Consider the following 288,358-nt stretch of genomic DNA (forward strand, 5'->3'; position numbering starts at 1 on the left):
AGGTAACTCACTTAGAGGATTCGCTGAGTGAGGGAGTCAGGCTATTGGGGGAGATCGTCACTTCGGTGTCTGTCTCAATATAAGCCAGAGGCGACACAGGACCCCAGGGTCCGGCCTTCCCATATAACAGCCCACCTGAGAGCCAGAACAATAAAGGCCACTCAGCCAGATGCAATATACCACAAAGAGAATTTCCTGAAAAACTTGATTTAAGCCGGAAAGGAATTGAAAGTTATTTGCAAAAAGCGATATCCAAAAATGATATACCCCAGGTTGACTTAGGAGAGTCATTCATATAAGATTGACTGTTATCTACAAGCTAAATGGATTTGGTTTTACCTGACTCAAAAGAAAAAGTTATTGGAAAACACACTTTACCGAGTCTGTTGTCTCTTCCTGTGGACTGTCGAGGTGAAGCGAGGCGCTGGATGTATCCTTTGAGGATTTTCCATTTTCATCGCTTACACTGTTTTGAAAAGGGAATCAACTTTTAAAGATGCTGCCAAATCTCAGACTTCCTACAAGTTTATTACACTTGCCATGAGTCAAAGATGTGATTGTTTTAAAAACATTCTGATTCAGTCTAATCAGAATTTTACCTTAGTCATGTGTTCACCAATATTGAATTCCCAATCTGAAAAGTTAATTTTATCTCCTTTGTTATCGACATTGTGTCTCTCTAGGTTCTGTCAGATTAAATGCAACTTTTTTGTTGGGGAAGCATTTTTCCAATTACAGTATCAATTAATTAGCCCAACACCGACTGCATCCTGACATTTTTCTACACCGCTTACATCGGTACAATTTCATGAGCATTTAAATCTGTAACAAATTTAGAGAGGTTTTTGTACAAGACTCCACTAACTAAAGTGATGAAAATATAAATATAAGAGCTGGGCAGAGCAGGTAGAAACACATGAAATTTCATGTAGTAATGAGTACCAAAAGTAGAATAGCATGGCTGGCAACCAATGATTATACGCATTAACGCAAATTTGTTTTAACGCCACTAATTTCTTTAATGCATTAACGCAACTTGCGATTTTTAGGTTGTAGCGGGCTCATTTTTAAAGCTAGAGTGATACTAGATACTGGCATCATATGAAACTACAAAAACCTAAGGAATCCATTGGTACCAACCATGTCATACTCGCTTGTCGTGAAGGAGGCTAAATAACGCTCCAAACTTACCCTAAATTTTGGCGAGGAAAAACTGGCATGGCCATTGTCAAAGGAGTCCCTTGACCTCTGACCTCAAGATATGTGAAATAAAATGGTTTCTTTGGGTACCCACAAGTCTCCCCTTTACAGACATGCCCACTTTATGATAATCACATGCAGTTTGGGACAAGTCATAATCAAGTCAGCACACTGACACACTGACAGCTGTTGTTGCCTGTTGGGCTGCAGTTTGCCATGTTATGATTTGAACATATTTTTTTAAGCTAAATGCAGTACTTGTGAGGGTTTTCTGGACAATATTCGTCATTGTTTTGTGTTGTTAATTGATTTCCAGTTATAAATATATACATACATTTGCATAAAGCAGGCCTATTTACCCACCTGCATGTTGATAAAAGTTGTCCAGGATGTACCCTGCCTTCGCCCAATGTCAGCAGGGATTGGGTTCAGCAGCCGTTGCGACCGTGAATTGGATAAGCGGTTTAATGGATTGATGTTGATAAAAAAGTTAAATACGCATTAATGCATCTGATCTGTTGGATAAATTTAAGGTATGATCAACCTGAAACTCTGCAGCAGTTTTGAAGCGCAGCGTTTTTGTAGAAAAATCATTTGAACTTGTGGCCAATGCACTGACGCAGTTTGTGTGTGCGAGGTGTGAGATCCCCCTGGGGTGTGTTAAATAGTTTCTGTGTATCGCTATTACAGAGGTTAACAATTATTTTCTCCCTTGAAATGAGGGGCGCTGACCCTAATATGAGGCCACTTAACACCCATAATAAGATGATAATTGGCCAGTGATGATGGTCTCGCCCCTCCCCCCCGCCCCTAAATCAGTTATATGTAATAGATTATCTGTGTATTAGTTACATTTATCATTTCCAAAATGAAGCAGATGTGTGTGTGTGTGTGAGTGTGTGCGTGAACACTTTGCATGTGTATGTGGGTGATTATCAGTGGGGGAGGGGCAGCTGAGACTTGAGATAATAATACTTCATATCATTTCCTCCTCCTCCATCCTGATATTTTCTTTTTACGCTCGACGCCCGACTTCCTCACGTGCGCGCTTCACCGATGACTGCCATAATTGCGTGTTCACGGGCTCGATTTCCCCCGAGGGGTTCCCCAAATTAAAAGAAGTCATCCCACTCTTCCCTCATCTCCCTTTTCCTCCAGCACCCTGTTTACCACACACACACACACACACACACACACACACACACACACACACACACACACACACACACACACACAAACACACACACATACGCACACACTTTATCTCCCCCCCTTGTTTCTCTCTCTCTCTTACACTGCCGCTCCAGGGATGCCATGCCTATTTGAATGGAACTTTCTTGTCTTTTTTTCTTCTTCCTTTTCAAGCCGCGTGTCACTAATGAATAAATAAAACACACACAAGCAGTGGATTGACTTTCATGCATGGCTGCACTGGCTTTGATGAGACCCCCCTCCCCTCCAATCTTATAGACAAGCTGCTGAGGACACTCACTTTCTGCTCTGCTAGGCTACTGTTAAACATTTGTTCTGTATGCAGATGATGCACATTTTGAATTTTACAGGGCCTCTGCTGGGGTCAAATAACTGTAAAGACAAAGGATTACAGATTTAAATACAGTTTCATAAAGGAAAGTTATTAATCACACTTCTATTAAACAGCTACCAACTAACTTACCAACAGAAAATCAGAGGTATAAGTCATCCTTGAACCACAGTTTGCTTGTGAAATGATCATTGGGAAGTACAAGAACCAAAACAAAATGAAAATAATTTAAAACAGATTGCTGCATTAGATACACAATACTGAAATAATCTTCTAAATTGTGGCTGTGTTAACATATTATATGTTTTATATTGAAAAAAATTTATGCACAAATGAAAATATTAGGACTGTCAAAGGAAATTTGTTTTAACACCACTAATTTCTATAACGCATTAACGCAACTTGCGATTTTTAGGTTGTAGGTTGCTCAGTTAAAGCTAGAGTGAAAATGCTAGGATATTATGAAACTATCCATTGGTACCAACCATGTCATACTAGCTTGTCGTGAAAGAAGGCTAAATAACGCTCCAAACTTACGCAAAATTTTGTCAAGAACAAGAAACAGCATGGCCATTTTCAAAGGTGTCCCTCGACCTCTGACCTCAAGATATGTGAATGAAAATGGGTTCTATGGGTACCCACGAGTCTTCCCTTTACAGACATGCCCACTTTATGATAATCACATGTAGTTTTGGGGCAAGTCATAGTCAAGTCATTACACTGACACAGGCTGCAGTTTGCCATGTTATGATTTGAGCATATCTTTTATGCTAAATGCAGTACCTGTGAGGGTTTCTGGATAATATTTGACATTGTTTAGTCTTGTTAATTGATTTCCAATAATACATATATACACACATTTGCATAAAGCAAGCATATTTGCCCACTCCCATGTTGATAAAATCATTAAATACTTGACAAATCTCCCATTAAGGTACATTTTGAACAGATAAAAAAATTTACAATTAATTTGCGATTAATCGTGATAAACTACATCATGCGATTAATCGCGATTAAATATTTTAATCGATTGACAGCCCTGGAAAATATATTTTAATAATAAAATAATTTCATAAAGGATCAAAGTGTAAACAGTACCAGCAGTAAGATCTACTACTAGTATAACGTTTCTGATGTGGCAGTGTACTGTATTTACCGACCTTTACAACCACAGTTTAAAAGGAAACTGAAGCCCAGACTGGTTAGAGTAGCCTTTGCTAGTACTTGTGGAGCTAAAGCCAGCAGTGTCTGCCCTCTTTTAACTGCCAAGGGCCTGGCATGCCGAGCAGGGCAGAGGGATCCTGGCACTAATTAGCTTGTAATGGCACCATAAATTATGGACAAATCAAGGCGGTGCATCGGACAGACGTTTTAATGAAAAGTTGTAATGGGTCACCCCCGGAGGCCTGAGGGGCTGAGGTCGTCTCACCTGCCAGGGTTATCCATCACATCACCGCTAGCAACAGCGTTAAATCCACAGACCGGTCCAGAGAGCATGTGGATGGTCTGGAGGCTGGATTTTTTATTCTGGAATTTCCATTCTCTTCACCACCGCTACCTGTTTGATTGTTTTTGAGTTTCTCTACCTGGCAGAGCTGATATCAGATATTCCAATGAGGCAATCTTTTCCCTATTCAGCTATATTACATCACCTTGCATCACATCTAAATAGATGCATATCCATAGAGCTTCACACACACATGCCCACACACCACACATGCATCAATTTCACACTTGTGATGCAGCACAGATGATGAGATCTTGATTTTTCCAAGACAGAGGTGCCTCTCTTTCACCTAGAAATCTTTAAGAAAATGGACATCAATCCCTGGAACGGATGGTCAAACAAAAATCATTCTGGGACGTATTGATGTTTCTTTTGTCCCTGCGTGCAAGACCCGATAGGGTTCTGGCCGCGGCTGCCAGATGAGCGTCTGAGAATCATTAGCGAAGCTGATTTGATTTACGTCCTGTGTAGATGGGGCCACCCAAATGATCTGCCTCGCCATGGCCGTCATCAATCACCGCCAACCAGAGGGCACAGCAAGCACGCATGGGAAAGAGAGCGGGGTGGCACGCCAAAGCACCCACAGGGCTGTGCATGCGTGGGCATGTGTGCACATACTTTGTACAAATGTGTACTCTGTGAATGTTTGTGTGTGTGTATGAATGTGTGCATCTGAGAGTGTGTTTGTGGGATGAAATTTGTGTGTGTAAGATTATGTGTACATGTGAGGGTTGTGTTGTGTGTGTTCAAGACTTACTATGAATGTGGACTTGTAATTATTCATATCTACCATTTTAATTGTAAATATAGTAACAGTACATTTCATATGCAAGCAATGCATTTTTGGTTAACATTCAGTACTTTTACGACATTTGATGTTTTCTTCAGTCAGTGGTTCCCAACCGGTCTAGCCTCAGTTTTCTCATTTCTCTGTAGTTATTAAGTCAGAGTTCACACACGCAGTAAATAACAACACAAATTTGGTGCATTTGGGCCTTAAAACCAAACTATATTAAAAGTATTGCAAACAGAAATGTGCAGTAATGCCTAGTTCGCACTACACGACTTTACACGCCCTGATTTTCCGCTCCCCGACAGTGTTTGGTGCTCCCCGACAAAAGCCCCAGATCAGAGGCAAATCGGCATTGGCTTGGCACCCGCACATTGGCGCTTGAGCGTCATGTGTGAACTGCTGAAAGACGCAAGCCGAGGCTCACCACCACTCGCCGATGCCTCGTAGACCAATTCCAGATATCTACTGTAGCATGCTAAATATCTGGACCTGTCAGGGACTCCGGCCATGAGCTTCAGCCAATGAGAGCGCGGGTCACGGGTTGAGGGGAAACTTGGGGGAGGAGAGGTCGCCTGTAACAATAGGAACTTACTGTATCTGTTGCATTTGCAACACCGAGCAAAGTTGTTGTTGCACCTAGAGGAATAAATAGTAAAAAACAGTGTGGAAACAGGCTATTTTGTAAACACGTGCCAACAACAACATCAGCAATGTATCTCGCGTATGGTATGACGTCATTTATCGTGGATTTCATGTGTGTTTTCGTGACAAAACGTAGTTTGGAGACCTCATCGGGATTCCGCCTGGTGAAAGATGTTGTCGTGGGTGACCCCCTGTCTCCGGTTAGTCATGTAGTGTGAAAAACACAACGACTTAAAGACTCCCGATTACAAGACAGCAAGTTGTGTAGTGCGAACATTATAGAGTCTTGTGTGAACTTGGCTTTAGGCATTGAAAGTATTGTATAGAAATATAACTAATTCAGGCTTAATCCGGCTTTACAGCATAGCATCCTAATAGGTCTAAAGATTACAAGACCAGGGCAATGAAACAGTGGCTTTTGCTGGAAATTATGAGATGGGAGAAGTTTTTTTTCAATTAAGTTAGGCTGACTTATGATAGGTCCATATTAGACCAAGAACAGAAACGTTTCTTTTTCAAAAAAAGTAAAACCAAGTTTAATATATTTTGTCACATTTATAGTTAGTCACTCTGCAGTGGGAATGGTACTTCAGAATAAAAGTCCTTTGCCAGAAAGGACACTTGAGAATAACGATTTTTGGTTAATAACATAACCAATACAACCAGAAAGGGATAACATATGTCTAACATATAGATACAATACAGATTTAACCCTGAATTTAAGGTAATTTTAATTGCATCAAATCATTGGCAGCAGATGGTTTCAAGTGCTTGCACAGCATGTCCAGCAGATATCAACTCCATATATTTTGAATTCTGTCCAGAGAGTGAAATGATATTCTGACCTGATCATTTCTGACCTCAGGCCAGTGAGCTGGTGAAATTCCCATGCTGTTCATGAGGTCCTGAAATCACAGTTAGATTTAGTGCAGCGCCTCAGGAGGATTAATCACGACATTCTGGGAGCTGATCAAACTTAGTATTTACCCTTTTCTTTTTTTCCACTTCCACTGCCCCCCTTTGTATCTGTGTGTTTGCTAGTGTTTGCATGTGTATGAATATCCGTGCGTCTGTCTGACAAACTGAGTGAAGTGGGGGGCTAGTGAGAAATTGGTGCGTTTCCATTTGAGGGCTCATGATTGACGGCCAACTTCGGCTTCCCCGGGAGTGTGTTGTTGCTGGCAAGAATCCATGGCGCCTTGTTCACTTACAGAGAGTTGGCACAGTTTCCACTCCACAGCGGCGCACAATTCACATGCCACCGCACTGTTGCATCAGCAATAATCTCTTAAAGCCAACAGAGACAGGGAAACGGATCAACGTTTCGTTAATCGAAATGCCTTTATCCCAACCTCCTCCCATCGTAACCACCTCCACGCTAAAACACCATGGCACTTGTATTATTGGAACATGCATGCTCAAATATCTCCCTGTGATATGGTAATGAAACACTAATCCTTTATAGTGTAGGCCTATTTGCACTTTTATAGTGTTCAGAATCCAGTGATTCCATTGGATTCAGGTTAAAGGAATATCAAATTAGATATGCAGTATCAAATCCTGAATTTATGACTCAAATATAGGCCTATTTGTTTTGTTTTTGCTAATACGCCGGAGCAATAGTGACGATCTTCAAACATTTAATACTGTAAAACACTCACCCACATAGAGCACACACATACTGAGGATTATAGCAACATGAATATCACACATTGGGGAGAGGAGGGCTGTGTGTGGAAGTGTGTGTGTGTGCAGGGGGTGAAGGCCAAATTAGCCAGGTTGTATAAGCAATTATTGGGGCACACTATGTACCTAAGCACCCTAATAGGTATGTAGAGGAGGCATTATTCAATTAGAGTGGCAGTTTGCTGTAGCGAGGAGCAGAGCAGTGGTGACAGCGCTGGTGTCTTCTCCTTATGAAACAACCTATTTAAGCTAAATCAACTCCCACTTAAGAGCTGCGGTAATAAGCGCGCGGCGACGCTCACCGGCCCGCGGGGGCCCATCCGTCATGCTGTAATACGGAATCAGAATGAGTGATAACACCTCGTCCTGCTACAGCGCCTTAGCTGCTGCCGCAGGAATGGCTCTCAAGCACACATACACACACAAGATAACATACACACCTGCACAGACACACACATGCACACATTGCTAGCAGCAGCAATACTGCTGGATGGCTCTGCTCATTTCCCGCTCCCACCCACCTCCTGCTCCTGCAACTTACATATGCGGAAATAAATTGTGTTTCTATGGATTTGCAAGTATGAGCCTCTTTTTTTGTTTTTTTGTCGTCGTCAAAGTGTGAGCACACTGTACAGTGTGTTAGTGTGGTATGTCTGTGTGTGTGTATGTGCATCGTGTATTTAGTTCAAATGATTAATTATGTTTAGAAATTGTTATAAGGCTGCAACTAACCATTATTTTCATTATTGATTAATGTATTTTTTGATTGATTCATTACTCTTCAAAATGTCAGAGCCCAAGCTAGTCTTCAAACTGCTTTTGGACAGTTAAACCTCCCCCAGATTTTGAATTTACAATGATATAAAATGTAGGGCTGCAACAAATGATTATTTTCATTGTCGATTAGACTGTTGATTATTTTCTTGACTAATCGATTTGTTGTTTCGTCTGTAAAATGTCATAAAATGGTGATAAATGTCAATCGGTGTTTCCCAAAGCCCAAGATGACATCCTCAAATGTCTTTGTTTTGTCCCAATATTCAGTTTACTATCATAGAGGAGTAAAGAAACCAGAAAATATTCACATTTTAAGAAGCTGGAATCAGAGAATTTTTCCTTTTAAAAATAATAAAAAAAGAAAGAAATCCCTCAAACAATTAATCGATTATCAAAATAGTTTGCGATTGATTTAATAGTTGACAACTAATCAATTAATTATTGCAGCTCTAATAAAAAGAATAAAAGCAACAAATCCTCACATTGGAGAAGCTGGATCTTTTTTTCGATATTGGCTGACTAATCGCTTATCAAAATCATTAATATTCTATTGATTGACTTACTGATTAATGTACTAATTATTTCAGCTCTAAAATATTGTCAATATCTTTTCATCACTCAGTAACCACGTCCTGTTTAACAGTCATATTGTAAAATTGGTATCCAAGTCCATCAAGGCATATTTAAATTGATTGTTATTGGCTATATTAAGCCCAGTCACTAGTCATCATGTAACCTTCCTTCCTCCTGTCATCATGATATCTCTGTATCAGGCCAAAGAGCCACCAGGCAACATTAGATGGGTGACAACTTACATTACGTGACTGTAATTTCTGTCTCAACACTGGAACAGAGCACTGACAGACGTTAGTCAGTTACACCATAAGTACACTGTAAATCCTTGTTGGGAAAATCTGGCAGATGAAATTTTTACAAGGAAGGAATAGTACAAGAAGACGCAGCCACAGTGAGCTGGTTAGATAAGGAGCTGCAGGCGACAGGCACTCGCTGCAGTTTGAGTGAACCTCAAAGCTCCAACATGTCATGAAGGTATTCAACTTTTACCTTGCACTTCCTGTCTTATGGAAAGCCACACTGATCACAGTTGTTCATGGAACAGTTATTCCATCAGTTTTGCCATTTTTAACACCTCAATGGCTGTAAGTGAAGTCCTGGGGATGAAAAATAATAATGTGCCAAATGTGCTATTACCGGTTGACGTATTCTTGATAAAAGATCGATCACATTCTTAAATCTTTTTTAACTAATCATTGATATATCATTAACATCCCTAGCTCTGTTATCTAGTGGGTGCCTTGCCATAGTCTGTAGTCACGTCACTTGCACCCCAGTATTTAAAGTTTTTACTGTACATTTACTCTACACAAAACTTATTATAAAGAACCAAGGCAGCAAATACAAACAAACGGGGAAAAAGATGTTGAGTATTTTCACCGATTTGAATTATGAATAGATGAATGAACAGATGAAAACAACAACAAAACATCTACAGAGTGATGAAAACAGAGGAGGGAAAAACACTCAATAAGCAGCATGCTTGAAATGTTTGAGAAGCCTGGTTTCATGGGCATCCTTCTTTCTTTTTTTATATCTTGTTTGTTTTTCTCCTCCACTCATTCCACATCTCCCTCTTCCTCCTATCCCTCCCTCTCTCTCTCTCTCCGTGGCTCATCAGTGTGGTTGTTCATCGGTAATGACTCCCACTGTGGCAGGGCCCCTTTAAGGTTGAGGCCCCCCCACACACCCCACCCCTCCATCCTTCCCCCTCCTTCAGTCCCATCCGCCATGCATTATTCATGGCTTCACAATCAAATGAGGGAACTACGGTTGGTAGCAGGAGACATGGTGCATGGCTCTTCCTCCCCAAAAGTCCCCCGAGGTGCCCCAGTCTGGTACCCACCATCACCCACTCCCTCCTAACCCCCGCCCCGGCCCAACCCGCCACCTCCCACACACCCCTCCCGACACGGTGACAGATTTTTTTTCTGATTGGGGTGGGGGTCCAGACACATTGACTCCATCCCACCCTTCCCTGGGGTCATTGGCAGTCACGCTGGTCAGCGGTGACCTCCGTTGCCCTTTGGGGTACTCATCACTTCCTCTTCCTCTCCACAGGGATGCACCCAAAGTGTCTGGCACCTTTTTTTTGGAGAATGGGTGGGTTGTGCTTTGGGATAGGTCGTCCTTTTCTTTCTTTTGAAAGCTTTTTCTACAAGAGCGAAGACACTGGTTTGACATCAGTGACAAGCTGTTAAACTTGTAAAGATGTTATTTTGTCCAAACTGTTGTTGCCAAATCTTAGAGCCCCCTCCTCGTTCCCCCTTTGAACTCTCTGCTGTGTAGCAACCACAAACCATTCATTTGCCAGGACATCATCATTTGGCTGACTCCTTTATCTTCAGTTCAACATAATACATAATTCATTGCTCTGAAGTGCATATTACCTTTCCCACACCTGCCAGTGCCCTTTTCAACACCAGGAGGATGGAGCAAAAAAAGGCAGGACAAACTTAAATCTCCTGTAGTAGTCCTCTCAGATCAGCAGACAAGCTGATCATCTGAACACACACTCACACACCACATCTAGTGTGTTTTGAATTGAATGGTACAAATGCATCTAAAGTCAATGGAAATACACAAAAAGCATCTTGCTGTAGTTGATGTTTCAACTTCTCAGCAAATAATTCAGTGGTGCTGTTTGTTGCTGCAGGAGGGATGATATGCACCCAGTGCAGGATGTCCGGCACGCACCGGTACAGGACAGCAACCAAGTAGCTCTGTCTCTCACAGTGATGATGATGATGGACCTAACAATGCTAATATAGGCACACCTGTGCCTGAGCATGTGGCTCTTTGTGAAGCAGTACACATGAACTGCAAAAAACACTTGGGAGGTCAAATTTGTGCACATTAATGAAGACAAAAATAAGGATAATAGGGATGTGAAGTGACAAAGTGAACCAGAGAGAGATTGCAGGTGGGCAACTAAGAGGGATAGTAGAAACCTAACTTTATTTCATTGCAGTTTCCACACAGATGGAGAACAGGCTTGTTGCACAGATGATTCCTACCCAGCTGCTATAGCTACAGGTCCCTCCCTCCACCACCACACAGATCTTTGCTTAGTTGGAGACATAGCTCATTCTATAAGCTCTTTTTAAAGCAAAGACGACACAAAGTTTACTTAAAATGACTAGTGTTTTTTGATGTCGACCAGGATGTTTAAATGACTAATTGGTTAGAAATTCCCAGCATACATTCTTCGTGCCTGTGGCGCAGTGAGAAGTGTCAAGATTAGAGTACTGGAGAGAAAGACAGGAAAAGGAGAAAATTTCCTTCAATGCAGTAGAATAGTTGAATGAAGAGGAAGATTACAGATTAACATATTAAATGCCAAGATGGGCCCACCTGGTGTGTGACAGATCTCTTACACAGCGCAGCCAGTGGAAATGGAAATGTATCATAACTAGGTCTCTTGTGAGTAATTTTATTCTGATCACTCCTGGTTTATTCGTTTGCTGCTTCTTTTATTACAGGGCTTTATATATGAAGGATTAAGTCCTGTAATCATGTTGGTAATTGAAATTGCAGGCTGTGATATTGTACATTGCTTAAAGCCATACAGTCTCACACAGTCACCTGTCTGAATCAGACTTCTCCTCTTTTCCTTTCTGAATAACCCAAAACACCGCAGCCGGTCTCTTCTTTTCCTAGCCAGCCCATAAATATGCCATTATGGTACTCTTATTATCCTCATTATTGGGGTGGCTGGAGTGGCGCCTGCGTCTATCACGGCCCTCTAATGTGGGTCTAATGGTTCTGACCTGTACGGGACACAGGTGGTCCCCAGAACAGCCTTGATTGGGTCCATTTATTAAGCTGCTCTGGCGCCAGAGACGGTCCAGTTAGTCATTTGCGTGCGGGGCAGGTTCCATTCCCAAGGCTGTTGATGGGCTGGACCCCCCCACTCTGCACCCCGTCTCGCCTCATAGCCCCAGCTTTGTTCTTTCCTAATGGCTCAATTAAATGGGTTAATTCGGAATGGGGACCCTCTTCAAATCTGTGATTATCACCTAGCCCCCTACCCTGCCACATCACCACCAAACCACCAGCACACACACACACACACACACACACACACACAGTGCTATTACTCCATCGCTCACCCCCCCCAACTGCAAGCCCACACATTTATTATTCATCGCAATCAAATAAGTGAGGTGGTTGAAGAAAGTTGCTTTTCTCTCTCTCTCACTTTCTTTCTTACCTCTCTCTCATTCTCTCTACCTCCAATCCCCTCCCCTGCGCCTCTTCTCCTTCCTCGCCACTCGTCACCTCTCCTCTCCCAGGGAAGAATTTCTTTTATTGCGACAAACACTCTGTGGAGCCCTCGGCTTTTCGGCAGCCCCAGCCAGTCATTGATGCAGGCAGTCAGGGAAGCAGGCAGCCAAGCAGCCAGGCAGCCCTCCCCGTCAGGAAAATGAGCAATTCTCTCATTGTAATAATGCGCCTCTGTCATCTTCCCATTATCGGCATGATAAAAGATGAAATATTCAGGGAGGCTGGCCTCCTAACCTGATCTGGGCGCGATATTGGGCCTGTGGAAAATGAGTTTTATCAGCTTTAATATACTCCTTGGCAGACTGACCCTTGAAATTAAACATTATTACAGAGCGGATATTTAAAAAACCGGGGCCACAAATTACATCAAAATGAAAATATTAAGGAACATTACGAATATATCAAGTGGCGCTTCTCTCCCTCTCTTCTCACGCTCGCACACCAGCTCTCCTCATTCTGACACCCCCTTTCTCATCCAGCCTTACCCGCTCCACCATTTCACCCCCCCCCCCCTTCCTCAACCGTCTTCGATGAGCGCTGTTGGGGATGCGGCAGGCGACGTTGTAAGTGTCACTGTTGTTGTGTGTGTGTCTGCTGTGGGCTGGCAGAGAAATAATAACAATGCTGCCTGTCCCACCAGCTTCATACGTCTGCATAAACTAATTAGACCTCGACGCTCTCATCACCTGCTTTATTGAGAATGGAGGGGAGAACACTGGCAGGAAGTGTGGGACTTGAGTAGCAGTGTGTTCCAACACTCGTGTGTTTGTATGTTTGGGAGGGAGTGTGCGATGGAATTAGTGCTTGATGTGTATTTGAGAAGGGAGACAGAAAGTGTGTGAGTTCCTTTGGCAGGGTGGTGTGACTTAAAATACTGTATGTACATTTATGTGTGTATATATAGTAGTAAGTGAGGTTCAAATTTGTCAGATAAATAATCCCTCTTCTTCAAAATGATGGTGTTTTCAGCTGTATTTTTTTTCGTCAGGTGAAGGTATCTCTGGACTCCCTAACATGACAACTCATGTACAGTAATGCTCATGGAAAATAATGGAAAAACCAGTAGGAAGTGAGTTCCTCTAATCACTTTAAAAGTAAAAATCCCCCAAATCTATCTGTCCCCCAAAATGCCGGGAAAGTGATGTTGGCTCTGTGAAGTGTGTGGTGATTTGTCACTTTGTGATGGGGGGGATATGAGAAATGCAATAAAAGGCGGAGGAGAGATGTGATTTGAATAGATTTCAGAGGAAGTCGGTCCTTGGGGGAGTTGGATGAGTAAGCAGTGTCCCCGAGGACCGAATTAAAACTTTACTTTTGGTCACGGCGCCCCCTCCCCGTAGTGCTCCTTTCGCTTATCGCCTGCATGTGCGAATGTGTGTACGCATGGGTTATAGTATGTGTGTGTGTGTGTGGTGGCGGTATGAGCATGTATGTGTCTGGCTTTTTTTCTGTTTGCGTGCAAATGTGTTTTCAGATGTGTGTGTTTCCACTTGTGTATGTGTGTCCCACGCAAATGGAGCGCCCTCCCCTGCCCCTCGCCCTGAGGTTATGGGGGGATACACACAGCTCCCTCTGCCAGGCTCAGATGAGTATTCACAGCAGCACGCCCCTATCCCTTAACCCAGCACAGGGGAGCTTTGCATATTGAGGCCGTGTATGTATCTTAGTGTGTGTGTGTGTGCGTGTGTTTGTGTATGTGTGTCTTCCCTGCCCAGAAACGAACAGGGGGTCCAGTTGATTCCATGCACATGCATTGTTATTATTCCATTGGCGATTCAGCTGGCTCGGTTGGTGCCGAACTCGTATAGCTGCGTGCATGCATGCACAGTGGCTCAACATGAACCAATGCATGCTACCAGCTTACATTTAGCTGTGTGTACATTGTGTAAATGCTCAAAACTCCCCTTCTCATCGGGTTAGGGTTAATACTGTACGTCTGGACTTGAGCAGAGCCAGACACTAGGGATGCTAATTTTAATTTTTTTTCTGACCAATAACCGACCCTCGTTAACCTATTATTAACCGTTAACTGACAAGATTAGTGCGCAGCATGCAGCGATGCTATATTTAGTGCCTAACAAGCCGCCCAGCTGCAATGATAAGCCGACGCATAAACAGGTTAAATCCATCATTTATCACCAGCTGCAGTGTATGAGCACAACAGACAACCGAGTCCCCCCAGTTCACCACACCAGGAGAGTTACTGTAGCAGCCACGATGCTGTCACGATTGTCGTGGATGCATGCAGCCACTTTCCCAGTTAAAGGTCTCCACCGCATCATTTAGTTTATAGCTGCGAGGTTGTCAGCTGTGTGTCTGTGTCTGTGTGTGTTTATGCCTTGCATAATGTTAGCGAGTGTCCGACAAACCGCGAGTGTTTGTTCTGCGTTCACAGATGTAGTGTTGCTGGTGCAGCTTCGTGCTCGCCGTTGTCACACTCACACGGTCTGTCGGCGCGGCGTAACGTTAACATGTGTGTTGTGTGTTGTTGTGATGAGTGTGGGGTTGTCGGTGGCGTTGTAGCTGTGAATGTATAGCAGGGTAGTGTGTGTACGGTTTATTTGTCGGTGAATAAATGCTACAACTCTTAAAGACCCAAGCCAAGCTCTTGTATCTTGCAACCCTGGCTCAGACTCACTTAAGGTGGACTGTTAAGGTGAACCAGCTATTCTCCTTTAAGTGACAAGCTCCTCCTCTGAGTTTTGCTCTGCATTTTATTTCATTATTGATATTTCTTTTAACCGTTTTACCGATTCTTCATGTCGGTTAACGCTTAAACAGTTAATTATTAACATCCCTATAGCAGAAACAGTATTAAACACATAAAGGGCATCAAATGAGCTCTTGAGTGTTGTGCCCAGTCCAACTTGCAATGCCTGAATGATTTGCTGAAGGAGAGAGCAGCTTTCTGATCAGGCCAAGCAAAGAAATAAAAGGGGGGGGAAAAAGGCAAATGCAGAATAGAGGGAATAGACACCACAGGGGTTGGTTGCAGAGAGGGGAGAAAACAGCAGAGGGAAAATGGCTTTCTCCATCCCTTCCACCCTCCCTCTCTCTATTTCTCTCTCTCTCTCTCACTTGATTCATTATGCTGATATACACAGTATTTGCTTCCTGAGTGAGCCCCCCTGCACTCCCGCCCTCCTGGAATGCACACACTGGTGAATGTACACACTCGCAGACACACACACACACACACACACACACACACACGCAGAAACACACAGCAAGATGGTGGTGGTGCCATAAATATAGCAAACGACACAGCCTAGCAGCCGAGCAAGGTCAGCTGCGGCCCAGGATGACAGTGCCGTGGGCGCTGCACCGAGCTCTTGTTAGAAATGCACACAGATAGCTCATTAGGACGGGCCCCTGAGGCCCCCCAAACACACACATGCACACGCAAACATATACAAACATTGATCCATTTACTGTTTAATTGCAAAGTTACAGTGTACGCTCCGCCGTAGAACACGAAGCCCCTCTTTGACAAGATTCAATTTGCTCCTCCTCATCAGTTGCTGCTTTATTCCATGTGCGAGGATGTCTGCTGGCTTTCCAGTGTGTGTTTGAAATGTGTACCTGCATGAAGTGTACCTGAAAAGTGTGTTTTTAATTTGAATATCTTCAAGGTAAGTGTTAGACTCATGCATTTACACATTTCATATATATATATATGTTGCGTTTCGCTGTGTGTGATATCCTATCCCCCAGTACTAGAGCTATACTGTATATTAAAAGCAGCGCAAACTTGGCTCAGTGTCAAAGGATAAGCACTTTCTCTGAATGCAGAAACTGTCATGTTTACATAAGCACAGGACAGCTTCGGAAAATATCACATAGGTACACACGGACAATAGAGCCGTCTTTGTGTTTTCTTTGCTCTGTGAAAGAAGACATCTTATTACAGAGTGAAGGGGAGATGTTGAACGAGGTAAAAAAAAAGGAAACCTTGGAGGGATGTTTTCTGTCCTTCTGGAACAACTGGGGAAAAATGTCCATGTCTAGTATGACTTCGCATGAACTTTATAATTGCAGGGTAAAAGTTTGAGTGTGTGTCGGTGCGATGAACTGCAAGCATGTACATCGCCGTGTCTGTGTGTGTTAGAGACGGCAGGTGTGCACGTATAGGAGTGTGTTTGTGTGTGTGTGTACTTGAATGTAGTAGAGGTACTAGGCTCATGCTCTGGACACGCCTGAGAGACTCTGTGAGTGTTGCCCTCCTCCCTCCTCCACGCCAGCCTCAGACACATGCTGGGACACACACAACTAGTTTTTCACTCTCCTTTATCCTTTTTTCTCGCACCTATCTCATTCTTTCTTTTCTCTCGCAGATAATACATGACTTTTTTTTTATCAGACAGATTTTTTTCTGACTCTACTACAATGCTATTGTACACTAGTAGTGTATTGCTATCTATTATATGCTGAGTAATTGCTGTTTATCGCGTCCTCTCTCTCTCTGTGACACCTGAAACAACCTCACTGGGCACAGTGGCACACCATTGACTGTCTTCTCTCGGTGTCCTCTCCACCTCTACCCTACTATGTGAAATAGATAAATGCATTGGATACTGATTGTCCCTCATGCCAACCTCCACCTCCGTACACCCCTTTCCCTGGCCCCCCTCCCCTGCCCACTCTCTGCCTCCTGCCCGGCCGGGGGTGGTGTCAGTCTGGCAGGCCTTGGGGCCCGTCAGGCGACCAGTGGGCTGTGACGGGCAGCAGCTCCGCGTCCCTCTCCCTGCAGTCTGGCGCCCGCTGGGGTCTCGTCCGGGAGCCCAGCCTGCCAAAGTGACCTCACTCCAACTGAGAGGGGAGAAAAAAACAAAACAACCTCATACAGACCGCGGTTCACGCCATTTTCACTCTGCAAAGTGGACAACGCTGCAAACAAATGGGCTACTTTGCAGTTGAAATTCATAATTTATACTCACAATAATAAGTGCTTCATTAAATATCGGAACAAAACGCTGACTCATTTTGCCAGATAATTTAACCAATGTTTTTTTTTACGTATATTGCTGTTCATTCAGTCTTCACTGATATGCCACCACTGATTTGTGTTTTAGGCCAGAATAATCATTTATGTGTTGGTGCTTTCACAAACACTTTTTTTTAGTTTGTTGTTCATTGTTAAAGCTTTTTGATCATTATCATAGTTTATGCTAAAATGGTCCAGTAATGGTTTGGGATCATAAAGAGCACATAAAGTAAATCTCGGTATATGCTTTTCTATTATTGAAAATACAGTATATAACAATTTTTGTATCCATTTAAAGAGAAAACAAGAAATTAAGTTAAGTTCATCATTCTGCAGCTCTAATAGAAATGCATTGTCATTTTGTCAGTCTCTTATATGATGATAGGATGATACTTCTCTGCTGTTATTGCCATCTTGTAAAGAAATTTGTATTTTAGCATCATATTGGGCCTTAAAATAATATTTGTTCCTTACAAAGATGTGAATGCTTCTGGCATTTTGTATTTAGATTATTTTCTAGACGTTAATGTCCTGAGATGAGTCATATTAGTGATGTTAAAATTTGGATTTTCATTGAAAAACAAATGAAATCATCTCAGCTATTGACATAGTTTCCTCATTTATTTACAACATATTTTTTGATTCATCAGTACTATAATACCTGCATATCAGGAAGTTTAGTTAGTAGTAATCTCCGTACACATGCTGGTAATCTAGTCACAAATGCCACTCACTCATTTCCAATCATCATTTAATGGAGACACTTCTAAATTCATCTTCATTTCGAGGACTTTCGAGGCAACATTTAGCTGCTCTTGCAGCAGATGAGGGGAGTAATTATTAGTGTGCCAGAAAAGATCCAGGTGCGTTACACAAACAATTTCCCCGCCACCATCTCTGGTGGCAAAAACACAACATCGCAGTTCTCTCCTGTGACCGAGTGCTGAGCTGTGCCTGCTGAGGCGAACCTCCCCCCTGCATCCCTGAGAGGGTGATGCAGCGAGGTGACACCGTTAGGGAGGAGAGCTTTGGGTATGTGTGTGTGTATTTGTTTATCCGCATTAAAAATAATGTGTGTGTCTGCTGCAGCAAGTGTGTGTCTTTGTCGCTCCTTCCTTTTCTGTGTGAGTTCTGGTGACTTCACATCCAGTTCAAGTACTCTTTCCGGTGTGTGTGCAGTGTGGTGTCCCACTGCATGCGCTCATCCAAAAGTGTGTTTGTGTGTGTGTGTGTTTGCAGTATAATGTACTGTGCTTTACTTCCAACCCCTACCTCCCCCTCCCCTCCGTGTGCCCCGCCCTACCTCAGCCCCATGGAGATGCGTCGGGGTCAGGGAATATGGGGAGAGGAACATAGGGAGGCCGCACTCCACAACTTGAAAGGAATTCTAATGAACCAGCACAGTCGCACTGCCTATTCCCACGACAACAGGCCCCAAACAAATAGCTGCATTTGAAGTCCCCTCGTTTTATGACTTTGAAAATGCTGCGTGTGTGTGTGTGTGGTTGTTTTTGTTTTTGGGGTACAGTAAGTGTTTGTTGTGTGTGTGTGTGTGCGTGTGTCTACCTCTACATTTTTCCCAAGAAATTGGCCTGGGAACTGATTTACTTTAATGCCTACACAAGAGGATGTAATTATTGCCTGCTATGACCAGAGATAGACTTTTTTTATTTGTAATTACCAGACTCATATCGGTGTGCTTTTCCCCCCCAATAAACACTTCACATAGGCTGTGAGGAGATGCAAAGTCTGCTACGCGTTGTATAAAAGGATAATTAGAAGATCATTTCTATTTTATATTTAATATCAAGATACTTATTTAATCCAAGAGGCAGGTAATCACTGAAACATTTAGCTTTGTCAGTGCCGATAGTATGTTTTTTCATACCTCCTGGTTAATTTTGTAGATCCTATCAATTACAGGTATATTCACATATAATTGCAGAATGTGAGTTACAGATTTGTGTTACATTAGAATATGTTGCCATGTATTCCTGCTGGATTTACCGATTTAAACAGACCTTTAGAAGGATCTGAAAAACATGAATAACTTTGATTTTATGTAGTGAAAGCAGGTTTTGAATCCTGTGTTTTGAATTTTGGTCGTGTGTTGGAACATTTTGTTAACACTGGATCTCGGATTAGGCCTTTAAATCATGTTGCTTTCAGCTATAAACCCATCCTGCGCGAGGAAGAATTTAAATAATTCTCAATCATTTAGTAGAGGTAGGGGATTTTCCCTTTTAGTTTTTTTTATTATTACTTTAGCATAACCTTAGAAAAAGAAAATCAGTTCTATGTCATTCGTATTTCAGTCTTTGGCTAAGAAAACACTCTTATGTCACATGACAAAAAAAACCCCTTTCACACATTGTGCACCTGTTATCATGCAGGATACACACCCCTTGTGCTACCCTTCCTTTAATTCACACAAGGACCACTTTAAAAGAGAATTAAATGAGAATGAAGAAACAGATGAGTGGGGTTGTGGCCAGTTAGGTGTCTGCATAAATATTAATATCGGTGCCCCCCCCGCTCCTCCCCAGGTGCCCCACCCACTCCCACCCTTTTCCAACCCCCTCTGTGCATGTGTGTGTTTTCCTTTGACAACCTCAGGATGCATGTACAACGGCTCCTATGAACCGAGATGTCTTTTATTTCTCAGTCCAGTGCCTTTGCATCAACTGAGCGTGGCGTGGAGCGCGTGGCTGCCCGGTTTGGTTGGCTGCCTGCTTCGGCTGGCGGGGCCAGGCTTGTCTGTCTGCGCCGCGTCTTGTTTTTCGCCTGCCCTGCGCAGACGGCGCGGGTGAGAATGTCACTCCACAAAAGCAGCATGAGTTGAGCTGTGTAAACAGTAAATAATAAACAAGTGCTCTAATACATTATTGAGAGAATCACTTTAGGCAACTGGGACAGCATGAAACGCGTAACCCCCCCCGAAACACTCCCCTCACCAACCCCCACACCTCCCTCCCTCTCTTTCTCTTTTCAAACTTGCGCTCTTTATGTTTTGAATTGGTGATACTGCAGACAGGCTACAGCACTGTAGTGCTTGTATGCATTGTCATTCCCTATTAAAGCGTTTTCTTCTGTTGCATTAAAATGACTCAGATATGCTTTTAATGCTTTTGACACATGTTCTTCTGTTCTCTGTATTTTGAGATGGTGATTCTGCAAGTATTGCTACCCTGATAAACTACGATGCATGACTTTTAAAGCTGCAACTACTGCTTATTTTCATTATAGATCAGTCTGGAGATTATTCTTTTGATTATTCGATTCATTCTTTAGTTTATTACATATCGGAAAATTGTGTAAAAATGCCCATCATAATTTCCTTGAGTCCAAGGTAAAGAACTCAGGTTGCTTGTTTTGTCCAACCTACAGTCAAAAACTCAACAATATTCAATTTGTAATGTTATAAAACAGAGAAAAGCAGCACATCTTAACATTTGAGAAGTTGAAACCAGCTAATTATTTTCATTGTTTTGCTCGATGAATGACAATAAGTTGATTATCAAAATTGGTGTCTACTGATTTAACTAATGGACTAATCTTTTCAGCAGTATTGGCGTTGTCGCCCATATAACGTTAAAAAAATCTATAATTTGATGATTTTCAACTTGTCCTCCATCTTCACCAACAACAGCTCTAAAATGCATAATGGTGCCCCATCTTTATTGTGAACTAACAACAAACCCATTTAAAAATGCATGTGTGATTTATTATTTTTTTTCTTTTTCTCCCTTTAACCAGTAGCATGTTTGCGTATATTGTGTGAACATAAAACAGCATCTGAATCTACCTGCTTTAGAGCGTGTAGTAAATGGAATATCCTCCTCCAGTGGCTTATTGAGCAGAATAATTACATTGCACATATTGAATTCCACTAATGCTCCAAAGGTAGGTCTTATTTAATACCACAACTCCCCGAGGGTGCAGTGCATGATTTGGAGCACACATCTCTTCACTGTACCTAATGCTCCACATAGATTTGTACATAAAAAAATATGTCCAGAGCCGTTCCAAAAGTAAACTTGGCTGAATTGGTCCGAAAGGTACCTGGGAATTGAGACATTATTTCTGTGAATATCTCCGCGGTGGGTTTAAATCACAGTGATTATTTTGCCTTCAGCTTGCCATATATTTATATGGTGACTCTCCTGCTGTTAATTTTCCCACACATAAACCATTCACGCTTTTGAGGAAAATGATTAAGATGTGTATAAATCTGTAAGAATTGGAGCTGATGATGGTGCATTTATGTAAACAGATGCTACAGTTAATGATTATGTGTAATGTAAGTCTTAGGGTTATGGCTTCTACAAATCCTTGAATGAAATTAGAAGAGATTAGGGGTGGGGATGTCTAATTTTCATGAAGGAACAATCACCATGTTTAGCTCTAGGGCTTGTAAATCCTATCTATGTTGTTGGGAGGGTAATACTCCCAACAGCCTGAAGATGGCAGCCAAAACCCAGTTAGCTGCCATGTGAATTTACAGGCCCATTCTCCTAATATTACTTCATAGGTCAAATGTATCTTCTGTGTAGAATCATGTTTTACCTGCATGTGTTCATTTTTACTTGAAATCCAGCAGTCAAAGTAGCAATAAGACAAATTTAAGCTTTGTTACCTTTTAAGTGAGATGCATTTTCAACGTTCTGCAATAAAAGGAAGGTTAAGCATGATTGATGACATTCAGAAAACACAGTATAGTAGTTGCTTCAATGAGAACTGGAGAACGAACATTTTGTATGATTGGGTAGAAAATAAATTGAGGATGTCTGCTGTTTTATCAACACTTTCGGCACTGAAAATGTAAAAACTTGTGAGAGGGGAATGACGGAAAAACATGAAAATTACTCGAGGTCTGTGTGCATTAAATAAAATGGCAACATAGTTATGCTAATTTCTAATTAAATAAAGTGTGACTTTGTTTTTCAATTAAAAAGGAAATAAATGGTTGTGGTGCAGGTAATTTTGCTCCCAGATGGATTTTACCCACTGTTGCAATCTCACTTTTCTAAGTTAAGTGTTGGCAAAGAACACATCAGCAAACCATGTTTTAAAAATTTTGCCTCAGCCGGTATGATGAACCTTCCAGCAGACAGTAACTCTGCATCAGCATCCTCCTTTCACCGGCTGCTCATCCCTCCATTCTCAGCTGAGACAATGGAGGGGAGGAGAGGAAACAATGGGAGGTTTGGGTGGACGATTGAGGAGAGGGGAGGGACGGAGGGACGGGGGGTTAGGGGAGGAAAAGGGTCTGTATAGGACACACACACACACACACACACACACACACACACACGGGACAGCATGCGCACACACACAGGCCAACTCACAGACAGAAGGAGGGTAGCGAGGAGGGAAAGGTCATATAGGTCAGCGATCAGGCTCTCTTTATCTGTGTGTGTGTCTCGCTGTGTGTGTGTGTGTTTTGGTGTGAGGTTGCAGGATTGTATGGATCCTTACACGCACACACACATGAACTCCACGCCATGGGCAGTCTGGGTCATGCCTGTCCCTTCACAGTCCGCTGCACCATTATTGACGGCTTGAACTGATACCCCAACAATGAGGGTGTTCACGGTCATGTGTTGTGCGTGCACGTGTTCGTGCATGTGCTCATGCATGTGTCTGTGCACATGCTTTTCTGTGTGTGCTTGCATGAAGGCGTGAGGGTGAGGGGGATTGGTCGGTAGGTCTTACAGATGTCAGAGAGATCCTGAGTCCAGACTTGTCTCTTTATTTTGTTCTTTCTTTCACCCACCCACACACACACGCACACACACCGCCTGTGTTGACACACCAACTGCTGGTATTTTGCACACATGCACACGCAGGCACAATAGGACCCGGGTGGGGAGACGAGGAATGGGGCCCCTGCGGGAGGGGCCTCCTCCTGGTCCAAATCAATATATGAGAAGCCATGCAAGTATAACAGAATCATTACTCTCACAGGGCTTAGGAGGGTACAATACACAATATGGTTTGTGTGTGCGTGACAGAGTGTGTGTGTTTGCCTTGACACCTGTTGTCTCCATCCTGCTGGAGTCATCTTTTAAGCCGACTTTCTTTGATATCATTAGGGCGTTAAGAGGAGAGGATTGTCTGCGTGCATATTCATCGCTGGTTCTGTAGCATCTTCGGTAGCATTTTCCTCTCACAGAGCGGAATACAACAATGCTGCCGCACACATCTAAGTACCCGGTGTCAAACATGTGCAGTGCTGTAGGTTCAGTGCGAGGAACAACAAGCTATCGCTGCCTCAACCTGTGTCTAACAAGACTTTGTATTTTTCTCACTAATCATGATTACTGCCACAATCTTCCCCTCCAGCCCACCTCTTTCTACCCCCTCACACATCAATGACAACCTCCTTTCATCTGCCGGCGTGCAGCCCCACATCCACGATGTATTTACAAGGCCTGAAATGAACAGAGCAATTATTATCAGTCATGTTAATTCCGCAGATAATGATCAAAAGCCGAGTCCTGCTCCTCTTTCTCTTTCCTCTCTCCCTCGCTGCCTGCTCTGGGGAGCCAACAGCGGTGACAAACCTCCCCTTTTATTATTTCATGGCCTGTTTAAAGATTTAGTGAGGCCCACAAACCACTACTTTTAATGACCAATTAACAGGAGCAAAGCTCTCTTCGGAGCACTGCGGCCTCGTTCAGGATTTGCTAGAGTAAACAGTGGTGCGGCGCCGGTTGCGGTGGTGGTGGTGGTGGTGGTGGTAGAGGGGGCGTATGTCTCGTTACCGGCTCACCGTTCAAACTGGCACACATACAAACAGCCATGCATGTACACAAACCACCCACACACACACACACCCTCTGCTCCACTGCTTATTAAAACCTGGAAGAGCAGCAGTGCTTACCAAAACCTTGAGAGAGAGAGTCAGTCAGCAAGAGTCAGAGTGAAGAGTCCCGCTCCCACTGGGTATATGTTTTTTTTTTTTTTTTTTCTCTCTCGGCGAAGGGGAATGGTTGAAATCTAAAATGATAAAGCTCGCTGCAAAGTCAGCCCAGCTAAATCTGATACGAGAGCCAGCGAAATGGTGTTGAAGAGGGAGTAAATGAGTAGAGCCTGGATCATTAGCATTGCTCAATAATGTAGCTGGGGGGTAGGACAGCACCACTCAAGGCCACAGGCTTTCTGAGCGGCTAATTTGGACCCGTCTTGTTTATGGGTATAGCAAGCAGGCCCCTCAAGATGAGCAAACACAAATGAATACACACTCCTTGATGAAATCCACAGCATGCATGAGTGATCAAGCATACACCAAAACACATCCATAGATGGTTCACCACTGTAACTTCTCAGCAGTTGGGGTTTTGAAGTACGATTGCTGCTGTGTGGACTTGATCTCTGATTACGCTACAAGTTGATTTTGCTTCGGAATTTATTTTTGATTTAATATATTAACACAAATGAATTGTATTTTGTGCAATATATGGAATTTAATATAACTGAGGTTAGCGCTAAAGCAGACAGTCAATCAATCAGTCAGCAAATCGACGGATAATCAAGAACTGTTTTGATAATTAATGGTTTAGATCATGTTTCCAGCAAAACACCAACAAACTGAATCGCAAATGTGAATATATGCTGATGTTTTTTAGACATCTGTGATAGTAAACTGAATGCCCGTGGGTGTTAGACAGTTGGTTAGACAAAACTATTTGAATATGTCAACTTGAGCTGGAGGAAAACGTGATGTGCATTTTGTTTTTGCTATTTCACACACCAAATGTTTAATCGATTAATGGAGCAAATAACTGGCAGATTAATCAATATTTAAACTAATTCTTAGTTGTTAGTTACACGAGGTCCTGCATCATCAAAATAAGTGTAAAATATAACCTTTATCTACCTTTTTATTTACGTATTGACAAATGTAATCGTACCTTGGTCATCTTTCATGTCACTTTTAATGTATTTTATTTGACCTTTTATCTATTTCTTTTCTTTCTTTATTAGTGTGTATTCATTACATATCATCTTTTTAATTATCTTTTTTATTTCGTCGTGAAGCACTACCATTCTAATATTGTACCTAAGGCACTATATACATACAGTTTGATTTGTTTTTTAACATAAACACCAATTCAGAGATACAGTGTTGGACTTCATTTTGCATTTGGCTGCTCTTGTTGTTTACTTTGTTCAAACTAAGTGATGGACCTAATAGTGCTTTGCTTCGTCGTCCCTATATCCCCTTACCTTTTCCCAATTACAAACCAATGTTGTATTGTGTGCATATGCAAACCTGTATTTACATTCACTTCACAGCCTCTCCATCAGCACATTGCGGCGTACAGAACACACATGGAGACGAGGTATTGCCTCGCAGAAGACTTGTTGGGGAGGATCAGACAACCTGGTTAATAAGACAGTGTGTTGATTGTATTTGTTTTCCATTTGTCTATCGTTTACATTGAAGACGCTCAGTGGTAATTAAGCCACTAAGTGAATCTGAAACAGGCGAGTCATGGGGCGAGCGCCACAGCAGCATTATGAGATGAGAACAACAGACGCAGAATGACAAGAGCTTGGTAGAACAATGCAGGGAAATGGAAATCCCCCCATCAGGAATATCCTATTGTAACAGAAAGACAAAACTAGAATAGACAAAAAGAAAAGAAAGAAAATAATACCACAATGCCGGATTGATGCCAAAGTGTTTGGCAATGAAAGCACGACGTTTGTTTGTGCATATGTGTATGATTGAATATTATAAACTGTATGAACGCCAGACAGGTTTAAACCTGCGTGGGGGGTTCGTAGGTGAAAGAGAGATCAGGAAGAGGAGAATTATACAGTAATGTTCATAATATGGCAGAGACAACTGGCTGACTGTGAGGTAATGCTTCACGTCATTGAAAGTCTTGTCCATCAACTTCTTGAATTTGAATTGAAACTGAGCTCAACTCAACTTTTAACTTTATAGTTCACAAATGAAATACAGAATGCACATAAACCTAAACATAAACACACAAAAGGTATACCTTAGACCAAATTAGGGCTGCAACAAATGATTATTTTCATTATTGATTGTTATGTTGGACATTTTATGATTAATTGATTAATTGTTTAATTTATGAAATGTCAAATAATAAGTGAAAAATGCCAATTACAAGTTCAGAAACCACAAATTGCTAGTTTTATGTGACTTAAGACACACCGGGGGCATGACAATTAAACAACACAAAAATGGGAAATAATCATCTAGGAATATTTTTATGTCTCTTTTATTGTGAAAGGTAAGAATGGAAGGAGTTCATCTGGTATGGACTGACTTTGTCAAGGTTGAAAGGAGTTATAAAGTTTGCCATCTGAGTTCGGACTACAGAGTCTCCGTGTTGTTGTTTCACAGATAGGGGCACAACTCAACTGGAACTGGATTGCCTTTATTCGTGGTGCGAAAGCTCAGAAAAATCAACCTTGCTTTTTTGCCGCGTTATATTTACATTCTGTGTGAAAGTGACAAAAGCAATAGTTCTCAAAAATATATTGATGTGCAAATTGATTACGTATTCAATAATGAAAAACGGAGAAAAGCAGCACATTTGAGAAGCTCATATCAACAAAAATGTGGTGTTTTTGCTTAATAAACAACTTAAGTGATTCATTTTTGTTTTTTTAATTCATCTAAGCAAATCACATAATAGTTTCAGCAGTAATATATGCTAAAACCGACCACATACAATCCCATAAAATACAAACTTAAAAAGCTACAAACACATGCATGGTTTCCATCTCCAACTCAGTGACCTTCTCTCCCTCCCTCAACTCCCCTGTCTCTGGAGGTCCGAGAGAAGGACGCTAGGCCCTCTTTTGGTCTCTCTTGGATTCCCCTCTTTGGTCTACCGTCTCTCCCTCTTACCCAATGAACCCCAGAAACAAATCAATGGCCAGGGATAAACACAAATCCCCCGTAGAGGTGACTTATAGAAAACAATTTGAACCTGTGCACCTCAGTTAGGCGGCCCTGCCCAGCCTTTTTACTGTATGGTTGTAACCTCAAACCTCCTCCGTCTGGCAGTCAATCGAAATTAGATTCCCAGGTAGATGGTGGGGGGGTGGGGATGGGTGGGTCGGGGGGGGGATTGGGGTGGTGGAGTGTCACGAGCGCCGTCCCTACGCTGGAGGAATACATGGTTGTGTAAACACAGCCGACGAATGTTAACATTAACAAATGCTGCAGCCTTTGAAAGGAAACAGAGGAGTTGTAAGTGAGACTTTTGATGACACTGACAGACAATATTGTATTATCAAAGATAGAAGATATTGGATTGAAAAATACTGAAACACTACAAGATGTTTTGATATATTACTGGATAATTAATGAACCTGTATGTAGAGGAGAAGTGTGTGTATACTCTATGTAGAGGAGGTCGGTGTATACTCTATGTAGAGGAGGTGTGTGTGTGTCGAGGGAGTTCAATGTCACTATTGATCTTATTCCGTTTAATTCATCCTCTATGTTGAAATGAGCAAAAGAACTCCGCAGTATGTAAAAAATCCACCGCACAGTATTGTTTTACCTCAAACACATAGAGCGACCTTATGGAACCTAATGACCTACAAAATCAAATATGACAAGCGGGATCTAATGAGAGCAAGTGTGAAGAAGACATGGAGATGAGGCCTCGGCTTCCTCAGGGGGAGACCTGGGCCCAGGGCTCACACCAGGGAACTCTGGGAGGCGGCGGGGGAGTTAGAGGAGCTCGGGTGAAGGGGCTGCAAGGGAGGAGGAGGTTGCTAAGACCAGGGCCTTGTGCTGAGTGGGCCCTCAGAGGGCTCCATCCCCTATTTGCAGATCTAGTGAGGTGGGGGTGCTTTTTGCATTACCTCCTTCTTTATTCCGCTCAGGCCCCCCCCCCCTCCTCTCTCTCTTTCTCTCCCAGTCTCTGTCTCCGTCTCTCTCCCTCCCTGGTCATGCTAATTGCTCCCAAGGTCAGAGCGTCGGCTGCGCTCCCCTGAACGCCCCCCCACCACCCCCCAGCCCTGGCTTTGAATGGCATGTTTTGATCAGGCCTAATTTGATTGGTCGACGCTGTCTGGGGTGGATAGGGACAGCGCTTTACAGCCCACTGCTTTTTGATGTGTGCGGATGTGTGCATGTGTGTGCGTGTCAGGGTGATGCATGTCAGGTTATGAAGTGTCTGTGGATGAGTGCATGAGAGTGTTACACGTCAGCAGAGAAGTGTTTTTTGAGGGGTGTCAGAGTGTGTAAAGGGGAGTGTGTGTAAAGGGTGGTTTATGTCACGGGCGAGGGCGATTTTGTGTACTTGAGTGTCAAGGAGAGTTTGATGTGTTTTGATACAGCATATGGCAAGTGTATTGGGAAATATGGTCAGACATGGATTGAAATGCTGCCTCTCAAATAGTAATCCTCATATTGCCAATATTTGACAGAACTCAAAATGTGCAGTGTGTGTGGTATGAAAATAATACCATAATATTAGTTTTATTGTAGGAAACTGATTAATAATGTGCAGTTCTCTTTATGGCTCACACGGTGGGTGAATGGTTCATTCTATAAAGCTGATTATTTTCATCAGTAAATTAACTGATATATTGGTATTAAATGTATAATTTAATCTATTCTTGGTTATGAGATTATTTTCAGTTTCAATAAGTGACTTGGACTGGTTGTTGTCTGATCGTCCTCCCCTCCTCCCCCAGTTGAACTTGTTATGAACTTAAGAAAAATCCTTTAATTGCATTGCCCGTCTAGTATTTTCTATTAGTATTCTTTAGATCTTACGATACATTATTAGACTCATTTTAGGTGTTTTCAAGTCAATTATTGATGGTGTAATTGTCTCAGATGTTTGTGGTTTCACTCATTTTCTAATTAGCTGATGCAGCCTATAAAGATGCTGTTTCATATTGTGAGTTTTATGCCTGAAGAACGTTTCTAAAACCAAAACATTTCATTTTAAATAAAATTAGTGCCGACAGGGTACGGGAATTCAAACTTTTTGAAATATTTAATCCATCAAATGGCCAAACATTGTGAACAGTAGCAAATTCTTACATTTTAGATAGGGATGCACCAATACCAATACTGGATTGGATATCGGGCCGATACTGACTCAAATAGCTGGATCGGATATCGGTGACAACGGGACCGATCATTCAATTCAATTTTATGTTTATATACTATATACATTATATACTGTAATTTTAATTCCTATTTAAGTTTTGACCAATTTGTTGCTGCATTAAAAAGGTTTGCACTTGAATTGTAATTCCTGTTAATTTTGAAGATTTTTTACCAAGTTGCTGGTGTACGATTTATTATTTTAATAATAAAGAATGATTAAATAAATGAATATCTATCCATTTATTGGTCACATTTTGTTTTACAAAGATAGGAAAGCAATGTTTAAGTCAAGCCTGATGTTGCCTTACACATAAAAGAATGATCCCAGTCACTTCCACATAGTGAAGCATAAAGCTTATTAATTAAACACTGCTATCAGGTATCGGCCAATACACAAAGCCCAGGTATCGGTATCGAGACTGAAAAAGTTGGATCGGTGCATCCCTAATTAACATAGTCAAATGTGGTCAAATGTCGTCCGCATCAGTTGCATAATGAACCAAAAATATTTTTACATTTCTCGACCGGGGTCAGCGCAATCTGCCCGGGGGATTCAACTCGATGGGTCAGGGCGAGGAGAGCTGCCCTAAAAGACATGTTCTCTGGCAACAACAAGGATCTGAAACTTAGTCAACACAACAATTGTTTCCCTCATAATATGAGCTATAACTTTTTAAAATTTTCATTGCAAACCACTGCCAGAGCATTGCTTTAAACATATCTGAACTTTCCAAACATGGCTTTAACTCTTTTCCCCCCCAGTTCAAGTCCTGCCAGCAGCATCTGAGTAGGACTAAAGTATCTCCCTCTCTGGAGTTGAGAAACAGCAACATCCCCTCTGTGGGTCTCCCTATTTCAACTACAGTCACATCCCCAGTGAGTGCTAGTGCGCTAGGTACAGTAGGAAGTCCTAGGCAGGCAAACAGGCCATGTGTGTCTGCTGTCTGACAGCAGCGCTGATCCGGCCCCTATGAGTGAGATTGATAGGGCCTGTGATCAGGGACGCCGCGCTCCCTCCATCGCCGGCGAGATGGATCACATCACACTGCCGTCTCCTCCGCTTCCAGGATAAATGAACTGAGGGGGAATCTATCACTCCCCGAGAAGGAGAGGGAGAGAGGGAGGGAGAGAGAGAGAGATAGAGGGAGGGACAGAATACCTTACAGAGATACTGATGAGGATAAGGGACGGAAAAAAGGTAAAAGTAAGCTGAAAAGGAAGACAGGGAGGGAGGGATAGAGAAAATCGGACGGAGGGAGAAGGAGGCTGGTGAAAGAGAAAGCTGATGGAGACAGCTGTGGAGGCCTGCTGCTAGGTCAGCCCCCTCCCTTGCCCCAGTCCCCCTCACAGGTTAGGTGTTAGGGTGTGGGCTTTTTTGTGTTCGTCTGTCAGCCAGCTATTTGTCACAGTGAGCGATCTGACGCTTCGCTGAATCAATCACGCAGAAGCGCTGTGGGTTGTGTGTACTGTATACATGTGTCTGAACGTGAAGCTGTGTTTGTGTGTATACATGAATATAAGCGCACGGAGGTGCGAAGCCAAGAAAAGAAGCACGTTCCTCTCAACAGGAGGCCGTGCTGAACACACACTTCATCTTCCTCACACCGGGAAAAGGACTGTGTTTTGGGCGGGACAGGTCTCATCTCTCCAAACTCTTTAAATCACACTTTCCCATCGTCGCGATCATTACTCGGGCCCCCAGACTCCCGCTCCTCTTGCTCATTCCGCCTGGCATATATTAGGCTTTGTCATGGCTGATTGGGAATAGGCACCTTATTGCATTAGGCCATGGCTTATTAAGCAAATGCTCTTAAGACGAGCCTTGCTTAACTTGGTGACAGCTTCTCAATTAGGTCGTCTGTGAAATACGCCCGAGCTAATTGCCCCCAAACACGAGCAAGAATTGGATTAGAACTTGTTCCGTTTGACTTTGTACGGACATGTTTTCGTTTAAGTTCACAGGTGTCACGGAGCTCAAAGTGATTTTGTGTGCGCACCATTGATTTCTGAGGCATTTGTAGTTATTTAGATCCTCCCTTTCATATTATTTGCGTGTGCGTCTGCATAAGGGCGCCGTGTGTGTGTACAGCTAACTGACACGCCGGATACAGCGCTCATGAGATCACCCCTCTTCTCCTCTCCTAGAGGAATGACAGCTTCAAAAACCTTTCCCCAATGATTATAATTGACTGATTGGTGAGTCCTTAACTTCCTCTGCCTCCTTCAATAATCCCAACATGGCTCTCAAGTGGCTCTAGGCTGTCTTTTATGAGTGCCTGGTTGCGTACTTTATGATTGCCTGATGTGAAAATGGCAACGGTGGTGCGAGGGGGTAATTTGTCGGAACTCAACAAAGAAATGTTGTAACAATTAATCACGGGGTGAACACCGAAGAATGTGGTAATTATGTTCATTAAGTGGCGAGCACGGGGGCAATTATCTGGCATCAGCTTGGGTTGTCACAGGCGTGTCAGGCCGAGATGTTGTAATAACTCACCACTTTTAAAGGGTTATCCTCTCATCTAATACGGTCTGATGGGTAAGCAGTAGCATGTTAGCAGAAGTACGACCACAATAGGGTCACATGGTTGTGAAAGTGCTGCCCTGTGTCCTTGAGTTTCTATGCAAAGCCAGTAAGCAGCAGACTGTGTGCTAATAAATACACTCTGAATATGGAAATGAATGTCATTTGCTTCTCCTACATCCCCAGAAGAACATGTTATTACAGAAATGTAACAAAAAGTGGCCATTTACTTTCCAAGGTAACATGGTCATACCACATAATGTCTCCTGTATTTATGTTTCGGTCATTTTATTAAATTGATGATGCTTTTATTCACAGCACTTTATCATGAATGCACACATAACATGTTAGCAAAGTGTCATCTAATCATATCCAAAGGCTTTAGTGTGTATAGCTGCTCTGAATGGCCACACTCGAAAGGCTGTCATCATAAGTCAGATTTTCATGCAAATGTAGAGCTAATTTTTAACCAAATTTTCCAGAAAATCAGCAAAAGAAAATGCAAATCAATGCACGTTTACATCCACTACCGATGATGCAGATATTAAGAGTAGGGCACATTGAGATAAACAGCTGGTGGTGTTAAGCTATTGCAGAAGATGATGACGAGATGACGTAATCAAAAAGAGCGCCAGTCGAACCTCACAAGGTGGAAAACCATGAAGAAAAAGTGAGGGAAATATGACATGTATGAGTGTTTAATGTGTTAATATGAGGAACTTTACGGTCTCCTCATCGCTCCACACGGATCTGATGTTTCGTCTGCCGCTATTTTCTGTCTCTTCAGTTGAGCGGAAGCTTTAGTGGATGATTATGTCATGATTTATCTAAGAAAGTTTCCATTGCACTTTGTCACATTGTGCTTTTTATTGATACTAAGGCTGTCGCGGTGAAGTAATTTCCCCTACGGTGATAATGATTGGCTCAACAGCATGATATGTGGTATTATTGCAACTTTTCTTTTTTTGTAAATTACTTCTTTTATCCTGATTTCAGTGTTTTATAAATAAGCTTTATTGTTAGGATATTATTAGGTATATTGTTGCTTTTTAACTGACTAAGATGACAGTTTTAAAACGAATTGAATACTTGTTTATAGTTAAATGCAGAACACAGAAGGGCAATGAGGCCCAACGTTTTTTTCCGCTGGGCTTTGGTTGTCAAAATGTTGGCACAAGGTAGAGAACTTCCTCTGGATGAAGGAACGCTGAAGCATGTAGAGAGAGAGAGAGGACAGACCAGCTGGTCTATGAGGGTTCATTTATCCTCCATTATTTTTGTTCAGTACTTGTAGCCTCCATGTAGGATGTGACAGTTGGTCTTTGTGGAGTTTTAAACAAAGTTGAACATTTTTCAACTCTTGGCGACCAGAACAAAAACACCATACGTGCAGCGCTCAGCGCAGAATAGATGCACGGCACCTCGTCACGCTGCTGCTGTGCAAAAATGCGTCACTCCCATTGCAAAGAATTTAAAAAAGAAAACAATGTGAACATAGTGGTTTTAGAGGTTGCTTGCCATATCCCTGCAGTTGCCTTTTCAATATTGCGGTTATTGCGACATCCCTAATTGATACATCAGCTTTTCCCCTTAGCCAAGCGTAAAAGCCTTTTTTATGATATTTAGACTCTTTCCAAATTTCCGGGGTTTCCTCTCAGGAAAATGTGCATGAAAACAGGTGGATGGAAACGCATTCATAGGAAGGTATGAGATGTGATAATCGTGCAAATAGTTTAACGGAGCACACATTCGGACGGTCTCATCTCTAGGGCAGTCCTGATGTTGTACTTGATTGTACAGTTTGAGGGAGAAATTCAAAACCTTTATATTTTCTCGGCTCCGCACACCTTGCCAGTCACTGTGTGAATAGTTGTGCTTGTGGGATTTCGGAAAGGTTCCAAAAATTGTTGGACGCAGCCCCCACATTTCCGATCTGTGAATGGTGAAGGGTAAAGGGTTTCAGATGCTGTTCGATGATCTGACAAGCGCTTCATTTGAACCACACTGACACCTTTAGTATCACGCTACACATTATTTATTCAGGGCAACAGTGGCCTGTAGACAGAACCATCCTCTCTGCTATCTTCCTAACACTTAGAAGATGAGTTACCACCACACCTGGAGGGAAAAAAAAACACCTGTCTACACCTGTATGAAACTCCTACCAATGCTTGTCTGATGCATATCTACTTCCCTTCTGACTTACAGTGGAAGAGACTTGCAAGCCCTGGTGAATCCTTAAACAAAAGCCTGAAACTTAAATCCTTACTCACAAATCCCAGCCTTGTAGATACAAAACCTGGAAATACCATCGGGCTAATTAAGCTGATTGGCTCTGTCTGTCCTGAAAGAGGGCCGGCCTGCCAATCAAACGCGGATGTTTCCGCCGTAACAAACTCTGGCAGCGGCTTTTCTTTCCCACTTGAAGCCGGGGGAAGAATCAACCTGACAGTGGAGCGTGTGATTGGACAGAACTGTGCAGGCTGTAGTTGTCAATCAATCAGTGAAGAGTTGAGTATTTCTTACCCTTTTCACAACGCTGCACACCTCTGAAGCTGCCAGGCGTGAAAATAATAGATACTTAGGTTAAAGACTCCCGGTGTAATTATACAAACCCGCAGAAGACACCCAGTCCTCCACTTTGTGAACACATAGTGCACGCTGTTCTCTCCTGACATACTCTCTCCTCTATCTCCCGGTTTAAAAAACATCTCCAGGTATCTATGCTCTCGAGGAGGGCAAGGCAAGAGAAAGACAAATAGCGTGGGCTTTTTTATCACCAAAGCCCTCCTGGAAACAGACAATAGCCACACAGGTCTTATTTTAGTCACTGGCTTTTGTGGCTGCCAGCCTTCTCGAGCTCCCTCTCTCCCTTCTCCCTTTTATTTTCTTGTGTTTTTCCTTGGGCACAGTTCTCTCTCCCTCTCTTCCTCTTTCTTCCCTTCTCTTTCAATTGCAAGCCTATTTGGAGCATGTTTGTTTTCACGCTTTCTCCTCTCGTTCTCAATCTCTCCCTCCCTCTCATTTTCTCTTGCCTTCCCCTCCTCCCTCTTTTCCCGGTATGTGTGTGTGTGTGTGTGTGTGTGTGTGTGTGTGTGTGTGTATGTGTGTGCTGTACATCCACCGATGGATGCGAGGCGTGTATAACCTCAGGTAAGCTCAATGAAGCAGCCTGACTAGCCAGAGTGTCTGTGGGAGGCTCTGGCTCATCTCTGCCTGCATCCCTGTAGCCTTAATCTGTGACAGACCATTTCATAATCACAGCCAAGGGGGCTTCTCTCTCTCTGTCTCTCGCTCCTCCTCCTCCTCTTCTTCTTCTTCTACTTCTTCTTCTTCCCGTGCTCCTCATCTCCCTCTCTCTCTCTCTCTCTCTCTCTCTTTTCCTTCTTTTTTCTCTCCCAAAGTGCAATAATTCACAGGCATGCACCCTCCCACAGGCGGATTAGCAGGCGGCGTGCTCGTCCTACATAATCGCAGCACAATGGAGCCCATACGTGCTGCCGCCACAGCCACGCCATAGGGCACAATGCATCTGCCGCCGTCCCCCCCCCGTCTCCCCTCTCACCAAATGACACTGGACAAAATGGACCCCATCTAGCACCCAACACCTGCAGTACAAGCCGGCCAGCAAGGGCCCAGTCCTTCTTCAGTAGTAGGAGGAATCGGGTGCATCAATGATGACCTGCACTGGAAAAAAAGAGACATTTAGAAACCCTCTTTGTGTTCGTCTTGGAGCGGCCAAAGAAAATCTCTTCTCAAGGGAGTCTTATATTCAATATTTTCATTTTTTTTATACATAATTTAGACTATGTATCAGTTTAGTCTGCTACAAGAGAGACAAAGAGAATTGTCACTCCAGCTCCATCCAAACACTGAAGTTCTTCAAATGATAAAAAAAAGACAAATTGTGGCATCCTTTTTTTGATCTTGATACTGCGAACACATTCACCGCACACTTCTTGCCTCTAAATCGTTCCATGAGCCCAGTCGATTACAGTGTGCGACATTAACATATTGTAAAAAAAAAAAGAACAAGCATCTTATGATTCATTTTCATTGTCAGAATAATAGCTGAGCCGATTAGCAGCATTGTTGCCATTGGAGAGGCAAAACATCATTACGCTCCTCAATCTGTTTGAGTAATTAAACCATTTGGGAGAATCATCTCACGTGTTTGCTGATTCAGTCGGAAGAAGGAAAAAAAAAAAAAAAGCTGCTGTTGAGCGCCGCAGCTATATGTAATGTTACATTTATGTATTAGCTTTAAAGGGCTTAAGTGTGAAGCTGTGCACAACTGCTCTGGTAACGGAATGTCAAATAGGATCCATCGCTCCATTCCAATGCATTTCATATAATACTATAATGAAAGGCGAGGATTTATACCGCATTAGTATCAAGCTCCATCAGATTTAAAGCCATAAATCCATTCTATATCCTCCAAGTTTTTTCTCGAACATTTTCTGGGCGCTTAATTTAATTTTCTCTGAAAGTGCCAGGCGACCGCTGTTCTTTGGTGTCAGGTGAATGAAATAATTTACACATACTTTGCGCCTAAACTGTGGAAATCCAGGAGGCAATTGCATGCTTTGCTGTATCGCACAAACGCACCAAATCTCCTTTTTCCTGTTACTCTGTTGTTGCAAAAGGCACTATTGAGCTCACTTTCAAAGCATGCAGTTGGAATACCCGTGACTATCCTATTTGATTTATCCAGCTTTACCTAAACCAGATCTACTGTTACTTCTATAAAACCTGTGCCCCCATCTTTCCATTCACTTCTTTCTATAGACTCTAATAGCAATAGATGACATACATTAACGTCTCCCACAGCAGGATCTAATCAAACTGCTACAGGTTTCCCGGAGATTCGGCCTGTATGTAAAACACAGACACGTTCAGCCCGGTATAGCTTCCTCTCCTCTTCTTATCCCTTTCTATTTTGCCACCTCAGCACAAGCCCACACTGCGGTAATCCCTCACAAGTCAGGACAAAATGAGTGACACAGGGTGGGTCGCAGCGTGAACACACGCGGCCGTGCATAAGATATCTCCTAGATTCTGCCCCTACCTGGGCTTACGGACAGACTCGGAATGTATTAGCGATCTGGCAAGCCTCGCGGCCCGGCAAGCTAGAGCCTTACGCGATGTGGGCCTTTTCACACACGCAGGTTTAAACACACAGGACTTCATTAAAAGCATCACGGCAGGATGATGCTCGCTATATGTAATCCACATGCATTTTCACCCCCTTCCGCTTTGCAACTCCAAAGAGGCTTGTTAATCCTCGCCTGTGTTGAGGTAGATGCTGATATGCACAGCCAGATGAGGACACACGTACTGTATGTACATGCACACGCTTGTGCACGCAGACACATTCACATTTAAGCACACATGCATTGATGCATACGTTTTTGATATGATGTTTTGATTTGTATTGCGATTTTTAAGTATTGCGATTCTACAAATACTCCGATTCGATATTATGATTTATTACGATTTTTGTTAACTTTATTAACACTAGACCATGGAAAAACATTTAATCATACACTTCTAGGTACCTTTACTTAGGAAAGTATCTAAATTAATACAGTAAAAATGTTTCAGCATGTATGTAGTCAGAGATGTCCTAAAGTCATATATATCAGTCATTGTCAGGCATTATTTATTAAGACATTTCGCTCACAAATTAGTGGTATTTTCTTTTAATTTATAGGGATGTATACTGTTTTAAACTACTGGTGAATATAATCCAGTTTTATTTCCATATATGTATTTTGTATATACTGCACGGTTCCTTTTGTTAACACCTTATTTTGAAAACTGGACGTAGTCACACGTGTAAACTTCCTCTAACTTCTCCAAGTACGTCGCTATAGCTCTGAGCTCTCGACGTCAGCTCAGTGTCAGCTCGATCTGGTCCATTTAAATGCATTTAACATGAATGTCAGTATATGGGTGTGCTACAGTTGTAGCGCCGGCAATGTGTGAATCCCAAAGTGTTTCCATACTTTACTGTATGTATAGTGTTTATCACTTTGTACCACATGTGAGGGCGCAGGTCGTATCCACGCCGACCCTCCGACATTTTCTGCTTTGTCGTTTCGGCTCACTGCGGCCGGCTGCGGTTTGTTTTGGTGACGGATACGGAACGGATATTACATCACATTACTCTGAGTACAACAATAAAAGCGGTAGCTTCCTTCTAACTCTGTATAGACTCAAATTAAGCAAATATATAGATTCTGGCATTAAAAAATATATTTCAAAACCATAAAAAAAATCGCGATACAAAGTGAATTGATTTTTTTCCCACCCCTAGTATGAGGCATGTCCTGTGATTTAACCATTGGCAGTTTTTGTTCTGCTTCTCTTCTCTGTAAAAACATAATGCTGCAGGTATACTGGATGTTTGAATAAATAAAGGTAAAGGGTAAGGGGTCAACATGGCCTCGTGAATGAGGGGCTGCAACTGCATGTGACCACACTCTTGGAAAGATAAAGTGAGACATGCACACTGTATTAAGAACATGAAAGGAAAGAAAGAAAATATATACAGTATAAAAGAAGTAGGAAGAGTTAATCCTGGAGGTTGTTGGGGCTAAACATTGGTAATGTTATGCTGTTGTTGTCTCACTTTTGGTTTTGCTCTCTCTTCCTCTCTCTCTTTCTCTCTCCCTCCCTCCCTCCCTCTCTCCATGTCAGTCCGCTGATTTATGGCTCTGTTTAAGCGAAGGCCACACGTCTCTCCCGACGCTGCTATTTGTTTCAACGCCGCTTCATTTTTCCACTCTTCCCCCTCTGAAGGCAACCAGGAACCAACAAAAATTAACCCTTGGCTCTTATGCACACAGCAAAGTGTGTTTTGTGGCTCTTCCCAGGTTGTACCCGCTTCGGGGAACTTGACAGGGCTGCACGGTGACTCCACTGTTGTTCTGACAAAGCGCCTAGCGGGCCCAGCCCTCTGCTGTTGTTGTTAGGAAGCGAGTTGGAGATGTAGAAAAATGACATGCCACAAGGATGCCATTAATAATGCTCAGAGGCAAGGTTGGAAAAATGGCCGACGTCACAAGGCCCTTTTATCAGCCTAATTTCATAAGAGGATTTCATGTCTGAGCAGGAAAAGTGGCTATTTTTCCTCTTCTTTTATATTGTAAACAGCCATTACTTGGAGAGGTATACAGGCCTGCCCTGGCAGTAAGTGGATATGAATTTCAAGACAAAACCATCCTTTCATATCAGCCTCTCTCACACACGCATTGACATAATCGTGACATCAGACAGGCTTACTTCTTTCACTGCACTTGGGTTCCGACTGCGCCATGATTCATTGCATTTTCTTGATGAGACTTTTTTTTCTTCCTATTGGTGATACTGAAAATTAGTTCTTATAGATTTTCCCTGCAAACTAAAGCAATTGTTTGACTAAATCAAAGAGGCAGCTGGAGCCACAATTACATATTGTGAGTGTGATTGTGTTGCCATTGATTCTAAATGTCTAAAGCACTGAGAGCGATGCGTCTGACTTGGCTCTGGGTATTGTGGCTGTTTTTTCTGCTACCATGCAGTATTGTACTATATTTGCACTTCTTCTTCCCCTTTCGCTGTCTGTGCCTTTTGTGGCAGGCTGGCATGGAGGAGGCTGTTGTTTACCCTGGTAAGCTGCCCATTGTCTCTGGTGGGAATTCCCTTTGGGAGGGAGCACCCCGGGAACAAGGCTCGGCACAGCACGAGAAGCTAACTGCAGAGCTGCTAGCGCAGCATCGGCGGGGCTTCCGTGCGTCCGCTGGGATCTGGTGCCAGGGGTAAGATGGCCATCCCCTGGGACGGGAAGAGATGGCGAGGTCGAGACAACAAAAGGGAAAAAATGGAAAGACCAGAAACAAAGGGGGAAAAGGGGGGCAGACAATGGATGAAAGTAGAAGACAAACACACAGGAATGAGAATTCAAGGTAAAAAATTCTCAGTGTAGAAGAAAACCTCAGGAGTTGAGCGTTGGATAAAGAGAATAAATGAAAATAGGTATACTGATAGGTGTCAGGATCCCGCATTTGATATAGGTAGGACTGTGAATTTGTTTTAACAGCACTAATTTCTTTAACGCATTAACGCAACTTGTGATTTTTAATCAACCTCTCAAAAATCCGGGTGGCTGTTTTTTGACCTTTTGGATGTTGTAGCGGGCTCAGTTAAAGCTAGAGTAAAGACACTGGCATCATATGAAACTAGGAAACCCAAGGAACCGGACATTTGACCTCAAGATATGTGAATGAAAATGGGTTCTATGGGTACCCACGAGTCTCCCCTCTAGAGACATGCCCACTTTGTTAAAATCACATGCAGTTTGGGGCAAGTCATAGTCAAGTCAGCACACTGACACACTGACAGCTGTTGTTGCCTGTTGGGCTGCAGTTTGCCATGTTATGATTTGAGCATATTTTTAATGCTAAATGCAGTACCTGTGAGGGTTTCTGGACAATATTTGTCATTGTTTTGTGTCGTTAATTAATTTAAATAATATATATATATACATACATTTTCATAAAGCAAGTATATTTGTCAGCTCCCATGTTGATAAGAGTAACAGAAACACATCAGTATTGGAAGAGAAGCCAAACCCTTGTCTAAAATATTCCACTCCCTCTGCCAAACCCATCATTTCTAAAACAAAGCCTCCTGTAGTATGACCTAACCCTCCTGCACCTTTGCACACCAGTCAGTGCTGACTGGAGGCCCGGCGTGCCTCGGGCTGGAGTAGAAGGCGTGCCCCAGCTCAGGTGTGTTGGTAGTGGACGCGGGGCACTGACAGTATGGGTTAGTCTCCTGGCTAGATGTGACTTGACAGCAGTGAGGCTCGCAGGGCCCAGTAGGCAGGTTGGGTGCTAAAGGCCTTATAGTGAACCTACAGCACACAGGACTCAACCGGGGGAAACGCACAGAGAGCAGCACTGAGTCACATCTCAAGTCGAACAGGATGAACTGTTGTTCAATCAGCGTCACTCCCTATTGCTCTGCTGTTTCATAATGATAACAACGGACAGCTTAGTAGACACTGTGTTCTTCAATAGACATTTGATGTTTTCAAATTGATGTTGTAGTTAAGAACGTACAACAATGGCAGTCATAAAATCTAGGGCTGTCAAAGTTAACACGATAACGCGTCAACACAAATTTGTTTTAACGCCACTAATTTCTTTGACACATTAATGCAAGTTGCAGTTTTTAGGATGTAGTTTGTTCAGTTTGACAGCTAGAGTAAAGATATGAAATTAGGAAACCTAAGGAATCCATTGGTATCAACCATGCCATACTTGTCGCGAAGGAATGAAACTTAGGCGAGGAAAAACTGGCATGACCATTTTCAAAGGGGTCCATTGACTTCTGACCTTTAGATAAGTGAATTTAAATGGGTTCTATGGGTACCCACAAGTCTCCCTTTTACAGACATGCCCACTTTATGATAATCACATGCAGTTTGGGGCAAGTCATAGTCAAGTCAGCACACTGACACACTGACAGCTGTTGTTGCCTGTTGGGCTGCAGGTTGCCATGTTATGATTTGAGCATATTTTTTATGCTAAATGCAGTACCTGTGAGGGTTTCTGGACAATATTTGTCATTGTTTGTGTTGTTAATTGATTTTTAATAATAAATATATACATACATTTTCATAAAGCAAGCATATTTGCCCACTACCATGTTAAGAGTATTAAATACTTGACAAATCTCCCTTTTAAAGTACATTTTGAAAAGATAAAAAATTTAATAATTTGCGATTATCCACAATTAACTATGGACACTCATGCGATTAATCATGATTAAATGTTTTAATCGATTGACAGCCGTAATAAAATCATATTACCATAAACCAGTTTAACAATTTACATTTTTTTTGCTTCAATTCGCTTCACTTCAGCTAAATGAGAATCACTCTTGGTTTTTGAAGAAGCAGACTTAATGGCTTTGCTTAGTTTGGGAGCAGTCCACTACTTTGGAAGAGGTTGAAATGCCATTGGTTAAGATAATGGAAGAGAGGGATGTAAAGTTCAGTGGAAGAGAGCCTAATGCCTTCTTAAGGTGAGCCATTTCAGCACGCAACCGCATTTGTATACGTCTGCGTATTTACCCGCGAAGGGAGGGAGGTGACCTTTCCATGTGGAGATGGTGTCTGCATGGAAACGCTGCTCGCTGCATCCTAATGGCCACCCAGGGCCACCTCGCCTCCGCGGCCGCCCTGATATTTGCCTAAACGCGTTGGTGAAAGTTTTTTTTTTTTTTTTTTTTAACGCATCCCAGAAATATTTACAGAGAATTTGTGGTCAGCTGAGAGGAGCGAGAAGGTGGGAATGAGGGTCATATAGGGTATATGTGGTATTAGACTTACTGTGAGCTCCTGGTGTTCAAGGTTAATTGGTTGTGTGGTACATTGGTACACCATTTAACATGTTTAGTTTGAGGTTTTATTTTCAAATGAAAAGAGTTCTAGCAAAACCAAATAGATAAGAGGTGAATATTTGGTGTCTGACTTTGAGCTATAAGGTAGTTTAAAGTTTTTGCTTGTGTTTCAAACAACAAAATAGAAGTTTACAAACTGACAAACACACTCAACAGAGTACGACTGACACAGTATCATTAGCAATGCTGCTCTGAGTGAGGGTTAAGGCAGAGGTCTCCCAGTCAACATGGCTTCCTGCCTCCTGCTGCTGTGCGGATCATTAGGAAAATGAACGATTGGAGGGCTGTGTGTGTGTGTGTGTGTGTCTCTGTGTGTGTGATTTCTGTGCCACTGGGCTGTGGGCAGCCTGATTACTCCGCTCTGTCTCCTACTTACCTGCCGGCCCACTGACTTACCTTCAGCATACTAACTCCCTCTACTTCCCTCCTCCCCTCTTACACACACACACACACACACACACACACACACACACAACCCCCCCACACACGCATATGGGAAGGAATCACAAATGCATTAATTTGTCCAGATTCATCTCTGCAAAACTTCTGAATGTATCACATCTTGACAGACGATTCTAGGCCAGTAAATCTATTCCTCAGGGTATCTGTGTACCTTTGGAAAAAAAAAAAAAATCCCTTTAGCTTGCAAAACCCCTCACTACCACCCGGTTTCCTCCTCTGTTTTATGTGTGTATACCCAATCGTATACTCCAAGGCAAATGGCACACATACATTTTAAAAGCACATCAACGACTGGGGCGAAAACCCCGAAAGGTGGGAAAAATTACAGGATCAACGATTGATGTCAGGGGAACAAATCTGAGCAAGGGGCTGGAGATTTTTCACTCCTGCTAGGGCGTTTGTGTGAGCTGTCCCCATTAACAAGCAGGGGAGATAATGTTGGTGGGTGGACACAGTGTGTGTGTGTGTGTGTGTGTGTGTGTGCTGCGTGTCTTGCCGAGCCTACGTCACACTATACGTGCTGAGCCTGACAAAACAAGGGATGGAGGTAATGTCAGGCATTTACTAAACATTCAGGCTCTAACTTTATTTTCGCCAGTGATATAAAAAGTAAAGCTACTGTTTAATGTTAATAAAAATATATATATGTATGCATCTAAATGTAGAATAATATAGAATAAAGAATAGTGGGAATTTATGAACAAAATCACAGCTAATATCAACACGCTACCAATAAGAGAAGGAAGAAGTGTGTTTGTAGTTTTCACCCAGGGCTGTCAAAATGAACGTGATAATAACGCGTTCAGGTTCATTTGTTTTAACGCCACAAATTTCTTTAACGTATTTACGCAATTGATCTTTTGGAGGTTGTAGCAGGCTCAACTAGAAACTAGAAACTAGAAAACCTAAAGAATCCATTGATACCAGCCATGTCATACTAGCTTGTCGTGAAAGCCGCTAAATAACGCTCCAACCTTGCACTAGATTTTGGCGAGGAAAAACTGGCATTGTCATTTTCAAACTTGGCATGACCATTTTCAAAGGGGTCCCTTGACCTCTGACCTCAAGATATATGAATGAAAATGGGTTCTATGGGTACCCACGAGTCTCTCCTTTACAGACATGCCTACTTCATGATAATCACATGCAGTTTGGGGCAAGTCATAGTCAAATCACACTGACACACTGACAGCTGTTGTTGCCTGGCTTGAGTTTGCCATGTTTTTATGCTAAATGCAGTACCTGTGAGGGTTTCTGGACAATCTTTGTCATTGTTTTGTGTTAATTGATTTTCCAATAATAAATATATACATACATTTGCATAAAGCAGCATATCTGCCCACTCCCATGTTGATAAGAGTATTAAATACTTGACAAATCTCCCTTTTAAGGTACATTTTGAACAGATAAAAAATGTGCGATTAATTTGCAGTTAACCACAATTAACTGTGAACTCATGTGATTAATCACGATTACATTTTTTTTATCGATTGACAGCCGTAATAAAGTCATAATATATTATATTATATCGATTGACAGTCCTAGTTTTTTTTTTTTTACAAAGTATAGAATAGTGGGAATTTATTAACAAAATCCCAGCTACTACCAACACAACACCAATCAGAGAAGGCAGAAGCGAGTTTGTAGTTTTCTGCAATTACAAATTAATAAATGAAGGAATTACATAAATATATATGTGTATATATATACTGTAATTTCAGCCACAATGGATTACAAATCCACCTCCTCCCTCTCTGATTACCCTAATGTTCTTCTTAAGAGTACAAAGGAATGGAGCTGTCTTCTTTTTATAAATTTCCACCATTCTTTATTTTGCAACACAAACAAATTCACACGTTGCTGTTCACACATTAATTATGCAGTTCGAGAAAAAGCTGCAATGGTGGAAAGGAAGGAAGGTGAAAATGAGGAATTCAGTTTCTTATGCTCCCTTGTTGAATATTCATATAAAATCAATTTTTGATGCTTTCGGGCATTGTTTGTTCCAGGGCGGCGGAGTCACTTCCTATTTGCGAAGCTGTTAGGTACGAGGAAATGGGCGAATCCGTTTTGGTGAGAGGAGAAAGGTGTCTGTGCTCCAAGGTAGACATATGGGAGGTGTCTGTGGCAGACTGTGAAAGATAGTTAAAGTGTGGCTAGATCACCAGCCCCACTCCCACCCAAATTGCACCTAAATTTCATTTGATCAAATTTGTTTAATATGTCATTCAGCGCCGGCGCCGCGGCGATGTTGATTTGCCCTGACAGTCAATGCACTGCATGTCTGACGAGCACTTTTGTAGCTCTTTCTAGTTACCCGTCATCATTTTTCTTGGAGGTCTGCACAGTTTGTTTCACCTCTCCAAGATGTTTGAGAGCACTTAAAGATAATTATTGCCAAATGATGCTCTAATGAGGGGAACAACTCTCCTTAAGTCTTTGCGTGAGAGCCGGGGCCCGCTTGCCGTGACGCCACCTTTTTAGGCTTCATTTTGTTTTGCCCGTTTGACAGTGTCACACTTTCTATAGATGTTGCCTCAATCTGACGCATGCCATAATAATTGGCTGGGCGCAGGAGATGCAAATTGCCGAGGATTTATTAAAATGCACCTTAAAGGGGTTAGAAATGTCTGTTCGCAAGTCAAATTACCATTTCGCCTCTTTGAGTCTTTCTTTTTTTTTTTTGTCAACCTCGCTTAAACTTCCTGCGCTCTTGGAAGAGGTCAGACGCAGCCCTTCATTTGTGGAGGAGGATTTTCGTCTCCTGTGGAAAATTGCAAGGCATTTAGAGCTATCGGAGAGGGTCAGGGACCTTTCCTTTAATTTCCCTTTATCTTCTCTACCATGCTGCACGACCCCAAGCACATCACTGTGCTGATGTCTGGCCTGTCTCTATGCATGCTGTTTATTTGTGTACCTGTTTTTTCCTTCTCAATCAAACGGGATGGTATTTTCTCGCCAGAACCCATGCCTCCAAGATATTTGGATATTTTTTCACGCCTCTCTAAGCTTTATAAGCATAACATGTTGTTGAATTAAAAATCTGAAGTATTAACTTTAAATCTTGTGAGTTATTATTGAGATTTCATGATGAGATTGAGTGAGGTGATGCATTTGTGCTGGAAGAGCCTTCCTGCAGGTGAAGCTTTTGTGTTACAGCCTGAATCTCCACAAGAATATTAATGACTCCAGTCGATTGTTTCCATTCAACGAGCCGCTTCCTCGTGGCTGTTTTGTATCTCTTTGGTGTCTCGAAAAAGCCACGGTTGCTACGGGAACACGCATTGTGTGACTGGTCAGCCATGAGTGACAGTTGTTTCTCATCAGTGACATAACAAAACACAACGATCGAGCACTGAAGGACGAGAATGTTCTCCTATAAGCTTTCCAAGAGGATGTTAGCGCAAACATTTCCCCAATAATCCGTAACCGAGACTCGCAAGCAGGGGACTGGAACTAATGAAGACAACTATTCAATTACGAGCTCAATTAATGCAAGTGCCTGGAAGCGCAGATCACAGATGAGCCAAGCAGCTAGCCCTAGATGTTGTGGACCACAACTGGAGGCGAACAACACACTGAGACATTGAATTTCTCTCTCAATCCATTGGCTTAGCACTCATGGCCGTCTCCACTTTAAAATGGCTTTATGGGCTCATGAGAGGGACCTGAGAGTACGCCTCAAATCTATGCCTTCGTCCACTGTGTAGGGTCATAAGGACCTGAATTGACTTTGTCTAGATATGGACCCACGATCTCTCCTCAAGTATTACTCTGTTATTGCCATTCTCTCCCGGGGTTCATCTCCAGCTGCACTATATTTGACCAAGCACAACAAAAAGTCCAATTTAGCTTGATTTCCCTTATTCCAGCTTTGATTCTTGCTTTGGCTCATATTGATTTCATACAACTTGTTATGTTCTGTTTCTTCTCTGTCTTGTTTTTTGGATAAATCCATGTTGTTTACAGTGCGCGATGACCCGCGGGGCGTCAAGATTATTCTTAACCCTCTTCCTCGCTGCGGTTTCGTGGTGTATCGATAGGTAGCCATGTTTGCTTATAATTAAGTCCCTACCACACCACAGATGGGACTCAGCTCAGACCTCTTGGCCCAATTAAAACAAGCTTTCCTACTTCAGTACTACCTGCTTTGTAACATATATATATAAGTGCATTAGTTTGATTAAGAGGGTAACAGCGGTGAGGCATTTACACTGGTTGATACACGACGCTCGCGTCCTCATAATGCAAAGCAACTACTGAATATTACATCTTAACATAAAGCTGTTCCGCACTGATTAAAGATTAAAGATAAAAAACAGAGGCTTTGGAAAAGAAAAAAAAGTCTAATTATATCCCTAGAAATAAAATAAAATGGTATAGGCCACTGGGGAGTTGGGTCTAAGTATTTCATTTATCTGTAAAAGGCCTCCTGAGGAGGTTTCCTTCCTTTATTTTAATTTCTCTTTACACCTTTAGCATTCTTCTCCTTAATGCATTATATTACATCTCTTTCTCTAGTTCGTATTAGCAGTACGTATTGAGGACAATAATTGAATATCGGAGACATTGATGATAATTAGTAGGTGACTGCGAGTAATTCAAACTAGTCCACAGTCCTGGGTGACTCATTAGCTGAAGCTATGCTCTCTAGACCTTTACTAAAAACCCCTGGCAGGAAAAGGGACCACCCCTCTCCTTGATCACACATTAAATACTATAATTATACATTAAATAACATGTATTTTTCTGATCTGTAAATTAGCACACCTAACCTATCTAACTGTAGTGGCTCAACATAACGGCAGGTTCTTCTGTCCAAAGCTCTCCCTTACACCTGTGATATAACTGTAGAAATTTCTCAATATTGTTTTTTTGCTGACAGATCAAGTATGAGTATGTACTGATAACAATACCAATTCAATATACATTTTTTTATTTTGAATCTTATTCTATTTTATTTAATTATCAACATGCCGTTTGCTTGAAATATATGAATTATAGGGCTGCACGATTATGGCCAAAATGACTATCACGATTATTTTGATTAATATTGAGATCACGATTATTTATTTTAGTAACAAAATATTTTTATTGCACTTTAAAATTTAAATAAACAGAGCACTGCTTTCACTTCCAGGTTGTGCTACATTCCTGCTAATGTACACATTTTTGCATTAAAATAAGACTTCAAATATGGTTCTTCTTCACCTGAATTCGGTGCATTTTTGTTTTGCCCGTCTGCTCTCTGTTGTATAACAGAACGAGTAATAAACAGTATATTACTATTCCACTCTGGACTGCAGTCGCAACATTCGGGAAAGTTTTCCACAGGCTGCCGCTGTAGGGTGTGCGCGGCATGACAGGTCCCCCAAAAGTGAACCAAAACATCTTGATCGCCCCCTGGTGGCTGGCTTTTAGTTTAGGAAGCATTTGATTGTATTGTAGTTGATCATGTTCATTTAATTGTGGGAAGCCAAAATCGTGATTGCGATTAATATTCGATCTAAGGACCAGTGTATAACATTAGGGGGGATCTATTGTAAGAAATGGAATATAAAATTAATAAGTGTTTTCTTTACTGTATAATCGCTAGAAAATAAGACAAGTGTTTTTGTTTGCTTAGAATGAAATGTTTATATCTACATATGTAGCTGGTCATCTCCACGGAGTCCGCCATGTCGCACCGCCATGTTTCTACAGTAGTACAGAATAGAATGGCTTGGGCTGGAGTCGATAATACTCGCTCCCGTCGCCGCTCTCTCTCTCTCTCTTGCTTCATCATTCACTCCCCACGTACACACACAGTCTAAGCACTGGCTCTGCTCCAAAATGACCTAATTTACTCTTACAACAACTGGTTCTAGAGAGAGCAATTCGCGTTTTCGTGTCGGCCACCATAGTTCTCCGACACGCTTGGCACACGGGAGAGCCTTCAGTTGGTTGCAATCTCAACATCACTGCTAGATACCGCCAGATCCTACACACTGTTCCTTTAATTGTGCAGCTCTAGTGACAACCCATGAGTGAATAAATATTCTTAAAAATATTTGAAACAAACTGACCTCTTTTTCTAAATGATTTTAACAGTCTTATCTTAATTGGAATTGTATATATATATTCTGTGGTGAAAGACTTAGTAATCGGTCACATATTTGAGCTCCAAATGTTTGCCGTTAAACTCACCTCTGTAGTGTTTTCCATGTTTCAATTTGGCAGTGTGTGAGGCTTGAGATTTTAGCTCACATTTTCAACCATGAAAAAGGGATTGGTCGTCCACCACAATATGTTCCACAATTTGTACCATCCGTAGGGAGCGTTTTCATGCTTCTTCATCGCTTCAAACAAAAAAGCACACTTTTCCTCTTGGCCTTTGTTGTTTGTAAAACCTAATCATATTCCCTTCCATGAAGCTTCTGCAAGTGTTTTATCGAGTCGTTGGTGTTAAAGCCAACCGACACTGATTGTGTCCCTTAAAACACTTGTGTTGCACTCGTGACAGTCTGTCTTGCTTTTTTCGCCCTTCCTTTAGCATAAAATAACATAGCTGACATAATGACGGCTGCTGTGGCTACTGTCGTTAACGCATGACATGTCGCTACTTCTCATTGCGGTAGTTTGCACAAAGTGTGCCTTTAGAAGTATTTAGATGTTTAAGTGGATTTTTTAAAAGTTTTTATCTTGTTTTTTTCTGATAACAGATCAAGTGGTTTTTTTTTGTTGCTAGAATTGGACTGATACAGATGCTGACTGTTGGATGAGCACAGCTCTAACTATGACCAAGAGTGGTGCTGCACTGCTCGGGGCATGTGTGTGTGTTTTTGTGATAGGAGCACCCAAAACAAGGTTTCCCTAGTGAGGTGACAGAGGCAGCTAAGCCAGTAAACAACGATGACAGTAATCATATGTGTTTGTGGTGCTATGCTTCATCACCTGTCCAGCACCAAGGCTTGTTAAAGGACAAATGACTCTTAATAAAGCATATTCTTTCTCCTCATCTCTCTCTCTCTCTCCTCTCCGTCGCTCCTGTCAGTGGCCCTTTGCTCCCCCCCAGCCATGCCCCCACCTGAGGAGGCCAGGTTGCCAGGCCGTGGGGCGGTGGGATTGGCCGGCTCCACGCTGAGATTGATTACCCCTCTAATCTTAGGACTGCCAGTGTGTCTCCAGGGCGAAAACTCCTGCATGAATCCCCCCCCCTCTGCCCCAACTCCCACCCTTCCTCTGTCTCTCTACCTCCTCTCTCTCTTCCTCCATCCCCTTCATCCCTCTGTCCCTGTGCTGCCAGAGGCACTGAGGGACGATACTAAGTCACAGCTCCAGACAGGGCCACTCGCTCGCAGTGCCTGCCTTGTTCGCCATATGTCACGGCAAATGGGGCTCCCGTGGACTCTGCCTTGGACTCGCAGGGAAAAAAAAAATGACAAGGGGAGGTGGATAGGGGATGAGGGTTGGAGGCTGCACGAGTCGGGCAATAGAGTGGAGCAGAAAAAGCCAATCCAGCTTTGATTCAAAGATCTTTAAAAACCACAGTGCTCTCTCGGGAGTTGTGCAGAACTAAAACCATATATATATATATATATATATATAAAAAAAGAAGAAGCGCATTGCTTTCCTTAGGTGTTAATACGCTTTGTCTGTTTGCTGTGTTCACACGTGATTTGTTGAGGGGTACAGGTGATGACATGACACCCTTCCAGTGTGCATTATCATGGCATCAAGGACACAAGACAGATGACAACTTGCAAAGGTGACAATTGTGCTTGGTGGCGGTACGACTTGTCATCCAGATGCTGGTGAAATTCGGATGAGAGTGGGAACCGAGTGGAAACCCGCTGACAGAACAATTAGCACTATTGAGATTCTGCACTTAGGAGTAGCAGAACAAAGTGGTAATAAGGAGAATATCATTAGAAAATATCAGAATCTACAATTTCATATTTTATACCACCAATTATAACATATAAAGCTCGTTATGTATTAAAATCCAAACATTCAAATTTTGTCAAACTTTTTCCCATGTGATCTGACGTAGGTTTCTGCATGATGACGCTGCTACACGTACAGTATATATGCATCCTTATAGTCAGTGTATTAACGTTACGTAGAGTAAATTAGATGGAGGTCAGCATGCTCCCAGTTTGGAGAAGCAGAAAGGAGTATTGGCATGAAAGTAAAACAATATACTGCTGTGGACGCCATGTTAGTTTGGATCCAAAAGTCACACAATAACACAAACGGTAGCGGTAGACCAGCAACTCCCGTGTTCCTTGAGGTAAAATGACTGTTTTCCTGAATGGAGTATGGTCTGGTTTCACAAAAACAGTAATTTTCCCTCGTTGAACGCGAGAGTATACATACAACCCTGCTTAAAAAATCCGAACCGACACTTAATTATTTCCAAAGCACACGTTCACATTTTATAACCTTAATGATTTGCTTACTTTGGAAAAATACGTCACTGCTTTTTGCAACGGCTGAGTGGGCGTTTCCATTTGAAAAAAACAAACAGAACACAGATGGACCCGCCCTTCAAGTGAGTTGCATTGGTCACATCTCACTTTTTTTCAGGCCTAGTGACTGAAAGTTGTTCTTTTGGTCCATCTCGCTCATGCCGACCCAAAAGAGTTTGTCAGTGTTGGCATGTTGTTGTTCAGACAGACCTTGATTCCACGATAGGATTGCATAGGATAAACACAGGCAAACACAACCCCCAGTGCCTGATGGCTTCGGCGGCGACCAGTCCTGTGATTCATGGCTGTAGTAAGACTGGAAGGTGGGGGCTGGGTTATACTATGGTTAGGAGGGTTGAGATGATGTTGTTGTGATGTGGTGTTTACATCCATCTGCATGTATTTACCCCCAAGGGTCACATTGAGCATGCACAACCTTGCAGTGCTTTGAGTTTAAAACTATGATAGCTTTTAGGCAAAGAAGCAGTTGAAATGATTTACGAAGAAATCTTAAGTGTTCAATTATGCTTTTAAATTGTGAGTTCAACTTTTATTCCAAATATGGTGAGAATAGTGAATGCTGATAATAATAGGAAAGACAATTTTGCTTGAACCTTATGCGATTTAAATAAAGCAAAACACATATTTTCAAGGTGAAACTTTATGTGTACTAATCCACCTGCACCAAAGCTATAGTCTTAACACAGGATGAGTAATGCTCAAAAGCGGAGTTCATTTCGTACATATGAGTGCGTCCCCAAAAGCACATGGAAACGGCCAGACAACAATCAGAAGGCTCTTTGAAGAGCTCTTTCAGGCCACCATGGATTGCCCACACACAAGTACTCACAAACACACACTTGAGAAAGTCTTTGAGGGCACTGTTTTCTAATTCACCTCTGCACCTGTTTATACCTTCTCCCCATTCTTCCTTTTTTCCATGTCTGAGTGAGTCCGAGTCATAGGAAGAAAAAAAAAAAGGAAAGAAAAGCAGCGTGGGTGAATCTGAGCAGAGAAACATCCTCTGGGTCTTTTTCCTTTTTTAAAAGAACTCCTCCAGATCTCATGTTTAATTTATGAAGGAGGGCTCAGGCGTGATACATCCTGGCATGACAGGCAGAGTCCATCTTTGTCTGGGAAACATGGATCGGACCGGACCAAGGGGTGATATGCCAGTCCCCGTTGGGGCCCCGGGGTGCCACAGACTGGTCAACAGCTGGGGGCGAAACCAAGCCTTTCATTGGAACCAGAGCGTGGTTAATTAAACAAGTTCCCCTCGGTCAGAAAGCAGCTGGAGTCGGTTTACTCCGTGTGCCAGTCAGTGCCAGGCTGGCTGGAAGGCACACTCCACCACACAAAGGAAGAGGAGATGCGACAGTGTTCTTCAATGTAGGAATGTACAGACGTAAGACACACATGAGAGGATGTTACTGTTTGGGAGTATTTAGATTTTAAGATTCCGAGTCTAAGGAGAAGAGTGGGATGCGCTTGCTTTGGATTCACCCACATCCTACAGTAAGCATCAATCCACAACCCACACCCTTAAACCCAACTCCAGCTTTATGTGCAAGTACATGACGAACAAATTAAATTTGTTTTAGGCTTCTCCAGATCTGCATACTTACAGTACAGACTTACAAACATACCAACACACATACAGGGCGCAAACACAAACAAACTCAAACGAGAGAAATCTTGTCAAGCTGAGCACCGAGTAAAGATTAGGCATCCTTGTCCGCCTTCACAGACTAAGACGTCGTGGTCAAACCTGGGGCGATTTCAGAAAGAGAGAGATAGACTGGCTTGAGTTGAGTTGATAGTTGACGTAGAGGATGTGAGAGAAACAAGACGTCTTCGGAGTGCTAAATCGCTGGTAGGGGTTGCAAACTGGGGGAGGGCGAGAACGAGAGCAAGAGAGTCAGAGGAGGGGGGGGGAGGCTGGGTACAAAATAGCCAATTTCATAGTACACATGTGGATTAAGTTCCCTCCTTTGAAAACGCGCCGGAATGCCCATGTACCAATTACGCCCCGGTGGTACAGGCGGGAGCTGTGGGGCCATGTTTTTGGATGTTCTTGCGCCTGTGTGTGCTCGGGCTTGCCAGATTGTCTGCGGGCAGCGTTTGTGCCTGCTTTGATTCGGTGCCAGTGAGGCCTCGCAGGCTCTTGGCACCATGACACCTCCCCATCAATACGCTGGCACCGTGTGGTAGGGGGGTATCAAAAATGACCCAATTAGAGGATGGCAATGTGTTCTGACAGGCACTACCTGGTCGGGTGTGTTTAAAACTGCCATCTTTCCCTTTTGCTTTCTTTCTTTCGTTCTCTTTGGTGCACACTCTCTACCTCTTCTCTGTCTCCGTGCTCCTCTCTTGTCTTCCCCTGCAGTTTCTACTCCATGTGTTACTCACAGCGGGTGACAATGGTAGAGATGTGAGTGGGTCTGCCTGCCTTGACACCCTCTCTTTGTACGCTTCTTTCAGCTGTTTGCTATAAACATCCCGGCACTTTGCAAGTGCACAGATACGAGGGGATTGGTTTTGACTAAGAACACTGTGATTAGAGCGCTCAGTGACAGAAACATTATCCACAGAGTTGGCTTGTCAGTGTTCATTGCCATGACTGACAAGTCTCTGGATCTCCCATTCTCTTTTTCTATGTCTCTGTTTTTCTCTGCTGCTCTCCATTCCCCCCCCCCACCTCGATATTCTTGATCTGTCTGTCTTTCCCATGTGTAGCTGGAGTTCAGTTGGAATCTCTGCCAGCGTGTGTGTCAGCGTGAGTCGATCTGTTTGCAGGGTGTCTGCAGCTCCTTAAAAAAATCTAAAAATGTCCTCTGTTGAGTTTTGAAAGATGTAAAAAGTCATAAAGTGTGCTTTCACGAGCCATAGTCCGTCTGGCTCGTCCGAGTCAGAGTGAAATTGATACTTTTGGTTTGTTTTCTATTTAATCTGGTTCAGATTTAGAGTGAACAAATACAAAAAAAAAATGTTGAAGAGCGTGTACGAAGGAGCAAATACATTTTTTTCGTCTCGAGAGCTGCCACTTTTATGCAGGGAATTGAGGACTTTCACATATTGCTGTCAACGTTTTTTCACTTTGACTCGGCCCTGAACTCTCTGTGCTCCCTTCTCCTCCATTTTATCCCAAATAACTTTTTAAACGTCACCATTTTTTTGGACTTTATTCAGCATATTCGTTATGTTCTGTTCAGCCCAGATGTCAAGCAAACGCCGGACTTCCAAGTCAGTCGTCTCCCACTCTCCCACTGTTAATCCGTCATTTACCTGTGTCCATCTCAACGAATACCTGTACAGGCAGTCTGGGTTTTGGTTCGCTTGGAAACAGTCTGAGATCCCCTAACGCAAGCGGTCTCAGACCGGTTGTTTTGGTCTGCACCAGAGTACAGTTACTACATTAACAACTGCCCAAACGAACCGTAAACAAACCATTAAAAACAGATTAAATGTTGGCTTGTGAAAGCGCCCTAAATCATATTAAAGTAGGACTTCCTAGTTATTCATTTCGACCTAGATATTTGATCTAATTGGCTTTTTTTTATTTTGGTTATGAGTTTGTTCATCAACAACAAAATTTGATGATTTGATGGCCTAAAGGGTTGACGGCTGAAAATCCAAATCCAACTAAATGCTTTACTTGTACTTACCTGCTGCACTTATCTGATGAAAGGCCTATTATAGATTAGCCCAATTCCCCTTACAAAGACTTCTTACACCTACAGTATGTTGCTCTCTTAATTGAAACCATTACAAAATGTTCCTTACCTTATTCTTACTTGATCATTATCTCTGTGCTGAAACAAACATCCTGTACATATTTTTACTCTTAACATGAACCTCCCTTCTATTAGCATAAAGTACTGCTGTTGTGTGTCAACAAATGAAAGGGAAACAACCTTTCAGATGAGCACTACTCTACCAAACATGTTGATTAATTAATTTAAAACAATATTCTGGTGTTTAAGACCTTTGGCCTCAAATAATGAAGCCCCCTCAAGTGGCCTTTCTGTTGCTTCCTTCTGTTTGAGAAATCTTTGCACCTTAAATAAATGATCCAAAAATGGCCCTAAATGAAAATAAATTAGAAATTGTATACATTTGCCTGTTTTGATATGTGGCCATGAGTGCCGAACCTCCAAAATCCTCTCCAATGCGTTATCAAGCATTTGCATTTATAAGATAAGTCATATAAATTAAGTAGATTGATATCACTGAACTGCAGCAGAAAGGCAATCACATGCCATGTCTTTCAGCTCCCACTGATGTTTTGATGCACCATGATGCAACAGACCAGCAGTCTGTGTTATAAGAGTTGTATGGAATTTACTCCGGGACTTATAGCAGAAATTGTTAAACGTTTATAGAGAAAGAGTGGAGGACGATTCTGTGAAACCTTCAATCTACGAAGTCACACAAAGTAGAGCATTTTTCTCATTGTTGATGGACTGGGATGTAATTCTATGTAATTTGACTAGAGCCGTAGGGAAATGTTTCACACATAATTAACTGAAATGATCAGTATTTACCACATTTTCAACATTTACAGTTTTTACAGGTCAATCGTCTTTTGATTCATTCTCATCTTAAAAAAATGGTACAAACGGCCAAATTGCTTTTCTGCTCATTTGTATTAGTTCTAGTAAAACTGTCTATTGAATTACTTTTAGTTCCCTCTCATTAGATTTAATGCCTCAGTTGCTCCATCTGAGAGCCGACTGTGAAGGTTTGGCAGCTGATACCCCTCTGGCGTTATACTGGTCATGAGCTGAGCCCTCACAGGTCTCGACTGGCATGTTAGAGCAAGCTGCCAGCCTAGATGGGCAGTTGGCGCCAGGTCCACTACCAGCTGGTGAGGTTCTGTGCCACTCTCAGGGCCATCAGGCTCATCTGTCAAAACTCCCGACGACTCCTCCTCCTCCTCCTATGTGTATTTAATGAAAGTGTCACTCCGCTACTTTGAGTAAGCATAAATCACCCATAGAAACGTTGATTTAAAACCAATTGGAGGTGAGAAGCAGTGTTCTGCGGCAAAGTAAAATTAATTTTGCTGGTGTAAGAAAGGTTGTTTTAAAGAGGACCTATTATGCTTACTTTCAGGTGCATACTTGTATTTTGGTTTTCTACTAGAACATGTTTACATGCTTTAATGGTCAGAAAATTATAATTTTTTTCTCATACCGGCTCTGCTGTAGCACCTCTTTTCACCCTTTGTCTGAAATGCTCTGTTTGAGCTCCTGCTGTTCTGATTGGTCAGCCGCATCAAACTCTTTGGACTTCGCTCCAGCTCCGCTCTAACTAGCTTTGTTTGACGGCGTGCCAAACTAGCAGTTTTGCAAATGTGTTACTTGGTGACATCACCACGTTACAGAAGAAAAGGCGGGACTTTAAGCAAGGCGTTTCAGGCAGTTCAGGAGCAGTGTTTCTCTCTTTGGCGTAGACTTTGTAACATTGCAGACCTTTTACATGCACAAAAAATGTACAACACACTAAAGGAAAGGGAAAAAGCACAAAAGCACAATAGGTCCCCTTTAAAGGAATATCAATGTTTTTATACCGTCTTTTGCTCACATATAGTGAGTTACTTGAGAACTTCTATCTCAAAATACATGTACTCTCGCTGAAGTAACAGAAAAGGATCTATTATTATATATAGAGCCATAGTCACTGTGAAACGTTGCTGCCAATGTACCTACTATACATCTTCTCCACTTATTTTTCGACCTTCCCCCGGTATCTCTGTGAGCTATTAACCTTTTGTGTAATATACTCGCTCATGTACTGTGTCGTTTCTGTGTGCGTGTGCTTGTATGTCTGCTTCCCCTGCTGATTGATTGGATGTGCGGGTTAAATGATCAAAAAAGCTTTTACGATTATAGGACAACTCCTTCTCTTAAGGCACCTGTTAAGTTGTTTGTTGCCGGGAGAAACGGACACTTCATCACGCTACTGTAAATGATTTCTCTGCTCCCTCACCCCGAGCTCCCTTTTCCTCGTTTCATTTTATAGAGGGGGATATTTTTTGCAGGAGACCTCCTTTTTTTTTTTTTTATTGGAAAAAGCAGGGAAGGCTAAAAAGGATGTAGTGCTGTTTGAGGACAATAGCTTATCTACGAGTAACGGGTGTCTCGGCTAATTTGTACGACTTGCCACATCCTGCCGTGGCGCAACAGCTGAGTGCTTTCAGAGAAAGACTGATTTGACTTTGGCCATTATCTTTTGATAGATAAGGGGTCTGCAGGTGCTTTTCTCATCCCTCGGGGCGTGGTTTTGAAGATGGAGGACATGTTTTTACCCATTGACATTGATGCAATACAACCCAGAAGCAAGGGTGCTAATGTCTGTGTGGAGTCCACTCAATCCTGGTGCCTAGTGTCCTCTCCTTGCCCCGGCCACAGCCTGCGGAGCCCTCTAACCAAGGAGTGTGCCCACCAACCATGAGTCATTAAGGTCTGTGTTTAGACAGGGCCAGGGGTCATTGTGGTGTAAGGTAATGTATAGTCTGAGGATGGACTCACAAATCAGAGGCAGGCCACTCCAAACACCTTTTTTTTTTTGATGAAACAAAGAAGAGAAAGAAACAAAAAGTAAAAAGTGAGATGCTTCTGTAAGCAGAAAGTGATTTTGTTGTTTCAGAAGTCATTTAGCTGAGAATGATGTGTTGATTATTCAAAAATAACTTTAAATACAGGTAAAATGTTTTGGCAAACTGATCATGTTACTGTGATTGCAAGCAAAAAACACTAAAACTGGTATTTATCTTGCATAAGCGGAGCGATTTCTGTAGGTAAGTTTTCAATGGCAAGAGTTCACGAGTATTGGAAAAAAAAATCACACTTTGCAATTAATTAAAGTAAATCCTTTCAGTGTAGTTTTTACCACATTTAAAAGCCTGAAACTTGACCATTAACCTCCAAATGGATGCGAAACACCACCAGTGTTCCCCTTTCCACTCTCTAAAAACAATGTGCCACAAAAAGGACTGTAAAATGAAATGATGAGTTTTAAATGCCTTTTTTTCAGGCAAACTCAATTAACGAAATGTTTTTTTTTTCTCCCCTCTTGCAAAGAGCCCTACATTAGCACCAAGGCTAGTTATTATTTCCAGCGCGGACATCTTTACAAATCATTTCTCTTTGCCTTTCCACCACTGCCTCCCGTGTGCCACTATGTTCCAAAGTGGGCTCCAATTATGAAAGCATTAAAAATGCTTGTGAAGGATTTAGGTACATTACACCACTCAATGACATTCTACTCGCCATTATGTTATTAGCAGAGTGCTATGTGTGAAAAGGGCCTTTAATTGAGAAAGTGTTGTAGAAAATACATTTAAAACTGCCACTGTTACCCTCCCTCCCAGCCTCCTGCACCGGCAGCTGTGCTCGCTGTGAAAAGCTTCTCATCCCCGCCGATTTGGTTAAAATCCCTCACTCATGACAGGTCTTTTAGGGTAGGACCTACACAAATGCAAGTATGTGCACACATATTCTTTTGTCTACTCTCAATCTCTTCATGGAAGCCCTTTACGAAAAGTCAAATATAAAGACAGAATTAAGAAGGTAGGCCCAAATCCATTACATGTATGGTAGGGCTGCAACTAATGATGATCTTCATTATTGATAAATCTGCAGATTATTTTCTTGATTAATCAATCAATGTTTTAGTGTATAAAATGACAGAAGCAAGTGTAAAATGCTCATTACAGTTTCCCAGAACCAAAGGTACAGTACGTCGTCAAATTGTTTATTCCAGTCCAAAAGCCAAAGATATTCAATTTGCCATCATGGAAGACTAAGAAAAATATTAAATTACTTTCAAGAGAAGCCGGAAACAGTGGGAGACATACAATTATCAATTGATGAATTGAATCAGAGTTCATTGTTGTGTGCAGGTGTTCTGCCTTTATGCATTTTCAGCCCGTTTTCATTCCCAGGGCGTCAAATTCTGAGGCTTTGTCACAGCCGTCGGTGTGTGATACCGCCGCACAAGGAAACCTTTAACACCAATATGAGACTCACCAGGTTTTCCATTAACTACAATGTAAACCCATCCGTGGCAACGGTAAACGCTCAGAGAAAATGGGCCGGGTGTGACTGTGGTGATGTTGTTTTTAAGAGTGAAAAGACACACACGGCTTGCGGGAGGGGAGGTGAATGGTAGTATACCGGTTCCATCACCGTCATCGGTGTCACGCTTGGCCACAACATGGATTTTGCAATACCATCATTACCGTGATAAACGCACGTTTCGCTTTAGCACACATACGCGACGGCGAAACAACACCTGATAAACTACGTCACATCCACACAGGTTGTCTATGGTTACATACAGGCTACGGCCGTTTCGTTTCGTCGCGGAACATTTTACTTTTCATTTCGGCGCCCATGTTAACAGGTTAGAGCCGCCACACAGACCGTTTGAGCAGTGCGGCTGCAGGCAGTGAACTGCTGCGAAACGTACATTGCTTGTGTAGTGTCGACAGCATTGCTGCTGAGGAGCTGCTGTGGAGTTGCTACTACCAGCCAGTGCTTAATAACAACAGCATGGCTGTTGTTATTAATCACATTACATTTACATTATGGGGCAGTCCACTCCTCCCAAAACACATGTAGGCCTATAACTAATTTTCAATTTGGAGCCAATAAACACATCTGTTTTTTCTTAAGATATGTGCCCTTACATTGTCAATAGCATGAAAATATGTAGAATCATGTTTTGAGTGGAGTATCCCTTTTTCATTTTGTAATACCATGATATAATACCGTCACTGCAAAAACAAAAAGAAAAAACGTGATATACATTTTTGGTCATATCGCCCACCCCTACTGGAAGGTCAAGTTCATTCAATTTCAGTGTTTCAGTGTCATGAGAGTTAATGGAAATTCATGCTCTCTCCTTTTTTCAGTAGTGATATATTATAACTAAAATGTACCTTCATTTTTATGTAATTTGTACTAGTTTTTTAACCAGATAATTGTTTCAGTTTAGTTTTAGGTTTTCTTAAACAATATATTCTTTATTTAGTTTCAGTTTACTGACAATATTTTTCACTGTTTTTTTGCATTCAATCTGTCATTGAAGTCACAACATTAAAATCTCCATCACTTGAAAAAAAAAAGTTCTTAATTGAAAGGAAATGTGCTGAATGTGTCCCCACAGATTTAAACAGTGTGGCGTGTTTCTCTTTCTTTCTTTTTTTTTAAACTCATCATCCTCTAATATGGCAGAGTAACAGATGGAGTTTGGGTTCTGCCCTGTGCTGCATCCACACACCCTATGTGTCATCTGTCATTACATTCAGGTCATTGTTTGGAGCTCAGTGGCAGCGTGACTGAGTTGGCCACGGCTTGACAACTGTCTCTGTTTCACACAGACAGGGAGAGAATATGCAGACACCCTCACCACTCACGGGGCAGAATGTGTATGCCATTGTGTGGCCTAGTTCACTTTCCCAAGTTAGGACTAAGATGTTGTCCAGAAATATTGAATTGTGTAGATCAAAATATATTTCTGCTCTGGCCTTTTCATGAGCAATATAATAATCTGTTGTATGTCGCCTGCTGTCATGCATGTTTTTCTGCATGATATCTATGGTGTTTACTGTGCTACCTTACAAACAGAATTTCCTGCAGGACAACAGATGGTGTAGTGTCACATTGTATTGCGTTATAAAACAATTTTATTGTGTATACCAGTGGAGAATTTGTCTTTTCACTTACCGGGGACATAAAACCACCATTGTATGACATATAATCCAAATCGAAAGAGAGTAAACAATGAAAGCATAAATACAACATACATAACTGGATCATCTCACTAAAGCAATAGGAGAGTGTTGTATTGTAATGATGACTGAGTTGTGAAGATGTATTGTAACATATCGTTACTCTCGTTCTGTGATCATTAGTGGAACAGCCAGATGACGTACTAGATGACAGAACTAGAATTACAATAAGTTTTGCTTACACGGCAGAGCAACCCGTTTTCACTCCCAACTCGTCAAATACGCACTTCGGCGTCTGATACGACACACCATGGTACCCTTTGGCGTCTGTACGAGACGCATTAACTCCAATGTAAACACGTCGGACTTCAGTACAGAGCATGTTTATTGCTTTAACCATATTTGAGCATCTTCCCGCTGTCAAACCTGATAGTACTCTACAACGAGCACTGGGTAGCCAGCTGGTAAGCCACAGTTACACAGCCTCCTATGCCTGTTGGCCACTGTTGGGCACTGCCGGGCAAAACCAGAAGTGGAGCTCATACAGTTGGCCCGTGGGAGATTTGAAAGGGCCACTTTGGTACTGAATGAGTTGTTTAGGATATTTTTTGTGTCCACTATGAAAAAAGAATAGATCGATCACTATGAAGCTGAAATGTGCTTATATGTAACACAAGTAATTTGTAATTATTTATTTATATTAGTCCCACTGAGTAATTGGTAGCTCACTTAGCCATGCTCCTACATTGGCTTCCGCCAGTGCTGCTAAATTTAGAAAAAGGCAAGCAGGTAATGCTGCCTTAGAGAAGCAGGAGTAGCAGCTCTAGTGCAGGGGCTCTGGAAAACCACTGTCATACAGTACATGTCATCACAGCAAAGCTCCATTTGAGGAGGAGCTGGAATAAGGCCCACTGTTTCAATTCCATTCAATTTATTTTATTAGCGTCAAATCATAAGAGAAGTTATCTCAAGACACTTTTTCATATAAAGCAGGTCTAGACTGTACTCAACATGAGCAAGCACTACTAGGGCGACAGTGGCAAGAAAGAAAATCCCCTTTAACAAGTAGAAACCTTTGGCAGAACCAGGCTCTGGGTGGGCGGCCATCTGCCTTGTGATAAGCACACTGTCTTGGACGGTGGCAGAAACATGCTCTGTACTGAGGAATGTAAAATCTGCAGATATAGGGATCGACTCTTGTGACTGATCTGGGACAGAGAGAGTAGACTCTACTTTTTCTTCTGACACTATGTTGTCATCTGCAAGCCCTAAAGAAAAGTTGGGTAAGCGTAGTAGCACTAACCTCTGTAAAGAAGGCCTCCTTTAGTGTGAAAGTACCCTTCCTGACGCTGATTTACTCCATGCTTGGAGAGCAGTGTTATTCCTTGCTTCTGTAAGATTTAAAGAGGTTTGTAATTGTCATCCTATTACCGTATGCCTGTATATTTAGATTGTTTATCTGTAAGTTTTGTTTAGAAAGTCTGAACATTTAGGTTTCTGCCTCCAAATTCTGTTTTGTAAGTTTAAAAACGCTTACAAAACCTGGAGGAGCGGCTGAAATGTGAATAGCTGGTCAACCTTAAAGGTCAGCCCACCTTAAGTGAGTCAACCCCCCCCCCCACACTTTAATCAGCAGGTGGCCAGCAAGAACTTGGGAACTAGGGGTCTTGAAGAATTGAAGCTTTTATTCATCGACAAATAGCCTAAGGCTGCATTCACACCAGATCAGGCGGTGCAGCAAAAAACACAAGTCTTCCCATTCATTTTGAATGGGGATAGTGCCTTTGGGTTGCGGCTGAGGCGGCTGCGGGGGGTGCCGAATAAGCGCAATGGCCTGCAGCGAAAAAAGTAGAAAGAGAATCAACTCTTAGAGAAACGCAACCCGACATCACGCTGCGCTGGCAAATCACGTAAAACGGCAATCCAGAGCTGTAAAATCCAGCCATGAGGAAACACAAGACGGTGATCGTCGCAGTTAATTGGCCATTAAAGTGACTCTCCCTCTCCCACACCACCCTGACGTCTGATCTGGTGTGAATGCTACGAGCTGTAACGTTACTGCTAACTTCATACTCACCGCCAGACACACACACACACGCGCTTTCTTTCTCTCTCTCTCGACCGAACACTTGCTAATGTGATGCACACAACCTTTGCACAAGTTATTCCTTAAAGGAGTTTACTACTTGTATCAAACGGCTCAGGGGAGGTGGAGAGAGGTCGTCCACCACCAATCGGAAGGTCAGCGGTTCGATCCCCTGCTCCTCCGGTCACATGTCGAAGTGTCCTTGAGCAAGATACTTAACCCCAAATAGCTCCCGAAAGCTGTGCCATTAGTGTGTGAATGAGTGTTTAGATTAGATCCTGGTGAGCAGGTTGGCACCTTGCACGGCAGCCTCTGCCATCAGTGTATGAATGTGTGTGTGAATGTTGACTTGTAGTGTAAAGCGCTTTGAGTGATTGGAAGACTATAAAAATGCTATAAAAATGCAAGTCCATTTGCCATATAAGAAAATTTTGGTTCAAAAAACCTACTGTCTATAGTCATGGAGACCACTGATGCTGATATAGCCTGCCTCTTTAAGCTCAATAAACACGATGATATTTGACCGGAAATTCTCCCATTTGTCCGGGACTTTGAAATATTCCAGGACACGTGGACCGGCACCAACGGAAATCCAGATCGCCACACCAAATCTTTTTTTCCCAACACAGATAGTGTCATCTCTCTTACAGTATGTTGAACTGGCTGATTGTTGACATGTTTCAAATCTCCTTCCCTACACCTTCAATCATCCATTTCAACATCCAACCATCCGACCATCTTGTACTTTGCCTGAGCTCCTGCAGCGCTTGATGGGACAGGTTGTTATTAATGCCTTCAGAGTTTAGACTTTTCAAATGCATCTCTCTGGCCTTGCTCTAGACCTGCAGGGTCAGGGCTGCCATATAGGCTGCTGATTATATATGTATGCATAAATCTAACTAGAAGATGGCCTGACGGTGTGTGTGCAGTTTCTCCATTACGTGTTGGTGTGGTCATGTGAGCGAGATAGTGAAACTACGGGTGCAGGCATGTGCACATGTTTACATATGCACCTCTTTGGCTTTCTGTATTCTGATATAGTAGACGATCACCCCCTCAGCCTCCAGAGGTGCACTACTGCATTTTACATTTCTCTAGTTGAAAGTATTCACCCGAACCAAAGCCCCTTGTCACTCATGTACAGTACGGTCATATATTAACAGCATTAGCGGCACGCTTCAACTGCACGTTTTACATTCAGGTGAATAAAATATATCCTTTGAAATCCATTTATTAATAAGAACTATTGACCAGCAGTATTGACTGAAGCTCAAGGGCCTGTATCCAATAAAATCTGTTAACCTTGTGCCTGCCAGGAACTGTGGAGTCAAACCTGCTGGAAGACGCAGAGGAAAAAAATAAATAAAACATGTATGTTTTATTACGTGTTCAGTAAATTGAATGTTGCGTATGAATTTTAGCGTCGCCCTCAATCAGTGCAGTTTAACCCAACTAAAGCAAATCATTGTAAAGATGAAACTTGTATAGACTCTCAGCTGCATCCTTTTTCCTTTTATTATCATTTTTAATGTTTTTCGATTCTTTACCCCTAGCCAGCTATAATGATGACAAAACTGACTGTTCCCTCTCATAATTCTTCACACCTTCCCACACTTGCTTCCACCAATGACTAGAACCACATTTCCTTTGTGTGCGTGTGTGAGTGCAGCTCTGCCTTTCACTACTGGTTAGGGGGCTAACACCTCTTTCAGGTTAAGTCTTTTTTTTTTTCACCTCAAAAAAGAGAGCGAATAGCAGCATTTTGTGTTCCCTCCTCCTCCCTCCTTCCTTTCCTTGCCCCACTCATCTGTCAATGAAAGACACGGTTTTGCCACAAGGCATTGTGTGTTTAGCGGTGGTGCCAGCAACTGCCATTTGGGTGCAGGGAGGCAAGGGGATCCACCCCCTTTGAACTGCTGCCAAGCCAGCCAGCTTGCACCTTCTTTAATAACTTCCCCCGAAGGCACTTCCTTCTTTTTCTCTCCCGCTCCCTCCTCTCTCTCCTCTTTTTTTCTCCTTTCTCTCATTCACTCCCACCCTCCTACCTCTTCTATTTTTTTTAAATGACTGCAGTTTTCACGGGTAAAGCTGTGATGCTGATAAGAAAGGTAAAGGCTGCTTTTAACTGACAGCCTGACATCAAATCTCTGTGGAAAACACACGCAAATGAGTAGAGGGTTAAGAGCATGTGTGGACTTACAGACAGAGGCTTATGGAGTGCGTTTTCTAGAATAAGATTTAGTTGGTTTTGTAAATTGTATTAAAAATCCACTTAACACGTCAATGTGTTGTTTTGTTAATTTAGAAAAATCTTCAATACGAGTCCATTAAGTTGCACACATCTATTCCGGTATGCCTCAAAATAAAACATTTTTAGAATCAGAGAAAGCATGCTCATTATAAGTTTAACTTTTAACAGATAAGAGTACAAATGAAAACTGTTTTTTGTACTGGTTGGCACTCATATCAGTACTATTACTCCTTATAAGCACATAAGAAGGGTACTGATGAATAAAAACAATTTCTGAGTCATATAAATGTATTTATTTACTTGTCGCCACACGATTAATATGTGAGTCTTCTGAAGTAAGAAAGTAAAAGCAGTTTTACTGTATGTATACATGCCTTCTAAAACACCTTGGCCAGGGACAACAGATGAAAAATAGCCTTTTGGCTAATTCTGGCGTTTTTTATACATGTGTATTTATTAATTTGCACTGTCCCTTCATAAATAAATTAAACTAAACTAAACATATAGTAAACTACAAAGGAGACAGGAAGTTAGGGTAAATTGAAATTTTGTTTTATTGTTTTTTCAGCATTTAAACATACAAAACAAAACTACAAATTTATAAAAAATATAAATAAATAAATATTTAGAGAAATAGAAAAAACAAAAAAATTAAAAAAACGAGGATCTCATGGGAGTGTGTAACACTGTCATGCCACAATATCACACCTCAAGAGCATAAACGATTATGTGATGTACAGAGAACAAGGATGGGACACCCGAATATCAGTTGTCATGGCGATCATTGCTACCTATCACTTACAGATAGGGAATAGTGAATTTCAGCAATTCTACCACAAGTACAAAAAATAAGACATACAGTAAATACTAGTGAAGGAGAGAAAATAAAACTCATTTTTGCACTGCCTGGCTGTGATTGTTCTTCCTCCCTCTCTTATAGCCAGCCTCTCTGCGGGCCTCTCAGGACAGGGTTAACTCCACTACCACCATTAAGGCCCTCTGTGAACTCCCGACCTGTCAGTTCCACTGTACAACACCATGGCCCCGGGACAGACAAGCTGGAGTGGAGAGGTAAAGAGGAAAAAAAGGCAGAGAGACCTGGCTAAAAGCACAGTAGGCAATAGGTGTCATATTAAGGGTGTGTAATACACTATGTCACCTCAATGGCGTATGGGCCATTAAGGCTATAACCTCATACACCGTGGCGTTTATTTTGTCACTAGGGATTATTTGGAACAAACGGGCTTGCCGGGGAATGTGTGTGTTGTTTGTGTACGCTTGTATTCTGTTGTTGGAAAAAATGTATTGTTTGTGTACAGTGTGTGTGTGCCTTGTTGTGTATTATCTTCAGAATATTTATCTCTTTAAATCCATGGCCACCTTATTTTTACGTGTGCCTCCAGTGTGTGTGTGTGTGTGTGTGTGGATATGGTGTGTACTTTGCATGGTGTGTCTGTGGCGGTGTATTAAAGGATGGCGGGTTGAGGGGGGGGGGGGTCTGAAATGAGAATGTAAATACAGGCGTGAGCTCACCCAACTCCCCCCACCGCCATCACCGCCATCACCTCCTCGTAGTCGTCCTCCTCCTTTTTCCTCCTGTGTGAGGGTGAGCCAGCTAGGGGGTGACCTTGCCCAGTGTAATTAAAGTGAAACACCTTGACTTGTCACCATTGCCTGAGACAGCTTAAATCTCCCTAATGTAAATGGAGGCTGCTGCTGACGTGCTGCTAGGCATGGCCGCGGAGAAGATACAAGCGCTGGTGATCCATCTCTGTACCAGTACACACACACACACATATGCACACACTCCCTCTCTGTCTCCCTCTTTTGCTTTTTCTCACTCTCTCTCTCTCTCTTTCTGACACACACACACACACACACACACACACACACACACACACACACACACACACACACACACACAAATGTACACAATCTTTCTTTCTCTTCTTCTACTCTCTGTCTTTCATAAACACCCTCCTTCCTCTCTCCTCACACCCATCTTTGGCATTCTGCAACCCCCACCTCATCTTGCTGTCCACTGCCTTTATTTATTTTACACCCCAGACAGCACAATGCTTACCTTTATAATAGTAGCAGCAGTAGCAGCAGCAGCAGCAATGCCTCATGGGATAGCTCAGGTGTTGTGGTGAAAGGAGGCACAAACATGGAATGATTCAGATGGTAGTCAAATTATCAGTCATATCAACAAGAACATAATACAAATAATTTTCTTGTTGTCAGCCTTGTGATTTATACGAGACAATTCATTGTGCATTTAGAAGTGTATTGGATGCGGCTTATTTGGTGTTTACAAGTGCTTCGTGACATTTCTTGGAGACTTCCCACCAGGGCTCGAGCTTAAGGACATTCCATCGTCCCGGGGCCGAAAAACAATACGATCGGGGAGGATTAAAATACATTTTGGGACGCATTTGGGACGAGAGTTGAAGACAAATACCCTGCTAATGTTACAATGAATGGCGATGAAAATGACTGCACGTTTTGTGTAGCATACAGTTCTTATTAAACCTCCCTGACGACATAAACACACACATGCACACGCACTATCAGTGTGCCCCGATTTGCTGGTCTCTGACCTCACGACAGCCACTGTGGTAACAGGGAATCATTCCAAAGTCAATGAGGTAATCTTGCTATAGTGTTAACTTTAACGTTACCAGTTAGCTAACGTTAGACTGTTTGATGTTAACAGTAACGTTAACTTAACGTTAGAGTGAGCTGACAATAACCTTACATTAACTACGAGGAGTCAAAACACCGCAACAACTCAAATCATATTACTAATGTTAACCCACTTACTCCTCTTTATCCCCTATGGGTAAATGGGCTGCAATGAGGTCTCTCCATCGCATTTTGTCCGTGGCAACATGCTGCTACTCTCCCCATGACAAGTACATCTTGTCCAGCAGCTTCTCCATCTTTAGGACGCCCCAGCTAGCAGGGTTGGTTCTAGCTTTTTGGGGGCTCATATGGGAAAATCTCGTCTTTTGACCAAATGCTACTTTGTACACATTAAAAATATAATTTTATTTAACTGAGCTGCATTAACATCAAAATTAAAAACAAACATCCAAATTATAAATAAAAAAACAATAAAATGACTTCTTAAAATAAAATTAATGAATTGTAAATGTATGAACAAAAACAAACAAATCACTCTTTTATTTATTTTTAAGAATGATTTTTGGATTAAATTTAGAATGGTCCACATTCATTTCCGGACGACTTGGGTTGTATTTCGGGACGGTTCCGGCAGGGCGGTGAAAAACATTAGTTTTGAGCTCAGCTTCCCACGCTGCTCTGCAGCTTGTCCGTCTTTGTATTCGGGGGCACCAGATCAGGCTGATTGATTGATCCTGTTTTCTCGCTGAGGGCAAACACATGGCTCATATCTGCTGCCAGTTTCTTTGGGAGTCGGGGTGGATAGCGCTACAGAGATGGCAATTAGCAGTGAAATTCTGTTGACTTTGCCCTTCAATTAAAGCTCTGTTATACAAAAGTCTTGTTGACCCTTCTGTCCTGCCCTCCATTAGAAGTCATGGCAACACATTGCTGAAAGACGGCCGACTAAATTCCAGGCTCATTTGCTGTTTGGGGAACCGGGGACCGCCTGAAACGACAACAGAAGCAGGACCAGGGGCTCCTGCCAAAAAATCGCCCTGTCTGAATGCCACAATGGCATGTGAAAGAATGCTATGTGCCCCCTGTGCCAACTTTACCAGTTGCCGGTGCCCTGTGCCAGGCCTCCCCCCCACTATTCCCTCCTGTGCCCTGCCCAGGCAGTGGGCACCGTGACAGGAGGCAGACGCCCATCATGTGTCTGCACCAGGCAGCGTGCCCTCTTGCCCTGATCCCTGGGGCAGTGTGTACTGTCCCGTACTCTTCTCCGGAAGATGCCAAGGACTGTGGGTGGTGCCAGGCAGCGGATATGTCCCGCAGTACACACACACTCTGATGGGCTTTGAGGAGGCCCGGTGGTTGTACAGCAGTGCCAACTCAACAGGGAATTATCCTGGCAGAGAGGCTCGTTTCTCTGTTTTTCTTGCCCTCCAGTAACGGCTCTGCTGTGGGAATCCTCTCTCCTTTGGTAGATACCTCTAGACAGGCGCTGATTGAGCTAGAGTCTTTAGTAGGGGTGGGACAAAAAAGATTGCAATTTGTATTTTTTTTATATTTTGAAATCCATTTTTAAAATGCCAGAATTGATTTGCTTCATTTGAGTCTATGGAAAGGTAGAAGGAAGTTACCACTTTTATTGTTGTAGTCAGAGTAACGTGATGTCATATCCATTTCGTATCCGTCACCAAAACAAACTGCAACAAAAGTGGTAAACACTACACACACAGTATAGTATGGAAACACTTTGGGTTTCACACATGGACAAGAAAAGCAGAGCTAGACATCATGGCTAAAGCTGCATGCTAAATCTGTCATGGACAGGAAACATTATCGTATTGCGGTCAAAATAAGGTGTTGAAAAAGGGAACTATATATACAAAATACATATATGGAAATAAAATTGATTAGATTATATTTACCAGAAGTATAAAACATTACATTTCCCTTATAAATTAAAAATAAAATACCACTAATTTGTGAGGGAAAGTCCCTAGAAGTGTATGATTCAACTTTTCCCATGGTCAAGTGTTAAAAAAGATAACGAAAATCACATTAAATTGTAATATCGAATCTCAATACTTAAAAATCGCATTACATATCGAATCGGTACCCAAGTACTGTGATAATATCGAATCGGGAGATAGGTGTATCGTCCCAGTCCTAGTCTGACTGTCTTACCTCCTACATTATTTTAATATCATACAGATAGAAAACAGTGAAGAAATATTTCATGATCCTGATGTTTGTGGAACTGACGGATCAGATAATATTAGGGTCATCCACATATGCGAATCCATATTTTTCCCTTCTTACAAAAACTTGAAGGCACACACTGAAGACGTAGAGCGTTTACCTGCCTGCGTGCTGTAGCATCATAGACAAGTACAGGTTTAGACAGCAAGGCAATGGAGAGAGACAACAAACAAGCATGCTGCTATTGTGATGGACAGCCTCCACTGTGAGGTTCAGTATGTCAATGTGTTCGGTGTGTGATGTAGCAACTGCTTCAGCCACGGGGGTCTATAGGAAAAAAAAAAGAGTGAGCGAGTAAGAGAGAACGCGTGGGAGAGAGAAAAGAGAACCAGAGAATGAGCAATGAGCTCAGGTGGGTCTGACATCTGCATTCACTTCCTGTCTTTTTCCGAAGGAAGGGAGGGAGGAGGAGGGAGAGGTGAAAAGAAAGGGGGTGGTGGGTGGGGTGAGGGGGGGCTTGAAGAAAACAAGTGCGAGATGAAGGCCTTTCTGGAGGCTACAAAGGAGCTGCACACTGGAAAAGGACTGGGGAGCCCTCAATGGGGCTGAAGAACACACAGACAAAACTTGGGAAGGAAGAAGGCATGTCTTACAATGGCACCGGGCCCCATGCTTGGTTCAAAGAGCCAGTCAGAAATACAGAAAGAGGAAGAGAGCGAAAGACAGAATGGAAATGATGGACCTGCTGGGAAGTATAGTAGTCGTAGCAGTAGGGGGAGGGCAGGGGGACTGGTATATATGCTGGGCAAAAGGCCACTGAGTTTTCTCAGCTATTCATTTGAAAACAAACTGTGCGGCACAGGCAGGCGCATCTGGGTGTGGAGTGGATTTTGTCTTGGTCCTCAAAAAAAAAAAAAAGGCCCACCGGTGCTCCATGTGTGGCCCCATGCTAAAAGTCAGACCGAGAGACGGAATAGTCTGAGAGCAAAAAGGGGGAAATTAGGAGGGAGGTGAAGAAACAAGTAAAAACAAATTAGGAGAGTTGGTGGGAAAGGAAGTGAGGGTGAACAGTGGATACACTATTGATGATGTCATACCATTGCTGCAGTGACTCAAATAATTCAGCAAATGAGTCTTTATTCTGAGAACACTGGACAGGCCTGCAATTCCTTGTGAGGCGGTTGAGGCGCATTAAACCTCTTCCTTGAGACTTTATCTTTTCCTGTATGCACGCTTACAGCTAAAATGTCTCACAATTTTTCTAAAGTTGGTTCTATTATTTTTAGGGCTGTCGAAGTTAACGTGATAACGCTTTTAATGCAAATTAATTTTAATAGCACTAATTTCTTTAATGCATTAACGCAACTTGTGATTTTTAGGTTGTTGTGGGCTCAGTTTTAAAGCTAGAGTGAAGATACTGGCATCATATGAATCCATTGATACCAACCATGTCATACCAGTTTGTCGCGAAGGAGGCTAAATAACGCTCCAAACTTGGCATGACCATTTTCAAAGGGCTCCCTTGACCTCTGACCTCAAGATATGTGAATGAAAATGGGTTCTATTGGTACCCACGAGTCTCCCCTTTACAGACATGCCCACTTTATGATAATCACATGCAGTTTGGGGCAAGTTATAGTCAAGTCAGCACATTGACAGCTGTTGTTGCCTGTTGGGCTTGAGTTTGCCACGTTATAATGTGAGCATTTTCTTTTTATCCTAAATGCAGTACCTGTGAGGGTTTCTAGACTATATTTGTCATTGTTTTGTGTCGTTAATTGATTTCCAATAATAAATATATACATGCATTTGCATAAAGCAAGTATATTTGCCCACTTCCATGTTGATAAGAGTATTAAATACTTGCCAAATCTCCCTTTAAGGTACATTTTGAGCAGATAAATATTTGTGCGATTAATGACGGACAATCATGCAATTAATCACAATTAAATATTTTAATCGATTGACAGCCCTAATTATTTTACAATTAGATTTAATTTTGATTCAATATCTGTTATGTGAATTTAATAGCATTGTACTGGTATGGCAGTTAGCCTCAGCGTTTTCTGTGGACACGGCACACAAAGAGAGAAACCGAGTGACAGTGAGCTGTTTGCATGTCCTTGGGATGCCGGTGTCATTGTCAAGGCTTATCAGAATCTAGGGGCAAAGAATGAGCGGAAAGGAGGGAGGGACGGGGGAGAAAAAGGGGGACGAAAAATGCACATGGCTTTAATAAAACTTTATCAGGAGTTACCTCAGCTCTGTCTCCCTCCTCCACGCCACCCCAACCCCCCCTCCTCTGCTACCCTGTGACACCGTGGCTCTAATATTCAAAGAGCTCCGGGTGCGCGGCTGCGGGAATCACGTTTAACTTCACCAATTTCTTATTGCCTGTCAGTCTCTCTAATTTGATCTGGCGTTGGACAGTTACAGTTTTGGACAGCGGAGTCACGGCACATATTGGCAGGGAGACTGGCAGCTAATAAAAGCCAGCTTGGTATTTACTCCCCTTTTCCTTTTATTTATAATATATCTCAATATTGTTATTATGAATATATATGCATTTAAGCCTCCCCTATCTCTCCGGGTGGCTTCTCGGTTAATATGTTATTGATTTCCATACAGGACTGGCTATATATCTGTTTTAATTTAAAGGCCTTATCGCTCCCTCTGTGATTCACGTGAACCCTTCCTTTATTTCTTTTTCTTTTTTCTTTTTTTTCTCTCCCTACAGGCATTATTAAGTCTCTGTAGGAGTATAGGTAACATGTTTTTTACAGTCTGACTCGTTACTTTATATGAGGGAGGGATACTCATTACAGGCCCCGAGTCAGCCTTCATCTTTTCTTTGACAGATTGGATCAAGGGCAGGGGGGGTCAGGTAGTGTGCCTAGATTTAGATGCTGACAAATTAAAATAGAAAAGAATGATATTTCCACAGACATGGCCTGGTTCTTGATACAGTAAAAATATCGACCTTGGTGTAATTTTGTAAAAGTCATTAATAGTTCATCCAGATGCTGGACTTGATTTCTTTACTAGTTCATCCATTCAGAGGACAACAGGGACAAACTGCCTCGCCAGTGAAACCTTTGGCCAACCCCATTGGCTAGTTAGACCTCTGAGGGCACTGCCTCGCCCTCTATCCCCTTGGCCCATCTCCTCCCACCAGAATGTTAAAGGGATGGAGATGAAGGAGCGGAGTAAAGGAGCAGGAGGAGGAGGAAGACGAGGAGGGCTCGGCGGGAAGGAGGAATAAGCAGCGCATGTATATATGCGAAATATATGCGCCATCAGCAGAAAAGGGCCTGAGTCAGCCGTTTGCCGGGCCTTGCCGCATGCTAAAACACATAGAGGCAAAGCCCATTAAAAATGAATGCCACACGATAATCACATTCACACTTAAAATTTAATGTTGGTACGCTGCGGCCGACAAAGAGAAGGCGGCATAGGGCGCTGTAATTATGACCGTGTCTCCTGTTCTTCCTACTTTGAGGTGACGCCTTTGCTTGGTCTCTGGAAGTGCTTTCTGATTCAAGGGGAACCGGGGGCAGGTCATGTAGTGTTGCAATTAGCTTAAAGGACTACACAGACCACGCTGACATCTTCATAAGGGTGAGAAAGTCTTTATCATAAGTCAAGTGTAGTGAAAGATAAATCCCACATATAATCTTATCCCACCTTTTTTGCATGTTTGTCCAGATTTGCACATCCTGGAAGAGGGTGTTTTTTTTCCCTTTAACCTTTTCCACTCCCCCCCTCTTTTTCATAGACCCCTTTTTTGTCTTTTAATTAATGAATTCATTAATAAATTCATTAATTAAAATAAATTGTGAAAGTGTTATGATAAAAGTATATGATGGCTGTTCAACTGCTCACTTACAGTATATCTCATAAGTTGTTGCAGCAATTTGTGGGTTGATACCATTTGTTACACAGATTTGGTGCTAAATTTAACCGTTTTTTTACCACTCGAGAATTGATAAAAATGTTCAATGATCCCTCCAAAATACCACATTAATACACCAAGACCTTGAGGAACACCATAGAAGAAGCCATGTTGTGATTGGTATCTAAAACTTTTGACATTTGGAGATTTCTGCAAGAATTTCATTTTTCGGCGATTGGATGGCGAGCACTTCTGTTCTGTAAACTGCTCAGAAACCCCCTTATTGTCAGTCTACCTAGGAAAGCCATACTTCCTCTGAATGCCCTAGATCTCTAGTTTGTGGCTGTAAAGTGTCATGAGGCTGTGATTATCCTAGAGGTAACAACAACTCATTTTATACAGTGAGGTCAAATTTTAAAAAAATGGTCTCACTACAATAAAATTGCTACTATGGGGACTGACGTCATCACACGAATACGATTGAGCTCATTTGATCCACAAGAGTCTCAAAGCTTTCACAATTTATGCATTTCCAATAATAAAGTTTATTATCATAAAGTGGACATGTCTGTGAAGGGGACACTTGTGGGTACCCATAGAAGCCATTTTCATTGACATATCTAGAGGTCAGAGGTCAAGGGACCCCTTTGAAAATTGCCCTATCAGTTTTTCCTCGTCAAAATTCAGCGTAACTTCGTAGCGTTAATTAGCGATCTTAGCGACTAGCTTGCATTACATTGTTGTTACCAATGGATTCCTTAGGTTTTCTAGTTCCATATGATACCAGTACGAATGAAACCAAGCCTGATACAGCCTCAAAGGAGTGGAAGAGGTTAAAGATTTTTTTGAGGATTATGGACAGAGGGTGCCGTATGCTGTAAACATTATAAAGCCCTTTGAGTCAAATTTGTGACTTGTGAGTTCGGGCTATATACGTGAAAATTAGTTCACTGTGCACCATAACTTCATCCTTAAACTTTTTCTTGACAGTAAAGAAAGGACAGTAGAAAATGGAACAACTCCATCGCCCACCAGCCGACCTAAAAGCTTGCATGCAGCATTGGAGCCCCCCCTGGTGAGAGTGCATGGGGCCTGGGGTGGTGGGGGGGGCTCATTTGGGGAGGCAGCAGAGACAATGAGCGGGTGGGTGGCGGCGGGAAGGATTGAGGGGAGGAGGGAGGACTCCACTCCAATTCTAGCTCAAGTGGGCTGAAGATGGCTGAGAAGTGCACTTCCCTTCAAAGAAGGCAAATTAATGTTCTTCTTGCCCAAACATAATATTGTCAGAGAGGTGCACAATAGGAGACTCTCACCAGTGTTTCCTTGTGCTTCTGTGTGAGTGTGTGCATTTACAGTATGTGTGGGTGTGTATGTGTGTGTAAATGTGTGGCCATGACGGCCCCACTTAACCTACCATCCTTAGTCCATAAGAGAGTAGGAACCTCCTCCTGGTCCTCCTCCAAGGTCAGGCTAGAGTTTCTGAAAGACACTCTCCCAGTCAATTTTACCTCCTTATTCAGGCAAAGGATATCTCTTTTAACCTTTTCCCCTGCTTCTCCATCCTCCCGTCAATTACAAAAACCCTGGGCATCTTCTTTTGACAATGACAGGGGTCCTTGGAAAGAGAGGAAAAGAGAAAAAAAGAATAGCAACACACTTTTGAATGAGTGAAGAGAGACAGCAATGCGATCTAGGCTAGCCAGAGGTTGACTGGTTGAGTGCAGCTAGTACTATTCATCTCCCCAAAATGCAGATTACTTTTTGCTCTGTTAGTCTTTTCTCATTGTGAAATGTTTAAATTTAAACTTCGGACACAAAGAGCGGCTCTTCGGACATAAAACAAGTGAAATACGTTTCTTTTTTATTTAATTTGATTTAGTTTTATACCAGATCATTCTTCTAATACCAATTTATTGAAATCATACATATGTTAAGGTGAAAATTATGCAAAAGTCTTCTATTTTGAGACAACTAGACCACTAAAATGAATAGACAAGTGTCAAACACAGACGAAGGCAGCGCTACCTATAAGAGTGAAGTTTTTTTCTTTATCTAGGTCACAATATGTGGAACAATTTCAACAGATGGGCTGCATCGTACTCCCCAGGCGAACAGAAGTTAGTTTCTCTCTTTCTTTCTCTTACTGTTGCCCCTGTACCCCTCCTCTGCCTTAAAGGATTCCATCATCGGTGGTTTGTTGCAGGCAAATTCGAGTGCATGTCACACACGTATACATGCATGCATACACACACACTCGCACACACACAAACACACTGTTTAGAACAAAGATAAAGACAAAATGTGGCCAAGTAGGTCAGAAATAATAATTTTCTCTTACTTAATGGTGAGCTATTAAACCAGAAATGATCACATTACATAAAAGAGTATGCTGTAATGTACAACACATGTCATGATAATGGTATGAGCACATTTATATATTTACATTTATGCTAAATGCAGTACCTGTGAGGGTTTCTGGACAATATTTGTCATTGTTTTGTGTTGTTAATTGATTCCCAATAATAAATATATACTTACATTCCCATAAAGCAAACATATTTGCCCACTCCCTTGTTGATAAGAGCGTTAAATACTTGTCAAATCTCACTTTAAGGTCCATTTTGAACAGAAACAAACGAGTGAAAAAAGGATGGAAAGCAAAAAAAAATGCAGTGAAGTTGATCAGGCAAAGTAAGAGCGGGAAAATGAAGAGTGGGCAGAAAACGGCTATGATGTGGATCCTGTTGGAGTTTCAAAACCAGGGATAGATGCTAATATTTTTGAGCACTGGCCCCACATCATGATAACGATAGCCTATAATTCACCTTCGCTCTCATTTTTACTGAATAAAGCTTGAACGCATCATAATGTAACTCAATGCAACCTCCGTTAATGTTAGCTGTTACCTCTGTTATTTTACCAAACCCAAGCAGGACTCTGCTGCCCACCAGCTGCTAACAACTAACAGCTAACGTTAAGGGTTCGGCGACTAGAAAGCATTAATGCTGATCTCTCGATCGCATCCCTAAAAATGACTCCTCGCTTCAACTTCATGAATCAGCCATTCCTCATCCATTGCGGCGCTTTCAAAGCAAGCGACAGGAACAAATAGAAACAGGGCGTCCATCTAAAATTCTGACACACACACGCACACACACTGAGAGCGCATGGACAGACAAAGTATGTGATGAAAAAAAGGCACCCTGGGGAGATGTGGGATGCTGTTTGGAGGTCTTATGGTCCAACAGCAGCACAGACGAAAGAGAGGTAGCTTTGGAAACACACACACACACACACACACACCACAGAAAAGCCGTGGTTAGGTGGTGGAATGCAGAACAGTGTGTATGTGTGTGTGTGTGTGTGTGTGTGTGTGCGTGAGAGACGTGGACATACAGTAGAAAGAGACAGTCGGAGTTGGAGTGTGTGAGTGTAGAAGGGGGTCCCATATAATGGAGAGGCTCCACCTGTTTACACTTCTTTGCCCCCAGCATTCTTGAGCGGGCCCCTTTAGAGGGCCCTCGTTCCCGACAGCCAGCTAACTGCTCCTGGGGAGCCCTCCGCAGGGACCACAAAAACCAGCTGAAGCCTCGAAGGGCTTCCTGAAAGAGAGAGAGGGAGGAGTGTGCATGGGGAGGCGAGGGCATGACAAACAGGCAAGATAGAGCAAGAATAATGGCAATAAAACTAAATAGAGAAAGCAAGCAAAACAGACAGAGACAACTTAAAAGAGTGTATCACTAGTGAACCACTTCCAAACAAGCCTTTCTAATGAGGTCCGCTATTAATACAGAAAAAGGAACGGAGAGAAAAGCAAAGAGCAGGAGGGGCTGGTGGTGGACGAGGAAAAAGAATGAACGAATGGGTGAATGTGTGCGAATGCCATGTGTGTACTGAATCACTTTATCTTTGTTTTTCTGCGACTGTACAATGACCTCTGTTTGGGGCTGGGAGGAAGACAGTAGCGGGCTGAGGATGGGGATGAAGAGAGGGAGGAGGCGGAACGGGGTGTTTGGGTAGTGGGAGGCTAACAGGCTAGACACCAGGCCTTTGTGTGCAAATTTCCCAGCAGCGCCTTACCAGTTAATTAAGGAGGTCAGTGAAAGAGGGAGAGAGAGAGGGATAGAGAGACGGAGAGAGAGAGGGAGATATAGAAGGTGGGGGTCGGCCCTAACGAGCTGTCCGCAGCACATGAATGAGGGGTTTGTCCTAAACTAAGCAGCGAGAGGCCAAACAATGTCAGCAGCAATTAGCAACCAGTGGTGGGCAGCCAAGGGCCTGTTGACTGAGCAAGCAAAAGATGTGAGAACCAAAATAGGAACACGGACATGCAGACACACAGTTACAAACATCCAGGAATAAATAGGATGGAGCGTGAGCAGTAGGAGGCGGGTGGCAGAGGAGGCAGAGGCGGGTCATGTTGCCTTCACCTCTCCACACAGCAAGGCCTTGACCCTACTGGCTGAGTGCTTTGAATGTACAATACTGGCAGAAGGTAACAAAGGCCATAGGTGTAGCAGTGTGATCTGTATGCTCAAGTTACACTTGATATGGTAGCTAGAAGCTCAAGCACAATTTCTCAGCACAAAGCTAAAATAAAGGGCTTTCTCTCTCTACTGTGTGAGATTGAATTATCATTATTTTTTTTTTGTAAATTGCTTTGTTAGAAAGGCATTGAAATTGTTTCAGGACAAGTCACTCCACTCAGCTCTCCAGCAACTCTGTTTTTGGCTCCTACCATTCTCCTCTCCTGTCTGTTACCGTTCTTGGCACAATGCGAAGACTTCAGTCTTTGTTTCATTCTAATCTTGGAGGTGAAGTGGCCCTCTTGTACCCCGGGCTCTAATCGCTGGCAGAGACGGTGTTCTCTAGTGGCGCTGGACTGCGATGAAAACCCGACATCCCCACAAAGAGAAAGAAAACTGCTGCGTTCAGGCTTTGTGTGCAAATATAAAAGCATACAAAAGCGGGAGCCTGAGATAGTGTCAGAGTTAGAATGTTTTCACTCTCCAGTTCTAGATATGGATGATATTTTTTTTAATATGGGGGTTATTTGTTGGCCACTTGTTGGGAAGGGGGAGGGTGGGGACTCGGTGGCTGTGAGAAAGTGGAGCCTGCAGACGGTGGGCTGTGAAGAAAGCAGGTTGTGGTGTCGTGGAAAGACGAGAGGGTTCACCGGCTGTTGGAGAAGATGGTCACAGAAGGGCATGAGAAATGTACTTTGTAGGGATGTGACGGTGAGGACATTTTCCCACCGGTTAATAAACTTGTGACAACACCGGCGTTACCGATCGTACCGGACGTTTTAGAGGAAAAGATGACGTCAATATATTTAGCGCGCTTACTTTGATCTTTAACGTTGAATGGTTGTGTGTGTCTCGCCTTTCCGGTCGAGTTTTTGCTAAGGGGCTGCAGGTTTCCACTCGGCGTTGTGACTGCCCTTTCTTCTGCTCGGCGATTGCCTCATTACCATTATTGTTCCCTTATAGCATTGGGTTTAAATCTGAAATATTGCCAAATAGGCGCTTTTGCTTTTCGCTTTGACACCAAATCGCCCGCCATCGTCTTGTCCGTCAACTCTCTCTCGGCCCGTGTGCGTGAAATTTGACTCCTGCTTCTCTGAGCTGAGACTCCGTACGGAGCAGACACTTTCACTCTCAGTTTGTAGCATCTGTCGTCCGACTTTGTATAGATGACACAGCGCTGATCCACGAAAATGAACTAAATGGGTTTTATTTTGAGAAGAAAAGCAAAACGACGTTGGGTAAGTAAGGTAATCGGTGTATGCCCAAACACCGGTAACACCGATTACCGTGGCAAGCCTAGTACTTTGTAATTGGCAAACAGGTTTTGTGGTGGAATTATGACGGCACATGAGAGAATCAAACTATGGAACCAAACCTGTGGGTCTGATAGACTTTATTAACACGGAATAAAGCCGAGACAACTCTGCAGACAGTCTGTGTGATAATAGTCAGACATCACCTTATACAGACACATTTATGATAGTACAAATGTAATCGGTGTATGCCTGAACACTGTGTAACACCAATAACGCCAACTTCCGCGGCAACCCTAGTACTTTGTAACAGGTTTCTTAATGTGCTCAGACTTTTACTTTCATTTTGTTCAGTACATGTATATTATGAAGTGGTTCTGAGTAGGTATTCTAACTTTTTACCATGTATTATGAATCAGAGTGGATATATTATGAATGTCATGCATTTACACAGCCCATTTACACTAATTACCCCATTCCCTCCCTCTTGCTGGGCAGATATATTGCTCAAAATGTGCCGATAAACCAATCTCCAATCCATCTAATCTACAGACAAATAAATCCATTCATATTCTCACTCGCGAAATCCAGCCTCCCGTGTACTCTAAAGAGGGAGAGCGATTCATCGGGACAAGTCCCTCCTGTCCTTCAGAGCGATCCATAATGCTGCTCAGCCAGTAATCAGGGCATATAGGGGCTGGGTGATCAGTGACAAAAGCCAGGCAGGGAGACATCAACCTGCTGGAGGAGAGTTGTGGAGAGGGGGGGGGGGGCTGGCAGGATGAGCGTGGTGGCGATGGAGGTGGAGTAATCAGAATCCCATCCTGCCCCAGTCTCCAGAAATTGCCATGCAGATTTAAAGCCTATAAAGGAGCATCCTTGGACTGCTCCTTCTCCCCACTGCCACTCCAGCACAGCACAGACCTCCTCCACTCCCCTCCTGCCTTCCTCACTCCCTCTCTCTGGCGTGCTTATTGGAGGCAGGTAGCCCCCAGATGCGGGGCCCAGGTTACCGTAACCTTGGTGGTGAGATCGGCTGTTCGCCTTCATGCGGCCGGCTATTCATCAACATGGAGGGGGCGGCGGTGTGGGGGATGGCGGTAGAGGGGCAGAATATGCAGCAGGGGGAAATGAGCGTCCAAGACAGCTTCCCAAAAGGGTAACAAATCACCCTCCTTTCCCTAATCCGCCAAGGGGGGACTTGATGGACCAATGGTCACAATATGGGGCTGTAGAGATACATGGGTTTGACAAATCAAATATGGGGGCTCATCTGGGATTTAAAAAAAAGAAATCAGCTGATAATACTCTCAGATGCTGTGAAGTTATATACTGTAGTACCGTGAGAGTACTCCAACAAATAATAACAAGTAGATGTGTCTTTGTTTTGCAATATTAATTTGGCCCATACTCTACATAAATATTACATGATAAACCTACAGACTGCTGCAGTAAATCCAAATTGCCATGCAAGGCTGTACGGCAAGAGTCTTATCAGCAATATCCCACTGATCGATCGCTGCGGTCGCATTATCAATCATCCATCATCGCATTGATATCTCTGCAATACCTATAATCTCACCTGATCAGAATCATTGATCAATACTGTAGCAGAGATTGATCTCCCGTGCCAGTTGGATTGGGTGACAGTGACACAGGAGGAGTGCGTTTGCAAAATGAGCAGCATAGACCATGACATCCCTCGCACTAAAAATACAAAGAGCAAATTTAAATACGCGCTTGCAAAAAATAGCAGCCAAGCTGTGTGGAATATATCTTTTCTAAATTTGAAGCAAAGGGAATCCCATTTCCGCTACAAAGAAATATTTCATGTGGCATATTACAACGTAATTACCCCTGATCTTGCATTTGTGATGACGGGTTTCCTCCCCATTGGAGAATACCGAGCTAGTGGCTTGTATTCAGCAGGGAAAACAGGCAGCCGTACGGCACAGTACCACTCAGAATCTCCTCTGCATAGGACCTTAATCATCCTGGCTCGGTGTGCATGTGCATATAGGGAGATTTGTGTGTGCGAGCAGGGTTGTGCGTGCGCGTCTTGCGGTGGGTGTTTTCCAATAAGTGTGTATATTTGTGTGCGTTTGTGTAAGTATGTTCCTCGCTGCTGTGTATGACAGAGAGAGGGAGAGAGAGATTGAGAGAGAAAACTCGTCCCTCAATTCCCCCGTGAAGCCCTCTACACCAATTTTCAACCATGGGCAATCACTCACTCAGCATACACATCTACATAGAGGCTGATGAGATCCTCCGTGGGCTCTACCATGTGACTGCAGCTCGTCATCTACTGTATGTGCCTCCCCTTTGCGCTCCTATTCCAATGCTGTAGCCACTGGGGGACAGGGGGGGGAGGAGGGGATGGTGTGGATGATCTACATACACTTATGATACATAGGTAATCTCCGAGGGGCAAATCAATGATACTCCCCGCTATGTTTCCCTTTGAATTGGAGAAGAATCCGTCATTTTTGCATGCCCATTATTGGTAGGGGTGATATGTCTTCCAGTTTTCAATGTCCTTGCACCTGGATAGGGGTGCTTTAATACATTGTGCTAACCACAATGACTGATATGGATGGATGTAGGGTTGTAGACTTGGATAGATTAGAGCTTAAAAGAATGTCCACCCTCAAGCTGTGATGTTAACATGGGGCACTGTATGCTGAGAGTTCATTAGTGTAATTGCCAGAATATTACCCATTGGCATGGTCATAATGTATAGAATATTAATACTATAAATCTCCATTCCTCTTTCATTCAGCGGGGTATAACCAACATCGTCGCATATTAATGAAAACTTTTTTAAGGAGAGGCGATAAAACGACGGGCTCTCCTGTCACTATAGTCTACTCTTCCTACACACTGACAACCATTTATATCCACATCTGTTTTGTTTTGTGCATGTATATGTGCTGTAGCTGGCTTCGTCTCCTGGGAAAAATGCTATTTTGACGGACTAAGAGAGGGAATTTCCTCAGAGTTGCACAACAGGGCACCTCCTCTTTCTAACTACCAGCCCTCTCCCTCTCCCTCTCTCTCTCTCTCTCTCTCTGCTGATGTCAGCACATAGCCCACCATGGTTCTGGGACCACAATTGCTATTTAAAGAGTAGACAGATGTGTAGGTGGAGGGTCAATATGGGGTTTTGAAATTATCCCATTGTTGTTTTTTTTAGAATAAACAATAGAATACTTTGTGTTGTTGATGGGTTTTCGTGTTAGGCGTTGCGGTGATATAGACAATATCATATTCGGCAATTAGCATCACTCAGTGGGCTGTATTATGACCAGGCAACATTTTTATTCTGGAAATAGAGTAGCACTTCTGAGGTCAGGCTTTCTCAACTCTGTCTGTCTTACAAGCTTTTCTCATCATGAAGAAGTTCAAAAATATAAACATTCACAGATAAGTGGGTAGCAGAAGTGACTGCTTTATATATCGCTAGGTTAAAGTGTAAGGTCATGCACCTGTATTTATTCTAAGGCCGAAGCACACTTTAAAGCATTTATAGTGTTGCTTTAACATTTAAGTAGGCATTAGAAAGGGGAGGCTGCAATAGCATATTCTGTAAGCACCCATTTTTTCATTTATTGATCTGACCTTCTACTGCCCAGCTGCTGAAAATACCTCTGCGTTTTCTTTCACACACTCCTACATTTATCTCACCAGGCTGTTGTACATACGCTGCATTATCCAAAGCTTCTGAGAGTAATATGAAGAATGTATGTGAAAATTTAGATTAGCAGTAATTCAATACTAGGATTACTGTTTAGAATATATTTTCAGTTCAGATATAATAGATTTCATTATTAATACTGATGCATTTATGTCTGAGCAGCATTTTACTGTTGTAGCAGCTGGAGGTGGAGCTAGTTTTAACTGCTTTATACTGTATACTGTTTAATCTAGTGGTTCCCAATCTAGGGGTTGGGTCCCTCAGACAGCTCACAAGATAAATCTGAGGGGTCATGAGTTGATTAATGATTTGATATTTTTTATGAAATATTGGATAATATTATGTCTCTGGGCCTCAAACAGTTATTTCAATAAAACCATGTGACAAGTTTGGAGGGGAAATTTCTCTTTGGTGGAACAGCTAACAACTCAAACATCTGAAATGTGACAAGGACAACCAGACACTTTTTTGTAAAAGGTCACAATCCATAAGGTTGGGAATTTACAACAATTTGTTAATCTCTAACAATGTGCTGTATTTTATAAGCTTATCATATGTTTTATGCAATTTTTGTATTCATGTGAAGGCCCATTGTGTAACATTAAGGGGGATCTATTGGCAGAAATGGAATATAATATTAATAAGTATGTGTTTTAGTGTATAATCACCTGAAAATCAGAATCCTTGTGTTTTCGTTACCTTAGAATGAGGTGTTTATATCTATATAGGGAGCGGGTCCCCTCTTCACGGAGTCCGCCATGTTTCATCGCCATGTATCATCGCCATGTTTCATCGCCATGTTTCATCGCCATGTTTCATCGCCATGTTTCATCGCCATGTTACTACAGTAGCCCAGAACGGACAAACCAAACACTGTTAACTTTTCCTGCTTGGGCCGGAGTCGATAACATTACTCGCTTCTGTCACCGCCACTCTCTCTCTCTTGCTTCAGCACTCACTTCCCATGTACACACACACTCTAAGCACACTACTCTTACAACAACTGGCTCTAGAGAGCATTTTTTCATATTTATGCATCGGCCACCATAGCAATCCTATGCGCTTGGCACACGTGGAGAATTTGTAATCTGCAACCTCACCGCTAGATACCGCCAGATCCTACTCACTGTTCCTTCAAATCTGGAAAAATAACTAGCAAATGAAGCTGTCACATCAATGTAGTGGAGTAAAAAGTACAATATTTCCTTCTGAATTGTAGTGAAATAGAAGTATGAAGTGGCATAAAATAGAAATACTCAAGCAAAGTACGTACAAGTACCTAGAAATTAAGTTGATTGCAGTACTTAAGCACAGTACTTGAGTAAATACACTTAGTAACATTCCACTTTCAATACCAAATATGTATTTATCATGTTAAATGTCTGTGTATAGCACATTTTTATTGCATGTAATTCGTAGTGAATATCTTTTACGATGCTACTCACCCACCCTAACTAACACTATGTCAGTTTTTTGAGCAAATGTTTGTTAGATGACCAGAATGGTTCTGACCACAGAGAGTTTTTCCTCATGGCTGCTGGCCACTAGCTGTTAATCAATGCTGAGGAGCAGGTAGACCATAATGGAGGATTTATCTCAGTTCTTCACACCACTTACTGCCCAGTGGACACCTCCATACCACCTCCTCCTCCTCCTCTCTGTACCTTCTTACATTTTCTCTCCACTCACCTCCCCCTCCGTGCCAAAGGCCTTGATGGAAACACCACTCCTGAGAGAGTTGTGGAGGCGGAGGAGAATGGGTTGGAACGAGGGACAAAATAGGTTGAGAGGGTCGTTAGATAGTGAGCAAGGGAAAGGGGTCAGAACAATGTTGCTGACACGGTCAGAACTGTTAGCGCACACCAGAGGTAATTTTAGTGTGTGTGTCTGACCTCGCACAGATCATAATAGTAATTTTCAGCCGGGTCTTTGAAATTGAATAAGTTCACATACACGTTAAATACATACAGCCCTTATTTATATTTCATAAAACGTCTGCTGGAGTCTCACTATACAATGCGTAGGCAGACTTGCTCTTAGAGCACCATTATCCATGATAAATCACTGGGTTTATAGTCCATAAGGGTTAATACTGGTTAGTGAAGTCCTGCACTGTGTTAGTGACGTAAGGAGAAGCCATGAGAAATGCAGGTGTGCTTGTATTTACATATACGGGCTGGATTTACATGCGCACAGGAGCGCTGGTCATTTACTGGCTGCGGAGCTGAGCGATAAATTTGAGAGAAGAGCAAGTTAGATCATTAGCAGAGAAGACTTCCCTCCTAGCTTGTGTGTTTTGTTTACATCCTTACCTCGCCGCTTGTCCAGTTCACACCTCTCATGTACGGGGCACGCTGTTGCTTGTATACATCCCTTGACTTTTCATGCAAATTTATGTTTAAGCATACTTGTTTGTGTGTACAATGGGGGAACACAAACACATACACACACACATGGGGGTGGAGGGAGACCTAGAAGGGGGAGTGTGTGTGGGGGGGTATTGGTGGTGGTGGTGGTGGTGGTGGTGGTGCAAGGCGGTGACAGAAATTGAGGGGGACGGGGTGGCAGCTGCAGGCTGCTCGGTGCACTGTCAGAGCGGAATGATTAATGAATGGCGGCCCCAGCTGAGCCTAACCTTTGGAGAACCGCACAGGACATCTGCAGAACTGTCAGCGCTCTGACAAGGACAGAGCTGAACAACCAATTATTTCGCCATCACTAAGGTGGGCTGTCAGCTTAATCCTAGCCATTCACTTAGGCAAGGACAGGCAAATTTCTCCTTTACATACACACACACACACACACACACACACACACACACACACACACACACACACACACACACACACACACACACAGACAGAGCAGACCACGGTCCTGCACGGACACACACACATACACAAGTGAACAAACAGGCACGCACGGACAGGAACACATGCCCGCGTGGACATGTACACAAAGTGGACTGGTGCAACTCACACAAACACACACACACAATCACATATTCACACACAGGCATGAGGTCCTGGACAAAATAGAGTTAACCCCTCCACTGCCGGCAGTGGCAACCCCATGCAGGTGACATATAGTGAGGAAAGCAGGGCGAGCAGGGGAGGTTTAATGATGACAAAACAGGGCTGGTGGATGCTGGCTGGGACTGTGAGCTGGACATGGGTGGGGCTGCATACTGGGGAAGACACTATGTCTGGTACATGTCACATGAGAGGGAGGAGGGGTGGACGGAGGGAGGGAAGGTGGGAGCTGGAGAGGGCGGGGCGGATGCCCTTATGTCTGCAGGATGTATTTACATAGAATGCAGGTATTTGTTTCATTTACAAAATATAAAAAATATATTATGGTTTGCTCTCTGTAACAATCAAGAAACATTTTTTAAGTTTTCATCTTGTGTCAATAAATGTAGCTCTGATTAGAGCTCAAACAAGATGAAGTGCATGTGGAGGAAGTCTAACGTTCAGTGGTCTACACATTCTGGACATTTTTATACCCTCCAGTGTGGAAAAAAAAGTATTGATTGACCTTATGAATTATACAAAATGGATCTTTTTACATTGAGGAAGATTAAAAAAGAGTATTTGAATAAACCATGATGATGATCATGATACATGTCATGTCAAGAAAAACTTGGCTCATGTTCAGGACAAAACCATTTAAGTCAAGAAATATATTATTCTTGGAACAGTACAGTTCTCAAGTCTAAAGACTCAAAGATTTGATGATAAAAAAGAGGCAAATATTGTATTTCTTTTTAAAACTGAGATTTTAAAGGGGAACACTACCTAAATTATGAATTCCAATATGTTATTTTCATCGCATAGGAAAGTTCCATCAATATTTGTAAACATAAGCTACTCTTTCTCAAAGCCAGAAACCAGAGAAGTAAGTCTCAAACTTGTGATGTCATAGAGTGTAAAGTGTGGAGTTGCTCCATAGACGACGAATGGGAGACTGATTTTGTGGACCCGCAGAATGTTTGTTTTCTTTTTTATACCCAAATGAGCTTTATTGTTCTGTAGAGTTCTCAGTTGTGAAACAGAAAATGTTCCCATATACTCAAAACATTTCCCCGTGTGCTCTCAGTGTCATCTAGAACATCTTTCTATATTCATTGTCTATGGAGCAGCTCCAGTCTTTATACCCTATGACATCACAAGTTGGAGTTTTAACACCTCCGTTTTTGGATTTGGGAGAGAGTTGTCTATGTTTACCAATATGTTTTGTACTGTCTCACACCATAGGAATAACATGTATGAATTTTGAAAATGGGCGTATTTCCCCTTTAAGTGCTTTAGGTCTTATGCTATAAATCTTGTCCTGCCATCTTTCTGCACTCTGTCTAAACAGGAACTAACCCTTTTACTGTAATTAGGTCTAATGAGTATATGATCGCCGCATCTATTGATTAACCAGAGGGACTTCCATAATAACAAAGGTGTATATGAGTGTAAATGTGTTGTGTTTACATTCTTCATTTATCATCTGTTTCTCTGTGTGTGTGTGTGTGTGTGTGTGTGTGTGTGTGTGTGTGTATGTAGAGCTCAGCCAGAGCTAGGTGCTGATGGGCGGTATGAGTGACTGATTGAGATTTGATTGAGGCGTTTCTGAGGCGATAAGGGATCGAGCGTGGCTGCGAAGCCTATTGACAGACTGCTGATGAAGCCGGAGAAAGAGAGAGAGCGAGAGAGAGCGAGAGAGAGCAAGAGAAAGCTGAGGGAAATTAATAAGGGGATAAAAATCAATTAACTTAAAAATTGTCCCTCATCAGTGGCTAACCACATGTATGCGTGTGTGACTGTGTTGTATTACCCTTCATATATCTGTGTCAGTGCTATCATGCATTCATCTACAGTAACTGCACACCAACGGGCGGCAACGTTTATGGTGGATTGACCTCCTGCTCACAGACAATTAAAACATAAAATGTCAAGTCACTTGAATCCTAAACGCTGCTTGGCTGTGTGTATATTCATGAGTGAACCACCTACTACTCTCTGTGAATGATGAGGACTTTGAGTAGCTCAACTCATTTGACCAGGAGAATCCTAATACTGCTTTACGATTTGCAAACAATTATGTTGGCATCATCTACAACTTCGGTGTCTCGTGTGAATCTAAAAATCCCTTAAGTTTTTGGTCAAATGAACTTGAGTCATAATGGCAGACCTTTACTATAAATGTGTTAGAATTAAGGATGTCCCAACTGGGGCCGATCCTTGTATCGCAACCAAACCAGACTTTTTTTAACGGATCGGTATCAGCTAAAATAATATTCAGTATAAGCTAAGCTCTGACGCAAGGCTGGACGATATGGAGAAAATCAAATATCATAATATTGTTTGACCAAATACCTTGATTTCGATATTTTGATGATATTGTAGGGTTGACCATTGGTGCTTTTATAAAAATAGCCCTCATTAATGTGGATATAATGATTAAGTGGGTAAAGGCAAATAATAGAACAGCTAGAACAGTCTGGTATGAAGATAGGATGTTCAGAAAATCACATCTATTTACTTTAATGCAGCCTTTAAAACCAGGAAAAGACAACACTTATACCATATTACGATATTACAATATCCAAAATTTAAGATGATATCTAGTTCTATATCACGATAACGATGTAATATTGATATATTGCCTAGCCGTAGTCTGATGGTAACTAATCTGTTCTCTCTCCTCTCTTATTAGCAAAGAGCAGTGTACTCACGCTTCTCATTTTAGCCGGCGCTAATCGTTGCTTTCACCGGTTAAAATGACAGACGTTGCAGGCAGTAGGTCTTAATCAACTGTTGCTAATTGAAGTTAATTCAGTGAGTAACTTGATGACAGGCCAAAATTAAACTTGGCTGTTGTCGGGTTATTGGGCTCTGTGCTACCCGGTGTCTGTACTACTGCCAAAGATTGTTTATGAGGTAAAGGAAGCATCACTCTAACGCCACTGTACAGTATTTCTGTAGTCACAATAACTCCAACAGAGTGATGCCTCTTCTCTCTAGCGGATTTCAGGAGTCTTATTCTCCCCTTTAAACTTTCATCCATATCACATCATTGAATACGTTTACATGCACACTAATACTCCACTATTATTCAGAATATGATAATATTATGAATTTGTTATAGTCCTTAGAGCCCTTATTTAAATCATGAGGTCCTAAAAGTTGTAAAATGCACTAATAGCCGAATCCAGAGTTATTTTACTTCCTCCATTCATGTGAATGAGCCCCAGACCGCGGTTGGACCGAGGACTGGGAGGCGGAGTTAAAGGAAATGCTACTGCGCCTGCTCTATGGGCCCAATGGAGCCATTTCGGCTTCATACACCAATGAGCAAATCTGATAGGAATGACAGCCCGCCTCCAATGGTGTATCCAGTTCTCTTTATACATCCATGATTGTACACTAACCAACTAGCCGGCAGTTTGCAGAGATGCATGCCCAAAAGAAAAGTCCACATTTGTTGTCTGACGGAGAAACGCACCTACTTTTAAACATTATGACAGACTTGGATATCAACAGGTTTTTGGATATGTGCAAATATCGCAACGCTGACCTTTTCAAGAAGGTAGTTGAAGGAATGAAAAAGGGAGGCTGTGTTCGCACGGTTGAACAAGTCCACCACCGGTTACGTTAATCGGAGTATACGCAGCAACATGTAAACGGGAATATTACTTTTCATTAGCCATGTGAACAGCTTAGTAGGAATATTGTCTTTTTGGGATTAAGGGCAAAAACCCAAACATTTTTTGCATATAAACGTAATCAATAATTTAAGCTTATCAACTTTATAGTTTAAAATCAGGACTGAATGTGTCAGATACATAATTAATAAACATTTAGGCAAACACAAGTATTGGATCGAGGACTGTACAGAAAAAAGTTGATCGGGACATCCCCAGTTAGAATGATATCAGATGGAAGCGGAGGGATTTACTGTGCTGTAATATAGATACAGCTGTGTTTACAGACAAGTGTGTATGAACTGAGGTCTCAATCCGTAAGTAGTTTTTGGAGCTTTACACTGGTGCACACTCATAAATGCGCGTGCACACACATACACACACACACACACACACACTGTCAGAAAGTAGTCATTAGAAGCCTAGTCCTACTAACAGGGCTGTCTACTGTCCCAGACAAACTGCAGGAGGAGGTGTCTGGCTGCTTGCTTTTAAATTGGGTTAGTGGACCAGAGAGGGAGAGAAAGAATGAGAGAGAGAGAGAGAGAGGGATAGAGAGAGCATGAGAAAGAGTGGGAGAGAGAGAGAGAAGTCTAAAACTGGGACGGGTATATGAGAAGAATTTTCTTCATCAATTGCGATGGTGCTCCCTACTGTGTACCCCTTTATGCCACATGTATGTGTGTTTTTTGTGAATGTACTACTACGTGTGCACCATCTCGTCTCATGAAACGTCTATTTATTATAGAAAAGTTTCACAGATGTAATTTTTTTAATGTTTCCATACTTGAACTCCACTGGCTTCCTTTAATGGATTGGATATTTGTCTTATGCTTCGCTCACTTCCGTCTCCTGCCCTCGGTTGATTTAGGAGCCAAATGGCAGCCCATTAACATGTGAGAATGATTGTGCAGCCTTGGGGTTGTAGCGCAGCAACCCACAGAGAGGGTTTTCGCCGCACATCTGTATGATTCTCAGTCTTTGCACTGTCGACGAGAGTTAAGCATCAAAGGCGAGAACTAACTATCCTCACCCTCAATCGCTCCCTCTGTCTCTTTTTGGCCTCTGGGTTCACACTGTAATTTGCTCTCTCTCTCTCTCTTACTCTTTGTCTTTCTCTCTTACTCTGTCTCTCCCTCCATCTCTCTCAGGACTTGGGAATGGGGAGATGGAGGTGATGAGGTCAAAGTGAATCTTCTCCTTGCTGAAGATGATTATGTCTTAACCTGCCGTTATTCAAAGGAGCAGGCCCCGTGGCCATGAGCTGGCCCGACAGCCACGTGTCGGCAATGAGTGGCCAACACCTCGGCACTGTGACAGAGGGAGAGAGAGAGGGGAGAGAAGCTGTGCAGTCAAATGAACTCCCAGGGTCAAATTACAATGCCTTTGCTATGTGTTTCATGTGACGCGCTGCCCCATAGATCCGCTTGGTTGGTTGATGGATGCTTGTCGTTTGTGCAATGGCCTAGGTGTCCAATCTTAGACCCCCAAATTGATTAAGAATGGTAGTGTCATCACTGGGAGCAGACATTATATTATTAATGTTGCACTAGAGCGTTGGTTCTCAAAGTGTGGGGCCCGCCCCCCTAGTGGGGCGCAGAGGAATGACAGGTGGGGGCACACGTGACCGGGGGAAAATGTGTTGCGGAATTAGTGTTTTGACGTTGGAATCTTTTTCACGGTGGAACAGTAAACAAATCGGCTATAGCGAAGGTGTTCATTTTGACAGATCTTGTAGGTTCACAAATTGGACGGATATTTGACAAGAAAAACAGACGATGCATCGGAGATGAACAAGACAACGTTCTCAGCTGAAGTAGGGCTGCGCCCAATAGTTCAAAGCTTCATTCGTAATGTTGACATTCAAATTATTATTATTAATAAGTTACAGAAACATTACCTTCTACCTTCTCTCTCACAACACACAGAGCGAGCGACGCTGCATTCAGTCCTCTCTGTCTCAGTCCAAAAGTAAAAATTGATTGAAAAAAGACGGATGCAATAATTTCGAAAAATTAAAGTTTTTATCTAGTCAGCTGGGATCGGCTCCAGCCCTCCCGCAACCCCGAATAAGATAAGCGGTTACGGTTAATGGATGGGTGGAAGTTTTTATCTAACGTAATATTCTGCTTCAGTCTACATTTGTTGCCGTTTAGCCTTTCAAAAACAACATTTTCACTGCGGTCAACAACTGTTTACTCTCCCGCAAGCACCTGTATTAACGGGTCTAGCAGCAATCTAACAGCTCCATAAATTACATATATATAACCACAATAACCCAAAATCCTATTTCTCTAATTTTTTTGTCTGGACCGCAGAGGTCCAGCCAAACAAACGCAAAAGTCTGTCATTGAGTGACTGAGTGATGAAGTTACACGATTGGTCGGCCGAGTGTTGGAGTTTCCTCATTGGCCGTTGCTCCTTCAAAATGATAAGGTGGGAACAGTCTGTTTTGCAAATGAGCCCGTCCAGCGCGACGTGCCCAGCTCACGAAACTTCGACCAAGCTGTCAAACAAGGCGATCTAGTTCTAAAATGAAACGAGATTCAGCGATGGCATAGCCTTTTTCTTCCGCTTGAATGGCTAATTGAGTGGAGCAGCGCGTCTCGTAGTGTCCTCACCTGACCTGGAGGACATGTATCGCTGGATTTAACATACATGGTCCAGCCATAACGCCATGCAATATGAAAGATATTCGAGGGGGGGGGGTCCTTCCTCTAAAGGGGGAAATAACAGAAAAAACTACACTGCATTAGAGGTTGATGTAAGACTGAGTCAGAACCTCCTGTGCAGGTTTGATGTACCATAGGATTTCTAGGAAAGTTGTGATGCTAGTGGTCACGCCGGGGGTGTTAATTAAAATCCAGCTAATTAGCAACCAGCGTTGGTTAATTGGTCAGTCTTGGCTAGTTGGGGTAATGGAGAACAACACCTCAACTGCGCTCTGTCTCGCTGAACAGGGCTCAAGGCTTCTTGGAGAGAAAACTGTTGAGTCTTCCACCTTTATCTTTGTCCCTCCTGACTTTTCTTTAAGCCTCAGACTTCATATTCAGCAGCCCCAGGCTTGAGCTATCTGTCTCCCCCTTTTTTCAATTAATTCTTTTTGAGGTGTGACACACTATAAACTTTAATACACTTCCACAGATGGACTCCAGTCACATGTGCACACATCCTGTGGATACACTAATAGACACATACACGCTCAGAAAACATGTTTATGAGCGCCTTCACACACACATTATGGTGTTTAGCGTGGGTAACTAGGAAGTCAATGAGCACTTATCTGAAATCCACCGGCAACACTAACAAGCCAGTGCGAGGTGTGAACACAGCTGTTTGAGTCACAACAAATCTAATACGCATTTCATCACTTCTTAAACAAGCCATCAGCAAGTCTAATGCTCTGGTATGGAGAGCGGCACTCAATGATACATGTGCCTTCAAAGCATTTTCTTAAACATCAGCACTTAGCACATCCTCGCCACACCTCGGCATCATGCATCTACTGTAAGCGGCGCTGCTGATTCAAGTCAAATTTATCATTTTTGCGATTCAGATTTAAAAAACCAACAATGCCCTAATTGATAACACCAACAGCTGCCGCCGTTTTCGTCGCCGGCACCTGATCTGCGTGAAAATTATGGCTTAATCAGCGATTATCAAGCAGCATGTGCCAGAATTGTGAATGCAGCTTCATTTTTCTTCACTTCTTCTTTTTTTTTTTGGAACGGGACAACACGCCAGAGCCGTCAGTGTCACTCACGATTGAGCCAAGCGAGCTGTAGGGATTCACCCTGCGTGTCTGTCTCAGGGCTTAAGAGTTACTCTCTCATGACGCCTTACCATTTTAAACCTTATTTGGTTTGCAAAAGTGAAACTAAGCTCTTTCTGTGCCACTCTTTTTTTCCCCAAGTTCAATTTTTGGATTGCATAGCTTGAGACGGAGATAAGGGGGGATATGGGGATAACTTTTGGGGACAGTGGACAGCGAGTTTCAAGAGGGGGGTCACTAGGGGTAGGGAGGAGAGCACATGGGAGGATGAGGGGGGGAGGTTGGAGGTGTGGAGCCCGGATGGGGTTGGGAGTAGGGGGCTGAGTTTGGGGCAGCGAGACACTCCAGAGAGTTGACAGAGCTTCAAAGGGAAGTTTTCTGCTTTGACTGACAGGCCCCTAGAGTGAAGGGGACCTGGTGGCAGGCGGCATGCCCCGATCCCAGGATGCCCTGCGGTCTCCATGGCGCTCACCCCCCTCGTCCCACAGCATTCAACAGAAAATGGGGTTGAGACGATGGGGGTCAAGATGCGTGGAAGGGCTGCAGTAGATCACGGCTCAGTTTTTCACGGTATATTGCCCTTGGACCAAGAGTGTGAAGGACGTGATGGCTCCTTTGAATAGGAAAGTGGAAGGCTAGAATTCCAAATGAACATTTATGTGCAAAAGCATACAATTCAATCAAGTGTTTTTGTGGTTGCTATTAAAGGAGCCCGATAAATCCTGTTGCTATTTTGCATTAGTATTGCAATTCTTCTGTGAATCAGGACAGCAAGTGTGAATGATAGCTGCACTGCTGCAACAAAACACCACAGTCTTTTAGTCTCAAATTCAGCCTTCAGGACCTTTTTTCAAGTTCAAATTCGGGCAAAGGCCAGATATAACTGTTTTCCCACTGCAGTTTCCTATCACTTTTCAGTCTAGTGTTAGAACATTTTTTTTTGACTTGGTCCCTCACATATTGTGCAAGAAAAACTGAATCCCCACTCTCAGAAAAAGAGCAGAAATGTGTCTTTTTATCACTGGGGCTGCACCTTTTATATTAACACAAATATCCTTATTTGAAAATGTGTACCTACAATTAAAAAGGTTTCTGGAGATGTAGCCGAGGTGGTAAAATCTTTGAGCACTGTACTCTTGAGTACAGAAATGTTCTCCCCTTGTCACAGTATTTCTGAGAGTGCATCATAACCACTCTACAGTAAATGTCTGTTTCGGGGGCCAAGATAAATGACACCATCGTTCTCGGTCCTCTACCCGGGTTGATAGATGAGAGCAGGAGGGCTGTGTTTAAATGTGTCTCAGTAAACACTGTTAGGCCTGTGTAAACAGCAGTACATTGATCAGCCCTCTATTCATGATCAGCACGTCTCTACCTGCACTGGATTAGTCAACATACCGACCCATCTGTTTGCTCCACTGTAAACCGAGGCCAATGTCAATGCCAAAGCCTAATTGGAATACGACACACTGTTGGGGGATGGTTGTATGAAAACTAAAGACTTATACTGAGCTTTTTATTCATAAAAATATATCGTAATCTCAAAATGATGATCATTTTCTCTTTTTAATATTGCACCGATCCATCGATCCCGATCTACTGTATATATTGATTCAATGATCAACAATCCAATATCATCGATGCAAAGTGACAACATTGATAACTATCATCATCTTTAAGATACGCCTTTATTTTGAAATTCCCATGGCATGTCTGTTTCACCATTTACGTCCAAGCGCACCTCCTTCCTAAACATCCAAACAGTGATGGTTATGCTTTTTGCAAGAACGGCTGCACGGACATGATCTGATGTGGAATCATGACGAGGAAACCAGCGGCATTAGCGAGCAGTGCTAGTGGCTTAACATTAGCAAGTGTGTCAAATCATATTTAAGTTGCTTTTTGTGAGTTGATATAAATATAACTGATTGTGTTAAAGGGGTAAATTATATCGTCTCATATAGATCGTAGACCCCTGAATTGAATCGAATCAAAATTGTATCGTGGCAGACTTTGTGATATCGGCAAATATTGTATCGTTGTCCAAAGAATAAATATAACATTGTATCGTGATGAAACTGGTGATTTACACCCCTAGTACAAAGTAATGCACATACTAATGATTCAGATGCTTTAGATATAAAATAGAGCATGCAGACAATCCTCACAAACAACAATCACTCCTTTGCTTCCCCAACTCCTGTTGTGAGTATCTACAATAACAAGCGTGACAGTGTGTCAGTGGAAACCCCGGATCCATGAATATCAGGCTGGTGCCACTAACAGCTTCTCATCTCACTGAGCTCCTCAGAGGAATGGACAACACTGGTTGGCTAGGCAGTGGCTACTGTGTACAGCAGAGAAAAGAGAGAGAGAGAGAGTTAAGAGAGTGGCAGAGATGGAGAAAAAGAAGGAGCAGGAGAGAGAGAGGCATCGAAGCGTGGAGGGCAGCTGCATTGTATCACCTCATTTTAGCCCATTACACTATGTATGGGGGCCTTTTCCCCCCTCTTTTGCATGGTAATTATTTTCCAGCCCAAAGGTAGCTGCAGGCAACGTCAGCCACTGCGTCAGGGCCCACTGCATTAGCCGGCCATTGCATTATTTATTTGTGCGCGGGCAGCCGGATGGATACCCCAAATCCGCCGAGACTCGGGGGCCTCTCAATGTCACCTCGTGCATTGTGGGAGGCAGTTGCGGCCACTTGGACTTGCACCGGGAAAGCTTAGGCAGAGAGTGGCTCAAGGGCAAAATGGTATCCAGGCACTGTAGGACGCGTGCGTGGGAGTAGTAGTTAGGTGTGTAATGTATTCAGAAATGGGTCAGAGGTTTGGTAACTGCCCTCGCTTATGCAAGAGTCAACTGCGAAGGGTTCATTGTGACGCACCGGATGACCATCTAAGGGGTCCTATAGGACATCATTGAGTACCAGTGTAGTAAAAAGTATAAATACGAGGTCATACAGTTCATAGTGCCTAAAGGCGTTTTGTGTAGATGTATAGATGGTCACATGCAGTCGCTTACCCCCTGGGTGTCGTAGGTAAATAGATAGACTTGATTTCAGTGTGCAGGAGCTGCTTTTCCATTACTCTCCCCTGTGTATCAATAAAGGGTTATTACACCCAAATACCAGTGGGCTGGGTAAGGTCACAGCATGTCATGCTTTTGCGGAGAACCAGAGCGACGCGGCTCAGTGATCGTGACGTTTGGGAGGCAATACCCTGGCGTCCCCTTCTGTACTACAGCGCACACACGGACACACAGGAGCACCCACTCTGTTGGACATGAACCCCCATGACATGTCAGCCCCGGCCAATCGCATCGTAGCGCCCCGGAATGACAGCTGAACCACTGTCCCTGTCATGGCTCCTCAGTGTAGGAACACACACATGCACACAAACACACGCATCCCCCCCAACAACAGCGGCGCAACATCAACATCAACTCCCGCTGGCCCCTTTGGATCTATCTCCCCGTCTCCCCGTCTCCCTGCTCGCCAGGCGGCTCGACCGCACGAGACGCTCAGACGGCCTTGTGACATGACAGTGACAATGTACTGATGCTCCGGAGAGCGCCCACAACGCCGTCCACTTCACCCTGCGCCGCACATCCCCCCACCCCTCTCCCTTTTCTCACTGTTGACCCTAAGGGAGAAGATCCTTGTTGCTTTCTCTCACCGAGGCAGAGGGGAGAAACAAACAGATGCATGGCAAATTTACATTTTTCAGTTATTTGGTGTTTGCAAAAGTTTGAAATAACTCTCAGCTGGGTCGCAAAATCTAAACTAGTAACACTTTTACTAATAGATGCTTAGATATATAGGTTGGTATGTAGGTAGATGGATAGATGGCGTTAATGGCTTAGAATGAGAGAAAAAAAAACGAGAAATGTAGACAGACAGAAACAGAGAGTCAGTGATAGAGATAGTCAGACTTTGCCCCGGCGCCCGGCGTTCCCCCTAATGGGAGCTGACACTGCTGAAGCGACCCGGATGGACGGAGGGGAGGACCAGCGTATTGCAGGTGGCAGACCTCCCAATTATTTTTCTGGCTGATAAGTGCTGCTGCTTGTTTAAGGCTGCAGCATGGATGGAGAGATGTGGGATGGAGAGGGAGAGATGGAAGGATGGAAGTAGAAGAAGAGGAGGAGGAGGAACAGAGGGGATGTGGCTGGGGCTGGGCTGCATGGCTGACAGGTCTTGATCTGGCAGGATGTGCTGGCTGTCACACACAACCGAAGACGGGGTTTCTCCCCAGGGCTTATACATACACATACACACACACACAGGAACACACAACTTGCATGCACTTATACACATCATGCATCATGTAAGCATGTGGAAACAGACAATAATGTACACACACACATGTGTTTACAAACATGTCACAACACACACACACACACATACGAACACACACTGTTTACATGTCATTGCATACTATGGACTACTTTGACTGACAGTCTGTGGACTTGGAGCGCGTACACGCTGCATTTGTAACATGTAATTGTTGCTGCATTACTTCTGTCACATTCCATTTAGAAATACTGCAGAACCTGAAGGTCTTATCCACACAGCCTGAGATAATATTCAATGAAATAATAACTCAAAAATATCAAACGTTAGAATCTGTTCATCAGCATGACAGAGAACAAATTTGCACACACATTACCTGTTCCTTTGTATTTAAGAGGCCTTTCATTGCTGTAATTAAGTTCATGATGCAAATGATTGAACAATTCAAAGCCTTTTTTTTCATTAAACTAATTTGACTGTTTACACCGTCCTCTCCGAACTGAAAAGTTTGAAGGTATCGCATGTCCTTCAAAATATACATGAAATTGTGAGTAAACCGTATATAATATAGTTCTGTTGCGATCTCTTATAAGATTGTGTGTCCTTCAAAGACCAGACCCTTTCTTTGGATATATCAGGGCTGTCAATCAATTAAAACATATAATCACGATTAATCGCATGATTGTCCATAGTTAATCGTGATTAATTGCAAATTGATCGCACATTTTTTAAGAGATTTAAGTATTTAATACTGTTATCAACACAGGAGTGGGCAAATATGCTTGCTTTATGCAAATGTATGTATATATTTATTATTGGAAATCAATTAACAACACAAAACAATGACAAATATTGTTGAGAAACCCTCACAGGTACTGCATTTAGCATAGAAAATATGCTCAAATCATAACATAGCAAACTGCAGCCCAACAGACAACAACAGCTGTCAGTGTATCAGTGTGCTGTCCTGACTATGACTTGCCACAAACTGCATGTGATTATCATAAAGTCCCCATAGAACCCATTTTCATTCACATATCTTGAGGTCAGAGGTCAAGGGAACCCTTTGAAAATGGTCATGCCAAGTTTGGAGCGTTATTAAGCTTCACGATAAGCTAGTATGACATGGTACCAATGGATTCATTAGGTTTTCTAGTTTCATATGATACTAGTATCTTTACTCTAGCTTTAAAACTGAGCACACTACAACCTAAAAATCGCAAGTTGCTTTAATGCGTTAAAGAAATCAGTTGCGTTAAAACAAATTAGCGTTAACGCGTTATTACCGTGTATATATACAGTATTTGATGCACTCTTTATTTGTAGTTTTGCGTAATCAGTTTTCCTACCAGATACATGGTAAAGTAAGCTGTGTTAAACAAAAGATCTTGTGATTACCGGGCCTTTTCAAGAATATAAAAATCAACTGAGTAAATCTGCTTACTGTTGACTTTCTTATGATCATCAGCCGGATCAGTGAAGTTACAGTATCTGATTTGTTGTGGATTTGAGGCTGCTGTGTCCAGGATTTGCTAAAGGCCCGGGCGCCTCGCTGGACGAGGAAGAAGGCTTTGCGAATAATCAGTGTTTCTGTGCATATGTGTGTAGAAACCGGCAGTGGCAGTTGCATATGCTTGAAGGGCTCTGTTTGAGCAGGAACAGAGCTGTAACAAGCAGGAAGCCAAGATTGAGAGCATTGAGCCGTTAGAAACAGAAGACACTCTCATTTGCTCTGTGGGTGTGTGTGTGTGTGTTAGCAGGAAATGAGAGGGCATGCTTGTATTCAAAATTATTTAATGAGTCTGAAAAAAGTTTGAGGACAATTCATTCGAAAATAAGGCTTTTCAGAAATAATTATACACTTATAAAATAATGACATACTTCAGATCAGAGATACTTCACATCAGAGAAAATGGTTGCATCAATCACATCAGGACAAATCACGCAACAGCAGTTCCTTAGTGTCAGCTCCTGTCTAAACAGCAGTGGTGTCTGTGTCATGACAGCCTATAATTTGCCTCGTGTTAGCTTAAATGAACACCATAATAAGGGTTATCCAATCCACGCTAAGTGTCATAATCCAGAGCGGAGTGGCTATATTACATCGGTGTCATTGCTGTGCTGTTAATGCCTCAGTGATCACCGCTGCCGCTAACATGGCCCTCAGCCAGAAGAGACTATCAGAGAGGAGAGAGGAGGTGTCTGTCTGATTTCAGCCAATAAAACCTAAATCGCTGCTTCTCCCAAAGAACTTTTCTTTTTATACTTTTTATTTCACCTCCTTTCTGCTCAGTATAGGGAAAAAATGAGCAAACAAGAAACCCTTCCTCAGTCTTTTTTTACAACTCACACTGTGTATTTATTGCCGCTCCTTTCATTATCTTTTTTGATATTCTTTATGCATCGCCCAAGAGGAATTTTCCTTTGCCTAGCCAGGGTGCAGCTTCAGCAACTTTGCAGCGCTCCCGGAGTGGCTAGGGGTTAAGTAAGTATCATTCAGGGATGCTTCTACAGGTATGGCCATATTGAGGAACAAAATCGGAGTCCCGTTGGGTGGAAAATTCACTAACCGCTGCACTAACCTGCCAACTTTACCTATTGTACAGCCCCTCGTATTTCCATGTACAAAAACCACTCTGGGATACTTAGTTGTGCAGTTTGGAGGTCCCCCTAGTGAGGAAGCCTTTGTGTGTGTGTGCCTTCTCTCAAAGCAAGATTCGCTCCTTTTGCTTTAATTACAGTAAGTACAGCAGACCCCCCAGGCTTGTTTAAACAGATCAACCAGCAGAAGAAAGAAGAAAATGCTAATTAGTCCCATAATGTTGCTGACCACGCTAGTTCCTTAGCACTGCTGAGTTTTATTGACATAAGAAGGACAATAGGAATCTGTATTCAAATGACTCGCTCTGCCCTCGTGTTTGGGTGCAGCAGCTGCCGCCGTGCAGGCTGCTACCTACCACGTATTATTTCATTGTATTGCTAGACGGAGTGAAATTAGACATGACGATATGAGGGAGTCGATATGTGTTTCCTGTGTACCTGTTTTGTTTTGCATCTAAGTGTGTCAAAGCCGGTGGGATTTCAGTATTAAGGTGTGCCTCGCTGTTTTACATGTGTGAATATTGAAAAAAAAAAAAAGAAAGTGTGCATGCGTTTCCATTTCTGTGCGTATGCATGTGTCAACTCCCCATCCTCAACTTCGGTGCAATGCAGAAAGCTTCTTAATGCATTCCATGTTTCTGAGCCGAGAAGCTGTTTGTGTGTGTGTGTGTGTGTGTGTGTGAAAGAGAGAGAGAGAGAGAGAGAGTCAGAATCAGGATCAATACTATTGACCTGTTTACCTTGGTGCCGAGCATACAGGCCAGCTCTCCGGTTTACCACTTGAAACATTAAAACCAGACTATTAGTAATACTTTAGTCCTTCTCGTTACTGATTGGACGACCTGCACTGGGGCACTCCACCTAACAGACACGGCGAGAGGGGAGAGGTGGAGGGGGGAAAAAAGGGGGTTAAAGAGAGAGGGAGAGAGACCCTGAATCTAATCCTCTTGACTTAAAGCCATCGGGTTTCGCCCATGTCTCGACGCTCGCCTCTAGACCTGATGTGGTCACTCAACCCTATCGAGCTGCAGGGCATTGTGGTCCGTCCGTCTCTGCCACACTCGCCCCCCTCCACCCTCAGGCGCTTTTGTGCTCCCGGCCTCCCACCTCCTCCTCCCCCCCTCTCTCCTTTTCTCATCCTCCTCCACACCACCAAAACAGAATTTCTTTAAATGCTTAATTTTCCCCCCCTTTGGCTTCCTTTTTGCAAGCGCCCTCTCACTTGTTTGTCCATCGATTTTTCATCCCTCTCCAGCCGCTGCCCCCCCTCCGCCTCCTTCCCGTCCTCCTCCTCCCGCTCTTCCTCTCGCTCCCCCCAAACACCCCCCCAGCTCTTCGCCTGCATCTCTCCAGTCTCTCTCCTCTGTTGTTGATGCAAACTGATTTATTTATTTATTTTAAGCTTGTTGCCCAGGTAATTTGTGGCAGGTAATGACTTTCAGTGAATCTACTTTGCGCTCTTTGAATTCTTTTTCCGACCTTTGCATCATCCAGGCCCATCTCCCTGCACATCCCCTTTGTCCCATTTGCTCTCCTACCTTTTTTTCCCCCCCATTTCCCTCCTTTACCATCTCACTGTCTCTCCTCTTCCTCTCTCTGCTCTCTGCTCTCTGCCAGTGTATTTTTAATTCCCCTAGATATTGCTGGTGCACGGTCCATGCATGTGTGCGTGTCTCTGAAGCCCACCTGAGGAGGTGATTGACACCTGGCCCTCTGCCGTGGAGGCCTCTCACTCCTGTTTTCCTCCTTTCCAATCACCCCGTCCTTCCCTCCTTTCTCGCCCTTCTCCAGCCATTGTTCTTGTGTCCATCGGGGCATCGGAGGAACAAGTCTCTGGGAGTTTGGGAGGAAGGAAAGTAAGGTAAGGGAGGAAAAAAGGAGCGAGGGGATGTAGCGGCTTAAGAACTGCCTAAAGTAATTTGGTGGTATTTTCCTCCTTGCCTCGCTCTTTTTTAGAAACAATGATATCAAATGAGCATTCTAATTCAGGAGGCAAAGCTCACACAAAATGATCCCCGCTCCTCGTTAACTGGCGAGGTAGGGCAAAGAGGGCGAAGACGGGTGCTGTGTGTTTGTGTGTATGAGTGTGTAGGCATGTGAAATCTCAAGAGCCCCCCCTACTACCTCCCCCACACACACTTTCTTTCCTCCCCTCTGTCCATCTTTCCTTTTCCTTGCTCCCATCTTTTTCTCAACTGCGGCCTGGTAGCACTGCTGCATTAGTATTCATAGGGGGGACTGTGTTAGGGAGGGGGGGGGGTAAATAAGGCTTCTGGCTATTCCCCTAGCCAGCTGGCATACTGGGGCTGGCTGCAGAGCTGGACTGGACACTTACAGAAACAAGGAGTATAGGTACTGGGAAGAAAGAAGAACTGGGGCTTTACAGTAAAATGGTTCAGAATGCTTTAATAGAAATAACCTTCATCTGCTGTATACATTACAGTAAAGCCTCACTATACAGTACTATGCTAAAAGGGGGCACTGTCACCCTCTCCTGATTGCAAACACAGAATTATCCCTTAAATGAATGCTTTCAGCAAAGATCTGTAGTATGGTACTCACATTTCATTATTTGAAGGACAATAAAGCGGATAGATTAAAATAGCACACAGTGTGAACAAATATACAGCTCACTTCTGAGTTTGGTAATCAAAAAACAATAAAAGTTTAGCGCGCTGGGTTTTCTTGCCACTTCCTATTAATGCAGACATAAACTCTGGTTTCTTGCAGTGAAATTTCCTTCACTGAGACCCTCGAACAAAGCTGGGAAGGTAGTTTTTAATATTAATCAGATATCTAAGAAGAAGCAAATAAATATTGACGGAAGTGCAGGGTCCTAATGAATGAGTTTCTCTGCATTGGGAGTGTGATGGGCAGGTGTCAGTGTTTGGGAACCAGCTGCCTGGTCCCTCCAGGAGGGGACAGTAGAGAGCAGGGAGACCACATCTGCCTCCTCTTTATCAGGAGGAGGACTAAAGGAAGGAGGAACATGAACAGAAAGACCCTCTTCACATCACAATAGCCACCAAGAAAGGAGATATAAGTTAGTGTAGAGCAGAGGAATGGAGGTACAAGATAACAGGCATTTTTTGGATTAAAAAGAATGAGATGAAAGTGGGGAAAAAAGAAAATCTCATAAATTCTAAATAATATTTTCAAACTTCAAAAAGGGACACCAAGTGGTCACACGTAAACACACATAGACGCACACACTCATCCTCCACTAGTTCCTTCTGGCATAATCCAGAGGTCAGGGCAGAATTCATCACCCTTAATCATGCAGATGAACATGACCTTGGCCGGCCTTGGCACCCGGTCACATCAGCACCCTTATCCAGCCTGGCTTTGCATCTCTGATTGTGTTAAATCATGTTTCCCTAACATCAGCAGACACCGGATGGACAGCATCCTTCTCTAAGCACATCCAGAAAAAGGATAATTGCCAAGACCTTTAAAAGCCTTTCAGAAAGAAACGGGGAAATCAACATAATTCAGATGAAGGGGAATATCGGAGATGTAAAGTTAAGTACGCCGGGCAATATTGGGGGGCGGAGAAAAAAAAAGATGCAAGAGTTTTAAAACGGTGGGTCCTTGGCATTATTATGATGATGCGTTTAGCCAGCCCATTGGAGGGCCCCTAAATGAAGAGGCTGACCTTCAACAAGCCCTCTCTCTGTTCATTAGCCACGTGGTGCTTATCTACAATAACACTGCTGAGGAGAATATGAGGCCACGGGGCCCGGCCAAAGTCAATGATGCACTACAGGTGGAAAGATGAGTATCTAAATTTAGCTTAGGGTGCTGGACTTTTACCCTATTACCTCAACCACCCCAATCTCCCCAAAGGCCCATTAAAAAAAATAAAAAATATTTCAAGTTCATACAGTATATTCTATCAAGTTAACTTTCAACTATACTAGTAGAATTATAAGAGAGAGAGTGTTAGAAAGTTCACACTGTTGTGTGCATACCTTTGTTTGTCTACTTTATGCATATTAGTGGTGCAACAGTTGCTTTTTTTGGGTCAACATTTCAGTTTTGGTTCGGTTTATTTTACACATCAGGGAGAATAAAAGCAACCATTTCCAATGTGTTTGAACTCCAAAATAAAAAGAGATTGATTGATAGATAGTAATAAACAATATGTCTATATTATATGAAGCCATAACATTGATTTTATACATGAAATAAGGCAGGCTACTTAATGGACAAGTAGACCCATGTTCAGATAATTGAATGAAACAACATTTTTTATGTCATTGAACAGTTTGTTTTTTAACGGTTCGGTTTTGCATCCCTATTGCATACAGTATTTGTTGACATGTATGTGTCTGTTGCAGTCTGGGTGCAATATATGTGGAGAGGAGTTTAAACTGAAATGACAAAGGTGCTTTAACTCTAAATAAGCACCTCATCACATGCAACTTTTTCTGGATGCATCATGTCAAGATGTGTGATTTAAGATGAATGATCAACAAGGTCTGTTATTTTGTTTGTTTCTCATTTCCATACACAAGTAAACCGGCCCACACTCCCATTAAGGACGGCTTACATGGTGTCTCCACTTTGGCGTGACGACCGGCCATTTATTTCTACAGGATTGTGAAAGTAAGAGCAAGAGGCTGTGCTTTTCTCCACAAGGTGTCTGGCAGAGCTCAGTCTCAAAAAGCATTCCCTCTAAGGCTGCAACTAACGATTATTTTCATTGTTAATTAATCTGTTGATTATTTTCTTGATTAATAGATAAGTTGTTTGGTTTATAAAATGTCAGAAAAATGTCGATCAGTGTTTCTTAAAGCCCAAGATGACATCCTCAAATGTCTTGTTTTGTCCACAACTCAAAGATATTTAATTTACTGTCATAGAGGACCAAAGAAAGATATTCCCATTTAAGAAGCTGGAATCCAAGAATTTTGACTTTCTCTTTAAAAAAATGACTCAAACCGATTAATCGATTATCAAAATAGTTGGCAATTAATTTATTTGTTGACAACTAATTGATTAATCGTTGCAGCCCGACAATCCCCACTCTATTCTTGGTGCTTTTGGGCTGAAAAAGGAGAAATCAGTCTGATAATATAACGACGGTGTACGCCTAGTGCCATCTGTAAGTGGCAATAAAGAGTTAGAAGTAACAGTAAGAAAGTGGGCAAAATTCAAAAATCCCAGCTCCCTCGGTAGCCGTGAGTATAGGCCCAATTCAAGCCCTGATATGGGGGTTGGGAGGTGGGGGGGTAAATAGATGAATAAAGAACAGAGAGGGGGAGAGCAGACACACAACGTGGTCGATAGTGTCAAAAGCGGATGACAGATCTAAAAGAATGAATATTGATCTTTAGGGGGCCTTTACTCAGGCGACCTGTGGGAGGTCAGCCTGTGTAATTAGACCAGTGGAGGTCTAACGCTGAACTGGGGATGAGGCTGGTGTTATAGAGGAGAGGGCTGGAGCTGGTGAAGGATGCTGGAGACAGCATCGCACTTGGACCTCAGATGTGGACAGTGTCCATAAAAACTGTGTTAAAATGATTACTTCATTTTGTGCAACAATTTTGCCCCCAACTGTCAACTACAATTTCTTTTAATCCCTTGATTCAACTTTTGCTTTCAGGATTCCTGAGTCCGCCATGTACTTTTTTATCAGGAATTGCTACAGTTTCCATCCCCCGGTAAGCTGTAAAAATATCTTTTTTTATGTAGAAAAATTAGTGCTGTGCCAGTGGTTTTGTGTGGCGGGAGTTGAAGTGGTAAATGTGGGCTCAGTGCAACATGGATAAGGTGTTGTTTATTGGAGTGGGCTGGCGCTGGATTAGAGTCCATACAACCGCGGGCTACAGACACTGCTCAGACGGGGTTCTGCTTCATGATGGCAGTTAGCGCTCGCTCTAAATGTCTCTCTGTATGTCTATCTGTCTGTCTATCTCTCAGTTAGTAGTAAGTGTGTGTGATGCATACAATCATGCACCCTAACACACACGGATGAACATAGCTACACAGATGCATCCCCGAGCATATACGCAAAAATGGACACACACACACACAGATGTATGTACACACAGGCCCATATGCAGTCCTGCAGACACACACCCACACATACATGCGTGCGCTGTCTCTTTATCTGTCTGGCTGTGGATAAATGCGGGCAGCGGAGACTGAGTGTGGCTGTAATCCGTGTATCATTGGCTTTATCCACTGCAGTAGCACTGCTGATTTAGTGCTCCACAGCCTTAGTAATGGGCCCCTGACACACACACGCAGAGCACACACAGTACACCATGTAGTGCATCCACCCAACATGCGTTGTCCTCTCTAAGATGTTACTGCTCACTGGTTGACCCCTCGGTTCAAACACACATATGCACACATGTTTATGTAAAGATAAAGAAACACACAAGTGCAAGGATTGTACTCACAAACATGAGCTCGCTCGCACACACCCACACAGTCGCAGACACACACAGATCAGCAGCAGTGTGGTTGTCACCGCCCGGGGACGTCTCATGGTAAGGTGAACTCGGAGTGAACCTGCTCCAAACATAAATAACATCTCTCTCTCATCTCTCCCCTCAGTCCTTCTTCCTATACCCTCACTCTCTCTTTTCTCTCTTTCTTTTCTCTTAAGTCCCTCCCCTGTTCCTCCCTTCCAGTTCACTCTTTTCATGTGAGCGGCAAAGTATAAGCATGAACACAAAGGGGAAGTTGCGCATTCTGCCAGCTCGCAATACCCACACACAAACATAGTGTTGGAAACACCTGAGGTCGCGCCTTGAAGTACCCCTCGCTAGCACAACTGTATGCCAACATTGCCACAGTCGCATCAAAGTGACTTTCACAAGACTTCGGATCATATTTTATTAGGTGACGTCTTAGATCTTTTCTCGGCCAAAATTGCTCTTGCTTAGTTGTTTCTGCAACGGTGCATTCACCCCACCTCTAAGCAAAGCACTCGGGAACACAATCAGAGCACTGAATGCAACATCTATCACTAATAACCCTCCACCTCCCCATGTTTATGGCTATTTATATCAGTGAATCACCCCCCCTCCTTTCCACCCTCTTTATTGCTGTTGGTCCACATCTTCCGTCCCCTTGCTAGCACTTCCTGTTAACACACGAGGCGTTTATTGATAGGCCATTCCCATTAGTGCTGTTTACCTGTCAGGGCTCACTGCACTAATGAGAGAGCTTTGGGGAGGAAAAATGAGTAGGGACGGTTAACCGCTAATGGATGTTTACAGCCTCCCTGGATACTACTGTGTTTGCCGCCACCTCTGCGGGTACCGCTATCGCCAGCCCCAGACCCGTTCGCCGGCTAATTGGTACAGCGCTGAAGAGCCAGTCTGGGCCTATTTGATTATCATGGGATTAGGTTGGGTGGAGAGAGCATGGTAAAGGAAGGAGCCAGATAAGTAGGGGGAGGACTGGTGTTAGAGAGTGGGAGTTGCAGTCGGGGTCGCGGGCCTAATCGATATCCAGAGATCGGGGGCTTTGGAGGGGCTGAGTGCAGACATTGGAGTGGGAGCGAGATGGGGGTTTGAAGGGGTATGTACGAGGGTCACAACATCAGCCCTACGTCAAAAGGTTCTCTTAGAGCACTATTAGTGCTGGTGGTGAAGGGTAATTGTGCCATTAGAGCTGTAAGTGATACTAAATGGTGCAGGTATGGTAAAGGAACTACTGCGTATAGCGAGCCGGCAAGTGATCTAATGTAAATCTCCAATCAGGCATCTTAATAGCTGATTTATCCTTGAGAAAAGCACCCGTATCAGCATGACAGATGAGCTTAAAATATCCCCGTCTGACCAAGCCAACTTGCCTGAGTCATTCGATTTGGTCTCAGGAGCAGAGACCAAATAAATGTCGTTCATTTTATTTGCAGAGGTGCTTTCTTATGCAAGCAGGGAAGGTTTTTACTGTGTTGAGCCTTGGAGGCCAGTTTCTTAATAACCCTGCTGTAAAAGCACATACAGAGGAGACTCCACATTGTACTGAGTATATATGCATTCTATATTGCTCAAGGATTGCACGGTCCCCGGAAAAGATCCATTTATGCTTTTATTAGATTATTACGGAAATCTTATAAGTGGCGGATTAGCCGTGGAAGGTATTTATCTGTTTATCGAATGGCTGGGGCTCATAACCTCTCTCTTCTTTTCCTCCCTCACTGTCCTTTTTCTGTTCTTTTGAGTAGGGCTGTGTATTGGCAAGAATCTGGTGATACAATATGTATCATGATACAGGGGTAACGATTCAATCTATTGCGATACCGTAAGCAAGGCGATATATTGCGATTTTTTTTCAAATCTAATTTTAGGAAAACTGTCATAGTATAAAGAACACACCACCATATGTATAAAATCTGAGTAAAAAAAAAAGTCCCTATGTGAAATGGCTACTATGGGGACTAACATCATCACACATGAATACAATTGGACTCATTGGATCCACAAGAGTCTCAGCTTTACAGTGATAACCAATTTATGTAATTTCCATACTGTTTAGGGACCCCCGTATGCAGAAATATTCAAATACACCACTTTAGAATAGGCGAAAATAACTTTTGTGTGCAAAAAACTGCATGGTTGTTGCCCCAAAACTGCATGTGATTACCATAAAGTGGGCATGTCTGTAAAAGGGAGACTTGTGGGTACCCATAGATCCCATTTTCATTCACATATGTTGAGGTCAGAGGTCAGAGGGTTTAGCATAACCTTGGAGCGTTGTTTAGCCTCCTTCACGACAAGCTAGTATGACATGGTTTTCTAGTTTCATATGATGCCAGTACCTTCACTCTAGCTTTAAAACAGAGCCCACAACAACCTCCGAAAGACAGTATAGCAGCCGGGTATTTTTAAAAGGTTAATTAAAAATCAATACAGTATTTTGGAGAATTGATTAAGTACATAATATCGTGATACTCATGTGTATCTATATATTCTTACAGCCCTACATTTGCGTGGCTAAGTTGATCATGTGGATGCTGAAAATAAAGAAAATGTTTTGATCAATAGCCTGCTGTCTCAACACTGTGCAATTTTAGACGATGATCGGATGATCAAATATTTTATGAGGTAATGTTGGTTCACTGATATCGTTCTTTGTGTCAACTTGTAATCCACATTTTCTACTGAATGGATTAATTTTACTTGTCCGTTGTTAAATGGAGGGGTCAGAGAGACTCTCAGCAGAGCAAAGACCCTACTAACCTTCTTTCTCTAATTCATTTGCTCGTTCTCTTTTTCTCAATTGCTTATCAGCTCTGTTTCTTCACTAATTAAAACCACACATGAAACAAGGGGATTGTAGACAGACAAACACGCACACACACACACACACAGAGAAAGAGAGAGAGAGATAGAGATAGTTGGAGCTACAATTACCAGGCAGGCCTCTAGTGTCTCATTGGGTGTCTATTAAGAGGGGGGCCTGGCTCATTGTAATGATGGCAGAGTTTAATTACTTCCACCCGGCGCCTGTTGTAAAACATGCTGATAAATGAGCCAACAGGACGGCACATCATTATTTTTCTATAGTGCCAGGCTGCTCGTACATGATTATGAGAGCGGGAGGGAGGTTCCCATACCTGCAAGAGCCTGAGAGCGTATTCTGCACAGGGGAAGGGAAGAGGAAGGTATGTGGCAGAGTGTGTGTGTGTGTTCTCTCAATTTGTCAGTGTGTGTACATGCGTACAAGGAGTTGAGATATTTGATGGACCCGTAGATGCCGAATCAAAACACAATGATAAGCAGTTCCGCCAGCACATGCTACTGCAATGATATCCGGCCACCCATGAGACGGATATATATTCATAGCACACAATGGGCTATGTTATTCACTGAGCACAGGACTGCTATACCGAGCACTGTATACGCACTGTGCACACACACTGTACACCGCATCTCGCAAACAAATATACATATTCATAGTCATTAATTTTACACATTTTTTTAGAAGGGGGGGCACGTGTGGACCCCCTCTGATTAATTGTGTTCCTCCTCCACCATTATTAAATCGCTGAGGCAAATATCCCCCATACAATAAATCCCTCTTGGCCCATGATTAATCAAAAGGCACACAAACCTAAGAGTGGTGGCGGGCAGGTAGAGTTACAGTGCTAAATCATCTTTATTGCACGACGAGCAGGTTTGCGCACGGGCTCGGGGTCCAGTGCCATAGTGGGGTTAGTGGAGTGTATGCTCGGCTTCTGGTCAGCCACCTCAGGGTCATAGCATTTTGACCTCTGTGTCATTGATTTGCCAACCTGACCAGGGCGCAAAGGTGAACGAGATGGTAGCGAAATAGAGTCTGAAGAGGCCGAGTGATTAGAGGGACTTTGCTGTCCCATCGACAAGTTTACCAGTCATGCCCCAAAAATTAAACTCAGGGCTATGAATCCATGTTATCCGTTTATGTAGGAGGGGTGTGTGAACAAATGTTTAACCTTGCCCACTTTAACATCAATTGGTATCCCCTCCAATTAGTGGTAGGTCATACAGTGATAATAGTGGGTTACATAATTAGAGTGGGTACCTCCCTGTCACTACTGGCACATGGAGGCTTTGTGGGGGAGCAGCCACATGAAGCAGAGATGGAGATTCTACCAGACCCGGGTTTCTGGAAACCTCAATTAACCTAAATGATTAGCTGTAGCCACATAGCGCACCTCACTAGCTTGACATTTCTCAACCAAGCTAATATTAGCATAGTGACTTCATTCCATCCCGTTGTACTTCATCACTGTCCTTTTACTGGGAGGTCTTTCTTGTCTTATTGACCGAAAATGACAACGTTTGGAGTGTCAGAGCCTCCTTATTTCCGTTTAGCACAAAAGTGCTGATGCTAATTTGGTGGTTGCATAATGAGCTTTACATGTATTTGATTAATAGGGTCTAGGGTAACGGCACGGCAACAGAGGCTACTGCGGCATGTGGTTTAACTTCACCTTATGTTAAATACTAATTGATTCCAATGCATTTTTAATCACTTACTAATTGGCGATTACACTTTTAAAGCACGCCCTGTTGCTGCTCTGGCAGAATCGCGAGGTTGTTGAGTGTGAAGATGGAGTTTAAAGGGCATAGTCTTCTTAGCATCCACAACTAAATGTCACAGTTGTCTGTTAATGTGTCAACCAAATCAAACATGCACAGTGGTCGAGGGGTGCTAAGTGACAGGTGACCTTGGTGGCGTGATGGAAGACTGGGCTGGTATTTGAGCCCTCTGATCTTCGAGTAGGAAACCCTGTCTGGTGCTGTCTAGAGATGTATGCCCAACCAATTAGACATGAAATGGCAGTGACACTCACACCCCACTTATCAAAACAGTCTTCAAATGTGTTCATGAATTCAAATGAAATATGCGTCTTTGCTTCAAACATGTAGACAGGGACATGCAGAGTTCAGTCCGTATTATTTGTATCTAGGTCAACATGTATAATGATTAGAGCTGTCAATCGATTACAATAGCCCAGCCCAAAACGTGGGGCAAATATGCTTGCTTTATGCAAATATGCTTGCTTTATGCAAATATACTGTATGTATGTATTTATTATTGCAATTACCGACAATAAACAAGGACAAATATTGTCCAGAAACCCTCACAGGTACTGCGTTTAGCATGAAAAATATGCTCAAATCGTAACATGACAAACTGCAGCCCAACAGGTAACAACAGCTGTCAGTGTGTCAGTGTGCTGACTTGACTATGACTTGCCCCAAACTGCATGTGATTATCATAAAGTGGGCATATCTGTAAAGGGGAGACTCGTGGGTACCCATAAAACCCATTTTCATTCACATATCTTGTGGTCAGAGGTCAAGGGACCCCTTTAAAAATGTCCGGGACAGTTTTTCTTCGCCTAAATTTAGCGCAAGTTTGGAGCATTTTTTAGCCGTAAATTAGGTTTTCTAGTTTCATATGTTACCAGTATCTTCACTCTAGCTTTAAAACTGAGCCCGCTACAACCTAAAAATCATAAGTTGCTTTAATGCGTTAAATAAATTAGTGTCATTAAAACAAATTCGCGTTAACGTGTTATTATCACGTTAAATTTGACAGCCCTAATAATGATTTTTGCAGAGGTCAAAAAAGGTTCTATTTCAAGCATTACTCTTTACAACCTCACACACAAAAAGATCTACCTTAACCCCATTTGCTCGTCTTCTCACCTTGTCAGGTTTGCAAAACATCCAGAAACACTCGATCTATTTATTCATTATCTTCTATTCTTCCCTTACCCCTAGTTACCCCATCTTGGACAGCCATTGGATGACTCACGGAGGGCCCAGACACCTGGTTGGGTCGTCTGCGAGGCATCTGACCTCCCACACACACACACCTGCCCCCCTCCTACATCTATTACTGGGCCCCACAGTGTTCCATAATGTTCTGAGTAGTCAAGCATATAAATAAAGGTGAAGCAAAATGACTGCCTCTGTCTTGACAGAAGTGCTGAACCACAAAGAACACCTTGAAGGGCATGTTAACTGTCAATAGAGTTCTGTGTAAGCCCCTTCAATTAACATAAAACTTAACAGCTCCCCAGTTAGCCGCTATATAACCCTGGCGCTGTCTCCTCTCACCCATTCGCTATTTTACCCCCCCTCGGTGTTGGCTGCCGTCATGCAGTCTAGCCGCCGAAGAGGCAGTAAACAACATCTCACCATGTACTTGCACAGAGGCGGTTACAAACACGCATAATGATATTCTACACACACACGCATTCAGCCTCACATTCACACACAAGAAATTCAAACACACACTAGCGAAGCTTCCGCAAATTACAAACCCAAAGAGGCCGCGCTCACATTTTGCACACACGCACACACACAAGAATGCACACACACAAATTTGAAAAATCCCATTTACTGTGATGCTACGTGACTGAACTTTGCCAGCGTAGCGTAGCTTACCCCTCTCTCCCAGGCCCATGGTAATGCTGCATGAGATTTGTGATGCAGTGGGGAGATGCATATGGAAGGCCTGCGCTCAGATCTCTCGGTCATGCACCCCATTAGGTCCTGCTGTTGATGCTGTTGCTATCAAAGCTGAAGTAAACTGCTCAGCAGTCGGCTGTATGCCCAAGCACAGAGACGGAGACAGGCGAGCGATCACACTATACTGCGAGGAAAGGCCTATCTATCTTGTAATTAGGATGTGTGAGTAGGCTACAGGGAGGTAACTTAAGGCTCACAAACAGCAAAGTGTTCTGGGGTAAGATCAGCCTGATTTGGGGCCTGCAGTGTGCTGCAAAGTGCGCCATTGCTGTGTATACATACATGATATACTGGGTGATTTTAAACTAATGGCGCATTCCTTATAGGATTTCAACTATAGTGAAGAATTTCATCATGCAGATCCTCAGACTTTATAGAATCAAAACCAATCTAAAGAGGATAAATTGCCCTAAAGACAAACAGAATGATGAAAATGCCCAGAATGAATGGGCTGAAAGATTCAACCCTCTATGTGTTGAATAGCCCCCTAATGTGTTTGGGTTTCGAGATAACATGCAGTAAATACCCGCATTCTTCTGCTCATCACAAAAAAATCCAATGGCAGCTTTCACATTTGCTTCCCATCACTGGTGATTCCTGGGGAGGCGTTATTTGTGCGGCACACAACAGTGCTGCTCTGTTGTAATTGTCTAGGTTTTGCAAAGGGCCACTCGTCTTTCATTCCCCTGCCAACACACATGCATATTCGTGGAGGTGAAACTAACATGCTTAGTTGTTGTTTTCCTGCTTTACCATTCTTCGGGGAGACTTAGTTCTGGTGTGGATTTGCTCCCATCGCGCCGGCAGCGATGTCCCTGTGTCTCTGGGAGAGGGATGGCATCAGCTGGCATCGGATGGCAGCAATTCAAACCATGGTTTCCCTTTTCTGTGGGCGCTCCCGTTCAGCAAAGTAGATTGCTGGGGGAGGTTGCTATCTACCTCCCTTCATTTATTTCTTCTTCCTTTTTTGATTTTCTTTAATTCCATTCTTTACCCCCACCCTGTGTCTGCGCCTCATCCCTGCACAAACAGCATTCTGCTGGCTACACTCAGGGACGGCCAATGAGACGGTTTCTCTTCAGCGAACTAGGCTGCTCGCATTAGAGAATGAGCGATTGATATAGAGAAGCGAGACATGATAAAATTTAAGAAAGAAATCTCTGTAAAAAACAAGAAAATATCAGACTGATTTGTGATCAAAGACTAGAAGTGAAAAGGAGATGCGACAGAGGATAGCAAAGAAAGACCGCGTTCGCCACAGTCAAAAGAGACCAAGAGGTGTCTGCCAGTGACAAAAGGTTGCTCATCCTATTGCCACCCCGGCCTTATCCCTTTAGTGTAGCGCGCTGGTTTTAGGTCTGCGGAAAGACTCCGGCGTGAAATTCTGCTAAGCATGGTTGGGAGCCGCAGAACATGGAACACGGATGAGCCGGGATTAGGGAGGCCCAAAGCCCTTCCTTCATCTGCGCCTTGTAGGGCGTCTGTGATCTGGATGGTGCTCAGTGGGCGACACATGCCTGTCAATGTCCACTGGCTGCACGCACGACAACTCAAGGTCTCGCACGCAGTGACGTGGCCACACGCCACCTCGACAAATCCCCCACTCTCCCACAGTGCCGCTCATCTATACACCTCTCACCCCCCCATTTCCAATCCCGTCTTTATCTCCCCTCCTGTTCCCTCTCCACATGACTATGTGTTCTTACTGTGATCTCATCACGTCTCGAAACCGCACTAGGCCACTTAGCCAGATGTATGTGCTGCTGGATGTGTTTACAGGATGTTTGCCTGTGTGTCCACATCAGGCTTGGACCTTGCACAAAATAATATAGCACGGTGCATGAGTGTGAATTTATTGTCTGAGCTCAGTCTTTGTGCGTCCATCTGTGTGCACCGACGACCGTGCGTGTCAAGGGCCCATATGCTGTCCTCCTGTCTCCTCTTTTGGTCCTGTCCTTAAGGCCGGCCATACTTGCACACACTTTTCATCTGCAGTCAATACCTATTGAGCTGTTCATGAAAGGGAAATGACAGCTAGTTCATAACTGCCAAGGCTGATCAATGAAGTACCTACACCAGTTCAACCCGTTCCTGAATCACTCCTCTCTCCAAGAAGTCTTCCCTCCATGAAGCACCTTTTTTTTCAAGCACAGCATACCTGATTGAAAAGAAAAGCCATCATTTGTGTGGAACATGTTTGATGTTAACACATTACTAGAAACTGTGTAATATGCTCTCTAGGATCATGAATGATACAGTAAGTGCTTCAGTACAAAATAAGCTGTTATTTATACTTGACCTTTAAGCAGGTGATACACAAGTGGTTATTGCGCAATTAAGACTGTTAAGCATCTGCATAGAGTGATTTATATGGTGTAAATTTGTGCATGGATTTGAAAGTGTCTGAGGGCACATTCATAAATATCATGCATTTGCGAGGGTGTGTGTTTGACTGGTGCATATATTTTTTCAGCAAGTGTGAAAGAAATGAGGAACAACTGCACTTTACATGGCGTCGACTTATCAGCTGAACTCAGGTGAAGTCTTTGATGCTGTAAATCCACGGTGAATCATGAGGGGTGGATGTAGATGAAGGGGAGGCAGTTAAAAGGGATTTTTACGTATTGAGTCAACAACTGAGCTATTGATTCTGAGCTACTCGTATAAGTCAGCTGAAACTCACATTTAGCGGATGTGGACAGTGTGTTTGGCTGCTTTTATAGGGGTTTACACACATTCTTTATGCTTGAATGAGCTATTAATTGTTTCCTTTTGCACACATGCATTCTGTGTTTCATGTGTGTTAGCCTGCATCCCTGTATTTCTGCACTGTGCTTGCATGTGGCCGTTAATGGCCTCGGCATCTCAGAGGTGAGGTGCAGTCACAACAAAGCCTGCAGCCCTCAAAAAAAAAACACTTGTCCCCTGAGCCCAGGGATGTCGACACAGAAGACAGAGGAGTCTTTGAGTGCCAAACTAAGAAAGCTCAGGGCCCGGGAGCTAAGGAGAGGAAGAAAAAACCAAGGCGTAAAGGGGGAATAAATGATAAATATCTTTGCTTACTTTTTCAAACATGAGACAAAAAAAAAAAAGTCTTCCCTTGCGGAGCTTGAAATGCTGAACTTTGTCTAGGTCCGGTTGCGACCAGCCAGCAGGCAGCTGTGGCTCCAGCACTTCGCTCTGTATCTCTGACTCTCTCTCTCTCTTTCTGATGCTTTCTCCCTCGACCTCCCGTTCAAAGCAAAGTTGGCTCCTTATTTATGTGCAAATTTGCTCTTAGGCCCTACGAGGGTGGCGCGCATGCTGAATCTCTCCTTTCTGGGCTTTAGCAGATTATCCCGCTGCTCCCTTTGGTCCCCGTCGCCCTAAGCCCAGCTGCCCCGACCTTTTGTCATTGAGACTTTCTCTTCTCGCCTTGGTGTCTTTCTTTACCTCTCTCCCCCCTCTCTCCCTCCTCTCCCCCCTTCCACCATCACTCCGTACACTTCCCCCCATGCCGCAAGGCCTGAACTCCCCTATCCTGCTCTAGACGCCACAGCCATCACCCCCCTCCTCCTCCTCCTCATCTTCCTCCTCCCCCCTCCTCCTCCATCTTGTCCCTTGCCTCTCTCCTCCGTCTCCTGCCTCCCTCCTTCACTCCCTCTCAAAGGGCCATTATATCGCTCTCTTCATGGACAAAGGACCCTGGAGAGACAGAGGGAGAGGGAGGGAGGGAGAGAGAGAGAGGGAACATGGCTGGTGCTTTGCTGCTCTCTCGGTCCTAATCGATGAAAGTGGCCCACGTGGAGCTCTGAAGGCTAATCGATACTCTTTTTTCTTTTTTTTTTTCTCCCTATCTTTTTTCTTGACCGTCCGTTTTGTTGCTGACTCTGACAAAATGCTATGGCAGAGCAGAATAAGTGAGGGGGGGGAAGAGGTGGGAGGCGGGGTGTTTGGAGGGGACACCCCCTGATCACATCTCTCTGGGGGATCCAGAGGATTGGTATATATGTGTGTTTTCATGTAGCCTGCGCAAGTTTGTGTGTAGGGAGGGGCGAGTTGTAGAACAGTGGGCGCTTGGAAAAGCGGAGCTGACAAAAAATAGGGAATGAAATGGACAATGTGACCTCCTCCGACCCCATCTGTATCCCCACGCCAGCCTCCTATCCCATCCCACACGCCCGACACATTTGCCCCTTTTCTCTCACCGTTGCCTCCCTGCCGGGTTAGGTTGCTGAGCAAACAGAAGGCAAAGAGTTGACTCTTTCTCTGCCTCAGCTCGCCGTATGGGCGCATGGAAGGATTTGGGAAGCATCAGCCTGCTAAGCCACTTCATTGTATTCTTCTCCATCTTCCCTCTCTCACCTCTCCCCTCTCTGTCTTTCGCTGTTCTCACACTGTCTACGTCTGGGCTCTGTCTAGTCCGCATAAATATAAAAGCAGTGTCGTCATAGAAAGGCTACACATCTGTTTGACATTTTAGACGTTGATTTTAGACAGTGAAGATAGACAAACAGTTTAATACTGTGAAATTATGTAAGATGGATGTTTCCCTTCTTTAACAAAAAAAAAAGTTAAATGCGAGATTTTTTTGTTAGAGCTTAAAAACACATGCAGGTTGTTTTTTATGCTATTTGTGCTTCATTAGACAGACACCCACCAAAAAGATGATGCTCTAAGTGTTTTCTAAAGTACATTTGAACGAAAAAAAACAATATCTTTGCCCCTGAATAGGGGCTACTCCTGCTACAACCTTCATTGGGTACATCTACGTGATGAAGGTCATTTAGACTGAAACGTTATACTATATAGTGGTGATACCGTGCGCAGGAGTTTTTTAGTAATTCAAGAATGTTTACAACTAAACTTGATTGCATGAACATCTTTTTTCTTGTTTTTAATGGTCTTTAATCTATAAAGGAGTAATGAATATACAAGTATTTGTTGTTTGTAGAGTATGTGTGTATCAACGTAATCTCATACAAAGGTTCGTATGATATCGTATATGATATATATACGAAAAAGTTATTCCTCCTTTTTCGTTCTTTTCCTACGAATGTCCAGCAACACGTGTAAATTTCCACTCGTTACATACATACAGTCTTTTTCAAAATAAACTTCCGTCTTCACAGGAAACAACTTCCTTAGGTTTAGGTAAGAAAGCTACTTAGTTAGGTTTAGGAAACGATTGTGGTTTGGCTTAAAATAACTTGTCTGACGGTTGTTTAAGTTGTCTTCTAGTAGTTTTAGGTTCTCTGTATTCCTATACGTCCTTCCTGATTACTTACACTCACACTGAAATATGCAGTATGAACTATACAGAATTAACTAGGTGTGTGACAAGATGCCTAGCAGCTTCAAGTATAATGACATAACCTGGATTATCAAATATTGTAATCAACTGTTCAATTACTGGTGTCATAAACTAATTGTTTTTTCATACACAATTATTTCTCTGCAAGGTTTTTAATGTCTTCTATTTTGTAAATCACCGTAAATGAAGGTTTTAAATTAATTGGATGATTTGATTAAAATCAAATGAGGTAAAATAGAGTTAGACAGAGGAAACATGTTCTCTCAGTCTAACTCTCAAACACACACACACATACACATCTCATATATAACAGTGCACCTCCAGGACCTTGTGCCTCCCTCCTCATTGCTTCACACACCTGTCTAGCTGGATATTTAACAGCTTTTTCCCTTCCCTATCACCCTCCCAACACCAGCAGAGAGAAACAATTACGCTCAACTCTGCCACTGAAATGACAATGCGACATCCTCTTCACTTTACACCACCCGACTGTTAACCGTATGTGGTAATTACCTTTCTGCGGCATCTTCACAGTCACTTTATTAGTCTCCTAACAAGGCTTTTTAAAATATAAATAGCAGCCAATGAAATGGCAATTAACCTTGCAAATAGGTATAAATGACTGTCCAGGAGACAAGGGTATTGGCAGGGACTGTCAGAGCGAGGGAGGGGAGAAAAAAGAGAGGGAGAGATGGGGGATAAAGAGAGGGAAAAACGCAGAAAGGGAAACATGCAGGGAACGCTGGGAGATGATGCAGCCCATAGGCAAACTGCTCCCACGGGCCATTGTTTGTTGTGTCTGCGCTGGACCATTGTTTCGGTCCCTATTAACCTCTTGGCCCTCTGTGCGAGAGCGGGAAAGGATGGGCGGATTCAAAATGACAGACATGGCCCAGTGACATGGGAGGTGAGGAGTGGTTTTAACAGGGGCTTAGGGGCAGCGGGGACCCGCGCTGTCTGGCTACAGCAGGAGGGGGGCTGTGTGTGTTCGTGAGAGAGATGGAGAGAGTGTGTCTGTGTGTGTTTGGATGGGGGGGGGGGGGGTAATGTCTAGCTGACCAGAAGGGGGAGGAGTTGGACAGCCCAAGCCGAGTAATGTGATCTCTGTCGCTGTCTGTGGACGTCAGACATGATGCTTCTCCTGTCCTGGACTGAGCTTACAAACTCCTTAACTCCGTATACTTGAAGTTGCTCTGTAAAATTGTCTACATTTTGAGCATTTTGAACATGAACTCCTCTGGTATATTGTCATTTTTCTACCAGCTCTGTTACATCCCCACTTACATTTCTTCACCATGGTGACAAATTACTGATATCAGCCCAGTATCCCTTGAAATTATGTACATATTGGGTAAATTTAGACCTCTCGATTTACATCCAATACCAGCGTTTTCAGTGCTGTGTCCTTTAGGTTGTGTCTCAGGGTGATGGATGGTTATGTCTGACTCATGCAGGAGACCATCAGAGTTTGCGTCCTGTCACAAATCTGCAATTGCCTTTTTATTAACAGTAACCATTATCTTTTCCTGATCTTAACCAGAGGTTTTTCAGTTACCTAAACCTTAACCATACCCTAACCATAGTTTATTTGCCATACGTTTTCTGGGACATTTCTTTTCTTCAAGAGTAAGCTACAAAAATGACGGACACAGCGCAAAAAAGACGCATATATAGCGAGATGAAACACCAAGCGGACAAAGCTCGTTCCAAAATGAGAGTGGATCTGGGGTAGGCTTTCACTTCAGCTGACATACAGTATGTGATGCTACAGGTGGTACACTGGGCTGTGCAAGACATTGGGTTGCAGAACTTGTGTTACAATATGTGTTAACATGACATATTTTCAATGTGTTTTTTAACTTATCACAACCAAAGTAGATGTATAAAAAGTATACCAATACCAGTTTTTGTCATAGGAGTTTTGTTATCACCAGCTCGGATATTACTTAAAGTTTAGACGTTCAAACATGAAAAACTTACCCAGCATTGCAAAATACTCCCTCACCTTTCATTTCTCTCGTTGGTGACAACGTACAGATGGCTATTGTTCCTCGCAAATCCACTGTTCCTTCGTGAATGGATGTCTTACTGTGTGAGTCAGTGTGTCACATCAAGAAGCCGCTAGAAAAAAACCTTTGTCGCTTTACATGGGGACACACCATTTCCTGCAAACGAAGGACGCAATCTCTGCCTCCTCTTATGTGTCCAAGTATTACAGGATTGCGAGAACAGGCGCGCTAACCCCTGTGAGCCTTACCTGTGCTCTAGTCAGGAGTGAAACGACAACTCTTTGCCACACATTGAGAGCCAGTGGGAGGAAGAAGCCGGAGGAAGGTAGCCCTAAGAGGATGAACCGTGGGATTTAGAGTCCTGTGGGTAGGGCAGAATGCCAGATATTCTAGCTGAAAGTCCTGTGGATCAGATGAAGCTGTCAAGCAGGGCAGTGAGATGAGAGAGCCATGGGGAGAGGGAGCTTGGAGATGGAGGCCAGGCAGGGAAGCTCAGCGGATAGCAGAGACAGAGAGCTTAGGCTGAGGATCAGGGTTGTTTTACAGGAAACTGTCAAAGGTAGGGAGAGAAAGGGAGCCGAGATAGCGTGTGACTAGAGAATCAATGAGGTGAAGAAATGGAAAGTTTAACACAAAATAATTCCCACAAAGATCAGATTAAGAAACTAGGTTAAACTCAATTTTGGCTTGATTTATTTTATGAACGGGGCACTTGAGTGTTTCGGGTTACGTTCCTGAAATCAGCCGCCACTTAAACTTAACGAAAACCATTCGAGTTAGAAGACATAAAGGGTCAGGCAGTGAAAATCTCCGAGTAGACCCGACAAGACATATGAGCAGTGTTTAACGTGTCGTTGTGTGTCTGGACTTCACTCGTCTGGGGAGCCTGGGAAAGTAGTGTTAAATTACGCAGAAGGAGATAGCGGGACCCTGTCAGGACATGGCGTGGCGTTGTGGAGAGTGCGGCGGATGGACGTGGCACTGGTTTGTGCCCCCCGGAGTGCCCTGTCAGGCCTCATGACCGCATTGTGCAGCCACACACAGACGCTCTCTCTCACACACACACACACACACACACACACACACACACGCACACACACACAGACGCTCTCACACACACACACACGCACACACACGCACACACACACACGCAAACACACATTACGGGGAAGAGGAGAGATTAAAGGGCACATGAGGGAAAGAGAACCATGGATTCTATCTCCTTCCTCATTAACCTCCAGTGTTTTGCACACATTTCTGCTTTCTGCACTTTATTATTTTCACTACTGTCCACCCTTGATGGAAATTAGGGCTGTATCTGAATCAGATTTTTTTTATTTGATTCAGATTTGGCTATTCATTCTTTTTTTTTTTCTTCAAATAGACCATTTGTCAATCAGGAAATCCATTGGTCTGAGTTTCAGTGAGGATTTTGACCACATTAACATAGTCAAATGCCGCCCGCCACGAACACGAACCCCGTCTCATTTTCCATCCTTGGGTGGGACTTTTTTGCTATGTAATCATCATTCATATTTATACAGTACAACTCGACCTTTTGAATTTCAAAGCGGGTCACTAACGATGATTTGACTCATCTAATTTCAGGGGGCAGCCCTAATGGAAATTATTAAAAGTTACAAAAATTGAAGTATTCAGTCCATGTATTGGACTTTAGCGGTGAGTGGTGAAGTACTTTTGTTAAATCACTGTTATTTTGTCACTTTACTTAAAGATTAGGGCAGCCCCCCCCCCTTAGTCAATTAGTTGACTAATCTGTTGTTTTGGTCCTAGTCGACTAATATCTCTTTTAGTTGATTAGTCGTTTTTTAAGCTTTGTTTCATGCTGAATGACTTATTTCCAAGAAACTTATGAGCATATATCTGGTAAACACAAGATTTAAAGTGGTGCTTTTGTTAGACTAGTTAGATAAAGTTATTTGTCAGTAAAGGTAACTCAACCACATGCTCTATGCTAACAGGTGAATCCGTTTTTACTATAAATCATAACAAAATATATAAGTATTCATCACCTCATTCAACCATCTCGTAGCTGCCACCAAGTCCCGCACTGAAACTCCGTATACAGCCTGACACTCAGCTTATCGATCAGCGAAGCATTGATCATACAGCCTGACAAACTGTTGCAATACTCATTAAACCAGCAACAAGCATTAACATGCATTAACAGTGTCAGCTGTCTTAACCTAAAGCAGGTGTTTTCTTCTCATTTACCTCGGGGCGAAAGCATCCATCAAGTTATTATTAAAACGCAGGCCTTTGATCAAATCTGGTTCAATCTGGGGATGAGGAACCGACTCTGGATCATTTACGTCATAATTTTAATTATTTTCCAGATGAAATTGTTCTCTTAAAATGTTTGACATGCCTAACACGATACCGGTGCGTCGGCTGGCTGCCTTCAACACAAAGCCGACACCTGTTCACGTCTGACTTTCAAGACTTGTCAGTTGTCTCATGAACAGCAGTATTTTTAACTGAAAAGGCAACCAGCTTCACATCATCCTGATTATGTATATTGTTTGTTCCCCCTGATTTTCTAACATATTTGTTATATATTATATTATATTATATTTTCATATTTGTTAAGTACTATACGATGGAAGCTTCACACCAGCATATGAATGCACCACATAGACACAGACCTGTTGTTTGATGACAAGTGACTAGGGATGTCACAAGAAACGATACTCCGGTACCAAGTAGATGCCAAAATTCTACAAATGTGACGGTACTCGTTTACTGTAGGTACCGTCAGGGCTCGTCGTCTCGGGCACAATAAAAAATGTGTTTGAGATGCAATGAACTCACTATTGACCCGTCCAGGGGACTTACCCTATTTCTTCCCTGATAATGCTACATTGTGAGCAACAAATGCTTGTTGAGGTGACGTTGATTTACATTATGATGCGTTTAGGCTTTATTCAGTAAAAATGGGCTTTTGGGCGAAGGTTAATTCCATCGTTATCATGATGTGTTCAAATGCAATCTTGTAAAATGTAGTTTTTGGCGAGAAAACTTGAATAAATGCAGTTGTTTGAAGGAGATGTTTTCTCAGCAATAATAAATAGATAATAGAGAGGGAATTATGACCTGTTTAACTTCCTAACAAAACCAGTATGCAAATGGTAATAAAGGAGTGTTTGCGGAAGTACATGGGATTCATTGTTTTACTTTTGTTATCGAATTGGTATGGAGAATCGTGGAATTTCACTGGTATTGGTATCGAGTACTAAATTTCTGGTGTCATGACATCCTACATGTGACGTCAGAATTGCATTTGAGTAAGTACAGCCAGTCTACTGGTTTTACAGATAGTATGCTGTCTGTTATTGCTGCTGCACCTATGCTCATAAGTTGTATTTTTATATTCAAAATGTTACCCAGACTACCTTCAATATGCATGCAAAGCCACTTAAAGTTCATTAAGACTGCAGAAGAAGTATTAATGAATGTGCTTTAAGAATTCCAAATTCCCTTTTATTTTTTAGATAATGGACTCCACAGAAAGTGTTATCGTACTGTATTGAGACACGTAATATGTACATGTCCTTGTACCTTTTCTGTTATCTTCTGTCTGTATCCACTGAATCTGTCGAACCGCCTTTGTCTGCTTCAAGGTGCTACGGAAAGCCATTCAACCCTCAGTCTGACTCTCTATTGTGCTGCGTGGAGCTAAAACCTTGATGTGAAAAGTTGGTGGTTAGCTGACACACATGGTCAGACCTTTGGGTTGGGATTGTTGCATGCAGTAGGTGAATGTCTTGTGTTCAGCGTGACTGTTGAACGAGGTGTTGGGGGAAACAGCGCACAAGTGGAACATTTTCTTTGACGGCGAGGGTGTGGAGCCAATTGCATTTTTGGCATTCAGCATATTCCGTGACACTTCAGGGGTTACAAATCGGATTAATAAACGCTTAATTACTTTAAAAGGAAATTCCTCTGGCTTTAATCGAATATTAATCACTGCTTATCGTTGTCTTTTAGTCACACTTAATTACCATGCTTTTCCGCTTGTTGCCTCTTTTTTTCTCTTTTCTGGGGCGTGCACAGATAAAACCGTTAGTGTTCTGCATGGCTGAATCACTGCCTTTATTCTAGTATACTTGATTATCTACTATATCCATTTGTTGCTCCATCAAAACCCTATTTTAATAGTGGATTGGTAAGACCTTGAATGCACATTTCCTTCAATACTGCACATAATATACATAAAATATAGGATTGAATGAACACACTGTGGATGCTGAACTGTGCTTGAAGGGTTTGAACAAGATAAATCTAGCCCAGGTCAAGCTGAATGGTTTATATTTCTTGTTAACGTGGATTTACAAGGTAAGGTTCACGCTTAATCTCACTACCCATCCGTTACCTGTGGCTATTCACAGAGATGGACATTTTTGCCAACCTATCACATGTGGAAGCTTAGGCATTTGTCTCCAGGGCACTGGCTGACCACACGAACGAAGCTTCGCAGTGTCCAACCCGAATATCCCCTGACATGTCGCTCCGGCGCCTAGAGAGGATAATTCAACCTGATTGGCTAGCTCTGCTGGAAGGCATGATTCTGGCCTGTCCAGCACCGTACATCACTGTGGCCCAGGGGCATCGTGGGAATGGGGGAGGAGCGTGTTATCCTGGTCCAGTTAACACCGGTGACTTCCATGAAAGAAAAGCCTATTGGTTGAAAAAAAAATCAATATGATTTTGGGGTGATAAATCCTCTCATAGCTACATGTTCTACTTGTCATTCATTCAAGGAGTTTCTACTTTCGTGTTCTTGCTGTCAGCTCTCTTTCTTCCGTCTTGCTCTCTCACATACTTCCCTCTCTAACTCGTTACGCTCACATACCCATATGTGCGAACGGTGTGCGCTCTAGCATGTGCTCCTCTTTTGTTTCTCGATTGTGACACAAAGTGCTATGGGCCAAACTGGGCAGCGCGAGGGATGCTTAGCCCGATTCTGTCTCTCTCAGTGCCCCCGGATGCCCTGCAGGCTTGAGAAGATGGCCCGGGAGACTTCGCCATGTGCCCTGTTTCCATCATATACGACCAGTCCAACTCCCTTACCACTGCAAAACTATGCTACTCCGTCCATAATGGTAAAACTACATCAATTAAATGCTGTATGGCTTTGCTAATGGTCTCGGATGTTTGAGCTCCAGTGAAGTTTTTCTTGAGCAATGAATGAATTGCCAGTGAACCAGGAATCCTGTTATTTCACTCATGCTCCTATTATTATGTTCTGCTCCTCACTGTATTACTCTTTGAAATTGGGTTGCGTACAACCGTCTTCGGTGCACTATTTAGAATATGAGTAATATAACCAGCACATATAAGCAAAGTAATATTCCTCAGGGTGGAGAATTAGCTGTTTTTGTTTTATTATTGCTTTTTTTTTACGTCATGAAACCTCCCCTGTCTCTGATATCAGTAATAAGAGACGGACTGGCATGGAGCGCAGCAGGAAAGCGATTAATGTACTGCAGTTCCTATGTCACATCCTGGCATCATGCATCCTCCGGTAGGTATTGCCAGCTGGTTCTCCTTCCTTCCTGCAGAGAGTAGGAGTACCCATCTCCACTGTAATCGCAGAATCCCCCCCCCCCCCCCCCCCATACCATATCATCTTCAAGGCAGGAGGAGAGGGTGGTGGTTATGGTGGCAAGGGGAGATGTAGAGCGCAGCCGATTATCCCCTAATTAACGCTGATACCTCCCCCATGGACAATGTCCCATCTCATCAGTGGGCCGCCGCGTCTTAATGTTAGGTGCTAACTGCCTCCCTCGCATATGTCAGTCCTCGTTAAGGGACTACGCCGTGCGGTAATGTCCTCCCGTTTAATGGCTTGTAAAAAGATGGTTAACACTCACTATTTGGCTTCCCTCCTTTTTTCTCCTCGCCGCCGCGGCTACATGACAGATACAGTATGATCGAGCACTCTTTGGGGGAAGTTAATTGCAGGCAGGGAGTACCTCTGTGTTTGAAGTGAGATAGTTGAGAGAAGGTAAATGATTGGCCCCTCGGCTATATGTTGTAATGTTAAACCAGTCGTGGTCACAATTTGGTTACGGGTGACTCGTTAGGGTGAGTGTTGTCTGGCCAGCCACGGGCTAAATAGATATGTGAGGTTAGAAAATATTAGTTGTCCGTTACTAAATTATTCATCAGACCCGGCTGCTTCATTAATAAAATACAGTTTTTACCACAGCTATTCCATAATCATTAACAATGACCAATGACACATGAGTGCACACGGGCGCAAACCTCATCAGCAACTCCCTATCTGTACAATTAAATGTTTTCCTTTTGAACTCCACTTCTGCATTCATTAACCAATAACCACGTCTTAGAAATCTATTACGCAGCATAACTTTACTCTGCCATTAGTCGGCAAGGCAGTAAAAGCAAGTGAACTGTCACTTCTCAATATGCGCGTGTTTTCGTTAGACAACAGTAAGAATTCTTCTAACGTCAAGAGCTTCTTTTTTTCCACCCAGCCTTCCCTCTCTCGCTCCATCCCTCCCTCTCTCCATCTATGCGTTCGTGTTGTATTATGAAAAAAGCAAACACGATTATTTTTGATTTCCCGTTTGCCTGAGCAGTACATTTGGCCCACCCCTCTCTCCCCCGACCTTCTTGATTGAGGGCTAATGAAAAAGCTGTCCTGAGCGTCGCTCCCTCCCTGTATCCATTAAGAATAATTAGACGGGAACAATTTTGATGCCTGTAACCTCGGCGAGTGTGGCTAATGGTGTTATAAATTGCTCCTTGTCCTGGGCCCTGCACGCATTGGCGCGCAGTGGTGGGGGCGAGACGCTTAATTCAAAAGCACTCTGTCAACAGCACTGATTTGTGTGGTTAATGAGAGCGTTTAAAACAACAGGCGCAGCTCATGCATCCTAATGCCGATGGCAGGAGCAGGTTCGATAAAGAGGCTTGTCCACCATAATTAGCCGCGACAAACGCCCAGGATTAAGAGACAGGGGCCGAACACAGTGTGCCCTCTTAAAATGGGCCCCGTTTGCTCTCACTCTCACTCTGCCTCTCTTTGACTGACTCTATAACAGCACGACGGACTGCATTGTTTCCATCATCTGTCTATTTTGGTCTGACAACTTGAGTGCCATCTTTTTCTTTTATATCTCACTATATTTTCTGTCTTTCTATATGTACGCTATATTTGTTTCCGAGGCAGTCGAAAGATGTGGATCTCTGGACTTCTGGTGGGTGGAGGCGTTCAGACCTTCCCAGCAGGGATACATGTTCTCCTCTCACTAAATCTAACATTTTCTCCCCCCTGAGGAGTCAACCTATTTCTCCACTGATCTTCACTACAGTTTTTTCTCACTCTCTCTAGTGAACTGCTCTTTCTGTGTCCCCTCCACCTGTTCAGTCTCTATTTATTCTCCCTTTTTACCTCCCCTCCCATGTGTTGTTTCTAGACCATAAGCTGCTCTCCCTTTTACTGTTTTTGTCCACTTTCTAAACCTCTCTGGCTAGTTTTTACTGCCTAACCGGTCAGATGGCTGTATGCCTGCGGGTTAAAGGCCTCAGGCTAAGAGGAGGGAGAGTCATAAAACTTTAGCAATGCCCAAAAGCTGTCCCTTTGTGCTGAATCTAAGAATAGGAATGATATTCAGAGATAAGAATGTGAAGTATGTGCATGTATGTAATTACATTTTTAGAATAACCAAGGAAAAGGAGAGACAATTTCAGAAAAGGAGAGACAGATTGAAACAGATATAGAGATTGACACTGGAATCAAGGACTTTCATGGCAATGGACCTGAAACGGTATAAAACGAGGGTTACTTTTTATCCTTGCCAGTGCTGTGTGGTAAAGGCGCCTCTAATATGTTTTAATCAGCCGCGTTCTGCAGAAGGTCTTCCAAAGGACTGTGTCTCTGTAATGGATGGAGAAGGAGGAGAGTGACAAAGCCAGGCCCACTTTAAAAGGTGTTCAATTCCCCTGTAAATGCATGCTGACAAGATTAATTGAGCATTGCAAATGGTAAACTCTGAAACCCACACCTCAAAAAAAAAAACAGACTCACATGCACACAGATACACACACATGCAGGTGTTGACAAACGGATGCAAATACCCACACAAACAGGCGTAAACACGCACCCAGACACTCATATATGCGTACAGACACATACATATTGTGTTCATAAACACACGTTAGCCTTCACATACCCACAAGTATGCACACCAGTGTGCTTGCATGCACACACAAACACACATACACACACACACACACACATGCACGCACACCCCTGCTGGCCTCCCTCAGCCTACTTCCACGTGTCTTGCCCAACACAAATGACTTGATGGGCAGTTAAATGCAGGGGTCGGGGGTTAAATGAACACCGTTGTTTATGAGGATGCGGTGTGAATCCATTTGCATTCTAATATTCCCTCTATTCTGAAAGACACACACATACACACACGCAGGGCCCGTTACGGGCAAAAGGGAGGGTGCGAGAGGAGGGGAGATGACTGGTGGACGGCTTGTTTTAAAATCCCATTATCAAGTTATTTATGGAATTCATGGCCCGACAACCTCTGTGACCTTGTTTTGTTAAACATGAACCAGACACGATTCCAGCACGTGGTGCTGCCTATTAGCTTTTGTTTTCAATAGCCTTAAAATGTCAGCAACTTCAATCACCCCTTGGGCAGCTTTCCACTTGTGTGTTTTGGCCCTCATCAAATGGACACATGGTACACAAGCACAGTCTCACACATTTTAGACGTACACATCCATACGGACACACACACATTCATTCACACACGTAGTATGCCTGCATGTAAACGTGCACATGTAGAAAATGTACACACAAGCAAACACACAATTCCAAATGCATCAGTAAACAAACATTCCTACTCTAACTGGCCCAAAACCCAAGGCTTCCAGACAGACATCATCCCATCCCAGACCAGAGCCCATTACTCCCTGTCTGTATTTGTGTTTGTTTGGAATTTAACCCAATCTCTATGGCTAGTCATGGGCCGACTGACACATAAGGATGAAATCCATGCAAATCCCAACAACCTCTTTACCCTAATGCTCCTGTTTAAACATGGAAGGCCCATTCGTTTTCCTCCAGCTATCAGCACGACCACTCATTACATGTAAACAAACTGAAGGATTATTTAAAGATGCTGCCGTCCCCGTGACATGGGAGAGTTTCTGCTGGGAAGATGGGGAGTAAGATGAAGTGGCTGAGGGTTTGCAAGGTTGTGTGCAAAGACAGGCTTCACTATAAATGGTGAAAAGTGCATGTGATTTGTACAGTTCATTTGTTTTTTGGGTGTGTTTGAATATTTGTGGGCCTGAGTAATCACACCATTAATATTCCCTTACTCTTTGACCTGTATGTGGATTGCCCTCATTGGCTGTGCAGTGTGTAGTAGCGAGATCTTGAACATTTGGAAGTGAAAGCATCATCTGGCTGCTCTCCGTCATTCTTCGCACACTCAGGGTTCTATTTTCATCAACCCCGCCCAATGCGTCATGGGCATGCCAAGCACATTTTTGGTATTTTCGTGGATTGCAGAGTTGGTAAGAATCATTAATGCCAAAATCAGAATAAAACCTTTTTTGTCTGCGTTGCCAGCTGGTTGAAAAACATACAATGAAAGTGGAAAGACAAACAAAACATGAATAAAGGGGATTGTGTGATTTTAGGGAGGTTTATTTGGGTGTGTCTTCACCAAATATAGTGACCAAACTATTATGGAACACAAGTGCGTTGAGCTGTCGACCTGTCTGAGACGGCGCAAGACACACATTCTTGGATTGTAGTACGCTACTCCCTCCCCTCCCACTGGGGCGCACAGCGAGTCACCAAGATACCACCTATCGCAGATGAGGAAACAACCACAGTGCGTCCCATGAAATCACTAGTTCGCCGGTGCGACACTTTGTTTTACTCCTAGCACAGACAAAAAAATAGAGCCCTAAGAATTAAAATGGGAAGAATACAACACTTCGTATGATATCTTACTAAAAGTTATTCCTCATTTTTCGTGCGTTTTCCTACGAATGTCCAGCAACATGTGTAAATTTTTGCATGTTACATGCATACAGTCTTTTCAAAATAAAATTCCATCTTCACAGGAATCGACTTGGTTAGGCTTAGGAAAAGATCGTGGGATATATACGAACTACAGTGCATTACTTTTCGCAGTTATAGCTACGAATGGTGTATAGGAACAGCCTGGAAAAAACACCATACACTGAATTTGGAAATACCAGTGAAGGCATAGCTCGAAAGAGAAACTCAGTGTTTACTATCCTTGGCATTACAAATCAAGACTTCCCCTAAATAAAGTCATGTTGTTGCACTTGCACTCAAAGCACATTTCAGGCTCTCAGCAGCGACAGCACTGCATCACAATTCATCATTTCCATTTAAAATACCGAGAAATGGTAATGCTGGGAGGTTCTTATTGCACACAATAATGTTAATTGTTTAATTCCACACACACGTTTCCACCTCCAATCCTTCATTCCTCAGGTTGCTTCCTTATATAGTGACACCATTCAGTGTGTAAATATATTATGATTATGCCTGTTTCAATAAAGAACAGAGATAACATCGTACAGTTCTACTCCATCATCTCATTCATTATTTGCCCCCAAAACCCTCGACAAACGCCATTGGCAATGAGCAAGTAGGCCTATTTGAGGAGGGCAAAAGTAAAATCGAGCCACAGACTGCCCCCGTGTGTCTTACATTATTCAACGAGGCTCCAGCTGTGAGGCATAGAAGATTAAATCCCCCACATTCTAACATATGCCAACTAAAAGACTTTAACACTGGTGTGGGCCAGAGCCACCAGGCAAAAACAGACCGAAACAACAACAGTTAAGCAGCACTCGTGTACTTCATGATACTTTTCTAACCCCTTTGAGAAGATCAAGCCTAACACAGATTAACATTTAGTGATCAAATGTGGCAGCTGGCAGGTCTGCCACAGGCCAAACTTCACTACTCAAAGTCAATCCATTATATATTGGCTAAAAAATGTAGTTAATGGTCTTGGAATTGAATACATTATCCTTGGGTTTGTTTGCAGCCTGCAACACTAGCCAGCCACTACACCAGCACATTAACAACTGTTTGAATATTGGTCTTAAGTTTTTCAGTCTCTCTAAGACTTTAACTCACACTTCTTTATGTTTTAGTTAAATAAAAAATCTTAAGTTTACTTAAACACCATTTAGGTATCACTGATTTCACAAAATGTGGACTAAAATCTCTTTTTGAAAGGAAGAGCAGATACATACACAACTAGTGTAAATAATCAGCAAACAAAGCGAGAATAATTAACTTAAAGGTACTTTAAAAAAAATTAAATTGAATTTTTTTAACAAATCAAAAGAAATGTATCACTTAATTTAAGGCATATTCTTTTATAGAAGTACAACTGAAATTATATAACTTTAAAAAAAGAATATTTAATATGTTTTGTTAATCACATTTTGCACCAAAACATCACATACAAATATTTAGTTGAATAAATTTACCCCATGTTGACAGGGCAAGCAACACAATGAGCAAATCACTAGAAGTCCATTAATTTCCTGCAGAGCTGAGTGACGGGAAAATTCAGCTGATGTGTGGACAATCAACAAGCCTGTAAACATGGCTGAAGTGTTCATGGTCATCAGCTGTCAAGAGCTAATCACATTTCTGTGCTTCCTTGTGTCTCTACTGTGGGAGTTTTGCTTCGTTACCAGTAATTCTGTTTGAGGGCTGCGAGACTAAACGTCAAACGATGCTTGGAGAAAGCTTGCGTTGATCGCTTTGCTCTAACATAACTTTATTGATTTGCGTTTACAATTAATGCAACCTAATTAGCAATTGTTTATTTGCTTTGTTAACTCAAAAGTAGCTTAAAGTCAGATTATGGCAGTTTATCTAGCAGGTTTATTTGCAGCCTGAATGCACAGTTATTGTCTTTACCTGGTGAGTTGCTATACAGGGTACAACTAGTAGAAGGCTGTCAGTTGATTAAAATATTTAATCGCATGATTGTCCGTAGTTAATTGCGATTAATCGCAAATTAATCACACTGTCAGTGTGTCAGTGTGCTGACTTGATTATGACTTGCCCAAACTGCATATGATTATCATAAAGTGGACGTGTCTGTAAAGGGGAGAAATTTGCGTTAACGTGTTATCGCGTTAACTTTGACAGCCCTAGTTTCATGTCGCCAGATTCTTGCCAACACACAGCCCTATATCCATCCAGGTTCAAGTCTTAAGTATAGTATTTCTATCCATCCATCTTTTACCCCACTATGAAGTTGTTTTCTGATGATGCCTCGAGATTACACATCACAGTCTAATACTGCAGGTGCTTATCAACTTGTTTTGCTCACCTGATTGACTCTCCCTCTGTGTGTTGAAGAAATGCTTTTCAGAGCTGGCAACACACAAGTGGCAGACACGTCTGATGTGATCAATAGCATCTGCTATTGTGATGACGATAATAATGATTGATAATAATTCCCTGCACATCCTGTTCCAGAGTACAGTCTCAATCAAAAACATGATATACAATTCCACCTGAACATGTACTGACGTGTGTATGCAGCTGATGCAAAAACGTACACACCAACTCACAGAATGAGGTGCAGGTGGTTGTCAGTGCCCGGGGAAAGAGTCATTTCCACTGAGGGAGAGGTGCCAAAATAACTCAGTCCAGGCCAACAACTGGGTGAAGGAGGAGGAAGAAAAAAAATTGAAAAAGTAAGAGGAAAAAGTTACTGCGGTGTTGACTTCAGGATGAACCGCTGTAACTACTCTTGCCTTCCTAATTTAAAGTACTTAATCTCTCCAGTTATTTCCTTACGAGCCAAATCCTAATAAATTCTAATAATGGTATTTTGAAAATGGAGTGAAGAGTATTGCAGAAAATGATTACAAATATATTAAGACCAAACATTTTAAGAATATGATCCAGTATGCTGTGCCTGACTTGCCAAGACTTCGTCAATAACTGACCAAAACAAAAGTCTCATGTATAAAGTCACACTGAGATTTTTATTTTTTATGTAAACATGTACAGTATGTTGCAATATGAATCAGTTGATTCTACTGAAAGATCAAGCATTATGGCAATGTAGCCCGGCTGACACTGGGTGTTTATGCTGATACTGATATCAGTATTTGAGCGTTTTAATTGTCGTTTTTCACATAAAGACATAAGATAACAAAATAAAAAAAAATAAAAAAGTATTATTTATGAATTCTTATTTTAAAAGAACGATGACCAAGATATGTAATGAGGGAGACGCTTAACAGTTGTCCTCTCTGGTGGACATAGCGACAGTGTTTTAAAACTACCTCAAACATATCTTTAGCATTTCTGTTCAATTTCTTGTTACTTACTGGCTAACATACACTGAATATATCTGCAATAAGGTAATTATTGGCTTTTATATCTGTCCAGGAATTTACCGGTTTAGCTTAAGGGCCAGAGGATCCAGTGTCAATACACGGACATCAAGTATTGATCTTTTATCATACAAACTATTAACCTCTTAACAATCCGACTACATGCCGGCAGGCCGGGCCGCTATTCTGTCTTTCAGAAGTTTTAAGATACTGGTTTCATATGAAACTAGAAAACCAGGCGCCCTGGTAGCTCACCTGGTAGAGCGGGCGCCCATATACCAAGGCTATACTACAGAGGCCCTTTGCTGCATGTTGCCCTCTCTCTCTCTCCCCCTTCCAGTCCATCCACTGTCCTATCAAAAAAAGGGCAAAAAGGCAAAAAATATTCTTAAAAAAAAGAAAAGAAACTGAAATACCTAAGGAATCGATTGGTAGTAACCATGTTGTGTTACGCTAAATTTTTAGGAATAACTGGCATGGTTATTTTCAAAGGGGTCCCTTGACCTCTCACCTCAAGATATGTGAATGAGAAAACTGAGATGAACAGAGTGGAAACTGCATCTTATTGGATAAAACAGATGTTGACAAACTACTTAATTTGCAGTTGAAGGTAATATATCGCAATACTCAGTATATCGCAAAATATTTAAAATCACATTAAGATCGTATTGTGACTTAAGTATCGTGCTAATATCATATTGTGCAGCCTCTGGTTATTCCCACCCCTAGTTATGTATTATACCAGTGCTTTTTCCAGTGCATTCGGGACATCAGAGCTGGTACACACTTTTTTGCCTCCAATCTGTATTGAAACTCCCTCCCGGATCCAAAGGTGGTCCGCAGGGCCTCTTGGGCTGAGAGCCTGCTCCTCTCCCTCCACCCCTTACATTAGTTATCTCTCCCAGGAGTGTGTGTGTGATAGTGTGTGTGTGTGTGCTAGGGGTGGCAGCGCTCCCCAGTGTAGTGTTGGCCCCAGGCAGCACAAGGTAACATCAAACGATTCTTCTCTTTATGACTTATTTATTTATTATACCGACTCCGCGCGCGTGTGTAGGAGAGAAGAAGAAGAAGAAGAGCGAGTGTGAGTTCGTACTTGAACAGGCGTGTGTGCATTTGTCATCTGTGCCAGTTTGTTTTCATTCTGTCCTGAGACGCCGCCACCGGTTGCAGCGGCGTCTTCCCTGGGCGGTGAGCAAAGGGAGCCGAGGGAGAGCGGGGGGTCCCTGTAACTCCAACTTGGGGACCCCCACCGGTCTCTGTGCTCCAGCCTCCTCTGTGTTCAAAGGATACGAGAACCTCCCTCGTCTGCCGTAACTACGGTCCCAGAGCAGGCAGATACACAGGAACACATAAAACTGAGGAAGAGAGATGTTTATTGGCACTGTCACCTTGAATGAGTGTGATTTCCAAGACTGGCGTCATGCCACGCACCCTGGGAACGCTTCACGTATGAAACCCTCCCCTGGTGGAGTTGAACATACAAAAAGTCACAGAACAAAGGCAAATGCGATAAGAGAAAACCTTCCAAGGCTGGCGGACATGGCACCAACATCCAAAGCAAACATTCATACCCCCTCATTTATTAAATTTTTACTCCGTTGTTCTTGTGTTTTTGCAATTGCTGCAATTTAACATTCAAACTGCAATTTATATTTACTGCCAAGACTGAAAATGTAACATCAAAGCAAAGTAGAAGAAAAATAAAAAATCAGTCCCTATGAAGAGCAGCAGGATACATTAAATACACACGTGTCAAACTTGAATATCTTCCTTAGTTTACTCGGCCTTCCCTGGGCAGCAAACTTGTATTTGCAATTCTTTGATTAGTTATCGACCGTGCACTTTCTCTGGTCGTGCATATGGGCTGCCCGACAGCTCGGAAAGGCTTGAGACAATCAGGGCTCCTACCTACTTTACCTGTGATGAATCGCATTACCGCCGGACCAAGTGCCGGCCGAGCCCCTTGCTGAAAAATCGGCCAGCTAAAACGGGCGGACGGGAAGCCGTATGGCAGAGCACTTCGTCCCGACACGTCCCCCACCCCTTCCCTCCCTCCAAATGAATATCCAGGCCCGTCCTCCATAAAGTGCATTAGGCACGGAGAGTCATTAGTACAAATGGGCTCAAGGTACTTCTGCAAGGAGGCTGTGTGTGTGTGTGTGAGAGTGTGTGTGTAATGGGGATGTAAGAAGGGGAGGGGGAACCAAGCTGGAGGATGCTTATGTCTCGTCCTGCCCGTTGTTTGGCGGGCCCACCTAATCCTCACTACACACACACACACACACCTAGTCTGTGAATCTGCACCTATCCCTCGCCACCCCCACTCCTTCTCCTTCTCCTCTGTCCCCCACCCCCCCACCATTCCTGTGGAGAAGACAGGGTGCCCCCCTGCCCCTTGTTCTCTCCTGCTGCGATGGGGAAGTGCATCCTCATTTAATAATGTATCAGAGAGAAGACAGAGGGAGAGAGAGAGCTCTGACCCAGACGAATGCAGCCTCTCCATTATTTAGCATTTACAGACACCTTCCAGCTCATTTCTGACTCAATATTTAATATAGCAGTAGGAGAGGGAGGGGATTCTTCTAATACTCACACACCCACTTGATTTTTTTACCGTTAGTTTGTATTTTGGCCTAATGAAAAAAGAAGGGGCATAGGCAGCATGGGCCTTAGAAAAGGTGAGAAATGGATGTGTTGGAGGGCTGATATGTAGATGAACACACGCAGACAGGAAGTGAAGTAGCTCATAAACATACGGGAATATGTTGCCGGTCCTTGTCTTGACCTCCTCCTCTCTTTTGTTGTGCTGGCTTGCGTGCGAACGAACAGAGGTGTTAATGTGAATGGGTTGATGGGTGTGAGGTCATGTGTATGTGGTGGGGGGGGGGGTAGTTGTACGCCTTGGCACGGACGGACAGAAGGTCTTGAAAAGAATGAGTTCTGGTTTGTCAACACGGCCAGCTGGGACCGATGCCCCCCGCACCCCACCCACCACTCTCCCTTTTTTTGTCTGTCACAGAAGTATCTCTACAACACCTCAGGGTCAAAGATTAGACTCATCCGTCCAAACAAAGAGAAAGCAATTGTTGGCCACTATCAGAGTGCACTACCGGACATCATACTGTACGCTGCGGTTACTTTACACTCCTTGATCCTGTTTAGCTGTCTGACAGGATTGGATGATGTAGGCTATGTCCACACCATTGTGGTTAACCTTAAATGGGGCATATCATGGCTTTTCAGTGCTTGTGTACTTACATTTGGGTATCTGGAGTGCCAACCAACCCACAAACTTTGAAACAAGACAACCCAGTCAGTTTTTTTAGGGCTGCATAGATCAGAAAACATGTGATTCAACAAATCGTTCAGCTTTGGCTCCCCTTCCTATGTCACATGCAGGCTCATAGAGAGGCAAAGTCACGCCCCTTCCGGTGGACCACTATGGGACCTTATTTCGGAAAAAATATGAACGGTAATCAACCGTTTGAATCCTGTTTGAATTAGGCCAGAATCACACGTATGATGTTTGTCAATTTAAAACATAATTTTTGTAAGTCAAGAAAAAGTCGCAGTTTGTTTTAAATTGTGATTCATGGCACAATTCAAACCAGATCAAAAAAATATTTGTGTACATACTTTCTCTGAAAGAAGGTCCAATGGGGTCCATCGCAAGAGGAGGCACCATCTGAGTATCTCCACCCAGAGATTGAGAACTACCTTTGCAAAGGTGCACAATGTTTTTCTCTCTAGCCAATCAGAGGAAACTGGGCTTTTTCGAGAGGGGATCTGAAAGAGACAGGCGCTAAAACGGAGCATTTTAGACAGAGGGTGAATACAAGTATTTTCAGACAGACAGTGTGAGAAAAATAATGTGTTTTGTGAACATTGAAGCATGCAAACGTGTTCTAATAGAAACCCAAAACACAAGTATGAAGTTGAAAATGAGCACAATATGTGCCCTTTAAAACGTTTGTTTACAGTGTGATTGAGAGTGCATCAGCAAATCAAGATTTGTTCTGCTTGCATGACATGGCTCCCATATAAGATACATATACAGAACTGTTTTCCACAATATATTGACCTAAATTTGAATATAATATGATCCATATTTACACTTCACATTTACATCCTGGATTCTCTATCTAGCCTTAGGAAATGGCCGTTGGCAATGGACTCAAAATGCAAGATTTGTTTTTAAAGATGCGTTCAAGATTTTTTATTTCAGTAGCCATTCAACATTGAAATGCTAAATTTACATTGAAGGTAAAGTATGAAAACCATGACACATTTGGAACACTGGATTTAAATAAACATAATAAATAAATAGAGCAGAATCACAGGTAAAACCTCACCTTTGAAATCAAACAGGTAAAGCAGTTATAGCCAAGTTAATTCACCTTCATGACCCCCATTCACATTAAATTCCATCTATTATACTGTTATCGATAGCATTGCCAGAGCAGTGAAAATCATGCCTTTTTTAACAGTGGGATACTAATATATTCATTTGTTAGCAAACTGAGATAGCATGCAACACAAACAAATCAATGAAAGGTGTGTGTGAGGTTCCTTGTGACTATTTGCGAAGGCTGCAAGGTGGTTAACAGGTTGGGAGACAACATCGCCTATGCCAGCAAATATAGGAAGAAGGAAATTTGCACCTTTTTCGGAGTGTTTTTAACAGTGGGCACAATTCACGTGGAATATTTATCACACTTTCGATTAACTTTTCATTGGAAGTAATGAATCCTCAATGAATTAGCGAGGAATGTTAGCCCCTGTGTATTTTCTCTACCTGTCCACACATGTGTATGCAATCGTGAAGCGAAAAATATACATACAGTGCATCCACACATAAGTACATATGAGTGTGCATGTTTAAGTGGATGCTCACATACAGTATATCTGTGCTTTAATCACAGTCTGGTGTGGCAGCAGTTGGCTTAAGACCAATGGCTTTTAACCTGGCAGATATGTCATGCTCGTGTATCATTAGTTTGCGGCCGAAGGAAGGGAAGGACATGTAGAAAGAACGCAGGCTCTTTATATGCAAATACTTGGCCCTGGCTTGTCAGGGCTCACCTCTGTCCCTGTGACAACAGAAGGAGCAAGGAAACAGAGAGAGTGATACAGGGAGAGAGATGTGGAGGGAGGCTTGTTCTCTGCTTTGCCAGTGGACTCCTGTGGGAAAACAGCTAGCCAGTGTAAATAATGCTCAGGCACCATCCATGAGGAACCTAGATGCAAATGATGCTCAGACTCCCTGTGTGTACCGTGCTGTTTCTCATTAAATCACTTGGTCAGTGCCTCCATCTCTCTTTCCTGTACATTTCTGTCTTGATGTTATTCTTGTTTTCATTTCACCATACCTTTTTTTCCCTTTCTGTCTGTTTTTTTTTTCACGCCTTACACAGCATTGCACGACTTTTCCGGTCATTTGTGAGATGACACAACTGCAAAACGCTGCGCTTACAGTGTAGAGTTATTTCACTTTGTGAGAAAGCTCCTCAGGCAGTGTCATTTTTCAGGTTGTGTTAAAATCACTTTGTCAGGGTGATATAAATTACCTAGATAAACGCTGTCTGACCAACTCTACTCGTACAGCTCCCTGGGTTCCCGTTTCCAGAGGAAGATATAATATGGCTTCATGGCACAGTTTCTGTGTGAATTTTCTCTTTCTGTCAGAAGAATTCCCCCCAGTGCAGCAAATAGTGCTGCTTCATAAATTGACAACGCTTGATGGCTGTCACCAGAGACGCCGAACAAAAACAACAAAGTGGAAGAAAAAAAATAAAAAACTCCATTAAAAAATTAAACCAGCCTACAGCGTCGCACGGCCACTCTGTTTGTTTGCTTGTGTATGTGTGTTTGTGTTTGTGTGGGAATTTATGACTTCAGTGTGTTAGTGCTCGGCTTTGCCACTGCTCCCGACAACACTGTTGCCGGCGGAGTCAAAGCTGTTAGTGTGGACCCACTAATTATTTAATGCACTGCCTCATTTGTTTACATTGTTTCCTTGTTGAACGCTTGCAAGCTGTACAGAAACCCAGAGGGAGGGTTCTGTGCTTTTCCCCACTCTTTTACTTCCTCTCCTCTATCTGTCACACACACTGAGTGTTCTATTGCTCTACAATGCAAATCTAAGAAAAAAATAAATCTCAGTAAATCGAAGGAGTAGAATACGTTTTTTGTTTCCTGGTAAGCTGGTCAAGTCATTTATTTTCACTTAATTAAATGTAAGTGATTGTAAATATAAGAGGCAGAAATGAACCCCCCAAAAAACAGATGTGCTGAAAATACCAACACATTCTCATTTACAATAACAGCCTTGGTTGTGTTTGTAATGGTGCTGAGGGTCAAACAGTGTTGTGCAAGTTCACACGTCACAAGAGCTAGCTCAAAGTTCAGTTCAAACAGATTAAAATGAGCTAGTTCAAGCTCATAGTTAACAATTTTGAACTAAGTTCAAAGTCCCAAAACTTGAAAACTTCCGTTTTCATTTTTTTCAAACTGGTCGGATGCTATAGAGTTTAATTAGTCTCAAAACAAATTAAACGCCTAAGCATTTAACCAGCAAATAAAAACCAGGCGCGTGCATGTGACACGAGCGCATAGAACAGCATCCGCTAACGGAAAAGCATCCTCGCAAGGCAGCATTTCTGCTCCTTGTGCACAAATGTGTTCCCGCATTTTTTTGAGACTTTGGAGGCGGGGATGGAATAGGCATTGGCTGATGTCTGTGCTTGCTCCTTTGATTGCAGTAGCCATGCCGGGTGCCGTAAATCCTCAGGTGCCCATAAAACACAGTGTGAGAGTTAACTACGCTCATGTTCACGTTCCTTAGTTGCAAAGAGATATGTTAAATTCACCATTCACTAAAAACATGAGCACATTCAATGAACACGCTCTTTTTCCAGTAACACTGGTCACACACACTCAAGGCCACACTCTAATCCCAGCCGATTAGACTGTTGTCAGGCTATTAAATAGTCGTTATCAGTCGCTAGAAGCCCCATATGGGTCAGTAGGGGCATACTACACCCAATATTCACGTGGTATATCACCGGAAGAAGGTATATATGAACACAACCTCGAGCAACTCATAGTAGTTGCAGAAGGTTACTCAAGGGCAGTGAGCTTAGGCTGCTAAGTGAGAGCATCACTTATTCAATATCTCCCCCAAAAATGTCCACCACAATTTGGAGAATTCAGTGACCTTCCAGTCATATATGTGTGCTTGACCAAATTCCTTAAACCGTTTCAACTCACTATGTTGCCCATTTTCTATTTTCATGTTCAGTCCTCCTTCTCTGCCTCACTCTGCGCTTCCTCCACACTCTCACTGCATTTGTCCCGATAGCACAAGCACACAGAGAAAGAAAATCCATCCTGACAAAAAAAAAGGAAGCGGATGAAACGGACACGGCTGCTGACAGAATTGTGAATCTGACACAGAAAATGGAAGCGCACAGCCACCAGCCACCAGCCACCAGCCACCAGCCACCCCTTTACCTCTCTCTCACTTTTACCTCGCCTTCTGTCAGTGCCCACCACCGCCGCCATTTCTCTTTTTCCCATGGAATCCATTTCACATAATTAAAGACACTCAAATGAAATGGACCCTCAGGAAAAGTGGCTTTCAGCGAGGAGGAGGTTGTGGAGGAGGAGGTGGATGAGAGGCAGAGAGCTGGGAGTGGGGTATTGGTTGTTCAAGGAGCTCCCCTCCTCGTTACCGCCCTCCCTCCTCTCCCTTCTCGATGGGGGCCCACCCTGAAGGGAGGCAGAGTGGCTCTGGCCCCAGTACGGATCAATATCATCTCCGTTATTAATATCAAAAGCGCATTACTTTGTTTTGCGTCTGGCAGCGGGCCAAGAAAGCTCGAGGGGCCCTGTCCCGACCGACGTCCGTTTCCTTCCTTTCTCTCCACCCCACCCTCGCTGGCCATTTACCGGGACCATAATTTACTTTGGTGAGTTTTTAGGGTATTGTTTTGTCAGGGCCAATCAGGACTGAGTAACAAATGATCCCGGTGGAGTGGTGGTGGCCTGGCCCCAGCCACCCCCTCCTTCCCGCTCCGTAAGTGACACACGTGGCCAAATTCATTTTTGAAAGTTTCGCATCAATTGCTTTCGTCCTTGACTCCGGGAAGAACGGAGAAAGCAGGAGGGGTGAAGAAGAAATAAAGGGGAGGGTGGGGACAAGCGGGTGCCAGGGTTAAACTGGACAGAGTGCGCCATTTACTCCCTCGCCCTGCCCCTCCCGACTCTCTCACCAGGGATGAGGTAACAACACAAACAAGCATCCCTGCAGTCCGAATTAGACGTGACGCTACCTCTAATTGGCCCATTGAATTAAAGGGGCCACAGTGGAGCTCGCTGCGAGAAACAAAAAATATTGACCACTTAAAGGAAGAGAGGGAGAAATTGATTTTCAAGACAGCAGCGAGCGTTTACCTCATACCGCTGAGCTCACTCACTCTACGGAGCTCACTCACTCTACAGAGCTCACTGTTCGGCATGATAGCTCAACCACTGTTTTTGTGGTGCATATCTCCAATTTCTGACAAACACAATACAATCATGTCAGATTTGAAAGATGTTTAAGTTTTAACCTATTAAATATATAGTTTGCATTTTGATACACTTTGTTTTATCCAAATTGATTAATTTGCTATCTTCAACAGAATTTCTTTATGTGATGGTAATGTTTGAGATGTGGAATCATCACACATCTTAACACTGTCGTAATTATACACACAAACAGAAAAACAGACTATCGCAACACTACATGGAACATGTCTGCTTCTCTGACATGCAGGAACGGACCACACTTGTTTTGGACATTAATGTCATTAGCCGTGTAACGGGCTGTAGTTGATCTGTGATCCGTACGTAGCTAACAAAAAGGGGGTCCATCGGGTTACATTATGGTGCGTTCACGCTCTATTCAGTAAAAATGGGTATTGGACGAAGGTAAATTCTAACGTTATCATAATGTGTTCAAATATGAAATGTAGTTTTTGGCAAAAAACTTAAATAATATATATATATATATATAGATGACTATAACAATATAAAAGGATATTATTAAAATTTTAATAACATTTCAATTTAAAAACAACAACTAAAATGATCTGTATCGGCCGATATGGCTCATCGACCATTGGCAATCTGTATCTGCGGTGAAAAAAACGTGATCAGGGCATCTCTAAAAGTTATATTTGCTCATTTTTTTCTGCTGTTACGATCCGATCTATGACTCAAAACCTTGATACGAACCATGAGTTTTGTGATCCGTTGCACTTCTCGCTGTCATGATAGTCAGGTGTCTTTAGACTAATCTTTCATACTTACATGTCAGGCAACTGATGGGAAAAAGTGTCTGCAGATTAGGCTGCATTTGCTCTTATTGCTAATTCACATACATCCACAGAGAAAAGAGGGGAGGGTGACTAAAAGAGAGAGACAATGTATGAATGTGTATTTTTGTGTGAGGACAGCCATATAAAATACATACTACCACTCCCTGCACCCCTCTGTCTCTCTCTAATGCGCAGGAGTGCCACTAATGAACGCTCAGGAGTCTTCTTTGTCTTCTGTCCCGATGTTCATCACATTTGAGGGACATATTAGATGCCCCCTCCTCTTGCTCACCTTCCACACTAATGCAACACAAAGGGTTGATAAGAGGTCTTAGCCTGACAATAACGTATGAATATTTCACTGATGATGAAATATTAATTTGGGCCTGTTTTGTTTTTTGTCTTTCATTGGACTGCTCTTCGTATCACTTGTCTGTGTATAATACATTAGCTTCATCTTAACTGTCATGATTTCAGGATCATTATTTGTTGTGAGGTTGAAGGAAAAAGGTGTGTCATAAATGAGAAAAGGAGATGCATCTGTGTTTGCACTTTCACAAGTATCTTTGCAAATTCAAACTGAAAGAGGAAGACTTCAGGGATATACCTAATTGGCGTGTCTGTGTACCTATTTATATCGACCGATTTAATTGCATGTGTTTGTACATGCATTTGTGTGCATATACAGATGCTTATGTGTCCATTTCTGGAGATCTACTTTGTGTGAGAGTTTGGAGATGGTGGGCCATTGTCTAGCATCTGCTGAATAGTGACATCTCCTCCCAACCATTTGGCCTCTGACAGTACGCGCTCGCAGCTTGCTTCTCGCTCCATATTGATGTCGCGCACCAGGAGGTTGCTTCAGGGTGCCATTGTAGAGGGCGCTAATTTATGCTTCTTTCAGGGCGCACAACACCAGGCGCTGCAAACATCGCAGCATGGGTAAACACTCAGGTGCACTTCCTCTCTCTTCCCAACCAAAGTGCAAACGAGAATCAATGGAATTAAAGAGAGACGCGAAAAAGAAAAACAAGCCACCTAGGTCGAGGTGAGATGGCCGGAGGCTATGCAGCGTCACAGGGTAGATGGTGGAGAGGGGCGGATGTCAGAGCTAACACAACAAAAAACACGTAGTAAGTTGTTTTCTCTCCGCCTCACCTCCGGCAGAACAACGGTGCTCAGATGGGACTGTCGGGGATACAGAAATACTTTGAAGCGATAAAGACATTTGTTACAAGTCAGGTTTAGTGACAGTTTGTTTGCTGTGAGACATTCGCTATCCCTGATTAGGATGTGAGCTGAAACTGAACAATTCAATTTGACAGTTATTAAAAAAAATACAAACATCACACAGTATTATTTTTAAATTCTACTTTAAAAATACACAGCGAGCATACATTGCTCTTTTTTCAGGAATGCATCATTTATGTATTGAAGTCTGGTAGAGAGGTGAGAGCGGCAGGTGGAGCTGACGGCAGGTGGTTGCTGCCATGCCATGTTCTACTGTTTGACATGAGAGTAACGTGTCAATCAATGGCTTCCTCCCAGCTTCTCCTATGGGGCCTTGTGCTATTGATTTCAGAGTGTGTTCGAGTGCCAGGGGGTCTTTACAACCACGCAGAAGATTCACACCACTGAAAAAAGATCTTCCGAACACACACTGTAAGCTCTTTGCCGCCCAAGTAAGTGAATGGATTAATGGTGCAGTTACGCACTATTAAACAAAGACACGCTGCAATTAAAGATGTTTATAGAGCGAAAACTTCCCCTCAAATGTGTCCGTCAGAAAAGGATGCCCAATGACATGCCAGGAATTTAATTGATCCGATGCTTTCACATCCTTCCTTTACTGTTTGGCTTTATTGTGTTAATTACTTGCTTATCAGCTCAAGTCTATTATTTAATTTATGTGTGCCCCTTTGAGTGAGCGGAGGGCTCTAAAACAATCTTTAAATATGGCTGCACTTTCAAATAGTTCATAGGCCCGCCGTTTCTCATTAACCATCTGAGGACAAATCATTAACAACTCATTAAATCATATCTTCTCCCGTATCAGCGAGCCAACAAATGGGCAAGGTAATAAATCCCGTCATCAAACGACCTCAAATCGTAGATGCTACGGCGTCTCTTTGTTATCAAGGAGAGACATTGATTGGAGGGGATAATAAGGGTCCTTATTCCTGTCATTTTTGTGCATCCTGTTGAAATTGGGACAAAGAGATACAATAGAGACGAGAGTCTCGTGCAGATGACATAAAAGTTCTCGCTTTTTTACACACTTGTACCTGCTCTAGTTTTCTCTCTGCCTCTCTTTCCGGCTCTAAAGATGGCAAAGACTGTTATTTTAAAGAAGTGGCTTGAAAAAGATATCAAGGGGCAATTGTTGTGGTGGCGTTATTAATTCGAGATTTAATTGCAACCTCTTCATGCTTCACCTTGTAGTAGGAAATGACTGTCTCTATTGTCTCTATTGATTCAAGGACTGTTCTCTCCTTTCAAGGTGTTACTTTCATGGCCAAGAACCTTTGATTGTCTACAAAGGCTTTGCCAACAATCACTTGGCATAGGATGTACAATGTGCATATGATCTTTCTGTTTGAATCAATCATGTGTCACAAAGTGTTATTTGAATACATAATTAGCATACTGTGGATGCTGTAATCACTGTGCTCGTGGGCTTGCCAGCCGCGGTTATCTGAAGCTAACAAGAATTGGAGCAATGAAGCAAAGTGAGGTCACCCATATTGTTATGCAGTGGCCAGGCTTCGTCTCTTTTACTTTTATCTCTCGGAGTCTCTTTTACTTTCCATCCTTTTTTTTTCTTTCTTCCTTACTTCTCTTTCTTCTTCCACTACCACCTCCCTCCACCCTCTCTGTCTCTCTGCACGGTGGGGGGAAGATGTATGCCGGTGCCCAGGTGGAGAGGGGGAGAAATCAATAGTGAGGGTGTTTGAAGTTTTCTGAAAGACTTCCCAGGGAAGACGCTCTTGTCAGGGTGATAGATAAAGCTCGTGCCTCAGTCAGCCCCGGCAAGAGGCGGCCAGAGGAGAGGAGAGTAGAGGAGAGGAGAGGAGAGCGCCTCACCTTTTTAAGTGGGGCCCTAATAATAAAACAGCATGAATAAAACATCCTGGCTGAACCACGCGCTGCATTAGCGCTGCCGTCCCATTATAAATGATACCGATGGCCCTGACGCCATTTGGGTAAAAGCCCGCAGCACTGCTTTAAAAGAGGGCGGTGCACGGGGAAAGGGAGATAGATTGATATGTGTGTTCTGCACTTATTTATTTATATGTTATGGGACTCAAGGAAGAATGAGGAGTAAGTTTTAGTGTTGCAGGGTGACTTATTATTGCTTTCTTGCTTGCGGAGACTCGGCGTGATCAGCAGTGTGAGGTCATTATCTTTGCCTGCTATTCTTCCTTTCCCAGTGACCTAAAAAAACGATCATCAGAAAGCACGGTTCAAGGCGTGCAACAATTAGAGAAAGAACTGTGACAAAAATAGGGTTTTTCACCCAGTTCTTGGTTTTCTACTCCTGTCCGTATTTCTGCTGCCGTGTCTCAACAGTTACATCAGATGCCCTCAAGCTCTTATATCATAAATTTATACATTTTTAACTGAGCACTTGCTCTCACGGCTTGTTTATCCTGTAGGTAGTGTCATGTCAAGACAAGTGCAGGTAAGTGTTTCTGGTCCCACAAGAGAAAATCCAGTGTACAGCAAAAAGTGATAACTCAATGTTCAGCATGTTTGACGAGGTCATTTCCTTCCCATGTTACAGCTCAGCCTCCTCTTTGCAACAATGTCAATCCCACGGCAAACTGCAGAAAAACAACATGGCAAGGCTGTACAAATTCATCATTCATCAGCAGCACACAACCCGTAGCTTTGAGCTTAGTCTCCCAGCCAGAAGGCTATCGGAGCTTCAGAGGGACATAAATCTCCCAGCACTGCTGCCCAGACCTCGTTTGTTCGGCCCTGACCGATTCTTGCTCTGGGCTCGTGGTGGAAGGGTGGGCTGCAGCCACAGGGTCCTGGACCAAGTAAAAGCTCGCAGAGCCCAAGGGTAAGCGGGGTCAAGTGGCCTGTCGCAGGGGTCAGCGGCTCTCAATAACCCCACTGGCCCAGAGGTCAAATCCTTGACCTCAGCTGCGGACGGACACTTCAGAGAGAGGCTGAAAGAGAGGTCAAGCCTTCTCCACCTCCGCTTTCACCTCCGCTTCCTCTGGCCACACAGGTGTCAGAGGCCCCAGTCCTAGCTAAAGGTCAGAGGTCTCTGTGCGATGGGGGGATCCACTTTAATGCGTTGGATCGGGCTGCTATACGAGAGCTGCAGGAGGCAGTGTCGACGCAGAGGTAGCGGAGTTTCACTGATCTGCTGAACACTTCTGCATTGCTAGTTGAATCCTCATTGGCACTAGGGATGTGACGGTGAGGAAATTTTCCCACCGGTCAATACACTTGTGACAACACTGGTGTTACTGATTACACGGGACATTCAACAGGAAAAGATGATGGTCAATATGTGCCCTTGCTTTGGTCTTTAACGTTGGATGGCGGGCGGTGTGTCTGGCCCCTCTGGTAGAGCTTTCCCTGCAGGGCTGCAGGTTTCCACCCAGTGCTGCTCTGCCGTGCACACCGGCTGTGACCGCTCCATCTTCCTCACGGCGATTACCTCATTAACGTTATGGTTTCCTTATAGCATTGGGTTTAAATCCGAAATATTTCCAAATAAGCGCTTTTGCTTTTCACTTCGACGCCAAATCGTCCACCATCGTCTTGTCTGTCAACTCTCTCTCGTCCCGTGTGTGTAAATCTGACTCCTGCTACTCTGTGCTGCGACTACGAACGGAGCAGACACTTTCACTTTCAGTTTGTAGCGTCCGTCGTCTGACTATGTATTGATAACACGGTGCTGATATGCGAAAATGAACCAGATGGGTTTTATTTCTGTACAAAAAAGCGAAACGATGGTGGGGGCGGTTGGCAAGTAATGTAAACCACCGTGTAACACCGGTAACACCTACTACTGCGGGAGGCCTAATTGGCACCAAGCCATGGGGTCTTGTTTGTATAGCTTGAGTGCTTGACATTGTGGATGACGTTCTGTTAAACCTAGATTATGTCTGTGGAGACAGTTAGTTAGTATAAAAGACGTTGATTCCTTCCATGCTAATTGCTCTTCTGTTCCTTACATACATAACTATAAAAACTTAAATTTAGAAATGCAGATTTAAGTGGTGATTGACATTAAGGGGATTCAGCTGCTGTTTTAGTGTTTTGCCATACAGGAAAAATGTTAAAGCAATACTCGAGGAGCATTGTGAAGGACATTGAGGAATGTTGAAACAGACAAATCAAAAAAAAGAAATTTGGAGAATGTTTGGGGAACATGTTGAGAGAGCAGAGAGAGCGCAGCTGGAGTGTTGAGAGTTTGTTGCATGCTGCGGGAAGATATGCGCCGAAATCTGACAGCACCCCACTGAGACAATCACAGAACTGGGAGTCTCCTTATTTGTTTAGCAGCCACCAGATAAATAACAACATTCTGCTCTGAACTAAAACACTCTCTGTCTCCCTCTGTCTCTTGGTCTCCTTCCTGCTCAGATCTCCCGTTCCCCCGCCGCATCCATCGCTCGCTTTGTCTCTTCCTGCGCCCTGACAGTTATTTGTATCTTTGTTGCTCTCCATGTCTACCTGTCTGCAGCTCCTCACACAGCCAGAGGCTAGCTGTTTCTTTCCTCCTCTATGAATTGTAATATCTCCTCCTCACCCAGTTTCGCTACCTTTCTGACTCACTTGTGTCGTACAGAAACCACATATCTGCAAAATTTTCAGGAATCAGAAAAAAAAGTAACTGAATATGTAAATAGCGGTGCAAGTTTCAAAATAAAACCAGGATTGCGGTCTCATGCTTATTTTTCAGCAACAGCAGAAAAGCACTTTTCATGTTTATATATGTCTCTTTTGGCCCTCGTCCTCTTTTTGCATTGGTGACACATTTTGAAAGTGTATATATCTTGGATACCGACTCAATGTGACAGCGTGATCCCTATCAAATGCCCCCTGTATCCTGATTACCTGGATATGAAAGAACCAAGTTTGATATTCAGTTTTGTCAAAAATTGATTCCTAAAGATTTATTGTTCCTGTACTTGAAGGATTATTCCGGTCAGAGAGGATGATAAGCCCGTCTCCCCATGTGTCCTGTTTGCCTTCCAAAAATTCATGTGGCTTTTACTTGCTATTATCAGATGAATAGTTATCACACAACTTCATCTACACATCCTTTTCCAGGCTTTAACAAAACATTGTTTTGTAAATGAAATCGTGTTCCCATTCAAATGCATCTGAATATTTTTGAATTAATGCACGCAGAGAGCCCACGGTGGTTAAAAGGGGACCCAGTAAAAAGAATAAGTGATTTTAAAAAGTGATAACATGTCTTGCTGAGCATGTTTTAACCTTTGCTTATAGTTGGTTTTTTTTAATGCTTGATGGCACTTCTCACCACTTGCCAAAGATAGTTTGACCTTACATGTCGTGTTAACTGCTGTTGAATAGGGGTGGGGAAAAAATCCATACAGCATAGTATCGCGATAATATGCGTGGCAATATTATTTGTGTATCTATTGATACACGGACGTCAAGTATCGATCTTTTATCATATAAACTTTTAACCTCTTAACAATCTGACGGTGGCTATTCTGTCTTTCAGAGGTTGTAGCGGACTCAGTCTTAAAGCTAGAGTGAAGATATCATATGATAATTGATTGGTACCAACCGTGTCATGTTAGCTTGTCGGGAAGAACACTAAATACCTCTCCAAAATTACACAAACTTTGATAAGGAAAAACTGGCATGGCCATTTTCAAAGGGGTCCCTGGACCTCTCACCTCAAGGTATGTGAGTGAAAACTCGCAATGTATGTTATCGCAATACTCAGCATACCACAAAATGTTTCAAATTGCAATAAGATCGTATCGTAACTTAAGTATCGTGCAATAATGTATCGTTGGGCCTCTGGTGATTCCCACCCTTATTGTTGAATTTCTTGTCTTCCCATAAAAACATAGAGTACAAAAGACAATAGCACAGTTAGATATTACCAGGAAATACAGGTTATACCAGAGGTTGACGGCTAACAACGTCATACGTGTTTTAAAACACAAAACATTCACCACAAATACCAAGCATGTGCATGAGATCATCAGCAGCACCCCATTGATCGGCATTAAAGCCTTCACTCCAGAGAAGCCGGTGTGCTCAGCCGCGGGAATTTATGGACACATTAGAGCCCCTCCTATAGACCACTGGATACATCATGGTGAAAAGTGTGACAATAAAGTGTTGGTGTGTTGCTTTCTGTGTGTACAACAAGGCCAGAGACGTGAGCTATGGACCCTTAATTGTTGTTTGTTAATTGATGACGGGCAGGTCTTTTATTTTAAGCTTGATGGCTTTGTTAAAAGGTAATGTTGCTTGTTTATGCCAGGCCGTAAGGTGTCGGAAAAATCTTGAGGCACGTGAAAAATGTGATGTATGGTCATGTGTTATTTAAACAGACATATCCTGTTGTAAACCTTCACCAATTTTATCTGGTTTGTCTGAAGCTCTTGCGTTGTGCCTGCAGAGTGTTTTCCACATTGCTGTTTATTGCAGGTTGCCACTTGTAATACCAGCTCTGTGTGAATGAGAGCTTGACAGCAGATACCTTGGCTGTATTGCTCCAGGTTCTGTAATTAAATTTACAGATGAAATATCGGAAAGCCAGTGAGAGTAGAGGCCGAAACCTGGAGAGCTCGGACAGAAAGTGCTGAGCAGCACATTTTGCCAGTTTCTCCCCTCACACAGGCTTAATGTTGCTGGCCCCCGACAGATGGAGCCCGGCTAAAATAGCAATGGGTGCAAGGGTGGCAGGGGCCAGGCGATGGAGGTCCGTGAAAATTTATGAAGTTATTGATTGACTCGTTCGGCTATCACTAACCTTCGCCCGTCACGTAAGGAAAGGGGAGAAAGATAATAAAGAATTTTTTTGAGTGGGTCTTTTTCCTTTTCTGCCCACTCTACCAAATATTAATCTCCTAATTTTTAATTTTTAATCCGGACAGAGCGGGAAAATAAATGCCTCTGTCCGGCAGGCCATGGTAAATAATTAAAATTGAAAATTGATTGTTTGCACCAGAGCCGGGATTTATGGGATAGGGGCTCCACCGCACCCCCGGGGGACCCACTCCCACGTCTGCGCTCACCGGCCTCGTTCCCGTGTGCTAAGCATTTTTTCACATTATTCTCCACCTAATATGCTAAGGAGAGTGGGTAGGGGGGATGGAAAAGAAGGCGTAGGGAGGGTGAGGAGCAGTAGAGGTGTGCTTCGTTAGATGAGTACTATGGTATTTTATTTTTTTCACAGAAATCAATGGATTGGAACCTTCCCCCCCCTCTTCCACATGGCTCTAATATTTATTTAAAGGCCCTGTCAATAGATATAACAAGGTTAGTTTTATAACGGTTTATCTGGGGAATTCGATTCAAGGGAAGTTATATTTGTTATGCCCGATTAAAAACAGGCAATCGATGTGGTTGAAACTACTACACAACTACCTCCCCCTTCTTCTTCTTCTTCTTCTCTGCCCCCTCTCCCTCTACCCTTTACCATTTCTCCCAACTACCTCCCCTCTTTGGCAAGAAGCAATATGTAATGCACTTCTAAACACAAAGACACACCTCCTGCCTGCATGGTTACAAACGGAGGAAATGTCCTCGCCTCCCAACTGTGGTGGCCCGCCATGTCAGCCTCACCTGACTAATGAACACAGGGAAAACAAATAATGGTCCTCCGGTTAAATTAATGAGAGAAGAAATGCGCCTCGCCTAACGTTCGTTTTTTATAATGCTGACCGGCTTTACAGCATGTATGTGGGTGTTCGCCCATAATGATAATTCACTTCATGTAGCCTCGCACATCAAGATGAATCTAACCAGTCACCTGTGGCTCTCGGTTTCATTGGTGCATTTCTCCAACATGGCAACACATAAGAGAAGACATATATAGAGTAATATATATATAAATATATGTTGATTTTTTTAACACTGTCTTTATTGATGAACATTAGACAAAGACACAAAAAAATGAACATGGCAACATTACTAAGATAAATACATAATTAAATAAAATGAAAAAGCAATAATAATTATAAAAAATAAGAATGTTTATAAAAAAACAAGACATTTAACAGGTTCAAACACAACACAAATATATTTTAGCACAATTGTAGTCAAAGCTAATATTAGCTAATAGTTTTCTATGCTTTTGTATCATATGGCTGTTTAATTAAAGTCTTTAAAGGTGCTAAATGTGAGATTTGCACCTTATCTATTGCCTCTGCACGGCTCTCAACATGGCGCCGGCTGAGCCACCGGCTTGTAGCTAGCGGTATTAACCTGAGAGGGAACCGGAGGATGGCAGCTACACTTCTGCAATGGTGCCATTGGTCGGGATGGCGTGATCCGCTATAACCGGCGTATGAGAGCACTCCAGAGCAGCGGCCGTGAGCTAGCCAATGGGGCGTGCTCTAAAAGGCCGGCCCGGCTATGTCAACAAAGCACGGAGAAGCTTGGATTACAACACCTAGAAATGGGTAGCAACTTCATTCTCTGCTCAAGTAGACATTACTCCTCTATATCTTTACATAGCAAATAGTTGTTTGCTGCTATATTAATGCTCTGGATATCGTAAAGAGAACCTTTAAAATCTTAGTTGACATCCCAACCATAACATCAGAGGCATTTAAGTGTCATCCCTCGCTCTGTTTAGTTGGTAGTGGGGTCTTCTTTACCCCCTTTTTTTTTTTTTTTTGATGATTCAGAGTTCAGTACTTGAATTCTGTTGTCCTTCATTTGTGCCACCTTACAGTGTTGCTCTCGAAGCACTGTGCTGGCAAAAATTCAAATTTTTATTCGTCTCTCTAGTTGCTGGCAGTGAACAGAGAGATAACCTCCATGGTTCTATCTTAATAATTAAAACACAGTGGTATGAAGTAGAGCGCTGCTCCTTTATTTATGAGAGAAGCATACACAGTGAAGTGATTGTGTTGAAACCAGGCGAGTCCTTGATCCCTGACATAAGGGTTTGTATTTTCAGGGCATATTTGAATATCAATGCTGAGACATGATCACCCCACTAGCACAGCCCGACCACACATAGCCTCACCATCACTCCCACCGCGCGCACACACACACACACACACACACACACCACCAGGCCTTTAGAGGTACAGTACAAGGGGAATGATCAAACACTCATCAGTCATCTGTCAAATGTGCACACCTACTGTATGTGTATGTATGTACATACTGCCATGTTTAAACATAAATGCATGCCTCACTATACAGACCCACATGCAGTTAAAGGGTCGGTTCACCCATTTAAAAAAAAAAAAAAAATCTTTTCTCACTCTGACAGTGTATTTTGTGGATTATCTAGAGTATCGTAGATATTACTGTTTCATTTTTTTAAGTGTCATTTTTCAATACTGTGAGCACCACAAGCAAAATCCCATTAATTTCCATAGAGTACTCCAAGGATGACGTATTTTTTGGGCCAACCAAGAAGTTAGCATCACTCTGGTTCCTTCGACAAAAAGCCAATGGGATTTTTCCATAGGGTTTTGGATCATTGCAGAAAATAAGCTCTGTGAAACATATATGATACTTACAAGTTTTGTTCAGCAAGATAATCTTCACAAATGAACACCGCTTTCATCATTTTTGAAGCGTGAATGCAGTCGCCAGAAGTAAAAAGCTAACGCTATAGGCTATAGACGAACTACACCACAATCCCATGAGCGTGAGTATACACAACAAGGATGTAAAGGCAGACGAGTCGGCGTGATGACGTTTAGTAGTCTCTTTTAGTAGTCACGTTTCCACATGATCTACGTTCAAGACCTCAGAACAGATCGCTGGCCCATATGTACATGTAAGCCCTTTTTTTCTCCCCTACAACCATTTTCCCACCAACACCAGTAAAGACAGCGCTAGCTCACTGGCAACATAATCCGTCAGTCCTGGTTTAATTCTCCCATGCATCAGTGCCATATATGTGTGCACTTACAAAACACTAAGACTAAGAGCTACCTCCACCATTGCCACCATCACCGCCATAACAGGGAGCGCTGAAGAAATCAATTACTCCCAGGACGAGTGTGTCGTCGAGAGCCCATGCATCCACTAGGGGAACTGTTTAGGAGAGAGAAGGGAAGGTATAAGGTGGGAGGAGGCAAAAGGTGGAAGGATGTGGCCTTGCTGGGGTCCCCCCATCCTCTGCAGCTCAAAAGCCTAATCCCTCAAGGCGACATGGGCCCATCTCCTCACATTACTGCGCCGATACACTTCTCAATCCTGCAGGCCCGCCGACTCATTAGATCCGCATTAGCTTCCCCTCCCTGAGCCCGCTGCCAAATTGCCCGATCAGAAGCGCGGGGGAAAACAATACCTATTCAGCAGCATGATGCACACACACACACACACACACACACACACACACACATGCATGAACGTGTTCACCGACACGCATGCCCGCACACACACACATGCACGAATGCATACACACACACAATACGTGATTATTAAGTATTTGGGCAGTCAGAGTCGCAGTGATTTCAGGATTCAAATATGAAATAAAGTGAGAGGAGGAGTGTCAGTGTGTGTTTGTGTGTTTGCACATGTATGTGTCTGTTTTTAATGTGGGAGTGATATGGTTATGTGTAAAAATATGGAGAGAGAAAACAGTCACCTCTGTCATCACACACCTGCCCAGTGCATACACACACACACACATGCTCACCTCCCTCCCTCTCTCACTGCCACGAGGCTCTTTGTGAAGACATTGATATCACAACATTATGTACAACTTCTGCTCAAGAAAAGCTGGTTGGCGAAAATGAAAAAAATTACAAATTCACTTCTACAAGTTCAGTTATTAAGGTCAAACTAATGTGCTTTCCTAGAAAATAATGATGACACACCTGCTGCGATCACTTTTCATTAAAAGTCTTATGTCAGTCTGCATTATTCACCTACTACTTAATGTGGAATTATTTTCTTTTCCTACAACTAAATGAATATATTCCCTTTTTTTGTTGGATTAAATGCTTTTCCATGTCTCTTTGGGCTTTGACGGTATTGAGTAAACTTGTTTACACCGTTCACACATGTATGAATGTTACAAAGTGCTCTGATGAGCTCAAGTATTTTATTTTTTTTCTCTTTTTCCAGAAGTCTGATTGTTGTGTGATGTCCTTGGAAAGTTTCACATTGACTTTAGTGTTGCTCTGAACGTGGTGTGGCCATTTGTGTGTGTGTGTGTGTGTGTGTGTGTGTGTGGAGGGCAAGGGAGGGCAGATTGCTTTTATGTTATGACCACATGCTCACGTCTATTCAAATTTGGCTAATGTGAAATATACTACAAAGTTGACAATAGCATATTTGTCAAATTCTCAAACTGTCCTAATATTAAAATGATCATATGTAATATTAGGCTGTATAATTAGACTGTGTTTCATAGGGGTGGGAAACAATGGATTAATTCGATTTTTTAATGCCAGAATATACTGTATATTTGGTTCATTTGAGTCTATATGGAGGTAGGAGGAAGTTACTGCTTTTATTGTTGTAGTCACAGTAACGTGACGTCATATCCGTTCCGTATCCGTCACCAAAACTAACAGTGGCCGGCCGCAGTGAGCCAAAACGACAAAGCAGAAAACGGTGGAGTTTCTGCGTGGATACGACCTGCATTCTCATATGTGGTACAACGTGGTAAACACTACACATACAGTAAAGTATGGAAACTCTTTGGGTTTCAAACATTGCCAGAAAAAGCAGAGCTAGACATTTATGTTTTAATGCATTCAAACGGACCCGATGGAGCTGACCATGGATCTTTAAAGAGAATGGAGCTGACTGCAGAGCTACGGAAGTTAGAGCAAGTATACACGTGTGACTACGTCCGGTTTTCAAAATAAGGTGTTAACAAAAGGAACTGTATATATGGAAAATATCTATATAGCAATAAGATTGATAGATTATATTCACCAGTAGTTGAAAACATTACATGTCACCTATGAATTAAAAGAAAATACCACTAATTTGTGAGGCAAATGTATTAATAAAAGTATTGAATCACAATACTTGTAGAATCGCAATACTTAAAAATTGTAATACATATCAAATCGGCACTCAAGTATCGAATCGGGAGATCGGTGTATTGTCCCAGCCCTAGTGTTTCACTGTATTTATACAATTATGTGATAATAATCAAAGATCAGATGGAGCTTCATATGTACTAACCTATGAAATAATTAAGATCATAATGAATGTCTATCAACAATGTTACAAATCAAAAAATTTAAAAAAACTTGAGGTAGTTAGTAATTGATGAGACAAAGTGTATATACAGTATTTTATTATACTGAAATCAGGTAATTAAGTGTTTCATACATGACATAATTATGACATTATCTTTAGTTTAACGTATGGTCCTCTACAGTATATTCTCCTTGATGTTTCTAAGCTCTTGCCACATACATCGACTCAGAGCAAAGAAGGGAAGCTTTCTCTCCTCATCTCGATGTAGGGGGGTGGAGAACCAGAAGGATGTGGCGGTTTGAGAGGGAGGGAGAGGAAGAATCTTCGGGCCTGGGTGAAGTCTCAGGTCATTAAATATCCATGCCGAGGAGGAGCGCTCAACACTTCCAAACTTCCAGCTGCATCACATCGCATCGCACCGGCTTCGAAAGCCACACCATCCGCTTTCCATCTCGCGCTCTCCTCCCTGTTTTTCCCTCACCTTCCCCTCTTTCCCCATTGTCTCACACACACACACTGTTTACAACCTCTGGAGACTCACACAGGCAGGAATGCACACACACACAAAAACACCTGCACAACTACAAAATCATACCTCAGCCAAAATCCTTACACACTCCATCCAGGGTCTCTCCAGAACCCCTCCCTCCGAATTGACTCACAAACACTGACTTTGCATCAGTGCTGACGATTGGAGAAAGGTACTGGGTGTATCCTTATCCACAAACACACACTCACACACACATACTGGAAAACAACACACACTCTCCTCTACATAGAAATGTTCTTCCATCTCAGGACCCCCTATGCGATTCTATTAATAGCTAATACACACCACCATTAGCATGCATGGAAACCTCCCCTGCACTATTAATAGGACATGTCCAAATCACTGCTGTCGCATTAGCGGCTAACCACTACAGCACGGGGAGTTTAAGTGTTGCTAACCGAGCGTGCCTGGTTTATTATGCCTTGTGTGAATAATAAAATACCCTTCTCTCTCTCTGTATTTCACTAACTCTCTCTCTCTCTCCCTGCCACACTCTCTCCCGTCTCAGCTCCTCTACATACATGGGTGAACTTGGCAGAGCACTTTGTTTGAACATTGAGTAGCTCGCCTTGTATCGTGAATATTTAACTTTCTCTGTCGGGTTGCGGCTAACGGCGCTACAGAGGGGGGCAGATTAGAAGGCCGTGCCACTGATTAGCTTAGCTTGAGCTAATGTCAGTCACATTTCTACCTCTGTCTGTCTCTCTCTGTCTGCTTGGTTTTCTTTTCCTCTTTAAAGGTGGTACATGAAGCAGTTTTAAGTATTGATATATTACTGTGAAGTTAATTGTGATTGAAATACCATAAACAAAAAAAAATGGCTGAGACGAAATTGCTCGTCTCATATTGGTAATAGCTATTATTCGTATAGTTTTATGTGTAAAAATCAATGTCACATTTATCTTAAACCTGCAATAAAGACAATCTGTTTCATTTGACTTAAAAAAAGGTGACCATATTAGAAGTAATATTTCCATTTCATCCTTCAATTCATTATTCTATCGTTGTGGGTAGAGCTGAAACAATCAGTGGATTCATCAATGAGTTAATTGACAGATAAATAATTGAACATTTTTTGATAATTGATTAAACGTTTCAGTCATTTTTCATTGCAAAATAGACTCAGTTCACAGGTGTCAGTTTCTCAGATTTGAGGATTTGACACTTTTCTCTGTCATATATGATCGCAACCTGAATATCTTTGTGCTTTGGACTGTTTGTCAGACAAGACATGTAGTTTGTAAACATCACCTTGGGCTCTGGGTAATTATAATCAGCATTTTGTACTATTTTCTGAGATTTTAATAGATAAAATGATTAATTGATTAACCAAGAAAATAATCGGCAGATAAGTGGATAATGAAAATATTGTATAGTTTGCCTTAATTTTTGGAAATTATCCAATTTCAGACTGTTAACATGATTAACATAAATCAATGGGTTTTGTGAAAGTATGAATTAAATAAACAATCTACAAAACTATTGTTTGATAAAATGCAAAATAATTGCAATTTTTTTTATCTGTTCAAAATGTACCTTAAAGGGAGATTTGTCAAGTATTTAATACTCTTATCAACATTAATTAACAACACAAAACAATGACAAATATTGTCCAGAAATCCTCACAGGTACTACATTTAGCATGAAAAAATATGCTCAAATCATAACATGGCAAACTGCAGCCCAACAGGCAACAACAGCTATCAGTGTGTCAGTGTGCTGACTTGACTATGACTTGCTCCAAACTGCATGTGATTATCATAAAGTGGTCATGTCTGTAAAGGGGAGACTCGTGGGTATCCATAGAACCCATTTTCATTCACATATCTTGAGGTCAGAGGTCAAGGGACCCCTTTGAAAATGGCCATGCCAGTTTTTCCTCGCCAAAATGTAGCATAAGTTTGGAGCGTTATTTAGCCTCCTACACGACAAGCTAGTATGACATGGTTGGTACCAATGGATTCCTTGGGTTTTGTAGTTTCATATGCAGTATCGTCACTCTATAGCTTTAAAACTGAGCCCGCTACAACCTAAAATTCACAAGTTGTGTTAACGTGTTAAAGAAATTAGTGGCGTTAAAACGAATTTGTGTTATCACGTTAACTTTGACAGCCCTAAAAAGAAGTCTTCCATTGTTTTCCTCAAAGATGTCTGAATAAACAAATCGACAGAGAAAAAGATTTGCAGAACACCCCTCTCTTTAGGCATACATACTGTACGTACTGTATACTGCATATTGTTTCAGAATGAAATATGCATTATTTTGGAATAAAACGAGTTGGCAGAGGAGAATCTGAGCTGAATTATAGAGTGTGGTAGGATAGTAGGCCAGTTGACAAGAATGATAACTGTCAAGTGATATAAATCCTCCCAAAAGGCTTTATACTGTACAAATTTGGAACATAACTTTATAAACTATGTCATAACACGTTACAGTATAGCATCCCTGTATCTCTCTCTCATCTAGAACCTCTTAAGAGTTCTCCTTTCTTTTGCTGCTCTCGATCTTCTCCTCTAACTAGGTTTCCCTTCCCTCCCTCTCAGCCACCACACCCCCCACCTTTCCCTCCTTCCTCCCTCTTCTCATGTCTTCTCTCTCTCTTCTTCTCTCCTCCTCCTCCCTCATCTTATGCAGAGGAGGTCCCGCGGGACGGCGTGTTCATGTAACACGCCAACAAGCGGAGAACAAGAGGCGAGGAGTCTTAAATGTCCTGCTAAACTGTATGTGCTTTTCCCTCTCTCTGTTTTTCTTTCACTGTCTACCTTTCTCTGTTGCTCTCATTACCTTTTGTTTCACACAGGAGGCTGTTAGCTCGGCACATTCGTTGTCACTTTCAAAACAGTTTGTTTTTTTGTTTAGTGAAAGAGCGGGTCTCGCTAAAGCATCTGTTTTTTGTTTGTAGTTTTGATTTGAATTTTGAAAGCATGAAGAAGTTTTGCGCTGTTCATATAATTGACAATCTATTCTGTAAACTTGATTTTAATACACATTTTGGCATAATTAAGTGACACATACAGTTGTGTTAGTGCTACTGTATGTCTTAACAAGTATTTCCTGAATATGTTCCATCAGATAGCACAGAAACACTGTGGTCTGGAGTCACTTTAGCGCCTGTCCTTTTCCCTTCATTCGCTGATTTTCCACGTTCCAGGGTCGTGATTCTTAATGGGCCAGGACCAGCCCTTCATCCCAGCCTCCTTGAATTTACCATTAGCCTATCATAAGGTCAAGGGCTATGGGCAAGACCCAAAACAGCAATGGCCCATTATTTCTCAAGGAAATTGATTATTGATTGGGAACAACAACAGAACTGATTGAAGGTGGAGAGAGAAAGACAGACGGAGGGAGAGAGAGAGCAGGAGGGAGACTGAGGGCTCAATAAAGAATGATTGAAGCATGTCACACAGCAGGCGTCCTGGCTGGACACGGATCGAAACAGAGAGGAACCACAATTTACCTACATTCCCAGTGGAACTGACAGATTGCTTTCACTCCTGCCTTCATCCCTTTCTTTCTTCTTTCCTGAGATTTCTTGTGTTTTTTTTAAATTGCTCATCTTTCCTTTTTTATTTCCATTTATCCTCATTATTATCCCTCTCCTAATTGCATCTAAAAGTGTCATTTTTTTATCTGTTCAAAATTAACCTTAAAGGGAGATTTGTCAAGTATTTAATACTTGAGTATCTATCAACATGGGAGTGGGCAAATATGCTTGCTTTATGCAAATGTATGTATATATTTGTTATTGGAAATTGATTAACAACACAACAATGACAAATATTGTCCAGAAACCCTCTCAGGTACTGCATTTAGTATATAAAAATATGCTCAAATCATAACATGGCAAACTGCAGCCCAACAGGCAACAACAGCTGTCAGTGTGTCAGTGTGCTGACTTGACTATGACTTGCCCCAAACTGCATGTGATTATCATAAAGTAGGCATGTCTGTAAAGGGGAGAATTGTGGGTTCCCATAGAACCCATTTTCATTCACATATCTTGAGGTCAGAGGTCAAGGTACCCTTTGAAAATGGCCATGCCAGTTTTTCCTCACCAAAATTTAGCCCAAGTTTGGAGCGTTATCCTTCACGACAAGCTATTCCTTAGGTTTTCTAGTTTCATATGATACCAGTATCTTCACTCTAGCTTTAAAACTGAGCCCACTACAGCCTAAAATTTGCAAGTTGCATTAAAGAAATTAGTGCCATTCAAATTAATTTGGGTTAATGCGTTATTAACTTTGACAGCCCTAGTGTATACAGAACCTAAGTTTATATGTTTGTGTATCTGTAGTATACATAATTGTATTTGTGCATTTTGTGTGTCTGTATGTTGTTGTTGTTGTGTGTGTGTGTGTGTGGGATATATAGCTGTTACATGTACTGTATATGACCGTGTGTGTGTGTGTGAGGTCCAAGTTCCTGCAGTGTTGACAGGTCTCTTGCATGTCCCGGCCACTCTAGACGAACCAAGGTTGGGTTTAATCTTATAATGGCTGAGAGAAGGCCTCCTTAAAGCAAATCACAATGCATTGACCAAAAGACTCATGCATTATTCAGAGTTCCTCTTTTTTTTTCATATCACACAACCTCAGCAATGCTCACACACACACACACACGCGCACACACAAACACACGCACACACACACACAGGCTCATTTGCACTAATGTTTGTGTGTAAAGTGCACACACACACACACACACACACACTCACTGCTGCCTCTCTCTAGGCCGTATACGACCAGTCAGACAGGATTTAGTTGTAATTCAAATAATTGATATATATCTCTGTTTCGATTGAATTAGCGCACTTGAGCTAATTGAGGTATCCCTTTGGTCAAAACTGCATTCCCAAATTCTATTAATCTTTCAAAAAGCATTTGACAAAAACCTTTTCGCCAGCATCCAGTAGGAAGATATTTTTAGGCTGGATGTATTCATTAATGTGCCCGATAATGAAGAAGTTATGTGATATTTTCATCGCAAATAAAATAGATTACATGACAATAGCCCCCGGTGTGTAAGATATATTTAGACCTTCTGATATCCACTGTCTCTTTGTCCGCGTGTGTGTATCTCCCACTGAAATACACTCTCCATCACCCCGCAGTGTCCGACACACTAATTACAGCCAGATTAAATATTCATTAACAGAGCTATTAGTAAAATAATCTGATGGATAGGAACAATGAAGAGGACGACAGACTCAAGTGTTCAACAGACAGTAATTTATTCTGGAATCAGAGTTATTTTATTTTATTGGTGTTTCTGCTCTTCAGTATGAATTAACATCACCGTTTAACTGGCAATCACAAAGGCCTTTCTCAGAGACACAGAAAAAACACATTCAACCAGTATCATATGTGGCATTTGACATTTTCTGTTCTATGATATATTCATCTTTTTTGAAATATAGTTTTGCCAAAATAGATTAAATGCTGAATGGGAAACAAACGCTAACACAAACTGAAAGCGTACGGTTGTATGTATGTGTGCCCTTGACTTGGCATGAAAATAATGTCAGGTTAAAATACATGTTCACACACATACACACACGCACACACACACGCACACACGCACGCACACACACACACACACACACACACACACACACACACACACACACACACACACACACACACACACACACACACACACACACACACACACACACACACTGGCCCAGTCGCAGTAGGGTTTGTATACTCAGCCCCTGTGTGTCCTGCCTTCCCCTAATTGGCTCCTTTACAGCGGAGCCCTGCCATTGAGACTGCCATGTCTCTCTCTCTTGCTTCCCTCCATCCTTCTTTTCCTCTTCTGTCTCACCTCCACCCTTCACCCTCACCCTCACCCTCACCCACCCCCTTTCAGAGGGCCTTGGTGTATTCTTTTGCCCCTCATCAGCGTTCCTAGAGCACACTGAGTCAAGCAGCATAATCCAAAACAAAATCAAAATTGTAAGTGTGTTGTAAGTCAAGGTGTTTTTTTCCTTTAATGAGAGATATCACATAATAGTGATAAAATGTGACACTTCAATTTGGCTGCAAATTTGGCCTTTGTGAACACACCAAATTTAATTTTTTCTCAAGCCACCTACTTCAGGTGTGTTTGTCCAACCACTTTTTCATGATGATTCAAACGAGGATATTAAAATCTATATTAAATGAATTGATGTAAATGATGAATAAGTGGAAATATTTGTAAGTCATATGCTCTTTTTTTCTTTCTTTCTTTTCTGTTTTTGTTTTTCTGTTGTTTTTTTTAGGTATCTGGGTGTTTTAATGTTACATGGTTCTAGGGATGCACCGATCCGACTTTTTCAGTCCGGATACCGATAGCGATACCTGGTCTTTGGGTATCGGATGATACCGACTACCAATACGATACCAGTGTTTAATTAATAAGCTGTGTGCCTCACTGTGTGGAAGTGACTGGGATCATTCTTAAATGTGTAAGGCAACATCAGGCTTGACTTAAATATCGCTTTCCTAACTTTAAAACAAAATGTAACAAATAAGTACATAGATATGCATTTACTGAATTGTTATTTATTATTACAACTTGGAAAAACTTAAAAGGGACTTAAAATTCCAGTATACAATGTATAAAAACATAAAATGAAATTAAATATATCAGCCGTATTATCACTGATACCCGATCCAGCTATTTGAGTCAGTATCGGCTCGATATCCGATCCAGTATTGGTATTGATATCGGTATCACTCTAAGCAGGGATGTGGTAGAAGGTATACTAACCTTTCAGGGTGACATCATTTTCCGACATTTACACTAATGAAATGTATCAATATAAACAGCTTTAATCTCATTCAAGTTGCTAGATGTGTCTTTGAAGGGGAACGTTTTTCAATAGTTTCTTGTCCATATTCATTTATAGAGATATATTTTGGTTGTGGTGCTGCTGACTGGAGGTCATAGTTCACACACCTTTTATTAAACTCAACATTATTGATGATGTAACAGGAATAAAATCAGATTTTCGGTTGGTTGTGGATCTGTGTACTGCAGATACAGACAGTTGTTCTTAGTTCAGTATTTGGAATATTGTCCCGTTTCAAGAGACAGCTTAGCCGCATTTGGCCTGAGGGGACACTTACAAACACATGAATATGCCCCGACCCAGACACAAAGAGATGACACCATACATAAACACACACTCACACACACACACACACACACATGCACACACATAGTATAGTGCTTGCACACACACCACAAACCGTGGTATATGTGGAAAGACAGACACAAACACAGACAGTGTGGACATAAGCAAGACTGTGCAAGGTGTTTTATGCATGCATAAATACACTCATGCATGCATGAACACACACACACACACACACACATGCAGGCCCGTACTTCTACTCACCTTAATTGGCCCACCAAGCATCACTTAAGAAGCCTTTGAGACGGAGACAGTGTGAGATAGACATGGAGGAGGAGACGGGGGGGAGTTCAGAGATACAGACAGAAAAAGGAAAGAGATAGAGTCTCGGAGAGGAGGAGGAGATCGGGAAGAGGGAAGAGAGGGAGGGCAGAAGGCGCGAGGAGGAGAGAGAAAGAAAGCTCCCTGTGTATTTCTGGGGGTAATTACAGATGCAGATTTGCGTTGCCACTTGCAACATGGCTGAATTCATTTCCATCTTCGCTCTGCCCTTCCCCGGTGCCCCTGGGGAGGTGGAGACAGAACTGTGTGTTTGTGTGTGTGTGTGTGTGGTGTGTGTGTGAGTGTTGAAGGAGGCAAATCTGGGAATCTGCATAACAAGCTGGGAAAGAAAGGAGCAAAAGGGAAGGAGAGTATGAGAAAGAGGAAGACAATGCTCTGAAGAGAGGAGTGTGTTTGTGTTTGAGAGGGCACCTGAGACAAACCAAGACAGCTAGTCAATGATAAAATACACGTTACACCTGATTTAAAAATACAAACTGGACATTCAAGTATTAAGTACTTGTATGTTACAAAGTCAAATTTGTATATGTTTAAATGATTGCCAAAAATAAGAAAAACTGAATATGATAACAGGTTCAACAATGCATGATGTAGATTATCGGTGCAGAATTATACACGTGAATTCGCTCGTGCTCTTCTATAGCTTTGAACTCTCAAACTTGGTGGAAGTGATTAGGTCAGCAGATAAAGAGCATGAAAAGAGTTTTCAAACACTTACAGTACATTGTGGTTAGTTTCAAACTATATACAGTAGGTGGCAACAATGAAATCAGTGCCACAAAGTTTCATCAGTCACGGGGAAATATTTGAAAGTCAATTTAATCCATCTTCATGTGATTGATAGCTCGACAAAAAAAATACTTGAATCACGCTCCTGCTGCAGTAAACGCCACCCACCTGCAGATTAAAACAGAAAGTCAAAATATTTTTTTTTTTGCTCAGCAAAAAAGGATAGTGTTCCCCTGATTTTCCTGAACTTGTATCTATTCCATTTTTCCATTTTTAATGATGATGATCAGAGACTCCTTGTCCTCTTCAGGTTCAGTTTCTGCACCCTGTGGATAAAAACAATTGCTATAGAAGCTATAGAAACCTCACACACTGTTTACCCTGTTTCCCGTGTTTCCATTGTGAGAGAGTACAGGTGTTTGATGCCACAGCAAAACCCCCACGGTGTGTTTACCTCAGACTTGTCCTTCAGTCAGCAGAAGATTGATGGAGAGCCACACGCTCCCACAGCGCACTGGTGTTTGTGTAGTGACAGCATACGGCCACCAGGGGCTTACTGATCACAGCATTGTCTGTGTGTGTGTGTGTGTGTGTGAGAGTGTGTGCATGTGTGAGAGAGAAAGTGGGAGAAAGAGAGAGTGACAGAACAGGCAGAAAGACTGACACCAAGAGATGGAAACAGACAGCAAATGCATGTCAGTCTAAACAAACATGCATTCTTGTTAAACCTTTCCAATATGTGTGTGTGTGCGGATGAGGAGGAGAGCCTTTGTTTTGCTGTTTTTTTGTCCCCGTATTTGTTGTTGGCAATCGTCTCTGGAGAAAGAGAAAGAGACGAAGAGTCTATCACTGAATCTGTCTTAGTTTTTCATCCCTTTGTGCAGCGTAATACACACACGCACACACACACACACGCTTTCCTGTAAGACCACCTGGCTTCCCGCTGCCAGTCCGCCAGCCAGCTCAGCAGCCAGAGACTTGGCCCGATTAATTATCTTCCTGCTAATTGAATGTAGAGGGACTCTACAGGGATGGGTCATTAAACTGATGCAGCGTATGTTTGTCTCCACTGTTTATCTATTCGCAGCTAAAAGATACATCAGACTCACACTGCACACAGACACACATAGACACACACAGACACACACAGACTCACACACACACACATATGCAAGGATACCAATATCTACACTTGTGCTAACAAACACAAATGATGCTCATGCACACAAGCGTTCACTCTCTTTGTCACTCAAACACACGTACAGGCATTATACACACATGCACAATTCATTTTGTTAATAAATCTTTGGTGGTGTTTCCATCACAGGTCAGCACAGTGAGTGCCAGACGGATTGAACTAGAGCTGAAACCAGTGATTATTTTAATAATGGATTAATCAGTCAATTATTTTCTTGAATTAATCAATTTATTGCTTTTTTTTCCAAGCAAAAATACCAAACATTCCTTCGTTACAGCTTCCCAAATGTGAGAAATTGTAGTTTTTCTTTGCCTTATTGAATGGTAAATTAATTAAAATAAAAATAATAATAATTTTTGAGAGGTTTGGGCTGTTGATCAGACAAAACAAGCAATTTGAAGACTTTTTGACGGCTTTAGGAAATCGTATATTTCACTATTTTATTGTAAAAAATATAAATCATCGGTAGCTTAATGATAATGTAAATGCAGACTTAGACGATTAATTCATCATCAAAGTTGTTGGTGATTTATTTTCTGTTCGATTAGAGGATTCTTCAACTAATGACAGTAGTAGATAGAACAATCACAAGAATATCAGGGATGTCTGACACACTTCAATCATCAATAATGACGTGATGATCATTTTTAACAATGTGTTTTCATGTTCTAGGTTTGTTGTATGCTCTGCAAGCTTGTACAACAATGACTCTTAGAAAGGACAATATTCTATTGAACCATAAACATGCTATTATTACTCTTTATACTAATTTATAGTCATGTGGCATCTGCTCTCCCCCTCTGTGACATCGGTCCAAACACTACAAGATCTTACACAAATACGCAAACCCTTGCAGACCACGTGCCGAGGCCTTATGGAAGTCTTATTAATAGAGTGTATATGGGGTTTAATTAATGCAAAGCACTTTAGGTGTGACAAGCAAGCCCTTGGTCTCGGTATTAAGCCCACATTGTTTCAGTGCTAACAAGAGGGCTCTCAGGGGAAGTGGCTCTCTTCTTCTTGTCTTCTCCCTCTGTCTTTGTCTTTATCACCTCCTTCATGATATTGGTATCATGTAATCCTTGATACTGTGACTCGGTAATGATATGCCATCCTGCAGACGTTAGACAAGGGAGTGTAATGTTGATGCGCGCTTGGTGGATCGGATAGTTTCAGTTGGAAAAAGGACCGACGTTGGGACAGATTAATTCATAATGAAAATGATTGTTGGTTGCTGTTCTAATTTGAATACCTATATCCCGGAATTACACCATCTATAATAATAATCCAACCCCCCTGGCAGTTTTAATATTTTATTGTCTTACAATACTGAATCAAAGTAGATTTAATGTGGGTTGTTTTTTACATTGATCAACAGAAAACAGTCCTTTAATGTTAAAGTGAAAACATAATTCTGCAAAGTGATTTGAATTAATTACAAATAAAAAATACATGTTTGCATCAGTATTCTCCCCCTTTAATTGGACACACCGAAATCATCATTGGTGCAGCCAATTGGTTTTATAAGTCACATGATTGGTTAAACAGAGATCACCTGTGTATACATACTGTCTGGGTGATAAATCACAGGAAAACCTTTATAAATTGCCTTAGTATAGTGTTGGGCCACCATAAGGCCCTGATCAGAAAATGGTGGAAAATGCGAGTCGCACAGCAACGCCTTTTTGTTGCCCGATCAGACAGTGTTTTTGCAGTGGACTGCGTCTTTTTGTTTTTAATTGTTGCTAGACAACCACATAATGAGTGCTAATGTTAGCTTAACACAAACTGTGCACTGTATGCTGCCCAATAGTTAATAATACAGTTTAAATGAATGAGAAAAACATACCCGAAATACCTCAAGTAAATTTGCCTCCAGGCCTGTTTTATGTTCAGATCATAGTAACTACGTTTGGTAAAGACTTATAGCTCTGGGTATCTAGCAAAAGTCACCACGATGAGACTAAACGCTAATGATGTCGGGCGATATTTCGCTCTGAGTTGACATTTTTTGTCAACTTGAGGCGCATAGAGTGGAGCGCTCAGTGATGCAAAAGCAACGCCCTTCACTCTCATTGAAAAAAAATATAAAAAGCCACTCCAGACTGCTAAAATGCGCTCTGTCTGATCAGTACATAAGATGCCAGAGCAACTTCAGTGGGCCTTTGCAACGATTTGACACGTCTCTAAAAGTTTACAGGAGGGATGAACGCAACTCTTTCAAAGGTCATTCCCCTCATTTGGTGTTTTGATGACTTGAACATGATTGTCCACAATATCCCACATTTGTCTTGATTGAAAACTTCCCTTTAGTTTGTCCTCCATCTGCATCAATGTTAATAAAATACAAGTTACTTGCCTTGCATCCAATCCAATTCAAGCATAAACATCTCCAACAGTTGCTGTCATGCCTTGTTTTCGTCCGTCTTTCCTGAACGGCGAGCAGATACTATTTCAATGTATTTGTATTTAGTGGCCTGAGCAGGGTATTCAAGCACATATATGAGGCCCATTGTTGGCTGGTAAAGGCTGACGGCCGACACAGAGGCCCATTCCCCCCACATGCCTGCACACACATAATGGCCATTTCACAGCTCGTCTGGGGGTAATGGAGCCTGGCTGGGCCCGCCGAGATGGATCACCCCCAGATGGGGATGAAATGGGTGATCTGGCAGGATTGACGAGGCCTTGAGGTGCTTTTAGAAGACCTGGTGACCAAAGTTGGACACCCAAACCTCCACCCTTCCTTATAGGTCTGCATTCGGTGTCAGTTATGTGGACTGGGTGGAGGGTAGATGATGGGACATTGATTTGGAAGATGGTCTCATTGTCACAGGGCTTGGGTGGATGAGAGCTGGATAGGTTGGGCGATACGTCTGTTGGTGCCTCCAAAAACACAAAACATTTGCACGAATTTGTGTGTTTATGTGTTGAAGTAGAAGAGAACACAAAATACAAAGCCAAACCGATATTGACCTGGAGCAATCACTCTAATCACCTCGCCCGGGCTCACAAAATTACCTGAATCACCCGCGCACCCCCATTCTCCTACTCAACACAACCGAAACACAACATGACTGTGCTGGTATTTCGACTGGACCTTTGAGGCGAGCGGCGGCTGACGTTATAAATGGCGTGTGGTGGATAATGTCAATACTCTGTGATTGGACCGAGCCTGCTGAGTCGCTAAAGGTCAGGGAGGAGCACATTGCTGATTGTTTTCCAAAGACAGCCCATTGAAGTTTGTCTGATAGGGGTCATTTAGTTTAAGACACGCTCAGAGGCTAAGTTATCAGTCTGTGTCATTGCGGCTCCCTCCTCTAATAGTGCTGTTTATGTGAAAATGAATGATTCTAGCCTTTTGATGCATTCTGTTTCAACCTTTCTGGGATTTGCAGTTATTTAATTAATGTAAATTATGATCAGAATTACAAGCAAATGATTATCGTAGCTTTTAACTGTCACTGATAGATGAACAGGCTGTCTATCATACTGTTCCCTGTCAAATTGATGGATTGATGTCGTAGAGGCAATAATACAACCCTGTCTCGGACAAAATTACATTCCCATACAACTAAACCGCATTCTCAATTACGTTTCGAGGGAAACCTTTTTTTCCGGATTATGGTTGCACTTTCAAACAGTTTTAAACACTTGGTTAACGTTGTAAATTGAAATAAACCAAACAACAAAACTATTTAGTTAGGTTTAGTAAAAAAAATATCATGATTAAAATAAGTGAATGATGACTTTTGGTTTCACGCGGGACACCAACGGCAGTCTCCTGGGCGAAAGTCCGGTGTTTATTGACCCGTCCACCATCACATCCTCGTGTGCGGACTTCCATCGACAAACGTATTTGTGGTATGTCGAAAACAAACTTAATCTGCGGCAAAATACGCTTCCCTAGAAACAATTCACAACGTAGTTTTGTTGTATGGGAACATGGTTGCAACAATATGCTTGTAAGGTGTAAGGTGTGTTTTGTAAAAAGTGTGTGTTGATCACGATTAAGTATAAACTGACGGTCATTGTAGTTATATAGTTATAATTGTTGCCAGTCATTGTAGCATCCGTCTAGCATCTTTCCTAAATTAGTCCTACATTGTCTTGACTCTTGAATATGGAAAGAAAGAAACTACAACATTCCTGGTGCCTTTGTTCTCTACAAAGTAGAAATGTGAAAGTAAAGTAAAGATCAGTAACTTTCTCCACATTGAAACCACGGTGTTGATAATGGACCATCTCGTATTGCATTTATGTTTTCAGCTTGACAGACAACTCAGCCACCTGTGCGCATTTACTACACCATTCATACAGTTACTATTCTCACAATTTCACTTGAGTTTCCATTAGGGGTGTCACGATATACCAGTATTGACGATAACTGTGATATTTAAAAATGAAATATTGATATCATGTTAATTAATAATACACATATGATAAGAGTGTGTGAATAATCCAGCACCTCTTCAGTTTTATATATACAGTTATGGTTACAGACTCTCTCTCTTCACTTCCCTACACTCGTATTAAAATTAATTAATTTGCCTATAAAGAGACAAAATGTTTGCCTGGATCCAGGCCTTTGAATCTGCCCACTCCATCGAGTTTGAGTTGATTTAGTCGACAATTCTGTCTAATATTAGGCAAACAAAACACTCAATAAACATAAATATATACAAGTATATGAAAAACAAGAGTATGTCCCCCAGCTTCTTTTTTTTTCCAAAATAAACTAAATTGTGCAATTAGATTAATTTCTTCAATTGTCGCCATAAAAAAAACATCTATCTTTTTCTACTACATTTCCCATCCTCTTACAACCTTTAAAAGCGCTTTAATCTCAGCTGTCTTAATGCCCATTTAAACACATACACCACTCCAAACACATGTATGCATGTATTATCATCTGCTAACAGAGGCTTTTAGGTCCAATTTCACCTGACGGTGTCCCTTTTGTGGTATATCCGAGAAAAGTGATCTAAAAAACACAAGATGCAAATGTGGATATTTGCTATCCTATCCACCCACATCATTTGGAGGGTGGGTGCGTGTGTGTGTGTGTGTGTGTGTACAAGGTACGCACATTTGCGCTCACGACGCCCCTCATCTCGGTGCCTCTTCAAAGGCATTGAGTGGTGCCCTTTATGGCCCCCGCTCCCTCCCTTTTCACTCTCCCTCCTTTTGTCTTAGCGTTTCATATTTAATAGAGCTGGCTCGGAAACAGAGCAGGGATAGGTACCTGAGGCTGAGGGCGAAGGCCTACTGATGCCTGGGTGAAGTGTCTCCTCTCTCTCTCTGTGTCTCTGTCCGCATCTCTCTCTACCGTCATCCTTTCAAGCGCATCTATGAGCAGCAGATCAAAGGGATCCACAATGATGTCCCCCTATTCTGTCGGGACGCCACGGTCGTTGAGACACCCCCTCCTCTCTCTGTGCACACACACACTTGCCCGCTTTCAAACAGGTGTCTTGACTGATAAGTGATACACATATGGAGTGGCAAAGAGAGATGGAACAAAAATAGGAGTGCAGATTTGCCTTCATCTCTGCTCTTCCTCGCTCTACATGGCATTCAGTCCACTTCCTCACTCTCTCGTATCTCTTTTACTCGTAGCGTAATTGAATTAAAGGGACTTGCTGATGGCAGGAGCTAGGCTTGCCACGGTAGTCGGTGTTACTGGTGTTACACGGTGGTCAGGCACACATCAATTACATTACGTACCCACTGCCCCCACCGTCGTTTTGCTTTTTTTTTTACAGAAATAAAACCCATTTAGTTAATTTTTTAGAGCAGCACCGGGTGGAAACCTGCGTCCCCGTAGCGAAAGCTGGACCGGAGAGGCCAGACACACAGCTACTCGACGTTAACTATCATAGTAAGCGCGCTACACATATTGAGCGTCATCTTTTCTTGTAAAATGTCCGGTGTAATCGGTAACACCGGTGTTGTCACAAGTTAATTAACCGGTAGGAATATTTCCTCATGTCACATCCCTAGTAGGAGCATCTCAACTAAGCTCGGAAAAGAAAAAGCAGCCTTCCCGTGTCCCCCCGTCTTCCTCGCGCTCTCCTTTTCCCCTTACAGTAGGGTGATGAGAGCCCATTGGCGTCTGTCAAACTATCTCGCTGATTTTATAGCTGGCTTTCAATCACCTGCCTTGTAAAGAACAAGAACACATGTTCCCTATTGATCATCAATCAATGATCAATTAAGCAAGCCATTTGTCCAATTAGAGCAAAGGGTCCATCCAGACCATGGCTTATTTAGCTGTTTGATTGGAAGGGAGCGGAGGGAATGGATATGCTTGCATAATTGATCAGGACCAGGTCTTTAAACACTTATCTCATCCAAGTCAGATAGTGAGGCCATTCAGGTTACTACTGTATCAAGGAAATCTGTTGCCTGTAACAGAAACCAAGTGGGTTTGTATAGGTTTTAAATCACTGTGCTTGATACTAAGACATTTGTTGGACAGTTTGCTCTATTCGTTGATAGATGGGACTGAGTTTGTTTGGCTGATGGGTCCATCTCTTAGACGTGCCGAATATATGTTAATTAGGGCTGTCAACGTTAACGCGATAATAACAAGTTAACGCATATTTGTTTTAACGCCACTGATTACTTTAACGTATATTAACGCAACTTGCTAGAGTGAAGATTCAGGCATCATATGAAACTAGAAAGCCTAAGGAATCCATTGGTACCAACCATGTCATACTAGCTTGTCGCTAATAACGCTCCAAACTTATGCTAAATCTTTGGCGAGGAAAAACTGGCAGGCCATTTTCAAAGGGGTCCCTTGACCTCTGACCTTAAGATATGTGAATGAAAATGGGTTCTATGGGTACCCACGAGTCTCCCCTTTACAGACATGCCCACTTTATGATAATCACATGCAGTATTGGGCAAGTCATAGTCAAGTCAGCACACTGACACACCGACAGCTGTTGTTGCCTGTTGGACTTCAGTTTGCCATGTTATGATTTGAGCATATTTTTTATGCTAAATGCAGTACCTGTGAGGGTTTCTGGACACTATGTGTCATTGTTTTGTCTTTGTAATTTATTTCCAATAGTAAATATATACATATATTTGCATAAAGCAAGCATATTTTCCCACTCCCGTGTTCATAAGAATATTAAATACTTGACAAATCTCCTCTTCCATGTTGTTTGCTTATCATATGTAAAACCAGTCTCTCAAACTAAGTCATTGGCTTTGAGCATGTCTTTGGTCTAATTTGACGGTTCTTGAGGTGCAGTGGAAACCCAAACATGAATCAGCTGAAGGAAGTTTTATTTCCTCTTCCTTAGTTCCTGTGAATATTTGGTCATAACGGCCCGTCGGACTCTTCTAGCCCCTGACTCACTCTTCCTCTCCCCCTACAGTTCTAACTACATGGGGGGCGCTATTTCACCATCTTCACCCAACAATTCGAACCTCAAACCCTCTGAACCCTCTTTCTCCTCCTCCTCCTCCTCCTCCTCCTCCTTCTCCTGACACTTCTTTTGGTGGAGAGAGATTGTTTATTTGGGTCAAATAGTCAGTTATCTCAGGGAAAAAGAAGAGGGGGCGTCTTCTACCCCGGCCATCCCTTTTCCCAAATCCTCACCCTCCTTCTCTTTCTTTTCCACTTTTTTTTCCACCCCCAGCCCCTCCATTTTGGTTTTCAGCCATTTAACCAGTCAGCAACAATCAGAGCTGACAGAGCGACGGGAAACAATCGAGGCGGGGTCACCGGAGGGGTGACCTCGGAGGGCTGGGGGGTAGGGATCGAAGGGAGGCCCTGGCGAAAAACCGCCACCCCAGTGCAGTGTCCCGCCTGGCTCTTTGTTGCAGTCGGCCAGTGAGAAAATGGGGACACTTTAACTCTCCTCTGCATCCACCTCTCTCTCCTGCAACCCCTCCACTCTCTTTTCCTTCCCTATCGCCTTCTCATTTGCTCCCCTCACACTCTTTTCTTGTCCCTCTTTGTGCTATCGCCCAGAGAGGGGGAACAGAGGGGGCAGAGAGTGATAAAGTGACTGACGGGCCACTTTTCCTCCCATTTTTTTTTCGTCTTCCCTTTCTCTCCGACAGTGTCTGTGACTGCGTGACACTCGGGTTTCTGATTGACAGGGGGCGTGGAGGTGTGCGTGTGTGTGTTCAGGAGGGGGGGGGCAAAGTGACTGTGTGTCTCTGTGCATGTCTGTCTGGACGCTTTGTGGGGGGGGGGGGTTGTGGGACCAGAGTGGGAGGGTGGATGGTAGGATGGGAGAGTCGAGGGGAGGAAGTGTGAGGGTGAAGAGAGAAGGGGGGGGGGGGGTCATCCACTCATTCTCTCACCCTCTCCGTGACAGTTTGGAGGTTTCACACTTAGCTGCCCCTGCGTTTGTTTTGTCTGCGCGCCTCGACCAGGTTCCCACGTGAAAGTGCGCTCTCACTGTCCTCTCGCGCTCATCTGACCGTTGGGCGTCACAGCAGTCAGAACCAGAGCTGAGACGGACGTACACAGAGACTGACAGCTGGGCCCAGGTCTGCAGACACCTCAGAGCGACTCCCTCTGGTTCCCATGCTAGCGGCCCACTCGGTGACCTCATGAGTTTGTTTACTTGGGTCTGAAGGACTAATTACACTGCATGCCACTTTGTGGCTATGGCGTAATCACAAACGAAGTCTATTTCTCAAACATGTTTTGCTGTTGAAATGATCCCACATTTCAAAACAAGACACTGAGAAATGTCTTTGAAAGCTTTTATCTAGAATATGCATCATCTTGAAATGTTTATTTTAATAAGGCAAAGCCTATAGCCTACTGCAGGAACACATTTCTTAAGGTGACATATTAAAAAAAAAAAAAATCAGACAGTCTCAGGTTAGTGTGATGTCATGCTATTGTTGTAGTAATGTCTGGCAATTTGTTAAATAAATCACAGTCATTGTATGCATATTATTGCTTCATCTACTGGAAAATGTCAAACTCAGTTGAGTTCATTCCCTCCAAATATCAAACTAATACACTGATACGCATAATTAGAGGTCATGGGCTGGCAATTAAAACAGTATCCCTTGTTCTCACTGGGCTCATCACAAATGTATGATAATTTAATAATTTTGCCACTGGTGTCATATATGGATGATTGATTAGAGATGGAGAGAAAGGGGAGAGAGATGGGTGTAGTCGAGTCGAAAAGGAGGCAGAGTGGGAGGGGAGGTGGGAGGGAAATGAAGGGGGAGTGAGGGATGAATTAGTGACGGGACGGAGGGAGAGCGAGAGGGAAGAAAGGAGAAAGGGGGAGGGAGGGAGGGAAAGCGGGAGAGCGCATTCCTGGGTGATTCAGCACGGTAGAACAGCGTGAGGGAGCGGCGGCGAGTGGACGGACAGAGGGTGGGATGGATGGATGGAGGGGAGAGGAGGCGGAGGAGGAGGGGTGACGGGGCTCCCCTCTAGCAAGTGCGTCGACAGGGACAGATGGCGTCCCTCGGCGGACAGAGTGAGTCCCAGTTTTCACCTGCGGCCCCATGGGAAAAATCCGCCTTCCTCACACATGCAGCCATACAAGAGGCCCTGGAATGCTCGTGCAACACTACAGCAAGATGAAGGATGTACTCGGAGGAGGGGGGTGGGGGGGTCGAGGGAAGGATGGAGACGGGAGGGAGGAAAGCAGAGAAGCGGGTCAGGGGAACAGCGATGTAGGATAGTCTGAGAAAACTTTAAGAGGAGGAAATACGCAGAGTGGGAAAAAAGCATGAGGATTAGGAGGAAAGTAGAAATTGAAGGAAGATATAAAAGGAGGCAGTAAAAAAATCAATAAGGACAATGTTTGAAGAAAGGAAAGCAGCGGGGAAGCCTTCACACTGTGAAAACTATTTGACAGATACTTTCCGACAGACAGCGCAACACCCATTCAGATGCCTCTCGCTCTCTCTCTCCCTTTCCTTCCCTCCCTCCTGGGCCGTCATCTCCTTTCTCCCCGCCTTGTTTTCTTTCCCCTTCTTGCCCCATCTCTCCCTCTCTCTCACTCCCTGACTGTTGGGTGATACAGATGGTGCTTTTGAGGACTGTGAATGGGGTCAGGCCGGGTCGGGAGGGGAGGGGGGCGCAAGGGAGGACCAGACAATAATGTAACGATTCGGCCGGCCCCCCGGACCAGCAGGGCCATGGAGGAGAGTGAAAGTAAACAATGGTCCGTCGCTGAGGGGGTCAGTGGGAGGGGAGAGGGGAGAAGGGAAAGGGGTGTGCAGTGTGGGGGGGTCAGCCTCCCAGGGTCTTGACGCAAGCCGCCGTTGGGAGGGGGCCGAAATGTGTGGGTGTACGTGCACACAGGTTGGCTACGGAGGGGCCAGGAGGTCACAAGGTAGCAGCCCTCCAGTGTTGGCATGTGGTCTACATTTGCAAGTCTGTGTTTTGGAAACTCATTACTGCTTCGATCCTTTACCCTATACTGCTTTTGTTGTCTCCAAGTCGTGCCTCAACATATTTTCTGCTAATAGATATTTAACAAATTCCCCTCTCAATGCACTGCAGCCACCACTAAGTTACAGCAAATTTCAATTATGAGCTTCTAAAACCTGGAAATTTTAACAGTAATATTTAGTTTTCCGGTAACCGAAATCATATGTAAAATCTCTGACAAAACGTACTCTTGAGGAAGAAGAAGAGGACAACTTACAGAAACACTGAATAGCTTCACTGAAGGAGTTGGGTGCTAGGTATTGTGGCGTTGCTCAAGGGCAGTAGCAGAAACCACTTGACAAAAGTTGCCCTTGAGTAAGGCTGCAAGGGCAGTAGTTGTCAATAGTTGTTTAAGTGTCTTTTCTAACATATTCTCAGCACAAGCATGGTTCAAACATTAAACTGAAATACGTTTTGAGACTCTTTTTTTCCTTTCATTTTTCTTTTTGGCTTGTATTTATGTTTTTATAGGATTTATAGTAGGGGTAGGAAAAAAAATTGATTCACCTATCTATCACGATTTATTTTTTTACAATTTTGAAATTGATTTTTTAATGCCAGATTCGATATATTTGCTTCATTTGAGTCTATGCGGAGGTAGAAGGAAGTTACCGCTTTTATTGTTGTAGTCTGAGTACCGTGATGTAATATCCCTCCCGTATCCATCACTCAAAACAAACAGTAGCCGGGCGCAGGGAGCCATGGTCTATTGTTAATAAAGTTAACAGAAATCACAATATATCGTAATATCGAACTTAAACTTCGAACTTATCGACTTAAAAATCGCAATACATAACGAATTGGCACCCAAGTATCATGATAGTATTGAATTAGGAGATAGGTGAATCGTCACAGCTCGAATTTCTACTGATAATCGTTTTCTCTTGAAATTGGGAACACCAATTACTTACATCTTACTTACGTTCAAGGCTTCATACTAGCAATTAAACCCCCTTTTAAAGTGGTTGCATTCCGTTCTGAAACCATTTTGTTCATCAGTTTCAGATCATTGTTCTCCAGGCTGTAGTGGACTGTATAGGTTACCATCTGTGCACTGGCAGCATGTGCTGGAGTACAAATGAAGGGGAGAGTAGAGTGTGACAGTTGACACATGGCTAAGCAGGCCTAAAGATGCCCCATTGATCTAATTGACTGGAGGGGCAGGAATCAATGCTAGTGATCAGCAGGCCCCTGAAGTCCAATAATTTGCACAAAGCCTTAACTTCTCCAGCTAACCAGATGCTGCTCTTACTGAAGGCGTTGTTTGACCTCAGTGGTACTGCTTGTGAGTGAAATGCAGTACTATTAACACTTTGCTACATTAACAGAGTAAATTGTGACACAAGGAAAAATTCCGTAACATAAACACTAAAACACTTTTCTATTTTCCTTTGGTTTGAGATCCGAACATGAAAGTCAAAATAAACATAATGACGAAACCTCAAAAACCTGAGAAAACAGATTCAGCACAGTCTTTTTTGTTGATTTCAGTTACCGTAACGTTGATGCACAAGCTCAGCTCAGTTATGATTGCAGTTTAACAGATATTTTTCCTACAATTATAAAATCTTGTTGTAAATAAAATTATGTTTAAGTGACCTGGTTTAGCCCTTTACATGGTAACCTTCATCACCTCAGTCTTGTATTTTGTCAATCGGAGATGTCAGTGTTTAGTGGATCTCTGAACCTTAACAAATTATGAGAAACAGCCCAACAGGCAACAACAGCTATCAGTGTGTCAGTGTGCTGACTTGACTATGACTTGCCCCAAACTGCATGTGATTATCATAAAGTGGGCATGTCTGTAAAGGGGAGACTCGTGGGTACCCATAGAACCCATTTTTATTTAGATATTTTAAGGTCAGAGGTCAAGGGACCCCTTTGAAAATGGCCATACCAGTTTTCCCCGCCAAAATTTTGCCTAGGTTTGGAGCGTTATTTAGCCTCCTTAGCGATAAGATAGTATTATATGGTTGGTACCAATGGATTACCTTAGAAAAAACCTTAGGTTTTCTATTTCATATGATGCCAGTATCTTCACTCTAGCCTGAAAACTGAGCCCGCTACAACCTCTGAAAGATCGACTAGTGGCCAGGCTAAATTGCAAGTTGAATTAAAGAAATTAGTGGTGTTTTGCCCGCTATTATCTCATTAAGCCCTAAAAAAAATACATATTTTGCATTAGAATTTCTGACTCATCTGTGTCTGTCACACAAACAAACTTTATACCACCTTAAAACACACTCAGACACACAGCCCATCTAGTTTCTCTCGTGGCTTTCCCTACTTTCCATCTGTGGTTTTTGAGTGACAGCTGCTGAGAAGTGGAAAGGGACCCTCAGTTCAGGGATGAGAAGGCAGGCTGCAGGGGTCGAGTCCCCGGGCCCCGGGGGCTTGCCTCCTCCTCCACCTCTATTCCAGGCCGAGGGGCCCGCGCAGGGGCCGAGAGATGCTGATCGGGAAACCTGCATTGTCTGTGAGGCCCTCACTTGTCAGAGCTAAAAGTCAAATAGTGTTGTGACATGTTGTGGGAAGTGAAAGTGATAAACACACACACGTACAGATGTCCTCTGGCAAGGTGTGCACAAATATTCTCATGGTGCACCACTAGGTCTTTGAGGTGCATTTGCATGAGACACATGAGCAGAGAGGCATTCACACTCAGATAAACACACACACACACACACACACACACACACACACACACACACACTACAAACCACTCTATTACTGCCACTCTAATCTGTCCCTCAGCTCAAACAGAGCTGTCTGCAGTAAAAGACAGGACTTTTAAGGGATGATTGCCGGAGAATACGCTGACTTGTCTGCATTTGTGAGTGCGTGTGCATGTATGTATGTGTGTATGTCGGTGTGGTCGGATTTACCCATACCTGAGATGACTGCAATACATAGCCCACAAGTCATGTTTAGCTGGTCCTGGTATAGAGAAATTGTTGTGTTTAGTGAATGTTTGCATTTAGAGATAGAGCTAGAGGAAAACTTAGGATAAGTTCAGGGTTAATCAGACAAGGCCCCTGTCCTTACATGTATATGTATATATATATATATATATATATACATATACATATTTTACTGAGGAGTTTAGTGGAAAATGGAAGGGAGAAAATAAGCATGATTTAACGTAATTTTGATATTCTCACAGGTTCAAACCTGCCCGGACAAGATACTATTTCATTCAACTGCAGCACAATTCAACATTTATTTCTAAACTTTGACATGTATTACTTTCCTTCAGTCACTCTTAAAACTGGCTATAGAAAACAGTACCATTCCCTAAGAGGTGTAATCTTGTATCAGCGGGGCCCAGATATATGCATGAATATTGCAGGAGGGTGGTTGCATTGCAGCTGAGGCAGCAGTACAGAGTCTGTGCACACCCAGTTAATCTCAGGAGGAAATAACAAGGGGACTTTCCACCACCTGGTGAAACAACTGAATAAAAGACATTACCTCAACTACTTCTGGGAGCATCCAAGTCAGATGGGAAAGGTCTTCTCATTCATGGGTGAAGATCTGAGGAGGCTAGCAATCACCGACCAAGTTCCAACTGAGCCACAACAGTAACTAGCTGTGTAATTGTGTTAAACAACACATGCAATCGTGTATATAACAAACCTTATTTCTTGCATAAATTTCATTAAAAGCTGAAAAGCTAGAAAAGGAACATGCAGTAATCTTGTACACTAGCACACTGTCAGTAGCCATGTTTCCATTCATGCATTTTTAAGTATTGCATTAGAAAAGTACAATACTATTTGACATGAAAGAACAATTACAACTTGACCAATTCCTGAAACGGATTCCTAAAGACCTTTCTCCATTATTCTATCGTAGATGATGCATAACCAAGCCCACTTGTTTTGTTTCACAACCTCTACTTCTTCTACTCTGTTTACTGGCGGATTACAGCCATGCGTAGCCTATAGCGCCAACTTCTGACCAAACTATGGCGTAGCCATCAAGCCAAGTTTATTCGCTCCAAACCAGTTGATGGAAACGCGCCTGATAAGCATTTTTTTGCATCATTTAAAAAGTTCACTTCAAATTTGCTTGACAATTGAATGGAAACACAGCTAGTGTCAAAACAATGATGATTCTCTTGCTAAAATAACCAGAAATATCAGTGTGACGTCAGCTAAAAAAGAGAAAGTTGTCAAATAAAAGGCTCCTTCCATCCAAAATATCACAATTGAAATTAACGACAGTGTAGGCAGTTACAGGGAGAGTAATACTGAATAGTGCTCATCCAAAGTCCTTCTTTTCTAAATGATTCTAAACTAACCATGTATACCAGTAAAAATTATTTTTAAAGCAACTACAGACATCATAGCTTTTGAACACTGAAAATACAAACCCATAGTAAAAGTGTCCTTTGGTGTAGAATGTCCCAGATGTGGTTGGATGTGCAGAAAGGCCATTGTGTTTGGAGAGAGTGGTGCCTGGATTCTCTCTATCAAGGAATTTAAAGACAGGTGTGGATATTGCTGTTGCATGTGCTAGAACTTATTACTTTTCCCAATCAACAACAGTTTAATTGAAATGCTCAGGTCTGTTTTGTTTTGTTGAAAATTTATTTTTGCTGTACTACAAAAAGGAGAACTTATTTGTTATTGGAGCAAATTTTTGCAGTTAATTGTGAAGTGTGCCTGTTGTGCCTTTTCTCTGATTTAAGTGAGTCTGGGTTTCACCCTCAACTTTCTATTTAGATTTTGTGTAACAAAAATTGTAACCGGCCTCTTTATCCAGAGTCTGTCCATCTCATTCACAAATGGAAAGCGTTCAACACTCAGGCTCGGTACTGGAGTGAACACTACAACAACTTATTGAAACCATTTGACTGTAACCATGACCACAATTTTTCCCTAACCTTCAAAATGTTGTGTCCTTCCATAAAGTCGGGGGCTTGCAAGAGACAGATTTAAAAGGAAATGACTAGAGCGCCTTGGTAGCCGAGTGGTTATAGTACATGCCTTTTAACTGCAAAGTTTCAGGTTCGATTACGGCCTTGGGACCTTTGTTGCATGTCACACCCCTCTCTGTCTCTCTCCCATTTCTACACTTTCGTCTGTCAAATAAAGGTGAGAATGGCAAAAAAAAATCTTAAAAAAAGGTAACACTTTATTTGGATAGTTCGCCTACAAATAGTTTCTAGAGTATTTGTAAGATTTCAACAGTTTATTAGTTGAGATTCAACAATTTAACTGTTTTGCTTTGTCTGTAGATGTTTAACAGATCATCTATAAACCTTTTCAAACTTGACAACACAAACTAAATGGCCCCCATTGTATTTCCTGTTGCAGTGTTTGTTAATGCAGTAGCTGACAGGAAGTAAACATAAATATCCCCCAATGCAATGCGATTGTGATGACAACGTTCATAACGGACCACTGCGGACAGCTCTGTAACATCAATTACGCTTCTGTTTAATTGTAAGTACAAGATTCCACCTTGCTAGGGGTCATTTATATTTTAAATGAGTTCAGGCTATGATTCTCTCAAATCGTTGTTTTGGTTATATGAGGTTGGCACGGGTTACCATGGTTACATAGTTACATGTCTCCAACCGGCAAGGAGGCTCTCAGGAAGTGGCGACGAACATTACTGCTCAATGCGTCCAAAAAGATACATACGACTGTTTATTCACACAAAAGTATTTTGAACGATAGCACACACAGACACAGCCTTGAAAGAAAGCTGTTCTCCTAGCAACACAATGGCAATGAAAAGGTCTATAAATTATATGTGACAATTCATGAACATTTCTATTCTCAGAATAATTTAGTACATAATCTTTCCAATAATTCTCTTAATCAATGCGGCAGGGGCCGAGAGTATTGGTGGAGCTCCAAAAAGGCTGGATCTTACACAACACACAATGCAACTCAATGCATCTATTCATTAGACCTTTCTTGCCTGGTGACGGCATACTTTTTTCAAAGACAGATTAGTACTGTTCATGAATCGTAAACTGAGTTTGATATGTAAAATCAGTGGGGTCCTCCTTTAACCATATGAGTTTTAAATGTTTTTATTTACTTTAACATATCTAAACCCTTGGTAGGTTTAGTTGGTCACATGGTTCTTGTCATCACCATGCCATTCAGCCACTCTCACAGTCATGCAGCACAATTCATTGCATGTTCATCCGTCTCTGTTTCCATGTGTTACTGTTGCAAAGTGCTTTGAAAAAGCATTGTTCGTTTTTTTGTTTATTTATTTTGTCTCTGCCTTTTGCTGGCACAGCAATTTCACTTTTGCATTGTCCATAACTTGCAAAGATCAAATTACAGATAGTACCCTAAATGTAGCATAATGTAGTCAAACACTGTCAGACTTTGCATTAGTTTAGATCTGAACATTTTGGGACGTTATTACTCTGCATTATGACTTTCCTGCTCATGCATGAAAGGACCAAACTCAAGAACTTGAAACATTTGTATTCTTGCTGTTTTCCTACTTCAGATGAAGTGGTGAGACTTATTTTATTGTGTACTAAACAAATGAACAGTTTTATCACCGTTTGTAAAAGACAATGACAATATACTCACGGATTCATGACATATGAAGACTGATCAGCTTAGCCAACAGCTGCTGCCTTGTAGTGGAGACAGCGTTATATGTGCATGTATTATGGACACCTGCAGGGCAAAAGGAGAAGAGAGTGTCAGTCTAGACACTAGACTCATCCAAAGGAAGATGGAGGACAATTAGTCATGAGTTTTAGAACAAGTAGAGTTTTTTACAATTTGATTAGAGTGATAGATGGCAAGCGCATACTGTAACAATAATGAAACCAGTCAGATCTGTGAATTATGAAGGTTTTTTTTCAATCATGCTGCTTGCATTTGCCGATGTGAACTACAATTTTACTGCTGTTCAAGAGGCGAGATTTTGAAAGGCAAGTGATGGGAGCATCTAAACTCTTATCACACAGTTTTATGACCCAAGTTGAGAGCCAGATTGAGTGAGATGGGAAGGTGCACATTCCTCCTGGAGCAATGGAGTCAGAAAGAATGCCACACACAATGGTGGGAGAGGTTGCATTTCCTCAAGCCTTTTTGAGAAGAAATCTCCCAGGATGGATGCCATCTTTAGCTACAGACTCTCAGGGGCTCACAATACAGCAGAGGAAGTGTTTGGTATTCTTTCTGCCAGATGCCAGGCCAGTCAAATGAAACCTGAGGAGGCTGACTCACCGGCTATGGCTGCCTGCATCCTGTGTAACTGTCTAAAAAACAAACATTGGCGAAAGAAGGCAAAGGCTCCACAAGGAAGATCATGAAGAGAATCATGGAGCATCCCAACAGTGCTCACCATGCAGGAGAGAGCTTAGCAATTAGGTCATATCAGAGGCAGGACAGTTGGCCATCGAAAGACAGGACAGAAACAAATGTAAAAATGACATGTTGCTATGTTACAGGGTGGTTATTTTGCTAGACTGTTTATGTGCCAGGCACTGTAGCTGTCTGGGGTCTCCGCTTTGTTGTCTCACAGTGACGACAAGACTCCAAGAAGTCACTGCAGCTGGCCAACAAATAGTCCAGCACATAACCTAATGTAAAACCACAGTATGCCGTTTTTACACTTCTTTCTGTATGGATTAAACAAAAGAGATATAACATGTCAAATAGTTAGTTTTAGAAGTCCTGATTGACATATTAGGCTAGCTGTTTTCCCCATTTCCAGTCTTTCTGCTAAGCTAAATCAACCAGCTCCTTGTCGTAGATACAAATTTACCACACAGACAGAGTCGTATCGTCACATCTAACTCTTGAGGAGGCGAATAAGCGTATTCTCCAAAATGTCAAATTATTCAACTATATACTGACTCTAGCAAAGTTCATTTCTAAACAACAAATACAAAATCTGTGGATGATTTTAAAAATGCAGACTACAGAAGGCTACGTAGCTTGAGGCTTGACCAAGTTGGCTATCCTCCTAACTTCAATACAGTTTCAGCCGTGCTGAGTTTTACTTGATTTCAAATCTCCAGCCATGCAGTTCAGTTTTTGTTTAGGTTCTTGTAAAAGACATTTAATATATCATTGAGAAACAGAAGAATATAAATAACAGAAGATAAAAAAATAATATATATTATAGAGCCAAGGGAGGGGGTTAATATTCTAAGAAAAAACGTTAACTCTAATACCGCATTATAGTCGTAAATTCAGGATAAAACTAGAATTACCACGTCATGGATGGAAGTTGCAGTTTACATCCATGTCTATAAATGTCATCACTTCATAATTTTATCCTGTTAGACATTTTATTAGCATATAAATTCTTGAGTTAAGACCAAAAACATGTTTTGTGAGGTCACAGTGACCTTAACCTTTGACCTCCAAAATCAAATCAGTTCATCCTTGAGTCCAAGTGGACATTTGTGCCAAATTTGAAGAAATTCCCTCCAGGTGTTCCTGAGATATCGTGTTCACGAGAATGGACCGGACGTATGTTTGTATGTACATATGTATATATGCACGGACGAACAACCACTAAAACATAATGCTTCTAGCCACGGCTGTCGCCAGCACGGAGCCATAAAAACTTTGATATTCTCTGAGATTAATGTGGTAAATTTATGAGAAAAACCGTGGCTCCTAAAGTAGTGTTATTATGGTAAGGATGGCCTCTTGTCTTAAGCATTGCCTTTAATGTAAAGGAGACTATTGTGTGCGTGCTATTTCTTTCTTTCATGGCACTCCTCACTCACTTGCAGCACTGTATGTTAGCAATAGATGTTACAGTTCAGTTCAAACATCCAGCCCTCAGTCTTTTTTCACAATCCATGGACCACAGCCTCAACCCCACAGCTACATTTTCCATGACCTTGTAAAGCATCGGGTGAGAGCGATCTGTGTGATATGTTTGTATGATTTTATCTGCTGTATTGTTGGTCAGACAGAACATGACAAACATCTGAACATGTTATTTGATAGAGCAGTATGAGTTTACGGTTCCTGGAATGATCAAACAGCTCTACGTCATCGTCTTAGCCAAAGCTCAAATGCAACATGTGGAGGGAAAAAAATGAGAACCAAGGTGCCTTGCAGTCTGTATATCCTCAGTCAAGTTCTTCATCCCCCAGCTGAATCACCGTGCTTTTATATCGGTGTGATTGGCAGCCACGAGAGCCTTATGAACACCCGGCTCTGTCAAAAGGATGTACATCTCACAACCTGGTCTTTGTGAGGCTTTGCCCGGCAGCAAGGCTGCGAGATCTGGAGAGAAAACTCTGTGGACAGATCCCACTCATTCTTCACCTCTCCAGTACACCGCGGAGGCTCATAGAGAGAGTGGCAGCAGTTTTGTGCATGTGTGTGCATATGTGAAGGTAGATTTTGTGTTTCTCCAGCATGTGATGGGGAATTGGTCTGTATAACGAGCAGATGTGTGTGTCTCTGCTCGCGCGTAAGCTGTGGTAGACATGTCGGGGATGTGAGAAGGTAGAGGTGCAGATGAAGGACACATGTGGGAGAAAGAGGGAAGCGACAGTGAGAGACAAAGTTGGTATCGGGGTTTATAATGGGGCACAGCAGACGCTGGGCCCTGGCCCTAATTGATCTCTGGGTAATGCAGAGGGCCCGGCCTCTGGGGCCACTGGAGGGGTCATTAGGATGCAAATATAACGGCGTGTTCCTCCTGCACATCCCAGACAGACACACTGACAAAGGAGGGAGTGACAGAAAGAAGCAGGACAGGGGAAACAGAGAAATGGGGTCTGCCTCTTTCTGTCATTCACCTTCTGATCTTTTTCCTGTCCCCCGTATTGTGTTCAACTTGCTGTATAATATAAAGTAATCTTTTCTATTGTCCTAATCTAAATATGCTGCTACCTTGACCAGCTCTCACTTAGAGATTCTTGCTCTCAATAACTGGCTGGTGGAGTCCGAGAACTATGGGAATTGCAGATATGGCATTGCAAGTAGATATTCTATGCCAATAACCTGCCATGGTGTTTTGCATTTTTGACTTTACACATTTTTGAGATGTTGGACCAATAAAACTTTTATGGAGTAAGTATTTGATTACATAGGCTTCATGTCCTAAGATTAATTGCCTGCCAGCTAATTGATTTGGAGTATCAAAACGTGATCACGTCTGTCCCGGTCAAATTGATCTCTATAAGCGGATGATTATTATAACCTAATTTTTGTTGTTGTGCATCATTCCTAATGCAGATTATCATCTAACTGACATTTGTATATTTATTACATGAATATAAAGTAATGAAATGGACAACTTCGCTATTTACTGGCTCACTGCAGCATGAGCAGAGCATGCAGATGAACGGCGGCCCTTTGCCGGGGGTACTCGTTCTTCCACACGGTAGCGGCATGGAGGGAGGCAGATGCCAGTCTGCATATGTGCCGCAGAGCTGGTTGAGGATCGGAAAAAGTTTCACTTTGCAGGCATTACGTGACCAGGCATTATTGGTCCAGCTGCACTTTCTGCTCTCTCTTCTCTCGACAGCGAGTTGACGCACACACGCACACCACTATTTATCTTTTAATTAAAATCCAAAATGTTATGCCCTCAATGTTGTGTCAATTTTTCCTCGTGGTATTGAAAATAGTGTTGAATATTGATATTTTTCAAGGTATTGTATCAAAGTAAGAAATTCCAGTACCGTGACAACACTATTGCTAGCCTTGCAGTGCTTTAGTTATTTTGTGGTGTATTAGGATAGAAATGAAAAGGTAAAAGAATGCAGTTGAACATTTTTAATACACTGATACCTGCTTACAAAAATGCATGATGGCATTTAATTAAACAAGTATTGAGTGGGTAGCCTGATTTCTATATAAACATGTACAGTTTTGGAATCTAATTTCAAACAAGGTTTTGGAGATGAAGATTTGTCATTTACGCGTATTGTGTTTAAACTAAGAAGCCAATGTTGTCTTCAAACAAACCTGGAACTCTGCCCTTTTCAGGATGCATGCTGGTTATCCAAATGCTGGTGCCCCGCCTCTTGTACACATGTCTCTCATTATTTGTCTTTTTCATGTCTCCATTTTTTTAAGACAAAAGCTGAGGATATCCGTGGCAGGGGTTGGCGGCTAGAGGCCAGCGAGAGTGGGGATCGTTTTTTCATTCTCCCTTAATTGACGTGAACAGTTCTTTTGACCCTAATTAGCGCTCTGTAATCTCTCATTTGCATATCACAAAGGCAACAGCATTTGCATATTTGTAAACGAGATGGGCCCTGCATCTGCATGCATTCCCTTGTTTCCTTGCCTTTCTTCTTTGCCCCTCGCCTTTCTCTCTGTCTCCCTCGCCATCTCCCTCTCTCCCTCTCGCATGGGTACAATGCCAGAAAGTGGCAGCGACAACATGGCAACATGCAGACAGGGACAAGAGGCAGGCACTGGTTGTTTGGCACGCGCCCTGGCACGGCCTCTGACAAGGAGAAAATGAGTCAAAAAGGAAGGGAAAGCAAGTTTGAAAGAGTTTGTGGGTGGAGGGAAGGTAGAGAGAATATGAGAGAAAACAGAAAAATTAGGACATAAAGGCCCAGACACACCAAGCCGACATCAAAGAACTAGAGGCGATGAAGGCCGACTGTTGCGTCTCCTCACGTCGTCTTTGTCTTCGCAGACAAGTTGCATTTGAACACACTGTAAAGACAACAGCCGACGACCAGTTAGCATGTGCGTTCTGCACCTGTATTTGTCATTCAAAAAGGGAAGCCGTTAGTTAGCCGTTTCTCTTCTTGTGCGCTGATTCGCTTAAGCTGAATAGCCAATCAGAGTCATTTCTCTCACCGACGAGCTCTTATGACGATTCAACAAACTGAATCATACAAAAAACCTCAGGCACGGGCGGACTAGAGCCGATGGTTCGGGACACACCGCAAAAACTAGCCCAAGAGACACTGACACATCTGTCATCCTTCCTCTCTGTGTTGTCACTCCCTCAAAGAAAAAAGTGGCGCAACCAACCAACCAACCAAACAAACAAACAAGCTAAAAACGATGAAGTGCTCACAGAGTGACGTTCACACTATCTCAGTGTCATCATCTTCATTTCCCCTCTTTCTCTTCCCTGCCCTTTTAAAAAAAATGCTCTATCAACAGGAGTCTTCTCGCATAGCCGTTTGCTTTGCAACACTCATTATTGGTAATCACTACCACTTAGTGCCAGTCGTTGTAAGTCACTATTGACGGCGTGGAAAACGGCCGCATCAAATTGGCCGCTTGTCTTTTGCTCTTTCCTTTTCATTTCCGTGATGAATTCATCGCTTTTTCAAAGTGTCTTACAAGGTCATTGCATTTATCAAAAATGTCCGCATCCCAAGGTGACATCAAGGGACTCTTCCGGAAACTACTCAACCACATTTGGCCCACGTTGAGGGTATCTGTTACCTTTAAATGTTGCCAAATGTTTTTCAGTGAGATCCCTCGACGTCCTTCGCTTTTCTCCAGTAATACCTGTATGATTTCACCTCTCAAAATCACTTTTTTTGGCCATAACAGAGGCTGGCATCGGTGTGCCTACAGGTATACTGACGTCTCTTTCTCTCTCTTCTTTGACCGTTCTCCTCCTCCCCTTGTCAGTCCTGACCCTAGCGACGCAGCGCTCTATTACTATGGTAATGGGGGCTAATTGAATGGCCGAGGTGTAATGGAGAAGACAACACAGCCTACATTATGATAAGGAGCCTAGACAATACCCCCACGTCCAGGGTCACCACTCGCCAATAAGGTGGGCTTAAAGGGGGATAGATGTCCTTCTTGCCCCCCCATCCCTATCATCTCTCCTTGTGTTTGTTGCTGGCTGTCTCTCATTCTTTCCCACCCTCTTTTTTTTACTCCTGAGGATCCTGCTTGTGTAAGGCTTTGAATCTTAACCCCAGCGCTTATCATTCAGAATTGTCATGGAGTTATTTTGCAAGGTCAAGGTGTAGGTACAAATGTAGTGTGTTGGTAGATACAGTATAGGTCGGAGATGTGTGTTTCAGCGTTGGTTCTCTCGTGGTGGGCGGGGAGGCGGAGATCCGCTCACGCAGGTATGATGAAAAATGTAATGGGGACGAATCGCTGTTTTCCATCCCGGCTGCGGCGAGGCCGTGGTGCTGGGGAAGTGAGCGGGCATTCATTTGCTCTCATTCTGCAGGTCCTCTAATGTATTCAACAGGGAAAAGGTACTCTGTCAAACGTGAAAGCGAGGGGGTCCGCTTGTATTTCCTTTTTTGCATACGTGAGATCATCTCCTGATTGCAGTGTTTTGGGACAATGTAGTTGTAAACGCTGCGCTTTCACCATTTTGACGCTTTAAATATTCACATGGAATATAAACACCAGACACGCCATCAGTGAAAGCGTTCGACTAAGCAACCGCATATTGCGGGGGAGGAATGAAACAAACATAAAAGGCTGCAGCGAACTTTCACTTTTGAAAAAGATATGATTTAGCAAGCAATTAGATCACCATTTAAATTGCAACTTTTAGGTTTGCGGTGGTCGACCATCTCTGAAAGAGCTGCAGAGATTAATGGTAATTTGGGCTCTTAAACAGCTTCCATTATGGTTTGCTCTGGCAAAAGAGAACAATATGGTTTTTCACAACAAGGAGAGGTGTTTCTGTGAGGTGGACCCAAATTCACTTACTGAATAACATTAAAGAGGGAACGTGGAAGGGAGAAAGTGCTGCTCCCTTTGATTTTGTTTATGTTCTGGAAATTGCATCGCCTTTGCAATTAGCCTGGTGCGGTGTATGAGTCTGTGTTTATGTGTACTTATACAGATAAAAGAATGGGATAGATCAGAGAAGAGGCTGTTTAAGTGTTTTGAGCGTTGTTAGACACAGCCTCCACTTCCTGTTTACCAGCCGCATCAGCGACGCTGGTATTGGGACACCTGGAGACACCTACTGTATCGGGAACTACCAAAGAGGCGGTTTTGAGAACTTTGCAAGGTGTTTATATGTCTGTCCGTCTGTTTTTGGGCAGATTTTGTGACCGCGATAGCATCGCAACCGTGCCAGATGCAGTCACAAAACTTTACAGGTGTGTAGTCGAGATCACAGTGAGGGCTGAGGTGGTCCGAGGTTTTTCCTAAACCTAACTAGGTGGTTTTGTTTCCTAAACCTAAACAAGTGTTTTTGTTTAATTCACAACATTAAGCACGTGTTTACTGCGACCAAAAAGCGCCCCGAGTTGGGATGAGAACGTGTTGGAAAGACCTGTTCATATTTGAGAGCAGCCTGAACTATAAAGATGATGTATAAATGGTATATTCTGAACTCTGAACAAGGTGATCATGGGTTTATCACACAGACAACAACAAAGAAGCATTTACTGTGTAAACAGTCAGTTTCTTCACTGTCCTGAATCCTCCACACACTAATTGAATGGGACAATCAGCAGCTAAACAAGGTCCATCATTGGATGGTCTGGTTGTTTTTGCTTTTGTTGGTATGCCACCAACGTTGGATCGCCAGAGGTCACCAACTGTTTTCAGTTCTGTGTTTTCGTTCCTTTTTGCCCAGATGAACTCCTGACATATTACTCTTAAATTCTACCCTGCAGCAATCATGTTTGACTGTTGATTTCACTCAGTTGTGTGTGTTGTCATTTTTGCTTGCACTGATTGGTCAGCCAACTGCCATATCAGCCATATTTCTTATCATTTAACACCCTCATGGTCCTCAAATCATTCCTCACAGTCAGACACTTCAACTGTGTTTTCACATGGTTAAAATATATTAGTTTTCAAAAAATGTCCCTAAGAATGTCTAAACTTCCTGGGATTGTATTTGTGTACCGGCCACAAGAACTCTCCATCGTCTAAATGCCTTTTCTTTCAGTGCTCTGCCTCACCGAGTGAATTACTGCTTGAATCTACAACTGTTTACTCTCTTCCTCTCGACCCACTCCTCATCTCTCCTCCCCCCCAACGCCCTCTGCCAGTATGCCTCTCACCTTTAGCCACCCTCCGCACTTTGTTGATGTGAAACTCCCCGACCTGAGAGACCCGGCGGCCATGCATAAAACATGTCATACAGTGCTCGCGCTGCTACTCAGGGCTAACCACGTTTTCCTTTAGCATTTATACAAAGTGCGATCATCTTTGACTTTTCAAACCCACAGAAAGAACTTTCAGAAGTTGGGCCCTGCTTTGGCTTTTAGAGCCTCGGAAGTCTCTCAGGTGAGCTGGAGAAAAGGAGTATAAAATAATGACAGAGAGGTGGACAGAGGGTGGTTTCTTTAAAAACAGACCTTCACAGACACACTGGGTCTGGTTCGAACCCCTGCTTGGTCTCGGCAGCAGGGTCAAGCGGGCTGCACTTCCCCAATCTCAGCACTACCCCAGTGAGCAGAGCATCAGTGAGGAAAAACAGAGAAATAGAGAAAAAAAAGGGACAGAGAGTGAAGGCGGAGAGAGATGAAGATGAGGGATGGAAAGAAGAGAGGGAGCCGGGAAGCCATTTGAAGCCATCTCCTGTCGGAGGTCTGGGCATCCTCCACCTCTCTACTTCTCTCTCTACCTCCTCCTTCTCTTCATCGTGTTGTTGCTGTGTTTTCCACCCCTGCTGAGGGCCCACTCGCGCCCCCCTGCCTCAACCCCATATTGGATCTCAGTAGGCATTTTGTGCTTTTAAATGAATAGGCAAATGAGAAACGGGGTCCAATCGAAGGAGGGTGAGGGCGGGTAGGGGTAGGAGAGGGGGAAACGAGTAGCAGGGGAGCGGAGGCAATCGGGTCTCGGGGCGGAAACACAAGCCCCCACCCTTCACCCTAAACACTCCACACACACACTCACACACACATACACTCAAATGTCAGGGGTGGCTAAGAGCCTGGGGGAAGGCACCTCATTTCAATATGGCCTCCTGCCGTGCGCCCCTGATGCAGCGACCGGGAGACCCCCGCTCAGAGATCCACTGATCTGTGATAAAAGCTGCCCCTGCATCCTCATCATCCTCTTCCAACTTCAAAATCCAATTCCAACTCCTCCAAATTGCTTATCGGTCTTTTTTCTCTCGGTACACTGCATGCGCCTTCATGTACTAGGACACATTTGTTTGACGTCATATTGTGCCTGATATTTGCTTCTTTAAATGCACCTGTAAAGGATAATTTCAGTTTATTAGGCCTACAAATTTATAGTTTTGGCTCCTCTTCTTGTTGGTAATAATACAGTTGTACTCTCCAAGTTAATTTATTAGCTCAAGGAATGATGTGACATTGCTATAAAAGAAGTCAGATGGGGCAAGTAATTTGATCATGATAGTTATACAGGTTTACAGGTTGAAATTACCCATAATTATTCCAGAGTTTTAATTATTTAACGTCATTATCATTAGCTTAGTCTTATGGCATGGTTGAAGTGGACAGAAAATAATGAATAATGTCCATCACAATTGCAGAGGGGCCAAGGCGACGTTGTCTTCTTTTGTCTGACAAACAGTCCAAAACCCGAAGATATTCCTCTTACAATTATATAAAACAGAGGAAAACCCCTTACATTGGAGAAGTTAGAATCAGAGAATGTTTAATATTGGTTAAGAAAAATGCCTGAAACAATCGTTTTTCAAACAAGCTGCCAATTAATTTACCTTTCAAATCAAATAATCGATTTATCAACTCATCTTTTCTAGTTAAGGTTCTTTATTCATCATATGCACAACAATACAAACGAAGCAGTCATTGGCTATGAAATGCTTGTGTCTCCTGTTCCCTTCAATAATGCTCATTAATAATGTATGTATAAGAAAGGAAAATCACACATGTAAAAGCAAAATGAGAATCAAAGACATAAAATGGTGCAAGTTAAAATATAGGGCTTAAATATAAACATACATAAATATAAAATAAGTCATGTAAATGTAAATTTGTGGAAGACAATATTTCAATGGATAAACTGAATGTAAACAGGATGTAGTATATGTATGCATAATGAGAAGTAATACATTTACGTACAAGGAGGTTCAAACAGGAATGTACAGATAAAAAATAAGTGAATTAATTTGCGATTAGTATATAGAGCTAACGTGACAGTATAGTGAGATGTGTGGGAAAATAAATCTGCATTTCTTATTTTGCTGTTTGACAGACAGGAGAAAGGAGGAAATAACCAAAAGGATGTATTTGAATTTGTATTTGATATGTTGCTAACTAACAGTAGAAAGTTATAAGGTGATTATGGAGAATATGAAAGAGGGAACATATAGAATCCATTATTTTTTTAGCCAAAGACTTAATTTAATTTAAGTTATCAGTTATCAGAATCTTGATATTTGACGTTTGTTTTAACTTTGGATTATCAATTATTTTATAAGAATGAGTGTCACTTGTTCACGAGTTACCGAGGCAAGTAGTAAAGCTCATGTTAGTACTTGTTTTGAAAAGAGGTAAAGCTTATGTTAAGGCGATGACAGAGGAAAGAGTGACAACAAAGGTTGGAGCAGCGAGGTGAGCCGGGGCACTGTCGTGCACCCATGGCATGGTGGTTTTGGTAGAGCCGGTACAGGGGTCTCCAATAAGGCCCGTTAAAATATTAATCCTTTCCCCTCCGAATGTGACACACACACTTGCATCAACACACACACAGTAGCTCCCACCGGCTCCCGCACCAAGCCTGCAGAGGGCCCTGAAATATTAATGCACAAAGTAAATTAAAGCTGCAACAAAAAGAGATAGGGTTTTCTCTGTCTCTTCCTGTATATCTGACTGTCTATTCTTTATGACTGGGTGAGGGGGTGGCAGTCGGTGCAAGGGAGGGAAAAAAAGAGGGAGTGGGTGGATGAATAGAGGAGGGGAGGAGGGGAGGAGGTGAGGAAGGTGGGTGGCAGATAAAGAGAGTGCAGCATGTCTAATGACTTAGGGCATAGAGAGGTTTGTGCTGTCACAGCTTTGGACCACGGTGATGAGCTGGACGACTTCACAACTCACAGAGCTAGGCGAAATAAGAAAGAAGCGCGAGAAAGAGAGTGAAGACATGAAAATAATGAAGTAAGAAAACACTTGAAGGGGAACGAGAAAAATAAGTTGCGGGAGAAGTCAAGAAAAGGCCATGAGTTAGATTATTTTGAAAGGGTCTGGGGGTCATGGTTGCTAGTTGAGAAGTTGAGAAAGAGGAATGAATAGACACGGGCTTGTTTGCATGTATATGCAGAACATGGCTTGTTTGTGAATGTTGGCCCTAAGTTTTGCCCTCCTGCTTGTAATAGAGCTGCGTGGTGAGACGGGTGAGAAGGCGGCAGCGACCTTGAACCCCCCCCCGCAGACTGACCCCTGACCCCTTCCACTTTAACTGGCAGCTCATCACACTTCTACAGTGAGTCTGAGAGAATATGTTCACACACACACACCTGCATATAGGTACATACACACTAGCACAGAATCGACAAGGCTGATCAACGAAGACACTTTTTCTCTGACACACATACACCTAAACACACTCATCTTCTTTCACTCACACAGTTTTTTGTCTCTCAAACACACACATACACACACACACACATACACACACCATGCCCTCCGTTCTTTCTGTGCATTTCCATATTTGCTTGCTTATACAGTATCAGCTAATCAAACATTACAAAAAGTACCAATTTTCAAACATGTTCACGCAGCACAAAGACTCATCCTAAAAAGCTTCAAATTGCCACCTGATCAAACACTCGCATATAGACATTGATACGATCCATAAATCTTCCTCTGCCTCATTCTCTTTCACACACACACACACACACACACATAGAGCAGCAGCAGCAGCAGCAGCAGCACAGACTTTATCTCCACCATCAATTTCTCCTTTCTGCATATGGCTGGAGCTGCTTATGCATGTGCCGCGGAGCTGTACTTTATCAAAGGACCCGTCCTGGGCTCGGGGCCATGCATTATTAAACACAAGCACCACACACACTAACTAGTAAAGGGCTTGTTGCAGGGCCTGGCCGGACAGGTACACACACACACACACACACACACACACACACACTCTGCAGTATTTGCAAACACCATAGACCAGGTGATAGAGGGCAGACAACACTGGAGCTTATTCAGAAATTCAGTCAGACACACAGAACTTCAGCACACACTCATATGCAAATATGTACCTACAGTTTAATAAGAAAACAGGCTCTGCAGGAAGCACATGGTGCCATCATGGAGGTGCACTGCTGAACTGTCTGTACATAAATGATGGCTAAGTATAATGGCTGGATATAATGGCTATTGTATAATACTATCTCGGCCATGGAAAATAAGTACATTAACTTAAAGGTTGTGCTTGCTTAGGTATGCTCTGAAGTATTACTTGAGTATTTTTCCATTTCATACAACTTAATAGTTTTTTATAGTATGTAAAGGAGTTAAAATTAGCCTCCCCTCAACCATCTCAACCCGCTACAGCATAAAAATGGCCAAAGTGTCCTCATGCAATGTTTCATTATGACATCTTCATTTTTCGTGCGTTTTTTCCTACGAATATCCAGCAACATGCGATGCACATGTCAATTTCCACTTCTATCTTTTCAAAATAAACTTCTGTCTTCACAGGATTTTAGGTAACAAAACTACTTAGTTAGATTTAGGAAAAGATCGTGGTTTGGGTTAAAATAACACCAGAAGTGGCGTAACTCATGTGTGGATGTTACAAGACAAATTAATCAACGTTGACTTCTGGTTTCACACGGGGTACAAACAGCGGTCTCCTGGGCAAAAGTCTGGTGTTTTTTGACCCATCCATCCACCCCAATGTTCTTCCTACAAGGCATTTGGCGCTCTTTTTACTTCACAATTGTGTGTATTACATATTAATTGATTTCATGGGGTATACACAAATTACAGTGCATTATGTTTCGTAGGTATAGCGACGAACGGTCTATGAGAACAGCCTGAAATGGTACTTACATAGACGTTACTGTATAAGTAATAATAATGCATACTAAGATATGTATTATTCCTGTTGTACTGTAAACATTGGTGTTTTGTCTTATGATCTCATAGGGGATGGACTATGAGATATAACACAATAAGTACTTTTATTTTTTATATTTTAGTACATTTACTGATACTTATGTATTTTTTGTATTTTTTGCATTTTATTACTTTTACTTAAACATCTGATTACGTTTTCCGCCTTCTTTTACTGGCAAAAGCAAAGCCAACATTCCCTACAGTTTGGACACCCCCGCTTGCTGTAGCCTACCATGAGCATCTGTGATTAAAGCCCATGATGCAACATGGCATGAATAATAAGAGGACATTAAGAGGCTTTATGTCACAAAACCTTCTATAGATCTTTACGTATACACATAAAAACACACACGAGCGCCGAGATGCACATGTTCACACACACACACATGTTCAGCCTGTGTGCTGAGTCTGGCTGCTCACCAGGGTAATATACCTTGTCACGCTGCAGAAAGTGAATTTGACAAATTGAGCCTCAAGTGTTTGGTACACTGAGCTTTGGATCTGAAGTACTTTTTTTTTTCTTTTTTTTTAAATATATCCCTTCCAGTCTCTGCTATGGAATAAAAAAGAGAATCCTTTGTTCCAAAACACAGCGTGGATTTGTCAAATGATGCGATTTTGAAATGTATGGTACACAAGTGGGTCTTCATGAATGAAATGTTGCTTGCACAGTAGAAATTCTTATGACACAGACATGCTCTGGTCTCTGCCTTTGGATTAAATGCTTGATGAATTTTCCACTAATGGCAGAATACGTAGACAAGAAACCAAGGCTGTGCTGGCCATTACCGCATGCTTGCATCAGCCATTTATTACAGCCCGTTAACACTGTAATATAGTGTGATGTGTGCTTCTTGCTCTCACAGGTGTGAGAGTCAGCCAAGGTAACCAGCTGCTGGGTCGCCCCCTATCTCACCTCTCTCACCCCCTCTGTCTGAAAGAAACTGGAACACTTTCAGCGTTAGTGGCAGGAAGTGCCACAGGTATATGTGTCTATGTGTGTGTGTGTTGCCATAACATACCCAGCTTCACCCAAACACTGACATGCCTAGCAGGTGTGTGAGGAGGATCTTGTGATCTTGGAGACCTTTCAAAGTTTGATACACTGTGATTAGAATTTGATTTATTGCTAGAATGGTGGATTTTTATATCAGCTGGAAGGAACACTGCTTTGCACCCATCATAGCACAAGAAAGAGTTTCAACAAAGTATGGAAGCTCATTGAAATAGTAATCATGAAAGGAAAATTCCCCTTTTTACCATCTGGGTCATATTTTTTGTAGTTTTCGCTACCACTTTATTCACCAACTTTGAGTTTGCATGTGTCCATCAGCAGGAGTTCAACAGGACAAGGAACACTTGCAGTCACGCGCACTTTCTGTACTTACTTGCAAAGACAAATTTAAGGAGAACCTATAAAAACTATAACTACAAAACTATAATAATCTGTCTATTATGAACAGCCAATAATATATTGTCAATGGATTTCCTGGTTCAAGTTTGACCTACTGAAGTTGTGCATGTTCTAGCTTTTTTAGTCATTAAAGGTGCTCTATATTATATCAAGAGCATTAATATAGCAGCAAACAACTATTTGCTATGAAGATATAGAGGAGTAATGTCTACCTGAGCAGAGAATGAAGTAACTCTCCCTCTGTGTGTGTTGTAATCAGAGCTTATCTGTGCTTTGCTGACATAGCCTGGCCGGCGCAAGTGCCTTTTAGTGCATGTTTGTGCATGTGAGCGTGCCCCACAAAGCTAGCTCATGGCTGCCGCATACTGCGGTTATAGCTGATAACGCCGTCCCGACAGACGCCACCATTGCGGAAGCGTAGCACCCAACCTCTTGTTTACACTGTTAGCTCTGTTGGTACTGTTGTTGTTGCTTTCACTGTTAGCACCGTAAGCTGCGAGCTGCCGACTCAGCCGTCGCCATGTTGAGAACCATGCGGAGGCAATAGAAAGGCTCCCAATTTCACATTAACACCTTTAAGGATCATTACATATATTTCAGTTGTGTTCACTTTGGATTTCACTTCCTGGTTTAGTTAATAAATACAAAATGGATAATAGTGTTGATAGTTCAGGCAGTTAATTAAAATCAGCTGTTTCATTCATGCCTCACCATCAGTGTCTCATTCTCCAGCTGCTTGTCCACCAGCTGACTGGTATAGTCATACATACAGGTATATAGCATGGTCATTATAATGCCAAACCTCTCACGTTTTTATTGTGTAATTGTGAAGTACTTTGTGACGTCTGATCTTACTTTTACTTTGCTGATACACTCTGTAGTGACTTTGCTGTAGCAGTTCCACAATGCAGTATTTCTATCATTATGCTGTGCATGTTGTTGTATTTGAGAGGTGAATCTAAAACCTCAAATATAGTGCTGTAGTAGTCTGTAGTCTGAAATGTATCTTTTCTATATGTGTGGCTGTTTTTGAAGTACACTGATATATTTCTTTGACCTGCAGAAATGACAGACATTCCGCTCCTGTCACAGACGTGTTTTTGTTGTGCGGCATCATAAAGGGTTGTGGATTGCATTAATATTTAGTACATTGCGAGCACCGTAACAGGAAGTGTTGGGTATACTGATGAGCTCATATTGTCTGCATTCAACTCTGACCCTCACAGCACAGACAGCCGACAAGGTGGTGCACAGTAGAAACCAGTATGTATCGGTCATCAAGGTGACTGGGGCGCAGAGAGGGCAGTGGATGACCGCTGTGTTCTCTCGCCCTGCATGTCTGTCACGCCTCCGACCACCGTCGAGACCGTTGCGTTTGCAAATGAGGAGCAGGGAAGCGATGGACACAATGCATGTTTATTCAGGAAGTGAACTGACTGGAAGGGTTTCTAAACCCTGCCATGTTCAAGAATGAGTTGTAGACATTTTGTTGTGTCCCGCCACAATAGGAGCATTTTCAAGGATGCGTTGTAGGTTATGACCCAAAATGAGATCAGTGTCCTCGACTGCAAAGTCAAAGAGACCAGGAACACGGAGGAGTTGATAGGAATCACTTGCTTTCTTTATCAAACCGCATCTTGAACTCCTTTAGATGGTTTGAGCTGAACACACCGTGTACAGTTCACAGAGGTTGTAAGATTTGGCATTCATTCATTGTTTGTAGCTGTTAGGCATGGGCTGGACTGCTGGGATGCGTCTGTGACCTGTGGCATCATGTAATGTGTTTGACAAGCATTTCCGCCCTGCGAGGCTCAGCATGGCGTGCGGTTGCCAGCTTTGGCTCATTCCTATCTGGGGTGATGCTGGCTGAGTTTCCTCTCAGGATCCCCAGCCAAATTTTTTCTCCACCAGCTCTATTTGCTTTGAATAATGTAACCGGATGGGTTATTACCTCGAGCATTTGTGCCGTCTTGAATGTTAAGAGATGATAAAAAGCACATATTGATAGTGTTTTCATAGTTTTTTTGGGGGATAATTGTTTTCAAGGTGTCTCTCGGCAGTCACAGCTCACGGGTGACAAGCTGGAAGAGCAGTCTAGCACATTCGGTCTGCCTCATTGCACCCGCGCCCAGCCGCAACATGCTTGCTTACCCCAACAAAATGAAAAATCAATACATGTCTCCCATCTCCCCCGTCTTTTGCAGGACAATTGACCCTGACACCATGATCTCTCAGTGTGAGTGATATTATTTCCACTAGGTTGGGCAAGAGGTAAGAGACACATTTTTCAATAGGCAAGCAGGACACCTCTGAAAGCACCTTCCTGCCAACGGCCAATAAAGTCAAGTGCAGGCTATCGAACAGATAAATAGTCGTGGCAGGTTTAGGGTCTTTAAGGGCTTGATACAAATCCAGGCGTTTTTACTGGGTGGTTTAAAAAATGTCAAAGTAGAAATTTAACACCAGTAAACATCTTAGTCTCAACTTTTTTCTCCTGTTACTGTGGAAAGAACAATTGCTAAAAAATGTACATTTCTGCAAATTAAAACATAACTTCATCTATAAATTAGAGATACAGTTAGGATCTACAATTTAGTGATTATATTATTTTAGCCTTACTAATCTGTAATGTTGCCTCAGGCTGGGCTGGATTTTTAAGTATGGACGGTAACAATGGCAACAAGTGCGAGGTTTTATTTAATCAGTGATATTTAGAAATTTTGTATTTGCATATTAGACCAGGCTAATCTCAGTACCCACCAAAAAAAAGAGAACATGCATCAACATCAACAACCTCTTCTCCCTCTCAGATGTTTTTTTTTCTCTGGATTCGGCGGCATTCCTCCCGTTTTTCCCAACATGCCATAACTCAGAGCCGGGGACACCGACTTCCTGCTGAGGTGTCGCGCTTTGAGCTCTCTCAAACACGGCCAGGTTTTAATGTATTAAAATACACTCTGTCAGCACATTTCCGAAATTATGGGCTAGATTAAACGGCAACTTTGACCCACCTGTCAGAAGATACAAGCTTTTTTGCTGAGAGAGATTAATGCTTTGCTCTAACATTTTCTCCTGAACCCCCCTGAATGTTAATCAGAGCACAAGAGCAGCAGTAGGGAGATTGGTCATTAGGTGAGGTGGAACGCATTGATTTTTAATTTTGACATGCAAATTTGTTTGCCACCCTATTTGTACAGTAAGCTGACCTGCTTGCGTTCTTCTCAGCACTTCTCGGCATCATGGGATACTTTGTTTCAAAGTGAGTGATTAGTTTACTTTCCCGGCAAGTTGTCTGAAAGTATGAGTCCAGTGGAAGCTGCGCTTTGCTTTTTCCTCTCTCCAAAGAGATTTCAAGCTTGACGTGGCTCGACTTTATATCTTTACAACATAATCTGCACTATATGTAGAGTGACGTTTGTGGAGATACAATTATTCCACTACATTCTCAGGTTAAAACACATTTTTATGGCTAAAATGTTCAGGTAGTGCAAACTATGGCACTTGATACACATTACTTCTTGATAACAAATTAACAAAATTAAGAAAAATCTCAAAACTGAAATCTCAAGATTTCACAAAAGAAATGAAAGAAACAGAACATATTACATTTCACCAAACAAATGAAAAGCTCTGCAAACAATATGAATTTCCACCAAACTAATCAGAACAAAAACAGCATATCATGACATTTCACAAAACCAATCTAATACATTTTATTTGTTAAATGTTGTAGTGTAATTTTATAATTTTTAGTTTTAACACAGAAATATAGAGAAATAGCATAACATGTATGTATATCTTCTTGTACAAATATTTGAAAGATGAAACTCTACATGTAGATTTTCATTTCAGATAAAGAATTGTTTTGAGTTTTTTGTCATTAAACTGACTGAAAAAGCTGATTGATCAACCAAAGACTACAAAAAGGTTTTATTACAGTATGTCATCATCAAATTGTTAAACCTAACTTAAGTCATTGCAGCAAATTGTGACAGAAGAGTGACAAAACCAAAGTTACACAAAGTCATGTCATAAATAGATATTATGTCATCGGATAAAACTGTGAACCCCACATATTTAAAAAAAGGCCGTAAAGGGGAACTTCAGTATTTTTCAACATGGACCCATTTTTCCCATTCTTTTCTGTCTAAGTGACTAATAGGGACAACAATTTCTGAAATTGGTCCAGTATTGAGGGAGAGCGCTGTTGATGGCAGTTGCTCACAGGCTGCAATATGGTGCTATTGGGGCAAGCTGGCACCGTCATTTAGGTCCACTAAAAGTGCTTGTTTTTGCCATGACAGACTCTTATTGTTATTATAAGTGTCTGACAACATTATGGAAAGAGTCTCGCTCAAGGAAAAGTCTCTCTCTGAAATCTGGCGAGGTGACGTGTTGCCGGAAGACAGCAGTGGAATAGTGGAATACATCCACAGTGGAATCGTGAGTGCCAGCCGGGCAGAGTTTGCTAAGTGTTATCTAAACGATTTTCAATGTCATGGCTTAGATGATTGATTGTGGAAATCCTCTAAATCATCATCAATGTGGATGATGTCTCTTGAATTTGATGTCCGCCCGTATTTATTTGAGCCAGAGTATACGGTTTGAGAGCTCCTTAGAGCAGACGAGGAGAGAGAGAGAGGGCCTGTCACTGGCACTGGCCTGGTACTTTTACTGGACGTTAATATTACATTGACGCTGCTCTCTTGCCCTTGCAGCTTGTTGGAGTGTACTCCCTCAATACTGGATCAATTGAAAAATTGTTATCCTAATTAGTCACTTAGACACAAAAACATGGGACAATAGGGTCTAGGTTGAAAAATATCGAAGTTATCCTTTAAGAGCTTGAAACAGCAAACCTTTTGTGAGCGGAGTGACTGACAGACAAGAAAGACCACGGAGGAAGTCATTAGGTCACAAACCTAACCTTACACCTCAACAGGTCATTCATTGCCTTCACAACTACCTGAAACATGTGGACAGCGATCGATGTGGGCTGAGGAGGTGGCCATGTTTCTGACCTCTAATCCCCACCTCTTTAACAGGACCGAGAAACAGGCCTGGAGGCAAGCAGGGATCAGGCCCCTTAGGAGGAGTATACCAGTGAGAGGAATAAACAAGACCACAGAGGGAAGGAAACACACAACGTTAGCAGTGTGGAGGGGAGGGAGAGGCGGCGTAAAGGGATGTTATATGGATGAGAACGGGTTATACCTGAGGCTCAGCTCCAATTGATCCATTCACCTCCCCTCACACCTCTGGCTTCACTCCTACTGTCTCTGCAAAACACCTGCTCGGTGCAAGTTTTGTCTTTGACTTTCCTCAACACTGACCTCCTCATCTACATCTGTTTGACTGACCTGTGTCACTCCCACTGTTGGAGGATTATCTGAAGGGTTGCGGGGTCACTGATTTGTATAGGTACCTCCTTTACCTTACTCTACTCCTGAACCCGTGAGCCTCCGCTTGCTTCACTGCACAGCCGAGTCGCGGCAGCAGCTGCGCATCTCCGCCTGCCACTGTGATTGTTGCTCCGAAGCGTGTTAGCCATATCAGGGAGGCAGATAACTCACAAAACGCGCACTCTGTCGGGGCGAGTCGCAAATTTAGCTCAGCAGGCAAGAGCGCCCATGGCACTGTCAGGCGGAATTAGAAAAAATTAAGACATCCATCCCAGAGACATCCAGCAGAAAGATAGAACCAGAGACAGGCACCAGTAGATTGACATATTTGCCACATATTCATTTGAGCGTGTTCATGGGAGCACAGGCGGTGTCAGTGACAGCACTTTCTCACCTCAGTGACAGTGAAAAAGCCGGCTGTGATCAGTGCGGTGGAAGGCGCAGCATGGCGGAGTTGGATTAGCTATGATAATATGATGACAGTAATTGAGCTTGTCATAATTGCTCAATCACTGAGCCTTTCCCCGGGGTCTGAGAGGCAACTGTTAGCGCTGTACAAGCCTTCATTATAGGGGTCTGATATCAGGATAATTCACTTACAGTAGGACGACTGGCACTGTGATCATTTGGTGTGCTACCAGATTAGCTCACTAAAGAATTAGGATGAAATAATCTGAACTGTGGCATGTGACTGCCCTAATAGATGATCTTTTTTAATATAATTTGTGTTTAATATTGTACCCTCTTCATGCACATTATGTAGGTTTGTTCATCTAAATACTTTCTGTGAAATACTACTAGGGCTGTCAGTTGATTAAAATATTTAATCATGATTGATCACATGAGTGTCCGGACTTAATCGAGGTTAATCGCAAATTAATCACACATTTTGTATCTGTTCGAAATGTACCTTAAAGGGAGAATTTTTATGAACATCGGAGTGGGCAAATATGCTGCTTTATGCAAATGTATGTATATATTTATTATTGGAAATCAATTAACAACACAAAACAATGACAAATATTGTCCAGAAACCCTCACAGGTACTGCATTTAGCATAAAAAAATATGCTCAAATCATAACATGGCAAACTCAAGCTCAACAGGAAACAACAGCTGTCAGTGTGTCAGTGTGCTGACTTGACTATGATTTGCACAAGACTGCATGTGATTATCATAAAGTGGGCATGTCTGTAAAGGGGAGACTCGTGGGTACCCATAGAACCCATTTTCATTCACATATTTTGAGATCAGAGGTCAAGGGACCCCTTTGAAAATGGCCATGCCAGTTTTATCACTGTAAAATGTAGCGTAAATTCGGGGCGTTAGTTAGCCTCCTTCAAGACAAGCCAATATGACATGGTTGGTACCGATGGATTCCTTAGGTTTTGATGTTTGATATGATGCCAGTATCTTCACTCTAGCTTGTTGTGTTAATGTGTTAAAGTAATCAGTGATGTTAAGACAAATTTGTGTTACTATCGTGTTAACCCTGACAGCCATAAACACTATATATAGTTGATAAGCTAATGTACTGTGATCATCAGTGAAACCTACTTAGATTTTCAGCGTTGATTGACTCGATAAAAACCAGAGGGCCATAAACAAGCACATCACAAAGCCCCCAGCTCTCACTGTCCCTCATATAGACAAAGACAGAAGAAGAGGGTGAGAGGGAGGGCAGGAGGGATGAAAGGAGGGAGGGAGGGAGGGAGGGAGGGAGGGAGAGAAATATTGGGACAGAGAGGTGGCGGCGACAGGACCACCTCACGGCGGAATTTACTGTCAGATTTTCTCCACAAGAATCTGGACCAAAAAAAACCCTCGCCATGAACGAGAGGACGGAGAAGAGAGAAAAAAAAGAGGGAAATTGGAAAAAACAGCTGAGGGTGTAAATAATTCATGCAGACAATATGACTTTTTTATGTAAATTCAGTGCATTAACCCTCTATTATAATGATGGACGACAGATACGGGTGATGTTTCCTTGGTAAGAGCTAATGGATGACCATCATAAATTCACTGCACATTTTATTGTGTTGCCGGGAAAATTGTGCCTGCAGGCAACGTTGTTTACTTTTATGTCAGGGAGGAGGAGAAAAATCCCGCCGTCTTCAAAAGGAGAGAAGGGAAAAGAGAATGGGGAGTAAAAATAATGGGGCCCACACAGAGCGCCTTGTTCCGTACCTTCTGCCATGTTCGGAGCAAGCGATCCCCCAACTGCCTCGGTGTGTGTTCTTCCTCCTGCTCATCCCTCTGCCTCCTCTTCTTCCTCCCCTCCAGCGCCGTCTTCCTCAGAGAACAGCGGGGTCTAGTCGCATTAGCAGCGCTGCACTCCTCCACATCGCTCCGATTACAGATTACTCACTTTTGCCGCCGCTGCTCGACTTGAAATTTGGGGAGGTAGAGAGGACATCATTTTTCATTACTGTCTTCTGTGAGCAACACGATACTCGCCGGGCACAAGTGCTGCATGTGGTATCAGTTTTCATAAAAGAAAATGCTTTTTTGAGTACTGATCCATAAAAATACAGTTGCAGCCATCAGTAGATCAAAACGCATAATTGATTAGTTGAAAATCGAGTGACACTTGATGGTGTTTAACTTTGACTTTGAAGCAAATAAGTGTGCGGCTAACAGACTTTCTCTTGCCACTTTAGTTGTTCACTATTGATGAAAGGAAGAGAGCTGCACAGGCCTGATCAACGCCTGGTTGGCAAGTCTATCATTCCCCTTTCTGCCTCGTAGGCTGCCCCCAGGCCCTGCTCAAATCAACAACCTCCCCTCCCTCTCTTGCTGCTTCTCACTCTCTTTTCCCTTTCCTCCTCCTCCATCCCTCCTCCCTCGTCTCCCTCTCCTCCAAACCATCCCTCCATCTCTGATTTATCTTGTAATATTGGCTCCCTAATTAACACTAGAACCGTACGTCTCATGTGTCTTGTTTTGGGTGGATTTTAGCATACTAACCCCCCAACCTCCCAATCCTTCTCTCTTCTCCCCGAGTCTGTTCGATAGAGTAGGGCTTGCTTGGAGCAAATGATTAACAACCAAAGGGAAAAGCTAGCATACACTTGATAGTCTTAGTGTAGCTTTCAAAGAAATGTACATCCAAAAATAAATGGCAGAAAAAAGTCTTCTATTTGAAAGGGTATCCTTAGTACTTCCGTGGCATGTTTAACTGCACATTGTAACCCTTTAAATCAGTTGATATTACATTAATGCACGCATATCTAATTGTGTATTATACTGAGAGAAAAAAAAGACCCGCAACACATGGAAAACACACACATACAACATATACACATTCTGGGGCTGCTGATGTAGAGGAGTAGCAGATGGTGGGAGCCAGCTGTTTCGTACCAAGCTGGCAGTGGGCACACATGGAGATACTGAAAGACACACACACACACATCTGGGCCCCCTGCTCACCAGGCTCACAGCTGGATCTTCATGGGGTCACTCTCTCACCTTCCCCAAGGACATGAAGCTACACCCGTTCACAGCGAGGCCACCTCAGCCAGCCTGGCACCGCGGGCACGGGTCACACACCTGCATCACAGTCCAAGGTGCCAACCATGGCTGACTTGCCATGCAGCACCTGCAGCGGGGGAAACGCTGCCTACTGTTAAAGCAGCGTATCAGCGAGGATATGCACTCATCCCCCACTCGCACATACACACCGCGGCACAGAGCTAAATGGGCCAACTAAGTGGTTAAAGCACAAGTCATATATGTTGCCCTGGATAAGGGCGCCTTGCTAAACACATGATGATAATTACCCACCCAGCTGCCTGGTGCCATGTGCCATAATAGGTCTCGCCTCAGCGCCGGGTCCTCCGAGACTTTCCCCACCAGCACGTTGCTAATTTCTCAATTTGTCCGCCACATTTCCTCTCTCATTTTACCATGCTTAACCTTTTCCGTCGGCTAATGTACACCTTCCCAGCCTCTTTGTCAAATCTGGGCCAAAGTGATGCTTCCTAATGATTCACTTACCAGCAGAGTCATTCTGTAGATTCAAATGAACAAACAGCAGCTCAAATCTCACTGGGGAATTTGATTAATAACACCATGTGCATAAGGAATTGACAAAGTGAATGAATAATATGCTTTGTTCAAATGGCAAAGCAAGCCTTGCTAGGTATTTAGTAGATTTTGTTTGTGCTTAGAAGTTCCATCCTGCGCCTCTGGCAAAGCAGACACTTTGTACAGTGTAGGACCATTTTGCAGAGCCCAGCAACTGTCTGGGGAGCCCGTCTCCATTGCAATTGCTGGAGGAAAACCAAAGCTTGGCGTCGTTTCCCCCTCTTGTTTGCGGGCACTTGGAGGGTGTTTATCTAGAAAAGAATAACAACTTGTTTTATTCATGTTGGGGATGGAAGACACCATGCCCTCCTGAGAGAGAGGGGGCTGATCGGTTTTAGCGGAAGAGGGATAGTCGCTTTTTATTGTGGCATAGGATGAGTGTGTGTGTGTGTGTGTATGCAGGTGCCTCCTAGCGCTGATGGTACACATGCACCCAGGGGTGTTGTGTTTGCTCGGGGGCAGTCTGTTTTTGAAGTCCTTTCTTTGCAGAGGGCAACATAGAAGTTGAATATCTCAATCTCAAATTAAGATGTACTGAACAATTTGCAATATAAAAGAAAATGAGACATTTTAATAGGAGTGACATCTAAAAATACAATATTTAAACCTTACCTCAGGTATAGTACATAGTTGTACAGATTATATTTTTTAAATTTGATAGTCGTCTGTAATTGTTTTAATAGGTTGCGTTAAAACTAGGGATGTCTGTTGATTAGAATATTTAATCGCGATTAATCGCATGATTGTCCATAGTTACTCGCAAATTAATCGCACTTTTTATCTGTTCAAAATGTACCTTAAAGGGAGATTTGTCAAGTATTTAATAATCTTATCAACATGGGAGTGGACAAATATGCTTGCTTTATGCAAATATATGTATATATTTATTGTAGAAAGCAATTAACAACACAAAACAATGACACATATTGTCCAGAAACCCTCACAGGTACTGCATTTAGTATAAAAAAATATGCTTAAATGGCAAACTCAAGCCCAACAGGCAACAACAGCTGTCAGTGTGCTGACTTGACTATGACTTGCCCCAAACTGTATGTGATTATCATAAAGTGGGCATGTCTGTAAAGGGGAGACTTGTGAGTACCCTTAGAGACCATTTTCATTCACATATCTTGAGGTCAGAGGTCAAGGGACCCCTTTGAAAATGGCCATGCCAGTTTTTCCTCACCAAAATGTAGCGTAAGTTTGGAGTGTTATTTTGCCTCCTTTGTGACAAGCTAATATGACACGGTTGGTACCAATGGATTCCTTAGGTTTTGTAGTTTCATATGATGCCAGTATCTTCACTAAACCAGCTATTGTCTAGCTTTAAAACTGAGACTGCTACAACTTTAAAAATCCCAAATTACGTTAATGCGTTAAAGAAATTAGTGGCGTTAAAACAAATTTGTGTTAACGTGTTATTATCGCGTTAACTTTGACAGCCCCAGTTAAAGCTTAAGACATGCTTACACCGTTAACAAGAATTGTTTTGGGATGCAAAGTTGTTGTAAGACACATCAGAATTAACTAAGTAGAATTAACGTGATACACTGTCAATGTGTGTCAACCTTGCTAAGTACGTATTGCGACTCTCTTGTGCACTTATCATATGCAAAACCTAATGTAACTGATTTAGTAACTTTGTTTTCAATTAATAAACACATCAATCATCTTATTATTGCAAAGGCATCAATGTGCCTTCTGTACTCCAAATCAGACCTGAAATACTGTTACCTCTTTCCACGTTGAGACTGTGAGCTGGAACATGGCATGTTCATCATTTTAAAGCAGAGAGCACAGGACGTCGGCCTCTGTTCTTGTAGAGCTTCCCTCTCAGTGCTAGTGGTATTTAATCTGCTGCAATTAAAATATTAATCATCTTACTATTAATTAAGCTGGTTGGGTGCAAGTTGCGGTTTTATTAGTGCCGCCATTTAGTGGTCTAAGTGACAAACCTAATGGGGCCACTCTGAGAAAAAAAGACAGTAATTGGGTTTGGCAATTCCATTTCCACCACCGACCATCCTCTCACCCACCCGCCAGCTCATCAATAATTTATCTAATTACTGATATTGTGGCATGAGTCACTCTCAATTTAGGAGACAAACATGATTATTTAATAATAATAATGCTTCCAAACATATGCAATGTCTCCTGGCCTGCCTCACTTCCCTCAATTTTTAATGACTTGTTAACACAATGGGCAAAAGAGACCTCAAACAGCACAACAAAAGAAGTCCATCAGTGACCTTTACCGTCTAAATATTAAGAGGAGAATTACAACAATACTGGCTGCAAAATACAAAACTGCCTCTGTGACTGTGTGTGTGTGTGTGTGTGTGTGTGTTCATGTTTGAGTATATGCTTTATTGATAAATAGAAGCTGGAACAGGAAAGCTTTGGTAACCTTTCATGAGAGGTCTCCGAGATTCAAAACTGCAACAAAAAGGGTGGAGGGGGAGGGGGGCATCTGAATACTATCCACATCCCATAATGATCTCAATAATAACCCTGACAACACTCATGGACATAAAACTAGTGTGTGATATGGTGATATGAGTGCGCGTGTGTATGTGTGTGGTTGGCTTGGATTATGAGGAGCAGTAAAACACAGAGAAACTCAGTGAATATGCTGGAGGTAAATGAAGTCCCAGGGGGGTAATATTCACCTCGCCGTAATAATTCTGCCACTGTCAAAAGCCAGCTAGCTTTGCTGTAAGTGTGTGTGTTTGTGTGTGTGTGTGTGTGTGTGTGTGTGTGTGTGTGTGTATGTGCATGACGTGTCTGCTGAAACTAGCACACATACTCTCTCTCCCCCCTCTGCATCGCAAGCCGAATCCAACTCCCCTTGTTCTTTTTTCTCTCTCAGTGGCAAGCTCGACAACTCGGAACTGCACCTCAGTAGTCGGCTGAGGCGAGCAGGAGGAAGTAGTCATTCATCCAGTGTGTGTCAACCACAAGTTGACTAGGAGAATGAGCAGGGAAGCAAAGCGATGTCTATTTCTGTCTCGGATGAGTGAGAACGGTCAGGGAGGAGAGCACAGGCTACCCACTGAGGGAGACACTGGGTTTCATTGTGAGCTCCAGGGCTATAGGGAGCAGTGATCGGAAGGTTGGATCTGTTGAATATGTGCCTCTTTGTGTGTGTGTGTGTGTGTGTGTGTGTGTGTGTGTGTGTGCGTGTGTGTGTGTGTGTGTGCGCGCGCACGCGCTGGAAATGAATGGCACTCATTAGCTTCATGTTAGCCTTGCTAGCTGCAATGCCCCGCGGCAACGAGGTCACACACAAGGTCATGACTTGATTACATGGTAACGCACTTGCTGACATCGATGTGTAAGTAACACATACTCTCAGCAAATATCTTCCATACGGTTTCAATACCACATACAGACACATCAAGACATATCTTCTGAAAAGAGGGCAATTTCTAATACATACAGGGCTGATCATCAAATGATTTTTTAAGTTTTTTATTACGTTTTATTAATACTTGAAAAAAAAAAAAATTATATTAGGTTGTCAATCATTTCTTTTTTTTATTTAAGATTTTAATTATTTAATTGCAATTAATCAATCTCATGATTGTCCATAGTTAATCACAATTAATCACAGATTAATCACACGTTTTTTATCTGTTCAAAATGTAACTGAAAGGGAGATTTGTCAAGTATTTAATACTCTTATCAACATGGGAGTGGATAAATATGCTGCTTTATGCAAATGTATCTATATATTTATTAATCAAAATCAATTAACAACACAAAACAATGACAAATATTGTCCAGAAACCCTCACAGGTACTGCATTCAGCATAAACAATATGCTCAAACCATAACATGGCAAACTCAAGCCCAAGTGAACATGTCTGTAAAGGGGAGACTCCTGGGTACCCATAGAACCCATTTGCATTCACATATCTTGAGGTCAGAGGTCAAAGAACCCCTTTTTATGGTTGGTACCAATGGATTCCTTAGGTTTTCTAGTTTCATATGATACCAGTATCTTCATTCTAGCTTTTGAGTCCGCTACAGCATAAGAATCACAAGTTGTGTTAATGCGTTAAAGAAATTAGTGGTGTTAAAACAAGTTTGCGTTAACTTTGACAGCCCTAATTTATATGTCACACTAAAAAAAAGATCATATTTTCAACACAAGTTTTTACTGATAGCACATTTTAAAGTTTCTTCTCACTAACATAACACATACAATGCTATAATAAAACAATACACCCAAAGAAGACGCACAGAAGTTGTGATTTAAAATGTTTTTCACATCTGAGTGTTCCACAGTCTTTTGTCTTTAATTTAATGATGTGGGTATAAAGGAAAAAAAGAGCCCGAGGGAACGCTGTGTTCTCTGTCATCAACACTGATTTTTCTTCCTTATTGTTGTATTCTAAGCAATAATTTTAGAGCTACTCTCTTCTGCATGCTCTTCTTTTAATATTAAAGCACACACACTATCCACATTCAGTTTGTCAGTTTATGGTAGTAAGGCGTAAGGATGGTGATGTTGCCCCGTTAGTCAGTCCGTCCACCCAACAGTTTAATCGGGGGAAAGATAGCTTAGCACTACTTTCCATGATATTTGTTATTGATAATCATGGTCCATTGAGGATGATATCTATATGTTTCTGGTGACCCTTGACCTTTTTTTCTCTCCACAACGATCAGCCCGAAAGTTGTACTCATACATTAGAAATATGTAATGATATTGACAGAGCACATTCGTTCTCCTTAGAGGACGATCTCTTCCCAATTTGAACACGATTCCATGAGCTTTCCTCCAGTATTATCCCTTGGGCAAAATATACAAGTTTTGGCACAGCACTGGTTGTAAGGTTGTAAGAATATCAAAATAGTCAACACATGTTTATTCTATGTTTAATATTGTGGCAGAGTGTTGAACTCTGCAGCCTCCGGAGGCCTACTGAGGCTGTAATATATAGGTTCTTCTATCAGGCCCTCAGAATTAAAGAGCAAAGGCTTATTTTTATTCTCACCAGTTTGGTCCCAAAACAACAGTTAAATTATTACATTTGATTCATATTTTTATAAGTTTTTTGCAAAACTGTGTTTAACAGTTAACAGCAGCTGATGAGCTTTGGCTTGGGTGTGCTGGCAGTTGTTGAACCTGCTCTATAGGTGAGTCAGTGTCCGAATGTTTGAGTGTGTCTTCACGTAAGTGGAGTGAGCTAGAATATACTTAGGCCTTGTTATATTAGTTTTTAATTAAAAAAAATCCAGGAAAGTATATGTGTTTATAAAAATGTGGGAAAATTGTGTAAAAAAAAAAATAAAAATTCAGCTCATTCTTTTGTTTTCTTCACATTTTTCTTCACTTCCTGTCACTGATCCAGCTGTTCTAATCCACCGTTCGTAGCTATACCTACAAAAAGTAAATGCACTGTATTTTGTATGTATCCCACGATATCAATTTATATGTAATCCACGTAATTGTGAACAAGTATAAAGAGCAACAAATGCCACGTAGTGAGGAGGTCGGGGTGGATGGGTGGGTCAAAAAAACACCGGACTTTCGCCCAGGAGACTACAGTCCGTGTCCCGTGTGAATTCAGAAATCGTTGATTTATTTGTCACATAACTTCCGTACTTAAGTTACTCCACTTCTGCAATCTTTTCCTAAACCTAACTAAGTAGTTTTTGTCACGGAACTTCCATACTTAAGTTACACCACTTCCGATGTGGCGTAACTTAACCAAGTGGATCTTTTCCTAAACCTAACTAAGTGGTTTCGTTGCTTAAACCTAACCAAGTTGTTTCCTAAGACCGGAGCGGAAATTGACGCTGGACATTCATAGGAAAATGCACAAAATAGGAGGAATAACTATTCGTAAGACATCTTACGAACCATTGTATGACAATACGTTGTACTGGTAGATTTTCTGAGCTGTCAACATAGACTCTTTCATGTGTGTAATTTTGCAGCATACATGTTTGTGTACGCTCATTCAGTGTATGATTTGTAGGGTTGTTAATGTGTCATGTTAGGCATATATGTCTTTGCATGTGTGCATTTATTTAAGTGTGTGTGTGTGTGTGTGTGTGTGTGTGTGTGTTAAGGCTTGAACCCAAAGCCCTCTAACTAGGACGGTCGTTGCAACAGAGGCAGGGATCTCTGTGTGAAATTAGTCTCAGTGGGAAGACGAGAGGCATCGCTAAGGCCTTCTCTTTTAGCCAGTTGGCCCAGCCCACAGCTGCCCAGCCACTGTCACACTGAGAAGCACATGTCATTGAAAGGAGACATTAATTGCCTCGGTGCTGTGGCAGGACGCTCGCTAGCCGTGCTCAGGTGCACCTTTGCTGCTGCCTTGCAAATGAGATGCAGAGTGTTGGTTACTGTACCTCCTTCCCGGGGATAATTGACCCTGGGGATCCGCCTTGCAGTCCACCCACCCTCCTTCTCTCCTTGCTTATCTCTTCCTCTTCTTCACCTCCTCCTCTCTCCCCCATCCGCTGCCTCCAAGACAGCGCAGGACACCTCCTGATTGGTTGGTAGTCAGCAGGATGGGGCTGGCCCTTTGACCCTGCAACCTCCCTTCCCTTCTCCATCGCCTCTCCCTTTCTCTTCCTGTCTCCAGCTCCTTCACAAGGGCATTCACGTGGTGATGCGGCCGGTGGAGACGAGAGGAGAGGAGAGCAGCCTGACACTACTGCTGCCCAGACCATTACCGCAACCTTTGTAGGAGGTGCACAAACACCTCCCCTCTCTTTCTGTTTTTGAAAGTGCCCCACCCCACACACCCGCTGCTTAGTCATGTTGTTTTTGTGGTCGCAGCGCCAAGTTTTAATGAGGTGAGACTCCTTGTATACCACTGCGTTACTGGCTGGGCTACAGCAGGCGGTGCTGTATATTTACAGCTAAAGGTCCGCGCCACTCAACCTTAATCGGCCCGTGCATCGCTCAATCACAAGTGAGTGTGTGGAAAACAAAAGGCCCACCTGTATACCTGTGCACAGCGCTGCAGATTACCTTCCCCCTCCACCCACACACACATTTTGTTTGACTTTTATGTTCTTTCCCTCTTCTTTCACAATTTCTTTTTCCCTTCTCTAACTGTCCCTCTTGATTGTTAGCTCTGTCATCCTTTCAGTTTAGTCCCCCTCTCTCTCTCTCATGTGCTTTGCTTTTCAGAGTACAGCAACAACAGTTAGTGCAAGCACACACCTGGTAAGCCATTTGCAAGACGCCCGCGGCTGAGATCGCAGCCCCCTGAGCATAATATGCAAGGTGTGGCAGAGAATGACACTGTTAATCTTGAAGGATTACTTTCTCATGGAGCAATTTGTCACAGGAAAAGTCTATACTGTTGGCTTCTCTTCTTCTCCGCGCATATCCTCCTGTACCCTGCGTCTCTTCGCCTCTGCCGATGTGCTTGTGTGCACTTGCTTATGTGTGGGTGTTAAAATGTTGAATTACTGATCTGGTGTAATTGAATAGTGGGCCATCTGCTTGGATGTTTATCTTCGTTTTCTTTTCTTTTTTTTGCAGATGTATTCACGCTTGCATATTTGCACGTGTCTGATTTCATCTTGTGTGTTTTTGCGTGCACGTGCGTGTTTCATCTGGAGCCCTTTAACTGGCTGGAAGCCCCCCACTTTTGGTGGAGAGGCCAGCCGTGGCAGAAGAGGGCTGCGCTTAGTGCGTTTCATGCTTAATTCTGTGTCAATTAGTTGACTGCTACCTTCCCTCCAGCAAAAGAGCGCAGAGAGAAACACAAGCCCACAGAAATCCTCTGGCTTTGACAGGCGCAGTGTTCAATCATTTATCCCAAGGCCCCGGGCCACGGAGCACTGTCAACAAACATTCCATTGAAATCATATCAAGCCTCTTCTGTTCCCTCGTTTTTTTTCTACCCTCTGCTCTGCCTCTCACTCTTTCCATCTCCCTCTGCCTCTTTATCTCACTTGTTCTTTACCCTCTGCTTCCTCTCTCGATATGCTTTAACCCACCTTCGCTCTTGTTTCTCACTTCCTCCTCACCCCTCGCCCTCTGGGGTTTCTCGGTATCTGCAGCAGGGGTTTTAGCTCTTTCTTTAGGCCGCTGTGCCTCCCTCCCAGGACTTGGCAGCAGAGTGGTAATTTGTTAAGCTGTTCCCTGTTTGTGCTGGTTTCACCCCCCCCCCCCCCCCCCCCCGACTTGGCATGCGGTCAAGTTGTGGTCGTATCTCAAGATGAGCACCAGGTATACCAAGATCACAGAAAAATATATATATTTCAGCTTGAATTTGGTTCAGAGGATATTTAACAAGGCAGGGATGGACGCATCAATGAACGCATTTCAAATGATACCACATTTGTATATACAACACCTTTTGAACTATATCTTTTACACCAAGAGCTCATATACTTTAAAACGTATGCAGATGTCTTTGCAAATGCTGTGGTTTTCAATATAGGTTGAAGTTGAAAGGAGTCTTTGATCACAGCATGTGGCGGGATTGAAGATGTACGATCTAACAAATATTGAAACTTAGAGGTATCATACACTGGGCCGCGCTTCGGCTTAACTATCTAACTTGACTCTTGCGCGAGCAAATGAATCATTTGAGACAACAATTAAAATACACTGTACAGAGATTTCATATTCACGTGCCATTTAAAAGAAAATAGAGATTAGGCTATTTAGAATACATCAGCCAATTAGCTTCGCAGCCTCCGTCTCTCTAGTTTCCCCCCGTTCTTTGCTTTTGGCCCGTTGGTACTCTGTGAAATATGCTGATGCAGGGTATTTTGCAGGTAAGGTGGACAGAGGCCAAATCTGAGTTTTTTTTTCTTGGCTTCGTCTGCTCTGGGCTACAAACATTGATGCAAAGCAAGAGATAGAGGAGAAAAAAAGAGTGGAATCTTCCACTCCCTCCCATCCCCTGAGCATTCATCCCGAGAGAAAATCAACTCACCTGGGTATCTCAGTGGTGGAGAGTGATAAATAAATGTATCGGATTAATTATTAAAGACAGCCTAAACGAAGATAGATACTATCCTCTAAAGGTTTGGTGGTTCATCAAGCCTGATCTTAACTCAGATGTTGTTGTGATTCCTGTTTGTTTGCATCGCTGGTGGTCAGGAGACATACTGTATACTGTAAGTCTTTATTTTGTCACTTTAGAAAACTCCCCGTATTTACTCTATTAGATTTCACCTCTTTTGTTCTTCATTTTCCAACAAATGGAGAGATCACAGTGGGGTAGACATAATCACAAACAGGTTAGTGTGTAAAAAAACATCTCCCACCTGCAACGATGCCTCAAACACGTATTCAAAATTAAGCCCGAATACGTGACAACACTAATAAAATGGATCAAAGGGTGTAATTGAAGTGGGTCTCTCTCAGTTCACACTTCAGGTCTTTGAACAATATTAGGTGGGTGCACTCTCTTACTCAGCACAACATGAGCCACCTACAATAAAAAGAAAACACACAACCTTTCTGCAACAATCACCAAAAATCCAACTTTTGTGCTTTTATTCTGAAACAAAGAAATCTTAAAGGGGAGCTACGCCCATTTTCAAAATTCATACATGTTAATGTATGTTAATGTACATGTTAATGTATGAATCTATGGTCTAAGACAGTCCAAAAAATATTAGCAACATAAACAGCTCTCTCCCAAATCCAAAAACTAAAGTGCTAAAACTCAAACTTGTGATGTCATAGGGTATAAAGTGTGGAGCTGCTCCATAGACAATGAATTGGGAGAGATGTTCTAGATGACACCCAGTGGAATATTCTGAGTATATGGATACATTTTCTGTTTCACAATAGAATAAGGGTGTTTTCATATGAAGTACAATTGATCCGCACCGTGCCCGAGTATGATTACCCCCCTTCCCCACTCACCCGGTGCTCAGCTTTCACATTAGTAAACTTGTTCCGTACCTGAGTACACTTGCGTCATCATCCACGTGTATTTATTTATGTTGAAATCAGCTGTTCTGGTGGCGTAGCATCGTAAGACACTTCATTCAAACGTGACAGAAACAAAATAAACTCACCAAAACTGTTTTCATTAGTCTTTCCAACATCAGCAACTCTGGTTTGGTCGAAATAAACTCTTATTTCACAGAGTTTGATGTGAAAATATGCCGACTCTACACGTTACTCGCGTTAAATAGCAGTCCACTTCCGTGTTTCGGTACGGTTGGCTTTCACACTTGATGCGAACCGTACCCGAATACACACAAACCGTACTCCAGACCACCTTTTCAAGTGGATTCGGGTACGGATCGACAAACCGTGCCCGAGTACGGTACGGAGCGTTCACACTAATCAAACCAACTGGACGTTGGGGCTAAGTGTATTCAGATTCGGGCCCGGGTCCTTAATGTGAAAGCACTCTAAAGCTCATTTGGGTATAAAAAACAAAAACTAACATTCTGTGGGTCCACAAAATCAGCGTCGCATTCATTGTCTATGGAGCAGCTCCAGACTTTAAACCCATTGACATCACAAATTTGAGTTTTAGCACTTTTGTTTTTGGATTTGGGAGATAATTGTTCATGTTTACTAATATTTTTTTGGACTGTCTTAGACCATAGCAATAACATGCATGAATTGGGAAAATTGGCGTAGTTCCCCTTTAAAAATAAATCTTCCTTACTTATCCTGTTTGTGATCATCAAACAAAACGTGTAGTGTCTCTTTGCACATGCTATAGCCAAACAGCCTAAACCCTCCTCTGGCTATTCAGGTTTACTTCCCACTGCAGAGTGCCTCCGACTTGACAACTAGAAATCCAGAAGACAACAACAGGGCCCTCGTATCAGTCCCTGGACAAAGCCAAATTAATATTTAAAGATCATTACTAAAGCCCCGAAGTAAAACACAGCAACTAGGTAATTAATTGATTGAGCTGGGCGGTCCGCAGAGAGATTAGACCGGATGAGTGTTGTTTATCTCTGTTGTTATTGAAGTATATTTGATTGCTTTGAGCGAATGATTTCCTATTGAATGTAAAGAAGGGGGACACGTTGCTGTATGTTTGACCTGTAAGGCATATGCAACGAGTTCATATTCTTGGAGTGGTATAATCAGTTGGGGATTAACTGTCCCTTGTGCTTTCCCACAGTATGTATGTAGTGTAAATTTGCAACGCCAGTAATCTATTGTACAACACAGTTTACATTGCCGCCAAGTGGAATCCGCAGACCTGTTTTCACAAGCTCATATAACAAGTGGATGGATTTCCACTGCTGATAATCGCAGATGCACTTGGCAAGACAATAAGTTGTGTTCTACATCATTTGGCCCACTTCCTGTATCAACTGTTGGATGTGAATAGAGTGTCAACAGAGTGCTAATTGTTGTACGGCACTTTGATTTATCACAGGGGCAAGCCAAGGAGTAACAGAGGATGATTTTGCATTTGGCAGGCTGTCCCCATTCCCCAGTAGCTTACCAGCATTGTTCTGTTTGCTGGTGAAAAGCCTAAATCCAATGATTCAGTATAGAACCGTCTGCTCTGTCCACATGCTGCATCATTCTCTTATTTCCATACTGAATACAGATACTCTGAAGTGTGCACTGTGTATTAATGTTGACTGTGTACTATTTAGGGACCCTCTTAGTCGATTAGTGAACTAATCGGTTGTTTTGGTTTTAATCGACTATGATTTCTTTAGTCGATTAGTCTATTTTTTTTCATGCTGAACAATTTATTTCCAAGAAACCCATGAGCACATCTCTGGTAAACACAAGATTTAAAGTGGAGCTTTTATGTGATTCTTTGTGGAGAAACTTAAAAAACGAGTGTTAGACTAAGAATTGAATTTATTGAAAGGATAGGATAGCCCCTTGAGATGTAGCATCTCATTTTCGAGGGGGTCCTATAGACACAAATACAAAAAACACATACAGACAAAACAGCATTACATAGAAAACATACACTGCAATTACACAGATACAAACAGCTTGCTTACCATCTCCCACCCAGACCAATTTCTTTGGTCGAGGACAGCCTTATGAACTATTTTGATCTGTAACTAAGTACACTTATTCTCTTGCTTAACTACACTTTGAAGTGAGACACTACACTACATTTATCTGACAACTTCAGTGACTTTGCAGGTCTAAATTGTCCACATGTGAAAAGCTGATGAAATACAATGTGTTGCTGGGAATTAAGGAAGTTCAGTTTAAAAGATCGTAAAAGTGGCCGTTCTTTGTAATGATGTGTATGTACTTTTGCTGCTAAACTTTGGAGGATTAAGATGATTTAGACATTTTTTTATTACTTTTTTACTTTTTTACCACCACTGATACTAGCAAGAAAATGATTAAGTGTACTATCATTTACTAACAAGAATGTTACAAGAAATGTATTGACAGATGTGAATTGTTTTGTGCAACATGAGTAGAGGTCAACCGATAGTGGATTTTTAAAGGCCGATATAATAGCGATAGTTTGGAGCAGGAAAAAGCTGATAGCCGATGAATTGGCCGATATCTTCTTTACTTCTGCAGCAGCCTAATCGGATACTTTTGCATCACCGTTTTTAATAAATCAGTTTTTTTGTCATCAGTTTGAATATCCTGAAATGTGATTTGGAGGATTACATCATTCGTATGTATTATATTTATTTACGATGGGCGATGTGCTGTCCTGTGGCTTCTGTTGTGTGTGTGTCTTACATTGTTAAATGCCACTCTCACAGGCCATTAATGTGTGTGCATATTCCCAGTGTAAGGAGGATCCTAAAGTGTGCAATTTCATTTCATGAATGGATAGTTACGTGGCTGGATTATTTGGAAAAGAGAATGCCAAATTGGTACAGTAAGCAAGTTAAAGTAACAGTTGAATGATTTATTTTCCTCCCTGTCTGCCTGTGTTGTATTGTGGACAAAGAGCTGGAAGTGTTGTAGTGTAGTGTTGTACATTTGAGAGATAACCTTTGTGGGAAGAAATAAAGTGAAATAACCTCCCTCCCTACCTTGACTTTGTGTATGGAGCCTCTATGCAAAAGGGTGATGTACGTCCCCGTGTGACTGGTGAAGGCTGCGCAGACATCGGCCACTATCGGAGCCCGGTTCTGCAGATAACTATAACGGCCAAACCAATTAATCGGTAAATAAACATCACACTCAAAAATGTAATATGTCAGTATGTATACCGCAATTTAAAAATGTGCTTAATTTTGGCATTTTTCCATTTTAAACATACAACATACTCCAAACATGGATATAATCAGCATATACAGTAGCACCTGATAGGGACACTGTGTCTGTGGCAAAGCTTTTTTTGTCTTTTTTTGACTGCCTTTTTGTGGCGATGTAAATGTGAGAGACGTCATACACAACACACATAAATAATGTTTTGGGCAGCACATTGAATAAACTTTTCTGAGTTGCCCCAAATGTCCTTGGCTTAGAACGCATGAAAAGGTGTTCTTTCTTTTTTCTTTCTTTCTTTCTTCTATTTTTTTCCCTCCTTTTGAAAGCATCTTGTGAAAGGAGCGTTCAAGAATCACCGGGTTTTTCACAAGTTTTTTGGAGATGCCTGTCATGAATGAACATGGCGGTGTGTTCCAGTGCCAGCTGGCAGAGGAAGCCTAGCACGTCCCAGAGATGAGCGAAGGGCCAGCTGGATGCCCGCCGAGAGCTTTAACACACTCCTCACCATTGCTGCAAACTCCATCAGCCCATCCTGTTAACTGACACAACACAACACTAATTGTGCATTAATCAGTGGGTTTAGTTACCCGATCCCATGAGCCCATGGTGCATTTCTGTGGTTGTGAAGCAGAAGTCTGATATTTGTGTTTCACTGTTGCATGCCTCCCTGGAGTCCTGACTTTGGCTCGCTGTCTGGCATGTGGATAGTCAGTCGGTTAAACTTAAATACTTTAGATTTTCAGATTAGATTTAAAGTGAAGATTAGCGGTAAAATGAATGCTGGCTAGATTTAAAAACTGATTTTATTTATGATCATAAGCGTGACAGAATAATTCAGATATGATAAATTTACACCTCGCTATCATGACTTGTTTTTGGCTTTAGGTCTTCACCGCACAGTGCTGAGCAACTACATTATTTGGCATGTCCTAGGTACTTGAAAAACATGATTGCCTTCCACAGCTTTCACAGCAGTGATTACAGGTAAAGCTCCAATCCCTTCTGTATTTTCACAACTTCTCAACCAAATGAAGTGCAAGGTTCAGACTGCGGCTGTTTGGAAAGTGTGTAAGTTCAAATAAAAGGTAGACAGGATTTGTTTTTACTTCAAGGTGAGAATTTATTAGAGTACAGAAGGAAGATATACAGTAGCAGAGTGGATGTGAGGCCGTTGAAAGGCCCCTTTTTATAATAATTTCTTATTAGATTGACCTGAAATACCGTAGCGACCCTAAACACCCAGTCATCGCTGTATGATTTACAGAAAATGCTGTGAGAAAATGTTCATTACATAAATGTCACTGACCGGTTTTGTGCTTTGCTCATTTTTCTGCTTCAGGCGGTAATCAATCATCAAGTCATTTATCTCACACCGGTGCTTAGTTCCTTTTATCAACTGCCAGACTCCCTCAGCTGCACAGTATTACTGACTTCAGGTTTGTTGGCCAACTAGATAAAAAGTCAAGTTCCCATGCCTATCTGCTGTATGCCGTTATTACCGTCCTGCGCCAAGGAGTTTCCAGTTATGTTTCCAGTTCAGTTTGTTGATTTGTTGGTTTGTTTTTCAGCAGGATTATAGAAAAACTACATTCCCAATGTTCATGAAACTTGGTGGAAGGGTGTATTATGGGTCTAAGAAGAACCATTTACATTTTTGGAGCAGATCTGAATCTCCTGGCAGATACATGCATTATTTTTCAATTATAGAAACAGCCTTGGCGTAGGGCCGCACTCTCCGAGTGCCCTTCTAGTTATGAAAAATGCAATCCTACTGAAAGGGACATAGGATACATGAAATGTAATGTTGTGGTTATTGTTTAAATGTAATTACAACCACTTGACATATTTACTCCAAAATTAACTCAGTTTTAAGATATTGCTTGGTTGCAGCTGTGTTTTAAAGGCAGGGTTGGTAAAGATTCTAGAGACATTTTTTGTTATAATAGTTGAAATTCTCATTTCATCCCGACAGCAGTCAATAAATCAAATGCTCTGACAAAAAAAAATCTGGTATCGGTGGCTGTCGCAGGACTGTAATAAACCGTCCAATAATTTCATTCGGCCCGCATGTAATGACCTACCTGCCTGTATACCTACCTGCCTGTACCTACCTGCCTGCCACTCTGCCCATGCACTCATTTCTTTTCTTTTCTTCTATATTTACACATGGATGTGGATGTGAAGGTGAACTGCCTAAATACCCTTCAGGGGCTTGAAAAGTGGCATTCTCCAGGTAGCATATTACATGAAATAATTACAGTAATGTAATATATACAATTTGTATGTATCCATCAATAATTTTAGACAAAACTAGACATAGTTTACCAAATTACTTGACAACAGTGCATCCCATAAACACCCATCTGTTATGTAAATATCAAGAAGACTCATTCAGAATTCACTGTCAAAACTTAACAAACTAAGAGCATACGCTCATGTGATATGGCATAGAGTTTTCATTCACTGCGCCTCACCAGAGTCTTCTACAAGCTGCTAGTTTGACAGCTGTGAGTATTAACAATAGCCATGTTCGTTGATTACGTTCATCATGATATGTTTATGTTCGTAATGATAATAGCGGGGGAGTGGCTTTGGAGGGAGGCCTGAAGCGACGGACTGTCAGTGTTGCCGACTTGGCAACTTCCTCACCAGATTTAGGGACTTTTGGAGCTAGTGCTGCTAACTACTTTCATTGTAATAGAGTTGGCAACACTGGGCTGGGTTTTTCGGTTAGATAATTAAAAAAAATCTAGTGTACTCTTGCTAGTTTCAACAAGATCACCCACCCTGCCTTTTAATCTAGTAAATGTCACATTCTGCCCAGTTGCTCCCCAACTTCCCCAATCAGCATCTTCTCACATTATCTGGTAAGGAGAAACAAATATCAAGAAACCAGAAACAAATTTTGAATTTAACCTTTGGCAGAAACGCTTTTGCCATAACTCGCCCTTTTGCATTTTTGGCCTCTTGGGATGTTAACCGTCACAGATGCAGCATGTCTGGCCTCCCTCTTCTGTGGGTCAAAGCTGGCTGTGTCTGTGGTAGTAAAGCACTAAGGAGAGTGTCTGTCTGTGTGTGGGTGTGTGTGTGCGTGTGTGTTGAAGGGGGAGTTGGAGTGTGGGTGCATGCAGATGGTTCACAAGCCAACCTTTCAATTAGGCCCGGAGTATAAATATCCGTGGCTGATTGGAATGTGGCGGCTGCTGGCACAAAAGGCTCGGCTTGGCCCGGCTCCAAGACCCCGTCGCTCACTCACTCTCTCAGTCACGCTGGAAGCCGCCCAAGGTTACTTCGTCAATGGACGCAATGATTTCTAACTCCCTGTGTCCGCCGCGACCACCCTCCCTTTCCCCATCCCCGTTTCCATCCCGCCTGCTCCGTTTCCCGCCAGCTCCATAGCTAACTTTACATTTGAAAGAGGCCTTCAGTTGAACCCAGTCGGAGGTTTGATGTCCCTTCTTTCCCCTCATACGTTTTTGTGCATCAACCGGATTTTGAAATTCCCATCGCAGAAGGTGTTAACTGTGTTTCCAGCTTAAAAATTTCAAACAAATTTCCCCTTATGTGATTTTTTGTATATTCTCATATATATATTTCCACCCACAGCGATGTGTTTGGGTTCCAGTCCAGCTCCTAATCTTATTTAGCTAATGCTGCAGGTGAACAGTCCCTGTATTCCGCCTGGGGAGACCCTGTATATCCTTGGCAGATTATGGGGATGAGCTCCCAGACAATTTATCCCTCCGTCCCAAAAGCCTGTCACTGTAAGCTGTCTGAGAAATTATCCACACATCCAGACACATGGTGGTGAGGGTATGAAATGACAAAGCAGAAATGTTTTGGGAGAAGGATATGTTATCACTGTCACACAACGATTTTGAATGTTGCGTAGTGCACAGCCTACAAACAGGATTGGAATTATTTCTGTTATAAGGGACGCGGGCGCTGCTATCTTTTTACTCTTGATTTCACTGTAGATATTTCGAGTTTGGCAACTTTTCTAGTACTTTTTTTTAACAATTTCTGAGCTTTTGGAAGTTTTGGTGACTAAAAATGGTCTCTGTTGTTACATTTTAAAAATCCCTCATGTTGTCCTCACAGTTTCTCAAAGCAATAGAGTCATGCCCCACCAATAATGTCATATGCCCTTTGTTAAGAAACCTCCCCTCTTCTTTTATCCCTCCACCCCTCCCCCGGACCCCCTTCTCGGTAACCCACCTACCCAAGCTGTGTCAGGGAAGCCCCCCAGTCTCTTATGCATCCCTCTGGAATCAAGAGAGATTAAAAATTAGGGGATTAGGTTCCCCTCCTAACCCTGTAATCCAACAAAACAATGCTTTCTAACGTCGAGCGAGATCTCCCGAGGCGTGGGTAAGTCCTCCGTGTCAGTTATTCCTTATGGAAGGGTTCCCTCGGAAAAGACGCGCACTCGCTTTCTGTCTCCGACCACCTCCTCCATCCCAACCCCCTTTTTTTATGATCTAGGGCGGTAATGAGGCAACATGGGAGATGGGGCCTAATATCTGCTAATAGGGTCAATGGAATAAACTGTTTTATAGGGGTCACTGTTGGCACAAGGACGAAGGAGCTGCTAAATGCTCGTCTCGTCTGGTGCCAGTTGTAACTGTGATTTTTTTTTTGATTTTTTTTACAACAACAATACAGTGTCAGGCAGTAATAATGATTCCGATAACACTGAGGAGCCCCGGTGATGTAAGACACGGGCAGAGCTACTGAATTAAGGCCCTGTTTTAAATATGTCAGTGCCACGCACAGGCTGGAGCTATAGCTGGCCATGGGATGCACTCCTTTAATTTCATCGCTCTGTCAGCTTTTATTAAAACCCATTTGTCACAAAGAGAGAGGGAGAAAACGAAAAGGAGAGAGAAAAAAAAAAGTAGTGAGGAGGGGGAAAAGACACAGATGGAGAGTGAGAGAAGGGAGAAAGGAGGACGGTGGGGGGAAAAGAGAGATATAAAACAGAGAGATGTGGAGACAAAGAAGGGGTGACTTTCCCGAGGTGCAAGATAACAGATATTGTTGTTTTGAGGAGGGGCAAGGGTTGTGCGGGGTGGTGTTGATGGTGGGAGGGGGGCAGGAGGAGATGGGTTGCCACCACCTTGGGGAGCGGGTCTTATAGGTAGAAGACAGGGGTGGTATGGAGGAGTGGGAGGGTCTGAGGGGCTCAGCAGGAGTGATTAATGATGAATCTGGGGTATAGTGGACCGGTGGGACTCCCCATCCCCGTCTCCATCCCCATCTTGATCATCCACCCTCCCCCCCACCCCTTACCCAATCCCCAGCCCTCGCCACCCCACCTGCATGCCCATTTGTAACTGTCTTGGGAGGGGCCATCAAGGACCCGGTGATGTGCCCCCTCATTTTCTTCAAGACAAGAATGAGAAATGCGTCCAGAAATGTGTCATCTCCCAATTCCAGCTCTTGAGATTTCCTTTGGATGGCTACTGTTTATTAATGTCATTGACTCAAGACTAATTATTCTTACAAGAGGAATTCCTTCAGAGTCTCAACAATGTGTTCACACACACACTCGCACGGTGACTCACACGCTATTCAGTGTAACATTAACATGTTTTGATGTTTCCCTTATTGAAATCCTAACAGGATTACGTCCAAACTCCTGTCTTTCATTTTGAAGGTTTGAGGAAATCATGGGCGGAGAGAAACTCGTGCGGCATGTGCATTTATTTGTTTTCGCTGGGGACCAGGCGAGGGTTGCTGCCAGAGAGTTTATGTGCCTGTCTGAATGTGTGTGTGTGCGTGTGTGTGTGTGTGTGTGTGTGTGTGTGTGTGTGTGTGTGCGTGTGTGTGCGCTACAGAGTGTGTGGCAGCCACACTTTCCTCACTGTGTCAAATAGCTTTGACTTGGCGTCGGGCTCTGAAATGGCATCAAAGTGGCCCGCCGCCACATTTCCACCCCGTCCTGTGGTCCCTTACTCCCTGTCATCTACCTCTAAGCCCACGCACCCCAGGACCTACTATCAAAAGAAAATTAAATGATTCATTATTTCTTCCCGCCTTCTTCACAAAGTGAAAACATGAAAAATAAAAGACAAGAAAGGGCTTTCAGAAACACTTGTTCAATGCGTTTTTACGTTCTTCTCCGTTCCCCTCGTTTCTGTCTTTCTAACTGAATAGTACATGATGGCACTTGACGGAGAAGAGGAGGAGGAGGAAGGCGAAGAAAAGGAGAAAGCAGAAGGAGAAAGAGTGTGTGTGAGAGAGAGAGAGAGAGAGGGGGGGGATAAAATGAAGTGTGACAACATATGAATTTCAAATTTCCGAGGAGACATCAAAGTGCGCCATCCGGGGTGCCTCTTCGACAAGGACACTTTCTGATTTTTAATTCCGTCCCCTGATTGTATCGCCGAGGCCCTAACGAAGAACGGAGGAGCAACACCAGTGAGTGGCATCAGGCAGCCAGAGATAGAGCAGGAAGGGAGGGTGAGGGTGAGGGTGAGGGGGGGAAAGAGGGATGAAGGGGGGCATGGAGGAAAGAGAGAGTAAGTGAGATCAGAGGGGGTTAGAAGAGATAGATAGAGGAGGAGGAGGAAGGAGAGAAGAAAGGAGAGCCTCATCCAAACACAGGCGGCTGGGCCCTTTGTTGTCGAAGCGATCATAGCTCCTCTTTCATCAGACGGAGAAACGGAGAGGAGAGAAAGGAAGAGAGACAGTGAGAGTGAGAGCGATCCACTCCTTTTTCCGCTGGGGTGACAGGGACATGGATAGAAGGAGGGCAACTTTTTTTTCACCCTTTGCACATATCAAATCAAGGCTCTTCTTCCAAGGACTTATCATGTTGCGCACACTTTGAGAGCAAAATGCTTACAAGTATAGCTCGGGGTGCATGCTAAAAGTATGCTCACTATAACCCGAAACAATATTTCTGTTTACACTCCATCTAATGTCAACGTAGGGTCAACACAAAACCCCTTAAATATTGCTAATCGCCGGTCCCGTTCACTCTTCCTCTGCTTTACAGTTCAGACCGCAGCTCTCTACCGCAGCAGTCTAATTGCCTGGGAGGCTCTCAGCAGGAGTGTGGCAGGCCTCTGGCATTCCCGTTCCTGGCAAAGCTCTGCGCCAGTACTGCTGCAGTGCCAGCCCGCCCTGCCCTGCATCCACGCCAGGGGTCTCATAACCCAGAAGGATCCCCCATGATGGGCACTCCCCACAAGGCCTCTGCGGAAACGGATGGGAAACCCCAGGGAAGCAACAGAAAGGTTGGAAAGGTCATATTACTGGCATCTATTCGCATGCCTCTCCTTTTCTCTCTCTCTCTCTCTCTCTCTCTCTCTCTCTCTCTCTCTCTCTCTCTCTCTCTCTTTCTCTCTCTCTCACACACACACCATCATATAGCAATCATCATTTTTTTCAAGAATTTCTTATTTTTACGATATTTTCGATAAAAAACATAAAATAACTGTCAAATATGATGCCAATATAGAAAATCGAGTCGTTTAAAAAGCAAGAACAGACGGATCAGTACACCATATTAAATGTGTTTCTTCTTTTAAAGAGGGAGCAAAACCAGTGGAACTGGTGCCATCAATCATGACGAGGTTCAAGGCTTGAGACTTGAGGCTATTGTACTTTACAAGTCGGGATCTAAGGGGCCCTCCGATCCACACCGGAGTGGAAGCAGAGCTGCGGGCAACTGTAGCAACACACCTGGGTTTTATAGCCACGTGAGCGTCACCTACATTACCTCAGTGGCTTACATCACAGGGCGGTGAAGTGTTCTATGAAACTTGTAATTGTTGAAAGGGATGCAAAGTAGACACGTTCAGCCAAGTGTGAAAACCCAGAGAGGTGTCTCAAATCTGTGCGAGAGAGTAGAGTGCAGTGAATTGACACATGTAACCATCCATTCATTTGATTTAAGAGTGACAGTGTGACAGCATGTTCAGGGATATTTTTTTATTTTTTTGCCAGTTCTCAAAACTATTGAAAAAAGGTTCTGAAAAAAAGATGACTGGCCTTATGGAACAGCACTTTAAAGGTTCTCTATATGATATCCGGAGCATTAATATAGCAGCAAACAACTATTTGCTATGTAAAGATATAGAGGAGTAATGTCTACCTGAGCAGAGAATGAAGTCTCTCTCCCTCTGTGTGTGTTGTAGTCCGATCTTCTCTGTGCTTTGTTGACATCGCCAGGCCGGACATTTTTGTGCATGTGAGCATGCCCCACTGGCTAGCTCACGGCCACTGCTCTGAACGGCACTTATACGGCGGTTACAGCTGATAACGCCGTCCCGACCAATGGCGCTGATGTGGAAGCGTAGCAGTTAACACAGTTAGCTCTGTCAGCTGTTGCTGTTGTTTTCACTGTTAGCACCGTTAGCCGCCGGCTCAGCCGTCGCCATGTTGAGAGCCGTGCAGAGGCAATAGAAATGCTCCCAATCTCGCATCTAGCACCTTTAAACATGAGTTTTCAATGTTTAAGAGTAAAAATTATTTTATATGATAAGATTCCCTCAGTGAAGTTAAAAGTATGTTGGTCTGTCAGGACTTGAAAGTTGTGTAATACATTTTTTTTAAAGTCTTTTTAAAGACATATTCATCAATAAAACAAAACAAACACAACGTTTGACTAAATGGTAATATCCTGCCATTTTAACAGATCAGAGAATTAAGACAGAAGGTCAAGCGCACCCATGCCATGCACACCACGTCACCCTGATACACAGACACACTCACAAGGGCCCCTCCTCGGTTGTGGAGAGGGGTGCATGGTGAAGCAGCTGGGAGACGTGGAGCCACAATGGCCCTTTAGGGCGAGACAGCCATAATCCGTCCCCCGTCCGACAGCGCCAGTGAAAGGAGGCCTGTCAATCATAGCGTGGCACCCTCGGGTCTCTGAGATGGGCGTGCTTGGATTTAGGATTTACTGTACCCCCTCTTTTCTGTCTTAGTAAAACCTCTTTGCAGACAGACAGAGATATATGTATGCACGTGTGTGCATGCAGACACACACACCCACAAACACACACATGCATACACAGTTTACTGCCTCTTGTTTGTCACAGCTTTATAAGACCCCGTCTGAGCTTGTGTATGTGAGGAATTTATGATAAATTAATAGGGGTGGGATTCACCAGAGGGCCCCACGATACGATATTATCACAATACTTAAGACACGATGCAACCTTATTGTGATTTTAAACTTTTTGCAATATGCTGAGTGTTGCAATAAGATATATTGCGATTAATTACCTTTTTTCAACTGCAAATTACACAGTTTGTCAACATCTGTTTTATCCAATAAGATACAGTTTTCACTCTATTCATCACAGAGTTCCCATTCACATATCTTGAGGTCAGACGTTAAGACACCCCTTTTTAAAATGACCACGCCAGTTTTTCCCCGTCAAAATTAAGCGTTATTTAGCGTTCTTCTCGACAACCTAGCATGACATGGTACCAATGGATTCCTTAGGTTTTCTAGTTTTATATGATACTAGTATCTTCACTCTAGCGGCCGGACAATTGTTAATAGGTTAATAGTTTATATAATAAAAGATCGATACCTGGCGTCCGGTTATCGATACAATACTGCCACGCAAAAATATCGCAACACTATGCCGTGTCGATTTTTTACTCCCATCCCTATAAATGCATTTTTTATACTTTTACATTCACATCAACACATCATGTTTAAAGAAATGTAACGCCAGACTTCTAAAAAAAAGAACTTCACATCAGACAGAAAATCATTCACATTTTTTATTAAGATTATTTTGCTTAATCATTACACAGTAAAATTAAACTTCACTTGCTTATACATATGATGAGGACATTGTCAATTCAAATGAGCAGTTGTACTTCAAGGAATTACATGCTGCCATATGTTAATGATGGAGACAGTCAGGGAATGGGTGACGATCATTTTTGGATACATTTCATAGGCCCGTTGTTGCATTACACACACACACACACACACACACACACACACACACACACACACACACACACGGTTATGGATGGGGAGGCAACCACACAGACAAATCAGATGCAAAGGCAAATACACATGCACAGATACACACACTCTAACACACACACATACACAGAGTAAACAGTTATTTAGAGGTGTCAGACACTGCATGTAATATCCTCTGGCACAGTAGCTGTGTGTGTGTGTGTGTGTGTGTGTGTGTGTGTGTGTGTGTGTGTGTGTGTGTGTGTGTGTGTGTGTGTGTGTGTGTGTGTGTGTGTGTGTGTGTGTGTGTGTGTGTGTGTGTGTGTGTGTGTGTGTGTGTGTGTGTGTGTGTGTGTGCGTGCGTGTGCCAATGAGCCGTCAGCTGAGCTGAGCTGTGCACTGTCCGTTGCAGCTGGCTGATGGTGATCAAATCTAACAGACAGTGAGAACCGGAGCACGCTTTCTGCCTCAGAGACATGGAGAGAGAGAGAGAGCACTAAGACCGCCTCTGGCCACCATTATCTCTTCAGCGCGTGACTGTGTCCATGTGAGTGTGACAGTGTGAGAAATAGAGTGTTTGTTTGTTTACTTACTGTGTGTACATGTGTGTTTGTGTGTGTGTGAGTGTTTGCTTGCTCATGTGTGCGCCAGTCAGTGGATCCAAGTGAGCGCGTGTTCATATTTGCTGTTCAATATGTTGAAGCCCATATAACTGACTGGGAGATAACTACTGAGCCAGATGACATGATGGCGGGAAGGCCCTAATTCAACCCCTCCAGCCAGGGTTAAAGCTCCTTAAACTTCTCCCTGTTTCTGGCTTTGTCCGAAACTGTACACGTACCATGCACTAAGTACATACCCAATATGTGTACTATCGTTCAACATACTTTTGTGTGAATTAACAGCAGTATGTATCTTTTGGGACACACTGAGCAGTAATTTACGTCGTCACTTCCTGAGAGCCTCCTTGCTGGTTGGAGACGTGTAACCATGGTAACCCCGTACCAACCTCATGTGACCAAAACGGCGGTGTGTGAGAATCAAATATTCTATCTTATATTTAAAGTTAAATTAAAGTGTTATTGATGTTAGAGCTGTTCATTAACGTCCCTTATGTACGTTGCTGTAACTACCGCATTGCATTGTGGGATATGTATGCCCCCGTAGCGTCCAGCGTTGAATACTGTAATATTTCACCGCAAATAGGATTCAATTCTTGTACTATTGGTTTCATACTAAGGTTTCGGACATCCTAAAACATCTCACATACTCTTTTACCGTACTAAATAGCATGTTAGTATGGAATTTCGGACACAACCTCTCTTATCTTATAGAAAGGTGCCGAATAAAAGTATGGCTTTTCCTAAAAAAAATATTGTGATTGTGAATTAATAATTTTAAAAATGTTGGCGGGTCCAAAATGCATGTTTTGTTATCTCTGTGGAAGATATCTGACGTTTGGTCCCCACTTCTTACAAGGCTAGTAAGTCAATAGTAAAACAATGTTGGTATCACGTGGTGTCTCTGGGTCGTCAGTTAGTGTGGAAAAAACTGGCTGAGTTTGACGGTAAGTGCCTGGCAACAACTTGTTGTGAAGTGAATGCAATGGAACATGGAGGGAGAATGCGATATGTAGTGGCTGGATGTTATCAATGTTATCAATAGCACCTTTAAGGATGCTTTCACCTCATAAATAATCTTATAAATATAAATAATATCTTCCCTATGTGATTGCACATTAGCCACTTTTATTAATAAAAAGTATCAATATTGGTGATTCTTGGCTTGGTATTACTTGGTATTGGAGCTACATCAGTTTTAGTGATATTGCCCATCGCTTGTAGTAAGTGTGGTACCCCCAGTGGTAGAACGATGACACTGCAGCAGCACTTTTTAATTCTTCAATTCAGACAAATAAAGTGACTTGGTTAAGGTTAGTGACAGGTCATGCTATTTCTTTGTTAAAAGAAACGTTGACTGTTGTTAAAGGATGGGACGCAAACCCTGACTTCCTCTTTCAGACTGTCCATGGCTTTTTTAAAACTCAATACTACTTCCTGCAAATATAGTTTGTTTTAAGCCGTTCGAATAAGAAATCCTATGTTGTAATTTTTCTGGACAGGACAGTTGATATTTGCTAAATTGCAAGTAGTCACTTTTTTTCCAGTGATAACAAAGAAACTGATTTGATAGTTTATTTAACAGTAGTACTCTAAGTGACAAGTTCAAATGCTGTAAATTTGACTAATTTGTAGGGGTGTAACAATACATCGATCTGGATCGATATATCGATTCAATGATCAACGATCCAATATCATCAATGCAAAGATTAAAAACATCAATACATGTTGTTATCTTTAAGATACGCCTTACTTTTGAAATTCCCACTTCATATTTATTCTTTTTATCAAAACGAATAGATTGTTTTTCATTTAAATGTCTGATAGAACTCACTAATAAAATTGTCAAATCATATTTTAGTTGTTTTTTGTGAGTTGATACAAATGTAACTGATTGTGTTAAATATGATATCCTCTAATATCGATCGCAGGCCCCTGAATTGAATTGAATCAAAATCATATCGTGTCAGACTTTGTGATATCAGCAAATAATGTGTAATTTTCCAAAGAATCAATATAATATTCTATCGTGATGAAACTTGTGATTTACACCCCTGCTAATTTGACCAGTTTACAGCAGGGTTATAAGTCCATAGAATTCAATCATCTTTGAGATGATTGATCAGCCTGTCTTATCTTGTATGTTTTATTTTCTTGTGTCTAGTCTATTTATTTTATTGTCTTTTTATTTATTGTTGTGACACTTAATATGGCAAATATAAGCTTTTATTTCCCCCTGCTGGGACGATAAACTTGCTCTACTAAACTAAAATGCTCAAAGCAGAAAACAGTGGCGAGCCGGGCTGGCCTGGAGACTCACATCATTTAACATACTGCCAACACCACCCCACCTCTGCAGCCCGAGCAGCCCACACACTCCATCCACACATCAGTCACCGCTCGCTGTGTGTGTGATAGAGAGGGAAAGACAGGGAGTGTTTGAGCGTGTGTCAGTGTGTGCGAGGAAGAGAAACGGAGATGAATGACCGTCTAATCACTCACACAATACAGCTAAGCCCCATAATGAAAACCGTTGATAAGAAGAATTAACATAAAACCTAAGTGGTACAGAACGAGACAGTGGACATAAATAAAATGTCTCTTGCGCCATAAATCTAAACCATAAACACAAATATATATGACTCACGTACGTAACTCAGAGACTTCCTCATCCTAAACTGGGAAAAAAAGGCCCTAAAGCATATGTACACATATCTGCTTCATCCTCATTTTTGCTTTTTGTTAGTTCCCGCAGAGCCGGGCCCTCCACTCATAGCACGGTGCAGTAAGTTTTAATGGTAAATCAACAAAGGGCCGACATGAAAGAAAGGCTAGCTTTCCAGTTTGCAGGGTGAAGAATTATTCATCAGCACTGTAGTGTTGCACTGCAGGCGAAAATCCTGCAGCAGCGCTCCATTTTAATTGCCAGAAAATGACTGTAAATGATACAGAGAGAGAGGGAGAAGGGGGCAAAAAAAAGGAGACAGAGGGAGAGAGAAAGGGGAAAAGAGAGTTGGAATTGGAGGTATAAAGAACGGGTGGGGAAAAAAGGACGCCCCCACCACCAACAGCTGCCCCCCAAATTGAAGGCCATGGCGATAAAAAGCTATGTGGCAATCAGAGAAGTGGAGTGTCCCCCCAGCAGCCTAAAAGAGAGATAGTGAAGGGAGAAAAGAGGAGAGGAGGGCGAGGGGAGCGCCATCAAAAAAGGAGTGGTGGGATTAGGTCTGAGAGAGAGTTTACTACGCTCCTTATTGTGCGCCGAACCTGCAGGATTAGAGATAACAAATGTTAGCCGAGGACGGGCACCTGCTGTGAGCCGAGGAGGAGGAGGAGGAGAGGAGGAGGAGAGGAGGAGGAGAGGAGCGAAGAGCTAACCCGCTAAAACAGCAGAATGGGCTTTTGTGGCCCCGTGCAGAATTAGAGGAAAGAGGGCTGAGAGGGGGAGAGAGAGAGGAGAGGATAAAGAGGGAGGGAGCGCCGGGGCAAAGAAGTGAATGGAACGGGTACAAAGTAAATTTGTAATTGTCAAACAGATGAAGGAGCTGAGATTTTGTGGAGGAGTAAACATTGAACTTGCTAATCTGTGGACCTCAATGCCCGCTCTGCTCGCTGTCGCCGAGTGTGCGTCTCTGTTTGCTCGACGGCTCTTGTAAATCCCAACATCAAACTTCGTGTTAAAAAAAAGAATAAAGCACAACAAATTTTCTAACTTTCTGCAGCTCAGCCCTTCGCCGTGTCCTAAGTACCACCATCGCACCATCCTCCTCTCCGTCTCTTTCCACCCCTCCAGCGGCGCTCGGGTGTGTGTGGCTGAAATTGCCGCTGGGGCCTGGGGACCTCCCCGCCTGCTCTCTGCAATGACCCCAGCCCAGGAAGCACTCAGACTGGTCAATCAACAATTAAAAGCCTGTCTGTAGCCACTAACTCAATTCAACCACTCAGCTTAGTGCTCCGTTAGAGCCGAGGCACCCAGACAGAACCGAGACAGACTCAACAGCATTGACCCCTCCGCTCCTCCTCCTCACACACGCTCACACGCGGTGGTCCGAGCCGGTGTGGTCACTCCTACACAGCCTTGCCCATGTTTGAACTTCAACGGGGGGTGTCTCGAACAAATGCTTCCCCTAGGTACAGCAGCAGCAGCGCGGTGGATGCACACGTGACAAGAGGCAGCGGCAATTTACCTTGAGGCCTGGCCTGGACACAAAGGTCACGACCTCTCTCTCGCAAATGTCTTGGTACCTGCACTTCAACCTGAGGGTTTAACCCTGCTTAGCGTTCAATACTGAGTTTGACCTTTTCTTTGGTCTGACTTAAGGCATTTACTGCAGTGGCCTGTGCATTAAGAGAGTCAGTGTGTGTGTGTGTGTGTGTGTGTGTGTGTGTGTGTGTGTGTGTGTGTGTGTGTGTGTGTGTGTGTGTGTGTGTGTGTGTGTGTGTGTGTGTGTGTGTGTGGGTGTGTGGGTGGGTGTGTGGCTTAGTATTTCAACTTTTTAAACATGCAGACATACATTCATGGGCAAAAACACAGTTGATTAAACAAGCACTTACATAAAAATTAAATATAAATAAAAAGAACACAAATATTTGAATACTAGCGTTCACTCTCGCTGATACACACTGACACTGTTTAACACACACACACACTCACACGCTTCACTCAGCCCATATGTTTCCCGTTTTTACTGTTTCATCATTCACTCACTGCTTGAAAAAAAAAAAAAAAAGACTTGGAAATGTAATATAAAAACAAAAGCCAGAGAATAACTGCAGGGGCTGGTAAACGAAGCATAAAGACCCCGAGTGACCGAGGGGAATTATTTGGCTCCATTAAGCAGGCATTAACATGAATTACTATCTAATTAAAATTAAACAGCTCATTAATAACTTTGCGGTGGGGCCTTAGTGTGGAAGTTCTGTGGAGTGTGTGTGCGTGTGTGTGTGTGAGGGAGAGTAGCTGTGTTGTGTCGTGGCCAAGAGAGCAATCAAGTGGGATAAAACTAAGCAGCTGCCCCAAAGGAAAGTCAGGGCCTGAGAGGTCTCACCTGTGGAACAAAGCAACTACTCTGAATTAGCCAGATACAAAGAAGATGTTCTTCACCAAATAAAGTTAACTTTATTCACCGTTTAATTCCGCACCAGCAAAAACTGAACAGAAATCGGCACCCCTGTGGCGTCGAGGTTAAGGTGCTCACCATGAACTGCAACTTCCTCATCTCTTCAACAGCTCTTTCCTCTTGTTTTCCTGCCATCTCTCTCTACTCTCAGTTCTATAATGAAGGCATGAAAATGCCAAAAATTATACTTTTAAAAAAGCAAAACGGAAAATCCATTTAGACTGATGATCAAGTCGAAAAAACTGTGCAGCACGTTGAGGCTTTGTCAGGTGAAAACTCCAGATTGGCAACGTAAAACAGGACTTTTTCGCTAAATGAACATGTATTTTTAGGGTTTAGAAAACTGCTTTTAAAAGCTTTCATTAACCCTGTATTGAAGGATTAAAAGAACTATTGCCTGCCTGGGGACTACAGATGAAAATTTGCCTTTCTGGCTATCTCTGGCATATTTTCAGAGGTGTTGTCAACATGCTCTGTCCCTGTCAAATAAAGTAATTAGCTAAACTAACTAAACAATAAGGGGCCATGTTTAAAAAGGGGCTCTCACCAGACAGTGGGATTTCACCAAAAATAGTTGCAACAGCGACAACATGTTGTCTACATACTGTAAGTGAGTAAGCTATTATGTCTCTCTCTCTCTCTTTCTCTCTCACACACACACACACACACACACACACGCACACACATGTAAAGCCTGGCTTGTTCATACTCAGCTCTAAAATAAAAGGGTAAAGATGCTGTAATAGACCTAGCAGAGTCATGAACAACAGACTTTCCATACCAGGCAACATGTTTGCACACTTGCACACACACACATTGTGACAATATGTGTGAGACGCGTCGACTCACTCCTGCTGTGTCCTGTTGGGTCGAGGGCTTCATGTTGGCCAGCCGCTCGGCCTCACAGGATCTGTCAGGAGAGGAGAAGAGAGGAACAGAGAGAAAGAGAACGAGAGAGGGTCAGAAGTCTAAGATCATCATGTTACCGGAATGAGGATGGCAATAATTGTAACAATAATGATGACATGGCAGTAATAACTGACAGTCCATATGCACAAAAACAACACCACCTGTAACGTATAACCTGCACTGATTTCACCGCTCTCAAAAATGCACCATCAGCACTGAGAAACCCAAAACTTCTGAGCCTGAAATCAGGTTTGCCAACACCCTCGCCCTTCGTGTATTTGATAATGGAACCTCATTGTCGAAATCCACAAGATTGTCCAAAAAGCAAAAGCTCGACAATATAACAACAGAATAAGGGTGAAGGAATAACGATAGATAGTCCTGAGAGATGGTGAGTGAATAACCGAGAGAGGAGGGATATGGAGTTAGGCCTCAAATGTATGCCAGTGCATGCATCAACCACCCTCCTCCACCTCTCCCCACCTCTTCTTCCTTCTCCTGGCCAGGAGCTGTTTACCTCTCTATCAGCGGTGCTCTCTAAAAGCAGGGACCCCATCCATATTCACCGGCCTCAAATTCCTCTGCTTATCTCCCCCCCAACCCTTGAAAAACCTCCCCGTGTTCCCCTCTGCACATACATACATACATAAACACGTCTTTATGGAGGCAAGAGGCAAACGCGCTGGGCCAGGAGAGGGTCGGGGATAAGAATCACCTTGAATTCAAAGCAGAGGATTGTGGGTCCTCGGCGGGCGGACGGACAGGCAGCCAGCCACACAGGCTAGGGCTCACGCCGGCGTGACACACGAACCACGAGACAGGTAGAAGGGAGGCTTTAGGGGATGGCAGAAGATGTGTGCACCAGGGGCCATTGGCAATTCAGGGGATTTGTAATAGTGAGGTGGGATGCCTCTGAAATTGTGTGTTGTTAGATGATATGCGTCATTAGGCGGTGTAGGTGCATGTGCAGGCTGTGTTTCTGCATGTACATTTGTGTGTGTGTAGTGTAGATCTTCAACCTCATGGAGTGAGTGTTAGACATGTGGTCATATCAGTGAAGTCTTTTAAAATTCAGACTTTTTTTTTAATTATTCATTTGTCAAAAAGAGACTCAAGAGAGCTCCAAAAACCTCAACGGAAACAAAAGAAATATGTGTTTTTGGCCACTTCAGAAGTTATTGAGAAATCTAATTGGATTAGCTGTTATTCCCAACATGAAGTGGACAAATCACTTATGTAGGTGCATGTGCCGGTTGTGTTTCTGCATGTGCACCATGTACGTTTTTGTGTGTGTAGTGTAGATCTTCAACCTCATGGAGTGAGTGTTAGACAGTGTAGATCTTCAACCTCATGGAGTGAGTGTTAGACATGTGGTCATATCAGTGAAGTCTTTTAAAAAATTCAGACTTTTTTTAATTAGATTTTGTTCATTTTGTCAAAAAAGTGACTCCAGAGAGCTCCAAAAACCTCAACAGACACAAGAAATATGTGTTTTTGGCCACTTCAGAAGTTATTGAGAAATCTAATTGGATTAGCTGTTATTCCCAACATGAAGTGGACAAATCACTTATGTTGGTGGCTGCTTTTGAAACTGGGAGCAGGAGACAGGCTGATAAGAGTTGACAGTATAAGTGAGGGCTCAAAGAGTGCTGGAGCAGAAGCAGAGACACATGGAGTATATAAGGGGGGGACTATGGTACCCCATTCCTCTGCAAAGCTGCGTTGTTTGGGGATTGATGTTGGGAACTCTCTCCACTACTAATTGCGCGCTGGTGCCATTCATGAATATTCATTCTGGCGCGTTCAGACCCCGCCTAATTAGCCGAGAGATAGAGGAAGAAACTCGCACCTTTTACCACAAGAAAAGCGTTTCCCCCTCGTCGCATTCTCAGGGGGATGCTGGCAGAATAGCCCAAGTTCATTAGCCAAAAAGGAAAAGGGAAAAAAGTTACCTGAAAAAGCAACGGGACGATTTTGGTCTTCAAAATGGATGGTCAAACAGTTTTTTTTTTTTGTTTTTTTTGCTATTGCATATTTAGTGCCTATTACGCATGTCTATCAAAAAAAAAAAAAAAAAAAACTGGAAACGAAATACAATTATCTGATTGAGTGCGTTGGTGGATATTATTCTACTCTGCTGTAGTTGGGGGGGTACATCACATGAATTTTAAAATCTAAACATAGCTCGTGGCAGGTCGAAATGTTCCCACCGGAATTGAGGGAGAACTTGTATTTAACATCTAATAAGAGGCCGAGGAGAGTGCGAGTGTGTTATTTCAGGTATACCTGTGGTAATAAAACTCCATGATGAGCTTAAACTTTATTTCAAAATTAAATGTTTGCATATTTTATAGCCTTTGGACGAGGACTAAAAATAACCTGCTTTAAAATCTTACTTTTTAAAAAAAAAAAAAAAAAATTTAAAATAGTTTGGATTATTTCCAATTGTTTTTATGATTCATTTTCTTTACTGGATTATTTTATCATCTTTATTGAAGAGTGCAGTAAATGCTATTTCACAATTCTCCTCTTTAACTATTTGTCATTTTTTTATACATCATTATTTATTCTTCAGGCCTGCTGTATACTGAGAGACAGACAGACAGACAGACAGAAAGTTGTTTAATTGAAGGGTCGATGGGGTCCTATTGGTTGAGGTGCGTCCTGACAATAACTGCTGCATATTAAGCAGACTGGGGAGAGAAGATTAACACGTGACTGACTGGAGAAAAAAAGAAAAGAAAAGGCCCTTCACTCTAATAAATAAGCCCCAGAAAATTACAGTAGCACAGAAATACACTCCCTGCATATCATCCTTTCCAAAAAAAAGAAAGTAAGCAAATGATTTGATCAGCAAACGCATCATAGTGTTAAAATCCTTCTACGGATTTTTTATTTTATTTGTTTTTATTTAACCTTTATTTAACCAGGAGTAAAAACTCATTGAGATTAAAAATCTCTTTTCCAAGAGTGTCCTGGCCAAGATAGGCAGCACCACAGTTACACAGTTGCAGACATAAAACAAACATAACAATTGAAAACGAAGACAAAGAGCAAATTTCAAAATCATAAGGTATCAAAAAAACATTCATCAACATGCAAAACATCTACAGCCAGATGTGCCTGTTTCCAAATCTTTTAGAAGTTTGAATGTCTCTCCAGTTCCTGCATGTTCACATTATGTCATCACACGTTTTCAGGGTGACACAAAGAAGAGACTTGTGCACACACACTTATTTCTGGTAAAAAAAAAGGGTCACCCAACTTCCTCCACACTCATCTCTGCGGTTCATACTGAGTTTTTTCTAAATAAATCCATCATATCGTGTTCATTTCCAGCCGCTTTTTCCTGTACGGCCTGTGTCATTCACCACTAAAACTTCTGTGTGATCCCTTTCATCGGCTGCACCATGGAAACCTACTGCGTCCCGGCAAAAATGCACCTCAGCAGCGCAACACACAAGGCCATATTCTTCACAAAAGGGGCCAAAAGCATCTGGATCTTTCTTTTTCCAGCAAGCAGCTCCTCGCTGGCATGGAGAAGCACAAGACTGGGTCTGTGTGGCACAGACCACTGCTTTTTATAGACTGGGGAGGACGAGGATGACTGAATGGATAACGCATCTTCATTAACTGAGAGCTGCATGGAGCGAGAGGTCTCTTATAGCAGTGACGCACAGCACAGCACAGAGGTCTCTCAGGAGTTTAACACACTGACAATAAGAAAATGTCCCGGCTGAGATTTCCCTTTAACGAGTTAGAGAAGCATCATCATCTTATATGTTATTATTATTATTTTTATTTATTTTTTTTACATTTCCCTAGTTATATTCTAACAACTATTAATTACAATAAATAATGCTTGATCCAATAAATGCATAATATTTTTATAGTTCAGTATATAAATAGGCAGTTTAATCATGCAAATTATTGTTTATCGAGAATAAAAAGAAAACAAAATGTTTGCAAAAATGCAACATCATTAAAAGTGTTTCTTAAAATGACATCTACTGCCAATTAAAAAAAAGGTACATTGCGCGTAAAAAACACCATCATATATCTTAAAAATCTGACTTTGCTGATAATAAATCGCCCTAAAAATGACGCAGATAACTCGCGCGGATTGTCTCCCCACTCATCTCAAATAATAAATATATAAAGGATGGGGTGGACAAAAACCACGCCTTTTCAAGAAGAGATGATGACGAGCACCTGTGACCTCCGACAACATCTTACACACATACACACACACACACACACACACACAAGAGCATACACAGCAAGGACGCGGTCACAGCAAGAAAAGGAGACAACTTACCTTTTAGTCATGTAGTCCTGGATTAAAATGAACACTTGAGTTGAGTCGTCCTGTAAATAGACAGAGAATATAGTCGCATGGTGGAAGATGACAACAAACAAACACGCGGCAGAGAGATGATAAAAAAGGCAAAACATTGCTTTCAGGTAAATGATTAAAATGGGACTGTTGCGCCTTCCTTCCAAAAAGCTCCTGTTTTTAGAAGGAGTGGAACATGCGCCTGATTGCAGAGTTTTAGGCGAATGGAAAGGGAGAGATGTAAGATTTGTTTAAAGCCCCGCATTTCCATTTAAGAACGTGATTGTGTTTGCAAAGATCCCTTTCAATCTTCGCATCTCCCCCCCCCCCCCCCCCTCTCCTCCTCTCTCTCTCTCTACACCCCTCAGCGTCTCTGAGGCTGCTTTGCAATTCATAGAATTGGTAATTTGCTATTGGGACAAAACGTGAAGGGAAAAATAATCAGATCAACCGGGAGGAGAGGTATAGTGAGGAAGGGAGCCAGGAGGAAGAAACACAAGGTTTCTCTCTCTCCAAAGTCGCTGCTTAGTAAAATAAAAAAATGCTTCGAGAGGTAAATGATATAAAAAAACATATTTTATTTCCTTGATTTGGCTTAAATTTCCAGGGAAAATCCAGAAAATGTGCAGTAGCAGCTTGGCAGTGCATATACAAATTAGACTGTTTTATGATAAATGATAATTATCCGATAATGCACTAAACCTTGATAAGGATTTCAAAATAAGATGATAAATTGTGTACACTGTGTGTCACCTGCACTATACGTGCGTGCGTGTGCGTGTGTGTGTAGAGGAGAGAGGGAGAGAGAGAGAGAGAGAGACAAGGTTTCTCTCTCCAGCAGACTGCTGCTTAGTAAAAAAAATGCTTCGAGGTAAATTATATAAAAAAATATATTTTCTTTTCTTGAATATGGCTACATTTCAAGCAGCTTGGCAAGTGAGGATGTCATATAAAAATGATTTTTATGATAAATGATAATTATCTGATAATGCACTAAACATTGATAAGGATTTCAAAATAAGATGATAAATTGTGTATATACTGTGTGTCACCTGCACTACACGTGCGTGTGCGTGTGTGTGTGTGTGTGTTTGGAGGAGAGAGATAGAGAGAGAGAGAGAGAGAGAGAGAGAGAGAGGATGTCATATAAAAAATTAGACTGTTTTATGATAAATGATAATTATCAGATAATGCACTAAAACCTTGATAACGTTCAGGGATTTCAAAATAAGATGATAAATCGTGTATAATGTGTGCACTATACGTGCGTGTGTGTGTGTGGAGGAGAGAGAGAGAGAGAGAGAGAGAGAGAGAGAGAGAGAGAGAGAGAGTATCTTGGCCTATCATAACTAAGTGGGTGGGTGATGATGAGATCATACAACATTGAAAAAATTACCGAGACAATACAAATAAATGACATACGCGGAGGCTTTGAAATAGAAGCAAATGCTTTTTTTCCCAAATTTGTCACACACATTTAACAGCAGCATTCACACACACACACACACACACACACACACACACACACGCACATCACAGAACAGGCGCGTATTTTACACGCCTCTCTCTGGTCGCGTGGGCGGCTGCAGAGCTGCATGGAGCATCTCGCCGCCTTATAATCTATTTAAAATGAGGAGCGCTATAATCATCAGTGACCTATTATAAAGGTGGTGGAGGGGGGTTTTGGGTAACCCTTCAAAAAGATCTCCGTACTCCCCCACGTGGTTATTTGCAAAACAACCAACCTAAAGTGAAGGGAAACCTAATCAAATCACCTTCTTTGGAGAGAATTGTAAAAAAAAAAAAAATTTACTTTTACGCACAGGTTTTACGCAATGACATGAGTGCTGTTAAAAACACTCAAAGAGACATTTAATAAATAGAAACATGTGTTTTTCCTATAACATATGTAAGATCGGAGCTTTATATCCATGCATGCTCTGAAAACCCCTGCTCCTATTGAATATGTCCCCAGTGGGCTTGAATCAGAAGAGGAGCCAATAACAAGCGTCGGTGGAGGCGTGTCTTCGCTCTTTTTTTTCCACCAAGACCTCCCAGAGCAGGTTGTTGCGTGTTTTTTTGTGGGCTCTAAAGCCTGGAGACCCTCCGAAGCGCTCGTCAGTTTTCGAAGTACAGGAGCCATGGCGACAACAGCTCAGTATATTCCTCGGAATAACTCCTTACCGTCCAACCCGCTCATGCATCCGGACTCGGATAGGATGCACCAGGGGACGACCTACAGAGAGGTGCAGAAAATGATGCACCACGAGTACCTGCAAGGGCTCGCGGCCACCAACACGGGACACCCGATGAGCCTCACGCACCACCAGTGGCTGCCCACGTCCAACACCGACTGGACGTCCACTGGCGGCACCCACATCGGACAGCAGGAGCACAGCAAAGCCAGCCAAGTGACTACCCGAGAGGACCTGAGCTCCGGCTTCCATCACAGATCTCACCTGGTGCACCAGCAGACGCAGAGTACCCACCATGGTTCGTGGGCGCAAACCACGACCCACCACTTGTCCCCGCTGTCCCCGGCAGCGTCCAACACTCACCAGTCCTTGGTGTACTCGCAGCCTGGATACACGAACCTCAACGCGATGCTGAGCCCTCAACCGGGCTCTCTGCACCACGCCATCATGCGGGACCCTCTCCACGACGAGTCGGGCAGCCACGACAACAACAACCAGATGGAGTCGCCCAACCATCAGCAGGCTTTCGGCAGCCACCATCAGGACCACTCGGACGAGGACGCGCCCAGCTCCGACGACCTGGAGCAGTTCGCCAAGCAGTTCAAGCAGCGCCGGATCAAACTGGGCTTTACGCAGGCGGACGTGGGCTTGGCCTTGGGCACCCTGTACGGAAACGTCTTTTCTCAGACCACAATCTGCAGGTTTGAGGCGCTGCAGCTCAGCTTCAAGAACATGTGCAAACTTAAGCCGCTGCTAAACAAGTGGCTGGAGGAGACGGACTCCAACACGGGCAGTCCAACCAATTTGGACAAGATTGCAGCGCAGGGCAGGAAACGAAAGAAGAGGACCTCCATTGAAGTTGGGGTGAAAGGGGCGCTGGAAAATCATTTCTTGAAGTGTCCAAAGCCGTCTGCGCACGAAATCACCAGTTTAGCCAACACTCTGCAGTTGGAGAAAGAGGTTGTGCGCGTTTGGTTTTGCAACAGGAGACAAAAAGAGAAAAGAATGACACCCATTGGGGTCCCTCACCCGAATATGGAGGACGTTTATTCCCAAGCAGAGACACCTCCTCTACACCGCACACTACAGAGTCCTGTACAGTGACTGTTTTCATGAACAATCCGAGCATTTAGGTGGGGGATAGAAAAAAAGGGGAAAAGGGACTAATGGAGTTTACAGTATTTAAGTTTGGCTTTTGTTTTTTCCTGAGAGAAAAAGAGACATGTGGAAAAAGTTGAACCCTTATAGTATTCGGAGATGTCCAACAAATAGATGGCAAAGAGGGGGAAAAATGTTAATAAGAAAAAAAAAATCAAGAAAAAAAAGGACAAAAAAATATTACTGATTCCATTTAAAGTGAAACAAAGATCTTTATTTACCAAAATTATATGGAGGAGAAGGCAGATAAAGTAAAATTTGATACCCCCATGGCTGTTTCAAATGGGGGAGTAATTAAATGTGGCAACTTGAGGCCATCTCCTCCTGGTGTAACCATGAACTGTTGTGCGCTCACCAGAACGAGGTGGTTGCCTGGAAAAACCTGATCAACACTGGAGATTATAATACACTGAATGAACATTTTTTTGCTTTTTCAGGCTTAAAAACTGATTAACCAGATTTCTGAATATTAGTGTATACTTTCTTTGTTATATTGAGTGTGATGTTTTGGTTTGGAAAAATAACTTTCAGTGTCTCTCTTTTTTCTCTGCAGACTATGTCTTATGATTTCTGTCATTATTTGCTACTGTAAACACATCAGAGCAGCCTCTAGTTTTGGGAGTTGATGGTGGAGAAGTGATGGAAATTATGGCACCCCGAAAAAACACTCATAATTAGACACATTTCAGAAAAAAAATGTCCAATGCAACAGGACGTTTAAGTTCTGACTGCATGCCTTAAAAAACATATTTAAAGCTTTGCAGCTGACCACGTCGACATTACAGCACCAGACGCTAAAAGGGGAATTTTCTTTTATTTGTGGGGGGGGGGTTATTGTTTTGAAATTATTGTTTTATTTGCATGGAGCACTTATTCTTTCGTTGATATTATTATTATTGCAATTTTATATTTGTTAATAAAATTGTGAGGAGCTGATCTCCAATAGGCTCAAAACACAATAAATCCCATGTTTACAGGTTTCCTGGTTGTCACCACAGAGCGCTGTCAGCTCACACTGCTCACTGCCTGATAATCCTGTTGTATTCCAAACATTTCAAGAGAGATTGGTCAAATGACAAAAACGAAACGAAAAGTAATAATAACTCAGGTAACTTCAGTGCCCCATGTCGGAATATCACGCCTGTACATGATTTTTTTTATTTTTTGTTCCTCTGTGTTTTTAGATGTTTCAATCTGGTTACACCGTTTTTCCTTTGTCCCCATAAATCCACTGTATTATATTAAAACGCTGGATTCGGAGAAAAGAAAATAATAATTCCTTAATAAGGGGGAAGCGATGAAAAGGGACTTAACTTTGGATATATTTATTTTTTTCTGACCTGAAAGGAAATCTGAAAAATCTCATGCGTTTGTGTGTCGTTTCTCAATGTTGGACCAGTCCAAAAAGCCTAAAAGCAGTGTGCTATTCAATACAGATGAGGGATTTTTTTTTTCAAGAAAAAATAATAATAGTTAAAAAAAAAAAAAAAGATTTTAGAAGAAAATGTTGCCAGGATTATTTCCGATATGTAAATATGTCCAATATGTAAACTTGTATTTGTTCTGAGATATTGTTTTGTTTTTTGTTTCTTTCCGGGCAGTTTTGTACACTTACTAATTCCAAGAAGATATTTTAATATGATTTCATTTATGAATCTGACCATTTATATATATATATTTATTTCTTAAACGTGTTTGGAGCTTTTTTGTTTGGCTCTGTTAATGGTTATGTTGCAGTGGATTTTCAGTATGTTTTTCTTTTTTGTTTACTACATTGGTTGTATGTTGATTGCTAAATGTAGACTGCAAAGTCACATTTATATTTATGTTATAGTAATATTTTATTACTTACATAAAACATATATACAAGAAATGGTCTTTTGTCTTCATTAAGATCCAAAACCACTCGTCCTTTTGTTGCTGTCTGCTGTGGCATCACCAGGCAAAACCAGATAAACCTGATCATAAAGTTGGAATAGCAGTGATTGGTTATGTAACAGGGGGTCGTTTCAATCAGAAGCTGTGTTACATGTGCTGTTAAAGGGAATAGACAACAGTATTTTACCTCAGGCATTCCCTGCTAAGTTCACACAGTCTCTGACGTTGTTCACATCTTTGTGTAATAATCGCAGTATTAAATTGTGCAATATCAATACGGAATTATTGTCTTTTCATTGAGTGGTTATTATCATTACTACTATTATCATTATTATTAGTATAGTAGTAGCCTTAATAGGCCCCCTTTCAATCATATGGAACAGTTTTCCTTATATAAACCATCATCACTGTCATGTTTTAAGCGGTTAAAAGGCGGATTGTGACGAATCTTTGATCTGAGACAAGAGGTGCCTGCAGGCAAAAAAATCTGCCTCTTTTCCAAAAGATAGAGAGAGAAAACACATAAAGGATGAACAAAAAAAACGGCAGGCCCTAAAGTTTAATAGGACTCAAGACAGGCCTGCATTCACAGGCAACATATTTTAATGTTATTTAGCACCTAAGTAAATATTAAATTTCTCTAAATCATACATTAAATGCAGTCTTAAAGTTAGGCCCCTTCTGTTTTTACGCACAATCCCACGGGCCACAGCGGCAGTGCGCATTGTTTCTACATTTACATGATCTAGACTACATGTTAGACTATAATACAGCTTAAAAGGTTTATGGAGAGATTCAGTGCAGGTGTTTTGGATTTTAATTACTTCTAAAAAAACATTTACTGTTTCATTTTATACTTTTTGAAAACCACCGTGAAAAGCTACATGTACGAACATTCTACATTCTAAATTCCACATTCTACATGTGCGAAGCTTTCAATGTTCAAGTTGTTGAAGAAGCTAAACGTGTCCATATTCACAGGCTGTTATTTTTATTATTAGGGGGCAAGTTATTTGAAATAGTTTTATATTTTATTAGTCCACTACTTTCCTCAGTGAAAGTGTGCCGTCATGCGTCATAACACCAACGCGCAAAGTTTTGGAGTAGCATTCAGTTTCTAAAGAAAACTCAGGTCAGATTTTGGAGACAGACTGTTATTAATTTCTATGCCATTTACACATCTTTTGACACTCAATATCCACGAATACTATTCTTCATTTTGCGTTTTTTTGCTTTTAAAATGAATGTGTGTGCGGTCATGTGTTAGGATTACATGTGTTAAAATAACTATACGTAAGATGTAATGTGAAGACTGGCGTTTTTTAAAACCGGACCTTTGTGCTGCTGTGATGAAAGTGGAAAAAAGTGTCTTTGCACTGGCTGAGGTGGTCAAACTGAGGGAGAGGAGGCCAACATTAGGGAGCAAAGCAACAGTCAGCGAACAGCAGGTCACAGGCTCCCCCTGCTGGATAAATCCAGGTACTGCAACATCAAAGCTATAATACCCTACCTCAAAGTTTGATAGAAATTGCCAATAATAACAACAACAAAAAATGTAACGATACAAATAATATGAAAATCATTTTCAACATCATTTCACTAGTTTGTGTCTGTTTCTGTAAAACACACACAGCTCAAACATGCATGACTAATAATTCCACCTGCTCAAATACTGTATCCTGCACCTTTGCACCTTTTGCAAGTTTCATTTAAATTTTATTAGAACCTAAACTTTATTAGAATCATCATAAACATACAGGTGCATACATGAAGTTTGACCTCGGCATTTAACCCATCCTAAGCATTGTAGGAAAAGTGGGGCTGCTGTAAAGCACCCAGGGAGCAACTCGGCATTCAATGTTTCACTCGAGGACACTTTGGCATGCAGACAGGCAGATTTATAACAGAGACTAAGTTGTGTTTTCCTTTTCATGTCAAATATCAAGCAATAATAGATAATAAATCTCATTTTGGGTTGAGTTATACGACACTGCTGGAGGTAAACTGTTGTTTCTGTGCAGGTGCACAAGTATAGCCTTGCCCCCCTGTTAACTAGAGTCCTCAGTCTGTCACTTCTTCACCGCAGTGAGTCAAGCAGAAAGATACCAGGTCCCTATTTTTAAAAGTTTAAAATCAAACCTCCCGGCATCAGGACAGACACTTAGATCACAGAGGCCCTCTAGGTGGCCAATAGAAATAGTTTGAAATGCAATGCAAAAACACAGAGGCCTACAGAGTGGACATAGATGGGGAAACAGAAGGAGTCCACAGTTGACCAGACAAGAGAGATTGTGGTGACTGCTACCAACTGTTATGATTTGATGATATGCAATTTTTATTCTGTGCCGTATGGGGGGACACAACCTCCATTATGCCGATAAATCAATAATACATGAGCAGAACTCATCACAAAACAGCAAAACCCAGCTATTTGACCTACGAATCACCACAGTGCACCCTTCCCTCCTATCCTCCTCTCCCCCTCTCAGCAGTCTGCTCTCCTACACTGAGTGGGCCCTCGGCAGCACTTGCAGAGGAGCTCCAGCCTCAGCAGTGCCCGGGCGCTCATGAACACGATGCCTCCTTCATCATGGAAGTATCGTCACACACAGGAGATGTGGATTAGTGATGATTAGCAGGGATTATGGCTGGTTAATGGTGGGAAAATACATTAGGAACCATCGGCTCCAGGAGGGGGGGAGGAGGGATTTCACTCACGCTAGCGGATTTGCATTGATCCACAGCAAATGAATGAGGATTAGCAGCATCAAGCTATCTGCCAACAGATAAATAACATTAAGCGTATTATACGCCGACGCCTGTTATTAATGACATTACAAACACCACTACAATGCTGGCAATTATGGAAATAATGGGAGCGGCTGAATAATTTACTTGGTTTGGATTCTTGGGATTCCAGATCATCCTCATGTACAGAGACATGGGATGATGCTGTAGAGCCAGGATACTGATAGGCAGCGCAGCCTGTAGCTCTGGGTACCACTTTCTAATAAGGCCTGCTCTAAGGGGTTTATATATTGTTAATGGCTTTATTAATGTTCAATAAATAATGTATGGCTGCTTTATAGATTAGTAATAAGCCATTTGTAAGAACACGTTTTGAGTTGCCAGGCTTTGAAATACCCCTTGGGTTTGCGTATGTTCTCCTCCAGCAGCACTTGTCTTTTGCTCTCTCAAATTCAAATCAAATCTCCCTCCAATAGATAACTTGATCACCTACACATGGGGAAATAAATTATGAGCACCAGGACCAAAAGACACCCATTAACATCTCCAGACTTATTCGATTATTGTAGTGAAAGAAGTCTTTAGTAATGGCAATGTTATTAGAAAATACTCCATAAACTTTCATTGTTATGCAGATGATACCCAGTTATATCTGTCGATCAAGCCAGACGAAACCAACCAGTTAGCTAAACTTCAAGGATTCCCTAAGGATGTAAAAACCTGGACGACCTGCATTTTCCTGACGTTAAACTCAGACAAAACTAAAGTTATTATACTTGGTCGGGAACACCTCAGCTACAAATTATTTAACAACATATTATTTCTCTTTCTCTCAACCCAACCGGTCGAGGCAGATGGCCGCCGGGTGGCTCTGGGCGGGCGGCAAGGTTTCTACTAAAGGGGAGTTTTTCCTTGCCACTGTTGCATCTGGGGGATCTCTTGTTGGGTCTATAAATTATAGAGTACAGTCTAGACCTTCTCTTTATGAAAAGCGTATTCAGATAACTTCTGTTATGATTTGACGCTATATAAAAATAAAATCAGTTGAATTAATGTTTCACTCACTACCTAATACCCAACATCCTGCAAGTGCAAGTCCATAACCTGGCAACCCAAAAAAATTCCTTAATACATATTACTGATCTATAATATATTAGTACATGATTTATTGCTAAATATAAAAATGTATACCTTAGTATTAGAAAGTGTTTATTAGCTTGACAGATGCGACAGATGGCAAGAAAAAAGCACATGAAAAAATACTGTGCATCCTTTACACTGTGTTAATAAGTCATAGCAGGTTTAAAATACACTTTCTCCTTTAATAGATGCATCCTTTTTTATTTTATGGCAGGTGATGTTAAAGTTCTATTGGCTCAATACTGAGATATGCTCGACACTGATTAAATTGCATAGAGAGGCCATCTACAATATACATACATAATAATCTGTAGATAGAGTGTGGAGGAGAAAAAAAACACTCATTCCTCCATCCAACCCACACTTTTAACCTGACAGGTGAAAGAGCCTGTAGCTTTCTTACTCTCTATTACTACCTCTTCCTCCAGCCGACTTCTCCTCTCCTCTTTTTACCGTTTATGTAATAAATACTCCACTCCCACAGTGAGTGGCAGAGAGAGGGAGGGGATGGAGACTGGAAAAAAGAACAGAATAATGCATTTTGTCATCAAAAATTCCTTCTCTTCCCCTACCTCAAGGTTTCCTCCTCTGAGCCACTTGAAAGATGGGCAACAATGTGGCCACACAGTGAACACCTAGTTACCATATGAAACACTCCAGCAGTGAACTGGAGGAGACGGAGACGGGAGAGGAGAAGTCTTGTGTTATTTATGATACTGGGCCTTGTAGCTATATGGGTTCCCCCTTCATGTCTACTCCAAGGTATGGCCCCCATATGCGAGAGGGGTTTAAGTGCAGCTCTCCCCACCCCTCCGCATCTCTTTGCTCCTCACTCTGAGGTTTTGAAGAAGAGAAGTAGCCCGTCTCCCTCTTTCATGGCTTTGAGGGACATTTTATATCGCCTCAGGTGTCTGTCAGTGTGACTAACAGTTCTGAGAGTGGAGAACTAATATCTCAGGAACTTGCCTCCAGGCAGCAGCACATAGATGTTACCGTTGGTGGCACACAATGAGAAGAAAGTCATACTTTAGAGGCGTTCAGCGGCAGCAATTACTACTGATTCGGCGAGCTGGTTGGGATTAAACAATGGCTGTGACAACCTTAACAGGTGATAAGAGCAGAGCGGGAAAGACAAGATAAATGCAATCATCTGTGCTGCCTTCATTTTGTAGGATGTCTGACAAAAGGTTGCAAATAGCCCAAGGTATTAGGGATAGCGCACTAACCAAACAAAGCAGAAATAATAATGGTTCTATTTTTTTTTTTTTTAGTCTTTTCAGGATGACACATCTGAAATCACACAGCACAGGCGCCGAGGAGGTCTTTTAAACTACTGCACAAGGTTGCAAAGTTAATTGTTGCGCTTAAGAGGACATGGCACTCCCATGTTAAAGGTTGTCCCCTCTCCTCACCTTCAAGTTTGGCTTTTGTCAACTGTAGCGAAGGCACCGCAATGCCTCTTGACTGCAATAACAAGGTTCAGTGCGGAGAGTAAAAGCAAAGATAAGACCTTGCAGTAGAGAGACACACAGATAAACAATAGGAAGGTCATCTAACCCTAGAGCAAACTGCGATGGCCTTCCTTCATCAAGGATATTCAAAAAGAAGAAGAAAAAAAAACATGGCTATTCAGCGTTCACAAATGTATATGCACGGCAGCTGAAAGATGATCTTCCTGCATACCCCGTGCAGCTCTATTGTTACTTTAAGAAGACATATGGACAATCGAGGAAAAGGATAGCAAAGGACGATCTTGGCAGTACAAAAGTAACTGAGGAAGCTCCACCTCTGCTCTACACGGCTTGTGTGCCAGCCCTATAATCCAAACTCAAACAATATTCTTTGCTGTAGTCCTTTACCCGTGACTGATCCTTCGCGTTATGCATGCCGGAATGGATATTATATTGTGAACCCCTGCAAATTGGAGCCGGACAATAAACAGATCATCAAAGATGATCGCACTGCCCCCGACAGTCGGCTTTGCCCTGCGATGCTGAGTTCAAAGGACGAAGATCGGTGGGCAAATGAGTGCTGTTGCTCAGCGCACAGTCAACCGAAACAACAACAACAAAGATAAGGCTGATGGAAATAAATAAATAAGGATAGAGGAGAGAGGAGGAAAAAAATAAGGCAAGTAAAGGGGGGGTAGACACAGCACAGAGATGAAATGGAGACCTGCCACTGTGCTCAAGGACACCGCGTGCCACTGTGTAATTAGAAATGTACACAGATGATTTGGATGCAGCGATATGATTAGGCAAAGCAGTCCCCAGTCTTAGGCCTAATCAGCTCACTTCTGAGAGATACTCTGAGACTGCTGGTGTGTGTGTGTGTAGTAGAAGTAGAAGGGGTGTTACTCACTACTAAGCATCTCTCTCCTCAGTACTAGCATTGGGAGGATACACTAAAGAAACTGGCCCACAGACAATCATGGGCAGCAGAAATCTGGCAAAAGCCAAAATTGAGAACTTACTGTTTATTTAAGAAAGATTACAAATGTGAGAAATATGTTGAATATAATTTGCCTAAAAGTCAGAGGTCACTTTTTGCACAGTTAAAGCTGCAGTGGGTAGAATTGTAGCAAATATGATTGAAAAAAAGTTATTTTTATAAAACGGTCACTATATCCAGACAGTAGTGAATGAGACAGGTAATCTGAAAAAAAATCATGTGCCTCTGTGTCCTCCGGTGCTCATAATGGCATCTGCAAGATTTCACAGACCGGAGGAAAACAAAAAGTCCGAACTCACGAACTCCGATCAAACTCAAATGTTTTCAGAAACATCTTGTAGTGTACTGTTTAGCTGTAAAAATGTGAAAGTTTGTGACCCGTTCGCCATGTTGAGCTCAGTTGAGGAAATACCAAGCACCGCCCACCAGCCGGAGCACAGCCAATAGGAACGCTCAATAGGAACGCTCTCTCTGAAATGACCTGTGATTGGTCAAAGTCTTCCGTCACAGGCTAGATTTTCAGGAGGTGCAGAAGTCTAGTTTTTTCTCAGAACACTTGAATTACAATATGCTGAAAGGTTATTATGGAATTTTTGCCCAATGATGCCAAAAACATTCCTGCGTAATGCAGGTTTAAGATGTGTTATATTACCACTAAATATTGAAACAGTAAGATACTGAGGTGTAATGAAAGACGAAAGACTGTGTCGATTTGAAGACACCCATGCACACAAACTTAGACATCCAGAAATGGGGATACACATAAGGATGGGTATGAGCAGACATTTGAACATACAAACACATATGCAGGATACATTTATGATGAGAATTAGCAACCCGTTCTCATTCCCTGCTTTGTCATGGCCGTCGGCGTTCGATAGTGCCGCACAAGGCACCCTTTTGCAGCGGCATGAGACGCACCGGGCTACAATGCAAACCCAATCGCGGCAACAGTAAAGGCTAGGAAAAAGTGCGCCGGGAGTGACTGTGGTGACGTAGTTTAAAGAGTGAAAGAGTCACGCAGGGCAGGTGGGAGGTGGATGTGTCCAACAAACACAAGGCTGTTTTTGTCCCTCGCATTAAGCTGAACTTTCACTTTACAATCAGTTGATCGTTCGTGTCCCGTGTTTACAACGTCAAGGCACATTTGCACTGTAAAAGCGTTGTAATTTAAGCCCAACCATGTTGTTTTTTTCCTAAACCTAACTAAGTGGTTTTGTTGCCTAAATCTAAGCGAGTGTTTTTGTTTAAGGGGTCTGACAAAACGTCAGCATGTGATGAGTTGGGATGAGAGCTTGTTGGAATTGGGGCCGCCATTGGTAGGAGAGGGAGTACGTACTGCATGTATTATGAAACATTGCTACTGATCCAGTGTCAAAGACTTTCAATGATGAAAACACATGTTGAATGAGAGGAATAGTGGGTACCATATATACTGTATATAGTATAGGAAAAAGAGTGCCATGAAGGATAAGATTAAGGGGAGAATGAAAAGGGAGGTAGAGTAAGAGTTGGCAGGAGCCCTCATCATACAGTTTTTCTGAGACGAGCATGCGGTTTCATAGGATTCTTCTAGTTCTGAGTCGCTTTCAGGTCAAACTTCAAACCAGTCTTTTGAGAGCGCCGCATTTTGAGGTCAGCTCAAGAAGAATCGAGCGAAAACACCTTAAACCCCAACACATATGTGCCCTGTAGCTAGAGGCCGGGACATGCACAAAAGAGGCGATGGTCTACAAAGACCCGGGTAATGAGCAGAGGCCAATTAAAAAGAGCTGCTCCCTCCTCCTCCTCCTCCTCATCTACCACCTCCCTTTCTCCACCTCGCTCTATCTGTCCTTCTGTCTCTCCTCCTCCAGTGGCTTGTTATTGATCACCTTTAACCCCGTCTCTCAGTGGTGTCAAAACTACCATTTAGGGTCATCCCTAGGGCTGAGCGTGTGTCGATCGCACCCTGCCCTATAAATCATTACTGGGAGGGAGGAGGGCTCTGGAGGGTCTGGCTTGCCTGAAGAGCAGAGGGAAGGCCTGACTTTTGTAGACACATTTCGGCAGAGCCCAACCCTTTGCCCCCAGGGGTCAAGGGTCATCGATGGTCCCATGGATTAGCACCCAGACACCCCCGCTAACCCTGGCTTCTCCAGCCAACCCACCTCTATTCCCCCACGGGCCCGGCAGCAGCACCCCTTTGATTTTTAAATAAGACAAAAGGTCAGCCAGCGTCCTGACCTGTCTTTGCAGTGATCTCCCTCCCTGTACGTGACGGTTCGTCTTTATTCATGATGGATACTAATTATTTTTTTTGTTTTAAAACTGAACGAAGGATGAGCAAAGTTTTTAGGTGAGATGTAAAGGGAAGCTCACAGAATGATATGGTCGAGAGAGTTTGTCAGCGGTGTGAATGACTGGAGCTGTGGGCTACAGGAGGCTATTGTTGTCACTGTCTATCTATTTGGCTATCTGTGTTGGCCTCACACAAACTCCCCTTTACCTCCTCCTGGGCTGGAGGCGCCTCATCGCCTCAGTACACGGCTGCATATCAGCCAGATGCTGCATCCACCCACAGCCCTCCTCCTCCTCTCTACACCCCTCTCTCCATCTCCCCTATGCTTTACTCCCTATGTAGAGGGGCAAATAAACAATCCACTCTCTCTGTCTCTTTCCTTCTAATCTGCCTCTCTCTGTCTGTCTGTCTGTGTGTCCACCTGCTGCTCTCCCTGCAGTGGTCAGACGAGGTTAGGTAACCCTCCTCAGTCACAGTCAAGGGGCCTGGGGATGAGGGGATGATGGGTAGAGGTGACAGGTCCTTTGTTGGGGTAAAGACTCATGACCCATGGGTAGGCAGGCAAAGGAAGGGGTAGGGGAATCTATCGCTCTCCTCAAATCCTGACCCTTCATATCCCACTGGATGATGCAGAGGTTATTTTGTCACTTTTCTGTACGAGTCAGCAACCAGTGGTGGATCGTAACCATTATACAATTACTCAAATAATACTGAAGCACAACTTTAAGGTGTATTTGCACTCACATATTTAATTGTTTTTGCTATTTTATACATCTACTCTTCAAATATTGTAATTTTACACTAGTACATTGATTTCATAATTATAGTTACATTTCAGAAAACTTATGCTATTTTATGGATTAAACTACACCCAACATAAAAAATAGTTATCATCTCCACTTTGACCACTGCTGCTTATATGTTAATTCATCAGTGATAACATTAATAATAATGTTACAATATTTAATAATGTAGCAATGGCAGATACCATTCTGCATAATCAGCACGTTTACTTTTAATACTTTAACTTCAGTACTTTGTACTTTCCAGCCCAGTCTCACCAAATGGAGTATGAATGATATGACAATTTTGAAGTCATTTTGCATTCAATCACTACACCGTTCTTGCTTTTGGCGTGTCATTTTAACGCCATGTAGTCTGTACTGACGCATCTGCGTGAATGTGCTACGCTCAGAGCTAGTGACGTAGTATAAAAAGTGAGAAAGACCGCTTATGGCGGGCGGGAGGGGAGGTGGATGAGTCAAACAAACACAGGACTTTCAACCAGGAGACCGGTGTTTGTGTCCCACAGTCTCGTTGAGTTATTTTGACGTTACGTTAGTGATGTTTGTGACATGTTTTCCGTACTTAAGTTATATTGTTTACGTACATATTTTACACAGTTTACATACTTATTTTAAGCCCAACCGTGATGTTTTTCCTAAACCTAACTTAAGTGATTTTGTTACCTAACTGTGGCCGTTACCGTAGTTTGTCGCCTAAACATAACCACGACCGTTTCATGGTAACGACGTGGTGTTAAATGACACAAAAAGCCGTTTCACAAAGTTAACTCTGAAATGACACGCAAAAATCAGGTTGGTATTTCACACAAGTCAAATTTTGTATGCAGTATTGGAGTACTTTTCCTGGTGGTATTGCTACTTTTACTTAAGTAAAGAATCTAAATACTTTTTCCGTATTGTAGCGATAAATTAAAATAGTCAGATCTTTGTTGTAAAGCTTCTATATTCACTTAAAGGTGCCATTGATAACATTGATAACATTCAGCCACTAGATGTAGCATTGTCCATCCCTTGTTCCATTGCATTTACTTCATAACAAGTCATGGCACTTACCGTCAATCTCAGCCATTTATCCTGTTTTATGCACTAACTGACGACCCAGAGATATCACATGATACCAACACGTCCTTTTACTATTGGCTCACAAGCCATGTTAGAAGTAGGAACCAAACGTCAGATATCTTCCACAGAGATAAACAAAACATTTATTTTGGACCCGCCAAAATTCTTAAAATGATTCATTCAAAATCGTTATTTTTTTCAGGAAAAGCCATACTTTTATTGGGCACCTTTCTAAAAAGCTCTGCTGATGTATTATTTTTGAAAAATATTCGTCTACATAAAAATGTTATCAATGAGACCTTTAATTCAAATATGATTGACGCAGCTGCGTCATGTGAATCCCTCTCGCACCAATCAGCTTGCGTTACTTGCATATATAGATAAAAGGTGATCCATTGATGCTGAGGGGGGATGGTGGTGAAGCAGAGGGTATGGATTTGGTACCCATTGTTGGTAGGGGGTTCCCATGTGCCTCTCCCCACACTCCAACCCACTCACCTCTCCCCTGCGGAACAACTCTACCGGGGGGTGCAGGCGTGGGACGGGACACTCCGCCACCGAGGGGATTAATTGGTGTGGCACCTCTTTGGTGCACATGGCCAAAGCAATTAAATAGTGGCCCTAGGCCTTCAGTTTGCCATTACTAAACCTGTGACAAAGCAGCAAATTGGGCCTTTCTCTTCATACTTGTGCCCACATATGAGCACCGGAGATGAAACAAATTCTGCATGTGTCTGCAGAAGTTGCTTTATGAGGTGTGCATACTGGGGAAAAAGGACTACAGGTATGTCAGCATCAATTACATGGACGTGGATGATGGAGTTTTAAAACATGCATTCGTTAAAATTTGTGCATATGTTTGTGTATATGTGTCCACGTGTTTCTGCATGGACATTTGAATGCACAATGTGCAGACTATAACTAAGGTCTGGTGGCTTTTCTCATCTCTCCCACTGTCTCTCCCACTCCCTGCAGCCGTCAATTAGTGAGCCTGGGTGTGCGAAGGCCTTGTGCTCTTTCACATGAGCCTTTGTTGCTTCTCGCTCCCTCTCTCTTTCTCCCCCGTGTTTGAAGATTGAGAAAAGACATGAGGCAGGTTACTGTAGCTCCTCTCTGGGGTGTTGGTTGCTGTCTGCCCCTCTGTATGCCTGCCTGGGCCTGAAGCAGCAGACCACAGTGTCCGCAGAGCCTTCAAACACAGGAGGGAAGACACAGGCCCGGCCATGGAAAGCCAACCTCCGTCAGAAAAGGACGGCTGTGTCAGATACACCATCACCTCTACCACTGCAGAGAGACTACTGGCCCTGTACGTAGAGTAAATGCATATTGTGTGGTTTGTAGAAGGGGAAGGAGGAAAAGAAGAGAAATGCAAGGACTATGCTGAGAGAAAAGGAAGGTGAGGACAATGATGGAGAGGTGGAAGAAAAAGGAGAAGCAAAGAGATGAAGGGAAAGAGTAGCAGACACGATGAGAAAGACGAGGAGGAAACGAGTAAGGAAAGACAAGGAGAAGAAAATGAAGTGAAGGAAAGGCAAACAGGAGAAAGAAGAGGAGGATGAGCAGAAGGAAGAAAACAAATAAAAGAGGATGTTTTATGAAGGAAATTTAAGTAAAGAAAATGAGGATGAAGAGGAGAAAATGAACTAGGAGTGGAAAGGAAAGGGAAAAAGTAGACGTGGAAAACAAAAATTTGGATGAAAAGCATCATCGTATCGTTATATATTCCTACTTTTATCTCTTTTATTTTTTACTTGGCCAAACAACACTAAGCTTACTGTATATTAGACCGTCTGTAAACAACACTGTAAACAACAAGGGACCCTTGCTGGTCCTGCTATTATCCTTAAAGCAAATTCATCTATGAAAAAAAAGCGATATATAAAAGCCTTTGAAGGTTATATGAAATATTCCACATCAGCTGTAACAAAATAACCTCCTTTACTCTCAATTACCAGTTTCTGTTTTTCATACATAGACATGTTAGGAGATTTAGCAGCTCCCAGGTTCTAAGCAGAGGAAAGAAAAACACCTCTCTATACAAATTTGAAGCTGTTTTTATCTGTTAGCTTTCAATGTCAAAATTGAGAGCAATTCCAGGTGCTATATTGAATAACTGACAGCTCCATTCAGAAATTCAAGTGGTTTAGCTAGTAGCGATTGTTCTATTTAATACAATTTAGCCTAGAAAGAGCCACTGAATAAGCTTTTTTTTTGGAGTGCAGACAACCTTTGTCTAACAAGGGCCAGACGTGTTCACCCCCAACCACCCAGCAGCCCTCCACCCCAGCCCAGATCTCCAGACACTGGGCTTGAGAGAGGCGTGAAGAAGGGGGCCAGACTGCTGGCCATCCATCACACCCGTCTGACCCGCCCCGCAGTGCTGAAAAGACCACGGTTATCACTCACCCCTGACACAGCCATCGACGTTTGCCCTTAGACCCGCACACACACACACACACACACAAACTCGCACGCTGAAACACACATATGGACAATCTACAACATCTTTGCAGTCACTCCGAAATGTCCCGTCACCTCTTGTCCTTCCCCTCCATTGAACCCTCATCACCATCCATCAGCCCACATCATTCACAAAAATGCCAACACGCTCAACAGATGGCTCCAAACCAATAAGACCATGAGAAATTGCCAGGTACTGTATAACTCCCAACAGGGACCAATCACGTACGTCTGCACTTTCAACCAGGAAGCGGCTATTTCCAGTCCGCGCAGAACAGTTATGCAAAAGCTAGCTTCGATCTGGACTGGTGGGGGGGCCTTTGTGCAGATCTCAGTTGGGCGTTACAATAGCTCGTATTGTCCCGCTGCCTCTCAGCTTTATTACATATGTATGTGTTGATTGCTGCAAAACAACAATGCTGGTGCATGGCATTAAGCAGTAACAATAACAGTGATGCTTGGCGCTCCTACTCAGCGTTGGATGTTTATCCAACAAACCTCTGTGTCGACGCCCAGTACCCAAATGGTGTGAAATACCAGCAGGAGAGCCAGCTCGGGGATATCATGAATGGGAACTTTATAGAATACTTTCCTTTATTGAGGCATATTTCAGTGATTTTTAACTCTACACACCAAAAACAACAACAGATGAGGGATCATTTATTGTTGTGTTGTGAAATAATACAGAACTCACAAGAAGTCATCGTCCGAATAACTTTTAGTTTTGGCTGCATGTAGAGGGCTTTGTATTGAGTGTGAACACTGAGCTTTGTATAGGAACCCAATGGGATCTATACTGTGTAGATGTGTGAAATTGATACAGAATTTCAATGGCACAATGGACACATACGAGAGTAGCACCAAAGGCTCAAAGGTCACCTGGCCCACCCACGTCACTGTGGTGTAACAAGCCTGCGTGGAATGCCAGGGGGTCGTTCTGGTCGAAAAACCTTGCGTTTGTCACCCGCTCAACCCTCCGAGCATCGTGACACACCCGAGCGGGCCAAGCAATGTGCCACCCCCGCCCAGCACCCTGCGGTATCAGAGACCTCCCCAACCCTTTGGGTCCCATTCACACAAACCCACACATGGGCGTACGCAGACAACGGCCATCTCTGATGCCCTTCTGATTCCCTCCGTTGGCATTTAGCTGCAGAAGTTTAGTGTCTCTGTGTGTATGTGTGTGTGTGTTTGTTTCAGCGAGGCAGTGTGCAGCAGGGAAGGGAAGGGGTGGGGGGTGCTGAGGTGACAAGAGTTGTGGTGCAGATGTCCCCACAGCCAGCGGAGCCTCATGAATGGTAACTGTTGTGATGGTGACGGGGAAACGCGTTGGAGGCCTGGCCTACGCACTCCAGCCATCTGAATGGCTGGAATTCAACTTGGTTCGAAAAGACAAGCTCATGCGTGCAGACTGGAAACAATGTGCCCTCTTTATTACTTTCACTCTCTCTCGCTCTCTGCCACTCTCACTCTTTCTTCTTTGCCTTTGAATCATTCCCTCTCTGTAAATATAGCTGATTTTCATTGTGTTTCATTGTGACGCAAATCTTTCATGGTACCTTTCAGAAATGTTGTTGAGCATCAAAAATCATTGTGTATATACGACTAAAAACAAACAAAGCAAATTGATTAATTCTTAATAATGCATCAAATGAAGCAACTTATTCTTAGAGGATGAAGCACAATCTACTGAAACAAAGGAACAAAGATGGATAGGAAGTCACGGGGTAATTGATTTGAAGTGGAAATGTTATGATTGATCTATTGATTAACTGTCTGGTGCTCCGGCCCTTTTTAACAGCAGACATACGGCTTCACTCGGGGGACCATGAAGCTGCGTCCTCAGAGGGACACACGCACACGCCATAGGTCCATTTATTTACCAATGCGACTATCTGGACTATGAGACAAAGGAGAGACAAGATGAAGCTGCCTCTCCACGCTCCATCCTATTAAACATCTGTTCAGCCAGTCTAAGAAGTCGATGCTTGGCCAAACTCATTTTGTGACTCAAAGGCTGTTTATATCGTAGAATTTATTGTCACATATCAGCGTTTTCAGATGAAATGATGTGACTGATATCCAATTGACAAAAGACAGAAGGGGGACTGACTGTGTGTGTGCTGAAAACACATTTTTCAGAAGAAAGAGTAAATCTTCTGCTGCTCTGTTTGCTTTAGATTTTCTTTACAGTACACTGTGAACATCAGATATAACTGAGCGCACATACACATCTACCGCCAGTCTTCCTCAGAGTTGCAGTATTTATCAGTCTACCAGTGTGGGAATAGAGTGCTACAGGAATGAGTCCTAAAACCCGGAAATGAGTTTTTATTATTTTAGCAGTTTCGGTTCCCTCTTCTGGCAGTCAATGTTTTTTTTTTTAATACGTTTTTAGTTAGATGCCTGAAATATGAAGAGATTTTATATAAGAGACTTTAACGTTTTATTCTACGTCATGAATTTTGAAGCCTTTATGTGTCTTAAAAAAGGCGGTTGCTAACAAGTGGCTAAATGAGACTCATAAACATCATCACGCTGACTCGTCCGCCTTTACATCCTCGTTGTGTATACTCACGCTCATGTGACCGTGGTGCAGTTCGTTTATAGCCTAACGTCATCTTTTTACTTCTGGCGATTGCATTCAAGTTTCAAAAATCATAGAAGTGGTGTTCATTTGTGAAGATTATCTTGCTGAACAAATATGTAAGTATTATAACCGTTTGTTTGCCACAGATCTTATTTTCTGCAATAATCCAAAATCCAATGGAAAACTCAGATTGGCTTTTTGTCGAGGGAACCATGGCGATGCTACCTTCCTGGTTGGCCTACAAAAATACGTCATCCCTGGAGCACTCTATTAGTGCTGGGTATCGTTTAAAGAATTACGATGCCATACCAATACCAGTACTCCTAAAGTGATACCGATATCAATACTTAATAGTACTTCATTCGATACCCATCATCGAGCCATGGTCGGCTCTGTAAGAAAGCCAGCTGTATCTCCAAAGACCCCACCCACCCTGGACATGTACTGTTTGCTCCCCTTCCCTCCGGAAGGAGATACAGGACAATTAAATCACACACCAACAGACTACGAAACAGCTTTTACCCACAGGCTGTCAAGTGTGTAGAACCCCCCCCCCCCCCAAAGGCTGAGGACACTAGCTGCTGAACCATAATTTGCACTTTATGATGATGATCCACTTATTTATTGTTCTGTGACTGAATGTTTTAATGTTTGTTTTTCACTGCAAAGAGCTGCTAAACTGTTTTTCGTTGTTTTCAATGACAATGACAATAAAGTATCTATCTATCTATCTATCTATCTATCATGTGAATAGAAGCTGTGTGTGTGTGTCCCACTGGCTAGCTAATCACCACCGCACTGCACAGCGCTCATACAGCGGTTGCCGCTGATAATGCTGTCCAACTCATGGTTGCAGGAACGCACACACAGGATCACACTTCGCATAAAATTGCTACTGACTGGCTGCAAAATCTTACAAAGTGTGTAGTACTAGTAATTACTACTAGTATGTAGTAATTGTTTTCTCGATTTGGGCACAAAAAGGATCGATTGCAGGTATTGACTGGAGAAGTTTCAATACTACTTGTTACTGGGTTGTTTCGGTCGATACCTTGAAGGAATAGAGTATCGATACCCAGCCCAAGTGGGAATGTCTTCGCACTGGCTGTACTATTAGCTAAACCAAACACCAAAGATGAATTAACAACAGCTATACCAAATCTGTGAGATGACACTGACCCATAGGACATGATCAGACACATTAGTGAAAACCTCAGAACTAAAAATGTCATACACATTGTGCGAAACAAAGCACATACACTAACTTTGTTAGTATTTACATGAGAGTAGATATTAAACATTTTCAAGTTCTGTTTCCAAATTCCAGTCGAGGTACACAGCGTTCCCATCTCCTTTATACGAGACAGTGAAGTGGACAGCCAGACTACAGTGAAGTCCTTTATCCTGACTAACAAACAGATAAGCTCTGACCCACACACTCACACACAAACACACAGGGGGAGCGACAGACAGTAAAAGTCTGACTTGTCCCAAGAGAGACCAAGAAAAGGATTGTTGTTTGAAGCAGGAAGGGGTTATTGTTCACTAGATGCCAGGGCGTGGGCATCCAGGCACAGATTAGCCACAGGGAAACATTATCTCTCCGGGCCAGTTTACAAGACCCAGTCTGGCCTGGACTGGCATAGTTTGGTCATCTAGGTACTTCATGTTCTGAGTGGCTCTTGTCTCTCATAAGAACAAAGTGCGGGCTTGTTGGAGGAGCTCAAAGGGGTGAGCCCCTGCTCTCCTCTCCTCCCACTTTCTCTCCTCCCTGCTTCCCCACCTCTCCTCCCCTCTGGACCCAAGACCAACTGCGAGGCTGCTACAGTTCAAGCCTGGCCACGTGTTGGCCATTACACTCCCACAATGACCTTGTTGAGCTCAACATTTAGAGTCCCATAAAAACATTATTGTCCGACTCCTGGGATCATTTGTCCACTACCACAAAAAGGCTCAGAGAAAACCAAAATGTTAACCCCCCGGGGTTTTGCGGAGGCACATTTTTCAGATTCTGCCCCTTCTCTCCCTCACTACCCATCCGCCCTCTCGGTACCACATTGCGCCCACATTGACGTACTTCCCAGCAGTGCCCACGGGGCACTCCTACACCAGCACATTCAGATATGAAGAAGGCTGCTTGGTCAAAATGCTGCCCCATAAAACAGCTATTTTGTGTTTTGTACTCCAAAGAGCAAAACCAACAATAATATCCATTCTCTTCTGCATGCATCACCATTTCAGCTTTTTTCCTCTCATTTTATTGTCTTTTGCCTGCAAATGTTCCTGTTTGTCATCTATCCATCTGTCCATCCATCTAGCCTTCCCTTTTCAGATGCATAACTATGGACCCATAACAGCTAAAAGTCCCTAATGGTCATTTAGTCTCTAAATATGTCCATTTCACATCGGCTGGGTGCATGTACCTGCTGAGTGAATGGGCAAGGTCGTGCCAGCCTATTAGCCATATTAAAAACCAACCCATTATGGTAATTGGGGAAGTCTAATGCATGTACAGGTTGCTTAGCGCCCATGTATTAGCTCTGATAGATGACTCAGTGATTAGCATTGAAAGGTACATTGTAGTGCAGCGCTGCTGCTTGCCCCCGTGCTTGCCGTCCTCTGATCCTGTCTCTCAATGTGGTGACCTCTACAGTGGACACTTAGGTCAGTTATGCACGTCCCTGACCAAATGTTTGCTACTGGGAATCAGAGTGACCGCTATGGACAAGGACATTTGTTATTCACTGTGACAATGACAAAGAAATTTAACTTTTTTTTTTTCTTGGAGGGCTGAAAACATACTTAATTTCCATTTGGCCAGCAGGACATGATTGTGGTTAGAAATTAGGGAAGGCACGTGTTTCATCCTCAATACCTAACATTACATTAATGGACTTAAAAGGAACAGTGTGTTACATTTCAGGGGGATCTATTAGCAGAAATGGTATATAATATTCATTACTATGTTTTCATTAGTGAATAATCACCTGAAACTAAGAATTGTTGTGGTTTTTTTTACCTTAGAATGAGCCCTTCATATCTATATAGGGAGCGGGTACTCTTCACGGAGTCCGCCATGTTGTGCCGACATGTTTCTACAACGGGCAAACCAAGCGCTGGCTCTAACGAGAGCCTTTCGCATTTTTATGTTACCTGAAGGCCACCTTAGTTCTCCGACACTGCGATAACGTGAGCCTCAGAGTGCAAAACCGTGTTACTGTCAGCTGTAGTGTAATTATGGTAAGGATGGCCTCTAAGCTCTGAGGTGAACAGTGTTACCACGGTTTTGCACTCGATGGCTCACGTTACCACAGTCTTGGAAGGGGGGAGTGAGCGGAAGGGTACTCAGTTGGTTTCAATCTGAAATTGCACCACTGGATGTCGCCAAATCCTTCACACTGTACCTTTTAAGATGCGCATATAAATATAGAAACTGTACATTCTCTAGTTTCAACACTCTCACATAGTCAAAAGAACAGTACATGCCAACATTTTTTTTTTTAAAAGCCAACCTTAAATTATTAAATAAAAGAAAAGAAACAATTAGTACTGATCAACAACAAATTGCTGGTGTTTTTTTTATAGCGGGATAATCTTATTTCATTATTAAGAATGCAAATATCTCAGCATTCAAAAAACAGAGAAAATCTTGATTGGAGAGTATGAGAGTGATGTAGCAATAACCCACAGTCATACTGATGAGAGTGTTAATACTTCACTACAAGTTCTTAATTTAGAAATCCATAAGGGAAATGCTTTGCCTTGAGTATCCAAATCACATTTCATTAAATTTTACCATCTGTCCTGAACCACCAGCACCCACCCCAGTCTCCGTTTTACTCCCGATCCGGAGCTCCCATCCCCTGCTCTATGAGCGGCCCTGACTGGGTCTCTCAGGGAAGGGAGCACATTCTCCTTTCATCCCCTCTTAGAGGACAAACATCAGTCCCATCACGCCGCCCATCCATATTCATGAGCCGCTTATAAATATCTGATAGCAGCCTCGCTACAGCTGTTTAGCTGGGAGAAGCAACGTAAAGCGTCTCGCGCATACACACACAAACATTTTGACCGGACACGCATGTGCACGTACACACACGCTTAAATTGTATGTATTGTTCTCTCTTTCGACACATGCGTACGCTGGTCGGAGGCCAGATCTCGGCCCCACATCTCCCAGTGGTTCTACCTGCCTTGCCCCCTGATAGCATCGGCTCATTGCAGGGCTATCGCTCTCTCTCTCGTTCTCTCTCTCTGGCTTTAATTAAAGCGTAAGTGTGACTACAAAATGAGAGAGGAATCCTTAAGTGCCGTATTTACCTTCCCTCTGACAGGGCTCATGCTTATCAGTGAGGACGAGAGTATACCGGAGCCAAGAGACAGGGACTTCTCAAAGGCCTGAGTAATCGCTTGGGCCTCTCTGCCTCAATTACACACTCACACACACACACACTTCCTCAAACTCAGCATCTCGTGACGCCTCTCTCCCCGTTTGATGCATATGGAATACAAATGCTTCACATTGGTTCTCATCAATTTCAGGAATTTAAATTGTCTAATGAAACATACAATAAGTACAAAGAGTTGAACTACATCAGCATTCGTAACACCTCATTAAGACAAAACAAAACAACATAACAGAGTGTGAGAGGGGAATTTCTTATGTTCAGTCATGTGGCTGTAGCGATTCATGCTAATTATTCTTCCATTAATTCCAAACAAACAAAGACTTTTTTTACTGTTGTTGGGACATTTCACTTCCTGTGTGCCAGAAGATTTTTCCCTGGAAAGTTGTAATTGACACCCAGGTGTTTAGAACAGGGAGCTCAAAAAACGTGTATCAGTTGTATCACTAATGTGCTACACAGAATAGTGAGAGAAAAAGCAATGAAAAATAAGATGTTGATGAAAATGTTGCAAAATATTAAATAGTAAATGTGGTGCACTAGATGGGGAAGCAGCCAATCAGGGTTGGAAATTAAAAAAAATTGTCCACCTGCCACTGTGGCTGGCGGATTCCAAATTTTACCAGCCACTCAATAGATTACCATTGGGTTTTTTTTACTGGTGAGTGAAGCAAATTAAGTGGCCACTTGCATATTTTACCAGCATTTGGTAGCTGCTGGTAGCTGGTGCTAACTTCCTACCCTGCAGCCAATCCCTTGCAAAGGAACACGATGGTATTACTGGCTGGGAGGGACAGCCAGGCAGAGCCAGAAGGAAAATATTTGGCTTTTCACCAGTTACACTATGTCCAACAGCTAGTCGCTAAGCTTATCTGCCGTTTGGTGCTGGGCAGGTAATGAACGTTGGGGTTTATTTGAGTTGTTTTTTTCTATAAACAGCTAAAATCTGCTCAAAATCAAAACGGTATTCTTTTGCAGCCGTAAAACCAAAACAATGATCCTAAAGACACTCTTTACGATCCAGAGAATTAATATGGCAGCAAACAACTATTTGCTATGTAAAGATATAGAGGAGTAATGTCTACCTGAGCAGAGAATGAAGTCGCGCTCCCTCTGTGTGTGTTGTAATCCGAGCTTCTCTGTGCTTTGTTGACATAGCCGGGCTGTCCGTGTGTGCCTTTTAGTGCATGTTTGTGCATGTGAATGTAGCTCACTAGCTTGCTCACGGCTGCCGCTCTGCACTGCTCTCATACAGCTGTTACAGCTGACGGCGTCTCTTGTTCCCTCTCAGGTAAACACTGTTAGCTCTTTCAGCACCGTTGCCTTATTTTGCACTGTTAGCACCAATAGCTGCGAGCCGCCGACTCAGCGGTTGTGTCAAGAAGGTAACCCACAAATTGTGAAATCTGATCTGAGATCTGCAAAAAACTTGTAAAAGCTCTTGCCACTCGCTGCCCGACAACGTATCATAACCTTAACCATTCGAGGTCAATGCCTAACCTTATGTGTTGAGAGCCGTACAGAGGCAGGAGAAATGCTCCCAATCTCGCATTTAGCATCTTTAAAGCTGCTTAAACCTCCATAGAGCTGAGGGGAAAATGCAGAGTCGAAAATAGTTCGTCTCTATGAGCTTTCACATTCATTTCATCCATTGTTAATACAAAAAAAATGTTGATTAGAGCAGCTTTAAATCTCATGTTCTATTTAACCCTTTTCTTTATTTTTAATCTTTACGCTAGATAAAAAGCTGTCTTGCATTTTTCTATGTATGAAGAGGAGCCTTGCAGCCATTTACAATGCAGAATCCTTGGGAGAGAAAAACAGAAGGGGCCTTTTTTTTCCTGGGGCTCCAGATTAGAACGGCGATATGAACACCTCCCTATCAATGTCTGCTCGTGGCTTCCTAATCACATCCCTGCTACTGATACTGAGGCAGAAACAGGACGTGAGAGGGAGGGTGAGCAAGAATAAGAGAAAGGAGAGATAGAGAGAGAGAGAGAGGCAGCTAAAGGCACAATCTTGGAAATCAAACGCCACAATCCACCGCATGCTTAGCGTGGCAGAGATACAGCGACAATATTCAGAGGTGACATTGCAATCAGTGGACAATACTGGCACGGGATCCTGCACTTTCAGGAAGGCAGAAGCCCCAAAAGTACACTTGTGAGGGATATTTCTGGTGTTTCTTTTGATTCTTTTTTTATTTACTGATACCTAACCCTTCCAGTCGCTCGTCTTCTCCTCCAACTCATTAGAAACATTAGAATTGCTGATGCCGGCAAGAAAACACATTTTGCTTCGGTCTGAAGAATATCTTTGTTCTGTTTCCAATACAAATAGAAGGAGATTTAAATATTGCTCCTCTGGAGTGTGCCTGTGTAAGAGAGGGAGGCAGAGAGAGAGAGTCTGAGTGTGCATCTGTGTGTTGAGCCGCGATTGGTTGTGCATACGAAAGGATGAGAAATTGTGTGAGCTTGTATGTGTGTGTGACACTATGTGTGTTCCCAGAGGGTATTTCTGTTCCTTGTGTGGAGTACAGTTAAAGTGAACAATAGGCAGTGCTGCACTGCACCCTATGCAGCGTGATACTACAGAACATCAACAAAAGACAGACTACAGGCTTTGTAGAGGAATCTACTACTTCTTCACTTTTGGAGATGGTCAAAAATGTTGCGAGCTTTTAGCCACAAAGGTCTTGAATATCGATTGGATCAGATAGGCCGATGGCTTTAAACCTCTACTTGGAAAAGACAACAGTGTACATTCAGTTTAACTGTGCACGGCAACAGGTGCATTAGTCCGTTTTAGTAACCTAAAGTCAGTCATCAAAACAACGGGACAAAACAGGAGGGAAATAATGATAAAAATGGAAAGGAAATACATCAGAAGTTGAGGGAGAGTAAAGGAATACAGTAATATGAAATTACACTTAAGCAGAGGAGGAGGAAATTGAAACATAACAGAGGTTAAATATAAAAAAAACAGAAGAAGAAAAATGTAAATAGAAGGTGTAGAATTGCAAAAGAGAAAGGCGGAGGGAAGGCTGAAGCTAGCTAGCTTTCCTCATTAGCCATGCAGAGCATCTTGGCTCTGCTCCCACACCTCCCGGCTCATCATCGCCTGGGCCCTGGCTGCCAGCACACCCCCACCTCCAGGAGCCATCCCTCTCTGCCTCATCCCTCCATCCATCCCTCCCTCCCCTTCCAGCCCCTATAATCACACCCGCAATCGCAGCCCCTAATTAGGTTAATTAATTTGTATCAGCCCTTGTAGGGACTTGGCTGATGAGGCAACCGTAATAGCGTCACCCCCCCCTTGCAAAAGAACGAGGAATAAAAAAGATCTGATGCAAACCTGTCAGTGACAAGACAGGACTATAAACCACGGGGTCACATTTACCTCCCCCACCCCCAACCTTTCTCCCAACTACGTCTTTTCTCTCCCCTCTAACCCCAACACATCCCTTCCCCCTTGCTCTTGTTATTCAATAGGGGTGACACCGACACCTAAATAGTGATATATAACCCATCGTGTGACATTGTGTCCACTGTAATGAAAACATGCTGTATAATAATAATAATTGAGTCTCCTCAGCGACATACTTCAATGCATACAGAAGTGTTTTGCTTGTTTGTTTACTCTTTGGCAGTCTGTCGTGGTGTTCCAAAAGTGGGGGAGAAAAAAAGTGTGCGGTATGATAATGATTCTCTTGGCGGTTTGTCTCTCCGTCGTCGTCAGAGAGACCGATTGAAGCATCGCATTACAATCAGCGGCCCTCATCGCCCCTCATCAGGCCACTGACGAACAAACTCTGATTAACACCCCCATCTGATTACTGCAATCACCCGGGCTAACCACGCACATGCACTGTCCCCCCACGAGCGCACACACACATGCATGCACACTCACTGTTGAGCAGATACTGTATGAGGTGCATGTGTACACAAAAAAGCAGCTCTCATCACGCGTCGTCACGTCGTTGGCATTAGAGAGGTAACCATTAGAGAAACAACACACTAACAAATTTTGAGAGACAAAAAAGTGTAGTGTGTTTGTGTGGAAGACAGATGTAGAAATTAAAAGACTGGGAATATTCTAATGAAGTGAAGAGGAGCTTAACAGAAGAGGAAACTAACAAGTAGGTTTCAAAAAGTTACACACCTACAGTATCAAACTAGGGCTGTCAAAGTTAACGCGATAATAACGCTCTAATGCAAATGTGTTTTAATGCCACTCATTTTCTTAACGCATTAACGCAACTTGGGATTTTTAGGTCGTAGCGTTTTAAAGCTAGGGTGAATATACTGGTATCATATGAAACTAGAAAACCTAATGAATTCATTGTCATACTGGCTTGTTGTGAAGGAGGTTAAATAACGCTCCAAACTAATATACGCAAAATTTTGGTGAGGAAAAACTGTCATGGCAATTTCCAAAGGGGTCCCTTGACCTCTGACCTCAAGATATGTGAATGTAAATGGGTTCTATGGGTACCCACGAGTCTCCCCTTTACAGACATGCCCACCTTATGATAATCATAATGGGGAAAGTCATAGTCAAGTCAGCACACTGACACACTGACAGCTGTTGTTGCCTGTTGGGCTGCAGTTTTCCATGTTATGATTTGAGCATATTTTTTTATGCTAAATGCAGTACCTGTGAGGGTTTCTGGACAATATTTGTCATTGTTTTGTGTTTTTAATTGATTTCCTATAATAAATATATACAATACATTTGCATAAAACAAGCATATTTGCCCACTCCCATGTTGAGTATTAAAGACCTGACAAATCTCCCTTTAAGGTACATTTTGAACAGATACAAAATGTGATTCATTTGTGATTAATCGCGATTAACCATGAACCATAATGCGATTAATTGCAATTAAATATTTTAATCAATTGACAGCCCCATATCAAACCCAAGTACAGTGTCCAGTGTGAGTATTGCTCAGTTTCAAAACACACAAACACCCCTCCGTACACAAGAACTGGGTGCGTTCAATTGTGATGCAAGCAGACACATGCATAAATATACACACACACACGCAATCTCAGGCAGACAATGACACGGGGAGGCAGCGAGACAAGGACAGATCCGGTAGTTAAAGCGTAATGAACACGTCCCCGAGGCGCGCGCCTGGCATTCCCCTGAATGATGGACTGACAGTAATACCGGGGCAGATGGGTGCCCTCCACGCCCCGTTCAACACCACACACACACACACACACACACACACACACATGTACACACCCTCCCCCTGGTCTATCCTGTCCCTCTCTCTTGCAGAGAGATACCCCCTGTAGGGCTGATGTGGAGTTGGGGTGGGGGTGGGTGGTGGGGGGGACCAGGGGTGCTGTGTATGTGTGTGTGTGTGTGTGTGTGTGTGTGTGTGCACCTAGAGGTGGGGGGCACAAGTATGAGGCCCCCGTCATGATTTAGGCTCCCATGCAAATTTAATCAATTCGAGTACCTCTCGCCAGCCAGGGCTCATTAGCGGCAATTTAAAAAGGGGGCTCTGTGATCCCCACCTCACTGCATGAGCCAGACATTCAACTCTGGCACACACACACACACACACACTCACACACACAAACATACTAAGATACACACACATATCCAAATACTCACACACAAGTACACAAAAAAGGCACACACGTCAGGGGCACTGTCAAGACTGTAAAGATTTTCCTTCAGATGTCTTCCCCCTGGCATGGAGAGAGAGACCCTGCCTGCACGCCAGCCTCCCACCCCACCTCCTCTTCCTCCCCCCTTTTCTGTCCCTCCTCTCTATCCACTACTTCAAAAGCCCCATGACACCCAGCTTCAAGTTAAAGGAGAGAGGGATCCGCAGATAAAGACTACCTCTCATCCCCCCACCCCTCGCATCCTGAGGCTCCCTCCCAACACTCAAACCCCAGGCTACCTCTCTCTTCTCCCCCACCTCTCGCTCTCCAGCTCTCCGTAATTGGGGGATCGATTAGTATTGTCCTTAACCATCCTTAACCTTGGCTCTGTGCGCTGGCTCTGGAGCGGGGCAGGACTGTGTTGGTGAATGAGGAGGGTGGAGGTGCAGCACGCGTGGTTTGCAAGGATCAAGTGGCAGGTTAAACCCGTGTGGGGAGATGATAGTGTTTGTGACTAGGGCTGCAACTAACTAATTATATTGAATTATTATGACGTCCTCAAATGTCCTGTTTTGTCCTCAACTCAGAGATATTCAGTTTACTGTCATCGAGGAGTAAAGAAACCAGAAAATATTCACATTTAAGAAGCTGGAATCAGAGAATTTAGACTGTTTCTTAAAAAAAATACTCAAACCTATTAATTGATTATCAAAATAGTATGCGATTAATTTAATAGTTGACAACTAACCATTAATCAATTAATCCTTGCAGCTCTATTTGTGACCAGTTTGTATTCTGTATCATCTTATGATAAAGACAATGTGACCACAAAATAACCTGCAGTTGCCTAAAAATAAGTTAAAGGTTTGGTTCAGCAAAATTACAATAAAACATTTTGTAGTTTTGTTTTTATTTGCCCAGATTTTATTTGTCTCTGGAATTTATGCTGGATATTTCAAAACATGGGCAAAGAAAACCAGATTTATAAGTAGATCAATAACATTTGTGGTAAGTGAGAAAAAATGTTTTTTAGGGCTGTCAATATTAACGTGATAATAACACATTAATGCAAATTCATTTTAACGTCACTAATTTCTTTAATGCATTAATGCAACTTGTGATTTTTAAATTGTAACAGGCTCAGTTTTAAAACTAGAGTGAAGACTGGCATATGAAAACTAGAACACCTAAGGAATCCATTGGTACCAACCATGTCATACCAGCTTGTCGCGAAGGATGCTGAATAACGCTCAAAACTTTTTACGTTTTGGCGAGGAAAAACTTTCACGGCCATTTTCAAAGGGGTCCCTTGACTTCTGACCTCAAGACGTGAATGAAAATGGGTTCTATGGGTACCCACGAGTCTGCCCTTTACAGACATGCCCACTTTATGATAATCACATGCAGTTTGGGGCAAGTCATAGTCAAGTCAGCACACTGACACACTGACAGCTGTTGTTGCCTGTTGAGCTTCAGTTTGCCATGTTATGATTTAAGCATATTTTGCATGCTAAATGCAGATACTGTGAGGGTTTCTGGACAATATTTGTCATTGTTTTGTGTTGTTAATTGATTTCCAATAATACATATATATATATATTTGCATAAAGCAAGCATATTTGCCCACTCCCATGTTGACAAGAGTATTAAATACTTCAAATCTACAAATCTCCCTTTGAGGTACATTTTTAACAGATAAAGCATGTGTGATTAATTTGTGATTAATTGGGATTAAATATTTTAATCGATTGACGGCCCTAATATTTTTGTAATTTGAGTAAACTGACCCTTTAAATAAAATTGATAAATTCCCCCATGAAACAAAATATCAGCGTCAGATAGAAAACTGTAATACTATAGTAGTATAGTGAAGCATTAAATAGACTTTGGCATCAAAGAAACAGATCACAAAATGTTCCCCTTATTTATAGGAGCAGTTTTTTTTCCATAATATGTGTGATAACTAAACTTGTAAAACAAAGATCCACTGTATTGTACCCCTTCTTAACCAGGCTAGACTTTTACTCTCAAGCAGTTACTATATATCGGGGTCAATGTCATACCCTGCAGCTGTGTGACCACACAGCTCTCACTTCTAACTCCCCCCATTCCAAAAATGACTATTCGTTAGCAAACCTCCAGGGTCATTAACCTAAAGAGATGTCGTTGTGGGGGACAGGATGGCCTGTGCGAGTCGTCAAATGAATTACGAGGCTTTTGACAATAGAGAAATGCCTGTCTATATCTTTAAAATCAGAAGGTCGCCCACTGTGCCCACCCCTGAGCCCTGCCGCTGCATCCCGGCGTAAGAGTCCCGTTGCTGGGGGGAATGAAAGGAGGGCTTGAGGAGGAACAGTGGCTCGTCTGTTCTTGGGTCGCACAGTCTGATAGGGGTCCCGGAACTGCGCACACAGTGTTTTGACCCCTGGGCTCTCCTCTATGACCTCCACCCCCTTCCGCTTATGGACGTCGGGCCCTGAGGGTCCCGATACACGCACGCTCTCTCAGCGGTGTGACGCAGTAGCAGAGGGCAGGGAGGGTGGGAGGAAGGCGTGAGGAAGGAGGAAAGGAGAGTTGGCCAAGGACGTCAATCACTCTTTTACTGGGTACAATACAATTCTGACATGAATGGTCAACACTGAAATGCCTCTGAAGGACCTTGTCTGGTGCACAGTGAAATCCATGCATGCATATACTGTATATGTTTACTACATGTACAGTATATACACATAGTTTTATGTATTTTTCAGGGCTGTCAATCAATTAAAATAATATCGCAAAATTATTCACACATTATTTTATCTGTTCAAAATGTACCTTAAAGGGGGATTTGTCAAGTATTTAATACTCTATCAACATGGGAGTGGGCAAATATGCTTGCTCTGTGCAAATGTATGTACATATTTACTATTGGAAATCAATTAACAACATGAAACATTGCCAAATATTGTCCAGAGACCCTCACAGGTACTGCATTTAGCATACAAAATATGATCAAATCATAACATAACAAACTGAAGCCAAACAGGCAACAACAGCTGTCAGTGTGTCAGTGTGCTGATTTGACTATGACTTGCCCCAAACTGCATTTGATTATCATAAAGTGGACATGTCTGTAAAGGGGAGACTCGTGGGTAACCATAGAACCCATTTTCATTCACATATCTGGAGGTCAGAGGTCAAGGGACCCCTTTGAAAATGGCCATGCCAGTTTTTCCTCACCAAAATGTAGCCGAAGTTTGGAGCGTTATTTAGCCTCCTTCGTGACGATCTAGTATGGCATGGTTGGCACCAATGGATTCCTTAGGTTTTTCTAGTTTCATATGATACCAGTATCTTCACTTTAAAATTTCCAGCTTCAAAACTGAGCCCGCTACAACTTCCGAAAGTCATTGCGTTAATGCATTAAAGAAATTAGTATCAGTAAAACAAATTTTCGTTATTATGGGGTTAACTTTGACAGCCCTAGTATTTTAAGAAAACATCCTCATCAACATTACTGCAATGAGGAAACTGCTGTTAGCTCTGTGCTGAGAGGAACCAGTCCAAGTGCACATCAGTCTTTCCCTGTTCTGGCCCATCACGAGGTGTTGGCTCACCTTTGCTCTGGTCAGCAGTGTTTGGGCCAAGGCCTCTGGTCTCCCTCCTCCAGCCCCTCCACCTCTCACTGCGCCTGGTGACATTTGTGCCTGGCTCCCTCTCTCCCCTCTTCCCCTCCAGTGGCTCCCAGGAGAGGCTGATGGATGGGCCCTGTTTATGAAGCTGCTGCCACCACAGCGATCAATCAAACCTGGGTCACTGTGATCTGCTACCGAGCGCCAGGTCTTCAGTCTATTTCACTATAGGCTGGAGGAACCACACATACAGTTTGTTAGTACTCACGGCAGCGCTATAAAGAACTAGAAACGGATACATTTTGTGAATTTGGGAGTGCTTGACTCACCTGAAGTGCTTGACTCAAGCAACTTCAAATGTCAGGACAGGGATTAGCGAGGACTGATGGCAGGAGGATCAACAGAAGAGTTGGTCTTAGTGGCAAACCAGGGATCTTTTTTTACAATGAGGCATCTGAGCTAATCCCCACTCCACCATGGCACTCAAGGCAACTGATCAGCACACGCACACACTTTCCTGAGAAGTTTAATGAGCCAAAGACGATGCGCCTGTATGAGCTGGATAGTCTTGTGAGAGCGGAAAGATGTGATGAAGACATGGAAAATAACAGCCTTCATAGGACTTTATCATAGAAGACATTTTGATGTGTCACAGTAGGAAAAGCACAGGTGTATTTTATTAAATTAGTGATGGCTGAATTCCATTTAGCTGCTTCGATTTCTGGGTCTTGTGCATGCTGGCTCACTGTCACACTGTCATGTCTTACTGGGACACCCAGAGCCACCTTAAAGCTTCAGTAGGCAGAATGTTTTTGGCATCATTGGGCAAAAATTCCATAATAACCTTTCAGCATATTGTAATTCAAGTGTTCTGAGAGAAAAGAGACTTCTGCACCTCCTCATGGCTCTGTTTTCAGGCTTTAGAAAATCTAGCCTGTGACAGGAGACTTTGGCCAATCACAGGTAATTTCAGAGAGAGCGTTCCTATTGGCTGTGCTCCGGTTGATGGGCGGTGCTTGGTATTTCCGGGTCACAAACTTTCTCATTTTACAGTTAAACAGTACACTACAAGATGTTTCTGAAAACATTTAAAGGGGGGGAATTGACATTACAATAACAGAATATTGATTTTATATATTGATATTGATTCGTTGACGGTTTGATTGGAGTTGGCGAGTGATTGACAGCTGCTCCGAGACGGCAGGCTGCAGCTCGGCTCTGATTGGTTGTTTTCCTCTGGTCTGTGAAATCCTCCAGATGCCATTAGGAGCACCAGATGACACAGAGGCACATGATCTTTTTTAGATTACCTGTCTCATGCACTACTGTCAGGATATAGAGACAGTATTATAAAAAATACTTTTTTAATCATATTTGCTCCATTTCAACCCACTGCACCTTTAAATGTCATTAGTAACACTTTTGCCTTTCCTAGCGTGACACTTCAAATGTCTGCTGCTGTAAAAAAAAAAAAAAGCCTAGTAGTATGGGCATTGATTTGCATGGTTAATAAACACTGGAATAGGCTCGTTCTTGATGCGGCATCGCATCAAGATAACTGAATGAATGAGAATAAATTGTAGAAACAGGTGTAGCTGTAACAATAGTTACACTCGTCTCTCAAGGGAGCCTTTTAACAGAGGTATTTTTGCATAAGCACAGCTGCAGCTAATAAAATTAATAATGGGTAATTTTGATTAAAGTGAGCTAATGAGCAAGCATTGACAATAGTATTATTATTATCAATGCATGCTAACTGACACCTAAATCATACTTAATTTTATTAGCTGCAGCTGTGTCTACCCTGCTGTGACATGTGAAGAGGGTCTTTTGGAGGTGAATACTGCATCCCAAAGTCAAGAGCTGCAACGAACGTGTGTCCTTCAGAGGCTCTGAAGACTTAAAGGGATAGTTTGGGTGTTTTGAACTGGGGTTGTATGATGAACTTATCCATAGTAAGTGCATTACCTACAGGAGATGGGCGGTCGCGCCGGTCGGCACGCCCCCAGCTTGGAGAAGCAGACAGGAGTTAACGCACAGAACCAAAACAATGTACTGCTGTAGACGGGGCCGGCAGCAAAACGTATTTTAGCCACTTAAAAAAATCAATATCAGTTCAAGTGTACGCTATATTTAGAATATTTGTACTGCTTTACCTTGCCATGAGACAGCTATACAGTCTATGTTTCCAACAGGGAACTGAAGCCGTTATCTATGCTCTCGTCAAATCCACCAGACTCCATTGAAAGAAACTGTAATTTTACCTCGCAGAACACGGGAGTTGCTGGTCTACCGCTGGCTCGATCGGTTTGTTAGTGTTATTGTGTGACTTTGGTTAGTTCGGATTCACCAAAGTCACGCAATAACACAAACAAACTAACCGATCGGAGCAGTGGTAGACCAGCAACCCTCGTGTTCTGCGAGGTAGAATTACTGTTTTTTTCAATGGAGTCTGGTGGATTTGACGAGAGCATAGATGGATACAATGGCTTCAGTTCCCCCTGGGAAAGGGCCGTCTCACGGCAAGGTAAACCGATGAAAATATTCTAAATATAGCGTACACTTGAACTGATATTGATTTTTTTTAGGTGGCTAAAATGTTTTGCTGCTGCCCCCGTCCACAGCAGTACATTACTTTGGCTCCAAGTGGTAACTCCTGTCTGCTTCTCCAAACTGGGGGCGTGCCAACCGTCATCTACTGTAGGTAATACACTGATTATGGATAAGTACCTCATATAACCCCACTTCAAAAACACCCAAACTATCCCTTTAAGCTGAACCTGACTTTTACCAGTGACTGATGACCACATGAATGCAGAAACCTGATAAATATGACACGGACATGTGACACTTACTGACCTTATGAGATGACAAGGACAACCTGAATGCAACCAAATCGCTTGGAATGACCTGTGGGGGATGCCAAAGTTATGTCTTTCAAATTCTGGCAGAAAAAATAATGCATTTCTTTGCCGTTTTAGCAGAAGCCTTTGAAATGGAACATCACCGTCTATTATGACAGGTTTGAAATGTGAAAATGTGACTAGAGAGCTGTTTGTGACACAGGCACACAATTAAGCTCTGAAGTCCAAATGTTGGGTCATACTAGTGACTTCCAGCTTCGTCTACTCTCGGTGCTTGTTCCAGTGTCTTCAGCCACCAACACTTTTTTCCAAATATTGTGATAAAGAACACTAATGCCACCTACTGGTACAGGAACAAAATACAATCTACTGCCACAATTTTAATGGCTCTGCTGACCAGAGCACAAACAACATCCTCGGTTCAAATTCAGCCTGAGGCGTCTTTCACTAATCGTGAGGCTGTCTCTTACTACTATTTCTAAAGTCGCTACATTGACAACAAACCCATAACAAATGCAAGTCAAGAAACCACATTAACTTGTATGTTCTTCTGGTGTTTATTTGAATAAAAATATGTACAAAACTGCAGAGCTGCAACAACATTTGAGGGAAACAAAGTGATCCCATGTCTGTGGTCTATGGTGTGATCTAGAAGTCCATTATTTCACCAGAATCTTATTGGCAAAGTTGGTGATTTCTTCTCAGCATGATGATTTTCTCTCAGCGTTTCCTCTTGGCGTCAAACTTGTAGATAGCTGCAGCATTGGGTGTCTCCTTTGTTACCTTCACTTTCTGGTTCTTATCCTGGTGCAAAGAGTAAAAAAAGATCTTAATGTTGATTTGACAGTCATTTGTAATTAAAACCAAAATGCCCGTTGTGATTAAGAACATCTTCTCCTCACCTGTAGGTCCTTGCGGGTCTGAATCTTCTGGCTGATGACAAACAATTTCTTCTCTCTGTCAATCCTCTGGGAGAGGATCTTATACTGGTGATTCCTCTGCTTGGCCAACTTCTACAGGTAAGAGTGAGGAGACAACATCAACCATCAGTGGGTATGTAGTTTAAACGTTTTTTTCCATTTAGACGGGATGGTCATACAGTAAATGAGGCTGATCTACATGCATTACAAACCACGTACCTTCATACTGTGAGGCTGTACACCTCCCTGGATGCTCTTAGTCTCCAAAGTTTTCAGAGTTGGTCTATTGAACACTCGGTCCACCAGCTCGGGAGCTGTGTCGAGGTGGTTTGCCAGGTCAAATGACTGCACTGAGGAGACAGAGAAACTTTGATTGAAATTTTTCAACTTCTCAGGTAACCTTATAACTATTAAATCCCACAAAGATGTGTATTCATATCATAATTAGCTACTGTACATTTATATTTACCTTCCGTCTTGGAACCCACAAAAAATGTGTGCTTGTTTTTTTGTTTGCTGTCTGCATCGAGGAGATGGAGCGCTCCTTTCATCCTCTCAATTTTCTGAAAACAAATGATAAACACTCAAAGATTAACAGGCAGTAACAACAGAAGCCCTATTGGGGGAGGATTCATTTTACAGTGGGAGGTTAGGTAATGGCCGGAACAATAATTTTGTTTTTAATGTATAATGAAGTCCAAATTTAAAGGTCCCATATCGTGCTCATTTTCAGGTCCATCATTGTATTTTGTGTTTCTACTAGAACATGTTTACATGCTGTAATGCTTAAAAAAAAACTTAATTTTCCTCATACTGTGTCTGAAACGCTCCGTTTTAGTGCATTTCAACAGAATTGCAACGGAAATGCGTTGCTAGGCAACAGCTTGGGTCCATGTGTATTTCCTGTCAGCTGATGACAATCACAGACACTGCAGCAGGAAATAACATGGGACACATTTAAAATGTTTACATTTAAAACTGTGAAATGGTCTAAATATTGTATATTCGTGACATCACAAATGGACAGAAATCATGACGGCTTGTTTTAAAAGGCAGTTTCTGAATACAGGCTGTGTGTATTTCTCTGTGGGTCGAGCGTTTCGATACTTTTACAGGATTTATACAGCATTTATTACACAGCTTTGTTGAATACTCGATTCTGATTGGTCAATCCCAGCGTTTTACGGTCTGTTATTTCTTTATAGGAGACCGTTGCTATGTATAACAGACCGTTGCTATGGGCGCAGTTCTGATGTCAGACTCTGCCGGACCGTTATTGTGACAAATTATTGATTTCTTAAATTAGTAGCCGTGTAATAAGCGGGATAATGTACAGCTAGTGGGTCATTTTTGTAAAGTAAACCCCTTCAGGGCACAACAATGACCGGCTCGCTGTACATTATCCCTTACTTAAACGTGCTTTATAATATAATAGACATGGAAAGCTCACTTTTTACAATATGAGACCTTTAAAAAAGGCACAAGAGGTTTTCCGTACATGAATTATTACAGGAAGAAAAAAAACCTACCTTCGCCTCTGCCACCCTTTTCATCTCCACATATTTGATATCCTGCGTCCTCATCACTTTCTTCTGCTCCTCCGTCACCTCCACCTCCTCATTGTGTTTTTTCGCCGTGTGAACTCCATCCTGTCAACACGCCACAAAATAAGGCACACACATATTAAATGCGCAGACATCATATGAGAGGATTCACTTACTCATTCTCTCCGTCTTGTTGCTCTGATGACGACACTTAATCTTACCTGCAGTTGAGAGCTGATCATGTTGTAGTAAAACTCATCCGGGTTCTTATCCAGAGCTTTCTTTCGCAGAGCAGAAAGAGTGTTTTGTTTCTTGTGGTAATCACTGTAAAACAAACAAAGTAAGTAATTACAAGACTTATTCCTCAACCCTTGTTTGACATCAAAAGTCCAATCTACAGCCTGGAAACATAAAACATGTCTTTTTTAACTTGATTCAACTCACTCTGCTCGGAGTTTGTAGTCTTTCTTCTTCTCCAGCAACCCCAGATGTTTCCTGAAACCAGGCTGGTCGGACAAAAAGGATACAGTTAAAACAAGTAATGCACATTCAGTATTAATATTTATCAACATCACATTTATTAGGTTGGTGATAAGTAAGTGGTGGAAAGTAACTAAGTACATTTACTCAAGTATAATACTTAATTTTGAGGTACTTAAGTTGAGTATTTCCATGTTCTGCTAAAATGGTACTTTTTTACTCCATTACATTTATAAGGTAACTTTAGTTACTAGCTACTTTTCAGAGTAATATTATAATTATACAATAATAAATAAATAAATCATTTATAAATGTACTATTTATAATAAATAAAAAAAATTAAAAATAGACATATGATAAGCTTAAAAAATACAATATATTGTTTAAAATTAAACCAGTGGTTTCCATCCTTTTTGGCACAGAGATCTCTCTGCCTGACCCCCTACAGTAGGTTGAGAACCACTGGACTAAACTGTATATAAAGTAGTTGTTTAAGTTAAAATGCTGCTCACACATTGATGCATCTGTATTAACAATCTATAATGTAACATAGTTAATATGCCAATCAGTGGCAATTTCTCTGCAGAATGAGTACTTTTGCTTTTGATATTTTAAGTATTTTGTGCTAATGAAACTTTTGCTACACAGAACTATCCATGAACATTAATAACACAGCAGCAGGCCAGAAAAGCTAACAAGCAAAATGCTCACCTGAGCTCTTTCATGGTGGTTTCTCTGTTTCGATTTCAACGCTTTCCTGAACGAAGACATTCTCCAAACTGTCCTCGGGCTTAATAAAGCAGAATAGTTGATTTAAAGCAGGTATATGTAGGGCTTTTCTTCTAATCTGTGCAGACACTAAAACCTCCCTGCTGCTGCTTCCCTGCTAGCTGAACATGTGGCTTCCTGTCTGCTTGCTTCAGACCGGCTTGTTGTCATTTCTCTGCAGCAGATTCGCAACATTTCAATGCCTTATGAATCATGGTGGACAATTTACTAACATAAAAGAAAAAATCTCATAATTATTCTTTGTCATTTGATGCGAAAAGGAAACAAAATTACTATTTTGTCTTTAATATAATAAAGTGTTGTTAAATGTCATGCTGTGTTGCAGAGGCGCCTAACAAACACTAGGTGGTGCTGTTGCATGCAATTTAAAACCTGTTATAGTGGAATCATAGTAGAGGTTTTATGCAGTTGTGCAGGGCTGCTTTTAGTGATTTGGAGGCCCCCAGGCAAAGACCAATGTGAGGCCCTTCTCCATTCTGCTTAATGCAATAAAATTTTGTGAACAAAAACTATTCGGAGGCTGCTCTTTTCAGGTAACAAAGCCACAGAACTAAAGGAGAGACTTAAATTATAATGCCATTGTTCCATCATATACACCTATCTTAATAATTGCATATTTTATTGTAAACATAGCAGTGAATTATTGTAATAATAAGTAATAGGTAATAAATAAATAAATACATTTATTGTCACTTTCACTATATTTTCTTCTCTGTTTATATACTCCACACCTATGGACAGTAAACAGGTATGATTTAAGAATGAACGTTCAAATTTGTTACACAAAAAGCAGGAGAAAATTACTAAACCTTTTGGTTTTTAGTGGGAGATAGCAGGTCAGCAGCATATGTCACATTAAAGTGGTGTACATCATCTGAAAACAGAGAGATTAATGAATATTAATTTGAGATTCAGCTCAGCACTATGTGTCAAGTTGTTCGAGTCATAAATCAGAAATAAAAATAATATTATTAATAATTAATTCATTAAAATCAATTTTGATAGTGTATAAGGGCTAAGAGCATTATGATAGAAGTATATGATGGCCATTACCATGCTCTATTATGTCTCATAAGTTGTTGCAGCATTTTTTCGGTTGATACCATTTGTTACACAGATTTTTTACCACTCGAGAATTGATGAAAATACCACATTAAGACACGAATACCTTGAGGAACACCATAGAAAAAGTCATGTTGTGATTTGGTATCAAAAACTTTTGACATTTGGAGATTTCTGCAAGAATTGCATTTTTTGGCAATTGGATGGCAAACACTACTGTTCTTGAAACTGCTCAGAAACCCCCTTATTGTCAATCTACCTAGGAAAGCCATCCATCCTCCAAATGCTCTAGGTCTGTAGTTTGTGGTTGTAAAGTTTCATGAGGCTGTGATTGTCCTAGAGGTCACCACAGGTCATTTTATACAGTGAGGTCAAGTTTTAAAAAAAAAAATGGTCTCACTACAATGAAATGGCTACTATGGGGACTAACATCATCACACATGGATACTATTGGGCTCAATGGATCCACAAGAGTTTCAGCTTTACAGTCATACCCAATTTATGTAATTCCAAGACTGTTTAGGTACCCCAGTATGTAGAAATATTAAAATACACCACTTTAGAATAGGCGAAAATAACACATTTATACTGCATGCAACAAACTGCATTGTTTTTTACCCCAAACTGCATGTGATTATCATAAAGTGGGCATGTCTGTAAAGGGGAGACTCGTGGGTACCCATAGAACCCATTTTCATTCACATATCTTGAGGTCAGAGGTCAAGCGACCCCTTTGAAAATTGCCACAGCGCTGCTGACTTAATATGTTTTGGCTGCACTGTACAAACACCAAATTATCCTGGTCATTATAATGAGGGCCTGCATTTGCCAGAGTGCACAGTTAACACTAATTGATAACAAGTTTCTGTTTTTCCAACATAGACATTTATAGCATGTTTCCGTTGGGGTTCCAGACCCCTGGTTTGATTCATGTCCAGACCAATAAACCTAAAAGAGATTACAGAGAGACTGTGATAGTCCTTAAAGCATTCTCACACACTTTTCTCTCCATTTTGAGAGGGAAAAAGTGCTGCAGGGACTTGGACGATGAGGGGGTCATCACTCTACTCTGGGGGAAAATACTATCCACTTCCTGACATGATATTTTGGGTAGTGGGTAGACAAAGACAAAGCCGCAATGGCACCAGTCCCTAATCTCACCCAGACTCCCAACTCGTTGTGGATGTGAGAAGAAGCCTTTAGGACAGAGACTGATATCCCACTAAACAGACATTTTCACCCCATGGCAGCTCACTATCCCCTCACCAACCACAAGGAATTTGTTTTATATGTGTGAGATTTGCCCGGCATGCAGGATGTTTTGCGGGTGATTAGACCTATGAATGGGATCAGTGTTTCCACATTATGTCACAGGCTTGTTTATCAGTCTGATGTCTAATGACCCCGATTCCTGTGAAGGATTCAGCCCAAGGCCCGACTGGTCTACTCACCCGCTAACGTGTTTAACTAGACAAACACAGACGGCAGCCAGGATTTACGGGTAACATGTCTGCGTTCTGACTTACTCGGCTCCTTGCTGTTTAATTCATGGGAGTATTTATCATTACAAGTGAAATGCCTGTTGAGCCACGACAGGGGTAAATACTACTTTGTAAATCAGGGGCTTGTAACTAGCTGATGCAAGAGCAGGAGGACAAGAGGTTGTGGGTTGGTTCAGGGTCAGCAATGAAGGAATGCCCTTGTGGAGCAGATGCAGATCCGTTTGGTTTTCGAATATGACCCTGTAAAAATAACACTGCTGACATATTGTAAGACTGCTGCACTTGGGCTGAGCTCAGGGCTTTGGTATGTCTCCCCTGACCATGGTTGGTCCTCGTATGCAGCAAGCTGCCAGGCCAGCCCCGTCGAAAAATGCATGAGCCAGAAGTTCCTCCTGCATGATTGTTTAGTTGCATCTCTTAAAATTAACACAAGGCAGCAAAACAACATCAGACAGATTCAGAAGTCAGTCTGTTAAATAAGTTGTTGTTGTTGTTGTTGGCAGTGGAGGAACCTATTAAGTACGATTTTGAGGTACTTTAATCATTTTCATTTTCTGCTTCTTTATATTTGTATTACGCTACATTTCAGAAAGAAATATTGTACTTTTTACTCCACTACATTTATTTGACAGCTACAGTTACTAATTACTTTTCAGATTAAGAATTTACATTAAGAATGATGATGTGTCGTATGTGTCATTTGTACACCATGCAAATGTCTGCAGTTATGTGTAGGCAGGAAAACCACTAACTTAGGTTCAGGCAGGAAAACCACTGAGTTAGGGTTAGGGAAAACGTCATGGTTGGGCTTAAAATATGTACGTAAACTAAGCAAAATATGTACGGAAACAACGTTACCCAACTACGGAAAACAAGTTACAAACATCAATAAAAAAACATGTGACAATCATCACTTGACAAACATCACTAATGTAACTTATAAAACAAACCATTGGTCAACACCGGTCTCCAACACGGTTCTCCTGGTTAAAAGTCCAGTATCCAGTGTTGGGCCCATCGACCTCCCGACCTGCCAACCATAAGTGATCTTTCTCGCTTTTTATACTACGTTACTAGCTCTTACCGCAGCATTTATACGCGAATGCATTTACATCACAGTCAGTGCAGCATATATGGTGTACAAATGACATGCAGAAATCAAGAAAGGCGTACTTATTGCACCCTAAACGCCTTGTGCATTATCGTGGCATTTATGTGCCTTTTGTGCAAAGTTAGTAGTTAAAACTAGCTCTACCTCGACCAACTACAACATTTAAGTCCTTATTATATATATATGCATTAGTATTAACAATCTAATAATGTAATATATAATAATGTAACATTCACATGTGCCTTTTTACTTTTGACTTTGTTCTCCTTCTTAAGTAAAGGGTCTGAATACTTCTTTGGTTATTGGACATTCCCAGGCTTACTTCCAAATATTCCCCTCTACTTCTCGATGCCCGAGCCATACAGAAGGTGATACTCCTGGGTGGGATTCTCACCATAACCACAAACTCTTGTAAAACAAAAATTGGCTGCAATTAAGAGCCAATATGGCCCTTATTTTCCCTGCTTGAGTTTTGAAGTGTATATTGTAGCATGGCTTTTATACTCCAGACAATCACAGCAGTGAAGTGGAGAGAAGTGGATGGGTTTTCAGATGAGTCAAAGCATACTTCAGGTGTTCTGTAAAAAAAAAAAAATATTATCGCCAATGTCATCAAAAGGAGCATTCAGTTGATGGTCTTTTTTATAGTTTGTTTTTAGCTTATCTTAAAAAAGCAGCACATGATGTCCCTCTGAATCATACTCATATGCTACAAACATATTGTAAATGCATTGTCTGTATTCATACTCGCTTTGATTATGTG

General features: G+C 42.5%; 2 protein-coding genes and 1 long non-coding RNA gene across 3 annotated transcripts; 2 read left to right on the top strand and 1 right to left on the bottom strand.

Moving 5' to 3' along the window:
* Nucleotides 1–105,650: 105,650 nt before the first annotated feature.
* LOC141778690 (uncharacterized) lies at nucleotides 105,651–230,943 on the top strand. Its single transcript, XR_012596117.1, has 3 exons — nucleotides 105,651–105,752; nucleotides 228,983–229,223; nucleotides 229,520–230,943. It is a non-coding gene; the product is annotated as an uncharacterized LOC141778690 (long non-coding RNA).
* Nucleotides 230,944–244,947: 14,004 nt separating this feature from the next.
* On the top strand, nucleotides 244,948–248,912 carry pou3f1 (POU class 3 homeobox 1). The gene has a single exon (XM_074653069.1). The coding sequence runs from the start codon at nucleotides 245,049–245,051 to the stop codon at nucleotides 246,204–246,206; it is 1,158 nt and encodes a 385-aa protein (XP_074509170.1). The 5' UTR covers nucleotides 244,948–245,048; the 3' UTR covers nucleotides 246,207–248,912.
* A 31,808-nt stretch (nucleotides 248,913–280,720) lies between these two features.
* On the bottom strand, nucleotides 280,721–284,051 carry utp11 (UTP11 small subunit processome component). The gene is made up of 8 exons (XM_074653070.1): nucleotides 283,843–284,051; nucleotides 283,096–283,157; nucleotides 282,873–282,975; nucleotides 282,637–282,756; nucleotides 281,577–281,670; nucleotides 281,327–281,457; nucleotides 281,090–281,200; nucleotides 280,721–280,991 (listed from the first exon to the last, which is right to left on the bottom strand). Exons 1-8 carry the CDS (start codon nucleotides 283,900–283,902, stop codon nucleotides 280,908–280,910), a joined length of 765 nt encoding a protein of 254 aa, XP_074509171.1. The 5' UTR covers nucleotides 283,903–284,051; the 3' UTR covers nucleotides 280,721–280,907.
* Nucleotides 284,052–288,358: the final 4,307 nt, after the last annotated feature.

This window comes from Sebastes fasciatus, chromosome 12 (genome assembly GCF_043250625.1).
Source record: "Sebastes fasciatus isolate fSebFas1 chromosome 12, fSebFas1.pri, whole genome shotgun sequence".
NCBI classification, from domain to species: Eukaryota; Metazoa; Chordata; class Actinopteri; order Perciformes; family Sebastidae; genus Sebastes; species Sebastes fasciatus.

Coding starts and splice junctions, on each gene's coding strand:
- utp11 (XM_074653070.1), bottom strand. CDS start 283,902: ATGTCTTCGTTCAGGAAAGCGTTGAAATCGAAACAGAGAAACCACCAT. Junction 281,671..282,636: donor AAAGGGTGGCAGAGGCGAAG/GTAGGTTTTTTT, acceptor ATTTGTTTTCAG/AAAATTGAGAGGATGAAAGG. Junction 281,458..281,576: donor TGTGGGTTCCAAGACGGAAG/GTAAATATAAAT, acceptor CTGTCTCCTCAG/TGCAGTCATTTGACCTGGCA.
- pou3f1 (XM_074653069.1), top strand. CDS start 245,049: ATGGCGACAACAGCTCAGTATATTCCTCGGAATAACTCCTTACCGTCC.